General features: G+C 43.3%; 5 protein-coding genes and 1 pseudogene across 8 annotated transcripts in view; 4 read left to right on the top strand and 2 right to left on the bottom strand.

Moving 5' to 3' along the window:
• Positions 1-10,838: 10,838 nt before the first annotated feature.
• Positions 10,839-23,206, bottom strand: LOC135511893 (conserved oligomeric Golgi complex subunit 2-like). 4 transcript variants are annotated; one of them, XM_064933406.1, is made up of 18 exons: positions 23,000-23,206; positions 22,586-22,747; positions 22,208-22,273; positions 21,624-21,704; positions 21,338-21,441; positions 18,749-18,857; positions 18,207-18,386; positions 17,781-17,905; positions 16,559-16,685; positions 16,233-16,372; positions 15,363-15,424; positions 14,882-15,030; positions 14,463-14,648; positions 13,909-13,981; positions 13,595-13,737; positions 13,274-13,413; positions 11,424-11,604; positions 10,839-11,241 (listed from the first exon to the last, which is right to left on the bottom strand). In XM_064933406.1, exons 1-18 carry the CDS (start codon positions 23,054-23,056, stop codon positions 11,134-11,136), a joined length of 2,193 nt encoding a protein of 730 aa, XP_064789478.1. In that variant the 5' UTR covers positions 23,057-23,206; the 3' UTR covers positions 10,839-11,133. The 4 variants fall into 4 exon arrangements, with proteins under 4 accessions (XP_064789478.1, XP_064789477.1, XP_064789479.1 ...); XM_064933405.1 differs by having other exon boundaries at positions 14,882-15,033; XM_064933407.1 differs by lacking the exon at positions 22,208-22,273 and having other exon boundaries at positions 14,882-15,033.
• A 454-nt stretch (positions 23,207-23,660) lies between these two features.
• Positions 23,661-81,500, top strand: LOC135511894 (piggyBac transposable element-derived protein 5-like). The gene is made up of 7 exons (XM_064933411.1): positions 23,661-24,302; positions 34,837-35,267; positions 47,217-47,351; positions 65,442-65,622; positions 66,814-67,011; positions 70,447-70,552; positions 74,313-81,500. The coding sequence occupies exons 1-7, from the start codon at positions 23,990-23,992 to the stop codon at positions 74,506-74,508; spliced, it is 1,560 nt and encodes a 519-aa protein (XP_064789483.1). The 5' UTR covers positions 23,661-23,989; the 3' UTR covers positions 74,509-81,500.
• Positions 81,501-83,644: 2,144 nt separating this feature from the next.
• LOC135511895 (polypeptide N-acetylgalactosaminyltransferase 2-like) lies at positions 83,645-223,064 on the bottom strand. Its single transcript, XM_064933412.1, has 16 exons — positions 222,828-223,064; positions 145,993-146,083; positions 129,556-129,709; positions 110,536-110,634; positions 110,359-110,426; positions 109,789-109,854; positions 107,856-107,977; positions 102,774-102,861; positions 101,951-102,038; positions 89,813-89,916; positions 89,424-89,550; positions 88,433-88,525; positions 88,174-88,257; positions 87,891-88,017; positions 87,361-87,480; positions 83,645-87,044 (listed from the first exon to the last, which is right to left on the bottom strand). The coding sequence occupies exons 1-16, from the start codon at positions 222,921-222,923 to the stop codon at positions 86,889-86,891; spliced, it is 1,683 nt and encodes a 560-aa protein (XP_064789484.1). The 5' UTR covers positions 222,924-223,064; the 3' UTR covers positions 83,645-86,888.
• Positions 223,065-277,922: 54,858 nt separating this feature from the next.
• LOC135511896 (ATP-binding cassette sub-family B member 10, mitochondrial-like) lies at positions 277,923-280,176 on the top strand. The gene is made up of 4 exons (XM_064933413.1): positions 277,923-278,476; positions 278,558-278,732; positions 278,949-279,093; positions 279,211-280,176. The coding sequence occupies exons 1-4, from the start codon at positions 278,465-278,467 to the stop codon at positions 279,254-279,256; spliced, it is 378 nt and encodes a 125-aa protein (XP_064789485.1). The 5' UTR covers positions 277,923-278,464; the 3' UTR covers positions 279,257-280,176.
• Positions 280,091-283,640, top strand: LOC135511897 (ATP-binding cassette sub-family B member 10, mitochondrial-like; annotated as a pseudogene).
• Positions 283,641-287,444: 3,804 nt separating this feature from the next.
• LOC135511898 (actin, alpha skeletal muscle 2-like) overlaps positions 287,445-288,358 on the top strand; it is a 3,078-nt gene continuing 2,164 nt past the window's right edge. The window contains exon 1 of the mRNA XM_064933414.1: positions 287,445-287,534. The gene's annotated coding sequence lies outside the window, so the exon portion shown is untranslated. The remainder of the gene's footprint in view (positions 287,535-288,358) is intronic.

Below are 288,358 nucleotides of genomic sequence, written 5' to 3' on the forward strand. Positions count from 1 at the left end.
AACCTTGGTGGCACAAAATGTGACATGGGGAGGGGAATGGGTAGGGTATATGTAAATTGAATACTGGAGAATTCACTATAGTTAAACAAGGGTAGTGTTTTGCAGACTGTAAAGTTGTTGGACATTACTGTAGTATTTACTACAGGTTTATGTTTGTGGATAATACTGTAGTATTTAGTGTAGTATTCTACAACATTATATAGTACGTACTATACATGATTGTGGGATACGACAGTGTACTACAGTTTACTATAGAATTCTATAGTAAGTACTTTGTATGCTATAGTAAACTGTCGTATTTTACATGTGGGAAAAAACTCTGGATCACCACAGAATAGTCAGTGACTCAATGGTTAAAGAGTAACTCAGGGAAAGTGACTTAATTTGTTAAAACAGAAAGCAAGTCCACTGGTGATCTCAGTTAGGCTACAGCATCAGCAAGCAAAATGTACTTGTACATAAATCGTTTTGGCTTTATAGTGTGTCATTAAGTTGTGATTGAGGAGACCTGTCCACTGTTTATCAAGATAGTGAATGTCTTCAAGTTTTAAATTAAAGTAAGTTGATCTACTCTAGAAATATTTCTGGGGTTTACTTAGTAATACTGTATTTGTTGGGAAAGTATTGTGTGCCTTGTTTTAGAAAATGTAAGTAGGGAAACATTCAAACAAAGTGCAAGAAAAAAGGAATTTCAGAGTTTTTATTTGATCTCTTTGTTTGCTGTAAATCTTATCATTAATCCAGGCCATGCACTCCTAGAATGAGGAGGATCTTGTGTTTGTTCTGTATTTCCAGCACTCTCATCACTTGGTAGTCATCCAATACAAAGAATAAAGTACATTTCATTGGCTATGTTTATGTAACAATATGGAGTGAAGTGATCATTAAAAGCTGAAGGTGGTATCTATGGATAAGAAGGCCTATTTAATTACCAGTATAAAAAAATGTGAAATAACTTCATATGTTGAGCTTAAATTTCACATGTTAACACCACCTTCTCACATGTGAGGAGAAACACATGTTAATTATTTTATATTTTTTATTGCAGTTTCACATGTAAAAGTGAGATTTTCTTGTGAAAGTTTTTCATGTACACTTGTAATTCCACATGTGAAAGTTTTAGCACAGTTGCAAGCTTTAGCACATTCATTCCAGCAACATAGCACATTCATTCCAGCAACATAGCACATTCATTCCAGCAACATAGCACATTCATTCCAGCAACATAGCACATTCATTCCAGCAACATAGCACCCTGCATCCCTCTGCTGCTGTGCTCTGAAACTAAGCAGAGTGGTATTCTGAGAAGCAGGTTTGAGGAGTTAGTGACAGAGGTGTGTATTCATGGATGCAAAGGGAAGCCAGGCTTTCCCAAATCTCTCTGTGTTTTCATAATTTCCCATCAATTTGCAATTGGCTGAATCTCACCGGAGAAATCATCCGAGTGAGGGAAACAGCGCCCCTCTGTCCATGTATCTGATGCTGTCTGGACCAAAAGAGTATAACATGTTGCATTTGATTGATTGATTGATGCCATCAAGCATTTTGCCTCACTTTATATTTTTCCCAAATAAAATAAGCAAATCAGCATTGAGCTGAGCTCAACTGTTGGTTGTCCTGGTGCAACAAAACGCCTCCCAAGGGAGGCCAGTTTGGATTTGGCTTCAGACCAATCAAATCACTTCCCTTAAATTTAATTTTCAGAAAAACATGTCTGTTTTTGGTCTGCTTGTGTTGAAGTCCTGCAGTAGCTAGCTTGCTAAATCGGCCCTTTCCTTATATGGGGATTTGGACTTGTGGTTTTGTCTTAATTCTCTGCACAGTGAACGGTGAACAGAGAGGGGTGAGTGTGGTGGGGGTACCTGTACCAGCCAGGGGGAGACAGGCCAGGGCAGACGGTGAACAGAGAGGGGTGAGTGTGGTGGGGGTACCTGTACCAGACAGGGGGAGACAGGCCAGGGAGAGAGGGGTGAGTGTGGTGGGGGTACCTGTACCAGACAGGGGGAGACAGGCCAGGGCAGACGGTGAACAGAGAGGGGTGAGTGTGGTGGGGGTACCTGTACCAGACAGGGGGAGACAGGCCAGGGCAGACGGTGAACAGAGAGGGGTGAGTGTGGTGGGGGTACCATATTCAGGTTTTGAGATAAGATAGCTCAGATGTGCGAGTGTCTTGTGAATTTTGCAAATGTTTGAATAAAACCCCCTGAAATATCACATTTACATACAGGGGCAACAAAAAGTATGTGAACCCTTTGGAATTACCTGGATTTCTGTATAAATTGGTCATCAAATATAATCTGATCTTCATCTAAGTCACAACAATAGACAAACATAGTGTGCTTAAACTAATAACACACCAATTATTGTATTTTTCTTGTCTATATTGAATACATCATTTATACATTCACAGTTTAGGTCGCTAATGAACCGCTAGGATAATGACTTGTCCAAAAGCTAATTGAAGTCAGGAGTCAGCTAACCCGGAGTCCAATCAATGAGACGAGATTGAAGATGTTGGTTAGAGCTGCCTTGCCCTATAAAAAAAACACTCACAAAATTTGAGTTTGTTATTCACAAGAAGAATTGCCTGATGTGAACCATGCCTCGAACAAAAGAGATCTCAGAAGACCTAAGATTAAGAATTGTTAACTTGTATAAAGCTGGAAAGGGTTACAAAAGTATCTCTAAAAGCCTTGATGTCCATCAGTCCACAGTAAGACAAATGGTCTATAAATGGAGAAAGTTCAGCACTGTTGCAACTCTCCTTAGGAGTGGCCATCCTGCAAAGATGACTGCAAGAGCACAGCGCAGAATGCTCGATGAGGTTAAGAAGAATCATAGTGTCAGCTAAAGACTTACAGAAATCTCTGGAACATGCTAACATCGCTGTTGACGAGTCTACGATACGTAAAACACTAAACAAGAATGGTGTTCATGGGAGAACACCATGGAAGAAGCCACTGCTGTCCCCCAAAAATATTGCTGCACTTCTGAAGTTTGCAAAAGTGCACTTGGATGTTAAACAGCGCTACTGGCAAAATATTCTGTGGAAAGATTAAACTATAGTTCAGTTGTTTGGAAGGAACATACAACTCTATGTCTAGAGAAAAAAAGGCACAGCACACCAATATCAAAACCTAATCCCAACTAGAAAGTATGCTGGAGGGAGCATCATGGTTTGGGGCTGCTTTGCTGCCTCAGGGCCTGGACAGCTTGCAATCATCAACGGAAAAATGAATTCCCAAGTTTATCAAGACATTTTGCAGGAGAATGTCAAATCAAATCAAATGTCACATGCGCCGAATACAACAGGTGTAGACCTTCCAGTAAAATGCTTACTTACAAGCCCTTAACCAACAATGCTTTAAGTGTTAAGTAAACCGTAGACAGCCTAACATTATACTTATCTGTCTGCCAATTGATGTTCAACAGAAGTTGGGTGATGGAAGAGGACAACGACCCAAAACACAGAAGTAAATCAACAACAGAATGGCATCAACAGAAGAAAATATGCCTTCTGGAGTGGCCCAGTCAGAGTCCTGACCTCAACCCAATTGATATGCTGTGGCATGACCTCGAGAGCAGTTCACACCAGACATCCCAAGGATATGGCTGAATTGAAACAATTTTGTAAAGAGGAATGGTCCAAAATTCTTTCTGACCGTTGTGTAGGTCTGATCCGCAACTACAGCAGAAAACGTTTGGTTGAGGTTGTTGCTGACAAAGGAGGGTCAACCAGTTATTAAATCCAATGGCTCACACACTTTTTCCACCCTGCACTGTGAATGTTTATGCGGCGTGTTCAACGAAGACATGAAAACATATAATTGTTTGTGTGTTATTAGTTTAAGCAGACTGTGTTTGTCTATTGTTGTGACCTGGATGAAGTTCAGATCAAATTTTATGACCGATTTATGCAGAAATTCAGGTATTTCCAAATGTTTTGCATACTTTTCCTTGCCACTAAGTAGTCAGACCCTTTACTCAGTACTGTGTTGAAGCACCTTTGGCAGCGAATACAGCCTTGAGTCTTCTTTGGTATCACGCTACAAGCTTGGCACACCTGTATTTGGGGAGTTTCTCCCATTCTTTTCTGCAGATCCTCTCAAGCTCTGTCAGTTTGGATGGGGATGGTGTATTTTCAGGTCCCTCCCGATCTGTTAGATCGGGTTCAAGTCTGGGTCTGGCTGGGCCGCTCAAGGACATTGGGACTTGTCTCGAAGCCACTCCTGTGATGTCTTGGCTGTGTGTTTAGGGGCATTGTCCTGTTGAAAGATAAACCTTCACCCTAGTCTGAGGTCCTGAGCACTCTGGAGCAGGTTTTCATTGAGGATCTCGCTGTACTTTGCTCCGTTTATCTTTGCCTCAATCCTGACTAGTCTCCCAGTCTCTGCCGCTGGAAAAAACATCCCCACAGCATGACGCCGCCACCACCGTGCTTCACCGTAGGGATGGTGCCAGGTTTCCTCCAGTCAAAATGCTTGGCATTCAGGCCAAAGAGTTCAATCTTGGTTTCATCAGAACAGATAATCTTGTTTCTCATGGTCTGAGAGTCCTTTAAGTGCTTTTCGAAAACTCCAAGTGGGCTGTCATGTGCCTTTTATTGAGGAGTGGCTTCCGTCTGGCCATTCTACCAAAAATACCTGATTGGTGGAGTGCTGCAGAGATTGTTGTCCTTCTGCAAGGTTCTGCCATCTCCACAGAGGAACTCTGGAGTTCTGTCAGAGTGACCATCGGGTTCTTGGTAACCTCCCTGACCAAGGTCCTTCTCCCCATATTGCTCAGTTTGGCCGAGCGGTCAGCTCTAGGAAGAGTCTTGGTGGGTCCGAACTTATTCCATTTAAGAATGATGGAGGCCACTGTATTCTTGGGGACCTTCAATGCTGCAGACATTTTTGCTACCCTTGCCCAGATCTGAGTCTCGACACAATCCTGTTTCGGAGCTCTACGGACAATTCCTTCGACCTCATGGCTTGGTTTTTGCTCTGACATGCACTGTCAACTGTGGGACCTTATATAGACAGGTGTGTGCCTTTCCAAATCATGTCCAATCAAGTACTTTACCGCAGGTGGACTCCAATCAAGTTGTAAAAACACGTAACAAAATGTGGAAAAAATCAAGGGGTCTTTCCGAATGCACTGTATGTCATCTATATTATATAACACCAACAAGTGTTGATTTGTGTACAGCATTAAACACTGATAACTATTGCAGCAATATTAGAGCTGAATATGTTACTGTACCAAGGAGAATACCCATTTTTGGACATCTGACACCTATATGGAAAGATTAACAAACAATCAAACAAACCAAGGTAATATAAGTGTTGCGGTTAGGGTTTGAGCAGCTATCAGGGGATATGGACAGAAATAAGCACTGTACAAACTGGCCTGTTGTTTTCCTTGTAGGTTCCTGGACCTGTCTCTGCCAAAGATCCTCATGACCTAAGGTCGTTGCTCTCGGCCACGGCAGCTAAGATTGATAAATGTTTGCTGGGTTCAGATACTGAGTTTGAAAGACTCGGCAGTAACAAGTTGTTCAGTGTTGATAAGGTAAGATTTAGAATTCCTCTTAGTGTCATAGGAACAAATAATCTGTTAACCTAATGAGTGAAATATGTTTACATAAACCTGTGATATAGAGCAGATAGATACTAAACTAAACAGTACCTTTACAAACTGTAGTTTACTATGTGTGGTGAACACAAAAGATAGAATGGAAAAAACCTATTGGTACTGTTAGTATTTTGCAACAATTTGTTTGAATCTAATGGTGACCGTGAGCTTAGAGTAGTTTATCTTCCAGGTGTTCAACAAAGTCATGTTTGAGATGGCTGAAGGTGGTGCTGAAACTCAAGACAAGACCCAAGATGGAGGGGTTCCTCTCAAACTCACGGTCCACAGTCCCTACTTCACTATAGTAGAGGGAAACTCCAATGCCATTCTCTTGTTGGGCAAAATAAGAAACCCAACTCTAGGACTTTCTACATCAACACAACAATTTTTTTCACCTTTATTTAACCAGGTAGGCCAGTTGAGAACAAGTTCTCATTTGCAACTGCGACTTGGCCAAGATAAAGCAAAGCAGTGCAACAAAAACAACAACACAGAGTTACACATAAACAAACATACAGTCAAAAACACAAATTAAAAATAGAAAGATCTATGTACACTGTGTGCAAATGTAGAAGAGTAGGGAGGTAGGCAATAAATAGGCCCTAGAGGCAAAAGTAATTACAGTTTAGCATTAATACTGGAGTGATAGATATGCAGATGATGATGTGCAAGTAGAGATACTGGGGTGCTAAAGAGCAAGAGGGTATGTAATAATATGGGGATGAGGTAGTTGGGTGTGCTATTTACAGATTGGCTGTGTACAGGTACAGTGATCGGTAAGCTGCTCTGACAGCTGATGCTTAAAGTTAGAGAGGGAGATATAAGTCTCCAGCTTCAGAGATTTTTGCAATTCGTTCCGGCAGCAGAGAACTGGAAGGAATGGCGACCAAAGTAAGTGTTGGCTTTGGGGATGAAAGTGCAATATATCTGCTGAAGCGCGTGCTGTGGGTGGGTGTTGCTATGGTGGGGCTTTACCTAGCAAAGACTTAAAGATGACCTGGAGCCAGTGGGTTTGGCGAAAGATAGGTAGTGAGGGACAGCCAACGAGAGCATACAGGTCGCAATGGTGGGTAGCATATGGGGCTTTGGTGATAAAATGGATGGCACTGTGATAGACTACATCCCATTTGCTGAGTAGAGTGTTGGGGGCTATTTTGTAAATGACATCGCCCGAAGTTAAAGATCGGTAGGATAGTCAGTTTTACGAGGGTATGTTTGGTGGCATGAGTGAAGGAGGCTTTGTTGTGAAATAGGAAGCCGATTCTAGATTTAATTTTGGATTGGATATACTTAATGTGAGTCTGGAAGGAGAGTTTACAGTATAACCAAACACCTAGGTATTTGTAGTTGTCCATATATTCTAGGTCAGAACCATCCAGAGTAGTGATATTGGTCGGGCGGGATGGTGTGGGCAGCAATCAGTTGAAGGGCATGCACTTTAGTTTTACTAGCATTTAAAAAAAGTTGGAGGCCACAGAAGGAGTGTTGTATGGCGTTGAAGATTGTTTGGAGGTTTGTTAGCACAGTGTCCAAAGAAAGGCCAGATGTATACAGAATGGTGTCGTCTGCATAGCGGTGGATCAGAGAATCACCAGCAGCAAGAGCGACATCATTGATATATACAGAGAAAAGAGTCGGCCCGAGAATTGAACCCTGTGGCACCCCCATAGACTGCCAAATCTGTGACCAACTGCAGAAGAATACAAAACATCCTGGATCAGCAGACATGCTGGTTTGTACTAACAGTAGTTATGTCCTTAAGCTGTTCTTGTCTATTGATGTTCTGTATTATGTCATTCTCTATTATGTTTCATGTTTTGTGTGGACCCCAGGAAGAGTAGCTGCTGCTTTTGCAACAGCTAATGGGGATCCTAACAAAATACCAAACACCCCCCAAAAATACCAAGATCAATGCAGTATTTCATGTTACCTTACTGGTATGATAATTAATTCATGGAGTCAGAATTTACACTCAGTGAGCAGTTTATTAGGTATACCACCCTGTTCACGAAAATGGTTAGCTACGACAGACAGTGAGTCAGGTGGTCGTGGCTTGCTGTATAAAGCACTCAGACAGGTATCGAGGCAATCAGTTACTGCTTGATTGAGCATTAGAATTGGCAAAACAATTTTCCAGGCGCGCCGGTCTGTCACGTTCTGACCTTAGTTCTTTTGTTATGTCTTTGTTTTAGTATGGTCAGGGCGTGAGTTGGGTGGGTTGTCTATGTTCTTTTTTCTATGATTTGGAATTTCTGTGTTTGCCCTGGTATGGTTCTCAATTAGAGGCAGCTGTCAATTGTTGTCCCTGATTGAGAACCATACTTAGGTAGCCTGGTTTCACTTTTGAGTTGTGGGTGCTTATTTCCTGTTTAGTGTTTTTGTCTTTCACCTTACGGGACTGTTCGTTTGTTATTTAGTGTTTTGTTCAGTGTTCTAGTACGTCATTAAAAGCTATGAACACTTACCATTGGTCCTCCTCTCTTTCTCCCATGACGAACGTTACAGAACCACCCACCACCAAAGGACCAAGCAGCGTGGTAACGGGCAGCAGCAGCGATCTCAGGACTCCTGGACTTGGGAGGAGATTCTGGATGGCAAGGGACCACGGCCACAGGCTGGAGAATATCACCGCCCCAAGGCAGAGCTGGAGGCAGCGAAAGCCGAGAGGCGGTGGTATGAGGAGGCAGCACGGCAGCGCAGTTGGAAGCCCGAGAGGCAGCCCCAAAAATGTATTGGGGGGTGGCACATGGGGAGTGTGGCTAAGTCAGGTAGAAGACCTGAGCCAACTCCCTGTGCTTACCGTGGAGAGAGAGGGACCAGGCAGGTACCGTGTTATGCCGTGAGGCGCATAGCCTGGTGCGGTACATAGCAGCACCTCGCATTGGCCGGACTAGAGTGGGCATCGAGCCAGGTGCCATGAAGCCGGCTCAGCGCATCTGGTCTCCAGTGCGTCTCCTCGGGGCGGGGTACATGGCACCAGCCCTACGCATGGTGTCCCCGGTTCGCAAGCACAGCCCAGTGCGGGTTATTCTACCTCGCCGCACTGGCCTGGCTATGGGGAGCATTCAGCCAGGCAGGGTTGGGCAGGCTCGGTGCTCGAGACCTCCAGTGCGCCTTCACGGTCCGGTCTATCCGGTGCCACCTCCACACACCAGCACTCCGGTGGCAGCCCCCCACACCAGGCTGTCTCTCCGTCTCCTCCCTACAGGTGCTCCCGCCTGTGCAGTGCTGCCAGATTCTTCCTCCTGCCCAGCGCTGCCAGAGTCGCCCGTCTGTCCTGAGCTGCCAGAGTCGCCCGTCTGTCCTGAGCTGCCAGAGTCGCCCGTCTGTCCTGAGCTGCCAGAGTCGCCCGTCTGTCCTGAGCTGCCAGAGTCGCCCGCCAGTCAGGAGCTGCCAGAGCCGCCGGTCAGTCAGGACCTGCCAGAGCCGCCGGTCAGTCAGGAGCTGCCAGAGCTGCCGGTCAGTCAGAAGCTGCCAGAGCCGAGGTCGAAGGAGAATGGCAAGAATTGTGCAAGCTAACAGGTGGGCCACAAACAGGAAAATAACAGTGCAGTACAACAGTGTTCAGAACAACATCTCGGAAAGCACAACTCCTCGATCCTTGTCACGGATGGTCTATTGCAGCAGACAACCACACCGGGTTCCACTCCTATCAGCGGCTCCAGTGGGCACATGATCACCAACACTCGACAACTGAGGAGTAGAGAAACATCACCTGGTCTCACGAATCCCAGTTCCTGTTGCGTCACTCTGATGGTTGAGTCAGGATTTGGCATAAGCAGCATGAGTCCATGGCCCCATCCTGCCTGGTGTCAACGGTAAGACTGGTGGAGGTGGTGTAATGGTGTGGGGAATGTTTTAATGTTTTTTTTGGCTTAATTAAATAGTACCCGCAAAACACCAGTCTCAACATCAACAGTGAAGAGGCGACTCCGGGATGTTGGCCTTCTAGGCAGAGTTCCTCTGTCCAGTGTCTGTGTTCTTTTGCCCATCTTCATCTTTTATTTTTATAGGCCAGTCTGAGATATGGCTTATTCTTTGCAACTCTGCCTAGAAGGCGAGCATCCCGGAGTCGCCTCTTCACTGTTGATGTTGAGATTGGTGTTTTGCGGGTACTATTTAATGAAGATGCCAGTTGAGGACTTGTGAGGCGTCTGTTTCTCAAACTAGACACTCTAATGTACTTGTCCTCTTGCTCAGTTGTGCACCGGGGCCTCCCACTCCTCTTTCTATTCTGGTTAGAGCCAGTTTGCGCTGTTCTGTGAAGGGAGTAGTACATAGCATTGTACGAGATCTTCAGTTGCTTGGCAGCTTCTCGCATGGAATAGCCTTCATTTCTCAGAACAATAGACTGACAAGTTTCAGAAGAAAGTGCTTTGTTTCTGGCCATTTTAAGCCTGTAATCAAACCCACAAATGCTGATGCTCCAGATACTCAACTAGTCTAAAGAAGCTCAGTTTTATTGCTTCTTTAATCAGCACAACAGTTTTTAGCCGTGCTAACATAATTGCAAAAGGGTTTTCTAATGATCAATTAGCCTTTTAAAATTATATACTTGGATTAGCTAACACAACGTGCCTTTGGAACACAGGACTGATGGTTGCTGATAATGGACCTCTGTACGCCAATGTAGATATTCCACAAAAAAATCAGCAGTTTCCAGCTACAATAGTCATTTACAACATTAACAATGTCTACATTGTATTTCTGATCAATTTGATGTAATTTTAATTGACAAAAAAAAATATGCTTTTCTTTCAAAAACAAATTTCTGAGTGACCCCAAACTTTTGAACGGTAGTTAGTATACATTGTAGGTTACAGCAATATACTGTACGCTATGATAAAGATGGACAAATTATTATTGAAAGGACTAAATTTATTTATTTCTATTATCCTAAGAATTTTTGTTTTGTGATTGTAAGAATATTACAGTTTCTGAATATTGTGGATCTCTTTTATTTATATCCTCTAGAAAAAAATGAATAGCTAGTGACTATATTTCTCCTGAGACTTAAAGGTTTTGATAACAAAACAATGAACAACCTCTTCCCAAAACCAAACTGAAAATAATTATGGTTGATCCCTGTCTAGCAAATGAACTGACTGTCACTGAACTTAGAGAGATACTTTATTATGTTACCCCTCATAACAGCTGAACGTAGACAGATGTCTTATTAGGTCACTTGAATCACATTTACACAACATACAATAATTCAAAGCTGTTAATCAAACTTTGATTCATTTTATTTAAAATGTACAATATATATCTCATCATTCACCAACTCTGTTCACCACATACAATATATTTAAAGGGGTTAGGGTTAAACCCTTTAGGCCCCATTAAATTAGACATTTGCTGCTATGAACAGCCAGGGTGCCAGTAGGAAATATTTCATTGCTATTGTACAATGACATTTAGAAATTCTCCTGATTTTCAATGCCATGTCCCATATGATCAGTGTTCAACATAAATATGACTTTCTTCCTACAAGCATACAAGTACATTGGTGCAGGATCATGGTCTAGACTGCTCTGATGGAGTCCCGTCCTGTGCTCCTTGGACCAAGTCATTTAGTGTTGAGAACATGGTGATGTCGGCAGGCTGCAGACCCATCTTCTGAATCTATCATGGGAAACAAACATCAATATGGTATTAGAAGCTTACCATATACAATCATTCTGGGGATTTTCCTGACATGCATTCCTTCCTTCCCACTGTTTGAATTAAACAGACTGTCTTTCTAAAACATAGTCAAAGGACAATTACAAGATACGGTTGGTGTTCTCTAACAGGGTGAACCCTACCTGCTCTCCCAGGTACTCCACATCCAAAGTCAGCTGCAGGCGGATCTTGCTGTCGTCTGTGGGGCCTCCGGTGGTTCCTGTCGTGTTGGTGGTCACTGTCTTCCTTGCTTGCTTCAGTCTCTTTAAACTCTCCTCCATTTTTTTCACAGAACTCAAAACATCTGATATGGTTTCAAAATATCTACCCAAAGTCAAGATGGAAAATTACAGACTTCTGTGCTTGGTGGGGCAGAACAAAAAGCTACTTAAGTTAGTGCGGTTGACTGCCATGGAATTCAATTCAATGTTAGTTGGTGACCTTGTGTGGTGCCATTCTTTGGACAAAACATTGTGACTCACTGTATTGACCCTAGAGGGAGCAAGCAGAAGACTACACCTAAAATTGTATTAAATATTATTTTAGCACAATACAAGGACTAAAAACTAAGACATGCATTCAATGTAGAATATTTATATGTGGACCAGAATTGGCCTTACAAGATCTCGTTTTCCCATTCAGCAGTTGTCAGTATACTCTAGTTATGTGTTTCCCAACTCCGGTCCTCCAGTATCCCCAACAGTACAAGCATACCCAATTCTACTTGTCAACAAGTTGAATCAGGTGTTTTTGTCTGGGGTTAACTTCTTTGGGCCAGCATTTTCAATTTTTGATGAATAGCGTGCCCAGAGTAAACTGCCTCCTACTCAGTCCCAGATGCTAATATATGCATATTATTATTTGATAGAAAACACTCTGAAGTTTCTAAAACTGTTTGAATGATGTCTGTGAGTATAACAGAACTCATATGACAGGCAAAAACCTGAGACAAAAAATCCAAACAGGAGGTGTGAAATCTGAGGTTTGTAGTTTTTGAACTCAGACCCTATCAAATACACAGTGGGATATGGGTACTTTTGCACTTCCTAAGGTTTCCACTAGATGTCAACTGTCTTTAGAACGTTGTTTCAGGCTTCTACTGTGAAGTGGGAGCGAATGAGAGCTGTGTGACTAAGGGGTCTGGCAGCAGCCTCGTTCTCAAGTCACGCGCATTTCACATGAGAGGTATCTCTCGTTCCATTGCTTTTCTACAGACAATGGAATTCTCCAGTTGGAACATTATTGAACATTTATGATAAAAACATCCTAAAGATTGATTGTATACTTAGTTTAACATGTTTCTTCGACCTGTAATATAACTTTTTGAGCTTTTCGTCCAACTGGCAATGAACGCGTGTTTGGTTGCATTAAGGAGAAGTGTATCTAAAGTTCCATGGATAACACTTGAATTTTTATCAACATTTCTAATGAGTATTTCTGTGAATTCATGTGGCTCTCTGCACAATCACCGCATGTTTTAGAACTACTGAACATAACGCGCCAATGTAAAATTAGATTTTTTTATCGAACAAAACATACATGTATTGTGTAACATGAAGTCCTATGAGTGTCATCTGATGAAGATCATCAACGGTTAGTGATTAATTTTTATCTCTATTTGTGCTTTTTGTGACTCCTCCCTTTGGCTGGAAAAATGGCTAGGTTTTTCTGTGAGTTGGTGGTGACCTAACATAATCGTTTGTGGAGCTTTCGCTGTAAAGCATTTTTGAAATCAGACTCTGTGGCTGGATTAACGAGAATGTTATCTTTAAAATGGTGCCTAATACTTGCATGTTTGAGAAATTTGATTTATGAGATTTCTGTTGATTTGTATTTGGCAGCCTGCAATTTCATTGGCTGTTGGCGAGGGGTTCCGTCCTAGACAGGTTAAAAACAAAAGCGTGTGCTGTTGGGGATACTGGAGGATTGGAGATGAGTAACACTGCTGTAGTTGCCTACACAGGAAGTCTAACAGACAGCAGAGTCCCCCTACCTGTGAGTGCAGTCATTGAGTGTGATCCGTAGCCATTCCTGCGAGATGGAGGGCTTCACCATGTCTTTGGAGTCGCTCAGGAGCTGGTGCAGCGGCCGCAGGGCGTTGTCCATGTAGGCAGAGGCTCTGGAGGGAAGTTCCTATACAAGGGATGAAGAACAGGCATGTTTTCAAGCCTGTGGGTGTGGAGGGTGGTGCACTCTTCAGTATTTTGGTACTGTACAGCAGATGTTCTCTAATCATCTCAGCAACGTTGAAGCCTAATGGGACCACTGTTCCATTGTTCTCAGAGGATGGGACCTGAGGGGCGGGCCGTCTCACCTTGTTGGTCCTGCGGTACAGTCGGGGGACATCAGAAGCACTCTTCAGAAAGCGGAAGCACCTCTCGGTTAAATGCTGAGTCATCTTGCGGTTCAAGGTGGGAATGCAGCCAGACAGGGAGGCTTTGGAGTCTTCTAGGGCCTCTGGAGAGAGAACACAAGGCAGGGAGGGACACTTGTTAAAAAGGCAATCAAAAGGCAATATATCAACTAACATGCAGTAAGAGCTGATGGAATAAGTACCATGATTAAACACTTGTCTGGAACAACGTATCAATGTGTGCTTTTCATCTTTCAAGCATGACGATGACATACCTGCAACAATTACAAAGTTGTTGTACCCAATGATCTCCAGTCTCTGCTTAATCATCTCAGAAAGTTCCGTAATCTGTGAGAAAGGTAAACTTTTAATAGTCGAGAAAAATATGAACAAATTAAGGTTCATGCAATAGCATGTCTAATGTTGCCTAACCCTAAAAGCAACTGTTAAAAACAGCATTATTAAGATTTATGTCAATTCCGTTTGGCTTCTAGGGAAGGTAAATACAATATAAAACTGCATTGGCTTGTTGTGTTTGGCCCATATCACTAACTGGTCTTGTGATTGGTCCATACCACTTGAATATAAAAGAGAGCCGCACACTCTAGGAGCTCAGATGCAAAAATGTAATTACCAACGTTTCGACAGCCAAGCTGTCTTCATCAGGGTATAATCAGCTTGGCTGTCGAAACGTTGGTAATTAAATTTTTGCATCTGAGCTCCTAGAGTGTGCGGCTCTCTTTTATTTTCAAGTTTTCTACTCCGCTAGCCAGCACCTCGTCTTAATAGGTGTGCGTTTCTTTTTCTTCTAGATGGTCCATACCACTACCTGGTCTTGTAGTTGGTTCACATCAGAGGCTATAAAGACCAGCTGTTTGGTGGAGAGGGTTGCTGGGCTGCCGCTCTCGCTGCCCCCATCATCCTGAGAGGTGCGACTGGACGTGGAGGAGGCGGAGCTGGGGAGGAGCCTCACGGGGTCTTTACTGACCTCCGTGGAGGGAGATTTAGTCAGCATCTAGGAGACAGGGTCCAGAAACACCAATCATGACAACTTAATGTGACCAGCATTTCCTTTTATAGGACTCATTTAAAATACTGGAATACTGACACTGCAGGCTACATTGAACACTAGATTAATAGAGGTATCACTGAATCTATAGACACTATGCACACTATCATTAATACTGTAGTGGAAAGGTTGGGTTGCCATGTTGGAGGAAGGTTGGATTGCCATGTTGGAGGCTGTACCTCAGTGAGGAACTTGGAGTAGCGTGAGATCAGCTGCAGGGTGAGCTTCCAGAAGCGGTGAACCAGCGTGGGCAGATAGACCTTCTCTGCCCAGCACCTGACCAAGCTGTTCCACAGCACTTGGGACACTAGCAGGTGATAGGAGCTGCCTGCTGAGGAAGAGAGGGGGGGGAGAGAGTGTAGGAAGGGAGGAAATAATTGAAGCCAACAGGTAATATTGTATATTATGGTAATGACTAATAAAATAATTTATCCACTTGTATATTTAAAAAAAAGTGTTTTACTTTTATTTAACTAGGCAAATTAGTTAAAGAACAAATTGTTATTTACAATGATGGCCTACCCTGGCCAAACCCTAACCTGGACGATGGTGGGCCAATTGTGCACCGCCCTATGGGACTCCCAATCACGGCCGGTTGTGATACAGCCTGGAATCGAACCAGGGTCTGTCGTGTTATTACAGTTGGATATAGCTACTAACCTGGTGCTGCCTCTAACCCATCAGCAATAGCATTCTCTAAACATGCAGCAATTTCCTTGTACCTGTGACAGATATGGGGAACAATAGGTTAATGCCTGGCTGTTGAACACATATAAGCTGTTCTATGAGCAAAACAGTTGGAATTGATCAAAAACATGTCGTTATTTTTTATTACACAGTATTGAGTATGTGGAGCATGATGTACATTCCATTGTAAAATGTGCCGGGGCTGGCAAACAGTGCAAGGCAGAGTGTCCAACAACCTTCACGTTGACTCGGGAGAAAATCAATATTCCCTTAGAGGGAGTATTCATCAGGCCTTCCGCAAAAAGCCAGACTTGTGTTGGACACAATGCTAAAGTACCTCTCAAATCTGACAACATATTATGACGCATAGCCCGTAAATATCTTCTTCTTATCTGTAACAACATATAATGTGGACAGCACAATATCCAGGAAGTAAAATGGAACACTGGACATCAGTAGGGTAGGTGACAATTATAAAGGGAGCAAAATCCAAAGAGTTTTTGTTGTAGATATTCTTGTTAATAGATTTCAGAATACATAAATTCATGCAAGTTTTAAAAATAAAATGAATGAAATAAAAGGGAAACACCCCCTGCCAGGGAGGTTACCAGAGCATATCAATTCTGACAGCACTGTGGCAGATTGAGTTGTGGAGTGGACACTACTGTAATGCATGCACATAACTGGGTCAGTACAGGAAGCACAGAGGTCAAAGGTCATGGAGCAATCAATCAAATGTATTTATGAAGCCCTTCTTACATCAGCTGATGTCACACAGTGCTGTACAAAACCCCAGCCTAAAACCTCAAACAGCAAGCAATGAAGGAGCACACAGCTATTCACCTGAGCTGGAAGTAGATAGGTAGGTTCCACTTGTTGTGGAAGCTCTGATAGGAGGCGTGAGCTCTCAGTCTCCTCACACTGGCTTGGGAGCCACATTGTCTCTCAAACTTTCTCACAAAGTCAATGCTGATAGTGTATCTCTGCAAAATACATACAAACATGAACCGAATGAGAATGCAGTCTCCCTCTCCTACTTGTACAGACTAGGACTTCTCAGGGTCAGCGTTTCCCTACTATTCTATTTCCAAGCTCTGTTGGATTTTTGTTGTTGTTGATTTGATAGTTTTGATGCCAGAGGAACATGATTGGGTAGTTAGAATACATACGTCATAAAAGGTGTCAGGGTTGCCCGCATTGAAGAGAGATGCGATTCTCTCCTCGATACCTTTGATGATTTCCGGCCACACTGAGTTCACCAAGAAGTCGTATCCCGGGACTATGTCTGCCTTCTCACTGGACAGACAGCCGAAAGCAAAGACATGGGAAAGAACAAACAAGAAATTCATAGATAATGAATGGTTAACCACCATTCTACCATATACTTTCTGAGTTATGAACGCATAACTACTATTTTACCACATACTTTCTGGATTATGAATGCGTAACTACCATTTTACCATGTACTTTCTGGGTTATGAACGCATAACTACTATTTTACAACATAATTCCTGGATTATGAATGCGTAACTACCATTTTACCATGTACTTTCTGGGTTATGAACACATAACTACTATTTTACCACATACTTTCTGGATTATGAATGCGTAACTACCATTTTACCATGTACTTTCTGGGTTATGAATGCATAACTACTATTTTACCACATACTTTCTGGATTATGAATGCGTAACTACCATTTTACCATGTACTTTCTGGGTTATGAACGCATAACTACTATTTTACCACGTACTTTCTGGGTTATGAAAGCGGAACTACCATTTTACCACGTACTTCAAGGTTATGAACGTGTAACTACCATTCTACCGTGAACTTTCTAGGTTATGAATGTGTAACTACCATTTTACCACATAATTTATGGGTTATGAACGAGTAACTACAATTCTACCATGTACTTTCTGGGTTATGAACGCGTAACTACCATTCTACCATGTACTTTCTAGGTTATGAATGTGTAACTACCATTTTACCACATAATTTATGGGTTATGAACGAGTAACTACAATTCTACCATGTACTTTCTGGGTTATGAACGCGTAACTACCATTCTACCATGTACTTTCTAGGTTATGAATGCGTAAATACCATTTTACCACATACTTTCTGAGTTTTCAACGTGTAACTACCATTTTACCACGTACTTTCTAGTTTATGAATGCATAACTACCATTCTACCGTGAACTCTCTAGGTTATGAACATGTAACAACCATTCTACAGTGTACTTTCTAGGTTATGAACTCGTAACTACCATTCTACAGTGTACTTCTAGGTTATGAACTCGTAACTACCATTCTATCATGTACTTTCTTAAATCTAAAGGGAGAGAAGCCTTCAGAACTTTGCCTTTGTGGACAGCTATGGGGCTTACCTTGAAATGACCATTCCAGTCACCTCGCGCAGCAGTCTACAGTGATGTGGCACAAACTGTAGGAGCTTGGTGTACAATATTTGAAGGCCATTGGGGGTGGACTTGACAAACTGTTCAACAATGACCTGTTGATAACAAAATAGTAACTGAAGTACTGTTTCTATAGAGAGGGAAACATTGACTTCATCTCCGAAGCAGAACACAGCACAAAGTTATTGAACTGTCAATTTCTGCATCGTTTCACAAAGATATTGGTGAGCTGGGCACTAAGAGCTGGATTATCAGAAACAAGAGAAAGCCTATTTCTGGATTTAAAAGCAAATAAAATTCAGTTTTTAAGTCCAGGAGTAGGTTCAATCTGGGTACGGGACACCAACATAAAAATGCTCTTCTGATCTTGATGGTTCAGATGTAACACAACCTCACCATGTCCATATAGGGCTTGACCAGGACTTGTCCCACCAATGCCTCTGCGTCCCTGGTCTTGTCGATGGTGGCATAGGTGCGTAGGCAGTGACGCACAATGTCCACGTTGGAGGTCTGGAGGCCCTGTATGAGGAGCCCCTCCAAAGACTGCTGTAGCGTGGACGTGATGCCAGAAATACGCTACAACACAAGTCATACACAGACACAGTGTCAGTAAAGGGATGTTTACAATGGACAGGCATAGTGTCAGTAAAGGGATGTTTACAATGGACAGGCATGGACAGGCATAGTGTCAGTAAAGGGATGTTTACAATGGACAGGCATAGTGTCAGTAAAGGGATGTTAACAATGGACAGGCATAGTGTCAGTAAAGGGATGTTTACAATGGACAGGCATGGACAGGCATAGTGTCAGTAAAGGGATGTTTACAATGGACAGGCATGGCCATTTTCAGCCATTAACCTTAGTCTAGTTTGTATACTGAAAATCAACTCCACAAATCCAATGGGGCCGTCAATATTGAATGATGTGACGGGACGTACAGGCCTGACTCTGTCCAGCAGGGGCATGCCCTTGCTTTGGACAGCATGGAACTGCAGCTGGTTGAACTCTGTGGCAATCCGCTCCAGAATCTGGCCAGCTAAGAGAGGACTACAAAGCAAAAGAAATGGCAAACTTCATTAACTGAGATACATCCGCATGGTAAATAGACTGTATCCATCATTAATAACAGCGATACAGTTGAAGTCGGAAGTTTACATATACTTCTGCCAAATACATTTAAACTCAGTTTTTCACAATTCCTGACATTTCATTAAAAATAAAAATGTCCTGTGTTAGGTTAGTTAGGATCACCACTATATTCTAAGAATGTGAAATGTCATAATAATAGTAGAGTGATTTGTTTCAGCTTTTATTTCTTTCATCACATTCCCAGTGGGTCAGAAGTTTACATACACTCAATTAGTATTTGGTAGCATTGCCTTTAAAATTGTTTAACTTGGGTCAAACGTTCCAGGTAGCCTTCCACAAGCTTCCCACAATAAATTGGGTGAATTCTGGCCCATTCCTCCTGACAGAGCTGGTGTAACTGAGTCAGGTTTGTAGGCCTCCTTGCTCCTTGATCATTATGGCCAAACAGTTCTACTTTTGTTTCATCAGACCAGAGGACATTTCTCCAAAAAGTACGATCTTTGTCCTCATGTGCAGTTGCCTGGCTTTTTTATGGTGGTTTTGGATCAGTAGCTTCTTGCTGAGCGGCCTTTCAGGTTATGTCAATATAGGACTCCTTTTTACTGTGGATATAGAGTTTGGTACCCGTTTCCTCCAGCATCTTCACAAGGTCCTTTGCTGTTGTTCTGGGATTGATTTGCACTTTTCGTACCATGGTACGTTCTTCTCTAGGAGACCGAATGCGTCTCCTTCCTGAGTGGTATGACGGCTGCATGGTCCCATGGTGTTTATACTTGTGTACTATTGTTTGTATAGATGAACGTGGAACCTTCAGGGGTTTGGAAATTGCTCCCAAGGATGAACCAGGCTTGTGGAGGTCTACAATTTTTTTTCTGAGGTCTTGGCTGATTTCTTTTATTTTCCCATGATGTCAAGCAAATAGGCACTGAGTTTTAAAGTAGGCATTGAAATACATCCACAGGTACACCTCCAATTGACTCAAATGATGTCAATTAGCCTACCAGAAGCTTCTAAAGCCAGGACATAATTTTCTAGAATTTTCCAAAGCTGTTTAAAGGCACAGTCAACTTAATGTATGTAAACTTCTGACCCACTGGAATTGTGAGAGTGAATTATAAGTGAAATAATCTGTCTGTACAGCAACCATAAGTGTATGCAAGTGTATATAAACTTCCGACTCCAACTGTACATCCGTATGGTAAATAGACTGTATTCTTCATTAACAGATACATCCGTATGGTAAATAGACTGTATTCTTCATTAACAGATACATCCGTATGGTAAATAGACTGTATTCTTCATTAACAGATACATCCGTATGGTAAATAGACTGTATTCATCATTAACAGATACATCCGTATGGTAAATAGACTGTATTCATCATTAACAGATACATCCGTATGGTAAATAGACTGTATTCTTCATTAACAGATACATCCGTATGGTAAATAGACTGTATTCATCATTAACAGATACATCCGTATGGTAAATAGACTGTATTCATCATTAACAGATACATCCGTATGGTAAATAGACTGTATTCATCATTAACAGATACATCCGTATGGTAAATAGACAGTATTCATCATTAACAGATACATCCGCATGGTAAATAGCCTGTATTCTTCATTAACAGATACATAGACTGTATTCTTCATTAACAGATACATCCGTATGGTAAATAGACTGTATTCATCATTAACAGATACATAGACTGTATTCTTCATTAACAGATACATCCATATGGTAAATAGCCTGTATTCTTCATTAACAGATACATAGACTGTATTCATCATTAACAGATACATAGACTGTATTCATCATTAACAGATACATAGACTGTATTCATCATTAACAGATACATAGACTGTATTCATCGTTAACAGATACACAGACTGTATTCATCATTAACAGATACATAGACTGTATTCATCATTAACAGATACATAGACTGTATTCATCATAAACAGATACATAGACTGTATTCATCATAAACAGATACATAGACTGTATTCATCATAAACAGATACATAGACTGTATTCATCATAAACAGATACATAGACTGTATTCATCATTAACAGATACATCCGTATGGTAAATAGACTGTATTCATCATTAACAGATACATCCGTATGGTAAATAGACTGTATTCATCATTAACAGATACATCCGTATGGTAAATAGACTGTATTCTTCATTAACAGATACATCCGTATGGTAAATAGACTGTATTCTTCATTAACAGATACATCCGTATGGTAAATAGACTGTATTCATCATTAACAGATACATCCGTATGGTAAATAAACTGTATTCATCATTAACAGATACATCCGTATGGTAAATAGACTGTATTCATCATTAACAGATACATCCATATGGTGAATAGCCTGTGTCAAATCAGCAAAAAGCTGATGCAATCTCTTTTTAAACGGACCTGCTCATCTCAAGAGATGTCCAGTCTTTTGAGTTCTGAGAATGTAGGATTTTTTCAATCTTCTCTACTGATCGAACAACTTGTATGAGTTTCATGACATTGATCTGATTTAAACGAAGAAAAGAGAAACATGACAGTTTAAAGAAATTCGTCTAACTTTTCTTTGAATCATAATCTTTTGTCTAAATGAATTGCAAAAGTGTACGCATCCAGCTACACACATACAAATGTACTGTATGTTATAGAAAAACTATTGTTTGAAATGGTAGACATAAGGTTAACAAACCTTTTTGTTTTGTAAATCATATTGCTTGGATAGCTGGTTGTCAATGGCTTGGACCACCTCACTTACAGATGTTCTCAAGTTCTGAGAAGTAAAAAGGACACCAACACAACACACAAAAATAGGACAACATGTGTGGCCGAGTCAACAGAAATAAGACAACGTGTGTGACCAAGTCAACAGAAATAGGACAGTGTGTGACCAAGTCAACAGAAATAGGACAGCGTGTGTGACCAAGTCAACAGAAATAGGACAGCGCGTGTGACCAAGTCAACAGAAATAGGACAGCGCGTGTGACCAAGTCAACAGAAATAGGACAGCGCGTGTGACCAAGTCAACAGAAATAGGACAGTGTGTGTGGCCAAGTCAACAGAAATAGGACAGTGTGTGTGGCCAAGTCAACAGAAAAAGGACAGCGTTTGTGACCAAGTCAATAGAAAAAGGACAACATGTGACCAAGTCAACAGAAAAAGGACAACATGTGACCAAGTCAACAGAAAAAGGACAACATGTGACCAAGTCAACAGAAATGAAGTTAAATCCAATTGATCATAATATGAAAAAATAGAGTGAAACAGAGCACATACCAGCACCTCTTCACGCAACTGACCCAGTGGTACTGATAGCTGGTTCAGGGCTTTGTCCATTCCAACCTAAGTAAATGATATCCATTATTATCTAGCTACTGTAGCTATTAGGCCTATTTGACATGTAAAAGTCCTGATCCTAGCTGGAACAACTGTTAGGAAGAACAAACTGACATCATCAGTATCCTACATCTATCTATATTGAGCAGATTCCTGCTGTTGCTCTCAGTTGCTCCTAGTTTCTTTTGAGTGACATCATTGTAAAATATGATTGCTATCTTGTTATTTGGCTGAAAATGCATGGTTGTAAACATTCCCTAATGCAGCTTATGGGTGGGGGACACTAGCATCTTGAACGCGTCAGCCATAGAAACTCACCAGATTGGTGGAGAGGTTGACAAAGTCGGCATAGTCTTTATTGATGAGCTCAACCATGGCTGTTTTGAGGTGTTTGTAATACATCTCAAGGTCCTCGCGCATCTCCTCCAGTTGGACATGCTTTCTGCAATCTGCAACAAACTGATCCACGTCGAAGTCATCCTGAATGCAACAGATGATGTAAACATGTCATGAATGATCATGTAGTTAGTTAGCTAGCTAGCTAAGATTATGCAAATGATGTACAGCAGAAACTAACTTGCCATTTCTAATAGGGTTTAGGTAGATAAATACTACGAGACAAACTTATATAAGTCGTTTTATAACAAGTGATGAAGCCAGTTTGGCTGATCTCTGCTAGCTAACCTATGGCATTGCTAGCCAGCTAGCTAGTTTCAAAAGTCAAATTCTTACCTTCATAAACACATCCTTGTCGAAACACAGAGATTCCGGCCCCTTTGGCAGATTCATCTTTCTTTTGTACTATTTTTGAAATCAGAAAAGGCTGGACATGTAGTTATACTATAAAGTAACGAATGTTGCAAAATACTTTCTGAAGAATGACAGGGGAGAAGACAAAGTATACTTCCGCAAACATGACAGGGTACCACACCAAAAAGCAAGATGACTTCCGCGAACCAGTCTACTGCACCCCCCACAGGGCACTAAGGGGAGCGCTGCTTGGTTTAAAAAATATATATGGTGGTCTTAAAAATACATATCTTGTCCTGCTGTTGTGTTCCTTTCCACATGAATTCATTAAACGTTTTCAAAACTGATTTGAAAGAGTTCCTGTAATTACATTGTCTGAATAAACGAATGCATTAATAATACATTAATAAACGAACGCATTAGTCAAACATGTGTTTTATATTCGTATCATAAGCAATACACAACCGATGGGGTATATGCATTTTCTAACCGCATCAGAAGACAATTCTGCTTTAATACCATAAGATTTGACATTATAGTGAGATATACAGCGCTATTATCAACGCTATTGGCCAGCACATGAGAGCAACCCAGGTCAGCTGATCATGATGCCGCGTATTCATTGAAATCTCTACACAGTATGAGCCCATTTTACGAGCCACCAACGAAATAGCTGGCCCAACCCGGATACGCAGAGGTGTGATCAATATTGATAATTTCGGTCTCTGTGCATAGCGCCTAGAGGTATTTAAGTATCCTTGATGAGGACAGCTCCTCTCCGGAACATGCTTTGAAGAAAGGGGAGAATAGAAGTTATCACATCACAAGTCTGCAGTAGGCCTAGTATAATTCTAAAAACGTACAGTGGGAGTGGACGTAGGTAGGTGTGTGTGGTACGAGTTTTCCCAGTCGTGGATAGTTGTATGCCGAATAGTGTGCCGTGTTGTAAGCTACAAAAAGCATCGACGAGAGATGGCGGAATGTGGGAGGAAGGCGCTGTCTGTCCTGGAGGCGGCTCGCTCACGCTACGAGAGCTTGCAGATCTCAGATGATGTTTTTGGGGAATCGGGAGATGACAGCAGCGACAATCCTTTTTACAGCACTTCGGGTGACTCGAATTCGGATAACTGCTGCATGGAGGCCGGCGACGATCAAAGGTCAGGTGAGACTGTGAGTTGTCAAAGCGGAGGTCCACCAGGCTCCATCTCAATAACTCAAGCAGAAGAGGATGGATGGAGCGAAACCCTGCAAGATATCACGGTGGCCCCATACAACGAGACATATGGTATTTAATTTTAAGAATAAAGCCTCGCTTGACATAATGAATAGGATCATGATCTGATCTTCTCCATCATCTAAGGTGTGTGTGTGTGTGTGTGTGTGTGTGTGTGTGTGTGTGTGTGTGTGTGTGTGTGTGTGTGTGTGTGTGTGTGTGTGTGTGTGTGTGTGTGTGTGTGTGTGTGTGTGTGTGTGTGTGTGGTAAGTAGCCTATGATTGTAGGTCCTGACTCCTGATTGAACAACAGGTCAAGAAAAAGAGGGAGAGGGAAAGAAAGCCCAAGTGTCCTTTAATAAAGGATCATGTCACAATATGGATTGATTTCTTGGAGAATTGTGACTTATATGAATTTGGCTATTTAATTATCCAAATGAAATAGCCCACACTAACACTGCACTGCACTGGGGAGCAAACAGTAAATTGACATAGGGGACAAGTTGCAGAGGAGCCTCTCTGCTTCTCTGTTCCTCTCACTGCATCTCCAGAGACTAATAACGTTGTGCAACATCTTTGCCTGTTCAGCCACATGTATTTGCCAACTAAGGCATTGATGTGCCAATGTGAATGTTGGATCTCCAAGAAAGGTAAAAATACGATAGAGGATGTTCATTGGCAGGAATGTTTTGTATTTTTTACATTGGCAATATACTGTAAGGTGACCTAGGTAGTCTATGGCGGTATATTAAGAGCTGCTGTGTAGAACTTGTTAGTGGTGCACATCTTGAAAGTACCCCTAGATCACTATTAATAGTGAAGATTGTAGGCCTATCTGTGTGTGGCTGCTGGGTATGAACCAGGGAGCACTGTTTGTTCAAACATCATAGGTTGAGAGAGAGGCGAGGCACTAGCAGCCATGACAAATTAACTCTTTAAGTGGAGATGAATGACCATCTCCCCTCTTACATCTTCATGGAAGGGTCAGCTGCTACGATCAATGACGGAGGGCCTGTAAAGTAATGGTAATGTTTATTCCATTATCTCAGTCTCCTATTGCATGCCCAAGGCAGAGTTTAAAGGACCAATGTAGCCTTTATTTGATCTCAATATCAAATCATTTCTGTGTAACAATTAAGAACCTTACTGAGATTGTTTAAGATTAAATTGGTCAAAAAATAGCTTCTTAGCAAAGAGCCATTTGTAAAACAACATTTTTGCTAGGACTGTCTGGTAGTGGTCTGTGTGGGGAGGGGAAAACTGAAAACTTGCTGTTATTGGCAGGGGTTTGGAACTCTCATTCTAATTGGTCCATTAAGTAATTTACCGCCTGGAGATGTCACCAAGCAGGCCGAAACTCCATCTCAGCAATACAGGCCGATATTTCAGGTGGTCTGTTCCAACAGCTCTTACACTAAAAGGGCATTAGCATCCTTTTCCCAAATTCAAAGTATTAATCCAACCTCATAGAGGGAAAATATATCTAAAACTCCGGTAATCATGTTTTTGACTGCACTCGGACTTTAAAGTGAATAAACATTTAAAAAAATGGTTTCCCAGTGTTGCCACTGTAAAGTAATACCTAGTAGTTACCAGTCATACTTCAGGAGTTAAACCCATTCTAGTACCAAAAACCTAACCGAATGTCATATTGTTATCCTTACAAATGTCCTGTAAAATGATCAATGTATTACAGTCGTATAATAGGTGGTATTGATAGATACTGTATGTCAAATGTAACTAAATAAGCATGTGTAGGGTGAGGTTCCTCCCTTCATCACTACTCTGTTTGAACACTCTCTCACTGACTTGCAAATAAATGCCTCCCTCTCTCTCCAAGGTGGTCTGGGTGGTGCCTTGTGCCACTGTCACGACGTGAGAGAAAATCATGCCATCTGCCTGTAGGCTTTGGTATGGGCTTCATCACTGGCAATGACAGGTGGTGGCGTTAGCCAATACATTTCAGGCACAAGACATTGCCTTGGGAATCACTTCAGCATATAGAAGTCTTTGTACTTTATAGTCTACACTACAGTATGTGTGGCGGTCTCTGTCTCCACTAGAAAATTGTTTGTTTTCTCAGTCACCACAAAGTTATTTGAGACTGTTGACACAAACAATAGTGTTGGCAGGTGTATTTGAAACACATTCCCCAACCAAATTGCAGTAAAAGCTTGACTGTGTCCAAACCATTAGTGTATGAGCAAATAGGCAAGACACAGTATGGCCAGGAAAGATGAACATGAGGTGGTTTTGTCATTAAGGTTAGGTCAACGGAAGGTTTCCATGCAGCAAACTGGTGCTCACTGAGGAGACGACTGTCCAGTCCACATGTCTCAAGGAGAAACTAGAGTTATAACATCCCTTCTACAGGACACTAGCTATCATACATAAACCACAACATACATTTTTAATTGGGAAAATGAGAGATAGTCTGTATAGTTGATATTTAGTCCGATATGAAAATCCCACAGTTATAGCAGGGATAGGCAGTACTTAATAAGCATGTCCATGGGTCTGAAATGTCATTTTTTAGTTAATTTCATTATCCTAGTAAAATCTCTGCAGTGTGTATATGCACGTTAGGACAACCCCCCTGGATTACAATATAATACTGTATAATCTATTACCGTATAATCTATTATGTAACATAATTATGATAGAAAAGGCTTTAGAATCAATCAAGCTCCATTTCACTTTATTGAATGGCACATACATTATCTACAGTATGTTCGTCTTAGACATTCTACCGCTGTGTTGTCAGGAATTTCCCACAATGGAATTCTTCATCAAGCGAATAAAACAATTCTATTTCATAAATTCCCATTTTTGGCCAGACTTCTGTTTACTGTATTGATTTGATGGCATCTGTCTTTGGAAATCCCTACCTCTAAGGCAGTCATCCTGTATTTTGCACTTTGCTGCCAGATTTGAAAGTCTACTGGATTAAAGAAGTGGTTTTGAAACCGTGTCCAGGTCTGTAGTGTGACCCACCCTTTGAACAACTTTTCCCTCTGTCAACGTGACATGTACACTCAGTGTAAGAGTAGTAAAATAAAAACTATTTATTTCTTCAGCAAACCAAACTAGTTGATTATGGTTCTTTTGAGACCCAACATTTTCCTTATCTCTAGGCTGGATGTAGAGAGGACATGAGATTTTTAATTTTAGCCAAATCCAAACTTCCAGATATAGAGTTTGTTTCAGATATATCAATTTGTTCCAGATACTGGTTTACTGGGCCTGAACTTCTACTTCTGTTTAGAGACGCTTTCTCACTCCAGTGAATGTGCATACTTTACAAGTGTGCCAAGAAAAATAGGTGTGACTCTGACAATTAAAAGCGGATAATTTTATTACATATTTTGGTTCATCAGCTTGTAATTGAGAGCTCTTAGATGAGCTCTCTTGTGATTTTTGGATGCACCTTGGTTGAGGTGCTCTACTCCCTCACTGGTTTTGTGATGTGTCATTAATTAACATTTATTTAACTAGGCAAGTCTGTTAAGAACAAGTTCTTATTTACAGTGATGGTGTTATGTACTTGAGTGAAGACCCAAAAGCGGTTATAACAGAAACAGAGTTCTTTTAATGAAAAAACAGGAATGGCATAGATCCTCTTCCAACGTTGTCAATGGAACAAAAGATAGTTAGTAGAGTGCAGGATGCACCTGCCAGGCAGACTCCGACAGGATAGGACTAGGTGGAAGCAAACGAGACGATAGCTTGCTTCTGGCATGAGAAACACAAACGAGAATCTGACACCGAAAGTAGCAGGAACAGAGAGAGAAATAGAGACCTAATCAGAGGGAAAAAAGGGAACAGGTGGGGAAAGGGTGAATGAGCTAGTTAGGGGAGATGAGGAACAGCTGGAGAAGGAGAGAAAGAGAAGGTAACCTAATAAGACCAGCAGAGAGAGACAGAGTGAAGAGAAAGGACAGGAACAGACATAATAAGACATGACAGTACCCCCCCCCACTCACCGAGCGCCTCCTGGCGCACTCGAGGAGGAAACCTGGCGGCAACGGAGGAAATCATCGATCAGCGAACGGTCCAGCACGTCCCGAGAGGGAACCCAACTCCTCTCCTCAGGACCGTACCCCTCCCAATCCACTAGGTACTGATGACCACGGCCCCGAGGACGCATGTCCAAAATCTTACGAACCCTGTAGATAGGTGCGCCCTCGACAAGGATGGGGGGGGACGAGCGGGGGCGCGAAGAACGGGCTTAACACAGGAGACATGGAAGACCGGGTGAACGCGACGAAGATAGCGCGGGAGAAGAAGTCGCACTGCGACAGGATTAATGACTTGAGAAATACGGAACGGACCAATGAACCGCGGGGTCAACTTGCGAGAAGCTGTCTTAAGGGGAAGGTTCTGAGTGGAGAGCCATACTCTCTGACCGCAACAATATCTAGGACTCTTGGTCCTACGCTTATTAGCGGCCCTAACAGTCTGCGCCCTATTACGGCAAAGTGCCGACCTGACCCCTTCCAGGTGCGCTCGCAACGCTGGACAAAAGCCTGAGCGGAGGGGACGCAGGACTCGGCGAGCTGAGATGAGAACAGCGGAGGCTGGTACCCGAGGCTACTCTGAAAAGGAGATAGACCGGTAGCAGACGAAGGAAGCGAGTTGTGGGCGTACTCTGCCCAGGGGAGCTGTTCTGACCAAGACGCAGGGTTACGAAAAGAAAGACTGCGTAAGATGCGACCAACAGTCTGATTGGCCCGTTCGGCTTGACCGTTAGACTGGGGATGAAAGCCGGACGAGAGACTGACGGAAGCCCCAATCAAACGGCAAAACTCCCTCCAAAATTGAGACGTGAACTGCGGGCCTCTGTCTGAAACGACGTCTGACGGAAGGCCATGAATTCGGAAAACATTCTCGATAATGATCTGAGCCGTCTCCTTAGCAGAAGGGAGCTTAGCGAGAGGAATGAAATGAGCCGCCTTAGAGAATCTATCGACAACCGTAAGAATAACTGTCTTCCCCGCTGATGAAGGCAGTCCGGTGATAAAATCTAAAGCGATGTGAGACCACGGTCGAGAGGGAATGGGAAGCGGTCTGAGACGGCCGGCAGGAGGAGAGTTCCCAGATTTAGTCTGCGCGCAGACCGAACAAGCGGCGACAAATCGACGCGCGTCACGTTCCCGAGTGGGCCACCAGAAACGCTGGCGAATGGAAGCGAGCGTACCCCGAACGCCGGGGTGGCCGGCTAACTTGGCAGAGTGGGCCCACTGAAGAACGGCCGGACGAGTAGGAACGGGAACGAACAGAAGGTTCCTAGGACAAGCTCGCGGCGACGGAGTGTGAGCGAGTGCTTGCTTTACCTGCCTCTCAATTCCCCAGACAGTCAACCCGACAACACGCCCCTCAGGGAGAATCCCCTCGGGGTCGGTGGAGACCTCAGAAGAACTGAAGAGACGAGATAAAGCATCAGGCTTGGTGTTTTTGAGCCCGGACGATAAGAAATAACAAACTCGAAACGAGCGAAAAACAGAGCCCAACGAGCCTGACGCGCATTAAGTCGTTTGGCTGAACGGATGTACTCAAGGTTCCTATGGTCAGTCCAAACGACAAAGGAACGGTCGTCCCCTCCAACCACTGTCGCCATTCGCCTAGGGCTAAGCGGATGGCGAGCAGTTCGCGATTACCAACATCATAATTACGTTCTGACGGCGATAAGCGATGAGAGAAAACGCGCAAGGATGGACCTTGCCGTCAGAGAGGGAGCGCTGAGAAAGAATGGCTCCCACGCCCACCTCTGACGCGTCAACCTCAACAACAAACTGTCTAGAGATGTCAGGTGTAACAAGAATAGGTGCGGATGTAAACGATTCTTGAGAAGATCAAAAGCTCCCTGGGCGGAAACGGACCACTTAAAGCACGTCTTAACAGAAGTAAGGGCTGTGAGGGGAGCTGCCACCTGACCGAAATTACGGATGAAACGACGATAGAAATTCGCGAAGCCAAGAAAGCGCTGCAGCTCGACGCGTGACTTAGGAACGGGCCAATCAATGACAGCCTGGACCTTAGCGGGATCCATCTTAATGCCCTCAGCGGAAATAACAGAACCGAGAAAAGGGACAGAGGAGGCATGAAAAGTGCACTTCTCAGCCTTCACATAAAGACAGTTCTCCAAAAGGCGCTGGAGGACGCGTCGCACGTGCTGAACATGAATCGGGAGAGACGGTGAAAAAATCAGGATATCGTCCATGTAAACGAAAACAAAAATGTTCAGCATGTCTCTCAGGACGTCGTTAACTAGTGCCTGAAAGACAGCTGGAGCGTTAACGAGGCCGAAAGGAAGAACCCGGTATTCAAAGTGCCCTAACGGAGTGTTAAACGCCGTCTTCCACTCGTCCCCCTCCCTGATGCGCACGAGATGGTAGGCGTTACGAAGGTCCAATTTGGTGAAAAACCTGGCTCCCTGCAGGATCTCGAAGGCTGAAGACATAAGAGGAAGCGGATAACGATTCTTAACTGTTATGTCATTCAGCCCTCGATAATCCACGCATGGGCGCAGGGACCCGTCCTTCTTCTGAACAAAAAAAACCCCCGCTCCGGCGGGAGAGGAGGAGGAGACTATGGTACCGGCGTCGAGCGATACAGACAAATAATCCTCGAGAGCCTTACGTTCGGGGAGCCGACAGAGAGTATAATCTACCCCGGGGGAGTAGTTCCCGGAAGGAGATCAATACTACAGTCATACGACCGGTGTGGAGGGAGAGAAGTGGCCTTGGAACGACTGAACACCGTGCGCAGATCGTGATACTCCTCCGGCACCCCTGTCAAATCACCAGGCTCCTCCTGTGAAGAAGAGACAGAGGAAACAGGAGGGATAGCAGACATTAAACAGGTCACATGACAAGAAACATTCCAGGATAGGATAGTATTACTAGACCAATTAATAGAAGGGTTATGGCGCACTAGCCAGGGATGACCCAAAACAACAGGTGTAAAAGGTGAACGAAAAATTAAAAAAGAAATGGTTTCGCTATGATTACCAGAGACAGTGAGGGTTAAAGGCAGCGTCTCACGCTGAATCTTGGGGAGAGAACTACCATCTAAAGCGAACAAGGCCGTGGGATCCCTTAACTGTCTGAGAGGAATGTCATGTTCCCGAGCCCAGGTCTCGTCCATAAAACAGCCCTCCGCCCCAGAGTCTATCAAGGCACTGCAGGAAGCAGATGAACCGGGCCAGCGGAGATGGACCGGAAAGGTAGTGCAGGATCTTGAAGGAGAGACCTGAGTAGTTGCGCTCACCAGTAGCCCTCCTCTTACTGATGAGCTCTGGCTTTTACTGGGCATGAGGTGACAAAATGACCAGCGGAGCCGCAGTAGAGACAGAGGCGGTTGGTGATTCTCCGTTCCTTCTCCTTGGCCGAGATGCGGATACCCCCAGCTGCATAGGCTCAGCATCCGAGCCGGCGGAGGAGGGTGGCAGTGATGCGGCAGGTGGCAGTGATGTTGAGAGGGGGGCAACGGAGAACGCGAACTCCCTTCCACGAGCTCGGCGACGAAGATCAAACCGTCGCTCTATGCGAATAGCGAGAGCTATTAAGGAGTCCAGACTGGAAGGAACCTCCCGGGAGAGAATCTCATCCTTAACCTCGGCGAGGAGACCCTCCAGAAAACGAGCGAGCAAAGCCGGCTCGTTCCAGTCACTAGAGGCAGCGAGAGTGCGAAACTCAATAGAATAATCCGTTATGGATCGATTCCCCTGACATAGGGAAGACAGGGCCCTGGAAGCCTCCTCCCCAAAAACAGAACGGTCAAAAACCCGTATCATCTCCTCCTTAAAGTCCTGATACTGGTTAATACACTCAGCCCTCGCCTCCCAGATTGCCGTGCCCCACTCACGCGCCCGTCCGGTAAGGAGAGAAATGACGTAGGCGATGCGGGCTGTGCTCCTGGAGTAAGTGTTGGGCTGGAGAGAGAACACCACATCACACTGAGTGAGGAATGAGCGGCACTCAGTGGGCTCCCCAGAGTAACACGGCGGGTTATTGATCCTGGGCTCCGGAGACTCGGAAACCCTGGAAGTGGGCGGTGGATCGAGGTGGAGTTGGTGAACCTGTCTTGTGAGGTCGGAGACTTGGACGGCCAGGGTCTCAACGGCATGTCGAGCAGCAGACAATTCCTCCTCGTGTCTGCCTAGCATCGCTCCCTGGATCTCGACGGCGGAGTGAAAAGGGTCCGGAGCCGCTGGGTCCATTCTTGGTCAGATTCTTCTGTTATGTACTTGAGTGAAGACCCAAAAGCGGTTATAACAGAAACAGAGTTCTTTTAATGAAAAAACAGGAATGGCATAGATCCTCTTCCGACGTTGTCAATGGAACAAAAGATAGTTAGTAGAGTGCAGGATGCACCTGCCAAGCAGACTCCGACAGGATAGGACTAGGTGGAAGCAAACGAGACGATAGCTTGCTTCTGGCATGAGAAACACAAACGAGAATCTGACACCGAAAGTAGCAGGAACAGAGAGAGAAATAGAGACCTAATCAGAGGGAAAAAAGGGAACAGGTGGGGAAAGGGTGAATGAGCTAGTTAGGGGAGATGAGGAACAGCTGGAGAAGGAGAGAAAGAGAAGGTAACCTAATAAGACCAGCAGAGAGAGACAGAGTGAAGAGAAAGGACAGGAACAGACATAATAAGACATGACAGATGGCCTACCCCAGCCAAACCCTCCTCTAACCCAGGGCCTGCTTAAGTCCAGGGATACTTTGCACCCACAGTTTACACAGTTAATTAACAGATGTGATGATGACCTGTGACAGCTCAGTGCTGCAGTTTTAATCAAGGTTCTATTCTTGGGTTTACGGTTGATATACAGTGGGTATACAGTGGATGTACAAATTTACAGTAAGAATATACACTCAGTGGCCAGTTTATTAGGTACATCCATCTAGTACCCCTTTGCCTCCAGAACAGTCAATTCTTCAGGGCATGGAAACGTTAGGTTCCATGATACCAAGCAACGTGTGCCAGGAAAACATTCTCCACACCACCTCCACCAACCTGTACCATTGACACCAGGCAGGATGGGGCCATGGCTGCTTACGCCAAATCCTGACTGCCATCAGCATGACGCAACAGGAACTGGGATTCGTCAGACCAGGTGTCGGACCAAATGTTTTTCACTCCTCAACTGTCCAGTGTTGGTGATCATATGCTCACTGGAGCCACTTATTGTTTTTAGCTGATAGGAGTGGAATCTAGTGTGGTGGTCTGCTGCAATAGACCATCCAGGGCAAGGATCGACGAGTTGTGTGCTCCGAGATGCCGTTCTACACACCACTGTTGTACTGTGCTGTTATTTTCCTGTGTTTGGTCTGCCGGTTAGCTTGCATTCTAACGTTCAATTGAGCAGTAACTGAATGCCTTGATTCCCGTCTGCCTGCTTTATATAGCAAGCCACCGCCATGTGACTCAAATGTCTGTAGGAGCGAACCATTTTTGTGAATGGGGTGGTATACCTAATAAACTGTAGCATAGAGTGCATAGTCTCTATGGGCCAGATGGCCAGTTGGTGATGTGATGTTGTCCTCCCACTTGAGACTGTGGGAGATGATGGTCCCCAGGAATTTGAATGATTCAGCTGTGCTAACAATTGAGCCATCAATCTCGAGGGGGAGAGATGGTGAGGGGCGTTTTCTGAAGTCAACTACCATCTCCACGCTTTTCTCTGTGTTTTAGGTTATCGAGACTGCACCATGCCACTACCCACTGGGCAAAAACTGGTTGAGTCAATGTTGTTTCCATGTCATAAAAAAATACAAATCAACATTGAAAACTGAATTGGATTACAAAAAAAGTAATCAACGTAAGAAAATGTAGTCTTTTTTTCACCCAACTTTTAACCTAATCCAATGACGAGGTGACATTTTTTGTTGATTTCGCGTTGAATTCACGTTAGTTGACAACTCAACCAAATTTAACTGACGTCTGTGCCCAGTGGATAGCCGGTCGACCTCTCCACGGTACATGGACTCATCGCCGTCGGTGATGAGACCAACCAGAGTGGTGTCATCTGCAAACTTGAGTAGTTTGACAGATGCGTTGTTGGAGGTGCGGATTGCCATGCATTGGAAACTACAGTCAATGTCGATGAGTGGGCTTTTCCAAACGGTTATAGTTGTCGGCTTGCATAAGTGGGAATGTTCATCTGACACGTTCAAGACGAGACAAGACTTTTTCTATCCACTATAGTGTAGCACATAACAATAATGAACCCTTCCCTCAAGCCCAAAAAGCTTGATTCTTGTTTCGATTACGTTATGGTTACTGTCATGTTGAATAGAAATTGATTGCAGCCCTAGGGTTGACAGCACAATCCAAATAACAAAGACGGGAAAGAAATGCTACACGTTGTGCTTTTTTAATTTACAAAATAACTCAAAGCACAAAATAGCTCCATACTTTCAAAGTATTGTAATTCCCTTTTTAGAAATCATAGTCGATTACACAGTAAGACTCCATTTACAAGTAATGTGTGATTGATGCTGTCAAATGAAAATAACAATCTGAGAGGCAAGTTTTAATGAGCGAGTGATGCTTTGACTGCAGCTCCATCATCTGTCTGTCTCTCTCCCTGTCACCAGGCCCTACCCAGAGAATGCCAGCTACAGCCACTTGCATGGACTTCTTCCAGCTCTTTGTGCCCGACAACGCCATCCAGAACATGGTGACGCAGACCAACATGTATGCCAAGAAGTACCAGGAGCGCTTCGGCAGCGACGAGGGCTGGCGGAACGTGACGGCGGCCGAGATGAAGGCCTTCCTAGGCTTGGTGACTTCCACCAGCGTTCACCGCTGTGAGTCAGTGCTCAGTATCTGGAGCAGCGGCTTCTTCAGCAACCGCAGCATTGCACTCAAGATGAGCCAGGCGCGCTTCGAGAAGATCCTCAAGTACTTCCATATCGTGGCCTTCCGCTCCAGCCACGGCAGCCATGGCCTCTACAAGATCCAGCCCTTCCTGGACTCACTGCAGCAGTCGTTCGGCTGCAGCACCTTCCGCCCCTCACAGACTCAGGTATGGCAGTAGGCTGCTGCGTGTACTGTTCAGCTTTGGACATGTTTAGTACAGATGACAGGGATGGGGTCAATTCGAGTAAACTTAAATTTTATTTCAAGTTTTTCCATTTTTTATTTTTTAATTTTAAATTAAAATCACTTCCTGAAGTGACTACCTTCAATTCAAATTTGTTGACATCTGTGCCCAGCGGGCAGCTTGGTGTGTTCGGCTCTGGGTACTTTTAGAGCAGACCCAAACTACAACACAGTGGTCAGATAGGTAGGTTGTCATGTGGACAAACATTCCTGGAACAATAGTACGTTGTGTCCATGTTTGTTCTAGTTTAGAACAGACTCATAGTTCACTTCTTTGGGAGCTGAATATTTATCTGTGAAGAGTAAACTTGTTTTTTGTCGAATTAAACTCTATTCAAATGTTAATCTAATATCTGTCAGCAGCTGAATAATGTGTATTTGGGCCGTTTAATTAAGAGGGATTGGTTAAGATTAAGTTCAGAAACAAGCTAATGCACACTGCATATCCTTGCTGCAATTTGAATTGATTGACATGAGCCAATTTGCACCCTCCCATGGGGAGCTTTTCTGAAAGGAGGACAACCTGTCTTCTCTTTCTATGCTAGGAAGAAGTGGGCTGGGAGGATACAAAGTGGGCCGGGAGGACACAAAGTGGGCCGGGAGGACACAAAGTGGGCCGGGAGGACACAAAGTGGGCCGGGAGGACACAAAGTGGGCCGGTAGGACACAAAGTGGGCCGGTAGGACACAAAGTGGGCCGGGAGGACACAAAGTGGGCCGGGAGGACACAAAGTGGGCTGGTAGGCTGGTAGGACACAAAGTAGGCTGGTAGGACACAAAGTGGGCTGTGTGGACACAAAGTGGGCTGGGTGGACACAAAGTGGGCTGGTAGGCTGGTAGGGCACAAAGTGGGCTGGTAGGCTGGTAGGACACAAAGTGGGCTGGGAGGATGCGAAGTCGAAATGTTGTTGCCTTCACAGAAATAATTACATATGACTGCCTCTGTGTTACATGTTAGAAGGTTATGCTGTATTTTGGTATCAAAGAGAGGGTCAGATTAGTGATCCATTTTTTATCCATAGTGACTTCAGACTGCAGTTTCTGAACCCAAAGAGTATTTCTAACTGATTTAGAATGTGTCTCTAAGCCTACTATTTACTGCACAGGGTATTTTCACATCAATGAATGTCTGACGTAGCCATGTCAGGGATTTCTCCACCTGTCCTCTGTTCTATTTCAGTTTTAAGTTACTACTTTGACACAGACATACCCAACTTTGTAAAATAGCCAACCAATATAACAACCAGTATCACAACAAATATACCAATATTACGACCAATATAACAAGCACTATCACAACAAATATACCAATATTACGACCAATATAACAAGCACTATCACAACAAATATAGCAATATAATGTCCAATATACAGTTGAAGTCAGAAATTTAAATTTTTATTTATTTTATCTTTATTTAACTAGGCAAGTCAGTTAAGAACAAATTCTTATTTTCAATGATGGCCTAGGAACAGTGGGTTAACTGCCAATATAACATAGAACTACCAATATAACAACCAATACAACAACCATTATAACATATAACAACCAATATAACTACCAATACAACAACCAATATAGCAACCAATGCAACAACCAATATAGCAACCAATGCAACAACCAATATAACTACCAATGCAACAACCAATATAACTAAATCAAATCAAATCAAATTGTATTTGTCACATACACATGGTTAGCAGATGTTAATGCGAGTGTAGCGAAATGCTTGTGCTTCTAGTTCCGCCAATGCAGTAATAACCAACAAGTAATCTAACTAACAATTCCTAAACTACTGTCTTATACACAGTGTAAGGGGATAACGAATATGTACATAAGGATATATGAATGAGTGATGGTACAGAGCGGCATAGGCAAGATACAGTAGATGGTATCGAGTACAGTATATACATATGAGATGAGTATGTAAACAAAGTGGCATAGTTAAAGTGGCTAGTGATACATGTATTACATAAAGATGCAGTAGATGATATAGAGTACAGTATATACGTATACATATGAGATGAATAATGTAGGGTATGTAAATATTATATTAGGTAGCATTGTTTAAAGTGGCTAGTGATATATTTTACATTTCCCATCAATTCCCATTATTAAAGTGGCTGGAGTTGAGTCAGTGTGTTGGCAGCAGCCACTCAATGTTAGTGGTGGCTGTTTAACAGTCTGATGGCCTTGAGATAGAAGCTGTTTTTCAGTCTCTCGGTCCCAGCTTTGATGCACCTGTACTGACCTCGCCTTCTGGATGATAGCGGGGTGAACAGGCAGTGGCTCGGGTGGGTGTTGTCCTTGATGATCTTTATGGCCTTACTGTAACATCGGGTGGTGTAGGTGTCCTGGAGGGCAGGTAGTTTGCCCCCGGTGATGCGTTGTGCAGACCTCACTACCCTCTGGAGAGCCTTACGGTTGTGGGCAGAGCAGTTGTCGTACCAGGCGGCGATACAGCCCGCCAGGATGCTCTCGATTGTGCATCTGTAGACGTTTGTGAGTGCTTTTGGTGACAAGCCGAATTTCTTCAGCCTCCTGAGGTTGAAGAGGCGCTGCTGCGCCTTCTTCACGATGCTGTCTGTGTGGGTGGACCAATTCAGTTTATCTGTGATGTGTATGCCGAGGAACTTAAAACTTAATACCCTCTCCACTACTGTTCCATCGATGTGGTTTGGGGGGTTTCCTGAAGTCCACAATCATCTCCTTAGTATTGTTGACGTTGAGTGTGAGGTTATTTTCCTGACACCACACTCCGAGGGCCCTCACCTCCTCCCTGTAGGCCGTCTCGTCGTTGTTGGTAATCAAGCCTACCACTGTTGTGTCGTCCGCAGACTTGATGATTGAGTTGGAGGCGTGCGTGGCCACGCAGTCATGGGTGAACAGGGAGTACAGGAGAGGGCTCAGAACGCACCCTTGTGGGGCCCCAGTGTTGAGGATCAGCGGGGTGGAGATGTTGTTGCCTACCCTCACCACCTGGGGGCGGCCCGTCAGGAAGTCCAGTACCCAGTTGCACAGGGCGGGGTCGAGACCCAGGGTCTCGAGCTTGATGACGAGCTTGGAGGGTACTATGGTGTTAAATGCCGAGCTGTAGTCGATGAACAGCATTCTCACATAGGTATTCCTCTTGTCCCGATGGGTTAGGGCAGTGTGCAGTGTGGTTGAGATTGCATCGTCTGTGGACCTATTTGGGCGGTAAGCAAATTTGGAGTGGGTCTAGGGTGTCAGGTAGGGTGGAGGTGATATAGTCCTTGACTAGTCTCTCAAAGAACTTCATGATGACGGAAGTGAGTGCTACGGGGCTGTAGTCGTTTAGCTCAGTTACCTTAGCTTTCTTGGGAACAGGAACAATGGTGGCCCTCTTAAAGCATGTGGGAACAGCAGACTGGGATAGGGATTGAGTGAATATGTCCGTAAACACACCAGCCAGCTGGTCTGCGCATGCTCTAAGGGCGCGGCTGGGGATGCCGTCTGGGCCTGCAGCCCTGCGAGGGTTAACACGTTTAAATGTTTTACTCACCTCGGCTGCAGTGAAGGAGAGGCCGCATGTTTTGGTTGCAGGCCGTGTCAGTGGCACTGTATTGTCCTCAAAGCGGGCAAAAAAGTTATTTAGTCTGCCTGGGAGCAAGACATCCTGGTCCGTGACGGGGCTGGTTTTCTTTTTGTAATCCGTGATTGACTGTAGACCCTGCCACGTACCTCTTGTGTCTGAGCCGTTGAACTGAGATTCTACTTTGTCTCTATACTGACGCTTAGCTTGTTTGATTGCCTTATGGAGGGAATAGCTGCACTGTTTGTATTCGGTCATGTTTCCGGTCACCATGCCCTGATTTAAAAGCAGTGGTTCGCGTTTTCAGTTTCACGCGAATGCTGCCATCAATCCACGGTTTCTGGTTTGGGAATGTTTTAATCATTGCTATGGGAACGACATCTTCAACGCACGTTCTAATGAACTCGCACACCGAATCAGCGTATTCGTCAATGTTGTTGTCTGACGCAATACGAAACATATCCCAGTCCACGTGATGGAAGCAGTCTTGGAGTGTGGCATCAGATTGGTCGGACCAGCGTTGGACAGACCTCAGCGTGGGAGCTTCTTGTTTTAGTTTCTGTCTGTAGGCAGGGATCAGCAAAATGGAGTCGTGGTCAGCTTTTCCGAAAGGGGGGCGGGGCAGGGCCTTATATGCTTCGCGGAAGTTAGAATAACAATGATCCAAGGTTTTGCCAGCCCTGGTGGCGCAATCGATATGCTGATACATTTTAGGGAGTCTTGTTTTCAGATTAGCCTTGTTAAAATCCCCAGCTACAATGAATGCAGCCTCAGGATGTATGGATTCCAGTTTGCAAAGAGTCAAAGTTCGTTCAGAGCCATCGATGTGTCTGCTTGGGGGGAATATATACGGCTGTGATTATAATCAAAGAGAATTCTCTTGGTAGATAATGCGGTATACATTTGATTGTGAGGAATTCTAAATCAGGTGAACAGAAGGATTTGAGTTCCTGTATGTTTCTGTGATCACACCACCTCTCGCTAGCCATAAGGCATACGCCCCCGCCCCTCTTCTTACCAGAAAGGTGTTTGTTTCTGTCCGCGCGATGTGTGGAGAAACTCGCTAGCTGCACCGCCTCCGATAGCGTCTCTCCAGTGAGCCATGTTTCTGTGAAGCAAAGAACGTTACAGTCTCTGATGTCCCTTTGGAATGCTACCCTTGCTCGGATTTCATCAACCTTGTTGTCAAGAGACTGGACATTGGCGAGAAGAATGCAAGGAAGTGGGGCACGATGTCCCCGTCTACGTAGTCTGACCAGAAGACCGCCTCGTTTCCCTCTTTTACGAAGTCGTTTTTTTGGGTCGCCAGCTGGGATCCATTCCGTTGTCCTGGTTGAAAGGCAGAACACAGGATCCGCTTCGCGAAAGTCATATTCTTGGTCGTACTGATGGTGAGTTGACGCTGATCTTATATTCAGTAGCTCTTCTCGACTGTATGTAATGAAACCTAAGATGACCTGGGGTACTAATGTAAGAAATAACACGTAAAAAAAACAAAAACTGCATAGTTTCCTAGGAACGCGAAGTGAGGCGGCCATCTCTGTCGGCGCCGGTTTGTCTAATGTGCGCCGGTTTGTCTAATGTATAACAATACAACAGCCAATATAACAACCAATACAACCTATAACAATATTACAACCAATATAACAAGATAATAAACAATATAACCAATACAGCAACCAATATAACAACCAATATAACAACCAATACAACTTATAACAATATTACAACCAATATAACAAGATAATAAACAATATAACCAATACAGCAACCAATATAACAACCAATATAACAACAAATATAACAACCAATGCAACTTATAACAACCAATATAACAATATTACAACCAATACAACAACCAATATAACAAGATAATGACCAATATAACAATATTACAACCAATACAACAATGTTACAACCAATACAACAACCAATTTAACAAGATAATGACCAATATAACAATATTACAACCAATACAACAATATTGCAATCAATACAACAACCAATATAACAAGATAATGACCAATATAACAATATTACAACCGATATAACAACCAATATAACAAGATAATGACCAATATAACAATATTACAACCAATATAACAATATTACAACCAATCCAACAACCAATATAACAAGATAATGACCAATATAACAGTATTACAACCAATATAACACGATAATGACCAATATAACAATTTTACAACCAATATAACAATATTACAACCAATCCAACAACCAATAACAAGATAATGACAAATATAACAATGAATATACCAATACAACAACCAATATAACAATATTACAACCAATACAACAACCAATATAACAAGATAATGACCAATATAACAATGAATATACCAATACAACAACCAATATAACAAGATAATGACCAATATAACAATATTACAACCGATAAAACAACTGATATAACAATATCACAACCAATATAACAATATACAGTGCATTCAGAAAGTATTCAGACCCCTTGACCTTTTCCACATTTTGTTATGGTAGTCTTACTCTAAAATGGATCACATCGTTTTTTCCCCCTCATCAATCTGCACACAATACTCATAATGACAAAGCAAAAACAGAAAGAAAAAACCCCGGAAATATCACATTTACAGAAGTATTCAGACCCTTTACTCAGTACTTTGTTGAAGCACCTTTGGCAGTGATTACAGCTTTCACGTCTTCTTGGGTATGACTCTACAAGCTTGGAACACCTGTATTTGGGGAGTTTATCCCATTCTTCTCTGCAGATCCTCTCAAGGTCTGTCAGGTTGGATGGGGAGTGTTGCTGCACAGCTATTTTCAGGTCTCTCCAGAGATGTTCAATAGGGTTCAAGTCCAGGCTCTGGCTGGGCCACTCAAGGACATTCAGACTTGTCCCGTGTTGTCTTGGCTGTGTGGTTAGGGTCGTTGTCCTGTTGGAAAGTGAACTTTTGCCCCAGTCTGAGGTCCTGAGAGCTCTGGAGCAGGTTTTCATCGAGGATCTTTCTGCACTTTGCTCCGTTCATCTTTCCCTCAATCCTGACTAGTCTCCCAGTCCCTGCTGCTGAAAAACATCCCCACAGCATGATGCTGCCAACCCCATGGTTCATCGTAGGGATGGTGCCAGGTTTCCTCTAGACGTGATGCTTGGCATTCAGGCCAAAGAGTTCAATCTTGGTTTCATCAGACCAGAGAATCTTGTTTCTCATAGTCTGACTCCTTTAGGTGCCTTCTGGCAAACTCCAAGTGGGCTATCATGTGCCTTTTACTGAGGAGTGGCTTCCGTCCGGCCACTCTTCCATAAAGGCTTGATTGATGGAGTGCTGCAGAGATGGTTGTCCTTCTGGAAGGTTCTCCCATCTCCATAGACGAACTCTATGAGAGCGACAATCACCTCCCTGACCAAGGCCCTTCTCCCCCGATTGCTCAGTTTGGCTGGGTGGCCAGCACTAGGAAGAGTCTCGGTGGTTCCAAACTTCTTTCATTTAAGAATGATGGAGGCCACTGTGTTTTTGGGGACCTTCAATGTTGCAGATATTTTTACATACCCTTCCCCAGATCTGTGCCTCGACAAAATTCCTTCCATCTCATGGCTTGGTTTCTGCTCAGACATGCACTGTCACCTGTGGGACCTTATATTGACAGGTGTGTGCCTTTCCAAATCATGTCCAATCAATTGAGCTTTCCACTGGTGGACTCTAATCAAGTGGTAGAACCATCTCGAGGGTGATCAATGGAAACAGGATGCATCCAAGCCCAATTTCGAGTCTCATAGCAATGGGTCTGAATACTTATGTTATTTATTTTTTATGCATTTGCAAAAATTTGAAAACTGTTTTCTGTTTGTCATTATTGGGTATTCTGTGTAGATTGCTGTGATTTTGGGGGGGATTTTCTAAAACCCATTTTAGAATAAGGCTGTAATGTAACAAAATGTGGAAAATGTAAAGGGGTCTGAATACTTTCTGAAGGCACTGTAACAACCAAAATAAGAACCAATATAACTGCCAATATAACAACCAATACAACGACCAATATAACATTTTTGTAAGGTAATAATAAGGCTGCATTGTCTTATTGGAAATGCCTGTTCAAATGTTCTAACTGGAATAACTCTGGGATGTGCCCAATGTGTCAGTCAAGGTGTAGTGTACTCTCAACTATATACATAGTGTACAGGAGGCTGACAGTTTGCCTCAGCGTGTTCCCTGGTGACCATCAGGCGTTCCGCATTGCATGTAAATTCCCTGTCAGACATGGCGGATCAAATCGGCTCGTTGCTGCCTCCCAGAGCTGACAGGGGAGGAAAGGAGTGTTGAGTGGGCACCTTCCTTCTCCTCCACTCCACTCTCCTCAACTTCAATCCCCTCTGCTCCCCTCCACTCTGCTCCCCTCCTCTCCACCCCACTCTGATCCCCTCCGCTCCCCACCCCTCCGCTCCACTCCCCTCAACTTCAATCCCCTCTGCTCCCCTCCACTCTGCTCCCCTCAACTTCAATCCCCTCTGCTCCCCTCCACTCTGCTCCCCTCCTCTCCACTCCACTCTGATCCACTCCGCTCCCCACCCCTCCACTCCACTCCTAGGAGTCTAGATGGAAATGAGGCAGACCCACTCAGTCAGAGCTGAGGGAAAGGGAATCCACCTTCACACCACATCCTCTGGCCCAGAAGTCAGGGCCCCAAAGGCTGGTGTCTGGACACAGCATAGCACATCTGGTTTCCTTGTTCTCTCTCTCCCTCCTCTCTCTCTGTGTCTCCCTCCCCCCTCTCTCTCTCTGTCTCCCTCGCCCCTCTCTCTCTCCCCCCTCTCTCTCTCTGTCTCCCTCCCCCCTCTCTCTCTGTGTGTGTGTAAAAACCAGCAGGCATTGTTCAAAACCCTCATCATTTTCCAATGCAAATACTTTCACCCAGACATTCACTTTATTATCTGCACTTACTGCTGAGTTCCAGGGACATTTATATCACAGAGTCCAGTAGCTGTAGAGGTATGAGTTGAAATATGCCCTCCATAGCTCCACAGTGGGGGGGTTGGTGATATCCTGTCTCTGATTGGGCTGCCTCTGTCTGGGGCTCTGATCAGCACAGCCTGGGGATGGATGTTCTGTCTGAATAATGAATGCTTTTTCCCGAGCTGTGGCCAAGAAAAGGTGTCTACCAAAATGTCCCATGTACTGTTTTTTTCTGTCTGTGAAGCCTACCTCCTTCCGCCTCTGCCTGTTATAATGAGAATAACAGAAGCCTTTATAGAAGTGTTTTTTCTTCACCCTTTTAGACAGCTCATTAAGTGAAGTTTCTACTTTAAGACGAAAGGAAAGGTGCATGTCAAAGCCGTCCGGTGCATCTCTGGCATAGCAGGGGTTCTTTGGAAAGTACATTCAAATTGCTGAGCTTTGTGGCACTAACCATTCTGCTTAGCTTGCTGTCCAATGCTACTCTCTCTCATTAACGTACACAACACAAACACCTCTGTTTAGAGATCTAGCACATCTGGCAAATAGAAGGTGTACCTTTTGTTTCCATCTCTGTCTTCTCAGACACTGTGTGCCTCTCAGGTAGGTCATGGCTCTCAGAATGCCACCTATCTTAGCTAATGCAGTAGCTGTCAGACAGACAGAATTCATCTTTGTCATGGCCTCCACTGAGATTAAGTCATTGGGGTTGAGAAATGGGTTTGATACACATCCATCCTCCACAGGCCAAAGACTAACCGAGCATTAACCGACTGTAGTAATAACAGTAGAGCACAGGGTCTAAAGGACAGGTCTATAGCCATACTGTCATATTTCAGGCAGCAGTGAAAAGTCAGACAATACACAGATTTGTGACTGATTTCACCCATGTAGGAATAACTGAATAATTTAGAAAATCCTTTTCTGAATCCATTTGATGCTCAAGATCTGTTTAATGAGGGTGACCTGTGGATAACTATCAATGTCTCAAACACAGTGCTTATAACAAATTCCTCTGGTCAACTGTCACCATGTCGCTGTGACTTATTTACCTATTTGACTCCATGTAAAGGATCCAGGTGTTTCTATCACCAACAAGACATTGCATCATCAAAACAAATCAATATAGGAGAAAACAACCTGGAACAACCGGTCACATCATGCCTTCTCTACAGTGCTCAATACATGTCTTATACCTACTCTCTGATCAGCTCAGGCTCTCCTGCAGACCTACAATACCTTTTTAGGTACTTCAGGCGGCCTGCCGTGTGTCTGTGTGGCTCCCCAGTGGTAGGAGGTGTGAGTTAGCAGAGATGTAGCAGGCAGCACGTCTACAGTACTCTATGGCTTGCCTGTTCTGTTCTGGGAAAAACAAACACCACCTGTGCCTCGTGGCTCCTTGGTCCGGAGCAAAATCACTGTGGCAACGCATGCCGGTCCCATCCAGCCAACTTGACATTCTGCAGACTAGAAAGCCAGCAAGACAGAGGGGTGAGCCACACTGTTTCATAAACAAGATGTTAAGATGCTCCCTAGCTCCCTGTCTGTAGTTCACACACATACAGTACAATCAGTCAGCAACAGCTACCATACTGCCACCCTCAGGCATTTAATGGTTTAGTAGCCCCACATCCCTGGTTATACACCTGTCTCCTGCTTGGCTGAAGAAGACATCCCTGGTTATATATCTGTCTCCTGCTTGGCTGAAGGAGACATCCCTGGTTATATATCTGTCTCCTGCTTGGCTGAAAGAGACATCCCTGGTTATACACCTGTCTCCTGCTTGGCTGAAGGTGTCATCCCTGGTTATTCACCTGCTCGTGGCTGAAGGAAACATCCCTGGTTATACACCTGCTCTTGGCTGAAGGAGACATCCCTGGTTATTCACCTGCTCGTGGCTGAAGGAGACATCCCTGGTTATACACCTGCTCGTGGCTGAAGGAGACATCCCTGGTTATACACCTGCTCGTGGCTGAAGGAGACATCCCTGGTTATACACCTGCTCGTGGCTGAAGGAGACATCCCTGGTTATACACCTGCTTGTGGCTGAAGGAGACATCCCTGGTTATACACCTGCTCGTGGCTGAAGGAGACATCCCTGGTTATTCACCTGCTCGTGGCTGAAGGAGACATCCATGGTTATACACCTGCTTGTGGCTGAAGGAGACATCCCTGGTTATTCACCTGCTTGTGGCTGAAGGAGTCATCCCTGGTTATACACCTGCTTGTGGCTGAAGGAGACATCCCTGGTTATTCACCTACTTGTGGCTGAAGGAGACATCCCTGGTTATACACCTGCTTGTGGCTGAAGGAGACATCCCTGGTTATTCACCTGCTTGTGGCTGAAGGAAACATCCCTGGTTATACACCTGCTCGTGGCTGAAGGAGACATCCCTGGTTATTCACCTGCTTGTGGCTGAAGGAAACATCCCTGGTTATACACCTGCTCGTGGCTGAAGGAGACATCCCTGGTTATTCACCTGCTTGTGGCTGAAGGAAACATCCCTGGTTATACACCTGCTCGTGGCTGAAGGAGACATCCCTGGTTATTCACCTGCTTGTGGCTGAAGGAGACATCCCTGGTTATACACCTGCTCGTGGCTGAAGGAGACATCCCTGGTTATTCACCTGCTTGTGGCTGAAGGAGACATCCCTGGTTATTCACCTGCTTGTGGCTGAAGGAGACATCCCTGGTTATACACCTGCTCGTGGCTGAAGGAGACATCCCTGGTTATTCACCTGCTTGTGGCTGAAGGACAGGACTTTGTTTGTTGTTGTTGCATTGTCCAGAAGGAACCTGCAAGTAAGCATTTCGTTGGACGATGTATACCATGTGTATCCTGCACATAATGTACGACTGATACACTTGAGGATGCCTTTGAATATGAACTGTACAAACTGCTAGGGGAAAGATTGACATGTTGGTGAGGTGATGCTGTCCCAAAGGTGCTCCATGATGTAATACTGATGCTTTCACTCTGTCCCATAGGTGCTCCATGATGTAATACCGATGCTTTCCCTCTGTCTCATAGGTGCTCCATGATGTAATACCGATGCTTTCCCTCTGTCCCAAAGGTGCTCCATGATGTAATACTGATGCTTTCACTCTGTCCCATAGGTGCTCCATGATGTAATACTGATGCTTTCCCTCTGTCCCATAGGTGCTCCATGATGTAATACTGATGCTTTCACTCTTTCCCATAGGTGCTCCATGATGTAATACCGATGCTTTCACTCTGTCCCATAGGTGCTCCATGATGTAATACTGATGCTTTCACTCTGTCCCATAGGTGCTCCATGATGTAATACTGATGCTTTCACTCTGTCCCAAAGGTGCTCCATGATGTAATACTGATGCTTTCACTCTTTTCCATAGGTGCTCCATGAGCCCCTTATTGACGAGGACCCAGTGTTCATCACCACCTGTACAGAGAGAGAGCTGAGGAAGAGGAAGAAGAGGAAGTTCAGTCTGTGGGTCCGCCAGTGCACATCCACTGGTTTCATCTGTCAGGTACTGTGCGTGCGCATGAAAGAAGAAAATGAGAGAAAGGGAGATGGTGAGAGCAGTGGAGAAAGAATGAGGGGACGGAGGGAGGGACTGCAGCCTCTTGGTTTTCTACTCTTATATCTGGGAGCTAGTACTGTACTTTGTGACAAAGACTGTCCACCTTCAATTACACCCAGTACAACCACACTGGGGCTTTCACAGGACTAGTTGCAATTGGTTTAGACTGTAGAGGACACCAACACTGCAGGACAGGACAATCAGACCATGCCCTTCCCCCTCACTCAGACACAGCTGAGAGATCCAGACAAACTGTGATTGGATGACTGATGTGGGACCATCCAGTGCCTCAATCAGTCTCCAGAACCAAAGTTTTATTACTGATTCCCAGGAGAAGGCGCCAGTCCACTTAGTATAATTGCTCTCTGTTCTTGGTGGGAGTATGATACACCAAATGACTGCTGCCCCAAGCCTCAGACAGATCCAGGAAGCCATGAGAATGTGTAGATATGCACCGGCCGTGTCCCAGTTGGTGGGAAGAAGAATCAATCGATCATGTCCTTTTTTTGTGTAGCTTTCTCTTACTTGAAAACTACAGGGTTCATTTTGTCAATGGAAAACAACAGGGTTAGTGTTATCAATAGAAAACTACAGGGTTAGTATTATTGTCAATAGAAAACATCAGGGTTAGTAGTATTGTCAATAGAAAACAACAGGGTTGTAACCTCACACTCAACGTCAACAAAACTAAGGAGATGATTGTGGACTTCAGGAAACAGCAGAGGGAACACCCCCCTATCCACATCGATGGAACAGTGGTGGAGAGAGTAGCAAGTTTTAAGTTCCTCGGCATACACATCACAGACAAACTGAATTGGTCCACTCACACAGACAGCATCGTGAAGAAGGCGCAGCAGCGCCTCTTCAACCTCAGGAGGCTGAAGAAATTCGGCTTGTCACCAAAGCACTCACAAACGTCTACAGATGCACAATCGAGAGCATCCTGGCGGGCTGTATCACCGCCTGGTACGGCAACTGCTCCGCCCTCAACCGTAAGGCTCTCCAGAGGGTAGTGAGGTCTGCACAACGCATCATCGGGGGCAAACTACCTGCCCTCCAGGTTACCTACACCACCTGATGTTACAGGAAGGCCATAAAGATCATCAAGGACATCAACCACCCGAGCCACTGCCTGTTCACCCCGCTATCATCCAGAAGGCGAGGTCAGTACAGGTGCATCAAAGCAGGGACCGAGAGACTGAAAAACAGCTTCTATCTCAAGGCCATCAGACTGTTAAACAGCCACCACTAACATTGAGTGGCTGCTGCCAACACACTGACACTGACTCAACTCCAGCCACTTTAATAATGGGAATTGATGTAAATATATCACTAGCCACTTTAAACAATGCTACCTTATATAATGTTACTTACCCTACATTATTCATCTCATATGCATACGTATATACTGTACTCTATATCATCGACTGCATCCTTATGTAATACATGTATCACTAGCCACTTTAACTATGCCACTTTGTTTACATACTCATCTCATATGTATATACTGTACTCGATACCATCTACTGTATCTTGCCTATGCTGCTCTGTACCATCACTCATTCATATATCCTTATGTACATATTCTTTATCCCCTTCACTGTGTATAAGACAGTAGTTTAGGAATTGTTAGTTAGATTACTTGTTGGTTATTACTGCATTGTCAGAACTAGAAGCACAAGCATTTCGCTACACTCACATTAACATCTGCTAACCATGTGTATGTGACAAATAAATTTGATTTGATTTGGTTAGTAGTATTGTCAATGGAAAACTACAGGGTCAGTATTATTGTCAATGGAAAACTACAGGGTTAGTATTATTGTCAATGGTAAACTACAGGGTTAGTATTATTGTCAATGGAAAACTACAGGGTTAGTATTATTGTCAATGGTAAACTACAGGGTTAGTATTATTGTCAATGGAAAACTACAGGGTTAGTATTATTGTCAATGGAAAACTACAGGGTTAGTATTATTGTCAATGGAAAACAACAGGGTTAGCAGTATTGTCAATAGAAAACAACAGGGTTAGTAGTATTGTCAATAGAAAACAACAGGGTTAGTAGTATTGTCAATGGAAAACTACAGGGTCAGTAGTATTGTCAATTGAAAACTACAGGGTTAGTATTATTGTCAATGGAAAACTACAGGGTCAGTAGTATTGTCAATTTTTTATTTTCTTTCTCCTTTTTTTAACCAGGTAGGCTAGTTGAGAACAAGTTCTCATTTGCAACTGCGACCTGGCCAAGATAAAGCATAGCAGTGTGAACAGACAGCACAGAGTTACACATGGAGTAAACAATAAACAAGTCAATAACACAGTAGAAAAAAAGAGAGTCTATATACATTGTGTGCAAAAGGCATGAGGAGGTAGGCAAATAATTATAATTTTGCAGATTAACACTGGAGTGATAAATGATCAGATGGTCATGTACATGTAGAGATATTGGTGTGCAAAAGAGCAGAAAGTAAATAAATAAAAACAGTATGGGGATGAGGTAGGTAAAATTGGGTGGGCTTTTTACCGAAAGACTATGTACAGCTACAGTGATCGGTTAGCTGCTCAGATAGCAGATGTTTGAAGTTGGTGAGGGAGATAAAAGTCTCCAACTTCAGCGATTTTTGCAATTCGTTCCAGTCACAGGCAGCAGAGAACTGTAACGAAAGGTGGCCAAATGAGGTGTTGGCTTTAGGGATGATCAGTGAGATACACCTGCTGGAGCGCGTGCTATGGGTGGGTGTTGCCATCGTGACCAGTGAACTGAGATAAGGCGGGGCTTTACCTAGCATGAACTTACATTTACATTTAACATTTAAGTCATTTAGCAGACGCTCTTATCCAGAGCGACTTACAAATTGGTGAATTCACCTTCTGACATCAGTGGAACAGCCACTTTACAATAGTGCATCTAAATCATTTAAGGGGGGGGTGAGAAGGATTGCTTTATCCTATCCTAGGTATTCCTTGAAGAGGTGGGGTTTCAGGTGTCTCCGGAAGGTGGTGATTGACTCCGCTGTCCTGGCGTCGTGAGGGAGTTTGTTCCACCATTGGGGGCCAGAGCAGCGAACAGTTTTGACTGGGCTGAGCGGGAACTGTACTTCCTCAGTGGTAGGGAGGCGAGCAGGCCAGAGGTGGATGAACGCAGTGCCCTTGTTTGGGTGTAGGGCCTGATCAGAGCCTGGAGGTACTGCGGTGCCGTTCCCCTCACAGCTCCGTAGGCAAGCACCATGGTCTTGTAGCGGATGCGAGCTTCAACTGGAAGCCAGTGGAGAGAGCGGAGGAGCGGGGTGACGTGAGAGAACTTGGGAAGGTTGAACACCAGACGGGCTGCGGCGTTCTGGATGAGTTGTAGGGGTTTAATGGCACAGGCAGGGAGCCCAGCCAACAGCGAGTTGCAGTAATCCAGACGGGAGATGACAAGTGCCTGGATTAGGACCTGCGCCGCTTCCTGTGTGAGGCAGGGGCGTACTCTGCGGATGTTGTAGAGCATGAACCTACAGGAACGGGCCACCGCCTTGATGTTAGTTGAGAACGACAGGGTGTTGTCCAGGATCACGCCAAGGTTTTTAGCGCTCTGGGAGGAGGACACAATGGAGTTGTCAACCGTGATGGCGAGATCATGGAACGGGCAGTCCTTCCCCGGGAGGAAGAGCAGCTCCGTCTTGCCGAGGTTCAGCTTGAGGTGGTGATCCGTCATCCACACTGATATGTCTTGTAGATGACCTGGAACCAGTGGGTCTGGCGACGAATATGTAGCGAGGGCCAGCCGACTAGAGCATACAGGTCGCAGTGGTGGGTGGTATAAGGTGCTTTAGTGACAAAACGGATGGCACTGTGATAAACTGCATCCAGTTTGCTGAGTAGAGTGTTAGAAGCTATTTTGTAGATGACGTCGCCGAAGTCGAAGATCGGTAGGATAGTCAGTTTTACAAGGGTAAGTTTGGCGGCGTGAGAGAAGGAGGCTTTGTTGCGGAATAGAAAGCCGACTCTAGATTTGATTTTCGATTGGAGATGTTTGATATGAGTCTGGAAGGAGAGTTTACAGTCTAGCCAGACACCTAGATACTTATATATGTCCACATATTCAAGGTCGGAACCATCCAGGGTGGTGATACTAGTCAGGCATGCAGGTGCAGGCAGCGAACGGTTGAAAAGCATGCATTTGGTTTTACTAACGTTTAAGAGCAGTTGGAGGCCACGGAAGGAGTGTTGTATGGCATTGAAGCTCGTTTGGAGGTTAGATAGCACAGTGTCCAAGGACGGGCCGGAAGTATATAGAATGGTGTCGTCTGCGTAGAGGTGGATCAGGGAATCGCCCGCAGCAAGAGCAACATCATTGATATATACAGAGAAAAGAGTCGGCCCGAGAATTGAACCCTGTGGCACCCCCATAGAGACTGCCAGAGGACCGGACAGCATGCCCTCCGATTTGGCACACTGAACTCGGTCTGCAAAGTAGTTGGTGAACCAGGCAAGGCAGTCATCAGAAAAACCGAGGCTACTGAGTCTGCCGATAAGAATATGGTGATTGACAGAGTCGAAAGCCTTGGCGAGGTCGATGAAGACGGCTGCACAGTACTGTCTTTTATCGATGGCCGTTATGATATCGTTTAGTACCTTGAGCGTGGCTGAGGTGCACCCGTGACAGGCTCGGAAACCAGATTGCACAGCGGAGAAGGTACGGTGTGATTCAAGATGGCTTTCGAAGACCTTAGATAGGCAGGGCAGGATGATGTCTATGAGGGTGCCCTTGTTTACAGATTTAGCGTTGTATCTGGTGGGTTCCTTGATGATTTGTGTGAGATTGAGGGCATCTAGGTTAGATTGTAGGACTGCCGGGGTGTTAAGCATATCCCAGTTTAGGTCACCTAACAGAACAAACTCTGAAGCTAGATGGGGGGCGATCAATTCACAAATGGTGTCCAGGGCACAGCTGGGAGCTGAGTGGGGTCGGTAGCAGGCGGCAACAGTGAGAGACTTATTTCTGGAGAGAGTCATTTTTAAGATTAGTAGTTCGAACTGTTTGGGTATGGACCTGGAAAGTATGACATAACTTTGCAGGCGATCTCTGCAGTAGACTGCAACTCCTCCCCCTTTGGCAGTTCTATCTTGACGGAAAATGTTATAGTTGGGTATGGAAATCTCAGAATTTTTGGTGGCCTTCCTGAGCCAGGATTCAGACACGGCAAGGACATCAGGGTGAGCAGAGTGTGCTAAAGCAGTGAGTAAAACAAACTTAGGGAGGAGGCTTCTGATGTTGGCATGCATGAAATGGAAAACTACAGGGTTAGTAGTATTGTCAATGGAAAACTACAGGGTTAGTAGTATTGTCAATGGAATACTACAGGGTTAGTATTATTGTCAATGGTAAACTACAGGGTTAGTAGTATTGTCAATGGAGAATTACGGGGTTAGTATTATTGTCAATGGAAAACTACAGGGTTAGTATTATTGTCAATGGAAAACTACAGGGTTAGTATTATTGTCAATGGAAAACTACAGGGTTAGTATTATTGTCAATGGACAACTACAGGGTTAGTAGTATTGTCAATGGAGAATTACGGGGTTAGTAGTATTGTCAATGGTAAACTACAGGGTTAGTATTATTGTCAATGGAAAACAACAGGGTTAGTAGTATTGTCAATTGAGAATTACGGGGTTAGTATTATTGTCAATGGAAAACTACAGGGTTAGTATTATTGTCAATGGTAAACTACAGGGTTAGTAGTATTGTCAATGGTAAACTACAGGGTTAGTATTATTGTCAATGGAAAACTACAGGGTTAGTAGTATTGTCAATGGAGAATTACGGGGTTAGTATTATTGTCAATGGAAAACTACAGGGTTAGTATTATTGTCAATGGTAAACTACAGGGTTAGTATTATTGTCAATGGAAAACTACAGGGTTAGTATTATTGTCAATGGTAAACTACAGGGTTAGTATTATTGTCAATGGAAAACTACAGGGTTAGTATTATTGTCAATGGAAAACTACAGGGTTAGTATTATTGTCAATGGAAAACTACAGGGTTGGTATTATTGTCAATGGAAAACTACAGGGTTAGTATTATTGTCAATGGAAAACAACAGGGTTAGTATTATTGTCAATGGTAAACTACAGGGTTAGTAGTATTGTCAATGGAGAATTACGGGGTTAGTAGTATTGTCAATGGAGAATTACGGGGTTAGTATTATTGTCAATGGTAAACTACAGGGTTAGTATTATTGTCAATGGAAAACTACAGGGTTAGTATTATTGTCAATGGAAAACTACAGGGTTCGTATTATTGTCAATGGAAAACTACAGGGTTAGTATTATTGTCAATGGAAAACTACAGGGTTAGTAATATTGTCAATGGAAAACTACAGGGTTAGTATTATTGTCAATGGAAAACAACAGGGTTAGTAGTATTGTCAATGGAGAATTACGGGGTTAGTAGTATTGTCAATAGAAAACAACAGGGTTAGTAGTATTGTCAATGGAAAACTACAGAGTTAGTATTATTGTCAATGGAAAACAACAGGGTTAGTAGTATTGTCAATGGAGAATTACGGGGTTAGTATTATTGTCAATGTAAAACTACGGGGTTAGTATTATTGCCAATGGTAAACTACAGGGTTAGTATTATTGTCAATGGAGAATTACGGGGTTAGTATTATTGTCAATGGTAAACTACAGGGTTAGTATTATTGTCAATGGTAAACTACAGGGTTAGTATTATTGTCAATGGAAAACTACAGGGTTAGTATTATTGTCAATGGAAAACTACAGGGTTAGTATTATTGTCAATGGAAAACTACAGGGTTAGTATTATTGTCAATGGAAAACTACAGGGTTAGTATTATTGTCAATGGAAAACTACAGGGTTAGTATTATTGTCAATGGTAAACTACAGGGTTAGTATTATTGTCAATGGTAAACTGCAGGGTTTGTGTTATTGTCAATGGAAAACTACAGGGTTAGTATTATTGTCAATGGAAAACTACAGGGTTAGTATTATTGTCAATGGAAAACTACAGGGTCAGTATTATTGTCAATGGTAAACTACAGGGTTAGTATTATTGTCAATGGAAAACTACAGGGTTAGTATTATTGTCAATGGAAAACAACAGGGTTAGTAGTATTGTCAATGGAGAATTACGGGGTTCGTATTATTGTCAATGTAAAACTACAGGGTTAGTATTATTGTCAATGGAAAACTACAGAGTTAGTATTATTGTCAATGGAAAACAACAGAGTTAGTAGTATTGTCAATGGAGAATTACGGGGTTAGTATTATTGTCAATGTAAAACTACAGGGTTAGTATTATTGTCAATGGTAAACTACAGGGTTAGTATTATTGTCAATGGAGAATTACGGGGTTAGTATTATTGTCAATGGTAAACTACAGGGTTAGTATTATTGTCAATGGTAAACTACATGGTTAGTATTATTGTCAATGGAAAACTACAGGGTTAGTATTATTGTCAATGGAAAACTACAGGGTTAGTATTATTGTCAATGGAAAACTACAGGGTTAGTATTATTGTCAATGGAAAACTACAGGGTTAGTATTATTGTCAATGGAAAACTACAGGGTTAGTATTATTGTCAATGGAAAACTACAGGGTTAGTATTATTGTCAATGGTAAACTACAGGGTTAGTATTATTGTCAATGGTAAACTACAGGGTTAGTAGTATTGTCAATGGAGAATTACGGGGTTAGTATTATTGTCAATGGTAAACTACAGGGTTAGTATTATTGTCAATGGTAAACTACAGGGTTAGTATTATTGTCAATGGTAAACTACAGGGTTAGTATTATTGTCAATGGAAAACTACAAGGTTAGTATTATTGTCAATGGAAAACTACAAGGTTAGTATTATTGTCAATGGAAAACTACAGGGTTAGTATTATTGTCAATGGAAAACTACAGGGTTAGTATTATTGTCAATGGAAAACTACAGGGCTAGTATTATTGTCAATGGAAAACTACAGGGTTAGTATTATTGTCAATGGTAAACTACAGGGTTAGTATTATTGTCAATGGAAAACTACAGGGTCAGTAGTATTGTCAATGGAGAATTACAGGGTTAGTATTATTGTCAATGGAAAACTACAGGGTTAGTAGTATTGTCAATGGAGAATTACGGGGTTAGTATTATTGTCAATGGTAAACTACAGGGTTAGTATTATTGTCAATGGAAAACTATGGGGTTAGTAGTATTGTCAATGGAGAATTACGGGGTTAGTATTATTGTCAATGGTAAACTACGGGGTTAGTATTATTGTCAATGGAAAACTACAGGGTTAGTATTATTGTCAATGGAAAACTACAGGGTTAGTATTATTGTCAATGGTAAACTACAGGGTTAGTATTATTGTCAAAGGAAAACTACGGGGTTAGTAGTATTGTCAATGGAGAATTACGGGGTTAGTATTATTGTCAATGGTAAACTACGGGGTTAGTATTATTGTCAATGGAAAACTACGGGGTTAGTATTATTGTCAATGGAAAACTACAGGGTTAGTATTATTGTCAATGGAAAACTACGGGGTTAGTAGTATTGTCAATGGAGAATTACGGGGTTAGTATTATTGTCAATGGTAAACTACAGGGTTAGTATTATTGTCACTGGAAAACTACAGGGTTAGTATTATTGTCACTGGAAAACTACAGGGTTAGTATTATTGTCAATGGAAAACTACAGGGTTAGTATTATTGTCAATGGAAAACTACAGGGTTAGTAGTATTGTCAATGGAGAATTACGGGGTTCGTATTATTGTCAATGGTAAACTACGGGGTTAGTATTATTGTCAATGGAAAACTACGGGGTTAGTATTGTTGTCAATGGAAAACAACAGGGTTAGTAGTATTGTCAATGGAGAATTACGGGGTTCGTATTATTGTCAATGTAAAACTACAGGGTTAGTATTATTGTCAATGGAAAACTACAGAGTTAGTATTATTGTCAATGGAAAACAACAGAGTTAGTAGTATTGTCAATGGAGAATTACGGGGTTAGTATTATTGTCAATGTAAAACTACAGGGTTAGTATTATTGTCAATGGTAAACTACAGGGTTAGTATTATTGTCAATGGAGAATTACGGGGTTAGTATTATTGTCAATGGTAAACTACAGGGTTAGTATTATTGTCAATGGTAAACTACAGGGTTAGTATTATTGTCAATGGTAAACTACAGGGTTAGTATTATTGTCAATGGAAAACTACAAGGTTAGTATTATTGTCAATGGAAAACTACAGGGTTAGTATTATTGTCAATGGAAAACTACAGGGTTAGTATTATTGTCAATGGAAAACAACAGGGTTAGTAGTATTGTCAATGGAGAATTACGGGGTTCGTATTATTGTCAATGTAAAACTACAGGGTTAGTATTATTGTCAATGGAAAACTACAGAGTTAGTATTATTGTCAATGGAAAACTACAGGGTTAGTATTATTGTCAATGTAAAACTACAGGGTTAGTATTATTGTCAATGGTAAACTACAGGGTTAGTATTATTGTCAATGGAGAATTACGGGGTTAGTATTATTGTCAATGGTAAACTACAGGGTTAGTATTATTGTCAATGGTAAACTACAGGGTTAGTATTATTGTCAGTGGAAAACTACAGGGTTAGTATTATTGTCAATGGAAAACTACAGGGTTAGTATTATTGTCAATGGAAAACTACAGGGTTAGTATTATTGTCAATGGAAAACTACAGGGTTAGTATTATTGTCAATGGAAAACTACAGGGCTAGTATTATTGTCAATGGAAAACTACAGGGTTAGTATTATTGTCAATGGTAAACTACAGGGTTAGTATTATTGTCAATGGAAAACTACAGGGTTAGTATTATTGTCAATGGAAAACTACAGGGTCAGTAGTATTGTCAATGGAGAATTACAGGGTTAGTATTATTGTCAATGGAAAACTATGGGGTTAGTAGTATTGTCAATGGAGAATTACGGAGTTAGTATTATTGTCAATGGTAAACTACAGGGTTAGTATTATTGTCAATGGAAAACTATGGGGTTAGTAGTATTGTCAATGGAGAATTACGGGGTTAGTATTATTGTCAATGGAAAACTATGGGGTTAGTAGTATTGTCAATGGAGAATTACGGGGTTAGTATTATTGTCAATGGTAAACTACGGGGTTAGTATTATTGTCAATGGAAAACTACAGGGTTAGTATTATTGTCAATGGAAAACTACAGGGTTAGTATTATTGTCAATGGTAAACTACAGGGTTAGTATTATTGTCAATGGAAAACTACGGGGTTAGTAGTATTGTCAATGGAGAATTACGGGGTTAGTATTATTGTCAATGGTAAACTACAGCGTTAGTATTATTGTCACTGGAAAACTACAGGGTTAGTATTATTGTCAATGGAAAACTACAGGGTTAGTATTATTGTCAATGGAAAACTACAGGGTTAGTATTATTGTCAATGGAAAACTACAGGGTTAGTAGTATTGTCAATGGAGAATTACGGGGTTAGTATTATTGTCAATGGTAAACTACGGGGTTAGTATTATTGTCAATGGAAAACTACGGGGTTAGTATTGTTGTCAATGGAAAACTACAGGGTTAGTAGTATTGTCAATGGAGAATTACGGGGTTAGTATTATTGTCAATGTAAAACTACAGGGTTAGTATTATTGTCATTGGAAAACTACAGGGCTAGTATTATTGTCAATGGAAAACTACAGGGTTAGTATTATTGTCAATGGTAAACTACAGGGTTAGTATTATTGTCAATGGAAAACTACAGGGTTAGTATTATTGTCAATGGAAAACTACAGGGTCAGTAGTATTGTCAATGGAGAATTACAGGGTTAGTATTATTGTCAATGGAAAACTACGGGGTTAGTAGTATTGTCAATGGAGAATTACGGGGTTAGTATTATTGTCAATGGTAAACTACAGGGTTAGTATTATTGTCAATGGAAAACTATGGGGTTAGTAGTATTGTCAATGGAAAACTACAGGGTTAGTATTATTGTCAATGGTAAACTATGGGGTTAGTATTATTGTCAATGGAAAACTACAGGGTTAGTATTATTGTCAATGGTAAACTACAGGGTTAGTATTATTGTCAATGGAAAACTACGGGGTTAGTAGTATTGTCAATGGAGAATTACGGGGTTAGTATTATTGTCAATGGTAAACTACAGGGTTAGTATTATTGTCACTGGAAAACTACAGGGTTAGTATTATTGTCAATGGAAAACTACAGGGTTAGTATTATTGTCAATGGAAAACTACAGGGTTAGTATTATTGTCAATGGAAAACTACAGGGTTAGTAGTATTGTCAATGGAGAATTACGGGGTTAGTATTATTGTCAATGGTAAACTACGGGGTTAGTATTATTGTCAATGAAAACTACGGGGTTAGTATTGTTGTCAATGGAAAACTACAGGGTTAGTAGTATTGTCAATGGAGAATTACGGGGTTAGTATTATTGTCAATGTAAAACTACAGGGTTAGTATTATTGCCAATGGTAAACTACAGGGTTAGTATTATTGTCAATGGAGAATTACGGGGTTAGTATTATTTTCAATGGTAAACTACAGGGTTAGTATTATTGTCAATGGAAAACTACAGGGTTAGTATTATTGTCAATGGAAAACTACAGGGTTAGTATTTTTGTCAATGGAAAACTACAGGGTTAGTATTATTGTCAATGGAAAACTACAGGGTTAGTATTATTGTCAATGGAAAACTACAGGGTTAGTATTATTGTCAATGGAAAACTACAGGGTTAGTATTATTGTCAATGGTAAACTACAGGGTTAGTATTATTGTCAATGGTAAACTACAGGGTTAGTAGTATTGTCAATGGAGAATTACGGGGTTAGTATTATTGTCAATGGTAAACTACAGGGTTAGTATTATTGTCAATGGTAAACTACAGGGTTAGTATTATTGTCAATGGTAAACTACAGGGTTAGTATTATTGTCAATGGAAAACTACAAGGTTAGTATTATTGTCAATGGTAAACTACAGGGTTAGTATTATTGTCAATGGTAAACTACAGGGTTAGTATTATTGTCAATGGAAAACTACAGGGTTAGTATTATTGTCAATGGAGAATTACGGGGTTAGTATTATTGTCAATGGTAAACTACAGGGTTAGTAGTATTGTCAATGGAGAATTACGGGGTTAGTATTATTGTCAATGTAAAACTACAGGGTTAGTATTATTGTCAATGGTAAACTACAGGGTTAGTATTATTGTCAATGGATAATTACGGGGTTAGTATTATTGTCAATGGTAAACTACAGGGTTAGTATTATTGTCAATGGTAAACTACAGGGTTAGTATTATTGTCAATGGAAAACTACAGGGTTAGTATTATTGTCAATGGAAAACTACAGGGTTAGTATTATTGTCAATGGAAAACTACAGGGTTAGTATTATTGTCAATGGAAAACTACAGGGTTAGTATTATTGTCAATGGAAAACTACAGGGTTAGTATTATTGTCAATGGAAAACTACAGGGTTAGTATTATTGTCAATGGAAAACTACAGGGCTAGTATTATTGTCAATGGAAAACTACAGGGTTAGTATTATTGTCAATGGAAAACTACAGGGTTAGTATTATTGTCAATGGAAAACTACAGGGTTAGTAGTATTGTCAATGGAGAATTACAGGGTTAGTATTATTGTCAATGGTAAACTACGGGGTTAGTATTATTGTCAATGGAAAACTACGGGGTTAGTATTGTTGTCAATGGAAAACTACAGGGTTAGTAGTATTGTCAATGGAGAATTATTGTCAATGGTAAACTACAGGGTTAGTATTATTGTCAATGTAAAACTACAGGGTTAGTATTATTGTCAATGGTAAACTACAGGGTTAGTATTATTGTCAATGGAGAATTACGGGGTTAGTATTATTGTCAATGGTAAACTACAGGGTTAGTATTATTGTCAATGGAAAACTACAGGGTTAGTATTATTGTCAATGGAAAACTACAGGGTTAGTATTTTTGTCAATGGAAAACTACAGGGTTAGTATTATTGTCAATGGAAAACTACAGGGTTAGTATTATTGTCAATGGAAAACTACAGGGTTAGTATTATTGTCAATGGAAAACTACAGGGTTAGTATTATTGTCAATGGTAAACTACAGGGTTAGTATTATTGTCAATGGTAAACTACAGGGTTAGTAGTATTGTCAATGGAGAATTACGGGGTTAGTATTATTGTCAATGGTAAACTACAGGGTTAGTATTATTGTCAATGGTAAACTACAGGGTTAGTATTATTGTCAATGGAAAACAACAGGGTTAGTATTATTGTCAATGGAGAATTACGGGGTTCGTATTATTGTCAATGTAAAACTACAGGGTTAGTATTTTTGTCAATGGAAAACTACAGGGTTAGTATTATTGTCAATGGAAAACTACAGGGTTAGTATTATTGTCAATGGAAAACTACAGGGTTAGTATTATTGTCAATGGTAAACTACAGGGTTAGTATTATTGTCAATGGTAAACTACAGGGTTAGTATTATTGTCAATGGTAAACTACAGGGTTAGTATTATTGTCAATGGAGAATTACGGGGTTAGTATTATTGTCAATGGTAAACTACAGGGTTAGTATTATTGTCAATGGTAAACTACAGGGTTAGTATTATTGTCAATGGTAAACTACAGGGTTAGTATTATTGTCAATGGCAAACTACAAGGTTAGTATTATTGTCAATGGAAAACTACAGGGTTAGTATTATTGTCAATGGAAAACTACAGGGTTAGTATTATTGTCAATGGAAAACTACAGGGTTAGTATTATTGTCAATGGAAAACTACAGGGTTAGTATTATTGTCAATGGAAAACTACAGGGCTAGTATTATTGTCAATGGAAAACTACAGGGTTAGTATTATTGTCAATGGTAAACTACAGGGTTAGTATTATTGTCAATGGTAAACTACAGGGTTAGTATTATTGTCAATGGAGAATTACGGGGTTAGTATTATTGTCAATGGTAAACTACAGGGTTAGTATTATTGTCAATGGTAAACTACAGGGTTAGTATTATTGTCAATGGTAAACTACAGGGTTAGTATTATTGTCAATGGTAAACTACAGGGTTAGTATTATTGTGAATGGAAAACTACAGGGTTAGTATTATTGTCAATGGAAAACTACAGGGTTAGTATTATTGTCAATGGAAAACTACAGGGTTAGTATTATTGTCAATGGAAAACTACAGGGTTAGTATTATTGTCAATGGAAAACTACAGGGTTAGTATTATTGTCAATGGAAAACTACAGGGTTAGTATTATTGTCAATGGTAAACTACAGGGTTAGTATTATTGTCAATGGTAAACTACAGGGTTAGTAGTATTGTCAATGGAGAATTACGGGGTTAGTATTATTGTCAATGGTAAACTACAGGGTTAGTATTATTGTCAATGGTAAACTACAGGGTTAGTATTATTGCCAATGGTAAACTACAGGGTTAGTATTATTGTCAATGGAAAACTACAAGGTTAGTATTATTGTCAATGGAAAACTACAGGGTTAGTATTATTGTCAATGGAAAACTACAGGGTTAGTATTATTGTCAATGGAAAACTACAGGGTTAGTATTATTGTCAATGGAAAACAACAGGGTTAGTAGTATTGTCAATGGAGAATTACGGGGTTCGTATTATTGTCAATGTAAAACTACAGGGTTAGTATTATTGTCAATGGAAAACTACAGAGTTAGTATTATTGTCAATGGAAAACAACAGAGTTAGTAGTATTGTCAATGGAGAATTACGGGGTTAGTATTATTGTCAATGGTAAACTACAGGGTTAGTATTATTGTCAATGGTAAACTACAGGGTTAGTATTATTGTCAATGGAAAACTACAGGGTTAGTATTATTGTCAATTGAAAACTACAGGGTTAGTATTATTGTCAATGGAAAACTACAGGGTTAGTATTATTGTCAATGGAAAACTACAGGGTTAGTATTATTGTCAATGGAAAACTACAGGGTTAGTATTATTGTCAATGGAAAACTACAGGGCTAGTATTATTGTCAATGGAAAACTACAGGGTTAGTATTATTGTCAATGGTAAACTACAGGGTTAGTATTATTGTCAATGGTAAACTACAGGTTTAGTATTATTGTCAATGGAGAATTACGGGGTTAGTATTATTGTCAATGGTAAACTACAGGGTTAGTATTATTGTCAATGGTAAACTACAGGGTTAGTATTATTGTCAATGGTAAACTACAGGGTTAGTATTATTGTCAATGGCAAACTACAAGGTTAGTATTATTGTCAATGGAAAACTACAGGGTTAGTATTATTGTCAATGGAAAACTACAGGGTTAGTATTATTGTCAATGGAAAACTACAGGGTTAGTATTATTGTCAATGGAAAACTACAGGGTTAGTATTATTGTCAATGGAAAACTACAGGGCTAGTATTATTGTCAATGGAAAACTACAGGGTTAGTATTATTGTCAATGGTAAACTACAGGGTTAGTATTATTGTCAATGGTAAACTACAGGGTTAGTATTATTGTCAATGGAGAATTACGGGGTTAGTATTATTGTCAATGGTAAACTACAGGGTTAGTATTATTGTCAATGGTAAACTACAGGGTTAGTATTATTGTCAATGGTAAACTACAGGGTTAGTATTATTGTCAATGGCAAACTACAAGGTTAGTATTATTGTCAATGGAAAACTACAGGGTTAGTATTATTGTCAATGGAAAACTACAGGGTTAGTATTATTGTCAATGGAAAACAACAGGGTTAGTAGTATTGTCAATGGAGAATTATTGGGTTACAGGGTATTATTGTCAATGTAAAACTACAGGGTTAGTATTATTGTCAATGGAAAACTACAGAGTTAGTATTATTGTCAATGGAAAACAACAGAGTTAGTAGTATTGTCAATGGAGAATTACGGGGTTAGTATTATTGTCAATGTAAAACTACAGGGTTAGTATTATTGTCAATGGTAAACTACAGGGTTAGTATTATTGTCAATGGAGAATTACGGGGTTAGTATTATTGTCAATGGTAAACTACAGGGTTAGTATTATTGTCAATGGAAAACTACAGGGTTAGTATTATTGTCAATGGAAAACTACAGGGTTAGTATTATTGTCAATGGAAAACTACAGGGTTAGTATTATTGTCAATGGAAAACTACAGGGTTAGTATTATTGTCAATGGAAAACTACAGGGTTAGTATTATTGTCAATGGAAAACTACAGGGTTAGTATTATTGTCAATGGAAAACTACAGGGTTAGTATTATTGTCAATGGTAAACTACAGGGTTAGTATTATTGTCAATGGAGAATTACGGGGTTAGTATTATTGTCAATGGTAAACTACAGGGTTAGTATTATTGTCAATGGTAAACTACAGGGTTAGTATTATTGTCAATGGAGAATTACGGGGTTAGTATTATTGTCAATGGTAAACTACAGGGTTAGTATTATTGTCAATGGAAAACTACAGAGTTAGTATTATTGTCAATGGAAAACAACAGAGTTAGTAGTATTGTCAATGGAGAATTACGGGGTTAGTATTATTGTCAATGTAAAACTACAGGGTTAGTATTATTGTCAATGGTAAACTACAGGGTTAGTATTATTGTCAATGGAGAATTACGGGGTTAGTATTATTGTCAATGGTAAACTACAGGGTTAGTATTATTGTCAATGGTAAACTACAGGGTTAGTATTATTGTCAATGGAAAACTACAGGGTTAGTATTATTGTCAATGGAAAACTACAGGGTTAGTATTATTGTCAATGGTAAACTACAGGGTTAGTAGTATTGTCAATGGAGAATTACGGGGTTAGTATTATTGTCAATGGTAAACTACAGGGTTAGTATTATTGTCAATGGTAAACTACAGGGTTAGTATTATTGTCAATGGTAAACTACAGGGTTAGTATTATTGTCAATGGAAAACTACAGGGTTAGTATTATTGTCAATGGAAAACTACAGGGTTAGTATTATTGTCAATGGTAAACTACAGGGTTAGTATTATTGTCAATGGTAAACTACAGGGTTAGTATTATTGTCAATGGAAAACTACAGGGTTAGTATTATTGTCAATGGAAAACTACAGGGTTAGTATTATTGTCAATGGTAAACTACAGGGTTAGTATTATTGTCAATGGTAAACTACAGGGTTAGTATTATTGTCAATGGTAAACTACAGGGTTAGTATTATTGTCAATGGAAAACTACAGGGTTAGTATTATTGTCAATGGAAAACTACAGGGTTAGTATTATTGTCAATGGTAAACTACAGGGTTAGTATTATTGTCAATGGTAAACTACAGGGTTAGTATTATTGTCAATGGAAAACTACAGGGTTAGTATTATTGTCAATGGTAAACTACAGGGTTAGTATTATTGTCAATGGTAAACTACAGGGTTAGTATTATTGTCAATGGTAAACTACAGGGTTAGTATTATTGTCAATGGAAAACTACAGGGTTAGTATTATTGTCAATGGAAAACTACAGGGTTAGTATTATTGTCAATGGAAAACTACAGGGTTAGTATTATTGTCAATGGTAAACTACAGGGTTAGTATTATTGTCAATGGAAAACTACAGGGTTAGTATTATTGTCAATGGTAAACTACAGGGTTAGTATTATTGTCAATGGAAAATTACAGGGTTAGTATTATTGTCAATGGAAAACTACAGGGTTAGTATTATTGTCAATGGTAAACTACAGGGTTAGTATTATTGTCAATGGTAAACTACAGGGTTAGTATTATTGTCAATGGAAAACTACAGGGTTAGTATTATTGTCAATGGTAGGGGTTAGTATTAGTGCCTTGCTCAAGGTCATATTGACCGTTTTATTTGATTTTATTATTATTATTATTATTATTTTTTAAATTTATTATTATTTTTTTGCCTTGTCGGCTCAAGTGATTCGAACCAGTGACCTTTTGGTTACTGGCCCAATGCTCTTAAACGCTAGGATACCTGATTGTGGTGGTATTGACTGTCTCTGTCTCTCTTCCAGATCTATGTGCATCTGAAGGAGGGCCAGGGTCCTGATGGGTTGGCCACCCTGAAGAACAAGCCTCAGCTCCACAGTATGGTGGCCAAACAGCTGTGTCAGAACCTCTCAGGCCGCAACAGCATCATCTTCACCGGGCCCAGCATCACCAGCCTCAACCTGTACCAGGAGTTTGAGAAACAGGGTAGATCTTTCATCCCATTTATCTCTTTACTCCTCATTCTTTCCATCTACCTCTTTCCTCTCTTTCACTCTCTCTGCCCTCTCTCTCTTTACAGTACTGTAATCTCCTTCCTGCTGATCCTCTTCCGTTTTTAATTACCATAAACAACCTCCGGCTACTCTAGCACTGAAATTGAAGACTGTCAATTGAAGTTCACCTTGAGACTTCCCTGAGAACCAATATGTAAATTGTGTGTATTCTGCTTCCATGCCTACCACCCACTAAGCTGCGTAACTGGCCATACAGTAAACTGTGAAGATGACGTACATTAAATTCTCCTGATTCTTATTTTGGAAACTGAGAGCACCAGCTCATCCTATTGTTAATGAACAGAGCAAACAGCTCTGTGAACGAAACAGTCTTTCGTTCACCCCTTGTTGAGTAAGATGTGGTAGAGGGAGAGTCTGTCCTCAGTGCCCTCCACTAGGCTTTATCCTCTGCTCTCAATCTCAACACTGACTGAGCACCTGTAAGGCCAGACAATATTGATTCACTGTTTAACAGATTTTCCCCCCAGAAAAGTGAGGCGAGCAAGCAAAAAAAAATCACAAAAAAATCAAATTTGTTCATTAGGTGGATAAGGAAGAACAGTACTTTACAACATTGTCCTAGGCTATATGGACATGAACAATAGGCGAAATATTCCATTTCAGACAGATTTTGCGATTATTATTATTATGAATACACAAATGAACAGTAATGAACATTATTCACATAGGATGTATAATAGAATGCAATATTCTATCATATTAAAAAAATGATACAAAATAAAATGTATGAATGTATTATCAGTTCATTAATCTACTTAATTGTATAGCCTAACAAATTCAAGAATAATTGACAATAAATAATTGTAATCAAATTTAAAATGTTGCATAATAATGAGTTAATTGTGTGAATGCATCTCTATAGCCTAGGCATTAACAAAATATTCCTACAAATATGATGAGGCCTCTCATTGACTAGTAGGCCTTGTAGAAAGATGGTCAATCAGCACACATCAGGATCAAAGCACCCACAAGTACATTACATTGTGCACACAGAAGTAGATTTAGCAGTGTGGTGGAACATTTAGCTGAAAATCCTCTTTGTATGTTGCACCAACCTGAACATGACCCAGATGTCTAAAGTTGTGTGTTTGCCCTCTACCAGAGATCTACTGCTGTGGGCTGCTGAGCACCAGGAAGAGTGACTGCACCGGCCTGCCCCAGTGCATGCTGGTGAACCCTGAGAGCCCCCAGCAGAGAGGCCAGTCCCGCAGCATGATGAGAGGCAACACCTCCCTCATCAGCTGGTACAACAAGGGACACTTCCGCTTCCTTACCAACGCCTACTCACCCACCAAGGAAGGTGAGGACTCCCGCTCTGCAACTAGTGTTATATTAACAACATTTTCTTTTTCATACCTTTTCATTCAGAAGATACGTTCAGGTGGATGTTTAAACTGTGTTCAATCATGGGCATAGATTTGTGGTGATCTGCCTTCAATTGTAAAGCAAAACGTTTGTCTTTATTTTGATCATGTCAACCTACTGCATCACTACTGAAATGGAGCATCATTATGAAGCTCTTTAGGGCTGACTGATACAAAATGATTCACCACCCACAATTGACATGATGTGGATTTCCCAGATCAAAGTAACTCCTAGGTGTTAATGCACTCATCTACCCTGTAGACTGCTGGAGAACTGTCATGAAACACCTCATCATTCTCTCTCATCATTCTCTCTCCCTGAGGATGGAGTGATGATCAGAGAAAATGACAAAATCCCTGTTTGGCACGTGAAAAGGTTTCTCACCTCAGACACATTTAATTCCATTTGTAAAATAAGAGGTGAGAAAATGCAATATATCTGGATAGATAAACAGCATGGATCCAGAGGAGATGAGTGGAATCGATGGAGAGTTAATATTTCCATTCCCGAGTGGCGCAGCGGTCTAAGGCACTGCATCTCAGTGGTAGAGGCGTCACTACAGACCCTAGTTTGATTCCAGGCTGAATCACAACCGGACATGATTGGGAGTTCCATAGGAACAATTGGCCCAGCGTTGTCCGGGTCGGCCCGCTGTAGGCCGTCATTGTAAATAAGAATTTGTTCTTAACTGACTTACCAAGTTAAATCAAATAAAAACATGCAAATAAACAAAAGCTGCATTATTAATGTTGTATTCAATGAGGAAAATCTACCCAATCTGAATGAATCCAAGAGAGGATGTAGGTATTTTTAATTGTCCCTTAATCCAGTATAAATGATCTCACTACTGATAATATAAAAACCCAAAATACAGCAAAACACAACCCCCTCCCACCCTTCTGTTTTCTTTCCAATTGTTTCTTATACATACTAGTCATTATTTTCTTTGGATGGTTAAGTGGTGGTCATAGAATTTCATTATAGCTACAGAGAAAGCCTTCTGACCTTTGAATAAATATAACACTGTATCATTGGTGAAATGGCTGTGAAATGAAGTAATCATGTGAACGACTGAAGCTGAGGCAATGGTGAGGAAGAGTCAGAGAAATATTTCCAAATTGAGACCTTACCAGGGCTGCTGCTAAATTATATTCTTAAATTCTGTTAAGAAAAAATCCATTGTGTTTCCTGACTGATATGAGGTTACTCTGATCTCGCATTTATTTTTCAAATTACCCTCCAGTAACTTTCCAATTTGTAGTGTAATTAGCATAAAATACCTGAGGATAATTTTTATGGAAGTTACAGATGGAGGTTCAGTCAAGGTAATCGTATCAAAGGCCTGCTAATGGTTCAATTGGGATCCAGGGGACTACTAGACTCGTTCCCTCGCAGCTACCTCCATATTCACACTCCTCATGTTCATCTATTTTTCATGTGGTGCTTCACCTGTAATCAGTTTATTTTAAGTATTGGGTTGATACTTTTTAAAATGCGTTTCAAGCACTCAGTCCTGTTTTTCTTGTTTCAGATCAAGGTATTTTCTGCAGAATATATTGGTTATTTTGGCGCTATAGTGAGAAACCATCAAAATGTGATTTTGAGGCCTGCAGTTTAGTTAAGTACAGCATCACTCTTTATCCAGTTACAGATAGGCTATACTTTACTGTTAAGATATTATGCCCCAAATTTCACCTGTATTGTACTTTGTCAGAGTCTGAACATCTGTTTACATAATACTTCTGTTTTTAACTCTGTGAAATTTGATTCCCACTCCCATTAGACTTCTCTGAGTCATGTGTTGGGTTCCAGCTCCCATTAGACTTCTCTGAGTCATGTGTTGGGTTCCAGCTCCCATTAGACTTCTCTGAGTCATGTGTTGGGTTCCAGCTCCCATTAGACTTCTCTGAGTCATGTGTTGGGTTCCAGCTCCCATTAGACTTCTCTGAGTCATGTGTTGGGTTCCAGCTCCCATTAGACTTATCTGAGTCATGTGTTGGGTTCCAGCTCCCATTAGTCTTCTCTGAGTCATGTGTTGGGTTCCAGCTCCCATTAGACTTCTCTGAGTCATGTGTTGGGTTCCAGCTCCCATTTGCCTTCTCTGAGTCATGTGTTGGGTTCCAGCTCCCATTAGACTTCTCTGAGTCATGTGTTGGGTTCCAGCTCCCATTAGACTTCTCTGAGTCATGTGTTGGGTTCCAGCTCCCATTAGACTTCTCTGAGTCATGTGTTGGGTTCCAGCTCCCATTAGACTTCTCTGAGTCATGTGTTGGGTTCCAGCTCCCATTAGTCTTCTCTGAGTCATGTGTTGGGTTTCAGCTCCCATTAGACTTCTCTGAGTCATGTGTTGGATTCCAGCTCCCATTAGACTTCTCTGAGTCATGTGTTGGGTTCCAGCTCCCATTAGACTACTCTGAGTCATGTGTTGGGTTCCAGCTCCCATTAGACTTCTCTGAGTCATGTGTTGGGTTCCAGCTCCCATTAGACTTCTCTGAGTCATGTGTTGGGTTCCAGCTCCCATTAGACTACTCTGAGTCATGTGTTGGGTTCCAGCTCCCATTAGACTTCTCTGAGTCATGTGTTGGGTTCCAGCTCCCATTAGACTTCTCTGAGTCATGTGTTGGGTTCCAGCTCCCATTAGACTTCTCTGAGTCATGTGTTGGGTTCCAGCTCCCATTAGTCTTCTCTGAGTCATGTGTTGGGTTCCAGCTCCCATTAGACTTCTCTGAGTCATGTGTTGGGTTCCAGCTCCCATTAGACTTCTCTGAGTCATGTGTTGGGTTCCAGCTCCCATTAGACTTCTCTGAGTCATGTGTTGGGTTCCAGCTCCCATTAGTCTTCTCTGAGTCATGTGTTGGGTTCCAGCTCCCATTAGACTTCTCTGAGTCATGTGTTGGGTTCCAGCTCCCATTAGACTTCTCTGAGTCATGTGTTGGGTTCCAGCTCCCATTAGACTTCTCTGAGTCATGTGTTGGGTTCCAGCTCCCATTAGACTTCTCTGAGTCATGTGTTGGGTTCCAGCTCCCATTAGTCTTCTCTGAGTCATGTGTTGGGTTCCAGCTCCCATTAGACTTCTCTGAGTCATGTGTTGGGTTCCAGCTCCCATTAGTCTTCTCTGAGTCATGTGTTGGGTTCCAGCTCCCATTAGACTTCTCTGAGTCATGTGTTGGGTTCCAGCTCCCATTAGTCTTCTCTGAGTCATGTGTTGGGTTCCAGCTCCCATTAGACTTCTCTGAGTCATGTGTTGGGTTCCAGCTCCCATTAGACTTCTCTGAGTCATGTGTTGGGTTCCAGCTCCCATTAGTCTTCTCTGAGTTGTGTTGGGTTTCAGCTCCTATTAGACTTCTCTGAGTCATGTGTTGGGTTCCAGGGGTGATCATCAAGAGGAAAAGTGGTGAGATTCCCTGTCCGCTGGCTGTGGAGGCCTTCGCTGCACACCTCAGCTACATCTGCAAGTATGACGACAAGTACAGCAAGTGAGTCACTAATTAGCCCACTAGTTGACATACTGGATCTATTATAGTAATGTACTAATTTGTCATCCTGGGAGAAAGGTGTTTGCCTATATCAATGTTCATCATCAGAGCACAGGGCTGGCCAAGCCGTCTCCTGAGAAGCTACAGGGCTTTTGCTCCAACCCTAGCTATAGCACACCTGATTCTACTAGCTGCTCACAAGGGCATTGATTAGCTGAATCAGATGTGTTACGAGGTTGGAGCAAAAACATGCCTACCCAGTAGCTCTCCATGAGTCTGCCTTCCTGGATTACTGTTGGTCTAGTGAAATTAGTTTAATATGGCAAAGTATTATGCTGTTCCAAATTCATGAATATTGCGAGGTCCCTACGGCTTCATTGGGACATGATAGCTGTGTCAGCTATAAACCTTCCCCCGGTGCTGCTATACAGAGAGTCAGCCAGACTACCCCCAGTGCTGCTATACAGAGAGTCAGCCTGACTCCCCCCCCCCGGTGCTGCTATACAGAGCGCCAGCCTGACTCCCCCCGTGCTGCTATACAGAGAGTCAGCCTGTCTCCCCCCGGTGCTGCTATACAGAGAGTCAGCCTGTCTCCCCCCGGTGCTGCCATACAGAGAGTCAGCCTGTCCACCCCCCCGTGCTGCAATACAGAGAGTCAGCCTGTCTCCCCCCGGTGCTGCCATACAGAGAGTCAGCCTGTCTCCCCGTGCTGCTATACAGAGAGTCAGCCTGACTCCCCGTGCTGCTATACAGAGAGTCAGCCTGACTCCCCCCGTGCTGCTGTACAGAGAGCCAGCCTGACTACCCCCGGTGCTGCTATACAGAGCGCCAGCCTGACTCCCCCCGGTGCTGCTATACAGAGAGTCAGCCTGACTCCCCCCGGTGCTGCTATACAGAGAGTCAGCCTGACTCCCCCCGGTGCTGCTATACAGAGAGTCAGCCTGACTCCCCCCGGTGCTGCTATACAGAGAGTCAGCCTGACTCCCCCCGGTGCTGCTATACAGAGAGTCAGCCTGACTCCCCCCGATGCTGCTATACAGAGAGTCAGCCTGACTCCCCCCGGTGCTGCTATACAGAGAGTCAGCCTGTCTCCCCCCGGTGCTGCCATACAGAGAGTCAGCCTGACTCTCCCCGTGCTGCTATACAGAGAGTCAGCCTGACTCTCCCCGTGCTGCTATACAGAGAGTCAGCCTGACTCCCCGTGCTGCTATACAGAGAGTCAGCCTGACTCCCCCCGTGCTGCTGTACAGAGAGTCAGCCTGACTACCCCCGGTGCTGCTATACAGAGAGTCAGCCTGACTCCCCCCGATGCTGCTATACAGAGCGCCAGCCTGACTCCCCCCGGTGCTGCTATACAGAGAGTCAGCCTGACTCCCCCCGGTGCTGCTATACAGAGAGTCAGCCTGACTCCCCCCGGTGCTGCTATACAGAGAGTCAGCCTGACTCCCCCCGGTGCTGCTATACAGAGAGTCAGCCTGACTCCCCCGGTGCTGCTATACAGAGAGTCAGCCTGACTCCCCCGGTGCTGCTATACAGAGAGTCAGCCTGACTCCCCCCGGTGCTGCTATACAGAGAGTCAGCCTGACTCCCCCCGGTGCTGCTATACAGAGAGTCAGCCTGACTCCCCCCGGTGCTGCTATACAGAGCGCCAGCCTGACTCCCCCCATGCTGCTCTACAGAGAGTCAGCCTGACTCCCCCCATGCTGCTCTACAGAGAGTCAGCCTGACTCCCCCCATGCTGCTATACAGAGAGTCAGCCTGACTCCCCCCGGTGCTGCTATACAGAGCGCCAGCCTGACTCCCCCCGGTGCTGCTATACAGAGCGCCAGCCTGACTCCCCCGATGCTGCTATACAGAGCGCCAGCCTGACTCCCCCGGTGCTGCTATATAGAGAGTCAGCCTGACTCCCCCGGTGCTGCTATACAGAGAGTCAGCCTGACTTCCCCCGGTGCTGCTATACAGAGCGCCAGCCTGACTCCCCCCGGTGCTGCTATACAGAGAGTCAGCCTGACTCCCCCCGGTGCTGCTATACAGAGCGCCAGCCTGACTCCCCCCGGTGCTGCTATACAGAGAGTCAGCCTGACTCCCCCATGCTGCTATACAGAGAGTCAGCCTGACTCCCCCGGTGCTGCTATACAGAGAGTCAGCCTGACTCCCCCCGGTGCTGCTGTACAGAGAGTCAGCCTGACTCCCCCCGTGCTTCAGTACAGAGCGCCAGCCTGACTCCCCCCGTGCTGCTATACAGAGAGTCAGCCTGACTCCCCCCAGTGCTGCTATACAGAGAGTCAGCCTGACTCCCCCCAGTGCTGCTATACAGAGAGTCAGCCTGACTCCCCCCGGTGCTGCTATACAGAGAGTCAGCCTGACTCCCCCCGGTGCTGCTATACAGAGAGTCAGCCTGACTCCCCCCGGTGCTGCTATACAGAGAGTCAGCCTGACTCCCCCCGGTGCTGCTATACAGAGCGCCAGCCTGACTCCCCCATGCTGCTCTACAGAGAGTCAGCCTGACTCCCCCCATGCTGCTCTACAGAGAGTCAGCCTGACTCCCCCCATGCTGCTATACAGAGAGTCAGCCTGACTCCCCCCGGTGCTGCTATACAGAGCGCCAGCCTGACTCCCCCCGGTGCTGCTATACAGAGCGCCAGCCTGACTCCCCCCGATGCTGCTATACAGAGCGCCAGCCTGACTCCCCCCGGTGCTGCTATACAGAGAGTCAGCCTGACTCCCCCCGGTGCTGCTATACAGAGAGTCAGCCTGACTTCCCCCGGTGCTGCTATACAGAGCGCCAGCCGGACTCCCCCCGGTGCTGCTATACAGAGAGTCAGCCTGACTCCCCCCGGTGCTGCTATACAGAGCGCCAGCCTGACTCCCCCCGGTGCTGCTATACAGAGAGTCAGCCTGACTCCCCCCATGCTGCTATACAGAGAGTCAGCCTGACTCCCCCCGGTGCTGCTATACAGAGAGTCAGCCTGACTCCCCCCGGTGCTGCTATACAGAGAGTCAGCCTGACTCCCCCCGGTGCTGCTGTACAGAGAGTCAGCCTGACTCCCCCCGTGCTTCAGTACAGAGCGCCAGCCTGACTCCCCCCGTGCTGCTATACAGAGAGTCAGCCTGACTCCCCCCAGTGCTGCTATACAGAGAGTCAGCCTGACTCCCCCCGTGCTCCAGATTCGATCTTCCAACACCTAGAGAAGGAAATGTTTCAGGAATCGCATTAATATGACTTAGCAATCTACTGATATGCACAGCATGGCGCATTCCTATGCCCCAAATGGAGAACAGCGCCAAGTGATGTTAACGCCGGTCAAAGATGGAAGCCTTCAATTAAGGGGGCAAGAGGAGTGAAAGATGGCATATTGCTCAACACAAACACACACACCAGGGAGAATGTCACTTTACTTCTCTCCCTCTCTAACCTCTCTCTGCCTCCAATTAGTTTGGAGATTGGACAGTAATTAGATGTTGTTCTGTACCTCAAAGGACAACACTTGTGGGTGTGCAGAACTGCAGATTACATCTGGAGAGCCAAAAACCGGAACTTTAGCTGAATATCGCTCCTCCTCACCGCTAACCAATGCCTCACACCTAGTCATGGAGACAAGATATCCTCCCGACTGTCGGTCTATGTGCCCTTCCGTCCGTCTTAACTCTGTCTAATTTCAGAATATCAGCTGGATGTGATATACATCTGACACATATTATAAAATGACCAATTTGTCAAGATCCCAGTTAGCCACTCAGGTTTGGTCTTTTCTTTCAGGTATTTTATCTTCCACAAGCCCAACAAGACGTGGCAGCAGGTGTTCTGGCTGACCATCAGCATCGCTATAAACAACGCCTATATTCTGTACAAGATGTCCGATGCCTACCACATCAAGCGCTACAGCCGAGCTCAGTTTGGTGAGAGACTGGTGAGGGAGCTGCTGGATTTAGATGACTGCTCCCCCACCCAGTGAGGAGACCACATAATCTTTATAATATACACCCACATACTGTACCCACACACACTGTCACGTCACACACGTACCCACACACACTGTCACGTCACACACGTACCCACACACACTGTCACGTCACACACGTACCCACACACACTGTCACGTCACACACGTACCCACACACACTGTCACGTCTCACACGTACCCACACACACTGTCACGTCACACACACTGTCACGTCACTCACGTACCCACACACACTGTCATGTCACACACGTACCCACACACACTGTCACGTCACACACACATTGTCATGTCACGTCACACACGTACCCACACACACTGTCACGTCTCACACGTACCCACACACACTGTCACGTCACACACGTACCCACACACACTGTCACGTCACACACGTACCCACACACACTGTCACGTCTCACACGTACCCACACACACTGTCACGTCTCACACGTACCCACACACACTGTCACGTCTCACACGTACCCACACACACTGTCACGTCTCACACGTACCCACACACACTGTCACGTCTCACACGTACCCACACACACTGTCACGTCTCACACGTACCCACACACACTGTCACGTCTCACACGTACCCACACACACTGTCACGTCTCACACGTGAACACACACACACTGTCACGTCTCACACGTGAACACACACACACTGTCACGTCTCACACGTGAACACACACACACTGTCACGTCTCACACGTACCCACACACACTGTCACGTCTCACACGTACCCACACACACTGTCACGTCTCACACACGTACCCACACACACTGTCACGTCTCACACGTACCCACACACACTGTCACGTCTCACACGTACCCACACACACTGTCACGTCTCACACGTACCCACACACACACTGTCACGTCTCACACGTCACACACACTGTCACGTCACACACACACTGTCACGTCACACACACACGCACACACACACTGTCACGTCTCACACGTGAACACACACACACTGTCACGTCTCACACGTGAACACACACACACTGTCACGTCTCACACGTGAACACACACACACAGTGTCACGTCTCAAACACACACTGTCATGTCTCACATGTACCCAAACACTTTCACGTCTCACACGTACCCAAACACACACTGTTCATCACACGCAAACCACTAATGCACACTAACCACACCCACTAATACATATTTTCTTTACAATTGTAGACACTGGAATACGTAATTCCTTAAATGAAACCATATTTGAATAGTGTCTGTGTTAAATGGGTTTGGGGACAAAACCTCTAGGTGTAGAGCGCAGGTCTCTATATCTGAGTCTGAACTCAAGAGAAATGTCTATAACGTTTCATTACTGAGGCACAAAGCAAAGCCATTGTACTATCCACATGCCTCATAATGTTAGTGTCACAAGCTGCATGACAAAAAAGTGTTTGGATAATTTACTCTTCAAATGTGCAGAATGTTTCTTATTTTTTTCTGACCGGGTTAAACGTTGTTTCCATGTAGTGCAATGTCACTCTGTAATGTCAATCTATGATTCTATTGGACCACCTACCGAGCAACATCTGGGATTTTCTCTCCAACATAGACCTGAACCACTAAGCAGATATACTGTATATATACATAATGCCCAGGATCCATGATGTTTAAATGAAATATGGAGGAGAAGTAGACCTACGTTACTATTTCCTTCCAGAGCTCCTTCTGCAGATGGTTCATACCTGGAATGGGAAATGTCCTACTTATCAGGGTTGTGCTTACTGTACTCAACTCCATATCTCAGTCAATAGGAACCTTTCAACTTGACATCAGATTATATGACTGGCAGTCCTTATATTTGCAACATCATTGGAAATACTGGATGGTGTGACTTGTGGTCAGGTTTTCAGACTGCAAAGGGAAGGTTTGATGATATGATAAACGATACCAGTCCTTGCCAATACTGGCCACATGTACGTTGGTTTGGATGAGGCGTACTCAATGTGGCATAGTCTTGGATCATCGAGAGCTGCAGGGGTCAGTTCAGTTCACCTCTAGATATACACGCTGAATCGTCCACAGCCATACTCACTCACTGACAGACCACACAGACATGGGCTGTTCCCAGTTCAGGTCTACTGAATAGGGCGGGGTCTCTGGCTCGGCTGGTCACGTCCACAGCTCATTCCCTGGAAGCAAGCCTGACATTGATCTATAAAGTATGTGATTTGATATTAAACATTTCATACCATTCACCAATGACTCTCAGTCCAATGATGTCACTAAAAGATGGAGAGAAGACAACACCAGACCCACAGAAGTTTGTCAACATTATTCCTTCCAAATGTGCTTTGGAGAATGGATTCTCCTGTTCTGTAATGACTTTGAGAGGGTGCTGTCTTGCATCTTGTATGGAGACAGAATAGTACCCCGATGTGTTGTATGTGGAGCTGTTTAAGTCAGTGAAGTGAATGTCACTGTGGATTAATAATGTCTTCTTGGCCAATAGACTTATGTCAGTGTAAAAGTGTGCAATTCCAAAGTCCACACACACAGGCCTATTTTATCCCTTGGCCGATAACATACATTCGTGCTTGTCCACTCCTTGCCACTGTGACTGTCTTATTGATGTGTGAAGTGTTTGTGAGATTTGTCCTAACTAGGACACTACTCATGCACTTTCGATCGTCTTGCACTTTAAAGTGATTCAATAAAGGTCTATTGATGTTTACTAAATATCCCTAGCTATGATGAATCCCATTAATTAATGGTTGTACTAAATGCTTCCTCGGAAAATAGGAGTTAAATGATGCACATTAATACTCCATAACTCTTGTGTAAATCCATGCTCTGTCACAGAATACTGAAGATTAATGCTGTTTAACTGGTATCGACTAGGTTTCCTCCCTAATTATTGAGTGCTCGAATATTCTTTGAAGAAGCAGGAAATCAAAGTTTACTAGAAAGGGAAATGAGTGTCTATTGAGTGCTGACTTATGCAACCTAGCGCTACAATATTTATGTAGGAATGATTTAAAGGGGATATTGCTGATCAACTAAAGTAGATGATGAACACTAAAAACCAATGAAATTGAAAATGTTATGAATATTTACCTAAATATATAATATGTGCATAGGCAATTGTGGTAAATGTGTTTTTGTGTGCAGATAAGGTATGTATACTGAACAAAAATATAAAGGCAACATGCAACCATTTGAAAGATTTTACTGGGTTACAGTTCATAACAGAACATCAGTCAATGTAAATAACTTCATTAGGACCTAATCTATGGATTTCACATGACTGGTAATACATATATGCATCTATTGGTCACAGATAACAACTATAAAAGGTAGGGGCGTGGATCAGATCCTCTTCAATGGCTGTGCTAAGTTGATGGATATTGGCGGGAACTGGAACACACTGTCGTACACGTCGATCCAGAGCATCCCAAACATGCTCAACGGGTGACATGTCTTGTGAGTATGCAGGCCATGGAAGAACTGGGATATTTTCAGCTTCCAGGAATTGTGTACAGATCCTTGGGGCAGTGCATTATCATGCTGAAACATGAGGTTGAAGAATGGCACGACAATGGGCCTCAGGATCTCATCAAGGTATCTCTGTGCATTCAAATTACCATCGATAAAATCAACTGTGTTCGTTGTCCATAGCTTATGCCTGCCCATACCATGCAGTAAACCCACCTCCACCATTTGGGCACTCTGCCAACAACGTTAACATCAGTGAACCACTCGCCCACATAACTGCGGTTGTGAGGACGTACTGCCAAGTTCTATAAAACAACATTTATGGTAGAGAAATTAACATTAAATTCTCTGGCAACAACTCTGTTGGACATTCCTGCAGTCAGAATTCCAATTGTACATGTCCTCATCTTGAGACATCTGTGGCATTGTGTTGTGGGACAAAACTGCACATTTTAGTGGCCTTTTGTCCCCAGTACAAGGTGCGCCTATGTAATGATCATGCTGTGTAATTAGCTTCTTGATATGCCACACCTGTCATGTGGATGGATAATCTTGGCAAAGGAGAAATGCTCACTAACAGGGATGTAAATAAATGTGTGCAGAAAATTTGAGCGAAGTAAGCTTTTTGTCCGTATGGAACATTTCTGACATCTTTTATTTCAGCTCATAAAACATGGGACCAACATTTCATGTTGCGATTATATTTTTTTAGTGTATGATTATAGTTCTATTAGTCTTCACTTATAGGTAAGACAAATGATTGTCATTTTTCACATTTTCTTTCCCCAAAAGACATTGTCATTCTTGTGTATGTTTGTGTGAGCCACTAGTTCTGTGCACTGATCACTGTCTGAAAGAAGCTCTGACATGCCATACATCGGTTGATAATGTTCATAACAATGCTCTTTTGTTCTGAATTGTTATAGTGATAGACACCAAGAAGTATGCATGTTACAGTCAACAACTGTTCAAAATAAACACTTCTACTCAGCCATGTATTAGATATTTTCTCAGTGCCTTGTACATATAACATATTTTGGTATTTTGGTATGTTAAAAGAGAGCAATATGGACAAAACCACAAAGGCATTTGATGCCAGTATCATCGATTTCACGTCTTCTGCATAGAAAATATATAATTTATTCGAGACAGATTAACAAATGACAGTTTGTCATGTCAATCTGTATAATGCATGTGTTCATGAATTTCATTATTTTCTCACTCCATGATTCTACTATTAGGTTTTACGTTCAACCCTTACAACACAGATAGCCAAGTCATATTCAGTACCTGAGGCCACATCCTATCATTCTTTTTTAGCATCCATGGCCATTTCTCATTGCCTGAAATGTCTGTGTCAGTCTGATATCACTGTAATTCCCTATAGCATCTGAGAGGCCATTTTTATTTACCATTCCTCCATCTTTTCCCATCGTTCACGATCAGCTCCTTTGTCTAGGTCACATTGAGGGAGGTTGTTGCCCTGGCACCACACTGCCAGTTCTCTGACCTCCTCCCTATAGGCGGTCTCATCGTTGTCGGTGATCAGGCCTACCATTGTTGTGTCGTCAGCAAACTTGGGTGAACAGGGAATACAGAAGGGGACTAAGTACACACCCCTGAGGGGCCCCAGTGTTAAGGATCAGCATGACAGATGTGTTGTTGCCTACCCTTACCACCTGAGGGTGGCCCGTCTCAGCATGACAGATGTGTTGTTGCCTACCCTTACCACCTGAGGGTGGCCCGTCAGGAAGTCCAGTATCCAGTTGCAGAGGGAGGAGTTTTGTCCCAGAGTCCTTAGCTTAGTGATGAGCTTCATGGGCACTATGGTGTTGAACACTGAGCTGTAATCAATGAACAGCATTCTCACATAGCTGTTCCTTTTGTCCAGCTGAGAAACACATAGCTGTTCCTTTTGTCCAGCTGAGAAAGGTCAGTGTGGAGTGCGATTGAGATTGCGTCATCTGTGGATCTGTAGGGGCGGTATGCGAATTGGAGTGGGTCTAGGGTGTCCGGGAGGATGCTGTTGACCAGCCTGTCAAAGCACTTCAGGCCTACGGACGTGAGTGCCACGGGGCGGTACCACTCCAGTGCACCCACCTCTACCTCTAAACTAAGCTCTTAATGGACAATCTGAGACTGCATGCAAATAAGGATATTACCATACACTGCATCTCTTTGGCTAGTCAGGCAGCCCATGCCCATTGTGTTCTTAATAGTTTTTTAATAGTGTTCTCAACATTTTTTTACTCACTATTTTGTGAATGTTTTTCATTCAATTTAATCTTCACTCTGCATTAGTGATCAAGACTGATAAAACACTGTAAATACAGTATAATAGCCAACATGGAGTCTATAATTTTGAGAGAGACTGAAGTTTAATGGAAGTAGCTCAGTGAACTGTGAAGTTTAATGGAAGTAGCTCAGTGAACTGTGAAGTTTAATAGAAGTAGCTCAGTGAACTGTGAAGTTTAATGGAAGTAGCTCAGTGAACTGTGAAGTTTAATGGAAGTAGCTCAGTGAACTGTGAAGTTTAATGGAAGTAGCTCAGTGAACTGTGAAGTTTAATGGAAGTAGCTCAGTGAACTGTGAAGTTTAATGGAAGTAGCTCAGTGAACTGTGCTCGTGTCGTGTGATGAGTAACCTTGCCTCTGCCTATAGGCTTGAATATGCAAAGAAGCCAATCTCAAAATAATAGTGCTGCCACATCTGCAGGAACATTGAGACCTCATTGTTATGTCTTTCTGTAGGCCTATAGTGCAATGTGGTAATTGAAAGTCTAAAGTTGAGACAAAGATGTATGGTGGAGACACTCATTTCAAGGAAAGGAAATTAACTTTGCTGACCTCAGGGCATCATTATTTGATATTCAAAGGTTAATTAAAAATAAATACAATAAGGTGCTATCAAAATACTGTAAAGAATTCTAGTAGATAATATTGAAATATTTATCATAATGTTCTCAATCATTGGTCAGTAGTAAATTTGTAAAGAATATTAAGGGAAGTTGAAATTAAATCTAGTTTCAGCGTAGTATATTTCACATTGTACTAATGTGTATATAGCTCATGTAAACTGGACCAAACATCCTAACATATCGGATTAATTCTATAAGAATGTAATGTCAAAAAAACTATGTATGATTGCTCTGAGAATGTTGTGTTGCAGAAACTGCTTCTCGTCCTGTGTGTCTTCCATCGGTGGAGGAAAAGTGATAGCTGTGTCATGTTTGTACACTCCTCATTGTGTATTCCCTCTAATCTCCATGTTAACTGTGCACCCCCCTGGGCCCAGTTTTTCAAGTTGTTTATCTAGATTTCTCCTATCAGATGGCATTAAATGCATAGAAATAGAATGCATCCCCATTTTCTGTTCTGTTCATTCCATGTCTATAAATTTAATCCAATCTGATAGAAATCCATCTTTTGAAAAACTGGGCTATGACTGACTTTGAATCGTATGTTGATGAGCATTTACACCATGTTGCACACATTTAATAAATGTTCATGATTTTATACACCACCAGTGTCAAGTGTTTATGTAGGCCTTGTAAAGGGTTTACGAAGGCTTTGTTAACCTTATACGCTTTATAAAATTATACTTTATCTAAAGCGTGACGAATATGGGCATATCACCCTGTGGGCTAGGAGTAGGGTGCATGCCTATGCTAACACCCCCTGTGGGCTAGGAGTATGGTGCATGCCTATGCTAACACCCCCTGTGGGCTAGTAGTAGGGAGCATGTCTAGGCTATCGCCCCCTGTGGGCTAGGAGTAGGGAGCATGTCTAGGCTATCGCCCCCCGTGGGCTAGGAGTATGGAGCATGCCTATGCTAACACCCCCTGTGGGCTAGGAGTAGGGTGCATGCCTATGCTAACACCCCCTGTGGGCTAGGAGTATGGTGCATGCCTATGCTAACACCCCCTGTGGGCTAGGAGTATGGTGCATGCCTATGCTAACACCCCCTGTGGGCTAGGAGTATGGTGCATGCCTATGCTAACACCCCCTGTGGGCTAGGAGTATGGTGCATGCTTATGCTAACACCCCCTGTGGGCTAGGAGTATGGTGCATGCCTATGCTAACACCCCCTGTGGGCTAGGAGTAGGGAGCGTGTCTAGGCTATCGCCCCCTGTGGGCTAGGAGTATGCTGCATGTCAGGCTAGCTCCCCCTGTGGGCTAGGAGTATGGAGCATACCTAGGCTAGCGCCCCCTGTGGGCTAGGAGTATGGAGCATGCCTAGGCTAGCGCCCCCTGTGGGCTAGGAGTATGGAGCATGTTTAGGCTATCGACCCGTGGGCTAGGAGTATGGTGCATGTCAGGCTAGTGCCCCCTGTGGGCTAGGAGTATGGAGCATGTTTAGGCTATCGACCCGTGGGTTTGGAGTATGGTGCATGTCAGGCTAGCGCCCCCTGTGGGCTAGGAGTATGGTGCATGTCTAGTCTCCAGATGTTTAATGTGCTGTTGGTAGTAGTAGTAGTAGTAGTAGTAGTAGTAGTAGTAGTAGTAGTGGGCGACAGTGGGTCTGTTTAGTAGAGCTGCTGATCTTTGACTCTGCATCTTAAAAAAAAAAAAAGGTCCAAAAAAAAAAGGTCCAATGCAGTTTTGTATCAATATCAAAACATTTCTGGGTAACAATTAAGTTCCTTACTGTAATAGATTTCCATTCAAAAATTGGGAAAAAAATTCTCATACAAGAATTTTGATAGACCAATAAAAAGAGATCGACAGTCCTAACTAATTTACCGCATGGTGATGTCATCATGGAAAGCCAAATCTTCCACCCATGCAAACCTGCTGATTAGAAGGTCCTGTGTATATTGTATTTTCAACCAGCAACTATCAGAAAATAACACCGATCAAATGTTTCCACACTTTTACAGTGTTAGTTTCATCAGCTGTTCTACAATATGATACAAAACACAGGAAGAAACAAACTTCTGACTGCACTTAGCTTTTAATGTCTGTTACATTACCCTGGGATGTGATGAAGCGTTACACATATGTACAAACCTTTTAGTTTCCTCTGACTGTGGGATTGTACATGCAGCAGGTATTAGAGCTGGAACTTTATGCGTACTAAAACACAACCCTCCCTTTGCACCTGCATCTAAACCAGTGTTTCCCAATCCTGGTAAATACTGGTTTGACACTCACACAATTGATTCAACTAATTAAAGGTTTGATGAGTTGATGTACAAGGGCTGAAACAAATGTCTACCTGAGATCCCCAGGGCTAGGATTGGTTCTTAAAACCTCTCCTCGGGGACCCCCAAACATTTCCCAGGTGTGTTGAAGCCCTGAACTAATTCTCCCAGACAAGGGCTTGAGAATTAGTTGACTCTGGTGTGCTAGCTCTGAAATGGATCCTACACATGGAACAGATGGGGGTCCCCGAGGAGAGGTTTGAGAACCCCTAATATGAGAGAGATGTGCACAATTTGCTGAGTGGAAATTTGAGACACTGGAGAACAGCCAGGGCTGGATCTTTGTTAGAGGCTGTTTCCATGACAGTACTGTCCTGTTTTCCCCCGAGGAAGACTCTGCATAGCAATGAGAGCAAACAGGCCAGGAAAACTGACTGAATGATTTAGTTACAGCCGTCGACAAAACCTTATTTCTCATTGCTAACCAAGTCTTCAAGGAATGTAAAGAAAGGCCACATCTCTCATATATAAATGCATTTATTTAACTACATTTTTCCTCATTTAAAGTAAAAGTTTTGCCATAGCTATAAAACAGTGAACAATTGCAAGCGTTGTACAGTAGATCCACTCACTGGTGTTGCTTGTTCATACTGTACAGTAGATCAACGTAGTGTATATACAAACATACACTTTTACATTGGTTACCCCCATGCTGCCTCCCCTGTGATTTGAATCCTACAGCAAACTGTTTTATCAAAGGAACAAATCATATTTGATGTCCCAAACTACTATTTTCTTGATTTGGTTTATTATTCGTCATCATTATGCCAATGGCACGTCCTTCACCTTGTATTGACAATGTTAATCAAATAAGTAAATAACTTTGGCACATTGTGCTATGTAAACATTTCATCCAATTAAAATGTGGCTGTAATGCTAGGATTTTTTTTCTCCTAAAGTGAACAGCAAACTTGTCATTTTCACACAAATCTTACAAAAAAGGCTTGATTCAATACTTGAACAACCGTTGCCACCATGTAGACAATGTTCACCCGAGCAATCCCTTTTAGTACTGTAGGCCACCTGAATTTCACATTAGAATTGTTTCAATTTCAACAGTGACGTACATGATAGCAGACAAAGCTCTTACCATGTGAAACTTGTCAACTCATCTCACACGTGAGGTTACAACCCCCAACTCATCTCACACGGGAGGTTACAACCCCCAACTCATCTCACACGGGAGGTTACAACCCCCAACTCATCTCACACGGGAGGTTACAACCCCCAACTCATCTCACACGGGAGGTTACAACCCCCAACTCATCTCACACGGGAGGTTACAACCCCCAACTCATCTCACACGGGAGGTTACAACCCCCAACTCATCTCACACGGGAGGTTACAACCGCCAACTCATCTCACACGGGAGGTTACAACCGCCAACTCATCTCACACGGGAGGTTACAACCCCCAACTCATCTCACACGGGAGGTTACAACCCCCAACTCATCTCACACGGGAGGTTACAACCCCCAACTTATAACGGAGGTTACAACCCCAACTCATCTCACACGGGAGGTTACAACCCCAACTTATAACGGAGGTTACAACCCCCAACTTATAACGGAGGTTACAACCCCCAACTTATAACGGAGGTTACAACCCCAACTCATCTCATGATTTCATAGTCCTGCTCGCACACGGATCTTACATTCTGAACTGCAAATAAAATATTATGGTCTGTTTCTGCTCTTTCAGTGGGACACCTCTCTTACTGTGGGACACCTCTCTTTGGCATTTTTTAAATGCAATACCTTTTCCACAAGCGTCAGGATAGGGACTGCTGCATATGCTCCGTCGCTGTGATGCTCATTTCTGTACTGATGGTTGGAGATTCCTTTTGTGTCAGGAAGTTTGACCAGAATGGTGTAGAACACACAGGGATTAATGTATAGGACTTATTTCTTATGGTAAATGTTATGCATATATAATGAGGGCTTACAAAATAATGAGTAATTTGCTATTCTAGAATAAATTAAACTCCCATTGATATCAGGGGAACCCCCACGAGACAAAACCAATGTCACGTCAATGGATTAATTGTTGCTTTCATAAGTCGTTACAGGCTCCTTGGGCCATCACATTAAAGGTGGGTTCTACTGCCCCTCAACAAACAGTAGCGTTTAAAGTACCACATATCACAAGCTACATGTAGAAACCCAATCAGAATGGTCCCGAAGCAGATGCTAAATGCACAACAATGACATTGAAATAGGAACAACTTATTGCTTTTCTCCCTTGTGAGTGCAGTTAACTATAGCCGAATGACCTGCCCTCCTTCAAGAAAGCTGTTGAAAGCTGTTCACTAAGCACACAGACACGTTCTCTTTTAAATGGGATGGATATCAAAAAAGGCAAAGACATCATTCACAAAGCATGCGAGTAATGTCGAGAAACAAATGGACAGAAAGAGAAACTGTAGGAGAAAAAAGCCATAGAAGTATTGGTATAACATGCAGCAAGGCCTCGCCGTGTACCGCGTACATGCTGTCTGTCACTTAGCGAGCTGAACAAGTGGCATTTTCTAAAATGTCAAATCACAAATACATACACTGTGTGAGACAACACTTGTCAACTTCTGAGAATGGAAATGATGGTTCCAACATTACCCTGTGATAAACTCTTCACCAATACTGATTTGGATGCAATGTTAACACCGACACTGAAAAGGGCAACTTTTTTTTTTTTTAGAAAGTAAGTAGATTTGTTTTTACTCACAAGAGAACTGTCAGAATGCAATAATAGTACAAAGAAATATAAAGAAAAACATAATGAATATATATATATATAAAATAATTTTGTTGGGGGGGGAGGTTCCATTTAATTGTGATGTACAAAGGGGACAAACACTGAGGAGCCGTAGCAGCCAGTGCTACAATCTGTGACGATTCAGCAGCGATACATCCACACCCTCGACAACTCCTGGCCCCACCAGCATCCATGAGAGGCCTGCGAAGAGAACACTTCTGATCGGACGACGTACCTTCTTACAACACGCGTGACAGGAGCAGAATCAAAACTCTGTAAATAGTTAATTTTCTTAAATCTCTTTTCAACTCTGGCAGAGCAGTCCACCAATCAGGAGAGAGGCGTTTGAGTGAACGAGAGGAACAGTGCATAGAGTCATTTCCCTTCTACCAGCAGGACTTTAAGGGGCCAAAACCAGCTGAGACAATCCACTTTCTTCCTGGCCAGTTTGTCTAGTCAGGGAACCTCTGTAGAATACGTCTTTTACATTCAACAAAGACAGATTACTAGAGAGAGAAAAACAACTAATTAATAGTCTTATCCATTTCAGAACTTCAGTGGAAAGAGAGAACAAAGGACACGCACAAAATAAAAAAACATCCAGAAAGTTTCTTTCGCCTGTAATAAGAAAAATGACTTTCTCACATTCCAAAGAGCGGGACTAAAGATGAAATGCTGAGGTATATAGTTGGAGGGAAAGCATTATCATCATCACCACCACCAACATTAAAATCATCATCAACATTAAAATCATCATCATCCCACTTGGTAGTCTGTAGTTTCAATATCCTGCTTCCCTCTGTGTGTTGTGGCCCCTCCGGGGACCTCAGTCTGTCCGTCCGTCTGTGTGTGTGTTGGTAATAGGTGGCTCTAGTCTGTTTGGCTCCAGGGAGGAGAGGATGTGGTGCTGGTGGGGGATACTCTCTCTCTGTTTGTCTGTCCATCTCTCTCTCTCTAGGGCTGGAGGTTGAGTGTGAACTTCCACTGCTGGTTGAGGTTGGGGCTGCACACCTCCACTGTCAGCCCCCCATTACGTGCGCTGCGGCTGTCCAGGCACAGGTTGCTGCCCACGTGCCGCAGCTTGGAGTTGCTCTCAATCTGCTCCCATTTCTGGAGACACACGAGGTGCGGTCAGGGAGGGGTTGGGAGGAAACAAAGGTCCACAAATCAGACACAGGTTTTTATGTCATGTGAGTTTTATTAACCAAAAACGCAATAATCCTATGATCACTAATGGTTTCTATTGATAGTGAGTTTATAGTGCAAATCCAAAGGGATCATCCCAATCCAGAAAATCATCATAATCCACTAAATTAATGTTCTAATTCCATTCTAACAGCCGGACTGCTGTCAGTCTCTCATTTACTACTAGTGCTTTCTGATCGATCTGATCCTTGGTGCATGACTCGGTGCTCGGCTCGCTCACCTGTCTGCTGTCGTTTTCCCTGCAGCCCTGCATTTTGATTTGTGAGCCAGCAGTGCGATCCACCACCGTCAGACACAGGTCCATGTGCTTCACTGACTTGTCCTTGGTCAGTGCCCATTCCTGAGGTGAAAGAGAGGGAGACAGTCAGTTTAGGTACTCCTCAATGATTATGTAGATCTATTTGTAAAGTGTGTGTCTTTGTCAAGTGTGAATATGCGGTGTTTGCATGTTGTCTGTTGTAAATCACACCTATATAGACCAACAGGGCCTTGACTCTCCCATAATCCCCTCCTCCAGCGCAGTAATATAATCAATATGTTGTGGGAAGTGGGACATAAAATGGATTTCATCAGTATGAATCAGAGACTCCCAATCAAAGCAATATTTGACTGTCCAGTCCAGCTCCTGATAGTGGACTGTCCAGTCCAGAGCCTGACCAAAAGTAAACCCACCTCAGTGTGTTACCCAGCCCAGTGCACAGCTTGGTTATGTATAATGGATCTGAGCAGTACCTGAACCCTGAATGGTACCTGATTTCCCCCAGCATTGTGGCATTCGTAGACCCCCACCACTCCATCTGCAAAGTGTCCCAGAGTGTCTAAGCAGTTCCCTCCCTGCTGCAGAGCTCCAAAGGCAATGTCCTGATGGTCAGGGACCCTGAAGAGCCAGACAAACAGCACAAGTCAGGGGGATGTCAAATCACAAGATTATATGACCAAAGTCTTTCCCCTAGTTGAATTTCCAAGTGGAATAAAAAGGCCCACAAAGTCTGTTCCGCCTATATATTGCTGGTCCACTGTGGTCTCTACTTACCGCAGCTCAGGGTACACATTCTCCAAGTACCACTTGAATGGCTGGCAGCCAAGCTTCTTCTTCATCTCCATCCTGCTCTGAATGCTGCCAGACAGAGATTAAACCATGACTCATCTAACTACCAGCCATCTCTGGATGTACCATCTGACCTTCTGGAGGTGTCAGAAATGGGGAAATGTCTTTTGTTATTCTATACAAGGACTATACAAGGACATCTGTGATGCCATCTTGGAAGAAGGGCGTCTAAAAGGATACTTACTTGCCGTAGGGCACGTTTCGGGCCGAGGGCACAGCGGCGTAGTAAAAGTTCTTAAACTCATCCATCCACACCTCTGCTGCTCGCCTCGTGTTCCTGTAGACAGACCGATACACACCATGCTAGAATACTTTAAAAAATGCATTCTTCCTGTTCCTTCTTCCAGTCCTTGAAATAATCACTGATCTGAAATAATGTAATAATTTCAGTGCAGTGCAGTAGCCTAAAAACTATAGGCAATGTTATAGATTCAATTGATCACGTGTTATTTATTCAATAGAAGGATGGATGTCTGTTAAAATATGAACAGGACAAGAGAAAGTGAGGATGCGGTTCAAGCTTCAGAAAACACAGGAGGAGAGTGACAGTCCTCAAAGCTATTTTGAGATATGAGCACACATCCTAAGACTTGGCAATCTGTGGGGTTTTCAGTGCTATGTGATAGACTGGCAGTGAGGGAGTGGTCACTTTCTCTCATCTCATTGATGAATCACCCAGACACTGACACTGCAGGGGTGAAGCCAAGACGAGAGCAGAGCTGAGGCTTCTGTCCTGATTGAGCCTCAAATGTAATGACTGCAGCTAAGCTAGACTTTGAACAACAGTATTAGAATGTGAATTGCAAAGGAATGAAACAGCCCTTCCCAATAGGCTACTAGCAGGTTTTCATCTCAATGCCTCAGCTTGGATTTCATTGGGTCTTTGAGAAAAGTAAAGTTAAGGGTAAAATGTGGGTAAAGGTACTGTAGGGTTAGTGAGTAAACTCAATTGCCAGTTAGCCTGTACTGTTGCCCTTTTTTATGGCTCTCATTTCAAACTATGTACACTCCAGTTGGTTGGTTATGTGCCAGTAGGTAGAAGAGGTTAGTCCACAGTGCCAGTATGTAGAAGAGGTTAGTCCACAGTGCCAGTATGTAGAAGAGGTGAGTCCCCTGTGGACTCCAAGAAGTCAGACTTTAGCCAAGTCTACCTCACAGGTACAATCAATAGTCACCTAGCAAACACAGTGCCACTGCCCCCAGGGAAGGTATATGGGTGCTGCTTCCTGAAGACGTGGCCCACTCTACTGCAGGGAATGATCTCTAGACTGCCGCCACACTGCCACACGCGGAAAGAGATCTCTACAATGTCCAAAGACAAAATACGAAACACACACATTAATATAACAGTTTAGGGCAAGGTTTTACAGTGACAATTCAATGTGCTAGAACTTCCCACAGTTGGCATCTTCAATGTCAATACGATTTCAATCAGAAAATGGTGTCATATAATATTGACATATAGACATCATAAACCAATCCAGAAAAGGCATCCCACTCCCTCTTCCATCCCCACACAATGACAAACAAGCTCAAGCTTTCCGAGTGTTCTGTGTCCACTTACCCAGATTCTCTCCACCCCACACATCCATCATCATGTCGTACTTCCCCAACAACTCAAAGTAGTCCTTGTCCATGACAAAGAGGCCGCCGGCAATCATGGGAGTCCTGAGATAGGGGTATGACAGAAAGTAGCTAGGGTTATGAGACAAACCAGAGACCGTTCTGCCAAGTTCAGCTCTCCTACAGTCCTCTCATTTGCATGTGATACCCGGAGCCCTGAAACCCGGCAGCGGGAGGTAGGCTGGCCCTGAAACCCGGCAGGTAGGCTGGCCCTGAAACCCGGCAGGTAGGCTGGCCCTGAAACCCGGCAGGTAGGCTGGCCCTGAAACCCGGCAGGTAGGCTGGCCCTGAAACCCGGCAGGTAGGCTGGCCCTGAAACCCGGCAGGTAGGCTGGCCCTGAAACCCGGCAGGTAGGCTGGCCCTGAAACCCGGCAGCTGGGGGTAGGCTGGCCCTGAAACCCGGCAGCGGGAGGTAGGCTGGCCCTGAAACCCGGCAGCGGGAGGTAGGCTGGCCCTGAAACCCGGCAGCGGGAGGTAGGCTGGCCCTGAAACCCGGCAGCGGGAGGTAGGCTGGCCCTGAAACCCGGCAGCGGGAGGTAGGCTGGCCCTGAAACCCGGCAGGTAGGCTGGCCCTGAAACCCGGCAGGTAGGCTGGCCCTGAAACCCGGCAGGTAGGCTGGCCCTGAAACCCGGCAGGTAGGCTGGCCCTGAAACCCGGCAGGTAGGCTGGCCCTGAAACCCGGCAGGTAGGCTGGCCCTGAAACCCGGCAGGTAGGCTGGCCCTGAAACCCGGCAGCTGGGGGTAGGCTGGCCCTGAAACCCGGCAGCGGGAGGTAGGCTGGCCCTGAAACCCGGCAGCGGGAGGTAGGCTGGCCCTGAAACCCGGCAGCGGGAGGTAGGCTGGCCCTGAAACCCGGCAGCGGGAGGTAGGCTGGCCCTGAAACCCGGCAGCGGGAGGTAGGCTGGCCCTGAAACCCGGCAGGTAGGCTGGCCCTGAAACCCGGCAGGTAGGCTGGCCCTGAAACCCGGCAGGTAGGCTGGCCCTGAAACCCGGCAGGTAGGCTGGCCCTGAAACCCGGCAGGTAGGCTGGCCCTGAAACCCGGCAGGTAGGCTGGCCCTGAAACCCGGCAGGTAGGCTGGCCCTGAAACCCGGCAGCTGGGGGTAGGCTGGCCCTGAAACCCGGCAGGTAGGCTGGCCCTGAAACCCGGCAGGTAGGCTGGCCCTGAAACCCGGCAGGTAGGCTGGCCCTGAAAACCGGCAGCGGGAGGTAGGCTGGCCCTGAAACCCGGCAGCGGGAGGTAGGCTGGCCCTGAAACCCGGCAGCGGGAGGTAGGCTGGCCCTGAAACCCGGCAGCGGGAGGTAGGCTGGCCCTGAAACCCGGCAGCGGGAGGTAGGCTGGCCCTGAAACCCGGCAGCGGGAGGTAGGCTGGCCCTGAAACCCGGCAGCGGGAGGTAGGCTGGCCCTGAAACCCGGCAGCGGGAGGTTGGCTGGCCCTGAAACCCGGCAGCGGGAGGTTGGCTGGCCCTGAAACCCGGCAGCGGGAGGTTGGCTGGCCCTGAAACCCGGCAGCGGGAGGTAGGCTGGCCCTGAAACCCGGCAGCGGGAGGTAGGCTGGCCCTGAAACCCGGCAGCGGGAGAGAGCTGTGGTGTCCTAACCTCTGGCTGTTTGGATGGAATAATAAAACACTTCACTTTTACTCAGAGGCCATTTTGTTTTCGAAAGGAAGAAAAACATCAATGAGCGTCTTGGACAAAAGCCTGTTGAACAAAAATGCATGTCTCAACACAAAAACAAGGTCTGGTCAACAAAGAAATGGATCAAACAAAGTCTGGTCTTCAAGGACATAGGGCTTGGCAGTATACCGTATGTTATGATATACCGGTGTTGATGCAGGGACCGGTTTGGGTTTTTACTTTACCTTCTATACCGGGATTTGAATGTTTGGTTTGTTAAATGTGATACGCCGTGTGCAATGTACATTTGTATTGTTTACTTCGCTTCTTGAGTCATCTCCCTCCGCTCTTTATCTCTGTGCCACTTTCCACAGAGAACTAGCCACGCCCCCTGTCACTCAAGGAGCGCATTTGATGTTCCTCAACCACGGGACACTTGCGTTCAGTCTGCATTAGTGATGGGCAGCTCAGAGGATCTGTAGATCTTTGGAGGAGGACCTCCATTATGGCATCTGCTGAGGGATTCCTTCCTGCTGCATCCCAGTTGCTCTCTCCTTTGTGGCACTACTGCTGGTGCTTCTGCTCCATCTGCTCCCTCTTCTTCTTGTTGCCCTGGTGCCTGAGCCAGCTGACTGCTGGGGCTATCCCTCCCTGCTGCTGAGGTTATTCTTTGAAGAGCCTCAATCGCTCTGGCATCACTGAATGCTAACTTCTTAAACCTGGGGTCAAGTGCAGCGGTTTCTGATAGCACGTGATTATATTCCATTCTGTGGGACTTTCTGTCCATTGATGAACATAGGGTGTCCATCAACTCTGTCACATGTCCTGTAGTTACATTTGCTTCTCTCTGGCGGCTGGCTGTGATTCGCTGCAGACTCTTACACAGGAGTATCATTTTACATCAGGAGTATCACAGTAACTAATTAGTTCAGGTTCATGTTTTGTCCACTGATACTACATTCTCATCTACTGCTCTTATACATTTATAATACTGGATTAAATATTGATGTAGTAATAACTGCTTACTCACTTCTCTCCACTGATCTCCACAGTGACCTGCTCAAAGGGTTCCAGGACTCTGCACACCTCCACCACCACCTCCCATTCCTCTTGGGTTAGAGTGTCAACAGCTGTATTGACAATTGTCAGGGTATAGATTGCATCCTTTGACTCAAGAAACCGCTTCAAACATATCAAATGTTCAATTCCAACTTGTAGTGCAGTCTTGTTCAGGCCTCAGCTCAGGCACCCCCATCTGTCGTTGTGTAGACTTTAGTGTTTCAGCACCTACTGTGTTCCTGTGGAAGTATTCCACAGCTGCTTTCACTTTGTCCACAGTGGGCTTCATCACCTTCAGAGCATTTCTTACAATCAGGTTGATTGTGTGGGCAAGACATGGATGATGGGTCCATTTAAACATTTTCATGGCTTTGGTTATGGTAGCTGCTTTGTCGCTAACACAACAGACCACTTTTCCATCTACTTGCCATTCTCTGGCCACTTTCAACAGTTCCTCTGCCAAGTTCCCTGAGGTGTGTCTGTTGCTGAACTCAATGATGTCCAGAAGACCGCTAGACATCGAAAAATCTTCAATGAAGTGACATGTAAGAAGTGGTTACCCTTGATGTCTTACAGTCAGTGGTAAGGCAAACTGCAGTAGCTTTTTGGACTCTCTCCCACACTGAAGCCTGTGTGCTCTCGTACAGTTGTGGAATAAGTGATTTTGAAAGAGTTTTCCGGCTTGGAATTGTGTACATTGGATTTAGACTATTGCTATAATTTCTAAAACCTCTGTCCTCCAAGATAGAAGAATGTCTGGAAATCAGTGGGAATCATTTTAAACAATGCACTATCAATTTGGCCTTGTTTTGCTACAGACATAGGCATAAACTGGTCCATAGAATACTGTTGCTGTGGGTCGCGGAATAGGCCTACTAGACTGAGGTGATACATCTCCACGTGTGGAGGTGCTGACTCCACCAGTATCACTAGTAGGTCTACTTGACTGAGGTGATACATCTCCACGTGTGGAGGTGCTGACTCCACCAGTATCACTAGTAGGTCTACTTGACTGAGGTGATACATCTCCACGTGTGGAGGTGCTGGCTCCACCACTATCACTAGTAGGTCTACTTGACTGAGGTGATACATCTCCACGTGTGGAGGTGCTGACTCCACCAGTATCACTAGTAGGTCTACTTGACTGAGGTGATACATCTCCACGTGTGGAGGTGCTGACTCCACCAGTATCACTAGCAGGTCTACTTGACTGAGGTGATACATCTCCACGTGTGGAGGTGCTGGCTCCACCAGTATCACTAGTAGGTCTACTTGACTGAGGTGATACATCTCCACGTGTGGAGGTGCTGACTCCACCAGTATCACTAGTAGGTCTACTTGACTGAGGTGATACATCTCCACGTGTGGAGGTGCTGACTCCACCAGTATCACTAGCAGGTCTACTTGACTGAGGTGATACATCTCCACGTGTGGAGGTGCTGGCTCCACCAGTATCACTAGTAGGTCTACTTGACTGAGGTGATACATCTCCACGTGTGGAGGTGCTGGCTCCACCACTATCACTAGTAGGTCTACTTGACTGAGGTGATACATCTCCACGTGTGGAGGTGCTGGCTCCACCACTATCACTAGTAGGCCTACTTGACTGAGGTGATACATCTCCACGTGTGGAGGTGCTGACTCCACCAGTATCACTAGTAGGTCTACTTGACTGAGGTGATACATCTCCACGTGTGGAGGTGCTGGCTCCACCACTATCACTAGTAGGTCTACTTGACTGAGGTGATACATCTCCACGTGTGGAGGTGCTGACTCCACCAGTATCACTAGTAGGTCTACTTGACTGAGGTGATACATCTCCACGTGTGGAGGTGCTGACTCCACCAGTATCACTAGCAGGTCTACTTGACTGAGGTGATACATCTCCACGTGTGGAGGTGCTGGCTCCACCAGTATCACTAGTAGGTCTACTTGACTGAGGTGATACATCTCCACGTGTGGAGGTGCTGACTCCACCAGTATCACTAGTAGGTCTACTTGACTGAGGTGATACATCTCCACGTGTGGAGGTGCTGACTCCACCAGTATCACTAGCAGGTCTACTTGACTGAGGTGATACATCTCCACGTGTGGAGGTGCTGGCTCCACCAGTATCACTAGTAGGTCTACTTGACTGAGGTGATACATCTCCACGTGTGGAGGTGCTGGCTCCACCACTATCACTAGTAGGTCTACTTGACTGAGGTGATACATCTCCACGTGTGGAGGTGCTGGCTCCACCACTATCACTAGTAGGCCTACTTGACTGAGGTGATACATCTCCACGTGTGGAGGTGCTGGCTCCACCACTATCACTAGTAGGCCTACTTGACTGAGGTGATACATCTCCACGTGTGGAGGTGCTGGCTCCACCAGTATCACTAGTAGGTCTACTTGACTGAGGTGATACATCTCCACGTGTGGAGGTGCTGGCTCCACCAGTATCACTAGCAGGCCAGCTAGATTCTCGAAGCTCCGCAACAGCTAGCTTCACAGTTGGGTGCACAGTTCGCATATGCCGGTGTAGGTTGTGTGTAGAACCGGCTTTATATGAGATTTTGTTTTGGCAAATTCTACACTGTGCTCTAACATTGTCTACATTATTAAAATGCATCCAAATGCTACTGTGCTTTCGACTCACTTCTTCTCTCTCATCGGCTGCTAAGTGTTTGACTGTGTGAGTTGGCTCGGCCCTCCCTCAACAGGAACAACGGGTGAGGCTGTTCGTCTGAGCAGACAATCCAAACGAATGTGCGCTTGAGCATTTAGGCCTATATCATTTGATTTATTTTTTGCTTCTTTGAATTAGTTAATTCTATTCATTTAAATATTTTGATTATTCATATCTTAATTGTTTATATTTTTATAAATAGATTCGGCTCTTCTGATATGGGAGCCGGCTCCCAACGTTCACCTACAAGAGCTGGCTCGTTTGCAAATGACCCATCACTGGTCTGCATGGTCAATGCAGCACATGCAACAATGTTGATGACAACAACGCTGTTTTCACTTTGCTTCTTAATATAATAGCACTAGCTTTTTATACTGAGACTATTAGTTTGTTTCTTACATCAGTAAACAGATAGTTTGTCTTTCCTTAGCAAGTTGCCCTAAATCTTGTGAGACGCTAATAGCTAACTAGCTAATAAATGTACTGAGTAAGTGCAATTGTAGCTAGCTAATACTGCCTGATAATACCAGCGATGGTGTAGACCAAAATCAGCATTTTATTTGTGCAACAGTATCTTCTAAATCAAAGAGGAATATGCAAAGCAAGAATATGTTAGCTACATGAAGTAGCTAAGAGAAAACATGCAATGTACCCAAAGCTTATAGGGTCCACTAGGAAACAATCATCAACACTTTAGTTCCTACCCTGTCACAATAACTCCTCCCTGGCATTTTAATTTGTTGTGTCATGACGTTTCCCTCTTTGGGTACAGCAAGCCCCATCCCCCTCTCCCTGCCTCCTACAACTAGGCTGCTGTGGTCAGAGAGGTCGTAATTTCCTGGAAGAGATTGTCTCTATACTGTGGCCACGAGGAAACAGAGTGAAGTTTCATAAAGAACAAAGTAATTTCTTCCACCTCACAGAACTTGAGGTCCAAACAACATTTATGTTCCAGAGAAGGTGTAAAAAAATCAGTGAAGAATCCAGCTACGAACTGGTCCGTTTGGTACAAGTTTGTAAAACTCATGGGAGACGGTGTGGCTACATTACCATTACGCTGTTTATATAATAGCCTCAGATATGAGGTTTACATCTAATTGTTGGATAAGATGAATGAGTATGATACTGTTTGTAAAATTGTGTAATGTGATTTTGGACTTTTTAATTAATGAAGGAAATTCCCTTTTGAGTTTAACTAAATCAGAGGACCGCCCAAGAGCCCAGTTAGGATCGGGCATCCTGGGACAGACCCTTTTCTGCAATTCCGAATAAAACCCCGACCTTGAGAATTCCTCAACAGACCATGTTTTTCTCTATTACGAGAGGACAAAGGTTACAGACCATGTTTTCTATCAATCATGAGAGGGCAAAGGTTGCAGACCAGATGGCTAAATCTTTTAACCATGCCACGTGGTTAAACTCTTACACTATCGATACCGACAGAATAAGAACAAGTCTTTGATATTAATTACTAGTCTGCAGCTAGGAATTCGGTATCATTGAACGTGAAGAACGACAACCACCGTAACTTCCATTCTACAACAACATGAATGAATGTCACTCTGAACAATCTATTCTAACCACGACAGAGAGAGAGGACGGAAACTAACTTTTCTACAGCGATCAAGACGACACACTGAGCGTAAATATATATATCGATGGCAATTGTTCCTGAATGAGTGAGCAAAGGATTAGCATTTCAATTGTTATAATTATCAACTGTGTGTTGTCTTCTCAGTCGACCCCCAATTCCCTTTTGTACAACAAGCTGCCATGCCGGTTTAGCCCACTAGGGCACATTTCCTTATCATTTCTTGTAACCATATTTTCTTTGTTTGTTTATGCATTACTTAGTTAGTAAATCAATTCTTTAAGACTATAGATGTATGGATGACTCATAGTGAAGACTGGGTTTGTGCAGATAACATTTGGAATAAGACTAACGTGAGGTAAAGTAAATAATTAATTAATTCGATGACTAATTGATCAGATATAAAACATCTGAAAAGTTATATTATTGAATATTTTCCTTGGTGCCCCGACTTCCTAGTTAATTACAGTTACAGGATTAATCATGTAATACTAATTACAGAGAATCTTTGATAAAAAGTAAAAGTCTTCATTTAATGATAGTAAAGACATCTCAAACACTGTATTCAAAGTGCCCACTATTATATTCTAAATATAGAATTAGAATAGTCATTCTATTTCCATGATCCCAACAGTTTTGCTCTAATTCGCAAGTTAAATCGCAATTGCAACATTTAGTTAAAAATAAGTCCTAGATTATTTTTCCCATATCGTGCAGCCCTACGTGGCAGTGTGGAAATGATCTCAATTGAGCAGTGGTGTGAAGTACTTATATAAAAATACTTTCAAGTACTACTTCAGTTGTTTTTTTTGGTATCTGTACTTCACTATTTTTGACAGCTTTTAATTTTACTTCACTACATTCCTAAAGAAAATACTGTACTTTTTACTGCATACATTTTCCCTGGCACCAAAAAGTACTCGTTACATTTTGAATGCTTAGCAGGACAGAAAAGGTCCAAATCACGCACTTGTCAAGAGAACATCCCTGGTCATCTACTCCCTGGGCCTCTGATCTGGAAAACTCACTCAACACAAATAATTTTTTTGTTAATTATGTCTGAGTGTTGGAGTGTGCCCCTGGCTATCCGTAAATTGAAATTATTTATACTTTTACTTTTGATACTTTAGTATATTTAAGACCAAATACCTTTAGACTTTTACTCAAGTAGTATTTCACTGAGTGACTTTCATTTGTATTGGAGTAATTTTCTATTAGTGAATCTTTACTGTCACTCAAGTATGACAGTTGGATACTTTTCCCACCACTACAGTTGAGTTCAGGAAATTATAAAAGCACAAAACTTGTTTTGGTTGAAGTTGAATTGAACAGTATAAAACAAATCAAAATAGAGAAAGACTCATTGAAATCACTAAGAATGTACAGTTGAAGTCCTTAGGTTGGAGACATTATAACTCGTTTTTCAACCACTCCATAAATTTCTTGTTAACAAACTATAGTTTTGGCATGTCGGTTAGGACATCTACTTTGTGCGTGCACAAGTCATTTTTAAAACAATTGTTTACAGACAGACTATTTCACTTATAATTCACTGTATTACAATTCCAGTGGGTTAGAAGTTTACATACACTAAGTTGACTGTGCCTCTAAACAGCTTGGAAAAGTCCAGAAAATTATGTAATGCTTTAGAAGCTTCAGATTGACTCAAATGATGTCAATTAGCCTATTGGAGGTGTACCTGTGGATGTATTTCAAGGCCTACCTTCAAACTCAGTGCCTCTTTGCTTGACATCATGGGAAAATCAAAATAAATCAGCCAAGACCTCTGAAAAAGAAATTGTAGACCTCCACAAGTCTGGTTCATCCTTGGGAGCAATTTCCAAATGCCTGAAGGTACCACATTCATCTGTACAAACAATAGTACAGAAGTATAAACACCATGTGACCAATCCTATAACAGCAGCAAAGGACCTTGTGAAGATGCTGGAGGAAACGGGTACAAAAGAATCTAAATCCACAGTAAAACAAGTCCTATATCGACATAACCTGAAAGGCCTCTAAGCAGGGAAGAAGCCACTGCTCCAAAACTGCCATAAAAAAGCCAGACTACTGTTTGCAACTGCACATTGGGACAAAGATTTTTCTTTTCTTTTTGGAGAAAAGTCCTCTGGTCTGATGAAACGAAAATAGAACTGTTTGGCCATAATGACCATCGTCATGTTTGAAGGAAAAAGGGGAAGGCTTGCAAGCCAAAGAACGCCATCCCAATCATGAAGCACAGGGGTGGCAGCATCATGTTGTGGGGGTGCTTTGCTGCAGGAGGGACTGGTGTACTTCACAAAATAGTTGGCATCATGAGGCAGGAAAATATGTGGATATATTGAAGCAACATCTCAAGACATCAGTCAAGTTAAAGCTTGGTCGCAAATGGGTCTTCCAAATGGACATTGACCCCAAGCCTACTTCCAACGTTGTGGCAAAATGGCTTAAACTTCTTGCGAAGAGCAATCCCGTATCCGGGAGCGTAATCATAGCCTCAAGCTCATTACCATAACGCAATGTTAACTATTCATGAAAATCGCAAATGAAATGAAAGAAATATATTCACTCACAAGCTTAGCCTTTTGTTAACAACACGGTCGTCTCAGATTGTCAAAATATGCTCTTCAACCATAGCTACACAAGCATTTGTGTAAGAGTATTGATAGCTAGCATAGCATTAAGCCTAGCATTCAGCAGGCAACATTTTCACAAAAACAAGAAAAGCATTAAAATAAAATGATTTACCTTTGAAGAACTTGGGATGTTTTCAATGAGGAGACTCTCAGTTAGATAGCAAATGTTCATTTTTTCCAAAAAGATTATTTGTGTAGGAGAAATCGCTCCGTTTTGTTCATCACGTTTGGTTAAGAAAAAAACCTGAAAATTCAGTCATTACAACGCTGAACTTTTTCCCAAATTAACTCCATAATATCGACAGAAACATGGCAAACGTTGTTTAGAATCAATCCAAGGTGTTTTTCACATATCTATTCGATGATAAATCATCGAATAGATGATCATTCACGGAAAAGTACTGGAGCTGGAGATTACGCAATATGTGCGACGGAGGACACCAAGCGATCATCTGGTAAATGTAGTGTCTTATGGTCAATCTTCCAATGATATGCCTACAAATACGTCACAATGCTGCAGACACCTTGGGGAAACGACGGAAAGTGTAGGCTCATTCTTGACCCATTCACAGCCATATAAGGAGACATTGAAACACAGCACTTTCAAAATCTGGGGCACTTCCTGTTTGAAATTTCATCTTGGTTTCAACTGTAGCATCAGTTCTGTGGCACTCACAGACAATATCTTTGCAGTTTTGGAAACGTCAGAGTGTTTTCTTTCCAAAGCTGTCAATTATATGCATAGTCGAGCATCTCTTCGTGACAAAATATCGCGCTGAAAACGGGAATGTTTTTTATCCAATAATGAATTACCGCCCCCAGAGTTTCAAGAGGACAACAAAGTTAAGGTATTGGAGTGGCCATCACAAAGTCCTGACCTCAATCCTATAGATAATTTGTGGGCAGAACTGAAAAAGCTTGTGTGAGCAAGGAGGCCTACAAACCTGACTCAGTTACACCAGCTCTGTCAGGAGTAATGGGCCAAAATTCACCCAACCTTTTGTGGGAAGCTTGTGGAAGACTACCCAAAACGTTTGACCCAAGTTAAACAATTTAAAGGCAATGCTACCAAATACTAATTGAGTTTATGTAAACTTCAGACCCACTGGGAATGTGATGAAAGAAATAAAAGCTGAAATAAATCATTCTCTCTACTTTTATTCTGACATTTCACATTCTTAAAATAAAGTGGTGATACTAACTGACCTAAGGGATGGAATTTTTACTAGGATTAAATGTCAGGAATTGTGAAAAACTGAGTTTAAATGTATTTGGCTAAGGTGTATTTAAACTTCTGACTTCAACTGTATGTGTTGCCACCCTAGGATCACTCACTACTCATAAAGCAAATGTAGAACTTTTATTATTCAAAAACTAAAAATACCGTCATACCGTCCAATTCTTTTAAAATACAATGATATAATATTTTGGCCATATCGCCCAGCCCAACAGGGACATGGATCAAACAAGGTCTGGTCGACAGGGACATGGATCTAACGAGGTCTGGTCTATAGGGATGTTGATCTAACTAGGTCTGGTCTACAGGGACATGGATCTAACAAGGTCTGGTCTACAGGTATGTGGATCTAAAAAGGTCTGGTCTACAGGGACATGGATCAAACAAGGTCTGGTCTACAGGGACATGGATCAAACAAGGTCTGGTCTACAGGGACATGGATCAAACTAGGTCTGGTCTACAGGGACATGGATCTAACAAGATCTGGTCTACAGGGACATGGATCTAACAAGATCTGATCGACAGGCACATGGATCTAACAAGATCTGGTCGACAGGGACATGGATAATGCAGGGATACTAAAGCAGATATAGAAGACCATTTAACCAGAACAGCTTCTCATATTGTTTTCTCTAAACCGGTCACAAACAAATGACATATTTTCAAACACCAAATGCCAATTACAATAAAAAAAATGACTTGAGTAACCCTTTGGGTTAATTTCCATCACCTTGTGAAGAGGAACAAGATGCATTATAGGCAATGAAGAGCAGTATTCTAATTCTAGCCTTTGGATATTGATTAAATGCTGCCCTCTGTTGGTTACCAATATGTTTACTGAGAGAATGCATCTGACATTTGGTTATTACATAAAACAGAACCCTTTCTGTGATCTCATACTGATCGAACAAATCAAAGTGTTTGCCCTCTTCTGATCTTCCTTTCACAGCAATATGTTCTCCCTCATCATCACCATACACAATTTAAGACAAAGCTGGATAAGATGAGAATGCCTTCAATCACCTCTGTCTGTGTTTACTTCACCCTGCGATATCATACGGCACCGTGGACATCAGGGAGAAAATAGAACAGAGGCTCTAAGGCGGTGGTTTTTTTCAGGAGCTTTTGGCTATATTCCCCAGAGGTTCCCCAGAGGAGGATGCACACTGATATCTAATGCTGCCTGCCTCAGCCTCTCCTCCAGGGGGCCCTGGCTATGAGGCAGAGGAGAGGACAGCAGAAAATCCAGAGGTGAGACAGGCTTACTTGATTGGAGCAGTGGGGTTTCCTTGACGCACCCTCCTCTGCTCCACAGTCATATAGTCCCACTTGAAGACCAGATTCCAATCAAATCCTAGAGCAGGAAAAACAGGTACTGATTAGGTTAAGGGATTTCAAGTAAACAAGAGTAGATTCATTTTGATAACAGGAAAATCTGGTTGTCAGTGTTTGTATTTCTCTTAACACTACTATCCTTTTCACACACAATGCCTAACTCATAGGTATTATATTGCACATCTGTGGCGTTCCCTCTATCTAAATTTTTAGATAAATTTTTTATTTTATTTAACTAGGCAAGTCAGTTAAGAACAAATTCTTATTTACAATGACAGCCTAGGAACAGTGGGGCAGAACGACAGATTGTTACCTTGTCAGCTCGGGGATTCGATCTAGCAACCTTTCGGTTACTGGCCCAACGCTCGAACCACGAGGCTACTTGCCGCCCCATATGGCTGTGCATTACACTTCTCATAAACCCTATAGAGTGCAGGAGCCATGGGAGTGCACAATGTAATCTGCCTATATCCCCAGACAAATCAATCAAATAGTCTCCATTCCAAAGGCGGTGCCTTTTTCAAGATTTATCACATGCTTATTATCTCCTTTGCTCTCTCACACATGCAGCCAACCAGCCAGCCAGCCAACCAACCAGCCAACCAACCACTCAGTCCGTCAGCCAGCCACACTCCAAGAAACAGACTTCTATGGCAGAAGGTGACATTGGGTACAGAGTGAAAACTGCCATGTGATTTTCCAGCCTGCCCTGGAGACGAAAGGAAAGCTGCAGGTATAGATGAGTGGGATTTACCTCCTTTGAGATCGGCCGAGGCGCCTACGTACTGGAAGTTGTCCATGTTGATGACGTCGATGATGGGGGAAACAACACGCGTTTTGTCCTGTGGGAGAAGTAAAGAGATTAAGATGGGGCACAAATATGCAGTGTTCCACTAGATTATATTGAAATAAGACTCAGGGACTGAAATAATCAGTCAAAACCACCACATAATTTCACAACCAAGCACTAGATAAAAGCTGAATAACAAATTACAGTCCAAAACAGATCTGTGGAGAGACAAACGGTTGTCCACATATTCACTTAAATATATGAGCTTAACACAGCCAGAACACAAATAGATTTCCAAGAGGCAAGTACAAGATTTGCTGTGAGTGACATAAATCAGATGGATTGGATTATTCCAGAACTATTCCAAGTCTTTTGATGGAGCAGCAGAACTACAGCAGTGACTGTGTTACATTGAAGTTTTGTCAAACCAATGGTGAGTAAGAGTAACATTTTTGGGGTCACATAGTCATATTTATCAGATGTTATTGCGGGTGTAGAGAAATGCTTCTGTTCCTAGCGCCAACAGATCAGTGATATCTAACAATTCACACACATCTAAAATTAAAATAATGTAATTAAGAAATATAGAAATATTAGGATGAGCAATGTCAGAGCCCAGAGTGTGTGTCAAATTAAATGGTATTGTCACATACACATAGTTAGCAGATGTCAATGCGAGTGTAGCGAAATGCTTGGGCTTCTAGTTCCGACTATGCCGTAATATCTAACAAGTAATCTAACAAATTCACAACAACTACCTTATACACACAAATGTAAAGGGATTAATAAGAATATGTACATATAAATATATGGATGAGCGATAGGCAAGATGCAGTAGATGGTATAGAGTACAGTATATACATGAGTTGAGTAATGTAGGGTATGTAAACATTATTAAAGTGACTTGTGCTACCTTTATTAAATCCATTAATTTAAGTGGCCAGAGATTTGAGTCTATGTTGACAGCAGCCTCTCTCTGTTAGTGATGCCTGTTTAACAGTCTGATGGCCTTGAGATGGAAGCTGTTTTTCAGTCTCTCGGTCCAAGCTTAGATGCACCTGTATTGACCTCGCCTTCTGGATGATAGCGGAGTGAACAGGCAGTGGCTCGGGTGGATGTTGTCCTTGATGATCTTTTGGCCTTCCTGTGACATCGGGAGCTGAAAGTGTTCTGGAGGGCAGGTAGTTTGACCCTAGTGATGCGTTGTGCAGACCGCACCACCCTCTGGAGAGCCTTACGGTTGATGGCGGTGCAATTGCTGTACCAGGCGGTGATACAGCTTGACAGGATGCTCTGGATTGTGCATCAGTAAAGGTTTGTGAGTGTTTTAGATGACAAGCCAAATTTCTTCAGCCTCCTGAGGTTGAAGAGGCACGGTTGCGCCTTCTTCACCACGTTGTCTGTGTAGGTGGACCTTTTCAGTTTGTCTGATGTGTACGCCGAGGAACTCAAAAACTTCCCACCTTCTCCACAATTGTCCCGTCGATGTGGATGGGGTGGGGTGTTTCCTGCTGTTTCCTGTAGTCCACGATAATCTCTCCATTGTTTTGTTGACACTGAGTGCGAGGTTATATTCCTGACACCACACTCCGAGGGCCCTCACCACCTCCCTGTAGGCCGTCTCGTCGTTGTTGGTAATCAAGCCTACCACTGTAGTGTCGACTGCAAACTTGAAGATTGAGTTGGAGGCGTGCATGGCCACGTAGTCATGGGTGAACAGGGAGTACAGGAGAGGGCTTAGAACACACCCTTGTGGGGCCCCAGTGTTGAGGATCAGTGGGGTGGAGATGTTGTTTCCTACCCTCACAACCTGGGGGCGACCCTTCAGAAAGTCCAGGACCCAGTTGCACAGGGCGAGATCGAGACCCAGGTTCGAAACCTTAATGATGAGCTGTAGTAAATGAACAGCATTCTCACATAGGTATTCCTCTTGTCCAGATGGGATAGGGCAGTGTGCAGTGTGATGGCGATTGCATCATCAGTGGACCTATTGGGGCGGTAAGCAAATTGGAGTGGGTCTAGGGTGGTGATATGATCCCTGACTAGTCTCTCAAAGCACATCATGATGACAGGAGTGAGTGCAATGGGGCGATAGTCATTTAGTTTGTTACCTTAGCTTTCTTGGGAACAGGAACAATGGTGGCCAACTTGAAGCATGTGGGGACAACAGTCTGGGGATAGGGATTGGTTGAATATGTCCGCTAACACAACAGCCAGCTGGTCTCTGAGGACGCGGCTAGGGATGCCGCCTGGGCTGGCAGCCTTGCGAGGGTTAACACATTTAAATGTTTTACCCACATTGGCCACGGAGAAGGAGAGCCCACAGGCTTTGGTAGCGGGCCGTGTCAGTAGCACTGTATTGTCGTCAAAGCGAGCAAAGAGGTTGTTTAATTTGTCTGGGAGCAAGACGTCGATGTCCGCATTGGGTCTGGTTTTCTTTTTGCAGTTCATGACTGACTGTACACCCTGCCACATGCGTCCCGTGTTTGAGCCGTTGAATTGCGACTCTACTTTGTCTCTATACCAACGCTTTCGTTTGATTGCCTTGCTGGGGGAATAGCTACACTGTTTGTATTCAGTCATGTTTCCGGTCGCCATGCCATGATTAAAAGTGGAGGTTCAGGCTTTCAGTTTTGCACGAATGCTGCCATTAATCCACGGTTTCTGGTTAGTGGTTGTAATAGTCACAGTGGGTACAACATCTCCAATGCACTTGCTAATAAACTCGCACACATCAATGTTGTCTGAGGCTATCCGGGAACATTTCCCAGTCCACGTGATCGAAGCAATCTTGAAGCATGGAATCCGATTGGTCAGACCAGCGTTGTAATGACCTGAGCACAGGCGTTTCCTGTTTTAGTTTCTGTCTATAGGCTGGGAGCAACAAAATGGATTCATGGTCAGATTTGAAGAAGGCAGGGCGCGGGAGGGCTTTGTATGCATCACGGAAGTTCAAGTAGCAATGATCCAGAATTCTGCCAGCTCGTGTCACGCATTCGATATGCTGATAGAATTTAGGGAGTATTGATCTTAGGTTAGCTTTGTTAAAATCCCCAGCTACAATAAATGCATCCTCAGGATGTATGGTTTCCAGTTTACATAGAGTCCACCGAAGTTCTTTTAGGGCCAACACGGTATCTGCTTGGGGGGAGGGGGGGGGGGAATATACACAGCTGCGACTATAATCTAAAATAATTCTCTTGGAAGATAATGCAGTCGGCATTTGATTGTAAGAAATTCGAGGACAGGTGAACATAAGGAGTTGAGTTCCTGTAGGTTGTTGTTGTTCTACACCGTGCATCGTTAAACATAAGGCATACACCCTCGCCCTTCTTACCAGAGATATGTTTGTTTCTGTCGGCGAGATGCATGAAGAAACCGGTTGGCTGTACCAACTCTGACAAAGTATCCCGAGTGAGTCATGTTTCCGTGAAATAGAGAATGTTAAAATCTGATGTCTCTCTGGAAGGCAACTCGAGTCCTAATTTCGTCCACCTTGTTATCTTGAGTTTGGACATTGGCGAGTAATATGCTAGGAAGAGGTCGATGGTGTGCTCGCCTTCTGAGTCTGACCAGTAGGCCGCTCCGTTTGCCTCTCATGCGGCGACCACGTTGTTTTGGGTCGGCCTCTGGGATAAGATCGCATGTCCAAGGTGTGTGTATGTGTGTGTATGTATGTATGTATGTATGTATGTATGTATGTGTGTGTGTATGTATGCATGTGTGTATGTATGTATGCATGTATGTATGTATGGAAAAAGTCAAGAGGTCTGAATACTTTCCGAAGGCACTGTATGCGTGTAAAACTATGAAATAACACATATGGGATCATGCAGTAACCACAAAAGTGTTAGACAAATCTAAATATATTTTATTTGTGAGATTCTTCAAAGTAGCCACCCTTTGCCTTGATGACAGCTTTGAGTACTCTTGACATTCTCTCAACCAGCTTCATGAGGTAGTCACCTGGAATGCATTTCAATTAACAGGTGTGCCTTGTTTCAAGTGAATTTGTGGAATGTCTTTCCTTCTTAATGCGTTTGAGCCAATCGGTTGTGTTGTGACAAGGTAGGGGTGGTATACAGAAGATAGATTTCCAATAACTTTCTTCAAGTGCAGTCCGAAAAAATTATCAATGGCTATGATGAAACTGGCTCTTACGAGGACCGCCACAGGAAAGGAAGACCCAGAGTTACATCTACTGCAGAGGATAAGTTCAGTAGAGTTACCAGCCTCAGAAATTGTTCAAGTTACAGACACATCTCAACATCAACTGTTCAGAGGAAACTGCATGAATCGGACCTTCATGGTCAAATTTCTGCAAAGAAACTTCTACTAAAGGATACAAATAATAAGAGATTTGCTTGGGCCAAGGAACACAAGCAATGGACATTAGACCGGTGGAAATCTGTCCTTTGGTCTGATGAATCCAAATGAGATTTTTTCTAAACGCCGTGTCTTTGTGAGACGCAGAGTAGGTGAACAGATGATCTCCGCATGTGTGCTTCCAACTGTGAAGCATGGAGGAGGTGGTGTTATGGTGTGGGGGTGCGTTGCAGGTAACACTGTCTGATTTATTTAGAATTCAAGGCATGGCTACCACAGCATTCTGCAGCAATACACCATTCCATCTGTTTTCAGCTTGGTCAGACTATAATTTGTTTTCCAACAGGACAATGACCCAACACACCTCCAGGCTGTGTAAGGGCTATTTGATCAAAGAAGGAGATGGAGTGCTGCATCAGATGACCTGGCCTCCACAATCTCCCGACCTCAACCCAATTGAGATGGTTTGGGATGAGTTGGACCGCAGAGTGAAGGGAAAGCAGCCAACAAGGGCTCAACTCCTTCAAGACTGTTGGAATAGCATTCCAGGTGAAGCTGGTTGAGAGTGCCAGGAGTGTGCAAAGCTGTCATCAAGGCAATGTGTGGCTACTTTGACAGATCTCAAATCTCAAATATATTTGGATGTGTTTAACACTTCTTTGGTTACTACATGATTCCATGTGTTATTTCATAGTTTTGATGTCTATGGTACACACTGACCTCTGCCACCCTTTCCAGGAGTGGTTCCAGCCAGTGCTCATTACACTCGCAATGGCTGTCCAGGAAGGTGAGAACACTGGCAGTGGCTGTGTCGGCCCCTCTCACCCGCGATCTCATCAGACCTGTGGAGGGGTAACACGCCTGAAGCTCTTATCAATATGTCATCTACAAATACACAATGGTTTATTCATGTGTGTCATTTCCATGTATACAGTACCGGTTCGCTGAAGTTTGGGAAGTGCATATCACAATCGTTGGCTACTCATATTTAAATATTTATTCACATTTAAACTTTTCACATTATTAATATACATTTTAAAAATACCCCCTGATTAAAATGGTTAAATTTACTTTATACATTTTAGTAATTTAGCAGACACTTATCTAGAGCGACATTAACTGAGTGCATTTTCATACAATTTTATAATTTCACGCTCTGTATGTTTTTAATGACTTGGTTTGAAGCCACCTGGTATGTTTTTAATGACTTGGTTTGAAGCCACCTGGTATGTTTTTAATGACTTGGTTTGAAGCCACCTGGTATGTTTTTAATGACTTGGTTTGAAGCCACCTGGTATGTTTTTAATGACTTGGTTTGAAGCCACCTGGTATGTTTTTAATGACTTGGTTTGAAGCCACCTGGTATGTTTTTAATGACTTGGTTTGAAGTCATCTGTTATGTTTTTAATGACTTGGTTTGAAGTCATCTATTACCTGCTGAAGTGCTCGGTCATATGCCATTGGTTGAGCGGGGCAGAGTGTGGTGTGCCATTGGTTGAGAGGGGCAGAATGTGGTGTGCCATTGGTTGAGAGGGGCAGAGTGTGGTGTGCCATTGGTTGAGAGGGGTAGAGTGTGGTGTGCCATTGGTTGAGAGGGGCAGAGTGTGGTGTGCAATTGGTTGAGAGGGGCAGAGTGTGGTGTGCCATTGGTTGAGAGGGGTAGAGTGTGGTGTGCAATTGGTTGAGAGGGGCAGAGTGTGGTGTGCCATTGGTTGAGAGGAGCAGAGTGTGGTGTGCCATTGGTTGAGAGGAGCAGAGTGTGGTGTGCTATTGGTTGAGAGGGGAGAGTGTGGTGTGCTATTGGTTGAGAGGGGCAGAGTGTGGTGTGCCATTGGTTGAGAGGGGCAGAGTGTGGTGTGCAATTGGTTGAGAGGGGCAGAGTGTGGTGTGCCATTGGTTGAGAGGGGCAGAGTGTGGTGTGCAATTGGTTGAGAGGAGCAGAGTGTGGTGTGCTATTGGTTGAGAGGAGCAGAGTGTGGTGTGCCATTGGTTGAGAGGAGCAGAATGTGGTGTGCCATTGGTTGAGAGGGGGAGAGTGTGGTGTGCTATTGGTTGAGAGGGGGAGAGTGTGGTGTGCTATTGGTTGAGAGGGGCAGAGTGTGGTGTGCCATTGGTTGAGAGGAGCAGAGTGTGGTGTGCCATTGGTTGAGAGGAGCAGAGTGTGGTGTGCTATTGGTTGAGAGGGGGAGAGTGTGGTGTGCTATTGGTTGAGAGGGGCAGAGTGTGGTGTGCTATTGGTTGAGAGGGGCAGAGTGTGGTGTGCTATTGTGGAGTTGTAAAAGACAATCAGTTTTGCAGAGATAGCAATAATGAACAGAGGACTGCAGCCAAGTCTTTTTGACCTAATATTCATTCTATTGGAGAGCACACAAAGCACTTTCCAAAAATATACTCTTCATTGTTTTGGAGTGTATATTTTCTCCCCATTGGCCCCAATAAACCTGTTCAGAGGTTTCCTTTCCTCGCCCTAATGATCCTTCTCTGCTGTTAAAAGTGGCAAATCACTTCAGTTGATTTGATTAGGGTACATGCAGTGTTGGACAAGGTCAAAGACAATGGGCATCAAATACTATGATGATGACTAAAGCCTGACCAATCATTTTCAAAAAGCAGTTTTTATTCCTTCAAATGCATTTCCCATTTATACACTCACCTTCTCGTCGATCGTTTCGAAGAACCCGGATCTTCTCAATTTTCCCCAACAAGGCTCCATCTTCAGCTGAACCACGAGACACAACCCTTGGTTACTAAAACAAACCATTTATATACATATACACATCAAATAAACATCTATATAGGACTTATAAGGGCTTTATGAAGACTTATTTTCAGCCATAAAAGTTGTTCCATTTAAAGCGGAACCAATGGTTTACTTAGTGGCCCTCCAGTGACACCGACACGGTCTAACAGACAACTCTAGAACGACTCAAAGATCGCTTTAATCTACTTCAAAAGGCTGACGGGTACAAGAGACCTCTATGAAATCTCAGGACAGAAATATGAATGATATGTGTGATGCCTGAGCTGGAGGCATGTGCCCTTAAGGGTCACCCAGAGTGTAGAGGGACGGAGCCTGAGAGATGGTTCAGGACAGGGGCTTTAGTTTACAGACCGGGTGGCGAGGGAGAGAAGGACCTGGAGCCTGTCAACCAGTGCCAGTACTGATCCAGAGTGACAGAGGCACAGGGCAAATGAGAGAGTTGAGACTCAAACAGCAACTCACGGTTGTCACTGTAATCATCAACCAGGATTATCTCCTTGACAAGGTGGGGGGGACTCTTCTTAAGAACACTGGAGGGGGAGGGAGGGCAGAGGAGAGGGTTAGACATGGGTTAGCATCTCCAGGCCTAGTCTGTCAGAGAGAGAGAGAGAGTGAGGGTGTGTGTGTGTGTGTGTTCACCTGACCACGGTGCGGAGCAGAGCTGAGCGGGCCTCATTGTGGAAAGTGATGATCACACTAGAAGCAGGCAGCTCTGTCTTCCACTGTTTATGCCGGCAGCTGAGGGAGAAAGGGAACACACATTCATTAGGACACTGAAAACAATCAATGGCCAAAAAGGACCAATTATCTACCTTTAAAAGAGAGAAACGGGGCAGCAGGGTAGCCTAGTGGTTAGAGCGTTGGACTAGTAACTGAAAGGTTGCAAGTTCAAATACCCGAGCTGACAAGGTACAAATCTGTCATTCTGCCCCTGAACAGGCAGTTAACTCACTGTTCCTAGGCTGTCATTGAAAATAAGAATTTGTTCTTAACTGACTTGCCTAGTAAAATAAAGGTAAAATAAAAAAATTTAAACAAGGGTTATCTGGTGTTGTGCGTTCCAATACGCTGGTTGAATAACTTTAGCTTTGATGTTGAAATCTCCAGGCCCCCCCAAAAATAGGTTACAGATTTTTTTGTTAAAGGTTACACACTCTCGTGACGTTTGGTGAAGCTGTAATGGAAGGCAAGTCTTGTTTGCGTAAACGATGGCGCCTCAGACCAGACCGATTTCAATATGACAGATGAATATGACAAATCCACTAGAGCCCAATCACCAGCAGCTACGGGTATGGGTGAGAGAGCGCAGCGACTCCCCATGTCAACGCCATTGACACGGAGTGCCCACGATGAGCCTCCATGGAGCAAGAGAGAAAGAGAGAGCGAGAGAGCGCAAGAGAGAGAGAGCGAGCGAGAGAAAACACTAGAGTAAGATTGTGACATCAATCAATGCTTCCTACAGGAGTAACAAGACATGACACGTCTCTACGTCTCTTTTAGGAGAACTAAAGGAATAAAATAGCTGGCCATAGTTCCCAGAGCAGAGGTCAACTATGATACCACCTGGGCCTAGAAAGGACCTCCTAAAGCTGCTGGATCGATGGATGCCTGATCTACTTTACAGACAATACCTGAACCACACACAATTTCAGTAGTGGACTATTTAGTGCCCCTGCTGAACACCAGCAGGTCTCCCCTTAGACCATGACCTACCGCCTAGTGTCTCCTACAGTAATCAAGTTAGGGCTGTTAGGGGAACTACATTGACACAGACTGAGCGATTCTTTTTTTAACCTTCCTTGGAGATGATGTTGTTTTCTGCCTACTCAGTCTGCCATAAAGAGGTAAACAGTCTATAACATGTTCCCATAAGCGTACAGTGTAAATTCCAGATCCTGCTCCAGATACCTGTCAGTGGATATGTCTAGGCACCAGATATGGGTTCAAATATTTGTAATTGAAATAATACAATGTATGTCAATTACTTTCACATACATTTTAAAGTAAGTATTTAGAAAAAATGTATTTGAAAATACAAATATTTGAATATTGGAATGTATTTGGAAATAGATTCATATTTTATACTTTCCAAATATATTTTCAAATTCAAATAGTCTATGTATTTGAACCCAGGTCTGGTTAGTCTTAGGGGTATGTACTGTAATTTCACATACCCAGTATTTCTAGGAAATTATTGAAAAAAAAACTTCATATACACACCATCATTAAAAATCATTAAAAACGCATGTATTTGAATCCAGATCTGGTAGGCACTATAACACGATGGCACATAAGAAGAGGCCATTTCCTTTGAGCTACAGGCAAACGTGTACAGCCTGTGCCTGACTGGAACATAGCACATGTAGGTTAGGAATCATCCTGTGGAGGGTGTACATTACTGTTAGGACTGCATTCACATTAAAGTCCATGCTTCTTCGAATGGATGTAAAGTAGTCAAGTAAACCAACTCCGGCTGAACGAAGCCCTTGACACCGGATGTGTACCAAACAAAAACTGCAGCCCTTTTCTTTGCACAGACAACATCCTACTTCATGTAATGTAGCTCCCTCTGAGCTGCGTAATAGAAACGAGGTGTCAGTAACAAGACACTGTGGGGATATGAAAGACTAGACATAGTTTGAAGACAAAACAAGCATGGCTGATGAGTTGCTTTGTCTAGCCTAATGCCTGGTCCTTCGGTGGCCTCTTCACGTGCACGCCATGCAGCGCTTCAATGCGACCCTCTCACATTTCTCATGAAATATTCATCCGGCAGTGTACACCGAGAACACTTAATTAGAATGGGAAACAGTGGCTAAAATGCCAGACAATGGTTACAGAGTCCCCGCTGGGTGGACAGACGATACATAAAACATTCTCATTAAGACCCGTAGCCTCCAGCAGGCCTCCTGCCATCCAAGGTAACGCTCTGTCTGAAGGGTAAACAAGAAGCCAAGCAATTTAAGCTTGTCTAAAAAAAAAAGGACATTGAAATAAAAAGCCTCTATTTTGATTGGCTCTAAACAGACACACGGCTCTGTTGTGACGAGAATCAGGAGTAATCTCCCACCTAAGTGTTTGATGGTGCCTGGCAGACAGCCGCAGGCAGAGCAGAGATGGGGAAGAGAGGACGCTGAGCTGAATTTAGAAAACCGAAAGAGCTCTCGCTCACATCAAACAATGATAGGAAACTGATAAAGAGAGTTGTACAGAAAACGTCACTGATGTGACCATGTGTCTAGCACCTTACATACAGTACAGTAGGGATAGTGGTACTTAGGCAGGGAGTAATCTCAGAAACTCAGAACTAAAATTGTGCGTATTGCGTCGAATGCTCGACTAAGTTCTGGGGGTACTAGAAAGGGGAGCGGAAAGCAGGACAGAAGCTCCACCCCCCATTCTTTGCAAGTTAAGGTCAAGGTCAAGTCTATGGGGCAAATGTCCCCTCGCCATGGCTCAGGAGGTGTATTAACAAATAAAATAGGTGAGACATCTTCCACTGGTGCCAAGAAAGAGTCCAGGACAAGAAAAAACAACAGTTGAGTTGAAATAAATCCTAAACCCATTTGTACTAATGGTACTGTAGTAGACATGGTTCAGACACTCGGGGTAACCTCCCTGTGGCTCTGTAGACACAGCTCACATTGACATGGGAATAAAAGAGCTTCAAATGTATTGAAATATATGCATGTAATGCATGCAAATGTTGGGCATACTGTGGGCATCTTTCACTTGTCTGCTAACCATGTCAGCCAGAGAAACTCTGGGAGAGCTCAAACTCTCAGTGAAGACAACACTTTCAAAGACACTCGCCTAATCATGAAGGGTGTCATGAAAACCAATATATACAGTCAATATGTTTTTCCCCTAATCATATCAAATTAGAAAAGTATTTTATGTCAACTATAGAGGAAACGTATCCTTGATTCAAATACACTGACTATCACTATGGCCATATATGGTGAACCAGCATTCATTTAATCCCCAGACACACACACACACACACACACACACACACACACACACACACACACACACACACACACACACACACACACACACACACACACACACACACACACACACACACACACACACACACACACACACACACACGCACAGAGCAAGAGGAGCCAAGCTGGTGAGGCAAACAAATCAATGTGCCACCCCCAGGCATTGATATCAATCCACTATGAATACAGAGACCTCTGCATTAAATAATTTTTAACCAGAGCACATAGTGTGATCCTGGCACACTGACAACTGAGAGATACAGTTCAATCCCCTCCTAGTAGTTACCGCTCTCTACAGACACAAACTAGGGAAATTAAATCAGCATGCGGTACCTCTGGAGTAAACAAATCACTGTGAATTCTACCCCATTTCCATGTTGAAACTAACAGGACAGAGAACGCTTAAAGAGTGCATATGATATGGAACAAATTAAAGACTAGTGTAGTTGTAGCATTCATCACAATACTCCTTTTCACAGCAAAGACAGAGGAGAGAAGACAAAAAGCTGAAATATCCATGTTCACATCAGCCTGGTTTCTGGTGACTGCTTCACATCAGCCTGGTTCCTGGTGATTGCTTCACATCAGCCTGGTTCCTGGTGACTGCTTCATCCCCAGCCTGGTTCCTGGTGACTGCTTCACCCCCAGCCTGGTTCCTGGTGACTGCTTTACCCCCAGCCTGGTTCCTGCTTCACCCCCAGCCTGGTTCCTGCTTCACATCAGCCTGGTTCCTGCTTCACATCAGCCTGGTTCCTGGTGACTGCTTCACCCCCAGCCTGGTTCCTGGTGACTGCTTCACCCCCAGCCTGGTTCCTGCTTCACATCAGCCTGGTTCCTGCTTCACATCAGCCTGGTTCCTGGTGACTGCTTCACCCCCAGCCTGGTTCCTGGTGACTGCTTCACCCCCAGCCTGGTTCCTGCTTCACATCAGCCTGGTTCCTGCTTCACATCAGCCTGGTTCCTGGTGACTGCTTCACCCCCAGCCTGGTTCCTGGTGACTGCTTCACCCCCAGCCTGGTTCCTGGTGACTGCTTCACCCCCAGCCTGGTTCCTGCTTCACATCAGCCTGGTTCCTGCTTCACATCAGCCTGGTTCCTGCTTCACATCAGCCTGGTTCCTGGTGACTGCTTCACCCCCAGCCTGGTTCCTGGTGACTGCTTCACCCCCAGCCTGGTTCCTGGTGACTGCTTCACCCCCAGCCTGGTTCCTGCTTCACATCAGCCTGGTTCCTGCTTCACATCAGCCTGGTTCCTGGTGACTGCTTCACCCCCAGCCTGGTTCCTGGTGACTGCTTCACCCCCAGCCTGGTTCCTGGTGACTGCTTCACCCCCAGCCTGGTTCCTGCTTCACATCAGCCTGGTTCCTGCTTCACATCAGCCTGGTTCCTGCTTCACCCCCAGCCTGGTTCCTGGTGACTGCTTCACCCCCAGCCTGGTTCCTGGTGACTGCTTCACCCCCAGCCTGGTTCCTGGTGACTGCTTCACCCCCAGCCTGGTTCCTGGTGACTGCTTCACCCCCAGCCTGGTTCCTGGTGACTGCTTCACCCCCAGCCTGGTTCCTGGTGACTGCTTCACCCCCAGCCTGGTTCCTGGTGACTGCTTCACCCCCAGCCTGGTTCCTGGTGACTGCTTCACCCCCAGCCTGGTTCCTGGTGACTGCTTCACCCCCAGCCTGGTTCCTGGTGACTGCTTCACCCCCAGCCTGGTTCCTGGTGACTGCTTCACCCCCAGCCTGGTTCCTGGTGACTGCTTCACCCCCAGCCTGGTTCCTGGTGACTGCTTTACCCCCAGCCTGGTTCCTGGTGACTGCTTTACCCCCAGCCTGGTTCCTGGTGACTGCCTTACCCCCAGCCTGGTTCCTGGTGACTGCTTTACCCCCAGCCTGGTTCCTGGTGACTGCTTTACCCCCAGCCTGTTTCCTGGTGACTGCTTCACCCCCAGCCTGGTTCCTGGTGACTGCTTTACCCCCAGCCTGGTTCCTGGTGACTGCTTTACCTCCAGCCTGGTTCCTGGTGACTGCTTTACCCCCAGCCTGGTTCCTGGTGACTGCTTTACCCCCAGCCTGTTTCCTGGTGACTGCTTCACCCCCAGCCTGGTTCCTGGTGACTGCTTTACCCCCAGCCTGGTTCCTGGTGACTGCTTTACCTCCAGCCTGGTTCCTGGTGACTGCTTTATCCCCAGCCTGTTTCCTGGTGACTGCTTTACCCCCAGCCTGGTTCCTGGTGACTGCTTCATCCCCAGCCTGTTTCCTGGTGACTGCTTTACCCCCAGCCTGGTTCCTGGTGACTGCTTCATCCCCAGCCTGTTTCCTGGTGACTGCTTTACCCCCAGCCTGGTTCCTGGTGACTGCTTTACCCCCAGCCTGGTTCCTGGTGACTGCTTTATCCCCAGCCTGATTCCTGGTGACTGCTTTATTGGAGTATAAGTGACCCTGCACTCCCTTGAGAACTTTCCTGCAGGCGCACTGACCACAGGCAGAAGTAGGCGTCAGTTACTGAACTGCAACTCCTGACAAAGTATGGGCCGACTTGTCAAAAGGATCGTTAGGAGGCCTGTGCTCATCCACTCGAGGGACAGTGGAAATGACGGGCTTGAAAGAAGCTGAGTAGGAGGAGGATGTTGAAGAGACGTAATTGATTCACCATGTGCCATTATAGTTGGTAGAGCGATCCCAAACAATACATGTCTGTAGCCATATCTAACTTCAATTACTCAGACAATACAGACAGACCCACAAAGAGAATGCTGTCAATTAGCATTTCCAGTTATGCAGGATGATTGAAATGCTTTGACATCTATGACCAACATACAGTTAACTGCCAAAATAAAGGAAACACTTGAGAAAAAGCAGGATACAAAGTACACCAAAAACACACAAAGTATGTGGACACTGTTTCAAATGAGTGAATTTTCCTATTTCAGCCACACAGGTGTATAAAATCGAGCACACCACCATGGAATCTCCATAGCCAAACATTGGCAGTAGAATGGCCTTACTGAAGAGCTCAGTGACTTTCAACGTAGCACCGTCATCGGATGCCACCTCTCCAACAAGTCAGTTTTCTGCCCTGCTAAGAGCTGCCCCGGTCAACTGTTAGTGGTGTTATTGTGAAGTGGCAACGCCGAGGAGCAACAATGGCTCAGCCACGAAGTTGTAGGCCACAAAGCTCACAGAATGGGACCGCCGAGTGCTGAAACACGTAGCGTGTAAAAAACATCTGTCCTCGGGTGCAACACTCACTACCAAGTTCCAAATTGTATCTGGAAGCAGCACAAGAACTGTTCGTCGCGCGCTTATAGAATGGATTCCTTGGCCGAGCAGCCGCACACAAACCTAAGATCACCATGCAAAATACCAAGCATTGGCTGGAGTGGTGTGAAGCTCACTGCTATTGGACTCTGGAGGAGCGTTATCTGGAGTGATGAATCATGCTTCACCATCTGGCAGTCCGACGGACAAATCTGGGTTTGGCGGATATCTTCCCCAATGCAGTGCCAACTGTAAAGGAGTGGAGGAGGAATGGTGGAGGAGGAATAATTGTTTGGGGCTATTTTTCATGGTTCGGGTTAGGCCCCTGGTTCGGGTCATGTCAGTGGGCAAATGGACATCGTCAAATCAAAACCTTAATTTACCCGTTGTGACGCATAGATCCAAACCCTATTTACACACTAGAATAACTGTTTCTGACTCATATCAATGCCTCATAGGCCGTTTTCAAAAGGGATTTGTTGCTTTTTAAAGGGCCATTAATGTCTTTGCGGAGACAGAGTTGAGTAATGTCAAACTCCAGGCAGACTATCATGAGAGATGGTGAACTCTGTGTTAGCTAAGACCACCACAGGCCTTCCCAAACCATAACTCGCTGGTGAAATAAGTCATACTACAGCGCTCTCCCTAGTGATGCCAAAAGTACCTTCAAAAGTAACCATAAAACCCTGGATCACTGTTACTCTAACTTCCGCGACGCATATAAGGCCCTGCCCCGCCCCCCTTTCGGAAAAGCTGACCACGACTCCATTTTGCTGATACCTGCCTACAGACAAAAGCTAAAAAAAGAAGCTCCCACGCTGAGGTCTGTCCAACGCTGGTCCGACCAAGCTGACTCCACACTCCAAGACTGCTTCCATCACGTGGACTGGGACATGTTTCGTATTGCGTCAAATAACAACATTGACGAATACGCTGATTCGGTGTGCGAGTTCATTAGAACGTGCGTTGAAGATGTCGTTCCCATAGCAACAATTAAAACATTCCCTAACCAGAAACCTTGGATTGATGGCAGCATTCGCGTGAAACTGAAAGCGCGAACCACTGCTTTCAATCAGGGCAAGGTGTCTGGTAACATGACTGAATACAAACAATGCAGCTATTCCCTCCGTAAGGCTATCAAACAAGCTAAGCGTCAGTACAGAGACAAAGTAGAATCCCAATTCAACGGCTCAGACACTAGAGGCATGTGGCAGGGTCTACAGTCAATCACGGACTACAGGAAGAAATCCAGCCCAGTCACGGACCAGGATGTCTTGCTCCCAGGCAGACTAAATAACTTTTTTGCCCGCTTTGAGGACAATACAGTGCCACTGACACTGCCTGCAACGGAAAAATGCGGTCTCTCCTTCACTGCAGCCGAGGTGAGTAAAACATTTAAACGTGTTAACCCTCGCAAGGCTGCAGGCCCAGACGGCATCCCCAGCCGTGCCCTCAGAGCATGCGCAGACCAGCTGGCTGGTGTGTTTACGGACATATTCAATCAATCCCTATACCAGTCTGCTGTTCCCACATGCTTCAAGAGGGCCACCATTGTTCCTGTTCCCAAGAAAGCTAAGGTAACTGAACTAAACGACTACCGCCCCGTAGCACTCACTTCCGTCATCATGAAGTGCTTTGAGAGACTAGTCAAGGACCATATCACCTCCACCCTACCTGACACCCTAGACCCACTCCAATTTGCTTACCGCTCAAATAGGTCCACAGACGATGCAATCTCAACCACACTGCCCTAACCCATCTGAACAAGAGGAATACTTATGTGAGAATGCTGTTCATCGACTACAGCTCGGCATTCAACACCATAGTACCCTCCAAGCTCGTCATCAAGCTCGAGACCCTGGATCTCGACCCCGCCCTGTGCAACTGGGTACTGGACTTCCTGACGGGCCGCCTCCAGGTGGTGAGGGTAGGTAACAACATCTCCTCCCCGCTGATCCTCAACACTGGGGCCCCACAAGGGTGCGTTCTGAGCCCTCTCCTGTACTCCCTGTTCACCCACGACTGCGTGGCCACGCACGCCTCCAACTCAATCATCAAGTTTGCGGACGACACAACAGTGGTAGGCTTGATTACCAACAATGACGAGACGGCCTACAGGGAGGTGGTGAGGGCCCTCGGAGTGTGGTGTCAGGAAAATAACCTCACACTCAACGTCAACAAAACTAAGGAGATGATTGTGGACTTCAGGAAACAGCAGAGGGAACACCCCCCTATCCACATCGATGGAACAGTAGTGGAGAGAGTAGCAAGTTTAAGTTCCTCGGCATACACATCACAGACAAACTGAATTGGTCCACTCACACAGACAGCATCGTGAAGAAGGCGCAGCAGCGCCTCTTCAACCTCAGGAAGCTGAAGAAATTCGGCTTGTCACCAAACGCACTCACAAACTTCTACAGATGCACAATCGAGAGCATCCTGGCGGGCAGTATCACCGCCTGGTACGGCAACTGCTCCGCCCTCAACCGTAAGGCTCTCCAGAGGGTAGTGAGGTCTGCACAACGCATCACCGGGGGCAAACTACCTGCCCTCCAGGACACCTACACCACCCGATGTTACAGGAAGGCCATAAAGATCATCAAGGACATCAACCACCCGAGCCACTGCCTGTTCACCCCGCTATCATCCAGAAGGCGAGGTCAGTACAGGTGCATCAAAGCTGGGACCGAGAGACTGAAAAACAGCTTCTATCTCAAGGCCATCAGACTGTTAAACAGCCACCACTAACATTGAGTGGCTGCTGCCAACACACTGACACTGACTCAACTCCAGCCACTTTAATAATGGGAATTGATGGGAAATGATGTAAATATATCACAAGCCACTTTAAACAATGCTACCTTATATAATGTTACTTACCCTACATTATTCATCTCATATGCATACGTATATACTGTACTCTATATCATCGACTGCATCCTTATGTAATACATGTATCACTAGCCACTTTAACTATGCCACTTTGTTTACATACTCATCTCATATGTATATATATCCCATTTAGCAGACGCTTTTGTCCAAAGCGACTTACAAGTCGGCTGGGGCCACTACTTTTACATATGGGTGGCCCCAGCGGGAATCGAACCCACGACGCTTGGCGTTGCAAGCGCCATGCTCTACCGACTGAGCCACACATATACTGTACTCGATACCATCTACTGTATCTTGCCTATGCTGCTCTGTACCATCACTCATTCATATATCCTTATGTACATATTCTTTATCCCCTTACACTGTGTATAAGACAGTAGTTTAGGAATTGTTAGTTAGATTACTTGTTGGTTATTACTGCATTGTCGGAATTAGAAGCACAAGCATTTCGCTACACTCGCATTAACATCTGCTAACCATGTGTATGTGACAAATAAAATTTAATTTGAGTTGGATATGTCAAGTTAATTCTGGGAACAACTACTAACGTAATGTCATGACGTTTCCCTCTTTGGGTACAGTGAGCACCATCTTATCTTCAGACCATGCTTTCTCAATTACGAGAGGGCTAAGGTTTGAGTAGAGACCAAGTTCAACTCCATTACGAGAGGGCTAAGGTTTGAGCCCATTGCTGAATTCTTAACCATACTACGTGGTTAACTCTGAGACTATCGAACCGACAGAATAAGAACAAATCTTTGATACTAATTACTAGTCTGCAGCTAGGAATTCGGTATCATTGAACGCGAAGACTGACAACCGCCGAAACGTCTATTCTATAACGACATTGCTGAATGTTACTCTGAACTATCCATTCTAACCACGGCAGAGAGAGAGAGGGCAGACAAACTTTCCAATAGATATCAGGACGACACACTGAGCGTATATATACATATACATATACATATATATATATATGTATATGTATATGTATATGTATATATATATATATATAGATTGCAATTATTCCCGAATGAGTGAGCGTTCATGTGCAAAGGATTAGCATTTCAATTGTTATAATTATCAACTTTGTAGTGTCTGAATAATTTCGCAAGCCAATGTAGATGAAGATTCTGTGTGTAAGTCGCTCTGGATAAGAGCGTCTGCTAAATGACTTAAATGTAAATGTTATCTCAGTCGACCCCCACTTCCATTTTGTCCACCAAGCCGTGATGCCGGTTTAGCCCACTAGGGCACATCCGCTATCATTTCCTTGTAACTACATCTACTGTTTGTGCATTTCTGTGATTATTTCGTTAGTGAATAAATTATGTAAGACAATTGATGTATGGATGACTCAGTGAAGACTGGGTTCGTGCAGATAGCCAACAATTTACGACGTTTGGAGACTAACGTGAGGTAAATAATCATTAATTAATGAGAAGAGTAATTGATCAGATATTAAAATATCAGAAATGTATATTAGGAAAATTATAACTTTGTAATCTGAATATATTCCTTGGTGCCCCGCCTTCCTAGTTAATTACATCTACCCGATTAGTTAATTGATTTTAATTGATTTGATAAATTGAATTGATTTGATAAACTACAAATAAGTCTTAAGTTTAATGATGCCAAAGACACGACAGTAAGCAGCACCAATAACTTTTCTTTTTAGACTTTAATATATTTGTCCTGCAGCTCAAGGAACAACCATAATCAAGCTACTAATCAATCTAGAACATGCTGAGCAGACAAGAATGTTTGTGAAAGACCAGCAAAAATGTAATGAGAGACTCACAGGAAAATGTAATGAGACGAACACGAAAATGTAATGAGACGAACAGGAAAATTATGATTAAAAAAGACAATAAAAAAAAATAAAAAATAACTTTGGATGGTAAAAAAATTGCCATTTCATATTTGTTACTGTCAAATGAACGATTGCCAATTTGCATTTAGTTATGCAGGTACATCATGGGAAGTAGAGACAACAGCTGTGAGTGACACACAGACATATTTTACTGACACCATAATGATGCTTTAACTTCGGCCAGCAATGACATACCTATGGATTGACTTCCAGGGAGTTTTGTTTTGTTTACTAACCAGTGCCCACCCACCAATATATTTACATCAGTCCGATGGGACAGCGGGAGAAAGTGTTTTCACAGAGTGGCAGAAATGCTTACCTCAATATATTAATTCGTGGCCACTGAAGAACACTGCTGTCAACATGACCCATGAGCATTAATGGTGGAGAATATTGATCAGATGTCATGTTATATTGTAGCTAAATCAAAATGGTGTACCTCAAATCAACATTGCTTCACTGCCTGCTACATCTGGCAAATGTCGTATTTGGTCCATGCTCAGAAGAATAGCACGAGGTGTAATCTCACGAGTCGACATGTACTGTACCAGCTCTATAGAGAAAACCATGTCTCCTGTGCCTACCAAATCAGTTCCCATTTAAAAGGAGTACTAGACTTACCTGGCATTTAAACCCACCGCTGAGGGCCAAAACAACAACTCATCGGCTTACTCAAACTATATGGATTTGGCCCTCCTGTCCCGATATCTTTGCAGGGATCGTGCCCAGGTCCCCGGGAACACAGGAGGGCAGACCAACCCGGAGAACAATCAATTGTACCTTTGACCAGTGCTCCTTTGGCTGACATGAGGGAGCCAACGTGGCAGATAAAGCAGAGGAGCAGGGGAAACTCCTGGGCCCCCTGAAGACATTGATCAGAATGTCAGAGGGAAAGCTACTTTGTTACAGCCACCAACCACTCCCTCTCATTAGCGTTCCAACACATTGGCCTCTGTGCTCCCCCCCTTCCACCCCCTGCCAGGCGTCAATTGTATCCACTTCCATGTATCATCTTGCCCCGCCCCCCTTCACTGTCTTCGATATTTCCTCTTGTAACACGCTCCGTGCCACAGGGCCAGAAGGCCTCAAACACAGAATGCACTAACTGTAAGTGGCTCTGGATAAGTGTGTCTGCTACATGACTAAAATGTAAATGTGGGATGAATGGGCATCAGAGATCAAAAGGGGCACTTCCAGTTCAATATTATATGCACTATTGGGGAAGCACCTGCCCTAGTCACAGCAATTTCCCTCACAAAAGGACCCACACCCTCCATAAGAGATAAAGAATCCATTATACACAGGGATAAATCCCATGCTTATTCGCTTTGCATTGTCCGATATTCAAACGTTTTGGATATCTGAGGGTATAAGAGAGAGGCCACAGAGGTTTCCACAGGCAAATAAAACAGCAGAGTGATTGTCTGACTGTATGATGAGTGACATGATTATGTGGTAATGGAGGAAGCTCTTCCAGAGTGGGCTTCCTGTTATCTGAAGGTTCTCCCTGAAGTATCTAATATCTATTGACCAGGGCCTGGTTTCCCGATAGCGATGGAAGTCAGACTTACGAGTGTTTTAATGATGCATCTTTCCTACAACCGCTGAAGAAGTAATGTGTTTCCCAAAACGCCACACAGAGATAACGTTTAATAAATGAAATATAGATTGAGCAAAAATGTGACTACAATTCGCAAAATAGAACTCAAATTGATTGAACATGAAATGTATTTAAATATGATTGAAATATATTTATATTTTAATGCATTTATCTTGTTTACATTTGTATTTGTTATGGATCCCCATAAGTTCCTGCCTGGACAGCAGCTGCTATTCCTGGGGTCCAGCAAAATTAAGGTAGCTATACAAATTTAAAAACACACTGCATGCCCTCAGGCCCCCACTCCACAACTAACACATATCTACAGTACAAAATCCATGTGTGTGTCTGTGTGTATTGTGCGTATGTTATCGTGTGTGTGTGGATGCATGTGTCTGTGCCTGTTTGTGTTGCTTCACAGTCCCCACTATTCCATAAGGTGTATTTTAATCTGTTTTTGAAATTTGATTCTACTGCTTGCATCAGTTACTTGATGTGGAATAGAGTTCCATGTAGTCATGGTTCTATGTAGTACTATGCACCTCCCATCGTCAGTTCTGGACTTTGGGACTATGAAGAGACCTCGGGTGACATGTATTTGTGGGGTATGGGTGTCTGAGCTGTGTCCCAGTAGTTAAAACAGACAGCTCGGTGCATTCAACATGTCAATACCTCTCACAAATACGAGTATGAAGTCAGTCTCTCCTCCACTTTGAGCCAGGAGAGATTGACATGCATATTATTAATGTAAGCTATTTGTGTATATCCAAGGGCCAGCCGTGCTGCCCTCTTCTGAACCAACTGCAATTTTTCGAAGTCCCTTTTAGTGTGGCACCTGACCACACGACTGAATAATAATCCAGGTGTGACAACACTAGGGTCTGTAGGACCTGCCTTGTTGATAGTGCTGTTAAGAAGGTAGAGCAGTGCTTTAATATGGACATACCTCTCCACATGTTAGCTACTGTTGTATCAATATGTTTGGCCATGACAGTTTACAATCCAGGGTCACTCCAAGCAGTTCAGTCACCTCAACTTGCTCAATTTCCACGTCATCCTTGGTGGCTTCCCAATCAAGATCGGATCCAGAGGAACCTGCGTCTTCGTCCTCGGTTCTGTCTCCCTCTCCGGCGGCTTCTACCTCGGGTTCAGATACTCGGAGCTCCCAGCCACCGGCCCTTTCAACATCACCACCTGTCATTATAGGCAGCTCTATGGTGAGAAACATCTCGGTCCCCAAGGCAAGAACCCTGAGCACCAGTACAGGACATAAGGCTGCTTCCGACTGTTCTACCACAGATGCCGAGAGATGACACTGTCGTAGTCCATACGGAGTCAAACGACATCAGGAGAGCTAGCTCGGAACATTTGAAAATTGATTTTAAATTACTAATTTTAGCATTAAAAGACTCCTAAAAACAGCCAATAATGTCATGTCCAGTACCATCATTGGCCCGCCGGTGTGAAAGATTAGGCAGCCAGCTGTTTAATGCCAGCAGTCTAAAAGATTAATGCAGGTCTGCTGGAGTCACTTTTATTGATAACGTTGACACCTTCTGGAAACAGAAGATACTCTACAGGAATGACGGAGTCCATCCAAATCATCTTGGCTCCTGGACTCTGTCCACGCATTTCAAGGCTACGTTGAAACAATGACTGGTAAATGATCCAAGTCCAGCTCAGTCAATCCCTACCATTGTGACAATGAGTCGTCATAATGCTGCATCAAATGTACATGATCTTAGGGGCATTGGCAAAAACAATGTAAGTAATTTAAATAATGTACCCCTAATTGCACTGAATACATCTGTTTATCCTACAGCTATTGTAAGCAGTAATCATGAGCCTATAAACCAGAGTTACACTGTTAGCACTGAGGCGGTGTGCAATAGTAGGAAGACCACTTTATGCAGCTCACCCTGTACTATCAGTTTCAATGTAAATAACATGAGTAAGTCTACCTCTGACAAGCTTCCCAGTAAAGCATTAAAAGCAATCAAGCAACACAGAAAAGTGCAAAAAAATAGCCCATATTAACATATGTAGCTTAAGAAACAAGGTCCATGAAGTCAATAACTTGCTTGCAACAGACGACATTAATATTCTGAAAATCTCTGAAACTCACTTTGATAATACAGTGGTAGCAATACATGGTTATAACATCTACCGAAAAGACAAATGCCAACTGAGGAGGTGTTGCGGTCTATATTCAAAACCACATTCCTGTAAATCTTAGAGACGATCTAATGCTAAATACTGTTGAAGTAATATGGCTACAGGTTCATCAGCCTAAAGTTGAATCTCTCTCCCTCTCTCTCTCTCTCTCTCTCAGAGCCCTAGGACCATGCCTCAGGACTCCAGTCCACCTAGCCGTGCTGTTGCTCCAGTTTCAACTGTTCTGCCTGTGGCTATGGAACCCTGACCTGTTCACTGGACGTGCTACCCTGTCCCTGACCTGCTGTTGTCAACTCTCTAGAGACAGCAGGAGCAGTAGTTATACTCTCAATGACATTTACTCCTGAGGTGCTGGCCTGCACCCTCAACAACCACTGTGATTATTATTATTATTATTATTTGACCCTGCTGGTCATCTATGAACATTTGAACATCTTGGCCATGTTCTGTTATAATCTCCACCCGGCACAGCCAGAAGAGGACTGGCCACCCCTCATCTCCTGGTTCCTCTCTAGGTTTCTTCCTAGGTTCTGGCCTTTCTAGGGAGTTTTTCCTAGCCACCGTGCTAGGAAATTTGATTTGATAATAGCCATATCTAGGAAAAACAAAGTTCCAAAGGCTGGCCGTAATAATAAAAGGTCATACAAAAAGTTTTGTAGTGATTCATATGTTGATGATGTAAAGAATGTTTGCTGGTCTGTGGTGGGTAATGAGGAGAAACCAGACGCTGCACTTGACGCATTTATGAAACTACTTATTCCAGTTACTAATAAACATGCACCCATTTTTTATTTTACCTTTATTTTACTAGGCAAGTCAGTTAAGAACAAATTCTTATTTTCAATGACGGCCTAGGAACAGTGGGTTAACTGCCTGTTCAGGGGCAGAATGACAGATTGTCAGCTCAGGGGTTTGAACTTGCAACCTTCCGGTCACTAGTCCAACGCTCTAACCACTAGGCTACCCTGCTGCCCCAAAGAATAAGAAAATGAGAAACATAAGAAAATGACTATGAAAACTGTTAAAAACTGTTAAATCCCCTTGGATTGATGAGGAATTTAAAAATGGTATGGTTGAGAGGGATGAGGCAAAAGGTATGGCAATAAGGTCTGGCAGCCCAACTGATTGGAAAACATACTGCAAATAAGAAAGAAATTATGTGACTAAACTAAATAAAAAACAAACTACACTATGATATAAAGATACATTATATAAAGAATGATAGTAAAATGTTTTGAGGCACCTTAAATTACATTTTGGGGAAAAAAGCCAACTTGGCTCCTTCATTTATCACAAAGCCCACTGATATTGCAAACTACTTTAATGACTTTCATTGGCAAGATAAGCAAACTTAGGGATGACATGCCAGCAACAAACGCTGACACTACACATCCAAGTATATTGGACCAAATTATGAAAGACAAGAATTGTACTTTTGAATTCCGTAAAGTCAGTGTGGAAGAAGTAAAAAGATATTGTTGTCTATCAACAACGACAAGCCACCGGGGTCTGACAATCTGGATGGAAAATTACTGAGGATAATAGCAGATGATACTACCACTCCTATTTGCCACATCTTCTATTTTAGTCTACTAGAGAGTGTGTGCCCTCAGGCCTGGAGGGAAGCTAAAGTCATTCTGCTTCCCAAAAATAGTAAAGCCCCCTTTACTGGCTCAAACAGCTGACCAATCAGCCCGTTACCAACCCTTAGTAAACATCTGGGGAAAAAAATAGCATTTTATCTGGTCAAAAACTATTTCACAGTAAACTAATTAACAACAGAATTTCAGCATGCTTATTGGGAAGGACACTCAACAAGCACAGCACTTACACAAATGACTGTGATTGGCTGAGATAAATTATCGATCATAATCTGCTGTTGGAAAAACGTATGTGTTATGGCTTTACACCCCCAGCTATACTGTGCATATAGTGTTACTTGTCGAATAGAACACAGAGTGTGTTCTTTAATGGACGCCTCTCAAATATTATTCAGTTAGAATCAGGAATTCCCCAGGGTATCGGTTTAGGCCCCTTTTTTAAATTTTTACTAATGACATGCCACTGAGTGAAGCCAGAGTGTCTATGTAATGTGGATGACTCAACACTATACACGTCAGCTAGTACAGCGACTGAAATGACTGCAACACTCAACAAAGAGCAGCAATTAGTTTCAGTGGTTGGCAAGGAATAAGTTAGCACTAAATATTTCTTAAACTAAAAGCATTGTATTTGGAACCAAACACTCACTAAACCCTAAACCTCAAATAAATCTTGTCATAAATAATGTGGAAATTGAGCAAGTTGAGACGACTAAACTGCTTGAGGAACCCTAGATTGTAAACTGTCATGGTCAAAACATATTGATGCAGTAGGAGCTAGGATGGAGAGAAGTCTGTCTATAATAAAGCGATGCTCTGCCTTCTTTACACTATCAACAAGGCAGGTCCTACAGGCCCTAGTTTTGTCGCACCTTGACTACTGTTCAGTCGTGTGGTCAGGTGCAACAAAAAAAGGACTTAGGAAAATTGCAATTGGCTCAGAACAGGACGGCTGTACACAGAGCTAATATTAATAATATGCATGTCAATCTCTCCTGGCTGAAAGTGGAGGAGAGATTGACTTCATCACTTCTTTCATTTATGAGAGGTATTGACATGTTGAATTCATCTAGCTGTCTGTTTAAACTACTGGCACACACCTCGGACACTCATGTATACCCCACAAGACATGCCACAAGAGGTCTTTTCACAGTCCCCAAGTCCAGAACAGACTATGGGAGGCACACAGTACTACAGAAAACCATGACTACATAAATAACTTATGGGACATCGGGGACTGTGAAGCAACAAACATTGGCACAGACATGCATACACACATGATAACATACGCACTATACCTACACATGGATCTTGTACTGTAGTGGTAGTGGTGGAGAAGGCCTGAGGGCACACAGTGTGTTGTGAAATCTGAATGTATTATAATGTTTTTAAAATGGAATAAACTGCCTTAATTGTGCTGTACCCCAGGAAGATAGATGTTGCCAAAGCAGCAGCTACATGGGGCTCCATTATAAACACAAATACAAAATATTTGTTAACAATGGTTTTGAGAAACAGCTCAAAGATTTACTGATGCTCCTACGAAGGTTCTAACGATGAACTTAGCCTTCAGATGCTTTTGGGAAACTGAGCCCTGGCCTAACCTGAGCAAACATCAAAAGCACAGACATAAATAAAGTTGGACACTGTTGGACCTCAAAGAACTACAGGCACCAACTGCAGCATGAACTGCTAACAGACACCATGGATTCATCGTCAACTGCTAACAGGCACCATCGATCAACATCAACTGCTTCAACAAGGAAGAAAATTGAAGGGTAATTCGCTATCAATCTACCATCATGACCTCTCACAATAAGCTATCTATTCGCCTGCATTTTTTTTCCAGAAGACCTGCATTTACTTTGATCTTTGGGCAGTGAGCCAATTGGTAGCTTCAGATGATTGTGCCAAAGGTCTCTGCTAGACTGTCCAGTGTTATTTTGAGGCTTAGTTAGGTTATATTGAGGTGCCAGCAGAAGAAGAAACCCTGTCGTTAGTCTACGGAGGTGGAAAAATAAAAAATGTATACTTGTCTCTGATTAATGTTGCCCTCCTGATAATCAGATGACAGCATGAGGTCCCAGTCTTTCCCCATAAGACATTACTAATAGGTAAGTGCACTGATGTTCGGGGCCAATCACTTGACTACTCACTGCAGTAAAATCACCATGAATTGAGCTAAAATTCTTTCACTCTGTACTCATGTGTTCCCCACTCAATTCCACCCATGACTGAGGTGGAATGGAGACTTACTGGTCGTGTCTGGTGTCAGGGACTCCGCGGTCCATCCTCAGCTTGTCACTCTCCACCTGGTTGAACTTGTTGCGGGCGTAGGGATCCTGCCCTGGCCGTACCACCGTAGCACCAACATATAGGTCCTGGTCAAAGTCTTGCCATCTCACCTTGCCTGCAGACCAGAGCAGAGACACAGGGGAGGAAATGAAGACAGTACAATGGACTGCAGCACAGTAAATAAACATGTTCTAACCTCCCTCCCTGTTACTAGGCAGAAAACAGCTGCTAGCACCTTCTGGTTGCAGTTTCTTCACAAGTGTACCTTTGTGTTTATTTTGCACATTCCAGAGCTCACAGATAATTTGAGACTTTCCCAAACTGTAGTAACTGTCTGCAGTCAGCTACACTACAGAGACTTTCCCAAACTATAATAACAGTTTGCAGTCAGCTACACTACAAAGACTTTCCCAAACTGTAATAACAGCCTGCAGTCAGCTACACTACAAAGACTTTCCCAAACTATAATAACAGTCTGCAGTCAGCTACACTATAAAGACTTTCCCAAACTGTAATAACAGCCTGCAGTCAGCTACACTACAAAGACTTTCCCAAACTGTAATAACAGCCTGCAGTCAGCTACATTACAAAGACTTTCCCAAACTATAATAACAGTCTGCAGTCAGCTACACTACAAAGACTTTCCCAAACTGTAATAACAGCCTGCAGTCAGCTACATTACAAAGACATTCCCAAACTATAATAACAGTCTGCAGTCAGCTACACTACAAAGACTTTCCCAAACTGTAATAACAGCCTGCAGTCAGCTACATTACAAAGACTTTCCCAAACTGTAATAACAGTCTGCAGTCAGCTACACTACAAAGACTTTCCCAAACTATAATAACAGTCTGCAGTCAGCTACACTACAAAGACTTTCCCAAACTGTAATAACAGCCTGCAGTCAGCTACACTACAAAGACTTTCCCAAACTGTAATAACAGCCTGCAGTCAGCTACACTACAAAGACTTTCCCAAACTGTAATAACAGCCTGCAGTCAGCTACACTACAAAGACTTTCCCAAACTGTAATAACAGCCTGCAGTCAGCTACACTACAAAGACTTTCCCAAACTATAATAACAGCCTGCAGTCAGCTACACTACAAAGACTTTCCCAAACTATAATAACAGCCTGCAGTCAGCTACACTATAAAGACTTTCCCAAACTGTAATAACAGCCTGCAGTCAGCTACATTACAAAGACTTTCCCAAACTATAATAACAGCCTGCAGTCAGCTACACTACAAAGACTTTCCCAAACTGTAATAACAGCCTGCAGTCAGCTACATTACAAAGACTTTCCCAAACTATAATAACAGTCTGCAGTCAGCTACACTACAAAGACTTTCCCAAACTGTAATAACAGCCTGCAGTCAGCTACATTACAAAGACTTTCCCAAACTGTAATAACAGTCTGCAGTCAGCTACACTACAAAGACTTTCCCAAACTATAATAACAGCCTGCAGTCAGCTACACTACAAAGACTTTCCCAAACTGTAATAACAGCCTGCAGTCAGCTACACTACAAAGACTTTCCCAAACTGTAATAACAGCCTGCAGTCAGCTACACTACAAAGACTTTCCCAAACTGTAATAACAGCCTGCAGTCAGCTACACTACAAAGACTTTCCCAAACTGTAATAACAGCCTGCAGTCAGCTACACTACAAAGACTTTCCCAAACTATAATAACAGCCTGCAGTCAGCTACACTACAAAGACTTTCCCAAACTATAATAACAGCCTGCAGTCAGCTACACTACAAAGACTTTCCCAAACTATAATAACAGCCTGCAGTCAGCTACATTACAAAGACTTTCCCAAACTATAATAACAGCCTGCAGTCAGCTACACTACAAAGACTTTCCCAAACTGTAATAACAGCCTGCAGTCAGCTACAATACAAAGACTTTCCCAAACTATAATAACTCTGCAGTCAGCTACACTACAAAGACTTCCCCAAACTATAATAACAGCCTGCAGTCAGCTACACTACAAAGACTTTCCCAAACTATAATAACTCTGCAGTCAGCTACACTACAAAGACTTTCCCAAACTATAATAACAGCCTGCAGTCAGCTACACTACAAAGACTTTCCCAAACTATAATAACAGCCTGCAGTCAGCTACACTACAAAGACTTTCCCAAACTATAATAACAGCCTGCAGTCAGCTACACTACAAAGACTTTCCCAAACTGTAATAACAGCCTGCAGTCAGCTACACTACAAAGACTTTCCCAAACTGTAATAACAGCCTGCAGTCAGCTACACTACAAAGACTTTCCCAAACTATAATAACAGCCTGCAGTCAGCTACACTACAAAGACTTTCCCAAACTATAATAACAGCCTGCAGTCAGCTACACTACAAAGACTTTCCCAAACTATAATAACAGCCTGCAGTCAGCTACATTACAAAGACTTTCCCAAACTATAATAACAGCCTGCAGTCAGCTACACTACAAAGACTTTCCCAAACTGTAATAACAGCCTGCAGTCAGCTACAATACAAAGACTTTCCCAAACTATAATAACTCTGCAGTCAGCTACACTACAAAGACTTTCCCAAACTATAATAACTCTGCAGTCAGCTACACTACAAAGACTTTCCCAAACTATAATAACAGCCTGCAGTCAGCTACACTACAAAGACTTTCCCAAACTATAATAACAGCCTGCAGTCAGCTACACTACAAAGACTTTCCCAAACTATAATAACAGCCTGCAGTCAGCTACACTACAAAGACTTTCCCAAACTATAATAACAGCCTGCAGTCAGCTACACTACAAAGACTTTCCCAAACTGTAATAACAGCCTGCAGTCAGCTACACTACAAAGACTTTCCCAAACTATAATAACAGCCTGCAGTCAGCTACACTACAAAGACTTTCCCAAACTGTAATAACAGCCTGCAGTCAGCTACACTACAAAGACTTTCCCAAACTATAATAAGTCTGCAGTCAGCTACATTACAAAGACTTTCCCAAACTATAATAACAGCCTGCAGTCAGCTACACTACAAAGACTTTCCCAAACTATAATAAGTCTGCAGTCAGCTACATTACAAAGACTTTCCCAAACTATAATAAGTCTGCAGTCAGCTACATTACAAAGACTTTCCCAAACGGTAATAACAGTCTGCAGTCAGCTACATTACAAAGACTTTTCCAAACCCTAATAACAGCCTACAGTCAGCTACACTACAAAGACTTTCCCAAACTATAATAACAGCCTGCAGTCAGCTACACTACAAAGACTTTCCCAAACTGTAATAACAGTCTGCAGTCAGCTACACTACAAAGACTTTCCCAAACTGTAATAACAGTCTGCAGTCAGCTACACTACAAAGACTTTTCCAAACCCTACTAACAGCCTGCAGTCAGCTACACTTCTCTCGCAGGAGCACCCACTCACACAGCCTAGTCAGATTATTATGCATTTAAATCAAAATCTAAATAAAATGCCATGTGTAATTGTAATTCTTGTCACAACAACGTATGAAAACAAAATATGTCCCCACATAAACACTGGATATCAGTGTGACTAAACACTAATGCAGCTGTTATGTTAATGAAGCCTCTAAAACATACGGCAGCATTCGATTACATTATCTGTCAGACACGGTAGGGGCACGCAGAGAAAAAAGACCATGAGTAATTCATCTCATTGAGCTCTGACAGCTTGTCTTCAGCATGACAATTAGGAAGGTCTGAGAATAATCCGTCTCAGATGCTAATTGTTCCACAGAAATGGTAAATTGCATGCAGGGGGCATTATAACCGACCAAGTTTGGAGACAAAAAAGCAGTTGACCTTGTCATTTCCGTGATTAACAGAAGCCACAGATGACCATCTATGAAATGAAAGGTGCAGTCTATTAAATGGTTCAGTCTTATGCCATCACAATTTACAGACATGCAGTAGCACATTGTTGTAATCTGTTATTTTTACATCAAATATTTTCACATACCTTAATGCCGAGTTTAATAAATAAAATAAACATGTCAGACATTACGTTATTTTGCTAATAGCAGCAGTTAAGCCTGTTAAGGCTGTGTTCATGGGCATGGCCTGCTGGTAATGATGGGACTAGACTTGTAAAGAGGAAATCAAATCCTCCATGCCCCCTGCAGTACATTCTGGAACATTACATTTACATTTGAGTCATTTAGCAGATTCTCTTATCCAGAGCGACTAAGTTAGTGCATTCATCTTAAGATAGCAAAGTGAGACAACCACATATGACAATTGTATCAAGTACATTTGACCTGAAATGATTTATCAGCAAAGTCAGAGCTAGTCGGGGGAAGCTTGTTCCACCATTGGAACAGAAGGTATACAACGATCCCTTATATAGTATCTTCACTTTAAAGAACTGAGGAACTGGTTCATGCCCAGATCTGCGATCCTGCCCTAAGAAACAAGTTAAGGACAAGTTGTGTCTCCTTTATAGCTTATCCTTGCTGTGAAAGTTAGACAGTTCAACCACCCATCTCTCTAGCTGGAACATTCCTCCTCTGGCTGTGCTTACTAGACAAAAAGCTTTGAAACCGGTCCGTCGGGATACGTGGGTTTTTGTTGTTGATGCTCAGGTGGTAGGAATCCATTAAGATATAATAAGAGCCTGAACAGCATCTCTGAGAGAGATAAGGCCAGGTAGATCAGGTCAGTGCAAAATGTATGGTGTACCTTACTGAACTCAACCCTAGTAAACTACAGCACATTGCTGTACATTGTGCAGGCCATCCATGAAGCCTTCTAACTAACAAGGAATGTTCCATGGCACTTGTTGAGCAGAACAGCCAAAGCGGAGGAAGACTAACGGTCTGTGGCCTGGTGTGCCGGTCAGCAGATTCCTCATCAAAACACTGCATATAATAACATTGTTAACGAATAAGAAAACAGGAACAAAGCATCGAATGACTCAGAAACTGGGTGGTCTTCACATCTGGATCCAGGAGGAAAGTCACTCACAGCACATACACATACATACAATTATTTGTAGCTTTATAATAGGAGCTTAGTGATGGTAAAAGAGCTCTCTGCTTAACTTCTTAAGGTATATGGGGCAGCATTTTCACTTTTGGATAAATAGCGTGCCAAATTTCAACTTCCTGCTACTCATGCCAAGAATATAAGGTATGCATATTATTCGTAGATTTGGATAGAAAACACAGAAGTTTCTAAAACTGTTTGAATCATGTCTGTGAGGCAAAACCATGAGGACTAACCGCTCAGAATTGTTTTGTTTTTTAAGTCTCTGTCTGTTCAGTGATTTCTCATTGGGAAACAATCTTTTTTAGGAACTTGTTCTCAGTTCCTACCGCTTCTACTGGATGTCAGAAGTCTTTGGAATTTGGTTGAGGTTATTCCTTTGTGCAATGAAGAAGTACGGCCATCTAGGAACTGCGTAACACTGTTGAGAGTTGCGCAAGACTTGAAAAGTAGCTTGGTTTGTTGTCTTCCTGTATTGAACACAGATAGACCAGTCTTCAATTTGATCGATTATTAACGTTTAAAAATACCTAAAGTTGTATTACAAAAGTAGTTTGAAATGTTTTGGCAAAGTTCTCAGGCAACTTTTTAAATATTTTGTTGTGACGATGCACAATTTTTAATGACCACAGAGGTATCAGGACACCCATTTGAACGTCCCATCCGAAAGACGGAAACATACGCAGGATAATCTACCCAAATGTATTCAAGGTTTCAAATGATTATGTTTTAGTCAAATATTATATCGGTTTAGGCTTCATGTATTTATTCCCACTGCCCGTTTGAGACATAGATAATGATTCACAAAATCAAAACAAATTTCACAAATAAACTAAATAATATATATAAAGATGAGATTAAATCAAGAATAGTATAATGGATGAAAGTATTAGCCTATCACTTGTGAATTATATTTGATCACTTATGCTTATGCTGGGCATCATTCACAAGAAACAATGCCTCTTTTTTTGCTACTTTTTCAAATCATAATCGCACCCCTCATGTAGCCTAGCTTATGCGTGTTGATAAGGTTTGTATCACAACTAAAGTGGCTAAATAACTCAATAAAATTAAGCACATTAATCCGCATTACAAAGGATGTAAAGCCTAACTGCGCTTATAATGTGAAGAAATAGCAGTTTATTAACATTTAAAGCTAAACTTTGATGTCTTGCGTAAGCCACATTGGGCGAAAAAAATTTTGGGGGATGATAGTGGTTGTATTCATTTGGGATCAATCACATCCCACAACTGTCCCAAACTTTGGAATATTTATTTCTCACACAGAATAGGTCTATTTTTATACTACGGGGGATAGTAGATTGACATAGTCTAGTGCTTTAGCTGTTCGCTAAGCCTTCTCATCTTGTTGGCAGAAGAAAAGTAAATGTGTACAGTTCTTCCAAATACGCACATCGGAATTGGATAAGGACGCGGGCAGTTGTGTCCCTGATATGGGTCTTGACTTTAGCCTGTAAGAAAGACCAGGATCACGTGATGGAGAGCCATGTGAGTGAGAGGTACTTCTGAGAGCACAGCACTCAGGGAGACTGCACAACGGCCACAAAAACCATGGATTTTTTTAGCGTGCATTACGGCCACACAAAGGGGATGCTGCCGTGAAATTCGAGACATTATCAAGTGCTTGTCAAATTGTGAATGAGAGACTAATGAACTGTGTACAGCCTGCACAAAAAAAACAAAGCAGACCTCATACCTTTCAAGCAACTTTTCAAATCCTCAGTAGAGTCGCATCATGCAACCTGACAATGTATCAAAAACCCTTAACATATAGCCCAACATTTGTGAAACTACTGAAGTTACAATAATAACTAGGGATGCACCGATATCACATTTTTGGCCAATACCGATATTTTCCTTCCCCCCCCAAAAAAACGATACCTATATTTAACATTTTTGCAGCCTTTTAAGCATTCTAGTACAATCAAATAGTTCACTCCCACACACAGACAGATCTAAGGCACTGCACCTCAGTGCAAGAGGCGTCACTACAGTTCCTGGATGGAATCCAGGCTGTATCACATCCGGCCGTGATTGGGAGTCCCATAAGGCGGTGCACAATTGGCCCAGTGTCATCTGGGTTTGGCCGGTGTAGGCCGTCATTGTGAATAATAATTCGTTCTTAACTGACTTGCCTAGTTAAATAAAGGTTTTACACACACACACACACACACACAAAAGTTATTTTGTTGGCATTTACATATGTCCCCACTACCAGTAAAACATAATCAAAACCTATTTCTTTCACTTGCTTGCTGTGATGTTTCGTTATTAATTAGTTTCATTCTCATCCAGGATTTCATCATACATGTCAAGCAGTGAAGTTTCAGCACTGTCTGTCTGTGGCCTCTCTTCCTCGGTGTGCTGTGTGTTTCCTCGGTCACTGTGTGTTTATTTCTCCAGTCAGTTGTTCGAATGCCATTTGAAATGGCAGTAGCGGTATGCAATACAGCCTTCCTCAGTACGAAATTCTTGTTGACCCACTGTGCTGTCAGACTCAGCATGCTCATTGGTCTGACTTCACTGGTCCAAATGTCAGTCGTGAAGCTAATAGCAGTGACGCCCATAGCAAGTTGCTCATGGATGTGAGTTTGGACAATACTGTAACTACAGTAGGGTAACATCTGAAAAATAATGTGTACCGGGGCTCGACCAGTTGGCAAAAGCCAACATCATCCCCGACAGAGAACGGTTGATTGTCAAGGGTTTCATGACGTTGCCTTGTTGGTGAGGTTTACGGCCCCCATAAATCCCTTTCCCCCTTTTCGCTCTCTACTCTACAGATTGGACTCTTGGAAAGCCCTTTATTGACATAGATAGAGTCTGGTAACATCAAAAGCTGGGAACTGAACCATATTTCGGTAATCCAACCAGTTGAAAATGTCCGTTGGAATATGATAGAATATGATCAGTTGTCATCCAAGACATTATTACGGATGATAGGACAACAAAGTATCTTGGGAAGTCTACACATTCTAGTTATCAGATTCACATGAAATTGTTGTGCAATTTAAATGTTTAAGTATGAAATTATTTGTGAAAAGATCAAATATAATTTTAGTTTCTAAATGAGAGAATTGTTTTCATAAGTGAACTATGCTTACTCAGTGGCCCCGCCCAATTGGTTGTGAACTATGAAACACGCCCTTCTCTCCCCCATTACAAAAGCCCATTGACGAAAGTCAACCTTGTGTTCCCGATGACGTGAGGGCTGCTGTCCATACATTTAGAAGGACTAATATCAACTACGGAACTTAACCAACTTCAGCGTGAGCTCTGGTTGCAAATTGTCTGAGGGAAGGAGGTTCTCACCCATGATTTGACGGTACATGGCCCCGTCCATTGTCCCTTTGATGCGGTGAAGTTGATGCGGTGAAAACAACCCCAAAGCATAATGTTTCCACCTCCATGTTTGACGTGGGGATGGGGTTCTTGGGGTCATAGGCAGCATTCCTCCTCCTCCAAACACTGCGAATTGAGTTGATGCCAAAGAGCTCCATTTTGGTCTCATCTGACCACAACACTTTAACCCAGTTGTCCTCTGAATCACTCAGATGTTCATTAGCAAACTTCAGACAGGCATGTATATGTGCTTTCTTGAGCAGGGGGACCTTGCGTGTGCTGCAGGATTTCAGTCCTTCACAGCGTAGTGTGTTACCAATTGTTTTCTTGGTGACTATGGTCCCAGCTGCCTTGAGATAATTGACAGGATTCTCCCGTGTAGTTCTGGGTTGAGTCCTCACTGTTCTCATGATCATTGTAACTCCACGAGGTGAGATCTTGCATGGAGCCCCAGGCTGAGGGAGATTGACAGTTCTTTTGTGTTTCTTCCATTTGCGAATAATTGCACCAACTGTTGTCACCTTCTCACCAAGCGGCTTGGTGATGGTCTTGTAGCCCATTCCAGCCTTGTGTAGGTCTACAATTTTGTCCCTGACATCCTTGGAGAGCTCTTTTGTCTTGGCCATGGTGGAGAGTTTGAAATCTGATTTATTGATTGCTTCTGTAGACAGGTGTCTTTTATACAGGTAACAAACTGAGATTAGGAGCACTCCCTTTAAGAGTGTGCTCCTAATCTCAGCTTGTTACCTGTATAAAAGACACCTGGGAGCCAGAAATCTTTCTGATTGAGAGGGGGTCAAATACTTATTTCCCTCATTGAAATGCAAATCAATTTATAACATTTTTGACATGCGTTTTTCTGGATTTTGTTGTTGTTATTCTGTGTGGAGCTCTCTAGCTGAAACACAGTACTGTGGCTGATGGGCAGCTTGGAGGAGCACAAAGTCCTACAGATAGAGGGGAAGGCCCCTCACTGCTGCCTTGGCACATTTGGACCCACATTTTGGATGGATCTTCAGCTCCATATGTCAAGGAGTTGCTAGCAGATCTTATACCGTATTGTACAGTAGTAATATGGGAATGTACATTTAGGAAGGGATGGTGTAGGATATGTCTAAATTCAGCTCTGATGTCATACTTACTTACAGTCTAAAAAGGAGTAATTGTATATTAGGCCATCTGGAAATCCGCTTAATTAAAAACTGCAACACTACTGTGAATTCTGTTTTTCGGTCCAACTTGAGTGTAAAGTGGAGTGACCTAAATAGTGTGAGGCATTGAAACAAGGTATCTGAATAGTGATGATTCCCTGGAACTACTGTACACCCCAGAATATTCTTTCTACATATTGTTCAGGATACAAAAGCAGAAAGATGTCTCCCTGCCCTACCTTTACAACATAAATTAAATGGAACAGCTCTCTAAGGACTACCTTGCCAGGGAGAGAATATGTAACAGTTCTGATGGTAAAACTACTGTAATTTTTATTCCTCCCTACATGGCATTCTGTTTTAAATGCAGGAGAAGTCTATGTAACGTCAGCATATGCTTACACCTGTAGCTTAACCCGTTTGGGCTAGGGGGCAGCATTTTCACTTTTAGATGAAAAGCATGCCCAGAGTAAACTGCCTCCAACTCAGTCCCAGATGCTAGTATATGCATATTATTAGTAGTATTGGATTTAAAAAACTCTGAAGTTTCTAAAACTGTTTGAATGCTGTCTGTGAGTATAACAGAACTCATATGGCTGGCAAAAAACTGAGAAAAAAATCCAAACAGGAAGTGGGAAATCTGAAGTTTGTAGTTTTTCAAAGCTTGGCCTTCCAAGTACATATTGATATATGGATGAGGTTGCACTTCATAGGGCTTCCACTAGATGTCAACTGTCCTTTGAAAGTTGAATGAGGATTCTACTATAAAGGAGGGGCTCATGAGACCTGTTTGTGTCAGTGGTCTTGTCAGAGAGCCTCGGTCTCATGACACGTGCTCCCGACAGAGATACCTCTCGTTCCAGTGCTTTTTCTGAAGACAAAGGAATTCTCCAGTTGGAACATTATTGATGTTTATTGTTAAAAACATTAACGATTGATTCCATACATTGTTTGACATGTTTCTAAAGGACTGTAACAGAACTTGGAGTTTTTATCTGGATGAAATGCTCACGCCTCTTGAAGATGGATTACTGGGCTGAACACGCTAACAACAAGTGACTATTTGGACAAAAATGATGGAACTTTATGGAACAAATCAGTCATTTATTGTCGAACTGGTATTCCTGGGAGTGCCTTCTGATGAAGGTCATCAAAGATAAGTGAATATTTATGGTGTTTTTTCCAACTTTTTTGATTCCAAAATGGCGGCTATTCCTCTGGCTGTTTTGGGTTCTGAGCTCCGTTCTCAGATGATGCTTTTTTTGTAAAGTATTTTTGAAATCTGACACAGCAGTTGCATTAACCTTTTGCGTGTAGAGGGCAGTATTTTCGTTTTTGGCTAAAAAAACGTACCCGTTTGAAACGGCCTATTACTCAGCCCTAGAAACTAGAATATGCATATAATTGTCAGATTGGGATAGAAACCCTCTAAAGTTTCCAAAACTGTCAAAATATTGTCTGTGAGTATAACAGAACTGATATTGCAGGCGAAAACCTCTATTCCTATGCATGCCTCTCCTCCATTTAAAGGGATATCAACCAGATTCCTTTTTGTATGGCTTCCCTTTAAACAGTTTCAGGCTTTTATTTTGAAAAATGAGCGAGAAAGATCACATTCTGTTAGTGGATACTTCCGGCGCCAACAGAGATGGCCGCCTCGCTTCGCGTTCCTAGGAAACTATGCAGTTTTTTGTTTTTTTTACGTGTTATTTCTTACATTAGTACCCCAGGTCATCTTAGGTTTCATTACATACAGTCGAGAAGAGCTACTGAATATAAGATCAGCGTCAACTCACCATCAGTACGACCAAGAATATGACTTTCGCGAAGCGGATCCTGTGTTCTGCCTTTCAACCAGGACAACGGAATGGATCCCAGCCGGTGACCCAAAAAAACGACTTCGTAAAAGAGGGAAACGAGGCGGTCTTCTGGTCAGACTACGTAGACGGGGACATCGTGCCCCACTTCCTAGCATTCTTCTCGCCAATGTCCAGTCTCTTGACAACAAGGTTGATGAAATCCGAGCAAGGGTAGCATTCCAGAGGGACATCAGAGACTAACGTTCTTTGCTTCACAGAAACATGGCTCACTGGAGAGACGCTATCGGAGGCGGTGCAGCTAGCGAGTTTCTCCACGCATCGCGCCGACAGAAACAAACACCTTTCTGGTAAGAAGAGGGGCGGGGGCGTATGCCTTATGGCTAACGAGAAGTGGTGTGATCACAGAAACATACAGGAACTCAAATCCTTCTGTTCACCTGATTTAGAATTCCTCACAATCAAATGAATACCGCATTATCTACCAAGAGAATTCTCTTCGATTATAATCACAGCCGTATATATTCCCCCCCAAGCAGACACATCGATGGCTCTGAACGAACTTTGACTCTTTGCAAACTGGAATCCATACATCCTGAGGCTGCATTCATTGTAGCTGGGGATTTTAACAAGGCTAATCTGAAAACAAGACTCCCTAAAATGTATCAGCATATCGATTGCGCCACCAGGGCTGGCAAAACCTTGGATCATTGTTATGCTAACTTCCGCAAAGCATATAAGGCCCTGCCCCGCCCCCCTTTCGGAAAAGCTGACCACGACTCCATTTTGCTGATCCCTGCCTACAGACAGAAACTAAAATAAGAAGCTCCCACGCTGAGGTCTGTCCAACGCTGGTCCGACCAAACTGATTCCACACTCCAAGACTGCTTCCATCACGTGGACTGGGACAAGTTTCGTATTGCGTCAGGCAATAACATTGACGAATACGCTGATTCGGTGTGCGAGTTCACTAGAACGTGCGTTGAAGATGTTGTTCCCATAGCAACGATTAAAACATTCCCTAACCAGAAACCGTGGATTGATGGCAGCATTCGCGTGAAACTGAAAGCGCGAACCACTGCTTTTAAATCAGGGCAAGGTGACTGGTAATATGACCGAATACAAACAGTGCAGCTATTCCCTCCGTAAGGCTATCAAACAAGCTAAGCGTCAGTATAGAGACAAAGTAGAATCTCAATTCAACGGCTCAGACACAAGAGGTATGTGGCAGGGTCTAGTCAATCACGGACTACAAGAAGAAATCCAGCCCAGTCACGGACCAGGATGTCTTGCTCCCAGGCAGACTAACTAACTTTTTTGCCCGCTTTGAGGACAATACAGTGCCACGGCCTGTAACGAAAACATGCGGTCTTTCCTTCACTGCAGCCGAGGTGAGTAAAACATTTAAACGTGTTAACCCTTGCAAGGCTGCAGGCCCAGACGGCATCCCCAGCCGCGCCCTCAGAGCATGCGCAGACCAGCTGGCTGGTGTGTTTACGGACATATTCAATCAATCCCTATACCAGTCTGCTGTTCCCACATGCTTCAAGAGGGCCACCATTGTTCCTGTTCCCAAGAAAGCTAAGGTAACTGAGCTAAACGACTACCGCCCCGTAGCACTCACTTCCGTCATCATGAAGTGCTTTGAGAGACTAGTCAAGGACTATATCACCTCCACCCTACCGGACACCCTAGACCCACTCCAATTTGCTTACCGCCCAAATAGGTCCACAGACGACGCAATCTCAACCACACTGCACAATGCCCTAACCCATCTGGACAAGAAGAATACCTATGTGAGAATGCTGTTCATCGACTACAGCTCGGCATTTAACACCATAGTACCCTCCAAGCTCGTCATCAAGCTCGAGACCCTGGGTCTCGACCCCGCCCTGTGCAACTGGGTACTGGACTTCCTGACGGGCAGCCCCCAGGTGGTGAGGGTAGGCAACAACATCTCCACCCCGCTGATCCTCAACACTGGGGCCCCACAAGTGTGCGTTCTGAGCCCTCTCCTGTACACCCTGTTCACCACGACTGCGCGGCCACGCACGCCTCCAAATCAATCATCAAGTTTGCGGACGACACAACAGTGGTAGGCTTGATTACCAACAACGACGAGACGGCCTACAGGGAGGAGGTGAGGGCCCTCGGAGTGTGGTGTCAGGAAAATAACCTCACACTCAACGTCAACAAAACAAAGGAGATGACTGTGGACTTCAGGAAAGAGCAGAGGGAACACCCCCCTATCCACAGATGGAACAGTAGTGGAGAGGGTAGTAAGTTTTAAGTTCCTCGGCATACACATCACAGACAAACTGAATTGGTCCACTCACACAGACCGCATCGTGAAGAAGGCGCAGCAGCGCCTCTTCAACCTCAGGAGGCTGAAGAAATTCGGCTTGTCACCAAAAGCACACAAACTTCTACAGATGCACAATCGAGAGCATCCTGGCGGGCTGTATCACCGCCTGGTACGGCAACTGCTCCGCCCACAACCGTAAGGCTCTCCAGAGGGTAGTGAGGTCTGCACAACATATCACCGGGGGCAAACTACCTGCCCTCCAGGACACCTACACCACCCGATGTTACAGGAAGGCCATAAAGATCATCAAGGACAACACCCACCCGAGCCACTGCCTGTTCACCCCGCTATCATCCAGAAGGTGAGGTCAGTACATGTGCATCAAAGCTGGGACCGAGAGACTGAAAAACAGCTTCTATCTCAAGGCCATCAGACTGTTAAACAGCAACCACTAACATTGAGTGGCTGCTGCCAACACACTGACTCAACTCCAGCCACTTCAATAATGGGAATTGATGGGAAAGGATGTAAAATATATCACTAGCCACTTTAAACAATGCTACCTAATATTATGTTTACATACCCTACATTATTCATCTCATATGTATACGCATATACTGTACTCTATCATCTACTGCATCCTTATGTAATGCATGTATCACTAGCCACTTTAACTATGCCACTTTGTTTACATACTCATCTCATATGTATATACTGTACTCGATACCATCTACTGTATCTTGCCTATGCTGCTCTGCACCATCACTCATTCATATCTTTATGTACATATTCTTTATCCCCTTACACTGTGTATAAGAAATTAGTTTTGGAATGGTTAGATTACTTGTTGGTTATTACTGCATTGTCGGAACTGGAAGCACAAGCATTTCGCTACACTCGCATTAACATCTGCTAACCATGCGTATGTGACAAATAAAATTTGATTTGATTTGGATAGGTGAGGGCTCTCAGTGAGTTTTGCGCAACAGAGTAAAACGGTCATTGTTTCTCCCTGTCCTATTGAAAAAACTACACTCCCGGGTGATATATTATCGAATATATATTTTAAAAACAACCTGAGGATTGATAATAAAAAACGTTTGACATGTTTCTGTGGACATTATGGATATTATTTGGAATTTTCGTCTGCGTTGTCATGACCGCTCTTTCCTGTGGATTTCTGAACATAATGCGCCAAACAAAGTATTTTGGATATAAAAATAATCTTTATTGGAACAAAAGGAACATTTGTTGTGTAACTGGAAGTCTTGTGAGTGAAAACATCCGAAGATCAAAGGTAAACGATTAATTTGATTGCTTTTCTGATTTTCGTGACCTAGCTACTTAATGCTTAGTGTACATAATGTTTTGTCATGCTATCGATAAACTTAAACGCTTTTGCTGTGTAGCATAATTTCAAAATGAGGCAACAGGTCGATTAACAAAAGGCTAAGCTATGTTTTGCAATATTGCACTTGTGATTTCATGAATATTAATATTTTTTAGTAATGTTATTTGAATGTGATGCTATTCAGCGGTTGCTGATGACAATTATCCCGCTTAAGGGATGGGTAGCGTCAAGAAGTTATGGAGAAGTCCATCTTTAATTCAGTAAATAACACTAGTATCTTTTATCAATGTTTATTGTGAGTATTTCTGCTAAAATCACCAGATGTTTTGGAATCAAAACATTACTGCACGTAAGGCGCCAATCTAAACTGAGATTTTGGTAAATAAATATGCACATTATCGAACAAAACATACATTTATTGTGTAACATGATGTCCTATGAGTGTCATCTGATGAAGATCATCAAAGGTTAGTGATTAATTTTATCTCTATTTGTGCTTTTTGTGACTCCTCGTTTTGGCTGGAAAAATGGCTGGGCTTTTCTGTGACTTGGTGGTGACCTAACGTAATTGTTTGTGGAGCTTTCACTGTAAAGCATTTATGAAATCAGACACTGTGGCTGGATTAACGAGAACGGTATCTTTAAAATGGTGCCTAATACATGTATGTTTGAGAAATTTGATTTCTGAGATTTATGTTGATTTGTATTTGGTGCCCTGCAATTTCATTGGCTGATGGCGAGGGGTTCCGCTAGCGGAACGGGGTTCCACTGCCAGACAGGTTAATGAATAAAGCAGCTCTGCTAAATTGGATCCCGGTTCAGTTGTGCACATGGCCTCGCAAATTGGTACGATAGAGATTTGGGTGATTGGCCCATTGATCTGGTGGAACAAACTCCCTCACGACGCCAGGACAGCGGAGTCAATCACCACCTTCCGGAGACACCTGAAACCCCACCTCTTCAAGGAATACCTAGGATAGGATAAGTAATCCTTCTCACCACCCCCCCTTAATGATTTAGATGCACTATTGTAAAGTGGCTGTTCCACTGGATGTCAGAAGGTGAATTCACCAATTTGTAAGTCGCTCTGGATAAGAGCGTCTGCTAAATGACTTAAATGTAAATGTAAATGTTGATGAAGATCAGAAACTCTGAAAAAACCCCAGATGAATTCAGATTATTTTCATAGCATTCCTGTACACACCTTGCATAATTAGTCCTGACCTTGTAAACAGTAAAGGTAGTTTACTAGTTAGAACCACAGCTGGCACCCTCCACTATTGCACAGTCAGTTGAACAACATGTCAACCTGGAGTCCTGTGTTGACTAATCTTCTCATCATGTCTGTAAATGGGGGGGGGGATAACCAGAATGGACAGTGATGTGGGATGCCTGGCTGGGTATCTGGCTCTTACCTGAGGGTAGTGTCTCCAGGCTGTGGGTTTGGTCATCTGCGTTGCGGTGGACCTGGGCCTGATTTGATGAGTCAATAGCATTCCAGTCATCCTGCCAAAGAAACACAAAGACAAGGTCACAATCTACATTCAGTGGAAAATGTTTGTCCCTCCTCAGAAAAGGATGATCTAATGATAGAAAACCCCCATGTTCATAAATAGCTGTATGTCAAACACCGAGAATGTCAAGCACATTTTCCAGACTAATTTTGAAAGCAAATGGTTAGAAAACATTTAAAATATTGTAGTCTTCCTAAGTTCCCTGTTGGTGCTATTGATTTATTTCTTCAAGGTTGGAATTATAAACGCATGATTTGCATCATCATGTTACTGTGGCAACAAGGTGCCCCTGACTGTTATTGCTATGCTTCGAGCAGCTTTTAAAATGTCAGTGAGTTTGTCAAAAGCATTTTGATGAAGAAAAAGGGTCCGTGGTCCTATGGCAGTAGACCATTATTCCATTCAAGAACTTAGAACGTAGGCTACTTATCAAAACCAGATGGACAGAGGAAGGACAGAGGGCATGATTTATTTTATCTTAGGGCTCACAGCCATTCAAATAACTTCACTATTTGTATGTCGAGTCATGCAGACCACATTAGATCTTCTCAAGAGGCAGACCAAGAGTATTTCTGCATGTTGGATCAGACACACCGACAGCCTGTAAATTACACCCAATATAAAAAGAAAAACAATGTTTTATACTATATAATGGACAAAACATGTCGTCTCCCTGTTGATAACCACCAGGAGAACATTTTAGAAACGTTCCAGACTTAAGGTAAGAAAACAGAATTATACAATAACTCTGGTGCAGGTGCTCTTGAACTTTCCAATCATCGCCAGGTGCATGATTGATCCGCAACAATACGTTTTGTGAGGATTCACAAAACAGAGTGCGATGGAGAGGAATTGTCGATTGCCTATTCTCATACGGTTGCTGTTCTGATGTCACGGCAACATCAAAAGCAGAAGGACAGTCTGTGACTAAACAGCCAGATGGGATTTCCATCAGTGTTAAAACACAGAGGAGCTGTGTGCCAAAATAAAGCCAGTGAAGAGTACAGATGTAGGATCTTCATTTGCTACAGCAGGAAAAACATTATTGCAGCAACAGGAAATGTGAATTATTATGAATTCTAATTCATGGACATTTTTGTAAGAGTAGATACATTTTACTTCATGGAAAATCAAGTCAAATTTTGCTTCAATCTCGCCTGTTTCTATAACCAACTGTTGGGAAATATGTCCGCGCTGACAATGACAGCATGGGTCAAGCCAAACGGTGAAACACTGCAGCACTGCAAGCCTGTAACACACCGCAGGCCAGACCGGCAAAAACTCAAACAGGAAGTACTCTTGCTAAGGTTAGCAGTAAATAAACCAACAGGCGGGATGGTATGGATAGAGCGCAAGCTACTGAAGTCCAGAAGCCCTCGCTCTGCCGAACACAACCAGCATCTGCTCTGGTCGCCTGCTCCTTCAGGCCAAAATGAACTGGTGGCTGTGGCAACCAATAGCATTCAGACGCTCAGCATTTTATCATAAACTTATCAAATCAATGATCAAACCTTATAAAAAAAATGTATATCTTTAGACAGAGGAACATGAATAAGTACATCATGTCCTGAGAACGATTAAGAAAAATTTGACGCATGTCTTCTAGAGCAAAATGACATGTTCTGAAGTTATTTCACAATAAGAGGGGTGGAGGGGAGTTATGGTGGTGGTGGTGAGCTGCAGCTGACACGGATGGAGATCGCTATAATCATTCTAATGAATGATGTGCATATTCCACTTCATTAATTCTGCTCTGCAAAACCACAATACCAACACCGTTTACAATCACAGGTAATTCCAGAAAGAAAAACTTTAAAATGTAAAATTAGTCAACATTGCTCGGTTTGTTTGTGTGTGAAATTGACAGTCATCTCGCTGACAAACAGTCTACGTTAACGTGATTTCCAGAGTGATTCTCATGAAGTCACAGTTGTTCATCGTTTCTCACACTTGGCAAAACATGGGAACAATTATTGTGCGGCCATTAACATAACAGGTAGCTCTATGGGAGGCCTTACACGACTCTCCTATAGCACGGCATGTCATCAGAGGTAGCGTCACAGAGGTAGCGTCACAGAGGTAGCGTCACAGAGGTAGCGTCTGGCTAATGAATAACTCATTACCAAGCCACCGGTTGGGTCTCTTGATGGGAGACCTGAGAAAGCACTAGTTTTAAGATGAGTGATAGAAGTGTTACTGTAACATCCTAATGCTATTCAAACCTTTATTAAAGTCAACCATACATCCTCTTAGCCAGACCAAAAGTTTTTTTTTACTTTTAGGTTGGAGGCGTGTATTCTTATAGTGATCGGGGATAAAAGTTCTATACAGTTACATATTGCAATATCATTTTGGACGATATACTTGGACTCAAAGTATAATTTTTTTTCTCTCTTCTAGGTAGTTAACTTGCGCTAGTCGGCTGTACCGGCACCAAAACGCTGGTAATTTTCATCCCATAGCTCGTTCGCCATCTTCATTTTAAATAGTGAGCCAACATGTTTTCAGCACTTTCTTTTCCATAACTGATCAAAACTAGTTCTCATGCTCTCTCGTCTCTGCAGCAGACATATAGTGAGCAATATTTTTGTAGAACATCAAACTGTAATACAAGTTGCAGTATTGAATCTCAATACATACATATCATATTGGCACCTAAGCATGGTGCTAGTATAGCACGGCATGGCACTAGTATAGCACGGCATGGCGCTAGTATAGCACAGCATGGCGCTAGTATAGCACAGCATGGCGCTAGTAAAGCATGGCATTGTGCTAGAATAGCATAGCGCTAGTATATCTTGGCATAGTGCTAGTATAGCATGGCATGGTACTATTATAGCACGGCATGGCGCTAGTATAGCACAGCACTAGTATAGCATGGCATTGCGCTAGAATAGCATGACGCTAGTATATCTTGGCATGGTGCTAGTATAGCATGGCATGGTACTAGTATAGCATGGCGATGGTATAGCATCGTATGGCATCGTATGGTGAGGTTCCTGGCAATAACCCAGGCCTAGTTTGTTACCACACAAAGTTAACGTATAACTTGGGTGCATACTACACCGTCATGCTCCACCGTCAAACCACACCATGATGCTCCACTTAACTTAGCTTTTAGCTCTCCTCGTCCCTGCTGTGCTCTGTTGGGTCCTGTGTGGCTCAGTCGGTAGAGCATGGCGCTTGCAACGCCAAGCGTCGTGGGTTCGATTCCCGGCTCCAGCCGACTTGTAAGTCGCTTTGGACAAAAGCGTCTGCTAAATGGGATATTATTATTACATATGCCGCTGGAGTGCTTACGCGTTGCTATTTTTTAACATTTTACTTTACCTTTATTTAACTAGGCAAGTAGGTTAAGAACAAATTCTTATTTTCAATGACGGCCTAGGAACAGTGGGTTAACTGCCTGTTCAGGGGTGGAACGACAGATTTCAGCTCGGGAATTTGAACTTGCAACCTTTCAGTTACTCGTCGCTCTAACCACTAGGCTACCCTGCCGCACCAGCAGGTAAGAACAGCCATGCTACCATCTATCATCAAGTATACATCATCTGCCTGGTACAGTGGTAGACTACTACAGTCAATTCTATTTCACTTTTGGCCTGCTTGACTCCCATGATGTAATCTTTGTGATTCAGGGCCATTTCAGGTCTGGGAGCCAATCGGGAGGAGAGAGCAGGTGTGAATGCAGAGCCCAGAGGAACATCCATGTCAGTTGGCACGGAGTAACCCCATGGCAACTGTTCCCCATCACTGAGCCCTACATGCCCTGTCAGGGGGCATTGGCAGGGAGGAAGCAGCCAGACTAGAGGGACATAAACTGGAAGTTTACCAAGCCTGGTAAACAGGCTGGTCTGGAGCAGATGATGAAGAGGAGGAAAATTCAACCAAGAATCTTCTCTGAGGATGCTGGGGGCTGCTGCTTAAGTTGGTACCTGGAACTGGAGAAGTTGAGAGTAGAAGACGGTAGTGAAGAGAGTAGAGTAGCTCTGGAGTGTTCTACAGAGATCAGGAAATGTTAATGTATCTGACACAGCTGGTAGGGTTATGTAGGTATACCGTTTGTGAGGTCATGACAAGCTTTAACTACTGTAAAAGCAAGCAGGGAACGTAGCAGTTGAAAGAACACTGCGGGATTCCTCAAGTAGAGTCTTCCACTGGAACACAAACATCCATTTCAATATTTACAGGCCCTGCTGATAGAACAGGTATGATGACCTCGCACTCTGAACTAGAGGTCGACCGATTAATCGGAATGGGCGATTAATTAGGGCCGATTTCAAGTTTTCATAACAATCGGAAATCAGTATTTTTGGGCGCCGTTTAAAAGAAAATAAAAATTATACCTTTATTTAACTAGGCAAGTCAGTTAAGAACACATTCTTATTTTCAATGACGGCCTCGGAACGGTGGGTTAACTGCCTCGTTCAGGGGTAGAACGACAGATTTCTTCCTTGTCAGCTTGGGGGATCCAATCTTGCAACCTTACAGTTAACTAGTCCAACGCAATAATGACTTGCCTCTCTCTCGTTTCACTGCCTGTTACACAAATGCAGTAAGCCAAGGTAAGTTGTTAGCTAGCATTAAACTTATCTTATAAAAAACAAATCAAAGATGATCACTAGTTAACTACACATGGTTGTTGATATTACTATTATTATCTAGCGTGTTTTGCGTTGCATATAATCTGACTGAGCATACAAGCATACAAGTATCTAAGTATCTGACAGCTGTGGTAGGCAGAAGCAGGCGCGTAAACATTAATTCAAACAGCACTTTTGTGCGTTTTGCCAGCAGCTCTTCGTTGTAAGTCAAGCATTACGCTGTTTATGACTTCAAGCCTATCAACTCCCGAAATGAGGCTGGTGTAACCAAAGTGAAATGGCTAGCTAGTTAGTGGGCGCTAATAGCGTTTCAAACGTCACTCGCTCTGAGCCTTCTTGTAGTTGTTGTTCCCCTTGCTCTGCATAGGTAACGCTGCTTCGATGGTGGCTGTTGTCGTTGTGTTGCTGTTTCGAGCCCAGGGAGGAGCGAGGAGAGGGACGGAAGCTATACTGTTACACTGGTAATACTAAAAGTGCCTATAAGGACATCTAATAGTCAAAGGTTAATGAAATACAAATGGTATAGAGGGAAATAGTCCTATCATTCCTATAATAACTACAACCTAAAACTTCTTACCTGGGAATATTGAAGACTCGTGTTAAAAGGAACCACCAGCTTTCATATGTTCTCATGTTCTGAGCAAGGAACTGAAATGTTAGCTTTCTTACATAGCACATATTGGACTTTTACTTTTTTCTCCAACACTTTGTTTTTCCATTTTATAAACCAAATTGAACATGTTTCATTATTTACTCGAGGCTAAATTGATTTTATTGATGTATTATATTAAGTTAAATTAAGTGTTCATTCAGTATTGTTGTAATTGTCCTTATTACAAATACATTTTTTTTTTTAAATCTGCCGATTAATCGGTATCGGCTTTTGTGGTCTTCCAATAACCGGTATTGAAAAATCATAATCGGTCGATCTCTACTCGGAACTGTCCTTGTCTGTACTAACAGACTTGTGTTTATATTATCAGTCAGATCCGCAGTGTCAAAAAGTGACGATTTGGATCATCTTCACGTGCTAAACAGGGCTGCAGAACTGGGACATGCGCATGCACAGCACTCACAAGTCTCATTATGCAGAGATGGAGTTGGCAGTCTCTTGCAATCTATCTTCAGTTGGCAACTTCGGTCAGGTTAAAGATGAGGGTATTCTTGAACACTGGTTTATGGTACTCAAGTCACAAATATGATGGCTTGCAACTCGACATTGACACCAATGACTCGTGACTTTACTTAAACTTGAGCCTTATAACTTGATCTGACTTGATACCCTCCACAAGCCCAAATATTTAAAATGATGCTATTAAAAAGTGTGCAGCGCATCAACTCTTCATTTAACGGATTACAGTTTGAATCGGACAGCAGCCAATCACATTGTGCCAGCTGAGAAAAAGTTGTGCGTGGCAGTGCAGAGGAACGTCAGCAGGTGAATTCAGATGGAGCCCTTGGAAAGATTCCGAAAATAATTATTTTGGGTTATAAACACGACGTTGTATCAACAAAACATGGATTGCAAATTGCAAAACATGCGGGAAGAAAATTACACACGGAGGCGCAACAATTTCCAACTTTGTTCGACATTTGAAGCTGCACAAAGAAGAGTAAGTCGTGGCTAAAATATTATTATTTTTTCACCTTTATTTAACCAGGTAAGCTAGTTTAGAACAAGTTCTCGTTTACAACAGTGCCCTGGCCAAGATAAATCAAAGCTGACCAGCTGAAAACAGCAGAGGTGTATTTGGAGGGCAAATTTGTCAGGATAATATCTATAAGGGTGCCCATGTTTACAGATTTAAGGTTGTGCCTGGTGGGTTCCTTGATGATTTGTGTGAGATTGAGGGCATCTAGCTTAGATTGTAGGACTGCCAGGGTGTTAAGCATATCCCAGTTTAGGTCACCTAACAGAACGAACTCTGAAGATAGAGGGGCAATCAATTCCCATATGGTGTCCAGGGCACAGCTGGGAGCTGAGGGGGGGTCTATAAGAGGTGGAAACAGTGAGAGACTTATTTCTGGAGAGATTAATCTTTTTAATTAGAAGCTTGAACTGTTTGGCCAAAGACCTGTAAAGTATGACAGAACTTTTCAAGCTAACTCCTCCCCGTTTGGCAGTTCTATCTTGACGGAAAATGTTGTAGTTGGGTATGGAAATCTCAGAATCTTTGGTGGCCTTCCTAAGCCAGGATTCAGACACGGCGAGGACATCAGGTTTGACGGAGTGTGCTAAAGCAGTGAGTAATGCAGGCCTCATCGCCTGCATCCGTACAGCGGTCAAGCGACCTCCACTCATCACTGTCAAACGCTCCCTGAAACACTTCAGCGAGCAGGCCTTTCTAATCGACCTGGCCCGGGTATCCTGGAAGGATATTGACCTCATCCCGTCAGGAGAGGATGCCTGGTTATTTAAAAAAAAGCCTTCCTCGCCATCTTAAATAAGCATGCCCCATTCAAGAAATGTAGAACCAGGAACAGATATAGACCTTGGTTCTCTCCAGACCCGACTGCCCTTAACCACAAAAACATCCTATGGCTTTCTGCATTAGCATCGAACAGCCCCCGTGATATGCAACTTTACAGGGAAGATAAAAACCAATATACACAGGCAGTTAGAAAATCCAAGGCTAGCTTTTTCAAGCAGAAATTTGCTTCCTGCAACACAAACTCAAAAAAGTTCTGGGACACCGTAAAGTCCATGGAGAATAAGAACACCTCCTCCCAGCTGCCCACTTCACTGAGGAATTTCAATTAAGCATACTTCTGGCCCGTCTTTGGACACTATGTTAAAACCTGTCTGGGAATGGGGTTCCGCTAGCGGAACAGCCAATAAAATTGCAGGGCACCAAATACAAAATCAACAGAAATCTCATATTCAAATTTCTCAAACATATAAGTACAGTGGGGCAAAAAAGTATTTAGTCAGCCACCAATTGGGCAAGTTCTCCCACTTAAAAAGATGAGATAGGCCTGTAATTTTCATCATAGGTACACTTCAACTATGACAGACAAAATGTGGGGGAAAAAAAATCCAGAAAATCACATTGTAGGATTTTAATGAATTGATTTGCAAATTATGGTGGAAATAAGTATTTGGTCACCTACAAATAAGCTAGATTTCTGGCTCTCACAGACCTGTAACAACTTCTTTAACCTCTTACACCTATGGTGGCGCTATTTCAATTTTGGAAGAAAAACGTTCCCGTTTTAAACAAGATATTTTGTCACAAAAAGATGCTCGACTATGCATATAATTGCTACTGTTCGAAAGAAAACACTCTGACGTGTCCAGAAATACAAATATCTTCTCTGTGCGTGCCCTTTAACGTGAGCTTCAGGCAAAACCAAGATGACTTGGCATCCAGGAAATGACAAGGATTTTTGAGGCTCTGTCTTTCATGATCTCCTTATATGGCTGTGAACGCAAGAGGAATGAGTCTGCCCTTTCTGTCGTTTCCCCAAGGTGTCTGCAGCATTGTGACGTATTTGTAGGCAGATCGTTGGAAGATTGACCATAAGAGACCACATTTACCACGTGTCCGCCCGGTGTCCTGCGCCGAAATTGGTGCGCAAAAGTCACCTGCCAGTATTTTTCCATGGGAGAAAAGAGAGAGAAGCAAGCTTCCACGAACTGCATGTCAATGAAGAGATATGTGAAAAAACACCTTGAGGATTGATTCCAAACAACGTTTGCCATGTTTCGGTCGATATTATGTAGTTAATCCGGAAAAAGTTTCACGTTGTAGGTGACTGCATTTTCGGTTCGTTTCGGTAGCCAGGCGCAATGTAGAAAACGGAACGATTTCTCCTACACACAGACGCTTTCAGGAAACACTGCGCATCTGGTATGTGGCTGGGAGTCTCCTCATTGAAAACATCAGAAGCTCTTCAAAGGTAAATGATTTTATTTATTTGGTTATCTGGCTTTTGTGAAAATGTTGCGTGCTACATGCTACACAAAATGCTATGCTAGCTTTGCATACTCTTACACAAATTAGTCAATTTCTATGGTTCAAAAGCATATTTTGAAAATCTGAGATGACAGTGTTGTTAAGAAAAGGCTAAGCTTGAGAGCAAACGCATTATTTTAATTTTATTTGCGATTTTCAGAAATCGTTAACGTTGCGTTATGCTAATGAGCCTGAGGCTTAGTCACAATCCCGGATCCGGGATGGGGAGTTTCAAGAGGTTAAGAAGCTCCTCTGTCCTCCACTCGTTACCTGTATTAATGGCACCTGTTTGAACTTGTTATCAGTATAAAAGACACCTGTCCACAACCTCAAACAGTCACACTCCAAACTCCACTATGGCCAAGACCAAAGAGCTGTCAAAGGACACCAGAAACAAAATTGTAGACCTGCACCAGGCTGGGAACACTGAATCCGCAATAGGTAAGCAGCTTGGTTTGAATAAATCAACTGTGGGAGCAATTATTAGGAAATGGAAGACATACAAGACCACTGATAATCTCCCTCGATCTGGGGCTCCACGCAAGCTCTCACCCCGTGGGGTCAAAATGATCACAAGAACTACTAGTTCCAACTGTTCTGCCTGCGGCAACTCTAGAGACAGCAGGAGCGGTAGAGATACTCTGAATGATCGGCTATGAAAAGCCAACTGACATTTACTCCTGAGGTGATGACCTGTGCTTGCACCCTCGACAACTACTGTGATTATTATTATTTGACCCTGCTGGTCATCTATGAACATTTGAACATCTTGGCCATGTTCTGTTATAATCTCCACCCGGCACAGCCAGAAGAGGACTGGCCACCCCTCATAGCCTGGTTCCTCTCTAGGTTTCTTCCTAGGTTTTGGCCTTTCTAGGGAGTTTTTCCTAGCCACTGTGCTTCTACACCTGCATTGCTTGCTGTTTGGGGTTTTAGGCTGGGTTTCTGTACAGCACTTTGAGATGTCAGCTGATGTACGAAGGGCTATATTAATACATTTGATTGATTGATGACAGTCAAATTCCACATCTCCATTTAGTTAGGCTTCCCCAAGCTCTGATGCTGCTAATGCTCACAGCATTTTTATGTAAATATTCTTATTCCTTTACACTTGTGTGTGTGTGTATAAGGTAGTTGTTGTGAAATTGTTAGGTTAGATTACTTGTTAGATATTACTGCATGGTCGAAACTGGAAGCACAAGCATTTCGCTACACACACATGGATAGCAGATGTTAATGTATTTTTATTTTACCTTTATTTAACTAGGCAAGTCAGTTAAGACCAAATTCTTATTTTCAATGAGGAACAGTGGGTTAACTGCCTGTTCAGGGGCAGAACGACAGATTTGTACCTTGTCGGCTCAGGGATTCGAACTTGCAACCTTTCGGTTTCTAGTCCAACGCTCTAACCACTAGGCTACCCTGCCGCCCCAATGTGACAAATAAAATGTGATTTTATGTCATTTAGCCTACCAAAAACGTGCTAACCGCCTGGTACTCAGCACGCTATCATCCCTCTAATCCCTCGGACGTCAATGCAAATGTATTCAAAAATCTAAATCAAACACTTCATGAGAGCCCATGAGCACATGTTGCGCAACATTTAAATAGGCTTGGCCTACTATATTTATCAACATTGCTAATATAAGGCAAATATTACACACATTGCTTCGCTTTACAACAGGAGTATAGCCTACCTCACTGGCATGGAAATGAACCACGGGGAAAATCACCCTCCATTTGCTATTTAAGTGCATAGATGAGACAAGTGCATGACATGGTCCATTTTAAATATTAACAAATTTCACAGATATTATTTTGTATACTGTACATAAAGACAACATTAAATCAACAATTGTCTGATGGGTGACAGTATTAACCTATCACTTGTGAATGATGCCCAGCTTGTGCATTAAGGCAAGAAAAAGCACATGCCTTTTTCTTGATCAAATCATAGTCCCACACCTCATGTAGCCTAACCCACAGGCCTACAGTGGCAAGAAGTAAGACAAATAACAGAACACTTGAGCTTGCATAACTACACACACACAAAAAAAAAAAAGTCAACACTTAGTAGAGCCACCTTTTGCAGCATTTACAGCTGCAAGTCTCTTGGGGTATGTCTCTATAAGCTTGGCACATCTAGCCACTGGGATTTTTGCCTATTCTTCAAGACAAAACTGCTCCAGCTCCTTCAAGTTAGATGGGTTCTGCTGGTGTACAGCCATCTTCAAATCATACCACAGATTCTCAATTGGATTGAGGTCTGGGCTTTGACTAGGCCATTCCAAGACATGTAAATGTTTCCCCTTTAACCACTTGAGAGTTGCTTCAGCAATATACTTCGGGTCATTGTCCTGCTGGAAGGTGAAGCTCCGTCCCAGTCTCAAATCTCTGGAAGACTGAAACAGGTTTCCCTCAAATATATCTCTGTATTTAGTGTCATACATCATTTCAATTTTGACCACTTTCCCAGTCCCTGCCGATGAAAAACATCCCCACTGACCAGAGCACCTTCTTCCATATGTTTGTGGAGTCGTCCACATGCCTTTTGGCGAACACAAAACGTGTTTGCTTATTTTTTTCTTTAAGCAATGGCTTTTTTTCTGGCCACTCTTCTGATTTGTTTCATCAACCTCCTTGCTTTCAAAAGGCTTTTTGATGCGAGTGGTTGTGTTAATTTGGGATCTAAACTGCATCCCACAACTGTCTCAGATTATGTTTGGAATGTTTATTTCTTGCACAGAAGGACAGGTTGACCAATAGAATAGGTTAACTTTTGTACTACGGGGATAGTAGATTGACATATGCTAGTGCTTTTGCTGTTCATTAGGCCTACTCCTCCTCTTGTTGGCTGACAAAAAGTACAACGTGGACAGTTCGTCAAACATCTTCAATATGCGCATCGTAATTCACAAAGTTGCGTCCCTGATGTGCCTGTCTTCACTTGTAGCCTACTTCTTAGCTGAGATGCCTGTGAGAAGGATCTGATCACATGACGGTCATTGGGAAATAAGAATATCGATATCTGAGAGAGCCATGTGAGTGAGAGATGCTTCAGAGCACGATAGCTGGCAGAAGGGAATTACAATTGAAGTCGGAAGATTACATATACCTTAGGCAAATACATTTAAACTCAGTTTTTCACAATTCCTGACACTGAATCCTTGTAAAAATTCCCTGTTGTAGGTCAGTTAGGATATCCACTTTATTTTAAGAATGTGAAATATCAGAATAATAGTAGAGAGAAGGATTCATTTCAGATTTTATTTCTCTCACATTCCCAGTGGGTCAGAAGTTTACATGCACTCAATTCGTATTTGGTAGCATTGCCTTTAAATTGTGTCAAACGTTTTGGGTAGCCTTCCACAAGCTTCCCACAATAAGTTGGGTGAATTTTGTCCCATTCCTCCTGACAGAGCTGGTGTAATTGAGTCAGGATTGTAGGTCTCCTTCTTTGCACACACTTTTTCAGTTCTGCCTACAAATGTTCTATAGGATTGAGGTCAGGGCTTTGTGATGGCCACTCCAATAGCTTGACTGTTGTCCTTAAGCCATTTTGCCACAACTTTGGAAGTATGCTTGGGGTCATTGTCCATTTGGAAGACCCATTTGCGACCAAGCTTTAACTTCCTGACTGATGTCTTGAGATGTTGTGTCAATATATCCACATAATTCTCCTTCCTCACAATGCCATCTATTTTGTGAAGTGCACCAGTCCCTCCTGCAGCAAAGCACCCTCACAACATGATGCTGCCACTCCCTTGCTTTACGGTTGGGATGGTGTTCTTCAGCTTGCAAGCCCTCCCCCCCTTTTTCCACCAAACATAACGATGGTCATTACGGCCAAACAGTTCTATTTTTGTTTCATCAGACCAGAGGACATTTCCCTGCTTTTTTATGGCCGTTTTGGAGCAGTGGATTCTTCCTTGGTGTGGAGGTCTACAACTTTTTTTCTGAGGTATTGGCTGATTTCTTTTGATTTTCCCATGTCACGCAAAGAGGCACTGAGTTTGAAAGTAGTCCTTGAAATACATCCAGGTACACCTCCAATTGACTCAAATGATGTCACTTAGCCTATCCGAAGTTTCTAAAGCCATTAACTAATTTTCTTGAATTTTCCAAGCTGTCTAAAGGCACAGTCAACTTTGTGTATGTATGTAAACTTCTGACCCACTGGAATTGAAATAATCTGTCTGTAAACAATTGTTTAAAAAAATTACTTGTGTCATGCACGAAGTAAATGTCCTAACAGACTTTCCAAAACAATATTTTGTTAACAAGAAATTTGTGGAGTGGTTGAAAAAGTTAATGACTCCAACCTAAGTGTATGTAAAACTTCCAACTTCAACTGTATAATTATTATATTCAGCCCAAGTGCACAACTGCCACTTTGGTGAAAAAAACGTGGATGTTTTAGGGGACATTACAGGGGTCTGCCGCCGGGACATTCAAGGCCAGGTGAGAATATTATCAAGTGCTTGTCAAATTGTGAATGAGAGACTGATGAAGTGTGTGCAGCCTGCACAAGAAACAAATCAGAGCTCATGCCTTTCATGCACATTTTTTCAAATCATGTAGTCTTACAATGTATTAAAAATAAAAACATATGGCCCAACGTTTGCATCACAAATAAAGTTGTAGAAATAACTCTAAATGAAGCATATGGGAAGACATGTTTCTTTGTTAACCACTCAACACAGAATAGCCGCATGAGACTTCCTTGGAAAACATATCCTTTCTATTTTATTCATGTTCAATTGTATTTTCATATTATAAAATAAGCAAATCTTGTCTGCTAAATGAACCAGTGTAGCCCACAGCCATATCAGGGCCTAACAAGGACAACTCAGAGTATGCTATTCTGTTCTTCTGAAATAGACTACATTTTATTCGTATGTTTCTTTTGACCCGTCTAAAAATAAATAATGGATTTATTTTCATGGGGTAGGTTATATTAAAATGATTTAGACATTTTCCAAAAGGTCTGCACCATTGGCTTGTAGGTTATGCATGGAAGCCAGGAGATGCTAAATGTGTTTACTGTATATTAATTAACGGTCAATTACCGTGTGACCGGCAGTTTTTCGCTTGATATCACGACCGCCACAGCCCTGTGTGTGGTTAGTGTGTGTTAGTGCCCTACTGATGGACAACTGAAAAGGGCTTTCATTTACCAAATGACAGCAATGGAGTGATTTACAAAAGGTCATTTCCAGATGCTGTCAAGCTACAAGATGGTGATGGAGCAAACTACTGAAAGAGAGAGGTCAACCATTTAGGTTTATTCAAACTTCAACAGCCATGCATAGTGACCCAACAGCATTAGAGTAACAGCCTACCCCAGACAAGCTTTACATTTCTCATTTAGCTAAACCGTTTACCGTGTACTTTCCATGAGCCATGCAGTCAGCCTTGGCCTTGAGACAGTCAACGAAGACATGAACATGACGAACCACAACACCTAGACCTAACCACCACAGCTAACAATGGATGCAAAACAAGAAAACCTGCTTCATACGTCAACTGAAATCAGGTTCAATGTAATGAAAGTTGCAGATAGAAATACCATGAATAGAGCTGGCACGATGTCCTGTTCTGTTCTAACAATATATTTCTCTTAATGTTCATGTCTCAGCCTCCAGTATTTATGCTGCAGTAGTTTATGTGTCGGGGGGCTGGGGTCAGTTTGTTATATCTGGAGTACTTCTCCTGTCCAATTCGGTGTCCTGTATGAATCTAAGTGTGCGTTCTCTAATTCTCTCCTTCTCTCTCTCTTTCTCTCTCTCGGAGGACCTGAGCCCTAGGACCATGCCCCAGGACTACCTGACATGATGACTCCTTGCTGTCCCCAGTCCACCTGGCCGTGCTGCTGCTCCAGTTTCAACTGGCCTGCCTCATTATTATTCGACCATGCTGGTCATTTATGAACATTTGAACATCTTGGCCATGTTCTGTTATAATCTCTACCCGGCACAGCCAGAAGAGGACTGGCCACCCCACATAGCCTGGTTCCTCTCTAGGTTTTTTCCTAGGTTTTGGCCTTTCTAGGGAGTTTTTCCTAACCACCGTGCTTCTACACCTGCATTGCTTGCTGTTTGGGGTTTTAGGCTGGGTTTCTGTACAGCACTTTGAGATATCAGCTGATGTACGAAGGGCTATATAAATAAATTTGATTTGTTTTGATGAATGTGCCTGTAGACTTGAACCTTTCTGCTTGGCCCAGAATGATAAATATAGCTTAGCTAATCATCAAACTCAAACTCAGTGCAACAAAAACATCCAGCTTTATTTAATCCTCATTAAGGGCTCCTCTGGCATGGGCAGGTGAACGGGTCATATTTAATCCTCATTAAGGGCTCCTCTGGCATGGGCAGGTGAACGGGTCATATTTCATCCTCATTGAAGACTCCTCTGGCATGGGCAGGTGAACGGGTCATATTTCATCCTCATTGAAGACTCCTCTGGCATGGGCAGGTGAACGGGTCATATTTAATCCTCATTAAGGGCTCCTCTGGCATGGGCAGGTGATCGGGTCATATTTCATCCTCATTAAAGACTCCTCTGGCATGAGCAGGTGAACGGGTCATATTTCATTCTCATTAAAGACTCCTCTGGCATGGGCAGGTGAACGGGTCATATTTAATCCTCATTAAGGGCTCCTCTGGCATGGGCAGGTGAACGGGATAGCATCAGCTTCACTTAATCAAAGAATCAATTAGAAAAAGAAAAATTATGTAAGGCTGTCCTTCTGCCAAAACCAACCTGCTGCCACCGATGGCTAAATTATTCGGTGCAATTAATCACGGCTAAAATGTTGACATTCGGCAGACAGAGAACATTTTTCACTCCACTCCTGTTCTCTTTTTTTTAGTTTTTACTAAGTCAGTCTGACGAGTCTTCGGTTCTGGGCCTGATTTCAAACAGAAGGTTGAGTAATACGCAGCACACGCTGGGCAGGCTCAAGAAAAATGAATCAAACTTCCTAAAAAAATGGGTCTGTGTCTTCCATATTAGCCACCAAGAGATCTCCCTCCATATGGATAGCCACCAAGAGATCTCCCTCCATATGGATAGCCACCAAGAGATCTCCCTCCATATGTTTAGCCACCAATAAATCTCCCTCCATATGTTTAGTCACCAAGAGATCTCCCTCCATATGTTTAGCCACCAAGAAATCTCCCTCCATAGGGTTAACCACCAAGAAATCTCCCTCCATATGGTTCGCCACCAAGAGATCTCCCTCCATATGGTTAGCCACCAAGAGATCTCCCTCCATATGGTTAGCCACCAAGAGATCTCCCTCCATATGTTTAGCCACCAAGAAATCTCCCTCCATAGGGTTAACCACCAAGAGATCTCCCTCCATATGGTTAGCCACCAAGAAATCTCCCTCCATATGGTTAGCCACCAAGAAATCTCCCTCCATATGTTTAGCCACCAAGAAATCTCCTTCCATATGTTTAGCCACCAAAAAATCTCCCTCCATATGGTTAACCACCAAGAGATCTCCCTCCATATGGTTAGCCACCAAGAGATCTCCCTCCATATGGTTAGCCACCAAGAGATCTCCCTCCATATGGTTAGCCACCAAGAGAGCTCCCTCCATATGGTTAGCCACCAAGAGATCTCCCTCCATATGGTTAGCCACCAAGAGATCTCCCTCGCTGATTGCATAGCAAGCCTTTGACTCATCCCCAACAGTTTGAAGATTATTAGCCAAATCACTTGCAGCAGGAAGCCTTGGGTTGATTATGACCACATATAACATATTCTTATGGCCACCACAAATGTTCATTGGCTCATTCATACCCACAAGCCTCAGTGATCGTCATCTGGAAACTTGGCAGTCCAATGGGGGATGGTGGTCTATAATTGGACAGCTTTCTTGGAGCAACATGAGGGAGTGATACGACTAATGTTATCACAGCTCCACACACTATAGCATTTATGTAATAGAACTGTCAATGGTTCTGCCAAATATCCTTATTATCCTTCTGTAAGACACTATGCTGGATTAAGCTGAAATGTGCTTTTTGGCGAACCGACCAAATCAAAGTTTATTTGTCACGTGCGCCGAATACAACAGGTGTAGACCTTAGTGAAATGCTTACTCACAGGCTCTAACCAATAGTGCATAAAAGGTATTAAATGAACAATAGGTAAGTAAAGAAATAAAACAGTAAAAAGACAGGCTATATACAGTAGCGAGGCTATAAAAGTAGCGAGGCTACATACAGACACCGGTTACTCAGGCTGATTGAGGTAGTATGTACATGTAGATATGGTTAAAGTGACTATGCATATATGATGAACAGAGAGTAGCAGAGTAGAGTAGAGTAGTAGTTTTGGAAAATACATTTCACAGGTTTAAATGGCACAATGATTCTCTACACTATGACTATATGGACGTAAAGCCGTGTCCCGGACATTTCACATTTTTTCCATTTAGCAGACGCTCTTATCTAGTGCGACTTAAGGGAGCAATTAGGGATAAGTACTTTGCTCAAGGGAACATCGACAGATCGGATCAGGGATTCAAACCAGCGACCAGTCAGTTACTGGCCCAATGATCTTAACCACTAGTCTAACTGAGGCCCGGACCTACTGTTTACATCTCTCCCCCCTCCCTCACACACTCCCTCTCCTGCTGTCTTGACCTTTGAATGCTCGGCTATGAACAGCCAACTGACATTTACTCCCGAGGTGCTGACGTGTTGCACCCTCTACTACAACTGTGGTTATTATTTGACCCCGCTGGTCAGCCATGAACATTTGAACATCTTGAACAATAATCTGGCCTTAATGGCCATTTACTCTTATAATTTACCCCCGGACACCCCTCAGAGCCTGGTTCCTCTCTAGGTTTCTTCCTAGGTTCCTGCCTTTCTAGGGAGTTTTTCCTAGCCACCGTGCTTCTACATCTGCACTGCTTGCTGTTTGGGGTTTTAGGCTGGGTTTCTGTATACATCTGCTGATGTAAAAAGGGCTTTATAAATACATGTGATATGTGACATGTGATAATTGCTTGTTTTGTCACGAACTGAAATTATAAGTATTATAATTTTAGCAACCAGGAAATGGCTGAACGATTTCTGCATAGTGCATCTTTAAACACTAGTGCGCACAGTGATCTTCTTTCTTTTCAACCATCACATGGTAGGACACTGGGCTGTATTCAGATTTGATTATGAAAGCACTTTATAGCAGGACTTTCACCCAATTAATCATTCAACTCCGTCTGGTAATGGTCTCCGGGAAGATATACTTTATCTTTTCATTGTAAAATGTGGACAGCACACAAAAGGTTTTTTTTAAGCTGGTGACACAATCCATCAAACCAATATTCATAACCACAGCATTTTGAAGTAATCTTGGGCCCACATGTCACAACATTACACAACGGTGGGCCTATTTAAAATTGTCATCTTTTGGCTGTCTTTCCAAGTGATGGTTGTCTTCTCCATCAGCTTTCCATCCGGGGCCCTGGTTTTGAGAAAGTAGAGAGCTTAATAAATACCACCAGTCCCACACATTGAACACTGAGCCACTGCAGAGCCCAGGCATGGCTGCCTTACTCCTGCCCAGAGTCAGAACCTCTAATCAGGTCCAGAACAACTGCATTACTGTAATGGCTACAGTCAGCAGATCAGGCCAAGGCATCCTCTGTCTCCTCCCCATGGTGACATACCGCCTCAATGCTCTCATTTTCCAACTCACTCCGACTGAAAGCCACTTAAGCCCTGTGTTGAGCCACCAGAGTCCTGCCTGATATGGGAATGTTAGCTGGGATGACACCGGTAGCGGCTCTGACCAGAAGATGCAGTACTAATTCAAATGGAATGCTCGCGCCTGTCAAGTGAGATTTGTAACCTCGATGGATGCAAATAGGATGCACATTTTTGCTATTCTAATTACAAGAATAACAAACAGACTAATTTCCATATTGTGAAGATTCACTTGATCAAGTTTGCAAATGCAACACCATGATAACAGTACATGTTTTGTTCATACAATTGTCAAATATTTTGTAACAAAAATCTGAAGCTGTTATATTCCATTCTGTATCTTCAGGCTCTGTTAGAAGAAAATTGGTGTGTTAGCTGGTGTAATGACTTTCTGTGTTCATATTAACGTGGGTGATAACAGTCTGTTAAGAGTCTGCTTCCCTGTCAGTTTGGATCGGTGCATTGCCACAGATTCGCTGTTCATGAGTTAAACATGGAGTTGTCCATTTGCAGGCTGTCACTAATGCACAGGAGATAAATCCATACCATCACTTTAAAACATTGAAGTCAGAAAACAGAGGAGCCTCCGGGACCAGCAGTACTCCGGAGGAGAGGAGCATCCGGGACCAGCAGTACTCCGGAGGAGAGGAGCCTCCGGGACCAGCAGTACTCCGGAGGAGAGGAGCCTCCGGGACCAGCAGTACTCCGGAGGAGAGGAGCCTCCGGAACCAGCAGTACTCCGGAGGAGAGGAGCCTCCGGGACCAGCAGTACTCCGGAGGAGAGGAGCCTCCGGGACCAGCAGTACTCCGGAGGAGAGGAGCCTCCGGGACCAGCAGTACTCCGGAGGAGAGGAGCCTCCGGGACCAGCAGTACTCCGGAGGAGAGGAGCCTCCGGGACCAGCAGTACTCCGGAGGAGAGGAGCCTCCGGGACCAGCAGTACTCCGGAGGAGAGGAGCCTCCGGGACCAGCAGTATTCCGGAGGAGAGGAGCCTCCGGGACCAGCAGTATTCCGGAGGAGAGGAGCCTCCGGGACCAGCAGTACTCCGGAGGAGAGGAGCCTCCGGGACCAGCAGTACTCCGGAGGAGAGGAGCCTCCGGGACCAGCAGTACTCCGGAGGAGAGGAGCCTCCGGGACCAGCAGTATTCCGGAGGAGAGGAGCCTCCGGGACCAGCAGTATTCCGGAGGAGAGGAGCCTCCGGGACCAGCAGTACTCCGGAGGAGAGGAGCCTCCGGGACCAGCAGTATTCCGGAGGAGAGGAGCCTCCGGGACCAGCAGTATTCCGGAGGAGAGGAGCCTCCGGGACCAGCAGGATTCCGGAGGAGAGGAGCCTCCGGGACTAGCAGGATTCGGGAGGAGAGGAGCCTCCGGGACTAGCAGGATTCCGGAGGAGAGGAGCCTCCGGGACTAGCAGGATTCCGGAGGAGAGGAGCCTCCGGGACTAGCAGGATTCGGGAGGAGAGGAGCCTCCGGGACTAGCAGGATTCCGGAGGAGAGGAGCCTCCGGGACTAGCAGGATTCAGTGCCAGATGTAATTAAGTCCAAGCTCGGTGGCAGAGAGACAAAATGAATAAGCCACTAATCTTCTTGCAGTCAATCTTTCTAGGAGATTAATGCCTGGCATCCAGTCTGTTCCATTTACAGTTTAAGAGCCAACCTGGAACACACACACCCCATCCGTATCCTCCAGATACTTTGTCCAGAAGACACACTTCACCACTCACGGTCAAAGCCATACAGCACAGAAAGTGTGAACATGAAGCTGCCATACAGTTATATCACCGGTGGACAGGACATAAAATCAGTCATGGTTCTAACTTGAGAGGTGTTATTAACCACCCGTAGGGTTCTCCAGCCACTATTCTATAATCTTGACCTCTGGAATGATCCATTCTGATGTGACGGCCCACTGTGTCAGTTCACCTTGACCTCTGGAATCACAGTTATTCCCATGTCATCACAAGGGTCCCCCTGCCTTGTGTGGCCTCACCTCTGGAACGCAACAGAGATTTAACATCTCACAGGACCTGGTATGCACACTGATTACGCCCTGAAACATGACAGCGGGATTGCTGGTGGGGATTTTAGTGCTCGTTGTAACCAGACATAATTGCATTTGATAGCTAGCTTACTGACTGTCGACTCTGCTCATGCAATTATATCTCAGCCAAAAGGGCCAAGTATAGGGTGGGTTTCTTGAACGCTGCTAGTAAAGGCACATGGTTATTCTCTTTTCACAGAAATGCAACTGAAAGCATCATGAGTTCAATCTCAGTTCAGGGGATGAACATCATTTTTTGCGTTGAGGCTGCATGCAGTCACACAGGCGGTTTCTGACCCTCAAATGAGCCGACATGTGGCAGAAAAGAGGGTGAAGCAAATATGTTCTGGACAAACTAGCATCTTTGTTACTCAGATTATGAATTTAGCACAAGATACTTTTCTATTGTGAGGAGATAAACAAGGCGTTAGTCTCTTAAACAAATATATGTTATCATAGAGCCCAACATAATCTCAAGGCAATGAATACATTTTAAAGATTCTATAATGAAGTACAAAACAAGGTTAAATTAGTTAAATTAACTTGCCATTTCGTACCAAGGATGTAGTAATTTGATCAGGACCTTGTAATAAGAGGCAAGAAAGTGGTGCAGTGCAGAATCTAAAGCAAATAATTTCTTTAGAGTTCTGCACTACATCTCATTACCGGGAAGCATTTGCAGTGGACTCTTCCACTGCTTCAGACCCAGAAAAGGGTACGAGGTGTTAAACATGGAGTGTTTAATTTTCATCCGAGTGGAGAAGTGCAACTGAAGCAAAAAATTAGTCTGATGTCGACTAGAAATTCCAATAAGCAACATTTTAGATTGCCGTTTATAAAAACGCAGCTAGATAGTTATGCGTTTTTCGTGCATGAAAAAACAAGAATTATGAGTTAGGGAAACCCCAAAGTTTAACTTGTAACTCAGTAAGTAGCTGAATTGTGTTAGTCATCTGCCATGTTTTATCAGTTAGAGCCCTTTGGATGAGTTCTGTACAGCTGCCTCTGCAGCTTGATTCCTTGCGTTTTTTCCCCTCTCTGTTCTGAGTTTGCTCCTCCCCCATCTTCTCTGAGCAGAGCAAGCGGGCCTGTTGCCCTTGCGACTACACAGTACTGTTCTTCCTGCACAATGCCTCTCGTTCACATTCGCTTGTAAAATGTCCAAACTCACTAAAAATGACATTTGATAGCTCCTACCTACACATGTATAACCTGGATTGCCTTGTCTTTGCAATTCCTTTCTTTTCGACGACGCTAGAAGGCATATTTAGCAAGCAGCCTCCATGGAAATGTGATATTACTTTTGCAAATGGTGTTAGCATTCTGGTTATAGACTCCCAGAGGTTTTTTGTTTGCATTTTGGGCACCCCCTTGTGTACTAAGCCGGTAATACCGTAAATCGCGATGTGAGAGGCGCACGGTATGACGATATGAAAATCTGGATACCGCCCAGACCTATTTCCAAAAACAATATCTTTAGTTGATGAGTAACCGTTTCATTTAAAATCACAGATTGGAGGAATGGCATTGAGGGAGAGGCCAGGTGTGGCCACCACACCTTTCATTCACATGACAATTACACATTCTTTAAGGCTATCCTTTAATAGAAGCGCTGTCAAAGTACTATTGTCACCTGAATTGAGAGTCAGTCACCCACCCACCAATGTGACGCACTACTGCTGGAGGACAAGCGACTGACTGACAGTGTGCTACCATGTGAGAGAGGGAACAGAACCATTATTTTGAAGCACTAGGGTTTATGGTAAAATATCACCAACTTCATTATCCTAATCCTGTTTAATGTTTTCATCCTTTTATAAGTATGATCATTTATTTAATACATTTTGTTTTTAATATAAGAAGGGTAACAACCACTCAACAGGATAATGGTAAAAAAGTACTTTAAAAAGTAATAAGGCTATCACTTGATTTTCATTCCATCTCCTCCGATTATTTCATGTCCTTCCAAATCAGTGAGATTACTCAAGCATAATTCCTCAGTGAATTGCTGTTAAAAACCTCAGCAGAAAATGACCTGTCACCCCTCTACAATAAGAGTAGTAATGACCCGTCACAGAAACACAGTAATAACCCTTCACAGAAACACAGTAATAACCCTTCACAGACACCAACAATGAATTAAACTATGACAAACTGTAAGTGCCTTAAAACAAACGATTCTTCCCTGGATGCTACAGAAAAAATAACACCAGCCAAAATGATTATCGGGGCTATAGCATCAACCTAAGATGCTCATATAGCCAACCCGTGACATGCTTAGTTTCATAATGCATATGTATGACAAACCGTTTGGACATATCAGGTATCTGATGCAATTCATCATTTTCTAATAATAACATCCAGTCAAAACATTCAGAACAGCCGTTTTTTTAACCATATCAAACTCTTCATCTCTAAGTGCGATAGGAACAGATGAGTGGGAGCGGGAGAGTGAAATTAACATCTCAAAAGTAGCCTAATCATTGGTCTTGCATATTTTGCATGTGAAGCCGTAATCTCAGACGTAGTGCATGTTTCGTTCATTCGTTAGGGTCTAAACAAAGCTCACTGAGAAGTCATGTTACTATGGTTACTACCACCAGCTCATGTTTTGACATCCACCACGTCGGAATGAACACACAGATATTCCTTCAGGACCCCCGCTGCTTCTAATTTATCACCAAAAGCATTTTCAGTGGTACCCTTGAGGCCTTTGAACGCAGTTGGAGCTGGGGGCATAGAGGTGGACTCGGACATCACTAAATTTAAAACCCAAATCAGGATCCGGAAGGCTTAAGGATCCAGGAAGAGCTGCCACCATCAGCGGCACATCAGGATGCCAGCTACACAATACCCTCTTCAGAAATACCAACTGGGATTTCCATTGAACAAAAATAGCTTTCTGAGGGATCTACCGTTTCTGCTCTACCCTGTCCTCATCATTGAATCCCATCATGCATGTGAATATGTGAGAACAGATCAGGCTAATAAAGCCCAAGTTGAAGTCTACATTTACACTTCAAAGAAATGGTCGAATGACAGAGCTGGTGTCTAACCTATCTAAAGTAGTATAACCTATATAAAGTACACCTACATTATTTCAAAGGCACCACCTTCATGATAGTAAGTGGTATGTAACAAATAATCTAACCTAGCATTTTCATAGAGGTGCAAATAAGGATGCCTTCCAGAGTGGAACTGAGTGGCTGCACACTGAAGCGCAGACACAACAGAGCTGCTGGTGGTGTGTCAATTTACTGAGAAAGAAGCAGAAGGGAACAACACGCCTGTAAACAGAAAGAGCTACTGTAGGAGTTGAGGGGCAGACTGGATCACGGACAAGATGATAGTGCTATCCTGATCCCTCATATCTGACTGCGACAATCAGAAAGTTCATATCTAGTTGCCCCATAGGAGGCTAAGAAGCCCTGAGAAAAATGTATCAAACGAACAGTTCTAGCAGGGCATTTCCAAGTAAAAGGTTCCATGAGCACCAACATGTGAAGTTCATAGCTTCATTTGATATGTTCCGAAGTCCATATTCTGGGGAAATGAAGGGATAGATATATTTTTCAACCATTTTCAATCTTAAAAATTAGGCATAAGCAAAGTCTTTGATTTCTGGATAAACAGATAGCAGAGTTAGGGCTCCCGAGTAGCGCAGCGGTCTAAGGCACTGCATCTCCGTGCTAGAGGCATCACTACAAGTTTAAGAAATATTGCCTTGTAATTCCGTTACCAAAAACCCACCAATCATTAAGATACATTACATGACCAGAAGTATGTGGATACCTGACGTCGAACATCTCATTCCAAAATCATGGCCATTAAATTTGGAGTTGTTCTCCCCTTTGCTGCTTTAACAGCCTGCACTCTTCTGGGAAGGCTTTCCCTTAGATGTTGGAACCATTCATCCCAAAGGAGTTCAGGTCAGGGCTCTGTGCAGGACAGTCAGGTTATTCCACACTGATCTCGACAAACCGTTTCTGTAAGGACCTTCCTTTGTACACAGGATCATTGTCATTCTGAAATAGGAAAGTACCTTCCCCAAACTGGTGCAACAAAGTTGGAAGCACAGAATCGTCTAGAATGTCATTGTATGCTGTAGCGTTAAGATATCCCTTCACTGGAACTAAGGGGCCTAGCCAGAACCAGGAAAAACCTCCCCAGACAATTACTCCTCATCCAGCAACCTTTACAGTTGGCACTATGCATTGAGGTAGATAGTGTTCTCCTGGCATCCACCAAACACAGATTTGTCCTTCGGACTGCCGGTTGTGAAGCGTAATTCATCACTCCAGAGAACGTGTTTCCCCTGCTCCTGAGTCCAATGGTGACGAGCTTCAATTCCTTTGCACAATGCAAACGCTTGGCATTGTGCATCGTGATCATAGGCTTGTGTGCAGCTGCTCGGCCATGGAATCCCATTTTATGAAGCTCCCAACGAACAGTCCTTGTGCTGAGGTTACTTCCTGAGGCAGTTTGGAAATTGGGACACTTTGCAGTATTTAGTTTTTTAATGTACTATTTTTTACATTAATAGCTCAGGAAATGTTGTGTGTCATTAAATACAGCCCGGAAGAGTTATTGGATATTAAGAGCGGCGGTAACTCACCAGAATGACCAGCATTACGACCAGGAAAACAACTTCCCTGGAGAAGATCCTATGTTCACGCTCCCAATAGCAAATGAAATATTCCAGAGGCAGACCCAAAACATCACCGGGGAAGGAGAGGCACTTGAAGCGGCCTGCTGGTTCAACTTAGGAGGCGCGCACACCACCCACCACTTCAGAGTATATTACGCACTAATGTTCAGTCTTTGGATAACGAAGTTGATGAGCTTAGAGCAAGGATTTATTTCCAGAGAGATATCAGGGCCTGTAACCTACTTTGTTTGACGGAAACATAGCTTTCTCGGGAAACTCCGTCGGGTTCGGTAAAGCCAGCGGGATTCTCAGGACAACGCGCAGACAGGAATAAACCTCTCTCCGGGAAGCAGAAGGGCGTAGGGGTGGGTTTCATGATAAACGACTCATGGTGTAATTCGAGGAACATATAGGAACTCAACTACTTTTGTTCACCCGACCTAGAATAGCTCACAATTTAATGCCGACCATATTATCGCCCAAAAGAATTCTCCTCAGTCATCGCCACGGCCATTTACATCCCACCTCAAGCAGATACCTCGACGGCCCTCAAAGAACTTAACTGGACTTCATGCAAACTGGATACCACACATCCTGAGGTTGCATTTATTGTAGCTGGGGATTTTAACAAAGCTAATTTGAGGACTAGGCGCCAAATTTAATCAACATATAGACTGTACTACTTGCCCTGCTAAGACTCTCAACCATTGCTATTCAAACTTCTGGAATGCTTACAAGGCCCTGCCCACGACTCCATCTTGCTCCTCCAGTCCTATTAGGCAGAAACTCAAACAGGAAGTAGCCGTGCTTCATACAATTCAACACTGGTCTGATCAATCGGAATCCACACTTCAGGATTGTTTGGATCACGTGGACTGGGATATATTCCGGGTAGCTTGAGAAAATAATCTATATGCATACACAGATAAGGTGACTGAGTTTATAAGGAAGTGTATAGGAGATGTGGTACCCACTGTGACTATTAAAACCTACCCTAACCAGAAACCGTGGATAGATGGTAGCATTCGCGTGAAACTGAAAGTGCGAACCACCGCATTTAACCATTGCAAGGTGACTGGAAATATGGCAGAATATAAACAGTGTAGTTATTCACTCCGCAAGGCAATCAAACAGGCTGAACACCAGAAAAGAGATGAAGTGGAGTCGCAATTCAACAGCTCAGACACATGTGGCAGAGACTACAAAAGGAAAACCAGCCACGTCGTTGAGAACGACGTCTCACTTCTGGACAGGATAAACACCTTCTTCGCATGCTTTGAGGATAACATAGTGCCACTGACGCGGCCCGCTACCAAGGACTGTGGGCTCTCCTCCGTGGCCAACGTTAGTAAAACATTTAAACATGTTAACCCTCAAGGCTGCCGGCCCAGACGGCAGATCAAGCGCAGACCAGCTAGCTGGTGTATACTTCTGTATACACTTCAAGTCTAAAGTTTACATACACTTAGGTTGCAGTCATTAGAACTCGTTTTTCAACCACTCCACAAATGTCTAAACTATAGTTTTGGCAAATCAGTTAGGATATCTACTTAGTGAAATAATCTGTCTGTAAACAATTGCACAATCACAATTCCAGTGGGTCAGAGGATTACATACACTAAGTTGACTGTGCCTTTCAACAGCTTGGAAAATTCCAGAAAATTATGTCATGGCTTTAGAAGCTTCTGGTAGGCTAATTGACAACTTTTCAGTCAATTGGAGGTGTACCTGTGGATGTATTTCAAGTCCTACCTTCAAACTCAGTGCCTCTTTGCTTGACATCATGGGTAAATCAAAACAAATACAGCCAAGACCTCAGAAAATAAATTATAGACCTCCATAAGACTGGTTCATCCTTGGGAGCAATTTCAAAATGCCTGAAGGTACCACGTTAACCTGTACGAACAATAGTATGCAAGTATAAACACCATGGGACCAAGCAGCCATCATACTGCTCAGAAACGAGCCACGTTCCGTCTCCTAGAGATTAACGTACTTTGGTGCGAAAAGTGCAAATCAATCCCAGAACAACAGAAAAGGACCTTGTGAAGATGCTGGAGGAAACAAGTACAGAAGATTCTATATCCACGGTAAAACGAGTCCTATATCGACTTAACCTGAAAGGCCGCTCAGCAAGGAGGAAGCCACTGCTCCAAAATCACCACAAAGAAGCCAGGCGAGGCCTCCCGGGTGGCGCAGTTGTTAAGGGCGCTGTACTGCAGCGCCAGCTGTGCCATCAGAGACTCTGGGTTCGTGCCCAGGCTCTGTCGTAACCGGCCGCGGCGGGCCGGGCGCAGTTGCCAGGTGCACGGTGCTTCCTCCGACACATTGGTGCGGCTGGCTTCCGGGTTGGATGCGCGCTGTGTTAAGAAGCAGTGCGGCTTGGTTGGGTTGTGTATCGGAGGACGCGTGACTTTCAACCTTCGTCTCTCCCGAGCCCGTACGGGAGTTGTAGTGACAAGACAAGATAGTAGCTACTAAAACAATTGGATACCACGAAATTGGGGAGAAAAAGGGGTAAAATTCACAAAAAAAAAGCTAGACGATGGTTTGCAACTGCACATGGGGAAAAATATGTTACTTTTTGGAGAAATGTCCTCTGGTCTGGTGAAACAAAAATAGAACTGGTTGGCCATAATGACCATCGTTATGTTTGGAGGAAAAAGGGGGAGGCTTACAAGCCGAAGAACACTATCCCAAAAATGAAGCACAGTGTGGCAGCATCATGTTGTGGGGGTGCTTTGTTGCAGGAGGGACTGGTGCACTTCAAAAAATAGATGGCATCATGAGGTAGGACAACTTTGTGGCTATATTGAAGCAACATCTCAAGACATCAGTCAGGAAGTTAAAGCTTGGTTGCAAATGGGTCTTCCAAATGGACAATGACACCAAGCATACTTCCAAAGTTGACTTAAGGACAACAAAGTCAAGTTATTGGAGTGGCCATCACCTCAATCCTATAGGAAAGTTGTGGGCAGAACTGAAAAAGTGTGTGCGAGCAAGGAGGCCTACAAACCTGATATAGTTACACCAGCTCTGTCAGGAGGAATGGGCCAAAATTATTGATGAAGTCCTGAGTGCTGTGGAGCAGGTTATCAGACTGGGGCTAACGTTCACCTTCCAACAGGACAACAACCCTAAGCACACAGTCAAGACAATGCATGAGTGGCTTCGGGACAAGTCTCTGAATGTCCTTGAGTGGCCCAGACAGAGCCCAGACTTGAATCTGATTGAGTATTCCTTGGGAGACCTGAAAATAGCTGTGCATCAACTCTCCCCATCCAACCTGACAGAGCGTAAGAGGATATGCAAAGAAGAATAAGAGAAACTCCCCAAATACAGCCGTGCCAAGCTTGTAGCGTCATACTCAAGAAGACCCGAGGCTGTAATTGCTGCCAAATGTTCTTCAACAAAGTACTGAGTAAAGGGTCTGAATACTTATGCAAATGTGTATATCTATCTATCTATATAACACACACATTTGCAAACATTTCTAAAAACCAGTTTTACCCTTTGTCATTATGGGGTATTGTGTTTAGATTGGGGAAGGGAAAAACAATTATCCATTTTAGAATAAGGCTGTATCCTAACAAAATGTGGGGAAAAAAATTGTGGAATTTCTTTCCTTCTTATGGCTGCAGGGGCAGTATTGAGTAGCTTGGATGAAATGTGCCCAGAGGTGCCCAGAGTAAACTGCCTGCTCCTCAGTCCCAGTTGCTAATATATGCATATTATTATTAGTTTTGGATAGAAAACTCTGAAGTTTCTAAAAAAACTGTATGAATGATGTCTGTGTAAAACAGAAATTATATGGCAGATGAAAACCTGAGAAAAATCCTACCAGGAAGTGGGAAATCTGAGGTTTGTAGTTTTTCAAAGCTTGGCCTACCGAATACACAGTGTCTATGGAGTCAAGTTGCACTTCCTACGGCTTCCACTAGATGATAACCATCTTTAGAAACTGGTTTGAGGATTCTACTATAAAGGAGGGGCTCATGAGACCTGTTTGAGTCAGTGGTCTGGCAGAGTGTCTCAATTCTCCGGTTGGAATATTATTGAAGTTTAATGTTAAAAACATCCTGAAGATTGATTACATACATCGTTTGGCTTGTTTCTACGACCTGTAATGGAACTTTCAAGTTGTCTGGAAGGGAGTGCTCGCGCCTCATGAAGATGGATTACTGGGATAAACACGCTAACAACAAGTGGCTATTTGGACCAAAATGATGGACTTTATGGAACAAATCAGTCATTTATCGTCTACCTGGGATTCCTGGGAGTGCCTTCTGATGAAGATCAAAGGTAAGTGAATATTTAGGGTTATTTCTAACTTCTGCTGACTCCAACATGGAGGATATTTCTCTGGCTGGTTTGGGCTCTGAGCGTCATTCTTAGATTATGCTTTTTCCGTAAAGTTTTTTGGAACTTCTTTAATTCTGTGAATAAGACGTGTATCTTTTATCAATATTTATTATGAGTATTTCTGCAAAATCACCGGATGTTTTGGAGTCAAAACATTACTGCAAGTAACGCGCCAATGTAAACTGAGATTTTTGGATATAAATATGCACATTATCAAACAAAACATACATCTATTGTGTAACATGATGTCCTCTAAGTGTCATCTGATGAAGATCAAAAGTTAATGATTCATTTTATCTATATTTCTGCTTTTTGTGACTCCTATCTTTGGCTGGAAAAATGGCTGTGTTTTTTTGACTTGGCTATGACCTAACATAATCATATGTGGCGCTTTCAATGTAAAGCATTTTTGAAATCAGACATGATGGGTAGATTAACAAGGTGGTTTTCTTTCATTTGCTGTATTGGACTTGTTAATGTGTGAAAGTTAGATATTTCAAAAATAAATATTTTTAATTTCACGCACTGCCTTTTCAGTGGAATGTTTGAGGGTTTCCACTCGCGGAACCGAACGCCTGCCCTAGAAAGGTTAATGTGAATATTTATAATGCTATTTATGACTAATGTTTGTTGTCTGAAAGCTGTACTCAGATTATTGCATGGTTTGCTTTTTCCGTAAAGCTTTTTTGAAATGACACAGCGGGTTGCATTAAGGAGAAGTGGATCTAAAATTCCATGCATAGCACTTATAATAAACATTGCCAAAAGATACGAGTATTTCTGTAAATTGATGTGGATTTCTGCAAAATCACCGGTTTTGGAACTACTGAACATAACACGCCAATGTAAACAGATGTTTGGATATAAATATGAACTTTATCGAACAAAACATACATGTATTGTGTAACATGAAGTCCTATGAGTGTCATCTGATGAAGATCAAAGGTTAGTGATTAATTTAACCTCTAGCGTCGAGCAATCCCGTATCCGGGAGTGTAATCATAGCCTCAAGCTCATTACCATAACGCAACGTTTCCTATTCATGAAAATCGCAAATGAAATAAATATATTGATACACAAGCTTAGCCTTTTGTTAACAACACTCATCCTAGATTGTCAAATATGCTTTTCAACCAAAGCTACACAAGCATTTGTGTAAGAGTATTGATAGCCTAGCATAGCATTAAGCATAGCATTCAGCAGGCAACATTTTCACAAAAACAAGAAAAGCATTCAAATAAAATAATTTACCTTTGAAGAACTTCGTATGTTTTCAATGACGAGACTCTTAGTTAGATAGCAAATGTTCATTTTTTCCAAAAATATTGTGTAGAAGAAATAGCTCCGTTTTGTTCATCACGTTTGGCTAAGAAAAATAGCGGAAAATGCAGTCACTTACAACGCCAAACTTTTTTCAAAATTAGCTCCATAATATCGACAGAAACATGACAAACGTTGTTTAGAATCAATCCTCAAGGTGTTTGTCACATATCTATTCAATAATCTATCAGTGGTGGCAGTTCTCATCATCAGAAGCAAACGGAAAAATACTGCAGCTGGAGATTGCGCAATTATTGCAACGGAGGACACCAAGTGACCACCTGGTAAATGTAGTCTCTTATGGTCAATCTTCCAATGATATGCCTACAAATACGTCACAATGCTGCAGACACCTTGGGGAAAACGTGGAAAAGGTAAGCTGACTCCTCGCTCCTCCACAGCCATATAAGGAGTCATTGCCATGAGGCGGTTTCAAAAAATGCGTCACTTCCTGATTGTATTTTTATCTGGGTTTTTCTGTAACATCAGTTCTGTGGCACTCACAGACAATATCTTTGCAGTTTTGGAAACGTCAGTGTTTCCAAAGCTGTCAATTATATGCATAGTCGAGCATCTTTTCGTGACAAAATGTCTTGTTTAAAACGGGAACGTTTTTCATCCAAAAATTAAAATAGCGCCCCCTATATCCAAGAAGTGAATCTCTATTTGTGCTTTTTGTGGCTCCTCTCTTTGGTTGGAAAAATGGTTGGGTTTTTCCTGTGACTAGGTACTGACCTAACAATCGTTTGGTGTACTTTCGTTGTAAAGCATTTTTGAAATCGGACACTGTGGCTGGATTTACAAGTTTATCTTTAAAATGGTGTGAAATACTTGTATGTTTGAGGAATTTTAATCATGGGATTTCTGTTTAGAAATTGGCGCCCTGCACTTCACTGGTTGTTGTTGAGGTGGGACTACCGTCCCGAATATCCCAGAGAGGTTAACCAGCATGGCTACCACAGCATTCTGCAGCGTTACGTCATCCCATCTGCTTTGCGCTTAGTGGGACTATCATTTGTTTTTCAACAGGACAATGACCCAACACACCTCCAGGCTGTGTACAGTACGGGCTATTTGACCAAGAAGGAGAGTGATTGAGTGCTGCATCAGATGACCGGGCCTCCACAATCACCTTACAGTGAAATGCTTACTTACGGGGCCCGAACAGACAGTGCTGTTTAAAAAATGATGGATAAAAATAAGAGATAATAGTAACAAGTAATTAAAGAGGCGTAAAAGAAGTAACAATATATACAGGGGGTGCCGGTGCAGAGTCTATGTGCAGGGGCACATTAGTTGAGGTAGTATATACAGTGGGGAGAACAAGTATTTGATACACTGCCGATTTTGCAGGTTTTCCTACTTACAAAGCATGTAGAGGTCTGTAATTTTTATCTTAGGAAATATTTGGTAATTTAGTAAGGGCTGGCTGTGCTTCTATGGTGTTCCTAGTCAATTGTAGCTGGTAGGCCTGGACATTATCCAAAAGGATACCGTGCATTCGATCCTCCAAAAGGTGATGCTCTAGCTAAGACACGGCTATTCTTGTGCCACACATCTTCTCCAAGTCTTACTGCTGCCAGCAGGGTGGTGTTGATGGCTAGTTTGGGTTGCTTTAGTCTTGGTTCCACTTGTACTCCCCGGACTCTGCAGTCTGGTTCCACTTGTACTCCCCGGACTCTGCAGTCTGGTTTCCTCATGCAGATGGGGGTCCGGGCAATGGGCCAGCACACACAATTGCCCCATTGAGTTGCTTCCTTCTTAGCCTTGCATGCCAGAGTGACATCTCACAGTTTGCGGAGTCTTTAGTTTCAGCAGGGAGCATTATGGAGGGCTTCTGCACGCAGTTGGCTCCCAACTCTTGCTACACCTTGGTAGGGGAAGGCCAGCCAGCACAGTCAGAGCTCTCCTAGTTTATCACCCTCAATGGTTTATTTTACTTGGAAGTGAAGCAATTTGAAACGCACAGAAAAAAATCCCCTCCTTCAGATGATTTGAAATCCCTGCCTGGCTGGGTCTGGTGTTAGTCCAGGCAGTGTGTGTTGGTCCCTGACCTGAGAGGTAGAGCTGTTGTAGTCTTTCGTAGCAGGGATTCTTCTCAGATGGCTCAGATTGCTGCCACCGCTGCTCTCAGTTCATCTCACTAGTGAGTATCCAACTTGCTGTGCTGCTGAGATCTGGATCAATTTAATGTCCAACTGAACAGTTTATTGGAGCCATTTTGTGTCCTACGTATTTACAATTCTCTGAATGATTGTACAATAAGGTGTTTGTTTGAATTCTTGTCTTCTTCGGGATGTAATAAAAGTGTATTGGCCTAATTGGAATTGATTTGCAATGAGATGATTGGGCACCATTTCACCAATGGTAAAGCTTCAGTTAGGATAGAAGACCAACATTCGGCATTCCGTTTGCAGTATCACTGTGAGCCAAGCGAGAACACTGAAAATATTTCAGAGTGCATTTTTGAGCTTCTGGATAGACGTAGATGTAATGCAATGGTTTTATTCACTAGGGAATTGTTTCCTCTTATCAGATTAAATGTATGTGGCTGAGCTGACTCAATATTGCCTAACATGTGGCCTCAAAATACCTACTTGTTTGACAATTTTACAGAGGTGTTCGGGACAAGTAACACTATCATTTAGCTGCACCCGCTATACCATCTGCCAAACTGTGTATGCAACCAAAACTTTGATTTGATTGGAAAATGCCCAATTGAAGGGCTGGTGCAGTGAATTGTGATAGAATTTATCCTCCCCTTTTTTATAAATGAGCTTTGTATGGGATGTTTTTAGTCCTAAAGGGTGTGAAGGATGTACCTCACCCATTAATGCAGCTATTGAACTTAATAACTTCTAGTCATGTGCTAGTGGAGATGACAGCGGACAAGGGCTAGAAGAATCTTTGTCATTGTTCGTTTTATTGGGCTGCCATTACAGATTTGACATTTCAGCTTGATGTTTGGCTAGCGGGTGACAGCATGACAGTCAAAAGATAAACAACTGGCAGTGCTTTGAAGATGTCACTCTTAGACACATTCTCAAAATGCGGCAGCTTCTTCACCTGTATGATATGATAAAAACAGTGATGGAGCCCCTACATGCCACTAATGTTAAAAACGTTAGTTAACACAGAGCGTGCCAGATGCTTGTATTTTCCTTCCCACTCATTTGAACAAACCTGACAGAGGCTTTAATTCAGAAAGTATTGGTCAAGCTAATCAAATGCTGGTCAAGCTAATCAAACTATAAACTGACGAGGCTGGAAAATGTTCCATTGATAATTTCAGTCAGTGAGGCAAGACCTTTTATCTTCAAAATGCCAGGTCTTTGGTTTTGAACTGCCACTCACTAAGCTGTAGCAGCATGCCTCCTGCACACCTGAAATAACCAGGAGGGCAGTGGCAGAATCACTTTTCATTAGACCTGCAGAAAATGACAGGCTTTTGAGGTAAATGGGGACTATACTTTGATGTTTCAGTCAAATTGGACAATCTGTCACACACTCAATATGTAGCTAACTCAGCATAGTATTTTTTTACTTTTTTACTCTGCCTTCACACCTGATGTGTATACACCTGCCACTCAACATCAGTAGCACCAGGTCTCTTGGCCTTCACACCTGATGTGTATACACCTGCCTGAAAAACTAGGCTGATTTACAAGATGCTTTTGTTAACCACTTACATTACATCCCTCAGTTGCCTCGCTTCTTCTCAACTGACACAGACATCGTTTTATGTTCAGCGGGGCACAAAGTAAAAGCAGATCTTTCACTTGGCACCGTGCCATTCTGTAAGTGGCCTGAATGAGAGACGTAGCGGGTCAGAGATACAAGAGTTCTGAGGACGCTCACTGACAATCAGACCCTTCATAATAAAGCTGGTGAGAGGAAACAAGGACATCTAACGACAGCCTCTCCTTGGATTCTCTATCATTCCCATAGCCACACACACACACATCAATGATGTCGCTCTTGCTGCTGGTGATTCTCTGATCCACCTCCACGCAGACATTTAAGTCATTTAGCATTCTGTATACTTCTGGCCTTTCTTTGGACACAGTGTTAGCAAACCTCCAGACGAGCTTCAATGCCATACAACTCGACTTCCGTGGCCTCCAACTGCTCTTAAATGCAAGTAAAACTAAATGCATGCTCTTCAACTGATCGCTGCCCACACCTGCCCGCCCGTCCAGCATCACTAGTCTGGACGGTTCTGACTTAGATTATGTGGACAACTACAAATACCTAGGTGTCTGGTTAGACTAAACTCTCCTTCCAGACTCACATTGAACATCTCCAATCCAAAATTAAATCTAGAATCGGATTCCAATTTCCCATATACTACCCACCACTGCGACCTGTATGCTCTCGTTGGCTGGCCCTCGCTTTATACTCATCACCAAACACACTGGCTCCAGGTCATCTATAAGTCTTTGCTAGGTAAAGCCCCGCCTTATCTCAGCTCACTGGTCACCATAGCAGCACCCCATCCATAGCACTTGCTCCAGCAGGTATATCTCACTGGTCACCCCCAAAGCCAGTTCCTCATTTGACCGCCTTTCCTTCCAGTTCTCTGCTGCCAATGACTGGAATGAACTCCCAAAAAATAAAAATAAAAATAAATAAATAAATTCGCTGAAGCTGGAGACACATATCGCCCTCACTAGCTTTAACTTATGGCTGCAATCCCCCTATCGGGATAAATGTCATCAACAACCTCTACATACAATAAATATTACTATAAATATGTATATTCATGAAATCACAAGTGCAATATAGGAAAACAGCTTAGGCCTTTTGTTATTCCACCTGTTGTGTCAGATCTTGAAATGATGCTTTACAGCGAAAGCAATCCAAGCATATGTGTAAGTTTTTAGATCGCACGATAAAACATTAAGTACACTTAGCATCAGGTAGTTTCGGTCATGAAAATCAGAAAAGCAATCAAATTAATTGTTTACCTTTGATGATCTTCGGATGTTTTCACTCACGAGACTCCCAGTTACACAACAAATGTTCCGTTTGTTCCATAAAGATGGTTTTTATATCCAAGAAACCTCCTTTTTTTGTCACGTTATGTTCAGAAATCCACAGGAAAGAGCGGTCACAACAACACAGACGAAAATTCCAAATAGTTTCCATAATGTCCACAGAAACATGTCAAATGTTTTTTATACTCAATCCTCATGTTGTTTTTAAAATATATAATCGATAATATATCAACCGCAAATGTCTTTCACAGTAGGAGAGGGGAAAACAATGGCTGTCCAAATTCTGTTGCGCAAGCAAAACTCATGTGACCACTTGACGCGATGTTATCGTTCTGGCTAATTTTTTCAAAATAAAAGCCTGGAACTATGTCTGAAGACTGTTGACACATTGAGGAAGTGATTGTAAAAGGAATCTGGTTCATATCCCTTTAAATCCAGCAAAGGGAGGCTATGGAACATGGAGGTTTCAAAATAGAAGCCACTTCCTGTTTTGATCTTCCTCAGGGTTTCGCCTGCAATATCAGTTCTGTTATACTCACAGACAATATTTTGACAGTTTTGGAAACTTTAGAGTGTTTTCTATCCAATACTAATAATACTATGCATATATTAGCAACTGAGACTGAGGAGCTGGCCGTTTACAATGGGCACCTTTTCATCCAAGCTCCTCAATACTGCCCCTGCAGCCATATGGAGTTAAGCACCAGCTGTCAGAGCAGCTCACAGATCACTGCACATAGCCCATCTGTAAATAGCCCATTCAACTACCTCATCCCTACACTGTATTTATTTATCTTGCTCCTTTGCACCCCAGTATCTCTACTTGCACATTCATCTTCTGCACATCTACCACTCCAATGTTTAATTGCTATATTGTAATTATTTCGCCACTATGGCCTATTTATTGCCCTACTTACCTCCCTTATCGTCCCTCATTTGCACACAATGTATATAGACTTTTTTTCTACTGTATTATTGACTGTGTGTTTGTTTATTCCATGTGTAACTCTGTGTTGTGTCGAACTGCTTTGCTTTATCTTGGCCAGGTCGCAGTTGTAAATGAGAACTTGTTCTCAAATAGCCTACCTGGTTAAATAAATGTGATATATATATATATATATATAAAAAAACAAATTTAAAAACACACCCAGGGGAGAGCCTCTCCTTGGCTTCTCTCTCATTCCAGTAGCCAGCCTGGGACTGGCCTACATGTGCCACAGAACATGTTCTGGCTGACTAATCTTTCCATTACAGGTCAAATGTAGTTCATTTTCATGTTTATTAGTATCCCACACAAAAAACTCAGTTGCTATAGAAACATTTTTAAACTTGGGAATTGAGATGACTGCCGTAATTTCCGGACTATAAGCTGATACTTCATTCCCACGCTTTGAACCTCGCGGTTTACACAATGATGCGGCTAATTTATGGATTTTTCCCGCTTTCACAAGATTCATGCCACCAAAAAACTGAGCACTGTCATATAATGTGACGTAAATCGAGCGCGCTCAAACTTCCCATCATTCTGATTACGGTAGTAATTTTGTCACCTTCATCATGGCAAAGACACAGAGAAATGCATATGATACAGCTTTCAAGTTGAAGGCGATCGATCTGGCTGTTGGAAAAGGAAATAGAGCTGCTGCACGGGAGCTTGGCCTTAATGAGTCGATGATAAGACGTTGGAAAGCAGCGTGAGGAACTGACTCAGTGCAAAAAGACAACAAAAGCAGATGGCCCAAAGTATTTGCAGCCACTCGACATCAGTGTAAATCGTGCATTTAAGGTGGCGCTCCTTGTTCAGTGGGAGGCTTGGATGACAAGTGGGGAGAAATCCTTCACTAAAAACGGGCCGCATGCGAAGAGCAACTTATGGTCAAGTCTGCCAGTGGGTCCTGACAGCGTGGAGCATTGTCAAAAAATCCACTATCATGTCAAAAAATCCACTATCATCAACGGGTTTCGAAAGGCTGGACTGCTGCGTGTTGAAGGGGCAGCATGAGCTCAGCGGGGTATTTGCCTCCGGATGAATGTGACGAGAGCGACAATGAAAATGATCCAAAATCGGATAAAGCAATTCTGAGGCTATTCAACTCCGACACCGAAGGAGATGACTTCAGTGGTTTCAGTGCACAGGAGGAGGAAGATAGTGACCAATGACTTTCTTGGTTCGTTTAAAGGCTGTGTAAAGTTCATTTGTTTCAATGTACCGGTAGGCACCTGTGGCTTATTTATGTACAAAATACATCTGTTTTAATAATTCAGTGGGTGTGGTTTATATTCAGGTGCACTTAATAGTCCAGCAATTATGGGAATTTTTCTGAACAGGACTTCACATTAAATTGACACAAACCCCTGATATGAATCACAAAATCGAATTTTCAGCTGCTTTGGCACATTAAAGCAATGGCAAATAGTCTAGTAGTTTACATCGATCTCTCAAATATAATCTACTAGTCCTAGTCCGGTTGCAAAATGATCTCATTATTGGGAAATGTTTTCACTTCATTCCTGCCCATAGGTTAGGGTTAGATCATGCTGCCAAAATGCCAGAAAGCATTGTTCACCAAAAGAACACAGAGTGAGTAACGAACTGGACTCAATGAGTAGGTCAGAGTTATCCCAGGATGGACTGAATGAGCAGGTTACAGGGTTATCCAATATTCCTGCCATGAGCACTGTGCGAGGAAGTGATAGCACGGGTTAAGCCACAGACTCAAGTGCCCAACTCAGCCATGCAGTAGTTTAATCACTCCCCATCTCTTGCTCTGCCCATGGGGAGATGGAGAAAAAGAGGAAGTGTGACAAGTGAGGAGAGAATGCCCCTCTGCACACCAAGAAATGGAAGTCCATCTGTGCCTCCTCTCAGTCAGTGGCCCCGGCTGTGTGGGAGTCACACAGACACATGTGCAGTGGAGCGTTACCCACAGTTCAACCCAATGAGGGCCACCTACTCTAGGGAATGCAGTTCCTGAAGGTCAGTGAGCAAACCTGCTCCAGCTGGACCCAGGCAGGGTAGGGGGGTGGAAGTATGCCAGAGTTCTTCTCTCAAAGTAAAAGTCTTCAGAAGAAGCCACATTTTCATTGGCTCACAGGTTAGGGGAGGAGTAAACTAGAGATGAATTATGGTTAAAGAATGACCCTGTCAATTGATGTCCTGTCAGGCACGGTAGGATGAGCCAAGCTGTTAATATTTGCTTAAATACAACATGTTTTCAATAGGGATGCATGATATAGATGGTGAGCATATCGGAATCGGACGATATTAGCTAAAAAATGCCAACATCAGGCCAATGTCTAGTTTAACGGCGATGTGCAAAACCGATGTCAAAGCTGACGTGCATACCTATATGTAGGTAATATAACGTAGGTAGATGATGTAATGACGCCACAAAAAAATAGTGCTACACAGAACAAAAACAGAAAAATGCTAAGAGCGCACACTTCCAACAACTAAACAAGTTCATGTCGAGCAGTCATTTGAAAGAGTAAGAACATTTCATCAAGACAACTCAAAGGCTAAATCCTTATGGGCAGGTGTGTCCCACCTGGCCAACATCCGGTGAAATTGCAGGGCGCTAAATTCAAACTACAGAATTATAAATATTTACCTTTCATAAAATCACAAGTGTAATACATCAAAATAAAGCTTAACTTCTTGTTAATCCAGCCGCTGTGTCAGATTTCAAAAAGGCTTTACGGTGAAAGCACACCATGTGATTATCTGAGGACTTATCTTGGGTAGATGGCAGTATTAATGCCAAGATAAAGGGATACATTGACCTTTACAATCAACCTTTCTCTGTCGGGGATGAAGTTGGCTTTTGCCGACTGGTCGAGCCCCGGTACAAACTATTTTTCAGTTGTTGCCCTACTGTAGTTACAATATTGTTCAAACTCACATCCATGAGCTACTTGCTATGGGCGTCACTGCTATTAGCTTCACGACTGACATTTGGACCAGCGACGTCAGCCCAATGAGCATGCGGAGTCTGACAGCACAGCACACACAACAAGGATTTCGTACTGAGGAAAGCCGTAGTGCATGCTGAAGAATGTGCTGGTGCTCATACCGCTGTTGCCATTTCAAATGTCATTTGAGAACATGTTTAAAACATGAACACACTCCTAGTGCCATACGAACAACTGACTGGAGAAATAAGCTAGTCAACTGCGTCTGCAGCAGACGTGATACCCTCTGTCATGGCATTGAAATGCCTGCTCAACAAAACTGCCCACACAGACAGTGGGGTTAAAACTTGCAAAAGTTGTGACTGTGAACAAGTGATTCAGTGGCATTCTCTCTGAGCCTCTTTACTGTGTCGCCACCATGCTTGATGTTCGGTACAGGGACCACTACTTCGATGCAGACAAACAGGGTTTGATGAAATGTTACATACACAGCTGGACAAGCTGGAAACAGACACAGTGACAGTGCGCACTGAGGAAAAGAGGCCATGGACAGTGCTGAAACTTCACTGCTTGACATGCATGACGAAATCCTGGTTGCGAATGAAATGACTGAACAACGAAACAGCACAGCAAGTAAAAGAAATAGGTTTTGATTATGTTTTACTGGTAATGGGGACATATGTAAATGCCAACAAAATAACTTTTTGGTCAGTGTGGTGTGTGTGTGTGTGTATGTAACCTTTTAACTCAGCAAGTCAGTTAAGAACAAATTCTTATTTACAATGACTGCCTGCCTGGCCATACCCAGACGGCGCAGGGCCAATTGTGCGCCGCCTTATGGGACTCCCAATCACGGCCGGATGTGATACAGCCTGGATTCAAACCAGGGACTGTAGTGATGCCTCTTGCACTGAGATGCAGTGCAGTAATGCCTCCACGTGTGTGTAACAAACTGTACTAGAATGTTGAAAAAGGCTGCTAAATTTTTATAAAATCAGTATCTTTTTTCTGGGCAAGGAAAATATCAGATATCAGTATCGGCGCATCCCTAGTTTTTAAACAAGCGTTACATATTTTCCCTTTCAATGATTTCTGTATTAACCCATCATTTTTCCTTCAGTTTAGAATAACCCAAGCTGCTGTTATCAATAACTCGCACTCACAGCCAGACTTACGATAAAGCGTTCAAAGTTCTCTTTTGACTCAGTGGATAGCAGACACCAGCCTGCAGTTCCATCCTCAGGAGTCACCATCTTGACTAATTCAACCACGTCATGACAAAGCATAACTTTTCAGGGTGCAAATGATTCCACCCCCTGCTTTCATCATTTGTCCTGTTCATGGCATAAAAAAAGACGGGGGAAGAAAGAATCCGGGGAGTGTCTGAATACCCATATTTGCAACCTAAATAGTAGGCTGTTTGAGTGAGACAAAAAAGGTTTTATAGTATGTGACGTTTCCAAAATCGAGTATACTTTAATATGCCCAGATGTCATACTCATTTCGGTTTTAACAGTAGCTCAATTAGATATGCGATATCAAAATCAGCTAGAGGGAACCAATGCAATCGCGCAGGACTTTTATTGCGAAATGAAAGTTTTATAGTATGTTAATCTTTGAAAATAGTTTGCTTGAAATGCCAGAATGTTATACATTTCATCTAGTAGAATTCAATGCACACTTTTCAGGAGTTTCAGAGCCACAACGCATTGGAAGAGCGGGGCTGTGAATTTTGATAGCTAGCTTGATCGTTTTAAGTAAACAAAACAACTTGGAAGATGGAAAATAGCAAAACATACGTAACATTTGCTTATGAAAGGGTTTATGAAGTCTCCATGAAGCCTTAAAATTGTTTGTTGAAAGAGGGATCTGAAATTGACAAACTATAGAGAGGGAATTCAATGCTGAATGCAGATGGACATTTGGGTTTAGAAATAAAGTCAGAATCATGCCAGTGATGATGTAACACATGGTAAAAAATGTTAAATAAACATTGAAGGTAGAAAACACAAAAGACCTGGCATCCAAACTGGGGCTGCTCTCCTCGCACGTGGCAGCTACCAATTTAGGATAAAATAACATTCTGAGAGGTTTGGCACACAGAGTTTAGAAGTTTTCACAGAGCACATTTCCATATGGCAACAGTGTATCTAAAGCTTTTATTACATCAATTCTCTGTGAAATATGGCCTGACTCAGAGCAATTGTAACCTTTTACAATGAATGCCCTGCAACAGAAACACTGTGCCAGACTAACAGTCTACCTCCTCTCACGCTGATCATACATCTGGCATCAAGCTCAACATTGAAGGATTAGCTATATGGTTATGTTGAATGATCACGATGGAAATGATCAGCATGTTAACACGTGACACAACAAAGACTCTTGATAATCTGGAGACATGGTGGAAGTGATCAGCATGTTAACAAATCAAATCAATGTTATTGCGGGAGTAGCGAAATGCTTGTGCTTTTAGCTCTGACAGTGCAGTAATATCTAACAAGTAATATTTACAATATTTACATATTTTCCATTTCACAACATATATCCAATACACACACACATCTAAGCAAAGTAATGTAATTAAGAATATATACATATTTGGACAAGCAATGTTAGAGCAGCATAGGCTAAGATACAGTAGAATAGTATAGAATACAGTATACACATGAGATTAGTAATGCAAGATATGCTAACATTGAAGTGACTAGTGTTCCATTTATTAAAGTGGCCAGTGATTTATAGTCTATGCCTGTAGGCAGCAGCCTCTAATGTACTAGTGATGGCTGTTTAACAGTCTGATGACCTTGAGATAGAAGCTGTTTTTCAGTCTCTCGGTCCCAGCTTTGTTGCACTTGTACTGACCTCGCCTTCTGGGTGATAGCGGGGTGAACAGGCAATGGCTCGGGTGGTTGTTGTTATTGATTATCTTTTTGGGCTTCCTGTGACAGTCTTAACATGTGACCCAACAAAGACTCTTGAAAATCTGTCAGCATCTGGCTTGACTATTCAGTAAGTAAAATTGGTAGGATGTGTTTGTATTCTATATTATTGATTCATTTGTACAGGTAAGCACATTATTGCTAACAATATGTTGCGATGAAATAAAGTAACACATTTGCAATACAATGGATTTAAATCTGGATAATCTACACTAGCCAGTGTTCTTCCCAAAGGGCAACAACAATGAGCTGTTTGGGGGAACTCCTGTCTGCTTCACATTCACAGAGCATTTGATTTCAAATACTGATAATAGGAATGTTCAAGACAGTCATATATTTCCTATTCTTAGAAAATAAACACTTTGTGACCCTTAGATGCTCAACGGGAGGCCTTCAGCCTCTTCAGAAGAACACGGTTTTCACACAGTGTGAGGTGGAAAGGATGAACGTTGTGGTTTTGATCACTCACTACTGTCTTTGAAGTGGAAACAAAACAGGAGGAATAGATGGTTCAGACACCATTTCAGAAGTATTTCTCGGTGGCACCTGTCTTCAGACAAAACGCTATGTATGGTGCAACAATGATTGATCAAACTATGTATAGTATTTCCCTTTTCAAAGCAGGGCTCTTTGGAGCAAACTAGGACACTTTTAGAAATGAAATCTTACTTCCCATTAAGCCGGCAAGTCCTTCCTTCTTTGATTGTCAGTAAGTTTTTCCATTAGTTAAAAAGCACAGTAAGGTGTACTCCCTTAACTGCTATTATCAAACTCTACAACTCTGACTGCACCCTAAACCATATTCAACCATATCTAGGCAATGTCCTACTAAACCACCACATTGCATGGCTGATGTTTTAAACCACTACCGAGCATTACTGTTAGAATTCACCAAGGATATGCTGCCAGTGAAAGGCAGGCTCACAGTTGACATAAGAGGAAGCAACAGTCAGAGCCTAGACTCATGCCCAGCAGTATTAAAGATGATCTCATTGTAAACGGCCTTCTGTATGAAGGTTGGCTTGGAACGGGACAAGGTTAAACACAGGTGATGACTGCAGAGATACAGCCAAGTGCTTCGTCACAGCACAGCACACCATCAGTATTAACTCCTGACTAGCAGTAGGGAGCAACTGCTCCGCTTTTGAGCTCATAGCCAGAAGCTAGCCAGTTTACTGGCTAACGTTAGTATTCAGCTAACCACGGTTGGTGGTCATCAGCTATCCTTTAGCTCGAAAAGCAAATCAGCAGTTTTGTACAACGCGATTCAGACCAGAGTACACCGGACCTATTTTCTCTCCATATCCCCGGATTTTGCTCTGGACATTTACACCTGGATCTTGCAGCTAGCTAGCTGCTATCCAAGTGCCTATTGACTTACATCGGTCCCGGAGGAAACATCAATTATTCCAGAGCTAGCCAGCTGAAGAGTTCCATCAGCCACTCCTGGGCTACAATCACCTATCCGGACCCGTTTTACTGCCAAAGCGGAGCCCCATTGGGCCTTCACGACTGGACTACCGACGTTATCTGCCCGAGGGAGTTATCCAACTGGCCCCTCCGTCGCGACGTTACCTGAACACCCATCTGCGGCCCACTAATCGTTAGACTTATTCAGATAGCAGCCGATAAGACGGCTATCGGACAATTTTCTTGGGTCACTATAACTATATCTATTTTGCCAATTGGATTGATCCCCTCTACCACACGGAACACCACTAATCTACCAACTGAAATGCACGAGGTGGCTAAAAACATCCTATGCTAGCTTTCTACCGATGGCCCTGCTAGCTGTCTGAATCGCCATGACCCCAACCAACCTCACTACTCACTGGACCCTTATGATCACTCGACTATGCATGCTTCTCAATGTCAATATGTCTTGTCCATTGCTGTTCTGGTTCGTGATTATTGGCTTATTTCACTGTAGAGCCTCTAGCCCTGCTCATTATACCTTATCCAACCTTTCAGTTCCACCACCCACACATGCGATGACATCATCTGGTTTCAATGATGTTTCTAGAGAAAATATCTCTCTCATCACTCAATGCCAAGGTTTACCTCCACTGTATTCACATCCTACCATACCTTTGTCTGTACCCTATACCTTGAAGCTATTTTATCACCCCCAGAAACCTCCTTTTACTCTCTGTTCAGGACGTTCTGGACGACCAATCCTCATAGCTTTTAGCCATACCCTTATCCTACTCCTCCTCTGTTCCCCTGGTGATGTAGAGGTGAATCCAGGCCCTGCAGTGCCTAGCTCCACTCCTATTCCCCAGGCACTCTCTTTTGATGACTTCTGTAACCATAACATGCATGAAGCCAAGGCTATTAACATAAGAAGCCTCCTCCCTAAGTTTGTTCTATTCACTGCTTTAGCACACTCTGCCAACCCGGATGTTCTAGCCATGTCTGAATCCTGACTTAGGAAGACCACCAAAAATTCTGAAATCTTCATCCAAAACTACAACATTTTCAGACAAGATAGAACAGCCCAAGGGGGCGGTGTTGCAATCTACTGCAAAGATAGCCTGCAGAGTTGTCCTACTATCCAGATCTGTACCCAAACAATTTGAACTTCTACTTTTAAAAATCCACCTCTAAAAACAAGTCTCTCACCGTTGCCGCCTGCTATAGACCACCCTCTGCCCCCAGCTGTACTCTGGACACCATATGTGAACTGATTGCCCCCCCATCTGTCTTCAGAGCTCGTTTTGCTAGGCGACCTAAACTGGAACATGCTTAACACACCAGTCATCCTACAATCTAAGCTTGATGCCCTCAATCTCACAAATAATCAATGAACCTACCAGGTACCACCCCAAAGCCATAAACATGGGCACCCTCATAGATATCATCCTAACCAACTTGCCCTCTAAATACACCTCTGCTGTTTTCAACCAAGATCTCAGTGATCACTGCCTCATTGCCTGCATCCGTAATGGGTCAGCTGTCAAACAACCTCCACTCATCACTGTCAAACGTTCCCTGAAACACTTCAGCAAGCAGGCCTTTCTAATCGACCTGGCCGGGGTATCCTGGAAGGATATTGACCTCATCCTGTCAGTAGAGGATGCCTGGTTATTTTTTTAAATGCCTTCCTCACCATCTTAAAACTTTTTATGGCTGGGGGCAGTATTGAGTATCTTGGATGAATAAGTTGCCTAAAGTAAACGGCCAGTCTCAGTTGCTAAAATATGCATATTATTATTAGTATTGGATAGAAAACACTAAAGTTTCTAAAACTGTTTGAATGATGTCTGTGTGTAACAGTCATATGGCAGGCAAAATCCTGAGTTGAAATCAAAACAGGAAGTGAGAAATCTGAGCTTTGTATGTATTCACCAGAGTCCCCAATGAAATCCCCTTGAGATATTAATGATGTTGCACTGCCTAGGGGTTCCACTCGATGTCAACCATTAATAGACATTTTAATGAGACTTATATGGTGTTGTGGGAGTGAATGAGTGCAGAATGCATCAGGTGTCTATCAAGCAGCCATTTTCTGATCACGCTTATTCCTCATGGTACCCACTTGCGTTCCATTGCTCATGAGACAGGAAGGAATTCTCCGGTTGGAACTTTATTGAAGCTATATGTTAAAAACATCCTAATGATTGATTCTGTACTTAGTTTGAAATGTTTCTTCAACCTGTAATATAACTTTTTTTGTCCGATGTAACGCTGACCAGAAAGCGCGTTTGGTATACATATCCAAACGCTCAAACAAAAGAAGGTATTTGGACATAAATAACAGACATTATAAAACAAAACAAACATTTAGTGTGGACCTGGGATTCCTGGAGTGCTTTCTGATGTAGATCATGTAATTTCTTGGTTATGTTGACGCCATCGTTGTGGCTGTGGTGATTTTTACTTCTGAGCGCCGTCTCAGATTATTGCATGAGTTTTTTTTTCGTAAAAAAAATGTGACATCTGACACAGCGGTTGCATTAAGGAGAGGTATATCTATAATTCCATGTGTATAACTTGTATTATCATCTACATTTATGATGAGTATTTCTGTGGAATCGATGTGACTATGCAAAATTACTGGATGTTTTTTGGAACAAGTGAATGTAACGCGCCAATGTAAACTCATATTTTAATAAACATGAACTTTATCAAACAAAGCATACATGTATTGCGTAACATGAAGTCCTATGAGTGTCATCTGATGAAGATAATTTGAAGTTAGTGATTCATTTTCTCTATTTGTGCTTTTTTTCCTCTCTCTTTTTGGCTGGAAAAAATTGGCTGTGTATTTCTGTGAGTTGTTGGTGACCAAACATAATCGTTTGTGGTGCTTTCCCCATAAATCCTATTTGAAATTGGACACTGTGGTGGGATTAACAACAAGACGACCTTGAAAACGATATAAGATACATGTATGTTTGAGGAATTTTAATTGAGATATCTGTTATGAATTTGGCGCCCTGTACTTTCACTGGTTGTTGTCATATCGCGACCGTTAACGGGATTGCAGCCATAAGAAGTTAAATAAACATGCCCCATTCAAGAAATTTAGAACCAGGAACAGATACAGCCCTTGGTTCTCTCCAGACCCAACTGCCCTTAGCCACAAAAACATCCTACAGCTTTCTGCATTAGCATCGAACAGCCCCTGTGATATGTAACTTGTCAGGGAAGCTAGAAACCTATATACACAGGCAGTTAGAAAATCCAAGGCTAGCTTTTTAAAGCAGAAATTTGCTTCCTGCAACACTAACTCAAAAAAGTTCTGGGACACTAAAGTCCATGGAGAATAAGAACACCTCCTCCCAGCTGCCCACTGCGCTGAGGATAGGAAACACTGTCACCACCGATAAATCCACTATAATTGAGAATTTCAATAAGCATTTTTCTATGACTGGCTTTCCACCTGGCTACCCCTACCCCGGTGAACAGCACTGCAACCCCCACAGCAACTCACCCAAGCCTTCCCCATTTCTCCTTCTCCCAAATCCAGTCAGAAGATGTTCTGAAAGAGCTGCAAAATCTGGACCCCTACAAATCAGCCGGGCTAGACAATCTGGACCCTTTCTTTCTAAAAATGATCTGCCGAAATTGTTGCAACCCCTATTACTTACCTGTTCAACCTCTTTCATGTCGTCTGAGATTCCCAAAGATTGGAAAGCAGCTGCGGTCATCCCCCTCTTCAAAGGGGGGGGGGGGCACTCTTGACCCAAACTGCTACAGACCCATATCTAGCCTACCCTGCCTTTCTAAGATCTTTGAAAGCCAAGTCAACAAACAGATTACCGACCATTTCGAATCTCACCATACCTTCTCCGCTATGCAATCTGGTTTCAGAGCTGGTCATGGGTGCACCTCAGCCACGCTCAAGGTCCTGAACGATATCATAACCACCAATATTGTGCAGCCGTATTCATTGACCTGGCCAAGGCATTCGACTCTGTCAATCACCACATCCTCATCGGCAGACTCGATAGCCTTGGATTCTCAAATGATTGCCTCGCCTGGTTCACCAACTAATTCTCTGATAGAGTTCAGTGTGTCAAATCAGAGGTCCTGTTGTCCGGGACCCTGGCAGTCTATGGGGGTGCCACAGGGTCAAATTCTTGGACCGACTCTTCGCTGTATACATCAATGATGTCGCTATTGCTGCTGGTGAGTCTCTGATTCACCTCTACGCAGACGACACCATTCTGTACACTTCTGGTCCTTCTTTGGACACCGTGTTAACCATCCAGAAGAGCTTCAATGCCATACAACTCTCCTTCTGTAGCCTCCAATTGCTCGTAAAGTCAAAGTAAAACTAAATGCATGCTCTTCAACCGATCGCTGCCCGCACCTGCCTGCCCGTCCAACATCATTACTCTGGACGATTCTGACTTGGAATATGTAGACAACTACAAATACCTAGTGGTCTAGTTAGACCGTAAACTCTCCTTCCAGACTCACATCAAACATCTCCAATCCAAAGTTAAATCTAGAATAGGCTTCCTATTTTGCAACAAAGCATCCTTCACTCATGCTGCCAAACATACCCTTGTAAAACTGACCATCCTACCGATCCTCGACTTCGGCGATGTCATTTACAAAATAGCCTCCAATACCCTACTCAATAAATTGGATGCAGTCTATCACAGTGCCATCCGTTTTGTCACCAAAGCCCCATATACTACCCACCACTGCAACCTGTGCCCTCTCGTTGGCTGGCACTCGCTTCATACTCGTCGTCAACTACAAGACCCTGCTAGGTAAAGTCCCCCCTTATCTCAGCTCACTGGTCACCATAGCAGCACCCACCTGTAGCACGCGCACCAGTGGGTATATCTCTCTAGTCACCCCCAGAACCAATTCTTTCTTTGGCCACCTTTCCTTCCATTTCTCTGCTGCCAATGACTGGAACAAACTACAAAAATCTCTAAAACTGGAGACCCATATCTCCCTCACTAGCTTTAAGCACCAGCTGTCAGAGCAGCTCACATATTACTGTACATAGCCCATCTATAATTTAGCCCAAACAACTACCTCTTCTCCTACTGTATTTATTTCTTTATTTTGCTCTTTTGCAACCCATAATTTCTATTTTTACATCACACATTCTTCCACTGCAAATCTACCATTCCAGTGTTTTCCTTGCTATATTGTATTTACTTCGCCACCATAGCCTTTTTTTGCCTTTACCTCCCTTATCTCAACTCATTTGCTCACATTGTATATAGACTTATTTTTTTCTACTGTATTATTGACTGTATGTTTGTTTTACTCCATGTGTAACTCTGTTGTTGTATGTGTCAAACTGCTTTGCTTTATCTTGGCCAGGCCGCAATTGTAAATTAGAACTTGTTCTCAACTTGCCTACTTGGTTAAATAAAGGTGAATATTTATTTTTCTTTGTCTCTCGGAAACCGGAATGATTTAAATGCCCTGTTAAAGCCATGGCCTGTGGAGCATGAGACATTCTTCCAATCCTACAGTTGGAGTGGTTACTATTTAGCAGCCGCTTCCAAATCATAATGAAATGAAACAAGCTAAACAAAGGTATTACGCCAAAATGAATCAGACTCCTTGTCAGCAAATCACACCAACACGGATATGAACGGGACGACTGGTTGTGAAGGGAAACAGAAGCAGGTGGGAGGATTCCTTTATATTGGGCACACACAGGATGTTTATTCTGTTACTGGAGACTAGTGCAAATTGGACACATTCCTCCTCAGTGTGTCAATCAGGCCTGGCCTCTCTGATCAGTGTTCCAATGGTGTCGTCCTTCACCCATCGAACAGAAACCCAAATCATCTCCTGCACTTGGGTGTGTAGCCGTGGATGACTCAGGGAATATGAAGCGTGGTGCCGAGGCAAAACGACCTGAATTGCAATGAGCTTCAAACACACACTGTCTTTCTAACCAAACCGTTGAACTGAAATATTGTGGAGATGGAGAGGAGCAAGGAAAATGTACAAAGACTAACTGTGATTCCTAGAAATAAGTCTTTGCAAATAGCAAGGTTGACATTTTGAGAGGCATAGGGTTTCAGGCATAAACTCCACAAAGGTAGTAACTTGTACTGTACTCCAGTCCTGGATTGCCTCTGAAATTAAACACATTTCATACACACCTAGCAAGCTGATGTTGAGAGCAAAGGGATACTTCAAACATCATTAAGAGAAAATCTAATATTTTGGGGGAGGGTCATGAAGTTGACTGAGAAAAAGATTCTCAGTTTTCATAATTCGATCCTGCAGGGCATCCGCCTTTGTGATTCCAATCATTTATTCAATCCAATGAAATAGGTTGAGCTTGGCCAGTCTTTCCTTTACACTCCAGCCATTGGTAATTGTCAATGTGCATGAAGTAGAGCTCACATGTGGAATGCAAGTGCCTAGATTGACAAAGGCCAACTCTCATTAACAAAAATGGCACGGAATAAAATGCCCTAATTTTCCAACAAGATCACAAGAGGAGATGATCAGGGATAACATCCAATAAATATCCACATCGTTCTTGTAGGACCAGAAGCACAATACACACACAGTGGAATGATTGAGAATCATGAGCCAACAAGTAGGAGATAGTTTTAAATATTTTCTTTAAAAGGCAATATTTCATAATCATGACTGAATAATTCATTGTACGTTTGTTCACCTTGTCAAGGTAACGACATGTTGTTGATTATTTCTTAACAGTTTGTGTAGATTGGTGAGGAGCAGGCAGCTCTGTGCTGGCAGACAAGGCTGCCGAGCTGAGTGGGGTCGGTGGAATGGAGGGAGGCAGCAGTCAGGCTCTGTGTGACAAAATGAAAAGTTTGGGCGGCAAGGGACTGTCAGGTGATGATGCATGGCCAGCACTGAGGAAGTTGCAGGCTCGTCTCCAGCTCCCGCACCCAGGAAATATGTCCTGAAAGCATCAGATGGTCCTGAAATTACAGTCGCCAGTCCCCATCAGATGGTCCTGTAATTACAGTCGCCATCAGATGGTCCTGTAATTAGTCGCCAGTCGCCATCAGATGGTCCTGTAATTAGTCGCCAGTCGCCATCAGATGGTCCTGTAATTAGTCGCCAGTTGCCATTAGATGGTCCTGTAATTAGTCGCCAGTCCCCATCAGATGGTCCTGTAAACAGTAACTAGCTGGATGAGGACTGCGGATGGTAAAGTGACCACTTAGGGGCAGATCAGTTGATAACATTAAACAGAGCATATAAACTCCATGGAGAAGTCTGTATACATGTAAACCCATAAAATGAAAGTGACTAGACACGTTATGAGCATTGTATGATGACAAACAAAAGGATTCAATGAAAGCTAATCAAAACTGTTTTGGATTAATAGAATTTGAATGAAAACATCTGGAGTTTTGGTCACTTGCTTAGTATTCATTCCATGAGATGCAAACAAGATCTTAATTCATCTCCATATATAAAAACACAGCCCAGTTAGACAAAGTTTCAGATTTCTCAAGTAATCCTGGTACTTTCCCATGGTATTGTCTCAACTGAAACCACCAAGCTGCAGTCTCCAGGTCTGAGGTCACAACCTGGGACAGGAAGGTTGCCCACAGCGCAGCCAACGAGAGTCAGCATAGCAACTGTTGCTCATGTCTCCACTGAGCGGCCATGATGTGCATCTTTTACTAGAACAGAGGTTAAAAAGTTTGACAAGTCATGTGGTCTGCCCGATTCCGTGGTGTCATACAATTTGGGGGCCTGAATAAAATTGTTGACATGTAGGGGAAAAAGCAATTAGTGTTTAGCTACAGTCATTGATGGCTTGAAGTTCATCAACCACTGAATGTCATGACCTGAACATTTCCCCAGCAGTAGTCTTAATTACTTTGGCATCCTCAAAAGATCTTATTTGAATTGGGATGCAGCCATTTTGGATGGGCTGAGTGAGAAGTGGAGTGGGAGTGCTCAGAATCGTGACAGTTACAGGGAGCAGGAAACGTTCTCTCATTAGACCCTGGGTCTCACAGGCAGGCAGATGGCTCCCTCAACTGTCAATCCATCAGGACCCATGGAAACAAAACACTATTTTCCTTCTCTCTTCATTTGCCAATCCCTCCCTCTTTACTCCAAGAACATTTTCCTTGGCCAACTGCTGGTCCACCCTTACTGACAGCCTTGAGTGTTAAGTCCTTCTGGAAATGGAGCGTATAACAATTCATGCTGCCAGCTCATTTCAAAACAAACAATTAAAGTGGTCAATATACTTCAATTCCAGTTTTGGGTAAATACGCATTTCTAATACCCATAGAAGAAAGATGGTGCTTATTATCAGCAGAGGTCGACCGATTATGATTTTTCAACGCCGATACGCCGATACCGATACAGATTATTGGAGGACCCAAAAAAGCCGATACCGATTAAAAAAATTAAAAAAATTAAAAATTAAAAAATTTAAAAAAAATTTAAAAAAATATTAAAAAATTAAAAAAATATAAAAATAAAAAATAATAATAATAAATAAAAATAAAAAAAATATATGAAAAAAATCGGCCAATTTTTTGTATTTCTTTATTTGTAATAAGGACAATTACAACAATACTGAATGAACACTTATTTTCACTTAATATAATACATCAATAAAATCAATTTGGCCTCAAATAAATAATGAAACATGTTCAATTTGGTTTAAATAATGCAAAAACAAAGTGTTGGTGAAGAAAGTAAAAGAGCAATATGTGCCATGTAAGAAAGCTGATGTTTCAGTTCCTTGCTCAGAACATGAGAACATATGAAAGCTGGTGGTTCCTTTTAACATGAGTCTTCAATATTCCCAGGTAAGAAGTTTTAGGTTGTAGTTATTATAGGAATTATAGGACTATTTCCCTCTTTACCATTTGTATTTCCTTAACCTTTGACTATTGGATGTACTTTTGGGCACTTTAGTATTGCCAGTGTAACAGTATAGCTTCCGTCCCTCTCCTCACTCCTCCCTGGGCTCGAAACAGCAACACAACGACAACAGCCACCCTCGAAGCACAGTTAATCATGCAGAGCAAGGGGAACAACCACTCCAAGTCTCAGAGCGAGTGACGTTTGAAACGCTATTAGTGCGCACCCCGCTAGCTAGCTAGCCATTTCACATTGGTTACACAAGCCTTATCTCGGGAGTTGATAGGCTTGAAGTCATAAACAGCACAATGCTTGACGCACAACAAAGAGCTGCTGGCAAAACGCACAAAAGTGTTGTTTGAATGAATGCTTACGAGCCTGCTGGTGCCTACCATCGCTCAGTCAGACTGCTCTATGAAATCATAGACTTAATTATAACATAATAACATACAGAAATACGAGCCGTAGGTCATTAATATGGTAGAATCCGGAAACTATCATCTCGAAAACGAGCCGTTTATTCTTTCAGTGAAATACGGAACCGTTCCGTATTTTATCTAACAGGTGGCATCCATTAGTCTAAATATTCCTGTTACATTGTACAACCTTCAATGTTATGTCATAATTACGTAAAATTCTGGCAAATTAACAACTTCTACCTCAAGGCCATCAGACTGTTAAACAGCAACCACTAACATTGAGTGGCTGCTGCCAACACACTGACTCAACTCCAGCCACTTCAATAATGGGAATTTATGGGAAAGGATGTAAAATATATCACTAGCCACTTTAAACAATGCTACCTAATATAATGTTTACATACCCTACATTATTCATCTCATATGTATACGTATATACTGTACTCTATCATCTACTGCATATTTATGTAATACATGTATCACTAGCCACTTTAACTATGCCACTTTGTTTACATACTCATCTCATATGTATATACTGTACTCGAGACCATCTACTGTATCTTGCCTATGCTGCTCTGCACCATCACTCATTCATATCTTTATGTACATATTCTTTATCCCCTTACACTGTGTATAAGAAATTAGTTTTGGAATTGTTAGTTAGATTACTTGTTGGTTATTACTGCATTGTCGGAACTGGAAGCACAAGCATTTCGCTACACTCGCATCCACATCTGCTAACCATGTGTATGTGACAAATAAAATAAAATTTGAAAATTAGGCGGCCCAAACTGTTGCATATACACTGACTCTGCGTGCAATGAACGAAAGAGAAGTGACACACATTCACCTGGTTAATATTGCCTGCTAACCTGAATTTATTTTAGCTAAACATGCAGGTTTAAAAATATATACTTCTGAGTATTGATTTTAAGAAAGGCATTGATGTTCATGGTTAGGTACACATAGGCACAACGATACACACTGCATCGATTATATGCAACACAGGACACGCTAGATAAACTAGTAATATCATCAACCATGTGTAGTTAACTAGTGATTATGATTGATTGTTTTTTTAAGAAGTTTAATGCTAGCTAGCAACTTACCTTGGCTAACTGCATTCACGTAAAAGGTAGTCTCCTCGTGGAGTGCAATGAGAGGCAGGTGGTTAGAGCATTGGACTAGTTAGGTTGCAAGATTGAATCCCCCGAGCTGACAAGGTGAAAATCTGTAGTTCTGCCCCTGAACGAGGCTGTTAACCCAACGTTCCTAGGCCGTCATTGAAAATAAGAATACACTTCTTAACCTCTTGATGCTATGGGGGCGCTATTTCATTTTTGGATGAAAAACGTTCCCGTTTTAAACAAGATATTTTGTCACAAAAAGATGCTCGACTATGCATATAATTGATAGCTTTCAAAAGAAAACACTCTGACGTGTCCAGAACTACCAAGATATTTTCTGTGCGTGCCCTAGAACGTGAGCTTCAGGCAAAACCAAGATGAGACGGCATCCAGGAAATGAGCAGGAGTTTTGAGGCTCTGTTTTCCATTGTCTCCTTATATGGCTGTGAATGCGAGAGGAGTAAGTCTGCCCTTTCTGTCGTTTCCCCAAGGTGTCTGCAGCATTGTGACGTATTTGTAGGCAGATCATTGGAAGATTGACCATAAGAGACCACATTTACCAGGTGTCCGCCCGGTGTCCTGCGCCGAAATTGGTGCGCAAAAGTCAGCTGCCAGTATTTTTCCATGGAATTCAGAGAGGAAAGCAAGCTTCCACGAACGATATATCAATGAAGAGATATGTGAAAAAACACCTTGAGGATTGATTACAAACAACGTTTGCCATGTTTCGGTTGATATTATGTAGTTAATTCGGAAAAAGTTTGACGTTGTAGGTGACTAAATTTTCGGTTCGTTTCGGTAGCCAGATGCGATGTAGAAAACGGAAACGATTTCTCCTACACACAGACGCTTTCAGGAAAAACTGCGCATTTGGTATGTAACTGAGAGTCTCCTCATTGAAAACATCCGAAGCTCTTCAAAGGTAAATGATTTTATTTATTTGGTTATCTGGTTTTTGTGAAAATGTTGCGTGCTAAATGCTACTCAAAATGCTATGCTAGCTTTGCATACTCTTACACAAATTAGTCAATTTCTATGGTTCAAAAGCATATTTTGAAAATCTGAGATGACAGTGTTGTTAAGAAAAGGCTAAGCTTGAGAGCAGACGCATTATTTTCATTTTATTTGCGATTTTCAGAAATCGTTAACGTTGCGTTATGCTAATGAGCCTGAGGCTTTAGTCACGATCCCGGATCCGGGATGGGGAGTTTCAACAGGTTAACAGACTTGCCTAGTTAAATAAAGGAGTGTAATTTTTTTATTTATTTTATTTATTATTGTTATTTATTTCATTTTTTCTTTTTTCTTTTTTTTTTCTTAAAAAAAATAAATAAAAAAATAAAAATCGGCCAAAATTCAATTATGAAAACTTGAAATCGGCCATTCCGATTAAAAATAAAAATAATAAAAACAAAATACAAATAAATAAAAAACGGTCAACCTCTAATTATCAGACCAATAAAATGTTAATTGATTCAGTGATGCACCACTGGGAGAAAATAGAGCCAAATCTGAAAGATAAAAAATACATGTCCTTTTCTCGCTGAACCCTCAGACACAGAGCAGACAACACCGGATTCCAGTGAACTCAGCATAGGGCAATCCACACTGTATAGACTGGGGCTCATAAATATCTACAGCATGTTGTTGTTGGAGGGAGAATTCAGTCAGGCTTAAAGTAATCTATAGAATAAGATGGGAATCAGGACCTCATTATGGTTCCATCCTTTCTATACACAAGTTATGTAAAGCATAGACAGGCTGTTGGACCTTCCCTCTGCAATGGAATCAGTTTCGATCAGAATGATTTTGGAAAAATGGGGCAATAATTTTTCACTGTGCTGTTGGAGACAGAAGTAACTATTCTTATTCTATTAACACAGTTGCGCTAGTCTAACAATCTTTTTGTGTTGTCATAATGCCGTGTGGGAACCATGCATAAGATGGGTGAAATGTAGGACTTCTGTTTGTGCTCTTTATTGCTCAGTCTAATCATGACCTCGAGTACATTAGTTAGGCTCGAGAACACTGGTTAGGCTCGAGAACACTGGTTAGGCTAAATATCCATCTTCATCACATAGCTGTAACAGCCATTTCATTTGCTGTGAAAATAGCATAATAACCAACTTTATTTTGGATTGTGTATTAACTGTGATAGCATTGTTCACCACAGTAATTTCAGCTCGTTACAGACAACCACTGTCTCTCTCTGGATGTCTCAAAGCCACTCCCATGTTTCATTGCTAAGCCAAATTGTTAACTGACAATATACGAGAAAGCTCAAATGTGACATCATTCATAGTATATCAACTGCTAAAGTCCCAGGATGTTTCTAACACCTCTCTGCTAGTACCTCAACCCCTGGGTTTTATGCAGTTGGACAGTGCTACTCACAGTGACAAGATCAGGTTAGTTGGAAACTGAATTTAAGATCCAATTAGATTGAATTAACTTCTTATTCCTATATTTCTTACCCCCCCCATGTGCTCAAAATGTGATCTCAAAATATGGTACTATATCAAAATATTGACATCAAAATGTGGCCTTGTTATACAAATGAAACAGGCTTGGTTAGGTTTCCACTTGACACTGAATAAATACGTGTTCAATGTTCATGTACAGTCATATGAAAAAGTTTGGGCACCCCTGACAATTTCCATGATTTCCATTTATAAATAATTGGGTGTTTATATCAGCAATTTCATTTTGATCTATCAAATAACTGATGGACCCAGTAATATTTCAGTAGTGAAATGAGGTTTATTGGATTAACAGAAAATGTGCAATATGCATTAAAACAAAATTAGACCGGTGCATAAATTTGGGCACACCAATAGAAAAATCACATCAATATTTAGTAGAGCCTCCTTTTGCTAAAATAACAGCCTCTAGACGCTTCCCATAGCCCGTAATGAGTGTCTGGATTCTGGATGAAGATATTTTGGACCATTCCTCCTTACAAAACATCTCCAGTTCAGTTGGGTTGGATGGTTGCCGAGCACGGACAGCCCGCTTCAAATCATCCCACAGATTCTCAATGATATTCAGGTCTGGGGACTGGGATGGTAATTCCAGAACATTGTACTTGTTCCTCTGCATGAATGCCCAGGTAGATGTTGAGCAGTGTTTTGGGTCGTTGTCTTGTTGAAATATCCAGCCCCGGCGTAACTTCAACGTTGTGACTGATTCTTCAACATTATTCCCAAGAATCTGCTGATAAAGTTGAAAGTCTCATGGATTCCACTCTAACAAGATTCCCAGTACCGGCACTGGCCACACAGCCCCACAGCATGATGGAACCCCCACCAAATTCTACTGTGGGTAGCAAGTGTTTTTCTTGGAACGCTGTGTTCTTTTGCCGCCATGCATAACGTCCCTTGTTATGACCAAATAACTCAATCTTTGTTTCATCAGTCCACAGCACCTTATTCCAAAATGAAGCTGGCTTGTCCAAATGTGCGTTTGCATACCTCAAGTGACTCGGTTTGTGGCGTGTGTCCAGAAAAGGCTTCTTCCGCATCACTCTCCCATACATCACTCACTCTCCCATACATCACTCACTCTCCCATACATCACTCACTCTCCCATACATCACTCACTCTCCCATACATCACTCACTCTCCCATACATCACTCACTCTCCCATACATCACTCACTCTCCCATACAGCTTCTCCTTGTGCAAAGTGCGCTGAATTGTTGAACGATGCACAGTGACACCATCTGCAGTAAGATGATGTTGTAGGTCTTTCGAGGTGGTCTGTGGGCTGTTTTTGACCGTTCTCACCATCCTTCGCCCTTGCCTCTCCGATATTTTACTTGGCCTGCCACTTCTGGCCTTAACAAGAACTGTGCCTATGGTCTTCCATTTCCTCACTATGTTCCTCACAGTGGACACTGACAGCTTAAATCTCTGTGATAGCGTTTTGTAGCCTTCCTCTTAACCATAAATGTTGAACAATCTTTGTTTTCAGGTCATTTGAGAGTTGTTTTGAGGCCCCCATGTTGCCATTCTTCAGAGGAGAGTCAAAGAGAACAACAACTTGCAATTGGCCACCTTAAAAACCCTTTCTCATGATTGGATGCACTTGTCTATGAAGTTCAAGGCTTAATGAGCTCACCAAACCAATTATGTTTCAATTAAATCAGTGCTAAGTAGTTACAGGTATTCAAATCAACAGAATGACAAGGGTGCCCACATTTTTGCATAGCCTATTTTTTTGCATAGCATATCTGATTTAATTTCTTACAACTTTATATACCCCAGTACTCAACTTTAATTAGAAAATGAATGGCATGCCACTGTGATGATTTTCTGTGACGACAGAGTAAATTATTATGCAGCCTCAGAGGGGTGCCCAAACTTTTTCATGCGACTGTATTTCTATTGGTTGGTTAAATGTACATATCAATAAGGCGTTATGCCATTGGTCATGCATGCAGATAGGGAGAGACCGCAAATGTAAATTCTTCCCAGTCAGATACTGCCATGCAAGCGGTAGGTCATGTTCTGAAAAACTGGATTCTATTGTCACATTTACAATATGTACGAGTTCACTAGGTACACCGCCTGATGTGTGTAACCTGTAGGTATAAGGTACCAGTTAGATATTGGGGGCATCCTGGGATTAGCTTCTGTATGTTATTGCTGTAAGCATGCTCTAAATTGTAATGATGACATTAGCCCCTGGTAATTCACTTATTTCCATGTTAAACAGACAAATCAAAAATCTACAGCCATCAACATCCTGTTGTCCTGCACATCTAATGTGCTTCCTTGTGTCTATCGTCAGAATAAAACACCAATCAACTGGGATCGACGGCCGGACAGTCCTTTCTTTAAAAACACAACGCAAGAGAGTTATGAAGTATGATCACATCAGTTATACAAACATTGGTATCCTCTGTAAATTAATTATTGGAAGTTTGTGTTTGTCAATGTCCTTTAATGTCTTCAATTCATGCCTCCAATAGGCAAGTGTCTTGCTTTTAGAATAGGAAAGGCATGTTCAATTGCCTACAACACACAGAGATTCTCAATTTCTCCAGAGGAGGGATTTTTTGTCATTCCTGATCAAGAAGTTGTAAAGCATTCAGTCCTTTTCAAAGGATGAAACAAATCACAGGCAGGGAAAGTTCGATTTAATTTGCTCAACTTCCAGTAAGAATATATAGTATCCACACAGGGGGTTTAATTTACCGAAAATACTAGGGTTACTCTCCATTTCTGGGTGTTGATCAGTGTTTTTAGCCTTTGGACTCAAAGCTCATGACAAATACCTGCAAAACCACCAAATCTGTTGGCTCACGTGGCTGCCATGTTTTTTTTCCAAGAAGCAGCCTACAGCAGTCAGCATGAGGGCCAGTCATATGCATTCCACACACAGTATCAGTCAAACGTTTGGACACCTAAACATTCCAAGGTTTTTCTTTATTTTTACTATGAGACATCAAAACTGAAATAACACATACGGAATCATGCAGTAACCAAACAAGTGTTAAACAAATTAAAATATATTTTAGATTTTAGATTCTTCAAAGTAGCCACACATTGCCTTGACAGCTTTGCACACTCCTGGCATTCTCTCAAACAGCTTCATGAGGTACAGTACTCACCTGGAATGCATTTCAATTAACAGGTGTGCCTTGATAAAAGTACATTTTTGGAATGTATTTCCTTCTTAATTTGTTTGAGCCAATCAGTTGTGTTCTGACAAGGTAGAAAGAAAATAGCCATGTTTGGTAAAAGACCAAGTCCATATTATGGCAAGAACAGCTAAAATAAGCAAAGAGAAACGACAGTTCATCATTACTTTAAGACATGAAGATCAGTCAATAGGGAACATATCAAGAACTTTGAACCTTTCTTCAAGTGCAGTCGCAAAAACCATGAAGTGCAATGATGAAACTGGCTCTCATGAGGACTGCCACAGGAAAGGAAGACCCAGAGTTACCTCTGCTGCAGAGGATAAATTCATCTCAGATTACAGCCAAAATAAATGCTTCACAGAGCTCAAATAACAGACATCTCAACATCAACTGTTCAGAGGAGATATGAATCAGGCCTTCATGGTCGAATGACTCCAGAGAAACCACAAATAAAAGGACACCAATAAGAGACTTGCTTGGGCCAAGAAACACGAGCAATGGACATTAGACCAGTGGAAATCTGCACTTTGGTCTGATGAGTCCAAATTTGAGATTGGTTACAACTGCCATGTCTTTGTGAGACGCAGCGCAGGTGAACAGATTCTCGGCGTGTGTGGTTCCCACTCTGAAGCATGGAGGTGGTGGTATGATGGTGCTTTGCTGGTGAAACTGTGATTTATTTAGAATTCAAGGCACACAACCAGCATGGCTACAACAGCAATAGGCCATCCCATCTGATTAGTGGGACTATAACTGTTTTTCAACAGGACAATGACCCAACACCTCCAGGTTGTGTAAGCGCTATTTGACCACGGAGAGTGACAGAGTGCTGCATCAGATGACCTGGCCTCCACAAACACCCGTTCTCAACCTATATTGAGATATTTTTTATTTCACCTTCATTTAACCAGGTAGGCTAGTTGAGAATAAGTTCTCATTTACAACTGCGACCGAAACAGAGTTACACATGGAATAAACAAACACACAGTAAATAACACAATAGAGAATAAAATGTTTATATACAGTGTGTGCAAATGAGCTAAGGAAGGCAATAAAATAGGCCATAATGGCGAAATAATTACAATTTAGCAACTAAACACTGGAGTGATAGATGTGCAGAAGACGAAGGTGCAAGTAGAGACATTCGGGTGCAAAGGAGCAAAAAAAATACATAACCGTGTGGGGATGAGGTAGTTGGATGGTCTATTTACAGATGGGCTATGTACAGGTGCAGTGATCTGTGAGCTGCTCTGACATCTGGTGCTTAAAGTTAGTGAGGGAGATATGGGTCTCCAGCTTCAGTGATTTTTGCAATTCATTCCAGTTATTGGCAGCAGAGAACTGGAAGGAAAGGTGTCCAAATGAGGAATTGGCTTTGGGGGTGACCAGTGAAATATACCTGCTAAAGCACGTGCTACGAGTGGGTGCTGATATGGTGACCAGTGAGCTGAGATAAGGCGGGGCTTTACCTATTGTAGATGACCTGGAGCCAGTGGATTTGGCGACGAATATGAAGCGAGGGCCAGCCAACGAGAGCATACAGGTTGCAGTGGTGGGTAGTATATGGGGCTTTGGTGAAAAAACAGATGGCACTGTGATAGCCTCCAACACTAAGCAACTGGATGCAGTATATTTTGTAAATGACAACGTTGAAGTCAAGGATAGGCAGGATAGTCAGTTTAACGAGGGTATGTCTGGCAGCATGAGTGAAGGATGCATTGTTGCGAAATAGGAAGCCGAGTTAAGGTTTAATTTTGGATTGGAGATGCTTAATGTGAGTTTGGAAAGAAAGTTCACAGTCTAACCAGACACCTACAGTGAGGGAAAAAAGTATTTGATCCCCTGCTGATTTTGTATGTTTGCCCACTGACAAAGAAATGATCAGTCTATAATTTTAATGGTAGGTTTTTTTGAACAGTGAGAGACAGAATAACAACAACAAAATCCAGAAAAACACGTCAAAAATGTTATAAATTGATTTGTATTTTAATGAGGGAAATAAGTCCTTGACCCCTCTGCAAAACATGACTTAGTAATTGGTGGCAAAACCCTTGTTGGCAATCAGAGAGGTCAGACGTTTCTTGTAGTTGGCCACCAGGTTTGCACACATCTCCGGAGGGATTTTGTCCCACTCCTCTTTGTAGATCTTCTCCAAGTCATTAAGGTTTCGAGGCTGGCGTTTGGCAACTCGAACCTTCAGCAACCTCCACAGATTTTCTATGGGATTAAGGTCTGGAGACTGGCTAGGCCACTCCAGGACCTTATTAATGTGCTTCTTCTTGAGCCACTCCTTTGTTACCTTGGCCGTGTGTTTTTGGTCATTGTCATGCTGGAATACCCATCCACGACCCATTTTCAATGCCCTGGCTGAGGGAAGGAGGTTCAGACCCAAGATTTGACGGAACATGGCCCCGTCCATCGTCCCTTTGATGCGGTGAAGTTGTCCTGTCTCATTAGCAGAAAAAAACCCCAAAGCATAATGTTTCCACCTCCATGTTTGACGGTGGGGATGGTGTTCTTGGGGTCATAGGCAGCATTCCTCCTCCTCCAAACACGGCTAGTTGAGTTGATGCCAAAGAGCTCCATTTTGGTCTCATCTGACCACAACACACTCACCCAGATGTCCTCTGAATCATTCAGATGTTCATTGGAAAACTTCAGACGGTCATGTATGTGTGCTTTTTTTGAGCAGGGGGACCTTGCGGGCCCTGCAGGATTTCAGTCCTTCACAGCGTAGTGTGTTACCAATTGTTTTCTTGGTGACTATGGTCCCAGCTGCCTTGAGATCATTGACAAGATCCTCCTGTGTAGTTCTGGGCTGATTCCTCACCATTCTCGTGAGCATTGCAACTCCACGAGGTGGAGACCCAGGCCGAGGGAGATTGACAGTTCTTTTGTGTTTCTTCCATTTGCGAATATTTGCACCAACTATTGTCACCTTCTCACCAAGCTGCTTGACGATGGTATTGTAGCCCATTCCATCCTTGTGTAGGTCTACAATCTTGTCCCTGACATCCTTGGAGAGCTCTTTGGTCTTGGCCATGGTGGAGAGTTTGCAATCTGATTGATCGATTGCTTCTGTTGACAGGTGTCTTTTATACAGGTAACAAACTGAGATTAGCAGCACTTCCTTTAAGAGTGTGCTCCTAATCTCAGCTCGTTACCTGTATAAAAAGACACCAGGGAGACAGTAATCTTTCTGATTGAGAGTGGGTCAAATACTTATTTCCCTCATTAAAATGCAAATCAATTTATAACATTTTTGACATGCGTTTTTCTGGATTTTTTGTTGTTGTTATTCTTCTCTCACTGTTCAAATAAACCTACCATTAAAATTATAGACGGATCATTTCTTTGTAAGTGGGCAAACATACAAAATCAGCAGGGGGTCAAATACTTGACCCCACTCACTGTAGGTATTTGTAGTTGTCCACATATTCTAAGTCAGATCCATCCAGAGTAGTGATAGACGGGCGGGCAGGTGCGGACAGCGATCGGTTGAAGAGCATTCATTTAGTTTCACTTGCATTTAAGAGCAGTTGGAGGCCACGGGACGAGAGTAGTATGGCATTGAAGCTCGTCTGGAGGTCACCCCCATAGACTGCCAGAGGTCCGGACAACGGGCCCACCGATTTGAAACACTGAACTCTGAGAAGTAGCTGTTGAATCAGGCGAGACAGTCACTTGAGAAACCAAGGCTGTTGAGTCTGCCGATTGATGGAGTCGAAAGCGTTAGCCAGGTCAATGAATACGGCTGCACAGTATTGTCTCTTATCAATGGCGGTTATGATCTCGTTTAGGACCTTGAGCCTGGCTGAGGTGCACCCATGACCAGCTTGGAAACCAGATTGCATAGCGGAGAAGGTACGGTGGGATTTAAAATGGTCGGGGATCTGTTTGTTAACTTGGCTTTCGAAGACCTTAGAAAGGCAGGTTAGGATAGATATAGGTCTACAGTGTCTCCCCCTTTGAAGAGTGGGATGACCGCGGCAGCTTTCCAATCTTTGGGGATCTCAGACAAAACAAAAGAGAGGTTGAACAGGTTAGCAATAGGGGTTGCAACAATTTCAGCTGATAAATTTAGATGGTCCAGATTATCTAGCCCTGCTGATTTGTAGGGGAGAAAGGGGAGAAATGGGGGAGGCTTGGGCATGATGCTGTCGGGGGTGCAGGGCAGTTGACCGGGGTAGGGGTAGCCAGGTGGAAAGCATGGCTGGCCATAGAGAAATGCTTATTGAAATTCTCAATTATTGTGGATTTATCAGTGGGGACAGTGTTTCCTAGCCTCAGTGCAGTGGGCAGCTGGGATGAGGTGCTCTTATTCTCCATGAATTTTACAGTGTCCCAGAACTTTTTTTGAGCTTGTGCTGCAGGATGCAAATTTCTGTTTGAAAAAGCTAGCATTTGCTTTCCTAACTGCCTGTGAGTATTGGTTCCTAACTTCCCTGAAGAGTTGCATATCGCAGGGGCTATTTGATGTTAATGCCGTACGCCACAGATGGTTTGGGATGAGTTGGACCACAGAGTGCAGGAAAAGCCACCAACAAGTGCTCAGCATATGTGGGAACTCCTTCAAGACTGTCAAAGAAGCATTCCAGGTGAAGCTGTTTGAGAGAATGCCAAGAGTGTGCAAAGCTGTCATCAAGGCAAAGGGTGGCTACTTTGAAGAATCTAAAAATGTATTTTGATTTGTTTAACACTTTTTTGGTTAATACATGATTCCATGTATTATTTCATAGTTAAGAAAACTATTATTCTACAATGTGGTAAATAGTAAAAATACAGAAAAACCCTTGAATGTGTCGGTGTGTCCAAACTTTTGACAAGTGCTGTACGTATTATCAATGTGCCTTGCTTTCAGTGGTTGACAACTTAAATTGATAAAATAGTAGCCTGCACAGAGAATTGACATAGACAACTAATAACCTTGACAAAACTTTTTTCTAATCATTTCTCATTTGCCAATATGTTAAAAGGTAATATTTTAAAGTTTACAAAGTAAAATCAGGTAAAACAGGGTATGTACGGTACTAGCTACAGAGCCTTCAGAAAGAATTCACATCCCTTGACTGTTCCACATTTTGTTGTTACAGCCTGAATTTAAAAATAGATTAAATATAGACTTAGACAAAAAATACCCCATAATGTCAAAGTGGAATTATGTTTTTTTATTTTATTTTTCCAATTAATAAAAAATGAAAAGCTGAAATGCCTTAAGTATTCAACCCCTTTGTTACAGCAAGCCTAAATAAGTTCCGGAGCAGAAATGTGCTTAACAAGTCACATAAGTTGCATTGACTTATGCTGTTCAACAATAGTGTTTCACATTATTTTTTTAATGACTATCTCTGTACCCCACACACGCAATTATCTGTAAGGTCCCCGAGCAGGGGACTTGGTCAGGATTTTTTTTTAAATACGGAATGGAGCCAAGCACAGGCAAAATCCTAGAGGAAAACCTGGTTCAGTCTGCATTCCACCAGACACTGGGTGATTGAGTCACTTTTCAGCAGGATAATAAGATAAAACACAAGGCCAAATCTACTCTGGAGTTGCTACCAAGAAGACAGTGGATGTTCCCGAGTGGCCGGGTAAGATTTAAGCACATTTGCAACTATGGCAAGCCCTGAAAATTGTTGTCTAGCAACAATCAACAAATTTGACAGAGCTTTAAGAATTTTGCAAAGAATAATGGGAAATGTTGTACAATCCAGGTGTGAAAAGATCTTAGAGACTTTCCCAGAAAAACTCACAGCTGTAGTCGCTGCCAAAGGTGATTCAAGCATGTATCGATTCTGGGGTGTGAATACTGATCTCATTTAAATTTGTGTTTAATTTTCAATACATTTGCAAAAATAAAAAAATAAAAAAACATGTTTTCACTTTGTCATTATGGGGTAGTGTGTGTAGATGGGTGAGAGAAAAATATATTTTAAACAGTAACACAGTTCCACAACAAAATATGGGTATGAATACTTTCTGAAGGCAGTGTGATTAAAAGGGAGGATGCCATCAGCACACAAAATAGTTCTGGTATGACTCAAGTATTAAAACAGGTTTTACCCAAATTAAAAGACCACAGCAGCAAGAGATACAACAGCTCTTGAAATGAGTTCTAGTATTCTGAACAACTCCAAACTATTGAACAGTTGCCTTATCCCTCAGTCAAAAGTTAATTCCCACAGATGGCAATAAACACACCACATTTACAGTGGCTTTGTTCACATTTGTTCCCCATCTGCATGGCCTTGGTTGTTCTAGATTTCCACAGTGGTACACTAAGACAAGCTAACCCTGTTAGGATCATGTCTTCCCTTAGGCTTTGCCTGTGAGCCTGTACATTTCCAATAAGACCTGGAACTGACAATATTCTTCAAACAGTGATTTTGTTGTGTCTACGGCAACAAGCAAATTTATGAGTGCCATCTGAAACTTAGACCTGGGCAGGGCACTGGGGTTGTAAAACAATCCCTTACTGCTGTAAAGGAAGGAAACGAAACCCAACTCCACGTTTTACAAAGTTAAGAAATACTGTCTCTAAACCTCACTCATACAATAACTGCACACATTAATTCTTAAATACTATAGGATTGACCGATTGTAATAAGTAACTCAAGCTATATAAGGTAATAAGTAACTCAAGCTATATAAAAATAGACTTTTGTCCTCATAGATCTTCAGCATCTGGTAGGTAGGCGAGGTAGACCCAGTTCCCCCAGATCTACAGAGGGCATCAAAATGTGTATATGGGCAAGGGGCAGGAGCAGTACGCCATGAGTGTTAGAATGTAATGGGTGCATTCTGTTCAAATCACAGTGAGAGGGAACATCCACAGACAGCAAATGAAATCTGAATATTAATTATGCAAAAGCAGAGCTGGGGAGTATTTGTAAACTCAAAAAAATCCAGAAAACCCAATAACGCTAAAATTCTACTGGCAAATCCATTGTTCATTCTTCCAATAAAACAAAGCACATTGTTGAAGAAGGGTAAAAATAGGATCTGCCCTATTCCATAAAACATGAATTGCCCAAGGAAAATAAATTGAAACAGGGTCTTAGGGCAAATCTGAGGCAGCAGCACTTTCATTAAAAGCACAAAGAGGCTCTATTCCAGTTAGTGTTGGTCGTCCTCAGAACCACTCCTGACCTGTGCTCTTCACACAATCCCAAACTCTTCTGGGAAGTGTAGTCTCTCAAACACATGAGATCGTTTTGTCAAAGCTGAGAACAAGTTGGTTACAAAGAGTCACAATGTTCACACTTGACAGAGGGCCAATAAATACAAACAGAACGTGTGAGACCTTTCAGGGCAGTAGCCCTCTCTCTACACATAAACAGTTAAAGCCCAGAAGGAAAACCCTGTTTAGTCAGCAGAGTAGTGAGGATGGCCTGTGTGTTATAAGTCCTCATGCCAAAGTACACATTCCTGCTGGTACCATCCCTGGCCAGTCCCTTCAGAGTCATATTACTGTCTTACAGGCTGTACGGTGGCTTGAGCACATCTGCACCTTGTTAGACATAATACTGTCAGGGAGACAATCTTACTTATCGAAGTATTACAACCATGTGTGTCCAAGAGGTTTTACTGCCTCCTGTTCTACAGAGAGACTAAGCGTTGGAAGGCATTATGTTAATACTTCATCACTAGAATAGACTTGACACACTATTGTAAAACTTATCAGGAAATCAAAGATGACAAAATGACAAATGGAGTAAGCATTGAGGAAATGTATTTCTTTGACCATAATTCAGACTGGTGTGCCTAATCTTTAGTCATTACATGAATTAGACTTGATTTACACTCATTACCTGTAATGTAATCCAGCAGTAATGAATGTGTCCTATGAATGCTTTATAACGAGAGTCAACGCAATTCCTCACATGCCTGTGGTGTACTGTATCTTTATATCGACAGGTCCTATGGAAAATGGAGCCATTGTGTACTGGGCAGCGCAGACCAGTGGGGTACTTGTCAAAACACTGTATGCCTAACCAACTGTCTCAATCATTAAAAAAATAGCATTTTTTATCTTTCATGGACCCATAGAAAGGTCAGTTACATATTTCTCACAAGTTATATATTCCTCAGAAGAGGAAAAAGTCAGAAAGTAATAATAAAAGTCATAATTTAAAAGCTCACAGTGGAAAATTATTTCAGAGTAGGCTCCTTTCCTCGTCATGGCACTGAGTACTACCACTGCTGGAGGTGACGAGCTCAAAGCACCCAAACCACCCTATCGAACAAAACAATCATGGAAAAACACTGACAGTTATGTACATCAGTGGAGCTCCTCAAGCACTGCAAGAAGACAGATCAGCTCCAAACTAGGTCCATTTATATAGCAGAGCCAGGAAACAGATACAGTTGAAGTAGGAAGTTTACATACACCTTAGCCAAATACATATACACTCAGTTTTTCACAATTCCTGACATTTAATCCCAGTAAAAAGTCCCTCCCTTAGGTCAGTTAGTATCACCACTATTTTAAGAATGTGAAATGTCAGAATAATAGTAGAGAAAATGATTTATTTAAGCTTTTATTCTTTAATCAGATTCCCAGTGGGTCAGAAATGTACATACACTCAATTAGTATTTGGTAGCATTGCCTTTAACTTTGGTGAAACGTTTTGGGTAGCCTTCCACAATCTTCCCACAATAAGTTGGGTGAATTTTGGCCCATTCCTCCTGACAGAGCTGGTGTAACTGAGTCAGGATTGTAGGCCTCCCTGCTCGCACACGCTTTTTCAGTTCTGCCCACACATTTTCTATAGGATTGAGGTTAGGGCTTTGTGATGGCCACTCCAATACCTTGACTGGTGTCCTTAAGCCATTTTGCCACAACTTTGGAAGTATGCTTGGGATCATTGTCCATTTGGAAGACACATTTGCGACCAAGCTTTAACTTCCTGACTGATGTCTTGAGATGATGTGCATATATTGAAGCGACATTTTCCTTCCTCATGATGCCATCTATTTTGTGAAGTGCACCAGCAAAGCACTCCCACAACATGATGCTGCCACCCCTGTGCTTCACGGTTGGGATGGTTTTCTTCGGCTTGCAAGCCTCCCCCTTTTTGCTCCAAACAGAACAGTGGTCAGTATGGCCAACCAGTTCTATTTTTGTTTCATCAGACCAGTGGACATTTCTCCAAAAAGTACGATCTTTGTCCCCATGTGCAGTTGCAAACGGTAGTCTGGCTTTTTAATGGCGGTTTTGGATCAGTGGCTTCTTCCTTGCTGAGCGGCCTTTCAGGTTATGTCAATATAGGACTTGTTTTACTGTGGATATAGATACTTTTGTACCCGTTTCCTCCAGCATCTTCACAAGGTCCTTTGCTGTTGTTCTGGGATTGATTTGCACTTTTTGCACCAAAGTATATTAATCTCTAGGAGACCGAACACGTTTCTTCCTGAGCGGTATGGCGGCTGCGTGGTCCCATGGTGTTTATACTTGCATGCTATTGTTTTACAGATAAACGTGGTGCCTTCAGGCATTTGGAAATTGCCCTCAAGGATGAACCAGACTTGTGGAGGTCTACAATATATTTTCTGAGGTCTTGGCTGATTTGTTTGGATTTTCCCATGATGTCAAGCAAAGAGGCAACGGGTTTGATGGTAGGCCTTGAAATACATCCACAGGTACACCTCCAACTGACTTAAATGATGTCAATAAGCCTATCGGAAGCTTCTAAAGCCATGACATTTTCTGGAATTTTCCAAGCAGTCAACTCAGTGTATGTAAACTTCTGACCCACTGGAATTGTGAAACAGTTAATTATAAGTGAAATAATCTGTCTATAAACAATTGTTGGGAAAATTACCTGTGTCATGCACAACGTAGATGTCCTAACAGACTTGCCAAAACAATAGTTTGTTAACAATACATTTGTGGAGTGGTGGAACAACGAGTTTTAATGACTCCAACCTAAGTGTATGTAAACTTCCGACTTCAACTTTAAGAGCAACACACACAGGATGAAGACAAGTAGACAACAACCCACAAAAACAGTAGTCCCTGCTGATCAGGAGCCGAGCAGGGGAGAGATTTAACTTGGGGTTTCAAACATTGTGATCAACGGGCCCATCCAGTTCATCTTTATTCAGCCTAGTCAATATTAGATCAGGGATCGCTCTGCTGGATCAAAAGGGCAGAAGCTGGAAGGGCCTGGAATGCTCTCAAAACACTTTTTCTGGCTCCATGTTAAACCACATACAAGGCAAAGGTCAGGATAGAGCAGGGGCATCAAAAGCAATGTGCTCTCCACATAACAACACATTTCCCCTCACAGGTAGGCTGAAGATAAACAGTGGGAGTGGTGGTAAGAGACAACAACCTAGCATCATTTCCACACAATTATTCATATGAATCAACCCAAGTGCATCCTACGACACTAGACACATACATTGCGTGAAAAAATATTTTGGGGGATTTCAAAAAACAGACTCAGGTCCTATGCCGAGTTATTCCATAAACAGAGATTGCAAGATGCATTATAAATTGTCTGAGGAGAATAAAACTGCACTAGGTGTTGGCTCTGACTGAGGGAATCGTATTCCAGGAGGACTAGGTGTTGGCTTTGACCAAGGCAATAGTATTTCAGGAGGACTAGAAACTAGAGGTCGACCGATTAACCGAAATGGCCGATTAATTCGGGCCGATTTCAAATTCATAACAATCGGAAATCTGTATTTTTTGGCGGCGATTTGCAGATTTGATACCTTTATTTAATCTTTATTTAACTGGGTAAATCAGTTAAGAACACATTCTTATTTTCAATGACGGCCTGGGAACAGTGGGTTAACTGCCTTGTTCAGGGGCAGAATGACAGATTTTCACCTTGTCAGCTCGGGGGATCCAATCTTGCAACCTTAACTAGTCCAACGCAATAAAGACTTGCCTCGCTCTCGTTGCACTCCACAAGGAGGCTGCCTGTTACGCGAATGCAGTAAGCCAAGGTAAGTTGCTAGCTAGCATTAAACTTATCTTATAAAAAACAATAAATTATAATCAGTAGTTAACTACACATGGTTGGTGATATTACTAGATATTATCTAGCGTGTCCTGCGTTGCATATAATCTGACTGAGCATACAAGTATCTGCCTGAGCGGTGGTAGGCAGAAGCAGGCGCAAAAACATTCATTCAAACAGTACTTTCGTGCGTTTTGCCAGCAGCTCTTCATTGTGCATCAAACATTGCGCTGTTTATGACTTCAAGCCTATCAACTCCCAAGATGAGACTCGTGTAACTGAAGTGAAATGGCTAGCTAGTTAGCGTGCTAATTGTCGGTGTGTTGCTGGTTCGAGCCCAGGGAGGAGCGAAGAGAGGGACGGAAGCTGTACTGTTACACTGGCAAAACTAAAGTGCCTATAAGAACATCCAATAGTCAAAGGTTAATGAAATACAAATGGTATAGAAGGAAATAGTCCTATAATAACTACAACCTAAAACTTCTTACCTGGGAATATTGAAGACTCATGTTAAAAGGAACCACCAGCTTTCATATGTTCTCATGTTCTGAGCAAGGAACTGAAATGTTAGCTTTCTTACATAGCACATATTGGACTTTTACTTTCTTCTCCAACACTTTGTTTTTCCATTTTATAAACCAAATTTAACATGTTTCATTATTTACTTGAGGCTAAATTGATTTTATTGATGTATTATATTAAGTAAAATAAGTGTTCATTCAGTATTGTTGTAATTGTAAAATCGGCTGATTAAATCGGTATCGGCTTTTATGGTCCTCCAATAAATCGGTATCAGCGTTGAAAAATCATAATGGGTCAACCTCTACTAGGAACACTCAAATATCAGAATACATTTGTGAATGAATACCATTATTATTACAAACATTATTTCAGCAAATGAATCAAACATCCAGTGAGCTGTTCAAAATGGAACAAAATGTAATCTGAGGATTATCAATTATGACATCAGCAGAGAATGAAGAAACTCTCCCTCTGCTTTAAAACACTTGATATTTATGTACACTTCCCAATGCATTAATTCATGATTATTCCAAAGAGAGCTTTGATGTAAAAGCTGAGGAAGCACAGCATGGCCATTCACACTTGCAGGCGCAGCTACAATGTTGTCCGCTGAGCCAGAGCAGAACAACCAGCTTGTCAATAATTGTGTTGCAGAGCGGAGATCAGATCAAACACATTGGAGCCAGAGATAAAAGCTGCCAATCTGGTTACCATACAAGTCCAGTGAGTGCATTCTCACCAAGCCGCAGCAGCTCCCAATACAATAATGTGACAGGTCGGGAAAGCATCCATCATCCGACCTGGCTGCTAAACACTGACGACCTCCAACCTGCATGACTGCATAGAGGCCTAATTTAAGGCCTTTCAGTATATAGTTTACTCAGTCAGTTCAAGGCAGCAATTTTCTCTGTTTAGGTTATCATTTTAAGTCTCCAAAGTGAAAGTGTTCGGTTGAAACTGTAAATGTCTGGGAGACGTTTTGGATAAAATGTCTGTAAACAAGAACTTGCTCGGTGGAGAGCAATAAATTGGATTATACTTAAATAGTTACAGAGGCCTCCTGAGCTGTGAGTGCAGACAGAAGCCTGAACGTATGATGTACATTCCATCACACCATTCACTGTAAGATGCAAAAAAGGATCAGTTAGCCGAGCGGTTAAGAGCGTTGGGCCAGTAACTGAAAGGTCACTGGTTCGAATCGCAAAGCAGACTAGGTGAAACATCTGTCGATGTGCCCTTTTAAAATATGGTTTTACTTTACTAAGCAAGTCAGTTAATTAATAACAAATTCTTATTTACAATGACTGCATATCCCGGCCAAACCCTAACGACTCTCGGCCAATTGTGTACCGCCCTGTGGGATTCCCAATCATGGCCAGTTGTGATACAGCCTGGAATCGAACCAGGGTCTGTAATGACACCCCTAGCACTGAGATGCAGTGCCTAAGACCGCCCTTGAGCAAGGTACTTAACCCTAAGTGTTCCTGTAAGTCGGTCTGGAAAACAGCCCCTGCTAAATGACTACAATTTTTCATATAAGTGTATTGTTCAATTGAAATACACACATGATTTTAAAAATTGATTTAACCTTTATTTAACCAGGAAGGGCTCATTGAGGTTTAAAATCTCTTTTTCAAGAGCGTCCTGGCCAAGATAGGCAGCACCAAGTCATTACAAAAATTACAGACAAACAACATGAAAATCTACAAGTAATCTGGTAAAAAGCATAGAATTCACCAGAGTATAACAAAATAGTAATTTAAAAATACCAATCGGGACAAGTTCTTCCAGTTTAAGAGTATTTTGTAAGGTGTTCCAAGACGATAGCGCAGAGTACATAAAAGCCCTTTTACCAAATTCAGTTGGGACATTTGGAACAGTTAGCAGGATAAAGTCCAGCGAACAAAGAGAGTACCCACCACATTTATGAACAATAAAAATGCCCAAATACAAAAGGTAGTAAACCCAAAATGGCTTTGTAAATAAAAGTATACCCGTGCCTGAGCCTACGAGTGACTAGAGAAGGCCAGCCAACCATGGTATACAAAGTGCAGTGGTACGTAAGGGTTTTGCAGTTTAAAATAAATCTCAAAGTGCCTGTAAACAGTCCGAAACAGAGGGTTCCAATCTGCAGTAGCAGGAGCCTGTAAACAGTCCAAAACAGAGGGTTCCAGTCTGCCATAGCAGGAGCCTGTAAACAGTCCAAAACAGAGGGTTCCAGTCTGCAGTAGCAGGAGCCTGTAAACAGTCCAAAACAGAGGGTTCCAATCTGCAGTAGCAGGAGCCTGTAAACAGTCCAAAACAGAGGGTTCCAGTCTGCCATAGCAGGAGCCTGTAAACAGACCAAAACAGAGGGTTCCAGTCTGCCATAGCAGGAGCCTGTAAACAGTCCAAAACAGAGGGTTCCAATCTGCAGTAGCAGGAGCCTGTAAACAGTCCAAAACAGAGGGTTCCAATCTGCAGTAGCAGGAGCCTGTAAACAGTCCAAAACAGAGGGTTCCAGTCTGCCATAGCAGGAGCCTGTAAACAGTCCAAAACAGAGGGTTCCAATCTGCAGTAGCAGGAGCCTGTAAACAGTCCAAAACAGAGGGTTCCAGTCTGCCATAGCAGGAGCCTGTAAACAGTCCAAAACAGAGGATTCCAGTCTGCAGTAGCAGGAGCCTGTAAACAGACCAAAACAGAGGGTTCCAGTCTGCAATAGCAGGAGCCTGTAAACAGACCAAAACAGAGGGTTCCAGTCTGCAGTAGCAGGAGCCTGTAAACAGACCAAAACAGAGGGTTCCAGTCTGCCATAGCAGGAGCCTGTAAACAGTCCAAAACAGAGGGTTCCAGTCTGCCATAGCAGGAGCCTGTAAACAGACCAAAACAGAGGGTTCCAGTCTGCAATAGCAGGAGCCTGTAAACAGACCAAAACAGAGGGTTCCAGTCTGCCATAGCAGGAGCCTGTAAACAGACCAAAACAGAGGGTTCCAGTCTGCAATAGCAGGAGCCTGTAAACAGACCAAAACAGAGGGTTCCAGTCTGCAGTAGCAGGAGCCTGTAAACAGTCCAAAACAGAGGATTCCAGTCTGCAATAGCAGGAGCCTGTAAACAGTCCGAAACAGAGGGTTCCAGTCTGCAGTAGCAGGAGCCTGTAAACAGACCAAAACAGAGGATTCCAGTCTGCAATAGCAGGAGCCTGTAAACAGTCCAAAACAGAGGGTTCCAGTCTGCAATAGCAGGAGCCTGTAAACAGTCCAAAACAGAGGGTTCCAGTCTGCAGTAGCAGGAGCCTGTAAACAGACCAAAACAGAGGGTTCCAGTCTGCCATAGCAGGAGCCTGTAAACAGTCCAAAACAGAGGGTTCCAGTCTGCAATAGCAGGAGCCTGTAAACAGACCAAAACATAGGGTTCCAGTCTGCAATAGCAGGAGCCTGTAAACAGTCCAAAACAGAGGGTTCCAGTCTGCAGTAGCAGGAGCCTGTAAACAGACCAAAACAGAGGGTTCCATTCTGCCATAGCAGGAGCCTGTAAACAGTCCAAAACAGAGGGTTCCAGTCTGCAATAGCAGGAGCCTGTAAACAGACCAAAACAGAGGGTTCCAGTCTGCCATAGCAGGAGCCTGTAAACAGTCCAAAACAGAGGGTTCCAGTCTGCAGTAGCAGGAGCCTGTAAACAGACCAAAACAGAGGGTTCCAGTCTGCCATAGCAGGAGCCTGTAAACAGTCCAAAACAGAGGGTTCCAGTCTGCAATAGCAGGAGCCTGTAAACAGACCAAAACATAGGGTTCCAGTCTGCCATAGCAGGAGCCTGTAAACAGTCCAAAACAGAGGGTTCCAGTCTGGAGTAGCAGGAGGAAGCATAATGCTGTTGCGCTCTCAACCCCCGTGGTATCCTATTACTGTTGTTCTCCTGCAACGATGCAAAGCAGCATCCACCCAAATCACAGACAGACAGCTCAGATAGGCCTACAGCTGTAGGCCTAACTGTAGATATAGCTTGTCTTACACATGGATAGAAAAACAATGAAAGTGCATTCTTTTGCAGGCTCATCTCCCTCCATAACAAAAGTCAGACATCAGATGCCCCCTTCCCACAGAAAGCATACCAGCGGCAACTTTATCACCCCTATATGAGTTTAGCTCAGCAGTGTCGTTGTGAGAAGTATCCTGTGATTTGGCCTTGAGGCGTCCCACTGCCTCGTACTGGCCAGGGAAATGGGCAACTGCTCGCTGATAACTGGAGATTAGGCCTTTGTTAATCAAATCAGAATGCCCATGAGTCCTTATCTAGCTGCACCACCTATCAGTCTAATGTCAAATGTAAGGGACAGAATGACTGATCACAAAATCACAAGAGGAGCGTTTAAGAGCGTTGGTGTTATCACTGGGGTTGGTTACATGATAAAAACACTCATATTTTTGCTGAAAGGACAACAACTATAAGTGACGTGTTTGACCTCGTCAATCCTGTATATTAAGGTAACAGAGAAATAAGAATGAAAGGCTTGGGAGAGAACTATAGTTCTTGGGCTATATACTACAGGCATTAGCCTATTCCTCAATTGAAATTATATGACCATAAATAAGCAGGGATTTTAACAATGGCAGACGGACCCATAAGGTTGGCATATTTTGTTACAATGTAGCCTATACATTTCCTGCCAGTATAGCGGGGAATATATTTCAACAATTAAGTATTTGTAGCAGATATACTTCACTGTTGAGGTCTTCCTAAATAGTCGAATAAGTAAGCTTTGTGTGCGTGAAACGCAGCTCTTCAAAGTGTTTACAACCGCCCAGCTATTCAATCACAGCAAAATTATACGATACCAGACAGAGCAACGTTCAAATCATACAATAACTATATCCCTCTTTTCAAGCAAATTAATATAATCTAGTTGATGATGGAAACAGATTTTGGAACGATATAATATTTCATAATATAAACCGCCTATCAAAATAGCCACTTGTTAAACATCTTCACGGTATTTTTTGCTTTAGCCTTGAAAGGATTCCACGGACTAAAATCTCCTGAAAGCGAGCTATGAGGTGTATTTATTACGTTAACGATTACCGTTTAAGAACCAAACGGAATCAAACAGAGAAAAACTTAACTATGTTGGACAAATTCAGTTAGGTCGCAAATCGCTTCGTTCCATTTAAGAAACGTTTTGCAGCAGAATTGACGTAATGAATACACCCCTGATGCATTTTCAATAAGAGCAAAAAGTGTCGGGGGTTAACATACCTTTCGATTTAACGTTGTTCCCGAATAGAAATAATATGCTATGCCAAGCACCCACAGGACCGCGAAGCATAGTAACATTCTCGATTTCCTTCGCATTGCTGTCTGTTTGAATGTGAAATAAATGTCCGATATCCTTATGCTTTGATTAAAGCGTCCTATATCCGAGCTGTGTGCCTGCTATCGACGAGCAATGTTCAGTGCAGCTTTGGCAGTCCAGCAGAAAAAGCAGGAAACAGCCAACATCACGAGGTTAGAGGGGAAAGGCCGTCTCTAATCCAATCACGCTCCGTGGAAGGAGGAGTGATGGGGGTTGGTGCGTTTGTCGCTCTGCAAGCGTTCTTGACATTGACAGAAGAAACATTGTTGCAGTATTGTGTCGATGTATTAGTGAATTCATCATTTTAGCTTCTGCAACATTGTCGCCGCGGATTTTCAAACGACCCAGTTTGTGTAACAGATTAAGCGGACCCTGCGGCCTGTGTATATGGTATTGTAATCCATAATATAAGAGTAACAGTGAGGGTTATGTTGTTCACTGTCCCCCACGATGAAATCGTGGAGGGAACTGTGGATCCGTTTCCGTCCATACGTTATTCGTTGGTATGTTCGTTTATTCGTATGTCAGTCAAACGCGATATTTTAGAGAGGAAAGTGCACTGGCCAGATTTTGACGAAATGTGGGTGAATTGTCGCGTTCCTATGCTATTCGGAACTAGGAAACTCGGAAATGTCCAACTTGCTGATTTGTTCAATGCGTCACGTGTATAACTACAACCAGTTTAAAAAAATCGAGGATTTCCGAGTTACCTAGTTCCGACTAGCACTTGAACGAGGCAAATTATGAGTCTTGCTGTATACAGCCGGCATTTACCAAATTACACTGATTGGCCAGATGGTTGCGCTATAACAAGATATTGAAACTGCAAACTTTGAAAGGTAATGCCCAAGATCCTAACTTTGTTGCGTATCAGGATCATTGGATTCGAGGGCCCCCCGATAATTTGGTCCAATTATATTACGTATACTAATTATTTTTTTATTATACTTTAAAAAAAAAATATTTCTCTATTTTCTCTTGTATTTTTCTAAAATAATTTAATTTGAGCATAAAATATACACTACATGACCAAAAGTATGTTGACACCTGCTCGTCTAACAAAATCATAGGCATTAATATGGAGTTGGTCCCGCCTTTGCTGCTATAACAGCCTCTCCACTCTTCTGGGAAGGCTTTCCACTAGATGTTGGAACATTGCTGCGGGGAATTGCTTTCATTCAGCCACAAGATCATTAGTGAGGTTGGGCACTGATGTTTGGCGATTAGGCCTGGCTCGCAGTCGGCATTCCAATTCATCCCAAGGGTGTTTGATGGAGTTGTGGTCAGGGCTCTGTGCAGGCCAGTCAAGTTCTTCCACACCGATCTCGATAAACCATTTCTGTACGGACCTCGCTTTGTGCACGGGGCCATTGTCATGCTGAAACAGGAAAGGGCCTTCCTCAAACTGTTGCCACAAAGTTGGAAGCACAGAATCATCTAGAATGTAATTGTATACTACAGCGTTAAGATGTCCCTTTACTGGAACTTAAGAGCCTAGCCCGAACCATGAAAAACAGCCCCACACCATTATTCCTCCTCCACCAAACTTTACAGTTGGCACTATGTAGTGGGGCAGGTAGCGTTCTCTTGGCATCTGCCAAACCCAGATATGTCCATCGGACTGCCAGATGGTGAAGTGCAATTAATCACTACAGAGAACGCTTTCCACTGCTCTAGAGCCCAATAGCGGCGAGCTTTACACCACTCCAGTTGATTCTTGGCATTGTGCATGGTGATCTTAGGCTTGTATGTGGCTGCTCGGCCATGGATGAACAGTTATTGTGCTGATGTTGCCTCCGACTCGGTAGTGAGTGTTGCAACCAAGGACAGACAATTTTTACGCGGTATGCACTTCAGCACTCTTTCTGTCCCTTTCTGTGAGCTTTGTGGCCTAACATTTCGCGGCTGAGCCGCTGTTGCTCTTAGACGTTTCCACTTCAAAATAACAGCACTTACAGTTGACCGGGGCAGCGCTTGCAGGGCAGAAATTTGATGAACTGACTTGTTTAATAGGTGGCATCTTATGACGGTGCCACGTTGATATTCACTGAGCTCTTCAGTACAGGTCAAGAGATCCAATAATTTTGGTGTTTCCTTGCCTAAGCAACTCTCTTCTTATTATTGGTGTCCTTTTGTATTGGTTTTTTTGAAGCAATTTGGCCATGAAGGCCTGATTCACGCAGTCTCCTCTGAACAGTTGCTGTTGAGATGTGTCTGTTACTTGAACTCTGTGAAGCATTTTTTTGGACTGCAATTTCTGAGGCTGCTAACTCTAATGAACTTATCTTCTACAGCAGAGATAACTCTGGGTCTTCCTTTCCTGTGGCGGTCCTCATGAGAGTCAGTTTCATCACAGTGCTTGATGGTTTTTACGACTGCACTTGAAGAAACTTTCAAAGTTCCTAAAGTGTTCTGCATTGACTGAACTTCATGTCTTAAAGTAATGATGGACAGTCATTTCTCTTTGCTTATTTGAGCTGTTCCTGCCATAATATGGACTTGTCATTTTACCAAATACGACTATCTTCTGTATACCAACCCTACCTTGTCACAACACAACTGATTGGCTCAAGTGCATTAAGAAGGAAAGAAATTCCACTATTTAACTTTTAAAGAGGCACACCTGTTAATTGAAATGCATTCCAGGTAACTGCCTCATGAAGCTGGTTGAGAGAATACAAAGCGTGTGCAAAGCTGCCATCAAGGCAAAGGGTGGCTACTTTGAAAAATCTAAATTATAAAATGTATTTTTTGGTTACAACACTTTTTTGGTTACTACATGATTCCATATGTGTTATTTCATAGTTTTGATGTCTTTACTATTTTCTGTCTTCACTATTATTCTACAATGTAGAAAATAGTACAAATAAAGAAAAACCCTGGCATGAGTAAGTGTGTCCAAACCTTTGACTGGTACTGTACATATTACCTCGACTAACCTGTACCCCTGCACATTGACTCAATACCGGTACCCCCTGTATTTAGCTTCGTTTTTGTTATTTTATTGAGTTACTTTTTTAAACTTTAGTTTATTTAGTAAATATATTTTTTCTTAACTGCATCGTTGTTTAAGGACTTGTAAGTACGCATTTCACAGTACGGTCTCCACCTGTTGTATTTGGCACATTTGACAAATAACATTTGATTTGATTTGACATAGTGTATATAGTACTGTTAGAAGCTCACATAGTTGCTGTAACAAACTACAAACTCCACACAGTTGTCACTGACTAGTTAGATATTAATTTCCTGGTGAGTAAAACATTTTGTACTTACAACATTCATAGACATTAATTTGTATCAGGTTTTTGTATTGACATTTGTCAATAAAACTCCTGAAAGCAACTGTTTATGTCAAATAGTTTTGTGTTCTACTTGTTGCCCTGGTTGTCCTGAACATAAAATGGTAAAACACTTCATACACTTCATTGTGAGGCTAAATATAAGGGCTGTTCATGCAGATAAATGAATGTCAGATAAATGAAAAGCAGATTTTTCCTGGGGTCTCAGGACTGGTTAAGAAGAGATAGAAGAGCGATATGTAATGTCTCTGTTCTCCTCACAACCCCAGCTTCTGAGGACTGGGTTAAACCAAAAGCCTAATTAGGGGTGGGGGATCCAATTGTAAAATTAGGCAATGAGAGGCACTATGTGATGTAAGGAAACAGAAATCCAGTAGCTGCCTGGTGCTTTATGGAAGGAAAATATTTTCCTATCAATCAAATTGATTACTGGGGGACTGACTGGAGATCCTGATCCAATTGTATTTATATAATTTCCAATATTCACAAGTTTTATCATATCAACAAACTGTTGACCCACAGTGAAAAGGCTGATTGAGCATTTTGGCTAACGCAACTAGTGAATAGGTGCTCATATAGGTCATCTATTTGTTTCCCACAATTGCATGATGTTGATTGAAAAGGCAGCAGTGATACCTACTTCACGTCTTAAACCTTAAATGTTGTGCATTCATCTGTTAATCCTTCTCTGGCACTAAAATAATGAATTATAGGGGCCTAACTCATGTGGTCTCTAAGTATCACAGCCTAGCCTACTGATGTGGGATTGGTAAGGCTTTGCAAGGGCCATAGAAGTACACATAATTATAGATCATATTCTCCTCATCATCAAGACTGTAGCCACCACAACTCTTTGTACTCATCTCTGCAACTTGGCCCAGCACCGCCTAATCGCCAAAGTCTTTCCCAATTAAATGTTTTACTAAATGTATTTGGCTAACAGAAAAAATAAAGTAAAATATTTTACCACCCTGTTGTCCTCTAATAGGTATTTTTCCTCAACTATGAATAATACGTTCTAGCCATATCAAGCAGAATCTATTGTTGCCTTCCATTTTCCGTCAGAGGGCATTTCTCTAAATAACCCTTGTGCTGAGGGCACACAACGTAGTACAAGTATTAATATGAGTCTTAGCCTGCCTCCTTGATCTCAGTCAATTTAGTTCAGCATACAAACAGCTTAATGAACCATACAAATGAACACCAGACATCAGTGAGAGGTAAGCCCACATCAAAATGGATTTCATTATTCAATTGGGCTTATATGTAGATTGATGAAATGGAGACCGCTTACTTTTGTAGGCCTACTTAGGTTTCTTGTTGAAAAACCACAAAGCAGAGAGTGTTTCCTTGCAATTCATCAACACCTATTGACAGTTGGCATATGTTACTACAGAATAAATGACTTACAGAGGTCTGCATGTCTAGGTAGGACTTCCAAACTCCCATTTCAAACCCAGAATATGGTGTCTCTGTTTGATCCCAGGATTCCCAAGCCACTCACAAAGACAGTTCAAGTAGGAGAAGCAGGGCTCCGGAGCTGTAATTACCATTGACAAGAAGAAGCATGGTAGTTCTGCCAGAAAAATGGAGGTTACCCTCATTGAAGTTAGAAGGGCTTAACAAGGGTTGTCAAGTAGACTTCAAGGACTGTTGGAGGGCAAACGTGCTGCAAACCATGTGGAAAGACCCAGGTTAATAAATATTGAAGGGGTGTCCAACTGACTTCTGAGTCTCAGAATGAACCCTTTCATTTCAGTCACCACCTCAGACATCCGAGGGGTTGTCGAGCTGTTACATCAAGATGGGGTGAATAGGAGAGAGGATTAATTCACCGCTCGTGTCATCTTGAAAAGATAATGAGGCATGTGGTGATCCACAATGCAAACAATGGCACTTCATCTATCCCAAATAATCATGTGAATTTCATTAGAATAACGAGAAAAAGTTCAGCTAATCATTTATGTCAAATAATGTATGTATCACTACTTGTGTAAAATCGCACTGGATTATATACACTGCCATCATGCACATTGTGTACTTATGTCTCTTGAATGAGGATTAAAGGCCCAGTGCAGTCAAAAATGTCATTTTGTATATATATTTCCACACTATTAGGTTGGAATAATACTGTGAAATTATGAAAATGGTGATAATACCATTTCAGCCTGTTTTGGTGGGATGGGGTTTTTGCTTGCCTGGTGACATCACTATGCTGTAAATAATTAATAGACCAATAAGAAAGAGTTCCAAACATCTCTGCCAACAGATCATTTTCAGACCACTCCCAGACAGTCCTAGAAAAATTCTTGCTTGAGAAATTGCTCTTTGCTAAGAAGTTACATTTGGTTATTTTTGAACATTTCAATTTAAAACAATCAAAGTAAGGTTTGTAATTGTTACCCAGAAATTACTTGATATTAAGACCAAAATGGCTGCATTGGACCTTTTCAGGTATATATTCAAGCAATGTCCTCTTCTTATTACAGCATGTGTGACAAACACAATAATGTGGATCTTGATTGTCCTTAACAGAGTTCCAACAGTAGACTAGCATATAAGCACTAGATCAAATTGTTACCCCATACAATAACTCTACAGAAATCCACCCCATAATTCTACTTTATTGAGTTCAATTAATTCAACCTGTTAGTTAGTTCTCAGTGATTTACATCGTACTCAAAGCCATTCTATTCTGTTTAACTTTTCCATGTTTAACAGTAATTATAGGTTTTCATGGATGAAATAAGATCTTGGCATTTTAGTGCATTCACTGAATACCAGGCTTGCAATTTTGTTTTTTAAAAGACTCTCTTAATTCCCTCTCCTTTAAAATACAAAACACCTGAATCACCTTTAATGTAGGTCATGGTTGAACATTGTGAAATCCTTCCTGACATTTTTCTATCTCACCCGTTGTGTCAAAATCATGAACAACAAAATGTCTTGAAACACATTCCACCAAACATTACTAGTACAGCACAAAATACATTGTACCCTAACAAACACACTGCACTTCATTCCTTGCTCAAACAAAGGTCTTTATTTGTATCACCGATGGTTGAGTGCCAGTACCAACTATTTTACTGTACAGTGTAATACTTATGCATTTCCCCGGCCTGGTTTTATAAGAACTGCTTCACTATGGAGCCTGGCTGTATAACACCTGCTTCACTATGGAGCCTGGCTGTATAACGCCTGCTTCACTATGGAACCTGACTGTATAACGCCTGCTTCACTATGTAGCCTGACTGTATAACACCTGCTTCACTATGGAGCCTGGCTGTATAACACCTGCTTCACTATGGAGCCTGGCTGTATAACACCTGCTTCACTATGGAGCCTGGCTGTATAACACCTGCTTCACTATGGAGCCTGGCTGTATAACGCCTGCTTCACTATGGAGCCTGGCTGTATAACACCTGCTTCAATATGGAGCCTGACTGTATAACACCTGCTTCACTATGGAGCCTGACTATATAACACCTGCTTCACTATGGAGCCTGACTGTATAACACCTGCTTCAATCCAGCAACCGTGTTGACACCCAATAAGCCCTGCTGACACCCAATAAACTCTGCTGACACCCAATAAACCCTGCTGACACCCAGCAACCGTGTTGACACCCAAAAAACCCTGCTGACACCCAATAATCCATTCCTAAACCCAATAAACCCTGCTGACACCCAGCAACCGTGTTGACACCCAATAAACCCTGCTGACACCCAATAAACCCTGCTGACACCCAATAAACCCTGCTGACACCCAATAAATCCTGCTGACACCCAATAAATCCTGCTGACACCCAATAAATCCTGCTGACACCCAATAAACCCTGCTGACACCCAATAAACCCTGCTGACACCCATCAAACCCTGCTGACACCCATCAAACCCTGCTGACACACAATAAACCCTGCTGACACCCAATAAACCCTGCTGACACCCAATAAACCCTGCTGACACACAATAAACCCTGCTGACACCCAGCAACCGTGTTGACACCCAATAAACCCTGCTGACAACCAGCAACCCAGCTCTTTAAATCAGCCATCATCCGCCTACTGGCACTGACTGCAGTGGCCATCACTAATTAAATTATCAGTTTAATTAAATAAAAGAGCTACTGCGAATATTATAGGAAACCTTGCCAGGCGAGTTGGTAGATTCAGACATTGTAAATTGTCGATCCTGACAGAAATCTAACTTTTGAATAAACATAGTCTAAGACAAAAAATATGAACTTTCACGTAATGACTTTATAAGGTAAATATGTGTTTATTGAAACATGGGTGCTCAACCTCTCAAGGGGATATACAGAGCCCTCAGAAAGTATTCACATCCCTTGACTTATTCCACATTTTGTTGTTACATTCTGAACTTAAAATTGATTGAATAGATGTGTTTCTCACCCATCTACACACAATATCCCATCATGACAAAGTGAAAACATGTTTTTAGAAATGTTTCCAAATGTGCTGAAAGTGAAATACAGAAATCTCATTTACTTAAGTATTCACACCCCCTGAGTCAATACATGTTAGAATCACCTTTGGCAGCGATTACAGCTGTGAGTCATTCTGGGTAAGTCTCTAACAGCTGTGCACACCTGGATTGTACAATATTTGCATACATTTCTTTTGAAATTATTCAAGCTCTGTCAAGTTGGTTGTTGATCATTGCTAGAGAGACATTTTCAAGTCTTGCCATAGATTTGGCATGGGTCCTGAGAACCTCAAAAGGTTCTACAGCTGCAACATCAAGAGCATCCTGACTGGTTGCATCACTGCCTGGTCCGGCAAGTGCTCGGCCTCTGACCGCAAGGCACTACAGAGGGTAGTGCGTACTGCCCAGCACATCACTGGGGCTAAGCTGCCTGCCATTCAGGACCTCTATACCAGGCGGTGTCAGAGGAAGGCCCTAAAAATTGTCAAAGACTCCAGCCACCCCAGTCATAGACTGTTCTCTCTACTACCGCATGGCAAGTTGTACCAGAGTGCCAAGTTTAGGACAAAAAGGCTTCTCAACAGTTTTTACCCTCAAGCTATAAGACTCCTGAACAGGTAATCAAATGGCTACCTGGACTACTTGCAGTTTGTTCCCCCCCCAACCCCTCTTTTTTTATGCTGCTGCTACTTTATGTTCATCATATATGCATAGTCACTTTAACTATACATGTACATACTACCTCAATTGGGCCGACCAACCAGTGCTGCCGCACATTGGCTAACCAGGCTATCTGCATTGTGTCCCACCACCCACCAACCCCTCTTTTATGCTACTGCTACTCTCTGTTCATCATATATGCATAGTCACTTTAACCATATCTACATGTACATACTACCTCAATCAGCCTGACTAACCGGTGTCTGTATGTAGCCTCGCTACTTTTATAGCTTCGCTACTGTATATAGCCTGTCTTTTTACTGTTGTTTTATTACTTTACCTACCTATTGTTCACCTAATACATTTTTTTGCACTATTGGTGAGAGCCTGTAAGTAAGCATTTCACTGTAAGGTCTACACCTGTTGTATTCGGAGCACATAACAAACTTTGATTTTATTTTCAGTCCGATTTATATCAAAACTGTAACTAGGCCACTCAGGAACATTCAATGTCGTCTTGGTAAGCAACCTAAGTCTATATTTGGCCTTGTGTTTTAGGTTATTGTCCTGTTGAAAGGTGAATTCATCTCCCCAGTGACTGTTGGACATCAGACTGAACCAGGTTTTCCTTTAGGATTTTGCCTGTGCTTAGCTCTATTTGTTTCTTTTTAAACTAACTGCCTAGTCCTTGCCGATGACAAGCATACCCATAACATGATGCAGCCACCACCATGCTTGAAAATATCAAGAGTGGTACTCACTGATGTGTTGAGTTTGATTTGCCCCCAACATACCGCTTTGTAGTCAGGATATAAAGTTAATTTCTTTGCCATTTTTTTTGCAGTTTTACTTCAGTGCCTTATTGCAAACAGGATGAATGTTTTGATATATGTGTATTCTGTACACGGCTTCCTTCTTTTCACTCTGTCAATAAGGTTAGTTTTGTGGAGTAACTACAATGTTGTTGATCCATCCTCAGTTCTCCCATCAGAGCCATTAAACTCTGTAACTGTTTTAAAGTCGCCATTGGCCTCATGGTGAAATCCCTGAGCAGTTTCCTTCCTCTCCCTCAACTGAGTTAGAAAGGATGCCTGTATCTTTGAAATGAGTCTTGATACACCATCCAAGGTGTAATTAACAACTTCACCATGCTCAAAGGGATATTCAATGTCTTTTTGGGGGGGGGGGGGGGGTTGCCAAGCAATAGTGCCCTTCTTTGCGAGCCATTGGAAAACCTCCCTTGTGTTTGTGGTTGAATCTGTGTTTTAAATTTACTGTTCGACTGAGGGACCTTACAGATAATTGTTTGTGTGGGGTACAGAGATGAGGTAGTCATTAAAAAATCATGTCAAAACACTATTATTGCAAATTATTATGTGACCTTTAAGCACCTTTTTACTCCTGAACTTATTTAGGCTTGACTTAACAAAGGGGTTGAACATTTTATGACTGAAGACATTCAGTCAACAAACACTTAAGAAATGTCTCATGTTTACACTTGAGGGTACAAATATTTATTTTGAAGCAGAAGAAAAGAAAACAACCCTTGCAGAATGATTATATTGACTCCTACTGGAGGGTTTACATTCGCTTGATTAGCGCTTTTGGAAAATGATCATGTTAGACAACAGTGGAATATCTATAATGACATTCCACTGAAAACCAGATCTATGTCATTCTGCTCAATATATGTGAAAATAAATGATCCTATTTCTGTATTCATCTGCGATAGCTCACCCCGAGTATAATACAGATTTATCCTAAGCTTTCCTTGTCTGGTAGTTAATAACAACAGCTAATCACAAGGGAAAGTTTCAGGCACACGGATTCATAAGGAATGCATGTGATAAAGCTATGTTAATGAAATTCACCTCCAGTATGTATACAGGTTTAAAGAATTTCCAGAATCACCTAGAAGCATTATAAATCACTTCCACAATTTGCTTTTGGTATTACAATTACTACTCTCATCCTCAACAGACCAACAAATGATTTGTTCTTTTTCACCATATGACATAAAAAATACAATTTACATGTTTAAGCAGTTGTTTTGTTAAGAAACAATGTGCCTACAATAAAGACAATCTTTCTGGAAAGGGAGACGTTAGAGGATAGTCCCAGGCAGTATATTTCTCCTCTCTTTGCCACTGGGTTTTATGGTAATGAGTGTAACTACCGTAGAGCTCGTTGAACACTTCTCTGAGACCCGTCTGGAGGATGTTATTCAACACAGAGGTCCAGGATCCTGTAGACTCCCTCTGTCAGGTGCCTCTTGAGGTCTGGTTGCAGTCACCTTGCGGGTGTGGAGGAGAGAGGAGTGGAGGGGAGGCGAGGGAGAGGCAGTACCAACCAGGATGTTTCAGATAGAAGTGGACAAACAGCCCAGTGAAGTTATTCTCTCAGGGGAAAGCATGCACATCTTCAAATATCTTTAAAAAAGTAGACATTATCTTTGAAAGGCAGGCCCCAAAAAATGGTTTCAATTTGACTGAGCGTTTGAGGCTGGGGAAGGGGTATTAAAATGTAACCGTCATAATGTTGGTGTGATGAGTGAGATGGCTGATCTGTGTTTTGCCTTTTCCTTACACCTTTGTTTGTATACTCAGCTGAGGCCGTTTTGAAAGCCTGGTAGGAATACAATGTACTGCCAGCTGGAAACTGGACAACAAAAGCACTTAGTCTACCTGGAAAGAACCATGACAGTGTTAAACTATTTCTTTAATCAATCCTTTGTTTGATTTTTACTCAAAGAGTTTCCCATGGATTTTTACATTCCAAGGTAATCCTCATGCATCTTCCCTCTCTTCATGTTCCATGGAAAATAAACACTGAGACAGTGTTTGAGACATGCTCAGACGGCATCACATAATGGCATCACATCGACGGAAATCGGTCTACTAGACTTTACAGTAAGTACAGTCCTATCGAGGACAAGTTGGCGCAGGGCGGGACACAAGATTATGGAGGAAATGAAATGTTGACTTCTCTCTCCTTCAAATCGGAGAAGTCCAGAGGACTTGCCTTAGTAGCTCTAAATGGTCCCATGTATAGAGTAACACCACAATACAAACAGCCATGGATCAAATAAAAATCCTTGAATTCAATTTGCAGATAGAGTGTATTCCCTTCAGATGTAAGGGCTTGTTGTGATGAGAGAAGATCTGAAATGTCATGTTTCCAACCTGTATAATAATAGCCTAATCGTTAGAGCTGACCAAACCGACAACTTATCGACAATGACCAAACCGACAACTTATCGACAATGACCAAACCGACAACTTATCGACATCGACACTGACCAAACCGACAACTTATCTACATCGACAATGACCAAACCGACAACTTATCGACAATGACCAAACCGACAACTTATCTACATCGACACTGACCAAACCGACAACTTATCGACAATGACCAAACCGACAACTTATCTACATCGACACTGACCAAACCGACAACTTATCTACATCGACACTGACCAAACCGACAACTTATCTACATCGACACTGACCAAACCGACAACTTATCTACATCGACACTGACCAAACCGACAACTTATCTACATCGACAATGACCAAACCGACAACTTATCTACATCGACACTGACCAAACCGACAACTTATCTACATCGACACTGACCAAACCGACAACTTATCTACATCGACACTGACCAAACCGACAACTTATCTACATCGACAATGACCAAACCGACAACTTATCTACATCGACACTGACCAAACCGACAACTTATCGACATCGACACTGACCAAACCGACAACTTATCGACATCGACACTGACCAAACCGACAACTTATCTACATCGACACTGACCAAATCGACAACTTATCTACATCGACACTGACCAAACCGACAACTTATCTACATCGACAATGACCAAACCGACAACTTATCTACATCGACAATGACCAAACCGACAACTTATCGACATCGACAATGACCAAACCGACAACTTATCGACATCGACAATGACCAAACCGACAACTTATCTACATCGACAATGACCAAACCGACAACTTATCGACAATGACCAAACCGACAACTTATCGACAATGACCAAACCGACAACTTATCTACATCGACACTGACCAAACCGACAACTTATCGACATCGACACTGACCAAACCGACAACTTATCGACAATGACCAAACCGACAACTTATCGACATCGACACTGACCAAACCGACAACTTAACTACATCGACACTGACCAAATCGACAACTTATCGACATCGACACTGACCAAACCGACAACTTATCTACATCGACACTGACCAAATCGACAACTTATCTACATCGACACTGACCAAACCGACAACTTATCTACATCGACACTGACCAAACCGACAACTTATCTACATCGACAATGACCAAACCGACAACTTATCTACATCGACAATGACCAAACCGACAACTTATCTACATCGACACTGACCAAACCGACAACTTATCTACATCGACACTGACCAAACCGACAACTTATCTACATCGACACTGACCAAACCGACAACTTATCTACATCGACAATGACCAAATCGACAACTTATCTACATCGACACTGACCAAACCGACAACTTATCTACATCGACACTGACCAAACCGACAACTTATCTACATCGACACTGACCAAACCGACAACTTATCTACATCGACACTGACCAAATCGACAACTTATCTACATCGACACTGACCAAACCGACAACTTATCTACATCGACACTGACCAAACCGACAACTTATCTACATCAACAATGACCAAACCGACAACTTATCGACATCGACACTGACCAAACCGACAACTTATCTACATCGACACTGACCAAACCGACAACTTATCGACAATGACCAAACCGACAACTTATCTACATCGACACTGACCAAACCGATAACTTATCGACAATGACCAAACCGACAACTTATCTACATCGACACTGACCAAACCGATAACTTATCGACATCGACAATGACCAAACCGACAACTCATTGTGGATATTCTTCTGATATCATTCACTATAACAATTAACCTATAGGGTCCTACAAGAGAAATCTGAAGTTTGAAATGAATTAAGTTTGGTAATATGGGTGATTGTTAAAAGGAACAATTGATAGCTACAGCATTCAAAGTAGTAGTAGTGGATTTAAGGGTAATATTTTAAAAAACATCTGTAGAAAATGTTACAAACTTATCATTCAATTGATCGTTACCGTGATAATTCAGTCAATTTGTTCATATTGCCCAGCTCTACTAATCACCATCGTCCTTGATGATGAGAGAAAACCAAAGATCTTACGTTCTGTAACTCGCTGACGTACTGTGCTGCCATGAAGGAGGAGAGGATAGTGAAGCCCTTGGCTGTGGTGGCGGTGTGGGAGTACATGCGTTCCACCAGGCGAGTACACTTCAAAAGCACCACTGCATCAGTCTCAAGGGCTGGGGAATAGAAGAGGAGAGCTTTTAGAAAACTAGACCACGCGAAACACTGACGGTTAAACTTTTATTTCAGACAGAATTTTAGAAGTGGGACAACTTCTACAAAATGGAGACTTTTGAGTGATGCAGCACAGTGGGTGTTCAGAGTGCACTGTGCTCCTGACACAGTCGTGGGCTGGATATAACTGATGCAGCACAGTGGGTGATCAGAGTGTACAGTGCTCCTGACACAGTCGTGGGCTGGATATAACTGATGCAGCACAGTGGGTGTTCAGAGTGCACTGTGCTCCTGACACAGACGTGGGCTGGATATAACTGATGCAGCACAGTGGGTGTTCAGAGTGCACTGTGCTCCTGACACAGACGTGGGCTGGATATAACTGATGCAGCACAGTGGGTGTTCAGAGTGCACTGTGCTTCTGACACAGACGTGGGCTGGATATAACTGATGACAGCACAGCATTTGAATCAAATCTCCAGGGTGCGGCTGAGAATGAATATATTTTCAATGCATTGTGACAGAGCAGAACAATAACAACAGGGTTTTGTATAAGCTGAGACATTAATCATGATAGCTAAGAGCAGAATATGGAGCAACAAAAGCTATTTAATCATTCTAATTGTGTATAAACTAATGTTTATGCTCACAGTCTGCATAAAACAGCCCATTAGAGAACACAAAGGCCCGGCTGGAACAATTTCTCCATCCCTGCTTTCCTCTCTTGACTGATTAGATGTACAGTAAAGCACAGCTCACTTGCTGAAAACAAACAGAGGAGAAATATGGCCACTGTTGTCAGGGTGAGAGGTGTTGTTAAACAACCCAGTCTCCATGCAATTTGTCACCTGTGAGGGTTACTATATTTTACAGGGCCAGCCAGGACATGATGCACTGAGCCTTATATGCTAGTTCAAATCAACAAGCTGCTCCTCTCCATCTCCTCATGTTGACCCTTCCTCCTGTGCCTGGAACAGGGGAGGTCTGCCTAGATGTGTACAGAGTTGGCCTCCTTTGGCTGAGGAAGACAAACACTTACAACGTGCTATATATGATTTCTAAAAATAAACCCCATCTGAAGACAATTACTGTTGCATAATTGAATATGTCATTATTTCCTTTTCGTCAACAACGTCAGGAAGGCTTTGATGTTGAGATTATGTTCCTCCTTTTAGAAACAGGAAAACATAATGTATCCCTGAATATGTTGATCACAAAGCTGAATACAGCTCCTCAACACTGATTCAACTCATCAGGGATGCTTGCAGCAGTGCAGGACTTTATAAGGTGTCCATCCACGAGCTTGTACTGGACTCCCGCTGTGCACTGTGCTTTTCATGTCTCCTACGACAGTTCTGTCATCCTCAGTGGGATTGTTAGATTTCCCTCACATTGCTTTTAAAATAGGCCCAGTTTCATTTGTGAAATAGGCCCAGTTTCATGTGTGAAATAGCATAATATAACATGATAAAACACACCTATCATATTCTCCTTTATACTGCAATACTCCTGCCCTAGGACTGGTTAGCCTGGTGACAGCACGAGTTTGAGTTTATTTTAATTTTTCCAGGGACAGTGCACATTAATCAACATTTCAGTAAAAGTGCCAGTTTTAGCCAGGCGGCCAATGTTCAACCCCAGTTCCTGGGCAGGTTATTAAAAACAATTACAATAACAATACAGACAAACAATGAGCAGTGAGCACATGCAGAGCAACATAGGACAAGAAACACGTAGCACGCAGACAAAGAAACATAGAACAAGCATCACGTAGCATGCAGACAGAGAAATATAGAACATGCAACACGTAGCATGCAGACAGAGAAACATAGTACAAGCAACACGTAGCATGCAGACAGAGAAACATAGAACAAGAAACACGTAGCATGCAGACAGAGTAACATAAACAAGCAACATGTAGCATGCAGACAGAGGAACATAGTACAAGCAACACGTAGCATGCAGACATATAATATAGAACATGCAACACGTAGCATGCAGACAGAGGAACATATAACAAGCAACACGTAGCATGCAGACATATAATATAGAACATGCAACACGTAGCATGCAGACAGAGGAACATATAACAAGCAACACGTAGCATGCAGACAGAGAAACATAGAACAAGCAACACGTACCATGCATGTCAGGATTTGGCCAGGGTTGTTCCAAATGGACCCCAGGAAGGTAGGGGCGGTAGCGGATTGGCCCACTCCCAAATCCGTTAAGGAAGTTCAGCGTTTCCTGGGCTTCACAAACTTTTACCGCAAGTTCATCAAGAACTTCAGCTTGGTGGCAGCCCCTCTCTCAGCTTTAACCAAAGGTGGCAATGCAAGGTTTTTGTGGGGAAGAGAAGCTGAGACGGCCTTCCAAGGACTCAAGCAGCACGTCCTCTCTGCTCCCATCCTGATACTACCGACTACGGATGAACCGTTTGTGGTGGAGGTAGACGCATCAGAGGTTGGTGTTGGAGCTGTTCTGTCCCAGAGGGGTGAAGACAAGAATCTTCATCCGTGTGCTTTCTTCTCACACCGGCTTACCCCGGCTGAGAGGAACTACGATGTGGGGGATCGTGAACTCCTAGCGGTTAAGATGGCATTGAAGGAATGGAGACACTGGCTCGAGGGGGCTTCTCACCCGTTTCAAGTGCTTACGGACCACAAAAATCTGGAGTATATCCAGCAGGCGAAGCGGTTGAACTCTAGACAAGCTAGATGGTCTCTTTTCTTCAATCGATTCCAGTTTATCCTCCCCTATCGGCCCGGGTCGAAGAATCTCAAACCGGATGCCCTGTCCCAAGTCTACGCTCCTGCCATTCGAGATGACACGGACATGCCTGTCCGTCCTGCTGCTAAGATCGTGGCTCCGATCTCGTGGCAAGTTGAGGATACCGTGAGACGAGCTCAAGCTATCGAACCGGATCCGAAAGGAGGTCCTGCCAATCGGTTGTTTGTCCCCAAGGCAGTGAGGACTCAGGTCCTTCTGTGGGGGCACTCCTCTCGCCTCACCTGTCACCCGGGCGTAGGTCGCACCTTGGAGTTCATCCAGCGTAAGTTCTGGTGGCCTACCATAAGAGAAGACGTTGCCACTTTCGTCAATGCCTGCCCCGTGTGCTGCCAGGGCAAATCTTCTCACCTCCGCCCTCAAGGACTCCTTCACCCTTTACCTGTTCCCCACAGACCCTGGTCCCATATCTCATTGGACTTTATTACTGGCCTTCCTCCATCCCATGGCAATACTACTATCCTAGTCATAATCGACAGGTTTTCAAAGGCGGCCAGGTTCGTCCCTCTGACTAAGTTACCTTCTGCCAAGGAAACGGCTGAGTTGGTAATTAATCATGTGCTTCGGGTCTTCGGGGTGCCATCCGGAGTCCAACGGCCAAACAGAGAGGATGAATCAAGAGCTGGAAACCACCCTCCGATGTATGACTCGTAACAACCCGTCCACATGGTCGTTCTTTATTGTTTGGGCCGAATACGCGCACAACACCTTGCGCTCCTCCTCCACTGGTATGTCCCCGCACGAGTGTCAGTTTGGCTATGCCCCTCCATTGTTCCCGGACCAGGAGGCAGAAGTCAGAGTGCCTTCAGCCTTGAAGTTCGTCAGACGCTGTCGGCTTATGTGGAGGAAGACCCGTCTTAATCTTATGCGTTCCTCACAGAGGTACCAACAACAAGCCAACAGACGTCGCCGTCCCGGGCCTACCCTGCGCCCCGGCCAGAGAGTCTGGCTCTCCACAAGAGACTTACCACTACGGGTGGAGTCTCGCAAGCTGTCCCAAAGATACATCGGTCCCTTTAAGGTTGCCAGGAGAGTTAACCCAGTTTCTTATCGCTGTTACGGATACAGTTATCCTGTGTGTGTGTGTGTATCCTGTGTGTGTGTTTCTTTTCTCTCCTTCTCCCCTCACAGGTGAAAATCATCACTCCCCAATCAGTCAACAATCAATCATCAATCAGAAGACACACCTCCTATTTCCTGACCTATCACAGTTCCTTCCCCATGGTTTAAAAACCCCATCATTTGTTTGTTCTAGAGCTCAGCCCAGCTCAGCTCAGCTCAATCTCTCTGTAAATGCCATGTCTGTAGGTCTCTGTGTTTCACTCTCGCTTTGTGTCGTAACCTCTCTTTTGTTTAAGCACCTCATAGCACTTTGTCATCACCTGTGAGTATTGTTTTTGGTTATGGTGTTTGTGTTTGATTGCTGGTGGAAAAGGGGGAAACCAAGACAAGTCGCCCATGGGCATACACTACCCGTAGGTGAACTTTGTTAAATACACTAGTTAGAACTGGGCGGACCACCCACTGTATTTTTGGTTAGTTAGTTAGCTGTTGTTAAAGTAGGCTAGTCTAGCTTAGGGGTGTTTTTGAATACTTATTGTTTCTTTCCTTGGGTCCAGCCCAGCCCCTTTTCCTGCTCCCCCCATTACCGTGTGTTTATAAATAAACCTAGAGTTTGACGGTAGATTTCAGTTGTCGTGCTTATTTCGTTCACACTTTTCCTTTGTCACAATAATAATTTGCGTGAGTTATGTTACGAGTCTCATTACCATCCCCCCTAGACTGTCGGGCCAAAAGGAATTCGTAACAATCGCCTACACTTACCCAGATCCCTTAAGATTAATCCCACGTTTCACATTTCCTTATTAAAACCTGTTTTTTCTCCCCTTGTCCCGGCAGACAGACCTCCCCCTCCGCCTCGTGTCATTGGAGGCCAGCCGGCTTATACCGTCCATCAGATACTGGATTCCCGCCGGGTGCAGCGGTCCTGGCAGTATCTGGTGGACTGGGAAGGCTACGGTCCCGAGGAGCGCTCCTGGGTTCCTGCCAAAGACATACTGGACCCTGACCTCATTCGTCAGTTCAGGGCCCTCCACCCCGAGAGAGCTGGTAGGAACGTCAGGAGCCGTTCCTAGGGGGGGGATTCTGTCAGGATTTGGCCAGGGTTGTTCCGGTTTTTGGTCACTAGATGCCCCCATTGTGCTTTTTGACCTTTTGCTTTCCCTTGATCCCCATTATTATTTGCACCTGTGCCTCGTTTCCCCTGATTGTATTTAAACCCTTAGTTTCCCTCAGTTCTTTGCTCTGTGTTTGTATGTTAGCACCCAGCCCTAGTATTCTGTGAGCTCTTGTTGATACCGGTGGACGCTCTTGTGGAATTCTGTTTTTTGTTCTTGTTTGTTTTTGAGTATCTTTTGAGCCTTTTTGTGCTATACCTACCACCTTGTGGATTTGCCTTTCTGTCTTGGAGGATTACCTTGTGGATTACCTTGTTCTTGTGGAATTCCTTTTGAGGTTTTGGAGTTACATGTTTTCCTGAAGGACTTCACTTTTTACTTTATTAAATACACCGTCTCAAGTACTGCTGTGTCTGCCTCATCTTCTGGTTTCTTCCGACTATTCGTGGCTCAGTTGGTTAAGTGACTGTTTCTCACTCCGGAGACCCGGGTTCGTAACCGGGTCCTGACAATGCAGACAGAGAATAGCACAATAGCACAAGCAACAAAACAAAAGTCCAGAGTAGCAACAAAGTTTTTCCACACCTACAGACAACATGGAAAGCAACAAAACACAGCTAGGGATTATGTTCACAAGTCTGATTGGCTTTTAGCCATGTCTTCATGTTTTTTGTGAAGGTGTGATAGGTGGTGCAGTTGTGTGTGTCTGATCAAATCAAATTTTATTTGTCACATACACATGGTTAGCAGATGTTAATGCGAGTGTAGCGTAATGCTTGTGCTTCTAGTTCCGACAATGCAGTAATAACCAACAAGTAACTAACAATTCCTAAACTAAAGAATATGTACATAAGGATATATGAATGAGTGATGGTACAGAGCAGCATAGGCAAGATACAGTAGATACATATTAGATGAGTATGTAAACAAAGTGGCATAGTTAAAGTGGCTAGTGATACATGTATTACATAAGGATGCAGTCGATGATATAGAGTACAGTATATACGTATGCATATGAGATGAATAATAGTTCCATACATGGGAAGCTCTCACAGAGAAAGCAGATTGACTAAAGGTGCTTTTCCTAAAGGAACCTATCCAGTCACCTCTCATGGCAGACCTTGTGGATCTGCTGCTCTGAGTTTGCGTTTTCTGTTTACCAAAAGTACTAAGCCGAGGGGAGCTAGACCATTTGGATATTGAATACAAGACATGCGTCAATTGTATTGCTCAAGATTTTCCCAACTCAGGAGCTCATACTTTCTGAGGATGTAACAGTGATGATGGCTATTGGGCTTTCTATCATGCACTTTGAGAGCCTGTTTGTAGACAGACTGAATGGGTTTTAATGTTGTACGGCAAGATTGGGCCCAACTAGTCAAGCAGTATGTTAAGTGGGGGATTGAAGTACAGTTTTGTTACTTCTGTAATCAAACAATTTCGCATGAATCAGAAATGAGCTAGGTTGAACTTTTAGTTACCTTTTTTTAAAAGAGAGATTGGAATCAAGTATGATGCCAAGGTACTTAAAATCAGATATCACCTGGAGCTTCTCCCCTGACACATAGACATCTGGCTCAGTAGCATCAGATACCACCTGGAGCTTCTCCCCTGACACATAGACATCTGGCTCAGTAGCATCAGATACCACCTGGAGCCTCTCCCCAGACACATAGATATCTGGCTCAGTAGCATCAGATACCACCTGGAGCCTCTCCCCAGACACATAGACATCTGGCTCAGTAGCATCAGATACCACCTGGAGCATCTCCCCTGACACATAGACATCTGGCTCAGTAGCATCAGATACCACCTGGAGCCTCTCCCCTGACACATAGACATCTGTCTCAGTCAGTATCATCAGATACCAGCTGGAGCTTCTCCCCTGACACATAGACATCTGGCTCAGTAGCATCAGATACCACCTGGAGCCTCTCCCCTGACACATAGACATCTGTCTCAGTCAGTAGCATCAGATACCACCTGGAGCCTCTCCCCAGACACATAGACGACTGGCTCAGTAGCATCAGATACCACCTGGAGCTTCTCCCCAGACACATAGACATCTGTCTCAGTCAGTAGCATCAGATACCACCTGGAGCCTCTCCCCTGACACATAGACATCTGTCTCAGTCAGTAGCATCAGATACCACCTGGAGCCTCTCCCCAGACACATAGACATCTGGCTCAGTAGCATCAGATACCACCTGGAGCCTCTCCCCTGACACATAGACATCTGTCTCAGTCAGTAGCATCAGATACCACCTGGAGCCTCTCCCCAGACACATAGATGACTGGCTCAGTAGCATCAGATACCACCTGGAGCCTCTCCCCAGACACATAGACATCTGTCTCAGTCAGTAGCATCAGATACCACCTGGAGCCTCTCCCCTGACACATAGACATCTGTCTCAGTCAGTAGCATCAGATACCACCTGGAGCCTCTCCCCAGACACATAGACGACTGGCTCAGTAGCATCAGATACCACCTGGAGCCTCTCCCCAGACACATAGACATCTGTCTCAGTCAGTAGCATCAGATACCACCTGGAGCCTCTCCCCAGACACATAGACATCTGTCTCAGTAGCATCAGATACCACCTGGAGCTTCTCCCCAGACACATAGACATCTGGCTCAGTAGCATCAGATACCACCTGGAGCTTCTCCCCTGACACATAGACGACTGGCTCAGTAGCATCAGTTGCCCTCTTTGTGAAGAACATGCAGACTGTTTTTTTCACATTGAGATGCAAACATGAGTCACTGAGCCACTTTGTCACCTGGACCATTACAGTGGTGAGTTCTCATGCAGCTTGTTGTTTGCTCTTTGCATGCACATATATCACTGTATCATCTGCATACATTTGAACTTCAGACCCAGTACAGACATAAGGCAGATCATTCATGTACAGGCTGAACAGGAGGGGCAAGTATTGACCCTTGGGACACGCCCACATCATCACTCTGACACACTGAGTTCTGCCTTCTCTGTAGGATTTCATCCATCTCAAGGCATCGAGGGAAGAGTTGAACTTGGACAGTTTTGTGATGAGAACCACATGGTTAACAGTATCAAAAGCTTTCCTTGGGTCTAGAAATTCAGCCCCAACAACGCCATCTTGGACTGCATGGCGGGTAATGTGAAGCGGCTGTTGTTGAGGTGGGCAATCAGTTGCTCTGCTACACCCTTTTCAGCACCTTGGACACCACAGGTGATATACTAATGGGCCTGTAGTTCTTACATCAGCAGGGTTGCATGATTTAATGATGGCCGTTTTTATGGCCGACTTCAAGACCTTTGGAAACACCCCCTGACCAATAGATATGTTGGTGACCTTAGTAATGGGGCCAATGAGTGACTCATTGTAGTTTGTAAGAAAGGTAGAGTCCAGCCCAAACACATCTTTGACTTTAGAGTTCTTTAGTGAGATAATCACCTTGTTCACCTCTGGCTCAGAAACCTCCCTTATGATGAAGACAGCTTGAGTGTCCTTCACTATTTCTGAACCCAGTGGGGGGGTGCAGTGTTACTATGGTCTTTCCCTGTTCACTTTTTTAGATTCTCTCAGATCAATTTAGAATTTTCCTTTGCTTCACCAATTATGTTGATCAAAAAGTTTGCCTTGGCCTGTCTGATTTTTTTCATCACCTTATTTCTCAACATGGTAAACCTACATCTGTCATGCTCTAATTTGGACTTCAGGGCTCTTTTTAGAGCATGATCTTTCATCGTTAGTTTCCAGATTTCTCCATGTAGCCAAGGAAGATAATTAATGTTGCCAGGTTTGGATTTTCTTTTCTTTAGGAAGCCATTTATTGTAGACTGGATTGTGGATATAAAAACCTGATAATCAGCTTCCACATCTGTATAGGACAAGAGATCATTCCAGTTAATTCCCTTAATTGCGTTTTCAAAATTATTTAATTCACTCAGTCACGTTCTGACCTTAGTTCCTTTTTTTATGTCTCTATTTTTGGTTTGGTCAGGGCCTGAGCTGGGGTGGGCATTCTATGTTTTGTTCTATGTTTAGCATTTCTGTGTTTGGCCTGGTAAGGTTCCCAATCAGAGGCAGCTGTCTATCGTTGTCTCTGACGGAACGACTTGATTAGTGTAGTGTCAACATCGCAGCCACTACCAGCTAGCCTACTCCAGCAGTACTGTATCATTTCAATCATTTTAGTCAATAAGATTCTTGCTACGTAAGCTTAACTTTCTGAACATTCGAGACGTGTAGTCCACTTGTCATTCCAATCTCCTTTGCATTAGCGTAGCCTCTTCTGTAGCCTGTCAACTATGTGTCTATCTATCCCTGTTCTCTCCTCTCTGCACAGACCATACAAACGCTCCACACCGCGTGGCCGCGGCCACCCTAATCTGGTGGTCCCAGCGCGCACGACCCACGTGGAGTTCCTGGTCTCCGGTAGCCTCTGGAACTGCCGATCTGCGGCCAACAAGGCAGAGTTCATCTCAGCCTATGCCTCCCTCCAGTCCCTCGACTTCCTGGCACTGACGGAAACATGGATCACCACAGATAACACTGCTACTCCTACTGCTCTCTCTTCGTCCGCCCACGTGTTCTCGCACACCCCGAGAGCTTCTGGTCAGCGGGGTGGTGGCACCGGGATCCTCATCTCTCCCAAGTGGTCATTCTCTCTCTCTCCCCTTACCCATCTATCTATCGCCTCCTTTGAATTCCATGCTGTCACAGTTACCAGCCCTTTCAAGCTTAACATCCTTATCATTTATCGCCCTCCAGGTTCCCTCGGAGAGTTCATCAATGAGCTTGATGCCTTGATAAGCTCCTTTCCTGAGGACGGCTCACCTCTCACAGTCCTGGGCGACTTTAACCTCCCCACGTCTACCTTTGACTCATTCCTCTCTGCCTCCTTCTTTCCACTCCTCTCCTCTTTTGACCTCACCCTCTCACCTTCCCCCCTACTCACAAGGCAGGCAATACGCTCGACCTCATCTTTACTAGATGCTGTTCTTCCACTAACCTCATTGCAACTCCCCTCCAAGTCTCCGACCACTACCTTGTATCCTTTTCCCTCTCGCTCTCATCCAACACTTACCACACTGCCCCTACTCGGATGGTATCGCGCCGTCCCAACCTTCGCTCTCTCTCCCCCGCTACTCTCTCCTCTTCCATCCTATCATCTCTTCCCTCTGCTCATACCTTCTCCAACCTTTCTCCTGATTCTGCCTCCTCAACCCTCCTCTCTTCCCTTTCTGCATCCTTTGACTCTCTATGTCCCCTATCCTCCAGGCCGGCTCGGTCCTCCCCTCCCGCTCCGTGGCTCGATGACTCATTGCGAGCTCACAGAACAGAGCTCCGGGCAGCCGAGCGGAAATGGAGGAAAACTCGCCTCCCTGCGGACCTGGCATCCTTTCACTCCCTCCTCTCTACATTTTCCTCCTCTGTCTCTGCTGCTAAAGCCACTTTCTACCACTCTAAATTCCAAGCATCTGCCTCTAACCCTAGGAAGCTCTTTGCCACCTTCTCCTCCCTCCTGAATCCTCCTCCCCCTCCCCCCCTCCTCCCTCTCTGCAGATGACTTCGTCAACCATTTTGAAAAGAAGGTCGACGACATCCGATCCTCGTTTGCTAAGTCAAACGACACCGCTGGTTCTGCTCACATTGCCCTACCCTGTGCTCTGACCTCTTTCTCCCTCTCTCTCCAGATGAAATCTCGCTTCTTGTGACGGCCGGCCGCCCAACAACCTGCCCGCTTGACCCTATCCCCTCCTCTCTTCTCCAGACCATTTCCGGAGACCTTCTCCCTTACCTCACCTCGCTCATCAACTCATCCCTGACCGCTGGCTACGTCCCTTCCGTCTTCAAGAGAGCGAGAGTTGCACCCCTTCTGAAAAAACCTACACTCGATCCCTCCGATGTCAACAACTACAGACCAGTATCCCTTCTTTCTTTTCTCTCCAAAACTCTTGAACGTGCCGTCCTTGGCCAGCTCTCCCGCTATCTCTCTCAGAATGACCTTCTTGATCCAAATCAGTCAGGTTTCAAGACTAGTCATTCAACTGAGACTGCTCTTCTCTGTATCACGGAGGCGCTCCGCACTGCTAAAGCTAACTCTCTCTCCTCTGCTCTCATCCTTCTAGACCTATCGGCTGCCTTCGATACTGTGAACCATCAGATCCTCCTCTCCACCCTCTCCGAGTTGGGCATCTCCGGCGCGGCCCACGCTTGGATTGCGTCCTACCTGACAGGTCGCTCCTACCAGGTGGCGTGGCGAGAATCTGTCTCCTCGCCACGCACTCTCACCACTGGTGTCCCCCAGGGCTCTGTTCTAGGCCCTCTCCTATTCTCGCTATACACCAAGTCACTTGGCTCTGTCATAACCTCACATGGTCTCTCCTATCATTGCTATGCAGACGACACACAATTAATCTTCTCCTTTCCCCCTTCTGATGACCAGGTGGCGAATCGCATCTCTGCATGTCTGGCAGACATATCAGTGTGGATGACGGATCACCACCTCAAGCTGAACCTCGGCAAGACGGAGCTGCTCTTCCTCCCGGGGAAGGACTGCCCGTTCCATGATCTCGCCATCACGGTTGACAACTCCATTGTGTCCTCCTCCCAGAGCGCTAAGAACCTTGGCGTGATCCTGGACAACACCCTGTCGTTCTCAACCAACATCATGGCGGTGGCCCGTTCCTGTAGGTTCATGCTCTACAACATCCGCAGAGTACGACCCTGCCTCACACAGGAAGCGGCGCAGGTCCTAATCCAGGCACTTGTCATCTCCCGTCTGGATTACTGCAACTCGCTGTTGGCTGGGCTCCCTGCCTATGCCATTAAACCCCTACAACTCATCCAGAACGCCGCAGCCCGTCTGGTGTTCAACCTTCCCAAGTTCTCTCACGTCACCCCGCTCCTCCGCTCTCTCCACTGGCTTCCAGTTGAAGCTCGCATCCGCTACAAGACCATGGTGCTTGCCTACGGAGCTGTGAGGGGAACGGCACTGCAGTACCTCCAGGCTCTGATCAGGCCCTACACCCAAGCAAGGGCACTGCGTTCATCCACCTCTGGCCTGCTCGCCTCCCTACCATTGAGGAAGTACAGTTCCCGCTCAGCCCAGTCAAAACTGTTCGCTGCTCTGGCCCCCCAATGGTGGAACAAACTCCCTCACGACGCCAGGACAGCGGAGTCAATCACCACCTTCCGGAGACACCTGAAACCCCACCTCTTCAAGGAATACCTAGGATAGGATAAGTAATCCTTCTCACCACCCCCCCCCTTAATGATTTAGATGCACTATTGTAAAGTGGCTGTTCCACTGGATGTCAGAAGGTGAATTCACCAATTTGTAAGTCGCTCTTATCTTGGATAAGAGCGTCTGCTAAATGACTTAAATGTAAATGTAAATGATTGAGAACCATACTTAGGTAGCCTGTTCCCACCTGTGTTTGTGGGTAGTTGTTTTCTGTTTTGTGACCTGATAGGACTGTTTTGTTTTTTCGTTGGTTTACCTTTGTTATTTTGTGTTCAGATTAATAAAGTTAACATGCTGCATTTTGGTCCGATCATTCATATTCCTCATCAGACAAGGACGAGAATCGTTACACACTCTTAGGTATTCTTAGTTGATCCGGCTTTCTAACAGGAGAGGTTAAGCCTGCTCTTAGAAAGCTTTCTGGTTATAAGTGTCAAATTATGATCAGATAGCCCAGTAACCATATTGAATGATTTAGTCACTCTCTCTGGTTTATTGCTGAACACCAGATCAATCTGTGTTTTAGAACAACAAGTCACCCTGGTTGGCCCTTTAACTAACTGTATAAAGTCAAAGGTATTAGTGATCTTTTTGAGGGTTTTCCTACATGACTTGTCTTCATAATTAATGTTAAAATCTCCCATTAAGATTACCTTTTTAACGAAAATCACATCCCCTATGCATGCTGGAGTTGTTTGACACAGACAGCATATTTATACAGAGGACTCCCTTGGGAGGAACCCAGGCTAAATATAATGTCAATTTCTAAAACAACAGGCTGTCTGTGTCATACAGTATATTTGTCAAGGGGTGTGATGATTAAGAGTGCTCTTTAGGCTGAAAAATACATATAGTCCACATGAAGACACTTAGTCCACATGAAGACGTTTCGTCCACATGAAGACACTTAGTCCATATGAAGATAATTAGTGCACATGAAGATGGTTGGTCGCTGTTCTTTAATGGGAACCAGCAAGAAAATAGAAACTGCTGAATAATATATAGGATGCACACAATTCCTGTAAATGCCACTGTCATTCCTATCAATTGAGATTATGAGTTAATGGGTGAATACTTGGATTAACGCACGAAGTAGTGGCTGAGTGAGTGAATAAATGATTAGATGAACCGATGGCCTTACCTTTCTCAGCCTCACCCTTCTGTCTCCCCCGTGAATGAGGAGGCCGCCAGGCGGTACAAACAGTTGAGGTAAGACTGCATCGCTTTCACCTGGGCACATTCCAAAAAAGGGCCACGTTACAAAAAGTTCAACTTCGACAACTTTGCATTTGAAAGACATTTAGATTCTATTACATTTAGCTATAACATGCTTTTAAAGCATTTTACATTTGAGGAAAAAAATGTAATACATAATCAAACTGAAGCATTTGTGTGGGTCTATATTTGTCAGACGGTTGTTAGACCCTGTTCTTGGAGGTCTGTAATCGTTTTGGTATGGGTCGAGGAGAGGAAGGTGCCACGTGCTATCAGTCTCCCAATGAGAGAGAAAGAGAAAAAAATGCCCTCAATTCTCAGGCTCAGGAGCTACCATGTTCCTATGAGTCATCAGTTGGCGAGGTAATCATTTCCACACATCCTCCAGTGTTCACGCCAAAGACGTGCCCTTCTCCAGAGCACATCTGCCTCCACTTAAGCACTCATCTGGCACAGACCAACAGCCCTTTTCAGAAATTGATTCTGAAGTTATTCTGTTTTATTGCCTACAGTGGGAGGCAGTGGGATGTTTTCTTTGGTTAGCACCCCCAAAATATGTTCAATGTCAAGTGGAAATGGGCTAACTTAGGTGCTGGCCAACATCCAAGGTTGACTGAGTATAATAGTCATGACAAATGGGGAAGGGGTAAGCTAGTCACTCCGTTTTATGCTTGTGTGATAGGCTGAATCAAGCTAGAGAAATTGGAGCAGCATCTGCCAGGAAGATTCTGTATTAACATTTAGGTAAACCTGTGTGACAGGTGTGTAGACAGATGTTATTTGTTCATGCAAGTATAAGGCCTCCCAAGGCAACACCTACACAGTGTCAAAAGCCTTCAGGAGACGAATCATTGCAGGGAGAAGGGAAGCCTTCAGGAGATGCATCATTTCAGGGAGAAGGGAAGCCTTCAGGAGATGCATCATTTCAGGGAGAAGGGAAGCCTTCAGGAGACGAATCATTGCAGGGAGAAGGGAAGCCTTCAGGAGATGCATCATTTCAGGGAGAAGGGAAGCCTTCAGGAGATGCATCATTTCAGGGAGAAGGGAAGCCTTCAGGAGATGCATCATTTCAGGGAGAAGGGAAGCCTTCAGGAGACGCATCATTACAGAGGGATTACAAGGGCTTGAGAATGAAAAACCATATAGCATAGAGTTGCTTGCTATTGTCAAAGTATTGTAAATTGAATAAAGTTAATGTGATTTGGTAGTGAAAAGGTATGATTCAAATTTTGCTTCAGTGAGAACTATTATTATAAACAAGACTAAATCTTTCTAAGGGTCAGTCCACACCGTGGATCAGTGGACACTGATGTCTGCACCAAATTACATAAAAATTGATTTCCTGGCTGCAGGATAAAACACTAGGCATGCCAACCATTTCGCTTGCCAAGACAGCAACTCTAATATTCCCTTTGCTGCAGTGCACAATGTCTGTGCTAGCACCTTAGCATGCAACCGTTGTTTCCATCTACCCGTCTAAGACTTGTATTCCATTGTTTATGACACAATAACGGAAGTACTGTTTTTTCTATTGTGAACAGCAAATTAAACACAAATCAGACACTCTGTACATGGACATATTAAAGTGCTAGGGCTTTCGATTACCGAGAAGCATGGCTTGACTTGTGGTTCAGGGGAAGGAGGGAAAAGAAGGAATCCACAGCACTGACAATGATTGATCTTCACACCCTGAGGATGTCTGGGTAAAAGGAAAATCAGAAGACCCTACTTGTGAATATGAAACTAATCCCCAACCAGAGATTAGAAGTGCACAAAACAGGGCTCCTTGTGTTGTACTTCAGAGAAGTGATGCAAACCCCAAAATGTGCTCTGCTGTAGTGTTATCAAACGCCAGGTAAAATGTGCACTGCTCTAGTATTATCAAACCTCTGGCAAAATGTGCTCTGCTGTAATGTTATCAAATCCCAGGCAAAATGTGCACTGCTCTAGTATTATCAAACCCCTGGCAAAATGTGCTCTGCTGTAATATTATCAAATCCCAGGCAAAATGTGCACTGCTCTAGTATTATCAAATCCCAGGCAAACCAGCTCTGCTGTAGTGTTATCAAGTCCCAGGCAAACCAGCTCTGGTGTAGTGTTATCAAATCCCAGGCAAATCAGCTCTGCTGTAGTGTTATCAAATCCCAGGCAAACCAGCTCTGCTGTAGTGTTATCAAGTCCCAGGCAAACCAGCTCTGCTGTAGTGTTATCAAGTCCCAGGCAAACCAGCTCTGCTGTAGTGTTATCAAGTCCCAGGCAAACCAGCTCTGCTGTAGTGTTATCAAACCGCAGGCAAAATTTACATTACATTTTACATTTAAGTCATTTAGCAGACGCTCTTATCCAGAGCGACTTACAAATTGGTGAATTCACCTTCTGACATCCAGTGGAACAGCCACTTTACAATAGTGCATCTAAATCATTTAAGGGGGGTGGGTGAGAAGGATTACTTTATCCTATCCTAGGTATTCCTTGAAGAGGTGGGGTTTCAGGTGTCTCCGGAAGGTGGTGATGTGCTCTACTCTAGTATTATGAAATCCCAGGCAAACCAGCTCTGCTGTAGTGTTATCAAGTCCCAGGCAAACCAGCTCTGCTGTAGTATTATCAAATCCCAGGCAAACCAGCTCTGCTGTAGTGTTATCAAACCCCAGGCAGAATGTGCTCTGCTGTAGTATTATCAAACCCAAGGCAGAATGTGCTCTGCTGTAGTATTATCAAACCCCAGGCAAAATGTACTCTGCTGTAGTGGTATCAAACCTCAGGCAAAATGTCCTCTGCTGTAGTGGTATCAAACCGCAGGCAAAATGTCCTCTGCTGTAGTGGTATCAAACCGCAGGCAAAATGTGCTCTGCCATAGTGTTATCAAACCACAGGCAAAATGTACTCTGCTGTAGTGGTATCAAACCTCAGGCAAAATGTGCTCTGCTGTAGTGGTATCAAACCGCAGGCAAAATGTGCACTGCTATAGTGGTATCAAACCGCAGGCAAAATGTGCTCTGCTGTAGTGGTATCAAACCGCAGGCAAAATGTACTCTGCTGTAATGTTATTCAGAACAAGACGTCCTCCAAAATACATCAAAGAACTCCATGGACAAAGGGAATATTGAGAGATAAAATAAAGGAATCAAATATAAGTTTCATAATCACAATGACATCCACTAAAAACATCCCCAGAAAGAACCATTCTTATGCCTAAGGATTGGGTAAAAACATCAAAAGATGCATGAAGTGACATGTATCGAACCTAGGCCACTAACCTTGGGAGACACTGGATGACTGCAAACAGAGCCTCGTGGATGGACTCAAAGGTAGTGTGGTAGACCTCCATGATCAGATGTTCAAAGGGGACAAACTGCAGGGCCCCCAGCACCAGGGCCATGTCATGGGGGTTGGAGAGCATCTCCTCCCCATGACGGAGCAGAGTGTCCGGTACTGGCATGGTCAGAGCAGCGGTCAGGGTTGTCTGCTTTCCCTAGAAACTGAGAGAAGAGAGGACAATGGGAGTTGAACCAGAGACAAAGGACAGAAAGAGAGAGAAGTACTACATCCTGTGTGGGTTCTCAATGTACTAAGTGTCACCCAGAGAGAGAGAACAGAGAAAAACAGAAATACTGGAACACCAATTGGAGTGAGACAACATTCCTGTTTGTAAGTCTTGTGGACACAGTGAGGGATTGTAGTTGTGTGTGGTAACACCTAATGTTAGTTCTTCCTGCAGAGTTGCAGTGAGGTGAGAGTGGGCCATATCAATAAACGAATTCAGATTCAGCTTGATTAAATGGGACAGGTAGTCACTCTCCCTGCTGCACACTGAGACTGAGACAGGGAGGGAGACACTTACTGCTGCAGGTCAAAATTGGCTTTCCCCAGCTAAACCAATTTTTCTCCCAAATCACATCTAGGACATGGGAGACATGGGAGAAGCGTGACATGCTTTGTAGTCAACTGCCAGACAGTTGTCATGACGTTGGCCTGGGGATAGGTTTATGACGGTCATAAATACCTCTTCCCCCCCCTTTTCCTCTCTCTACCCTACTGATGTTACATTTGCAAACCCCTTTGGTTAACGTAGAGATTCTGGGAACATCAGAAGGTGGGGGAAATGAACTATATTCTGGTAATCTGACCAATTGAACATATGCGGTGGTACTTAATGAATATGATGTCAGTTCGGTTGTCATCTGAGACATTCTCATCAATGATAAGATGACATAAACTCTACAGTGGAAAGTCTACACATCAGAGTTATCGGATTGACATGGAATTATTGTTCAATTTAATATGTTTGAATATGAAATTATTCGTGATGTGATGAAATGTGATTTTAGCTTCTAAAATGTGAGATTTGCAGGTCACTGCTCAATCAGTGGCCTGCCCCTGTGAAGGGACATGGGCTATAAAACCTATCAAACACGCCCTCCTCTCCCTTCCTATATAAGCCCTTGACGACAATATAATCTCCTGTTCCGAGGACGTGAGGACGGTCCGATGTCAGAACGGTTCAGATAATAACTATAGAACGAAGCCAACATCAGCGTGAGCTTTGGTTGCGAATGGAATGAACTTTGAACTGTTATTCATTACAAAAGTGATACCTCCTAGTCGTTGAGTTAGCAACAACCGCTGAAAACGAGGGTTAGGAAGTAACAGACAGAGTATCCCGTCTACCACACAACGACGTTACTACAACGTATTCAATTACCAGCAGAGACATTCTTCAAAGGACGAATGACTCGGTTGGGCAACACGGCCTTCCATCTACCACCAACATCCCGAAGCGCAGCTCAGAGTAAATATTTATTGCATTTTCCTTTTCCAAATGGGCGGTAATTTAGAATGCATAAGATACTGTATTTATGATAGCACAGCTTCGCCCTTTGTTCCTCAGTCTTCCCACTCTTTCACTCAAACCCAGCCCCTTCTCTTTTGTTTAACCAGCTGTCATATCTGTTCCACCCGGTAGGGACGTTTTCCTTGATGACGTCATTTGTTTATTTAATTTTTTTATTTAACTTGGCCGGTCAGTTAAGAACAAATTCTTATTTTCAATGACGGCCTAGGAACAGTGCTCTAACACCGCTCTAACCACTAGGCTACGCTGCCGCCCCAGGGTAATCAAGTTATGATTTAAATATGTGGATGTGTAATTCTGTGTGATTAGTTAGGTATTTAGTAAATAAATAATTAAACCCAATTTTGTATTGCTGATTCAACTTGTTAGCCAGGGTTCATGCAGATAACTGTCACGGTTTTCTTTAGGCAAAGGAGAGTCAGACCAAAATGCAGCGTGGCTATTGCGATCCATGTTTAATGAAAACAAAGTGAACACGAATCAAATACAAAAACAATAAATGTAATACGAAAACCGAAACTGCCTAACACTGGTGCTAAGTAACACACAACAGGAAAAAAGGACATAAGGACAATCACCCACCAAACCCAACACCAAACAGGCTACCTAAATATGGTTCCCAATCAGAGACAATGACTAACACCTGCCTCTGATTGAGAACCATATCAGGCCAAACACAGAAACAGACAAACTAGACACACAACATAGAATGCCCACTCAGATCACACCCTGACCAAACAAAACATAGAAGCATACAAAGCAAACTATGGTCAGGGTGTGACAATAATCAAGAATTTTCAACTTTCAGATGAGACTGAATTAAGATGACGACTAATATTGACTGCTATTGATGTAAAATATTACTAGGTCTTTAAGAGTTTATTCGGAAGATAACAGCTCTATAAATATTATTTTGTGGTGCCCGACTCTCTAGTTAATTACATTTACATGATTAGCTCAATCAGGTCATATTAATTACGGAGAAATTATTTTATAGAATAGCATGTCATATCACTTAATCCGGCATAGCCAAAGACACGACACTGTGTTTCTTTTTGCAATGCCCTAAGGGGGTTTCTACGCTAAATAGGAAACACATTTACCCTTCAATTCCATGTTAAGTCAATGCCAAAGCCAATCCAATGCTTTGTTTTGTCCCTCTTGAAGCATGAAAGCAGGGTTGTAAGTGAGGACACATTGTGCCTTTACCATAACTAGATTTTGCATGATTCTACCTCAAATAATATTTTTCAGCGGCATTCATTTATTTGGATGAGCAGTCCTCAATAAAGCACAGCACATCAAAAGTCACAGTGAATACTTACTACCAAGGCAAACATCATCTGAAACGCAATGAGTCAGAATGCCTCTTAGCAAGTTTCTGGAATCAGGCAGCTGGCAAGAAACTTCCTTATTCCTTGTATTTTATTATTATTTTGTTTTCAAGAGATATTCTGTGAAATTCTGAATGATGTCTGTTTTAGTCACCCATGTTTGTCAGTGATGGTACAGGAAGTTAACTTGGACATTTACTGGACGGTCTGACATTGATGCTATACAGGAAATTTACTTGGACATTTACTGGAGGGTTATTACAGCTATCATCAGGAGCAGGAAATCCCACAATGTACAGGTGAGCATCTCAGAACACGCTACCATCTCAGAACACGCTACCATCTCAGAACACGCTACCATCTCAGAACACGCTACCATCTCAGAACACGCTACCATCTCAGAACACGCTACCATCTCAGAACACGCTACCATCTCAGAACACGCTACCATCTCAGAACACGCAACCATCTCAGAACACGCAACCATCTCAGAACACGCTACCATCTCAGAACACGCTACCATCTCAGAACACGCTACCATCTCAGAACACGCTACCATCTCAGAACACACTACCATCTCAGAACACGCTACCATCTCAGAACACGCTACCATCTCAGAACACACTACCATCTCAGAACACACTGCCATCTCAGAACACACTGCCAACTCAGAACACGCTACCATCTCAGAACACACTACCATCTCAGAACACGCTGCCATCTCAGAACACGCTACCATCTCAGAACACGCTGCCATCTCAGAACACGCTGCCATCTCAGAACACGCTACCATCTCAGAACACGCTACCATCTCAGAACACGCTACCATCTCAGAACACACTACCATCTCAGAACACACTACGAAGTCTGATCTCTTTTTCTTTTACTAGCTCTGACTGCTGATAGCTACGTTGTTGAGGAAATAGTACTTACTATGACTGTGATATGTGGTTGTCCCACCTAGCTATCTTAAGATGAATGCACTAACTGTAAGTGGCTCTGTATAAGAGTGTCTGTTAATGACTAAAATGTCAATGTCAATCTAAAAATGAAAAAGAAACGTGCATTGTTGTGTAATGAGAGAGTGAAAAGAAGTGGAGCGATGAGACCAGGAAGTCCTTGGGGTGCTAGGATGGGCACAGCTCTCGCAGGATCTGCTGGCTGAAGTTCCTATAGAGACCCATGTGACTTAGACTCTCCTGCCCTCACTAGGCTCATCCTGTAGGCAAGCGCAGGTCAGCTCGCTCTTCACCATCCCGGTCATCACATCCACAGAGAAGGTCTGGCCTAGCAGACTGTCTGTCAAGCAGGCCTGGATGGCAGGGCCCATGACAGCAGTGCTCTTCCCCAGCAAGTGGCTCAGGGTCTCATCTAGCTGCTTGGTTTTGCTGAGGCTGGAGGTCATGGCCTGGCACAGCATGTTCAAAGACGCAAGCAGGAGCTGTACAGAGAACAGTGTTTCCTGGGACAGTAGACAAAGCCATAACGACCACCTTGCTATTGACCAAGTAGGTGGTGCATTTCCATTGGTTGAGACAGACACGGCTCTTTCTGTGGATTATAAAAAGAATCAGGGACTGGATGAAATCCTGGATGGTTTTTAAGAAAGTCAGCCAAGCAGAGCTGTCCACAGTTTGAGAGGCCCTTACTGCAGTGTGAAAGGAGAGCTGCCAAAGCTGCCTCCAAGAGGCTACTCCCATGCACAATCTTTAAAACATGATGGGAATTATTCCCTGCCAGAAGTGACCCCATGAAACTGAAGATCTGATTCGGCAGATGTCTTGTCACTGAAGGCTTCACGTCATTATGTAGCTGTGTGTCTGTGACCATGAGGAATAAGAACAAAAAGAGCCCTGAAAAGTCTTCAGATGACATTCGATCTGGGTTAATAGCATCGGTGACTTGAAGTAAGCTTAACAGGTTATCGGCTTGACTTTCAGATAGGGTTAAAGAAGTCAGTCGTACTAGAGCTCAGTATGTGGCCTCCAGTCTCTTCAAAGCAGAAGGGGCTTCAGTGAATCACCTTCTGACTGAGTTACTGCACTTATTTTGTCTCCAGCTGTTGAACAACTGACTTCACTTAACTTCATGAGTGCTGGATGGACTGGGGTCATGTCTGGGGTGCTGCTGAGAATCTCCACAATCCGTTGAGTGACACATCTGGCCACAGCAGAGTAAGTAATGGGTTACTCGACCAGAATGAGGTTCTCAAGCAGATGTTTGGAAATGAGAGAGACAAACAGCCTCTCAGTGGTGTCGCCTAGTGTCTTCTGAAGTAGGGAGCTGAGGAGAGCTTCAGCTATATGAAGCACTTCGTCCTCTGAGAGGTATAGTGAGATCATTGGTAGGTTTGTGGTAACTAGCTACCAATGTGCCACTGGGTAGGTGATGGCATCCATACTACTGACCTGGCAGTCCCATAGTTGGTCACTCTGCTGGCCAAGTTGAGGATCTTCTGTCCCCACAATGTAATGGACTGCTCTGCAGAGGACTTCTGAAGCTCTAGCCTGTCCCATAACTCATGCTTAGGATAACTTTCTTCGTTTGTTGGAGAGTGAGCAGTTTTTGCAAGGGATGGGTCATATGGAGAACAGGCTATCGGAGCTCATCCACTGTAAGCGTCCTATTGAGAACAGGCTGTGGAAGCTCATCCACTGCTGAGTGCCCTTTGGTGAACAGGCTATCGGAGCTCATCCACTGCTGAGTGCCCTATGGAGAAAATGCTGTCGGAGCTCATCCACTGCTGAGTGCCGGATGGAGAACAGGCTGTCAGAGCTCATCCACTGCTGAGTGACCTATGGAGAACAGGCTATAGGAACTCATCCACTGCTGAGTGCCCTATGGAGAACAGGCTGTCGGAGCTCATCCACTGTGGTGCGTCCTATGGAGAACAGGCTGTCGGACCTCATCCACTGCTGAGTGCCGGATGGAGAACAGGCTAGCGGAGCTCATCCACTGCTGAGTGCCCTATGGAGAACAGGCTGTCGGAGCTCATCCATTGCTGAGCATCCTATGGAGAACAGGCTCTCGGACCTCATCCACAGCTGAGTGCCCTATGGAGAACAGGCTATCGGAGCTCATCCACTGCTGAGTGCCCTATGGAGAACAGGCTGTTGGTTCTCATCCACTGGTGAGTGCCCGATGGAGAACAGTCTGTGGGAGCTCATCCACTGTAAGCGTCCTATGGAGAAGAGGCTGTCGGAGCTCATTCACTGTAAGTGCCCTAAAGAGAAAAGGCTGTCGGAGTTCATCCACTGTGGAGCGTCCTATGGAGAACAGGGTGTCGGAGCTCATCCATTGTAAGCATCCTAAGGAGAACAGGCTGTCGGACCTCATCCACTGCTGAGTGCCCTATGGAGAACAGGCTATCGTAGCTCATCCACTGCTGAGTACCCTATGGAGAACAGGCTGTCGGAGCTCATCCACTGTAAGCGTCCAATGGAGAACAGGCTGTTGGAGCTCATCCACTGTAAGCGTCCTATGGAGAACAGGCTGTCGGAGCTCATCCACTGTAAACGCCCTATGGAGAACAGGCTATCGGAGCTCATCCACTGCTGAGTGCCCTATGGAGAACAAGCTATCGGAGCTGATCCACTGTAAACGCCCTATGGAGAACAGGCTATCGGAGCTCATCCACTGCTGAGCGCCCTATGGAGAACAGGCTGTTGGTTCTCATCCACTGCTGAGTGCCCGATGGAGAACAGCCAGTCGGAGCTCATCCACTGTAAGTGTTCTATGGAGAACAGGCTATCGTAGCTCATCCACTGTAAACGCCCTATGGAGAACAGGCTATCGGAGCTCATCCACTGCTGAGTGCCCTATGGAGAACAAGCTATCGGAGCTGATCCACTGCTGAGCGCCCTATGGAGAACAGGCTGTTGGTTCTCATCCACTGCTGAGTGCCCGATGGAGAACAGCCAGTCGGAGCTCATCCACTGTAAGCGTTCTATGGAGAACAGGCTATCGTAGCTCATCCACTGCTGAGTGCCCTATGGAGAACAGGCTGCTGGAGCTCATCCACTGCGGAGCATCCTATGGAGAACAGGCTGTCGGAGCACATCCGCTGTAAGCGTCCTATGGAGAAGAGGCTGTCGGAGCTCATCCACTGTAAGTGCCCTATGGAGAACAGGCTGTCGGAGCTCATCCACAGTAAGCGCCTTATGGAGAACAAGCTGTCGTAGCTCATCCACTGTAAGCGTCCTATGGAGAACAGGCTATTGGAGCTCATCCACTGCTGAGTGCCCTTTGGAGAACAGGCTGTCGGAGCTCATCCACTGTAAGTGTCCTATGGAGAACAGGCTGTCGGAGCTCATCCACTGTAAGTGTCCTATGGAGAACAGGCTGTCGGAGCTCATCCACTGTAAGCGTCCTATGGAGAAGAGGCTGTCGGAGCTCATCCACTGTAAGTGCCCTATGGAGAACAGGCTGTCGGAGCTCATCCACAGTAAGCGCCTTATGGAGAACAAGCTGTCGGAGCTCATCCACTGTAAGCGTCCTATGGAAAACAGGCTATTGGAGCTCATCCACTGCTGAGTGCCCTTTGGAGAACAGGCTGTCGGAGCTCATCCACTGTAAGTGTCCTATGGAGAACAGGCTGTCGGAGCTCATCCACTGTATATGCCCTATGGAGAACAGGCTGTCGGAGCTCATCCACTGTAAGCGTCCTATGGAGAAGAGGCTGTCGGAGCTCATCCACTGTAAGTGCCCTATGGAGAACAGGCTGTCGGAGCTCATCCACTGTAGGCGTCCTATGGAGAACAGGCTGTCGGACCTCATCCACTGCTGAGTGCCGGATGGAGAACAGGCTAGCGGAGCTCATCCACTGCTGAGTGCCCTATGGAGAACAGGCTGTCGGAGCTCATCCATTGCTGAGCATCCTATGGAGAACAGGCTCTCGGACCTCATCCACAGCTGAGTGCCCTATGGAGAACAGGCTATCGGAGCTCATCCACTGCTGAGTGCCCTATGGAAAACAGGCTGTTGGTTCTCATCCACTGGTGAGTGCCCGATGGAGAACAGGCTGTGGGAGCTCATCCACTGTAAGCGTCCTATGGAGAAGAGGCTGTCGGAGCTCATTCACTGTAAGTGCCCTAAAGAGAACAGGCTGTCGGAGTTCATCCACTGTGGAGCGTCCTATGGAGAACAGGGTGTCGGAGCTCATCCACTGTAAGCATCCTATGGAGAACAGGCTGTCGGACCTCATCCACTGCTGAGTGCCCTATGGAGAACAGGCTATCGTAGCTCATCCACTGCTGAGTGCCCTATGGAGAACAGGCTGTCGGAGCTCATCCACTGTAAGCGTCCAATGGAGAACAGGCTGTTGGAGCTCATCCACTGTAAGCGTCCTATGGAGAACAGGCTGTCGGAGCTCATCCACTGTAAACGCCCTATGGAGAACAGGCTATCGGAGCTCATCCACTGCTGAGTGCCCTATGGAGAACAAGCTATCGGAGCTGATCCACTGCTGAGCGCCCTATGGAGAACAGGCTGTTGGTTCTCATCCACTGCTGAGTGCCCGATGGAGAACAGCCAGTCGGAGCTCATCCACTGTAAGTGTTCTATGGAGAACAGGCTATCGTAGCTCATCCACTGTAAACGCCCTATGGAGAACAGGCTATCGTAGCTCATCCACTGCTGAGTGCCCTATGGAGAACAGGCTGCCGGAGCTCATCCACTGCGGAGCATCCTATGGAGAACAGGCTGTCGGAGCACATCCGCTGTAAGCGTCCTATGGAGAAGAGGCTGTCGGAGCTCATCCACAGTAAGCGCCTTATGGAGAACAAGCTGTCGGAGCTCATCCACTGTAAGCGTCCTATGGAGAACAGGCTATTGGAGCTCATCCACTGCTGAGTGCCCTTTGGAGAACAGGCTGTCGGAGCTCATCCACTGTAAGTGTCCTATGGAGAACAGGCTGTCGGAGCTCATCCACTGTATATGCCCTATGGAGAACAGGCTGTCGGAGCTCATCCACTGTAAGCGTCCTATGGAGAAGAGGCTGTCGGAGCTCATCCACTGTAAGTGCCCTATGGAGAACAGGCTGTCGGAGCTCATCCACTGTAGGCGTCCTATGGAGAACAGGCTATCGGAGCTCATCCACTGCTGAGTGCCCTATGGAGAACAGGCTATCGGAGCTCATCCACTGCTGAGTGCCCTATGGAGAACAGGCTATCGGAGCTCATCCACTGCTGAGTGCCCTATGGAGAACAGGCTGTCGGAGCTCATCCACTGTAAGCGTCCTATGGAGAACAGGCTGTCGGAGCTCATCCACTGTAGGCGTCCTATGGAGAACAGGCTATCGGAGCTCATCCACTGCTGAGTGCCCTTTGGAGAACAGGCTGTCAGAGCTCATCCACTGTATATACCCTAAGGAGAACAGGCTGTCGGAGCTCATCCACTGTAAGTGTCCTATGAAGAACAGGCTGTCGGAGCTCATCCACTGCTGAGCGTCCTATGGAGAACAGGCTGTCGGAGCTCATCCACTGCAGTGCGCCCTATGGAGAACAGGCTGTTGGAGCTCATCCACTGCTGAGTGCCCTATGGAGAACGGGTTATCGGAGCTCATCCACTGCTGAGCGCCCTATGGAGAACAGGCTATCGGAGCTCATCCACTGCTGAGTGCCCTATGGAGAACAGGCTGTCGGAGCCCATCCAGTGTAGGCGTCCAATGGAGAACAGGCTGTCGGAGCTCATCCACTGCTGAGTGCCCTATGGAGAACAGGCTGTCGGAGATCATCCACTGCTGAGCGCCCTATGGAGAACAGGCTGTCGGAGCTCCTCCATTGCTGAGTGTCCTATGGAGAACAGGCTGTCGGAGCTCTTCCACCCTCATAGATATCATCCTAACCAACCTGCCCTCCAAATACACCTCTGCAGTCTTCAACCAGGATCTCAGCGATCATTGCCTCATTGCTTGCGTCTGTAATGGTCTGCGATCAAACGACAATCCCTCATCACTGTCAAACTCTCCTTAAAACACTTCAGCGAGTAGGCCTTTCTAATCGACCTGGCCTGGGTATCCAGGAAGGATATTGACCTCATTCCGTCAGTAGAAGATGCCTGGTTATTCTTTAAAAGTGCATTCCTCACAATCTTAAATAAACATGCCCCATTCAAACCAGGAACAGATGTAGCCCGTGGTTCACTCCAGACCTGACTGCCCTTGACCAGCACAAAAACATCCTGTGGCATATAGCATTAGCATCGAATAGCCCCCGCGATATGCAAATCTTCAGGGAAGTTAGGAATCAATATACAAAGGCAGTTAGAAAAGCAAAGGCTAGCTTTTTAAAACAGAAATTTGCATCCTGCAGCGCAAACTCAAAAATGTTCTGGGGCACTCTAAAGTTCATGGAGAATAAGAGCACTTCCTCCCTGCTGCCCACTGCACTGAGGCTAGGAAACACTGTCACCACTGATAAATCCACAATAATTGAGAATTTCAATGAGCATTTTTCCACGGCTGGCCATGCTTTCCACCTGGCCACCCCTACCTGGTCAACAGTCCTGCATCCCCGGCAGCATCTTGCCCAAGCCTCCCCATTTCTCCTTCACCCAAATCCAGATAGCTGATGTTCTGAAAGAGCTGCAAAATCTGGACCCTTACAAATCAGCAAGGCTAGACAATCTGGACCCTCTCTTTCTAAAATGATCAGTCAAAATTGTTGCAGCCCCTATTACTATCCTGTTCAAACTCTCTTTCGTATCGTCTGAGATCCCCAAAGGTTTGAGAGCTGTTGCGGTCATCCCCCTCTTCAAATGGGAGACACTCTAGACCCAAACTGCTACAGACCTATATCTATCCTACCCTGCCTTTCTAAGGTCTTCGAAAGCCAAGTTAAAAAACAGATCACTGACCATTTCGAATCACACCGTACCTTCTTCGCTATGCAATCTGGTTTCCGAGCTGGTCATGGGGGCAAATCAGCCACGTTCAAAGTCCTAAACGATATCATAACCATCATCGATGAGACAATACTGTGCAGCTGTATCCATCGAACTGGCCAAGGCTTTCGACTCTGTCAATCACCACATTCTTGGACTCAACAGCCTTGGATTCTCAAATGACAGCCTCGCCTTGTTCACCAACTACTTCTCAGACAGAGTTCAGTGTGTCAAATCGGAGGGCCTGTTGTCCGGACCTCTGGCAGTCTCTATGGGGGTGCCACAGGGTTCAATTCTCGGGCCGACTCTTTTTTCTCTATACATTAATGATGCCGCTCTTGCTGCTGGTTATTCTCTGATCCACCTCTACGCAGACAACACCATTCTGTATACTTCTGGCCCTTCTTTGGACATTGTGTTATCTAACCTCCAGACAAGCTTCAATGCCATACAACTCTCCTTCCGTGGCCACCACGCAAGTAAAACTAAATGCATGCTCTTCAACCGATCGCTGCCCGCACCTGCCCGCCCGTCTAGTATCACTACTCTGGACGGTTCTGACAACTACAAATACCTAGGTGTCTGGTTAGACTGTACACTCTCCTTCCAAACTCACATTAAGCATCTCCAATACAAAATTAAATCTAGAATTGGCTTCCTATTTCACAACAAACCATCCTTCACTCATGCCGCCAAACACACCCTTGTAAAACTGACTATCCTGCCGATCCTTGACTTCGGCGATGTCAATTACAAAATAGCCTCCAACACTCTACTCAGCAAATTGGATGCAGTCTCCATCCGTTTTGTCATCAAATCCCCATATACTACCCACCACTGCGATCTGTATGCTCTCATTGGCTGGCCCTCGCTTCATATTCGCCACCAATCCCACTGGCTCCAGGTAATCTATAAGTCTTTGATAGGTAAAGCCCCACTGTCACGGTTGTCGTTGGTGGAAGAAGGAGTAGACCAAAATGCAGCGTGGTAAGTGTTCATGTTGTAAATTTAATAAACTGAACACCGAATACAAACAAACCTAAACCCATAACATAGAATACCCACCCACATCACACCCTGACCAAACTAAAAATAGAAATATGCACAGCAATCTACGGTCAGGGCGTGACAGTACCCCCCCCCCCCCCCCCAAAGGTGCGGACTCCGGCCTCAAAACCTAAACCCATAGGGGAGAGTCTGGGTGGGCATCTGTCCGTCGTGGCAGCTCTGGCGTGGGACGTGGACCCCACTCAACCATAGTCTTGGCCCACTTAAGTGGCGCCTTTGGAGTGGCAACCCTCGCCGCTGACCTCGGACTGTGGACCCTTTAAGCGGGCCGCGAATAGACGGGGGAACCCGCCAGCGCCGGACAGGCGGGGACTCTGGCGTTGCCGGAGGGAAGGGCGACTCTGGCAGCGCTGGAGGGAAGGGCGACTCTGGCAGCGCCGGAGTGAAGGGCGGCTCTGGCAGCTCCTGACTGACGGGCGGCTCTGGCAGCTCCTGACTGACGGGCGGCTCTGGCAGCTCCTGACAGATGGATGGCTCTGGCAGCTCCGGACAGGCGGGAGACTCTGGAAGCGCCGGACATGTGGGAGAACCTGAAGGGAGGAGACGGAGAGGCAGCCTAGTGTGTGGGGCTGCCACAGAACCCACCAGGCTGGGGAGACCTACAGAAGGCCTGGTGCATGGAGGAGGCACCAGATGGACCGGGCTATGGAGGAGCACTGGAGCTCTGGTGCGCAGCCTTGGCACCACTCCTCCAGGCTGGATGACCACTTTAGCCCAGACCCTCCAGAGTGCAGGCAAAGGTTGAACCGGGCTGTGGGTGAACACTGGGGATCTGGTGCATACCAGTCGCACCTCTCCCTTAGGCTCAATACCCACATTCGCCCAGCACGGGCGGAGCGAAGGCATAGAACGCACTGCACCCTCCCAGCGCCCCGGAGACACAGCACGCAGCGCCAGCGCAGGATACCCTGGGCCGAAACAGCGTACCGGAGACCAGACACGCTGGACCTGTACAATACGCCCTTGCTGGATGCCCACTCTCGCATGGCACTTGCGTGGGGCTGGGATATAACGCACCGGGCTAAGAACACATACCGGAGACACCGTGCGCTTGACCGCATAACACAGTGTCTGGCCAGTACAACGCCCACACGGTAAGCACGGGGAGTTGGCTCAGGTCTCTAACCTGACTCTGTCACACTCCACTCGTGCCTGTTGCACTGCCTTGCCTCATACTGCCGCCGCTCAGCACTCGCTGCCTCCAGCTCTGCCTTGGGGCGGCGATATTCCCCAGCCTGTTCCCAGGGTCATTTGCCGTCCAATATCTCCTCCCAAGTCCAGGAGTCCAGAACCCTCTGCTCCTGGTTACCACGCTGCTTGGTCCTTTCTTGGTGGGTGATTCTGTCACGGTTGTCATTGGTGGAAGAAGGAGTAGACCAAAACGCAGCGTGGTAAGTGTTCATGTTGTAAATTTAATAAACTGAACACCGAATACAAACAAACCTAAACCCATAACATAGAATACCCACCCACATCACACCTTGACCAAACTAAAAATAGAAACATACATAGCAATCTACGGTCAGGGCGTGACACCCACTTTATCTCAGGTCACCATAGCAGGGCCCACCCACAGCACGCGCTCCAGCAGGTATATTTCACTGGTCACCCCCAAAGCCAATTCCACCTTTGGCCACCTTTCCTTCCAGTTCTCTGTTGCCAACGACTGGAACGAATTGCAAAAATCACTGAAGCTGGAGACCCATATCTCCCTCACTAACTTTAAGCTCCAGCTGTCTGAGCAGTTCACAGATCACTGCACCTGTACATAGCCCATCTGTAAATAGCCCATCCAATTACCTCATTCCCATACTGTTATTTTTTTTCTCCTTTGCACCCTAGTATCTCTACTTGCACATTCATCTTCTGCACATCAAATCAAATGTATTTATATAGCCCTCCGTACATCAGCTGATATCTCAAAGTGCTGTACAGAAACCCAGCCTAAAACCCCAAACAGCAAGCAATTCAGGTGTAGAAGCACGGTGGCTAGGAAGAACTCCCTAGAAAGGCCAAAACCTAGGTAGACACCTAGAGAGGAACCATGCTATGAGGGGTGGCCAGTCCTCTTCTGGCTGTGCCGGGTGGAGATTATAACAGAACATGGCCAAGATGTTCAAATGTTCATAAATGACCAGCATGGTCAAATGATAATAATCACAGTAGTTGTCGAGGGTGCAGCAAGTCAGCACCTCAGGAGTAAATGTCAGTTGGCTTTTCATAACCAATCATTAAGAGTATCTCTACCTCTCCTGCTGTCTCTAGAGAGTTGAAAACAGCATGTCTGGGACAGGTAGCACGTCCGGTGAACAGGTCAGGATTCCATAGCCGCAGGCAGAACAGTTGAAACTGGAGCAGCAGCACGGCCAGGTGGACTGGGGACTGCAAGGAGTCATCATGCCAGGTAGTCCTGAGGCATGGTCCTAGGGCTCAGGTCCTCCAAGAGAGAGAGAGAAAGAAAGAGAGAAAGGGAGAATTAGAGGGAGCATACTTAAATTCACACAGGACACCGGATAAGACAGGAGAAGTACTCCAGATATAACAAACTGACCCTAGCCCCCCGACACATAAACTACTGCAGCATAAACACTGGAGGCTGAGACAGGAGGGGTCAGGAGACACTGTGGCCCCATCTGATGATAACCCTGGACAGGACCAAACAGGAAGGATATAACCCCACCCACTTCGCCAAAGCACAGCCCGGTTCGTTGCTCCAGAGCCTTTCCGTTCACCTTCACACTCCTGGCCAGACTACACTCAATCATATGACCCACTGAAGAGATGAGTCTTCAGTAAAGACTTAAAGGTTGAGACCGAGTCTGCGTCTCTCACATGGGTAGGAAGACCATTCCATAAAAATGGAGCTCTATAGGAGAAAGCCCTGCCTCCAGCTGTTTGCTTAGAAATTCTAGGGACAATTAGGAGGCCTGCGTCTTGTGACCGTAGCGTACGTGTAGGTATGTACGGCAGGACCAAATCAGAGAGATAGGTAGGAGCAAGCCCATGTAATGCTTTGTAGGTTAGCAGTAAAACCTTGAAATCAGCTCTTGCCTTGACAGGAAGCCAGTGTAGGGAGGTTAGCACTGGAGTAATATGATAAAATTTTTGGGTTCTAGTCAGGATTCTAGCAGCTGTATTTAGCACTAACTGAAGTTTATTTAGTGCTTTATCCGGGTAGTCGGAAAGTAGAGCATTGCAGTAGTCTAACCTAGAAGTAACAAAAGCATGGATTATTTTTTCTGTATCATTTTTAGACAGAAAGTTTCTGATTTTTGCAATGTTACGTAGATGGAAAAAGCTGTCCTTGAAACAGTCTTGATATGTTCTTCAAAAGAGAGATCAGGGTCCAGAGTAACGCCAAGGTACTTCACAGTTTTATTTGAGACGACTGTACAACCATCAAGATTAATTGTAAGATTCAACAGAAGATCTCTTTGTTTTTTGGGACCTAGAACAAGCATCTCTGTTTTGTCCGAGTTTAAAAGTAGAACGTTTGCAGCCATCCACTTCCTTATGTCTGAAACACAGACTTCTAGCGATGGCAATTTTGGGGCTCCACCATGTTTCATTGAAATGTACAGCTGTGTGTCATCCGCATAGCAGTGAAAGATAACATTATGTTTTCGAATGACATCCCCAAGAGGTAAAATATATCGTGAAAACAATAGTGGTCCTAAAACAGAACCTTGAGGAACACCGATGCACATCTATCACTGCAGTGTTTAATTGCTAAATTGTAATTATTTCGCCACAATGGCCTATTTATTGCCTTACACTGCTGAGCGTCCTATGAAGAACAGGCTGTCGGCGCTCATCCACTGCTGAGTGTCCTTTGCACTGCCACTGGAGGAACAGGCTGTCGGAACTCATCCACTGCTGAGCGTCCTTTGCACTGCCACTGGAGGAACAGGCTGTCGGAACTCATCCACTGCTGAGCGTCCTTTGCACTGCCACTGGAGGAACAGGCTGTCGGAACTCATCCACTGCTGAGCGTCCTTTGCACTGCCACTGGAGGAACAGGCTGTCGGAACTCATCCACTGCTGAGCGTCCTTTGCACTGCCACTGGAGGAACAGGCTGTCGGAACTCATCCACTGCTGAGCGTCCTTTGCACTGCCACTGGAGGAACAGGCTGTCGGAACTCATACACTGCTGAGCGTCCTTTGCACTGCCACTGGAGGAACAGGCTGTCGGAACTCATCCACTGCTGAGCGTCCTTTGCACTGCCACTGGAGGAACAGGCTGTCGGAACTCATCCACTGCTGAGCGTCCTTTGCACTGCCACTGGAGGAACAGGCTGTCGGAACTCATCCACTGCTGGGCGGCAGATGACAGCCAGGAGCTCCTCAGCTTGGCGTAGGTCAGGAGAACAGAGGAGATGAGGGCCTCGTGTGCCTTCCTAACCCTTGGCTCTGTGCAGTCGGAGTTGATCCATCCGGCCAACAGCAGCTTGTCCACGTCCGGCTCTATGATCAGGTGGTTGAGACTGAGCAGGGCTTTTAGACAGCGGTACCATGCTGATATAATGGAATTGGCATTGTCAAACAACATCTTAACCACCTTCCTATAAAAAATCAACTGAACCTCCATGTTCTTTATCCTGTCTCCCGTCAAGCATAAATTCAACAGGTTCTCCAAAGCCAGCAGAGCTAAGCTGCAGTTTTCACCATCAAACGTGTCTTTGAGAGTCACCACGTTTATGAAATCTACGGCGGTGATGAACTGTGTTCTTTATTATCCTCTCCTTTACAGTAGGCGACCAGTGAGAACCTGAAGAGCAGCGGGAGGGAACTCCACCTGACCGCATAATGGAGAGTGGTGTCACAGAGCTTTGTAATTACTGAGTGGATTAGGGAGAGTAGGCCCTTCCTTGCCAACCCTTTCTTCATTCCTGGCTCCTCCTTATACGCCTGGAGGTGGTCTGGCAGGAACAGGGCAGATTGCCACCTTACCACGGATGTCCCTACTCAGGTGCTGGCCAACACATGGGTCATTCTCAGCCATCTAGGCCCTGATGGTCAGTAGGTCCCTGAGCAGGGGGAGGTGCGGGAGCATGTGTGTTGTGACTTGGACAAACACACGGTTGACATTGGCCTGCTACCTCTGGACAGTGAGGTACCTGCTCAGGGTAAGAAGAAGGACCTCAAACACCTGTGTCAGGGGGTCTGTGATTTGCAGGATTCCCTTACAGAAGCTCAGCACATTGGAGACAGATGCTGAGGAGGTCTCTGAGGTAATTCCTGAATCCTTTCAATTATAACCTGGAGAGAATAATTTTTTAGAAATCATGACATTTAATAAAACAGTTGTATCATCAGTGTAAAATGGGCATGGTTCAGTTTTTCTATCCGGGGTGTCTTGGGTATTTTTCAGCTTAATGTGAATACCAAAGTAAATGGAAGCCATACTGTACATGAAACAAGGACTGTGGAAAGGGAGAGATTGACCTGAGTCAATACAGTTCTGAGACAAAAGGAATGTTATCTTATTTGGCCAGCAGAGGGAGTCGTTTCCTTAAAGTTAAATTATGACAACTTGGAATAATGGAGCTGGTTAATGGGCTTGAAATAGGAAATATCCTCATGATTGTGGAATATAAATGTACCATTCCTGGAGTGTACTGGTCAAATAAACTTGTAATCAGATTTTTTTTAAATATAAAACGTAGCCAATACCCAATCAAATCAAATCAAGCCTTATTTCTACAGCACATTTCAGACATGGAACGCAACACAATGAGCTTCACAGGAAAAACGAATAATGACAATGAAAATAAAAACTGAAACGTTTACTACACAACAAACATGAGGATAAAAACTAAAAATAACACAAATGGAATGGCTAAAAAGCCTCTTAAGGAAAAGCAAAGCTAAAAAGGTGTGTTTTAATAATAAATGTAGTGTACTGCAGTTTTACTGCACTCTTACATTGCAAACTTACTGCAGCAAATAAAACAGCGTTATTTTGGAAGCAGTGTCTACCTCATGCAAATACTGCAATCTTTTTTTGTAATGGTTCTAGGATTTGGGATAATTAAAAGTCCAGTGCCTGAGGACCTGAGGGACCTACTGGATACATTTAAAAAAAAAAAAAATTGACCTTTATTTAACCAGGCAAGTCAGTTAAGAACAAATTCTTATTTTAAATGACGGCCTGGGAACAGTGGGTTAACTGCCTGTTCAGGGGCAGAACGACAGATTTGTACCTTGTCAGCTCGGGGGTTTGAACTCGCAACCTTCAGGTTACTAGGCCAACGCTCTAACCACTAGGCTACCCTGCCGTCTGACATGTATTGAGGTGAACAATCGTGGATTTATTTAAAAACCAATAGAAGTTTCTTAAAATGAATTCTAAATCTCACAGGCAGCTAGTGCAGACCTGGAAAACCGGTGTAATGTGTGCTCTCTGTCTGGTCTTGGTCAGTACCCTTGCTGCAGCAGTCTGTATATTTTGCAGTTAACCAATGGCTTTTTTAGGTAGACCAGACAGGAGAGCATTGCAGTAGTCAAGCCTGCTTGTAATAAAAGCATGGATGAGTCTCTCTGTATTAGCCTGAGAGAAAACAAAGGCAGAAAACATAGAGAGAAACCTGATGAGCTACTATATAACTATAACTAAGGTATAGGATTGTTGCTGCAATGCTGACATCTGTCAAAATGACCTGTCAGGTCAAAGAAGTCAATAAATACATGTGAATGTCATTCATATTTCGTGTGTCATGAGGTTGTAACAAAACTGAATGAGACGCTAGTAAGAACAAACATAATCACATGAACCTATTTGATCAAGAAAGCATGGTGCAGATGAGGCAATGTCTGAACAATTCAAACGCTGCTCATTTTAATAAAATGCACAATTATGTGTTTGTTAGAAAATGGTGTTCTTCTTCATATTCTATGATAAAATGGTGGTCCGCAAACAAACGTTAAAGATATTCTCTTGACAAAACTTTATTAAAGAGGAATTTGCCCTCAGCGGTGGAAATGACACCATGACCAAAGGACAAGTATATTTTGTGGAAATAACAATATAAAGTGCATACTCACAATACATATTGATATAGATTTGATTTTATTGACTCTTTCTCTAGAAGACAACATTACATCATGTGTAATTATTCATGTTTTCTCATAGAAAAACATAGTAGCTCAAAAGCCTGGGTCAGGGACAAGGGCAGAACAGTGAAATTGAGGTATAAAATGCATCTGAAAAGTAGCTAAAATACTTGATAGAGATGTTGAAAACAATATGGGGTGATTGTCGTGTGAACTTAACATATAAAGACTAAAAACATATATTTTTTTATAAAATCCACAATATTGACCCTGAGGACATAGAAGTTCCCGTAGTTGCCCAAAGCATGCTAAGCAGTCTGTAATTTTTCTCCAGCAGAAGCGTCATTTCTATCACAGTCATTTCCATCACAAACTTAACTCTGTTGTTTCTATGTCTGTGACCTCTGTGCTGTTTTATGTGGCATCTTCTAAAAACAAAAAATAATACTCAAGTTTTCCAATTGTGTACACCTTGGATAATTTTCTATATTAAAGTAATTTATAACATGATTAAATAAGCCTAAAGTTTTTAAAAAGTAAAAAGTAATAACATAATAGATTTTTGTAATTTCCACCATGTTCTGTCATTTCCATCACAGTCATTTCCATCACAAACTTAACTCTGATGGAAATGACAGAACATGGTGGAAATTACAAAAATCTATTATGTTATTACTTTTTTAAAACTTTAGGCTTATTTAATCATGTTATAAATTACTTTAATATAGAAAATTATCCAAGGTGTACACAATTGGAAAACTTGAGTATTATTCTTTGTTTTTACAAGATGCCACATAAAACAGCACAGAGGTCACAGACATAGAAACAACATTTTAAAAATGATCCTATACGATTACCAGGAACATCTGCAAAAAGACAGGAAGAGATACTGGAAGAAAAAAAAGAAGGGAGAAGTGATATCTATCTTCGAGCTTACAAAGAGAGTACAAAGAAGCAAAAGATGGCTATAGAAATCCAACCAACGGAATAGAAGACAGACTTGAAAGAGAACAGTTGCAATGGAGACCTACCCATCAGGCAACACAACACCGTAGTCACCAGATGACTTGCAGCAAGAACACGAGGCCATCATACCTGCCCCCTAACTTACCTGCCCCTGATGCACGCCCTGATACCCCTTCTTCGTCATCTGCAACAGGAATGAGAAGTCTAATACATATTGGAAGGAAAAAGGTTGGAAGTGGTCGCTCAAAAACATAGAGATCTTTGCATGACAAATGCCAAACATGATAAAGCTTAACAGGAAAACTGAGAAATATAAAAAAAAGGTATGATCAAATCAAATGTATTTATATAGCGCTTCGTACATCACCTGATATCTCAAAGTGCTGTACAGAAACCCAGCCTAAAACCCCAAACAGCAAGCAATGCAGGTGTAGAAGCACGGTGGCTAGGAAAAATTCTCTAGAAAGGCCAAAACCTAGGAAGAAACCTAGAGAGGAATCATTCTATGAGGGGTGGCCAGTACTCTTCTGGCTGTGCCGGGTGGAGATTATAACAGAACATGGCCAAGATGCTCAAATGTTCATAAATGACCAGCATGGTCAAATGATAATAATCACAGTAGTTGTTGAGGGTGTAGCAAGTCAGCACCTCAAGAGTAAATGTCAGTTGGCTTTTCATAGCCGATCATTAAGAGTATCTCTACCACTCCTGCTGTCTCTAGAGAGTTGAAAACAGCATGTCTGGGACAGGTAGCACGTCCGGTGAACAGGTCAGGAATCCATAGTCGCAGGCAGAACAGTTGAAACTGGAGCAGCAGCACGGCCAGGTGGACTGGGGACAGCAAGGAGTCATCATGCCAGGTAGTCCAGAGGCATGGTCCTAGGGCTCAGGTCCTCCGAGGGAAAGAGAGAAAGAGAGAATTAGAGAGAGCATACTTAAATTCACACAGGACACTGGATAAGACAGGAGAAGTACTCCAGATATAACAAACTGACCCTAGACCCCCAACACATAAACTACTGCAGCATAAATACTGGAGGCTGAGACAGGAGGGGTCAGGAGACACTGTGGCCCCATCTGCTGATACCCCCGGACAGGGCCAAACAGGAAGGATATAACCCCACCCACTTTGCCAAAGCACAGCCCCCACACCACTAGAGGGATATCTTCAACCACCAACTTACCACCCTGAGACAAGGCCGAGTATAGCCCACAAAGATCTCCGCCACGGCACAACCCAAGGGGGGGACGCCAACCCAGACAGGAAGATCACGTCAGTGACTCAACCCACTCAAGTGACGCACCCCTCCTAGGGACGGCATGAAAGAGCACCAGTAAGCCAGTGACTCAGCCCCTGTAATAGGGTTAGAGAAAGAGAATCCCAGTGGAGAGAGGGGAACCGGTCAGGCAGAGACAGCAAGGGCGGTTCGTTGCTCCAGAGCCTTTCCGTTTACCTTCACACTCTTGGGCCAGACTACACTCAATCATATGACCCACTGAGAGATGAGTCTTCAGTAAAGACTTAAAGGTTGAGACCGAGTCTGCATCTCTCACATGGGTAGGCAGATCATTCCATAAAAATGGAGCTCTATAGGAGAAAGCCCTGCCTCCAGCTGTTTGCTTAGAAATTCTAGGGACAATTAGGAGGCCTGTGTCTTGTGACCGTAGAGTACGTGTAGGTATGTACGGCAGGACCAAATCAGAAAGATAGGTAGGAGCAATCCCATGTAATGCTTTGTAGATTAGCAGTAAAACCTTGAAATCAGCCCTTGCCTTAATTAACAGGAAGCCAGTGGAGAGAGACAAGCACTGGATTAATATGATCACATTTTTTGGTTCTAATCAGGATTCTAGCAGCCGTATTTAGCCCTAACTGAAGTTTATTTAGTGCTTTATCCGGGTAGCCGGATAATCAACTGATGAAGAAAATGGAGAGATAAGATTCCCCAAAGACAAAGATAAAACAGAAAAATGAAGGGAACTCTGAAGAACTTGAGAAGGATTTTATTGTTTCAAAATGCCTTCATTGCAGAGTTAAAGCAAAAGTTTCAAAAAATGTGCAGTGCCAAGGACAAAGAAGTGGCTTCAAAAATGCTCAGAGGCAACATCCTGAGAAAGTATGGCCTGGTCAAAGCTGCAAACAGGGAATTTGTATTTTCAGCAAAAGCAATGAGGAAAACAGGCCAACCAGTCTTCAATACTCCAGGTAAAAGCAGTGTAACATAATTAGCACAGCCACAGACGAGAAAATCACTTGATTCTATGAACGTGATGTCAAAACAGTAGAGCAACAACAGGGGGAAAGGACACACTAACGAGGAACAAGAAAGAAAAGCGGAAGTGCTTCTTGAATGGCACAATTCAGAACCTTTATCAGGATTTTAAGAGGGAAAATTCTGATATTAAAATGTCCTACCATGAATTCTTTAAAAGACGTATTTTTGGATTGTCAAGTCAACAGTCCAGGATAGGGACACATGCCACATGCAAAACCCAAGCCAATGTCCAGTTCATGGCGGACAAACTACAGTATCACAAAGTCACAAAGTTGCAAAGTCACAAAATTACAAAGTTGCAGCAACAATGGGAACCTTTATTGAGTCTTTGTGCTGTGAGAACCTGAATTAAGAGTGTATGTATAGAGAGTGCTCCCTTTGCCAAGCCAAAGAGCTTGTAACATCTGAATTTGATGCTGGTGAGCAGACATGGTGGTTTGAGTGGGAAAACAAAGCTGAAGAGAGAGAGAAGGAAAAACAAAGCTGAAGAGAGAGAGAAGGAAAAACAAAGCTGAAGAGAGAGAGAAGGAAAAACAAAGCTGAAGAGAGAGAGAAGGAAAAACAAAGCTGAAGAGAGAGAGAAGGAAAAACAAAGCTGAAGAGAGAGAAGGAAAAACAAAGCTGAAGAGAGAGAGAAGGAAAAACAAAGCTGAAGAGAGAGAAGGAAAAACAAAGCTGAAGAGAGAGAGAATGAAAAACAAAGAAGGGAAACATGGAGAAGTTCACTGTACATTTGACAGTATAAGAAAAGGTGTGTGACACACTGCATATTCTACTGGAGAACTTCTCCAAAGGATTGAAACAGAAGTTGGGAAAACATATGTACAACATTCGACACCAATACTCCAAACTGAGAGAATTAAGAGAATCTGCAGAAATAGGAGATCATTGTGCATACTGACTTTGCAGAGAACTCAGGGGCGCAACTTTCACTGGGGATGGGGACGGGGGGGACATGTCCCCCTCACATTCTGAAATTGCATTTTTGTCCCCTTCAGTTTTATCATTTGAATGTAATACAAAATGAGGCAACGGTGTGCTTTAGGACCATGCAGACACCTCCGAGCGGTCGGGTAGGCTGTTTGGAATGTTTATCCGACTGGATTAAACTAATTATTATTATTATTTCCCCCCCACTTCTAAAATCAAAGTTGTGCCACTGAGAGAACTACCTGTGTAAATACACCAGTGAAATCCAGGCAGTTCACTTTGGTGATTCTCACATGCAGGTGACCCTCCACACCTGTGTTGGACATACCACAAATGATACCGTTTCACTTTGCTCACTGAGCTCTTCTATGCGGATGACCCCTCTGCAATCTGGGCTCATCTTTCAAAAACACTGGCCGATGTCCTTGCGCTCTGCCCAGTTTTGGAATCTTACTTTTTCTTTAAGTTAATTACATGTTTTACAGTGGTTGTTGTTTAAAATGTTTGCAATAAAATATTGTTATTTTTTTCATAGACGTCTTTTCCACCACACCTTGTCATTTCCACCACACCCATATGTTTTAGGTAAATTAGTATACTATGCCTAATTTACATTGATTGATTTGTTTTAGATAGGGAAATCATATAGTTGGTTTCATAATCTCACTAAAAGTTTGGGTGGAAATCTCTTTTTTTTAATGATAAATAAATATTTTCAGCTGTCACAAAGGAAAGTTTATACATTCAGGCGTTATGTTGAATTATTAATTTTCGGAAAACCTTAAAAAGCACTTAAAATAATATTCAGTGCAAGTTAATGAACAAATTTATAAGAAATGTGTTATAAAATAATTGTATGATATTTCATTTTCAACTAAAATGGATGTGTAATTATGTGATGGAAATTACATTTGTCTATGGCTGTCTGAGAAAAATGAAACTATTTACATTCCTGAATAATACGATCGCAGCTATCATCGGATATTATTTCTAGACAAATCAAAGATGATTTACTGGTGAAATTGTGTTTCAATACATTTTAATTCCTGAAAGCTTGGATAAAGTTCCAGAAGATGTAGAATCACCCAAATACTGAATTTGTTAAACCATTTTACTGGAATACCCCTCGGAAGAGGAAATCGCATTAGCAGAGTTTTAGTTATGAACGACCTCCGTCCATTCACCAAAATGTTTTAGATAATGCAAATAAAACACACACCATTTCATTCCCACTATTTTGACTTTAATCAATTAAGTTTTGTTTAATTGGAAACACATATACACATGGTTAATTTACGTTTGAAAACCAGGAAATAGGTTCAGAAAGAGCTCTCCTTTAACGCTAGCGCACTTGAGTTGTCATTGTCATTGTTCTTGCTTTTCTGTCTCTTAGACGTTCGCTAACTGTCTTGCAGAATGCGACTGTTGCTGTTGTCAAGATGTCTAGGCGTAAATCTTTTGAAACGCAAGGTTCAATCCCGTATACATAGACTAGTCTGATTAGAATGCCAGACGTCCCGTGGGCGAGAGGTAAAGTGGAAAAGGAAAAGGTTCGAACCTTTGGCACGCGCTTCGCTTTTACCCGGGTGGAGATGCACCTCTCTCGTGCATTGTGTTCCACTTGCATAGTTGAGGAGCTCATGGACAACCACGGTAAACTTAGCCAACTACATCTCCCCCACAGACTCCGAACAAGCAACACAACAAGAAGTTGACAGCAAAGATCTGCAATCAACAGAAACAAAACAAACTCCAACTTGCGTCTGTCGGGTAGAACATGTCACTGGTTCACTGTACAACAGGGACAACTTCTAAAATGACAAACGTGGCACTGAAATAACACTGTTATCACTAACTTGTGCCTGTGTAGGGTTGGGTTCATTACAACCCTTATTCCGTACTTAGGCCCTATGTGTTGTCATGTAAGTTTATATATTTTTTTAACAATAATGAATTAACTTTCGGTTTTGATTCTTACATTTTATCAACGCTATCCTCCACAGCGGCTGTGGGTTTCCTGGTGGTTTCCAGTGCTGGCCCAAGTCCTTGACACCATCTACTCCAGCTCCTCAGAGGACTTCAGTGCCTCCCTCTGCTCTCGGTGTATCACGCTCTTAGGGGTGTTTCTCTGTGGGGGCGTTGCCAATGCAGCTCGTGTCTACCTCATGCAAATCTCAGGTGTGTGTCACCATTTGCTTCCAGTGCATGCAGAGGTTTCCATAGCAATTACACAGACTATGAGGGATCTTAACTTACTATCTCTGAACATTTTCATGACTGTTTACACTTTGATGCCATACAGAGGAAATATGTTACACAATTAGGTTTTGACTCTTGCAGGGCAACATTGTAAGAAATCTACGCGTATCCCTATTTTCCTCGATTCTGAGGCAGGTTTCTTTGATAAGACCCGTACCGGGGAGCTCATTAACCGCCTGTCTGCCAACACGGCTGTCATCGGGCACTCCCTCACTGACAACCTCTCCGGCGGGCTCCTCGCGCAGGCAGCAGCTGGGATCAGCATGGTGGTGAGAAACAGGTAAACTGGTTTGTTTTCTCTGTACTGGTGTCAGTTCTAAGATTGTGAGTCACATCAGAATGTAAGTCAACTTGTTTATTGTCATGAGGAAGATGTGATTTTTTTTCATCCCTTCAGGTACGGCTTTCCTCGGGTGGACACTACACAACTTTTGAAATCCTAACATCGCTGAGCCTCTCACATTAAATAACCATCTGTAGTTGTTTGTCTTTGTCTTGCCAACATTGTAGCGCACACACTAAAATAGTGATGAGCTATGGCTCAAAGCAGCCTTGTAAACGTTCAGTCAGACATTCACTCTTGCCATACTGAGTTGAATTGAATAACATTCATTGTGAACTTCAGACCTGTAACGATTTGACACTTTCGCTTTGGTTACATGCAAGTACAAACGCATACTATTAGTAGCTATTGCTCCTGCTCGACAGTACACATTATGTGATGCAAAAAGTAATCTCACTGAGCTCTCATTTGCCATTGCTGATCACCGCTCTCAAAACGTGTTGTTGTACATCTCACACTACAAGAGCATTGACGATTTTGTGCAGATAAAATCAAATATATTTGAAAATATTGGGACGTCTGTGACTACTAGAGATCGGTAGCCCCCATGTTGCGTCTTTGACCTGCAAACATTAAACGAGTGTAGGTGACGGCCCCGTGCCTACTCAAACGCATCTCGAAAACTTGTCTAGAACCGCTAAATTATGGCCAAAATCGTGTCATGTACACCCGACTTAAACGGCTCCATTGCTCTGGTTACTCTACGTAGATTGTTGACTCTGTTTTGATCAAAGTTCTTTGTCACAACGAGGAAATTAAAATTTAGCAAGTCACTTGAGTTTCTTCCTTGTTTACTGTATTCGTAGGACTTCGTTTCGTAAAGCAAAATATCCATTACAAATTATTATACTAAATATAGTCAAGTTGAATACATTGATAAATATGTTCACACGTCCTTTTTAGTCATTAGTGTATTTACTGGTTCAAAAGGTAACGGAGAAAGCTTAAAAGACTCGAGCTGAATTGCCTCCTCGCGTTTCTTGGCCTCTCCTTCCCTCTCTGCCAACAGTTTTATGTGTCACCCAGTTTAGCAGCTTTTGTGCTTCTGATCGTGCCTCCTATGGCTGGCCTGGCTGTCATATACGGGAGATACCTGCACAACATATCCAAACGCACACAGGACTCTTTGGCCTCTGGCCACACAGGTAAGACCAGGCCCACTAACTGCTCATCATTACAGTCATTATTGAGGCAGTGTTTCCCCTAGATTACTCTCCAAGCAGAGCACAAATACAACCTAATCAACATCCAGGTCTTTTAACCCCAAAATATTGAATTGAAACCAATTGATCAGACTCATACTCTGTTGTTCTGTCCTCTTGTAGTTGGCAGAAGAGCGTATCTGCAACATGAGGACAGTTTGTGTGTTTGGTAAGGAGCTGACAGAAGTGGCCAAGTATACAGAGAAGGCCAACTACATTCTCCACCTGGCCAAACAGGAAGCTGTTTTGCTGGCCGGGTTCTTTGGAGTGGTGAGCATTCAGCCATTCAATGTTGCCCAATTTTCCCTAAGGAGATGGTTGACATTTTGTCAATCACGTCAGTTGAAGTGTACTCCACCCCTTTGGTCTTTTGAAAGACAGGAATCACAGTTGTCTGATCTGTGATGGAAGCTTGTGCTTTTCTGGCCCTGGCCTATGTTCCTTCAGGGGCTATTGGGTTGTAACTGCTTTCAAATGTTGTTGTTTTAGACAGGACTCAGTGGCAACATCATCATCCTCTCTGCTGTATAAGGGAGGGCTATTGATGGCCACCGAGCACATAACTGTGGGAGAGCTCTCTTCATTCCTCATGTACGCCTTCTGGGTGGGCATTAGCATTGCAGGTAGGGTGCATATAATTGTCTCATTTCCAATCCATGCATTCTGAGGAAAACCCCAGCTCATTAATAAATGAACAAATCACACTTAAATAAAAAATGGATTCTCAGTTGCTTAGCTCATCTAAACATTTGTTTAATTGTCTGTTTGGTTGAATAAGGATGAGCTCGTTCTACTTTGAGCTGATGAAGGGTTGTGGAGCAGGGCCACGGCTGTGGGAGGTACTGGACAGGAAGCTTGATTTCCCCCTTAATGGTCAGCATCATTCCCCTCTAATTCTAGACCACACTGAGACAGCAAAGATGCCCCTATCTTCCAGGCTCTGTCATGGCCGTGGTAGGCCCCAGCGGATCGGGCAAATCCACCCTGGTCTCCCTGCTGCTCAGGCTCTATGACCCAGACTCAGGTGAGGACTGCAGCCATCTCTTACAGCAGCTTCATGTTGGGCATTGAAGCTGTAAGAGCATGAAGCTGCTCGCATTTCCCTACTCTCGCATTAGCATCTGCTAACCATGTGTATGTGACCAATAAAATGTTATTTGATGTCACTGTGTGCATGTGTCTTACATTTCATCAAGTCTTCTGATTTTGAGATCCCTGTTTTGCTCTGTAGGTGTGATCACTATTGACGGGCATGATGTGAGAGATTTGAATCCTTATTGGTTGAGGAGTCACATTGGAACTGTTAGTCAGGTAATCGGTCACATGATGGCATTATTAGTTGACCACATGTTCCCATTGTTGTGGCTGAGCTGGTGTTGTGAGGTGTGGTCTGTCCCTGTACTATGTGGGTCTGCAGGAGCCTGTACTCTTCTCCTGTTCCATCGCTGAGAACATTGCCTATGGAGCGCCCGACTTTAACACGGTTACAGTTCAGGAAATCCACCGGGCTAGACAGATCGCCAACGCCTACGAGTTTGTCCCAGGTTTCCCGAAGGCTTTGACACAGTGGTGGGAGAGAAGGGTGTTCTACTGTCAGGTGAAAAAAATACAAAGATTTCCTAATGATGGTGTTGTACTTCATTGGACATTCTCAACCCTGAATTATCTGACTACAGACAGATATGGATTTTGTTATGGAGTTCTTCATCATAGCTTCTTTAACAGCTGGAATGGAATGACTTATTTTACTTGAACCAACAGGTGGTCAACAACAGAGAATTGCTATTGCAAGGGCTCTGCTCAAGGTAATTTAATTACACCCGATTGCATGTGTCAACAATGGATGTTTTTAGTTATATGAGCTAAAGTAATGTTTACTTCCTTCAGAACCCCAAGATACTTCTACTTGATGAGGCTACAAGGTAAATGATGTGCATAATCACATCACATGTTTTATTTCAGCCTCTTCCTCTTCATTTTGGACAGTTAAGCAAGGTCAATAAGCTGGGTGATGTCAAAAGTCAAACAACCCAACAATATCATGTGTGCTATAACCAGGGTTAACGCAAGTAACCTCAAGTTATCTGATAACGAGTAAGGTCTCTCGCTTCCCAATAGTGAGAGACCGAAACAAGTATTTGAAAGAGAACTCAATGGACCTCTGATCTAATTCTAATCAATTAATTTTAACTTACATTTTTTTTAAATAATAGTGTTTCCTCCCCTATTCTCCAGTGCCCTGGATGCAGAGAATGAGTTTCTGGTCCAGGAGGCTCTGGAGCGGCTCATGGATGAGAGAACGGTGCTGATCATCGCCCACCGCCTCACCACCATCCAGAACGCTGACGCTGTGGCGGTGCTGGGCCAACGGTGTGTGGTGGAGTGTGGTCAGCACGCACAGCTCCTCGGCAACTACCAAGGCCTCTTCAGGAAGCTGATGGAGAAACTAGCCTTCTTCCAAGAGGGGCAAAAGCAAGCGTCGAAAAGAGCAGAGGACAGGGGAGTTCTTTAAATGTAGAGAAAGTGCCTTTACTTGATGTGCTCTGCAACACTCCTCAGTACGTCAGTGTGTGAATCAGATGAAGCTGCATGTGCATATCAAATAGATCATGGATGATTTTGGTCGTGTCAAATGTGAGTACTGCAGATATCTCATATAACTGCTGGGATTCATTTTGAGATGGTCAATGGGGTTGGCTTCTCTTCTTGAGGACACCCAACTCATTGCGGATCCTCAAGAAGTTAGTTTTTCCTGAAAATAAGAAGGACATTAAAACTCTGAAGTATGTCACGTAAATATTGTCAATTAGGTGGTTCTATTTCCAAGACACGGCAAACATACAGAGAACTGAAATACAAGCTACATTGTCATAAATGTAGATGATAATCAAAAAGTGACACCACTCTGCCCCCCGTGGACTGGAGTTGCCCGGTTCCTACATCACTTCTACTCATATCTATATAAAATCTCTAATTGATATTCTGTGAATAATTTTTCAAATTAACCCCCACTAATAGCCCTACTAATACAGCAGATGCAGTACTGACATTACATGACAGGTTTGTATCATACTCAGTCATCACATATTCTCTGAAAATATTTCCTCATACCAAAAGAGGGTGCTATTACCCTATTGATTTTTTTCTCTCTCCAATCCATGTGTAAAGTGTGTTAAATTTTTTTACCTGAACTACACTGAACAAATATAAATGCAATATGTAAAGTGTTGCTCCCATACTTCATGAGCTCAAATAAAAATTCCCAGACATTTTCCATATGCACTAAAATGGCATTTTTCTCAAATTTGTGCACAAATTTGTTTACATCATAATTGGTGAGCATTTCTCCTTTGCCAAGATAATCCATCCACCTGACAGGTGTGGCCTATCAAGAAGCTAAACAGTGTGATCATTACACAAGTGCACCTTGTGCTGGGGACAATAAAAGGCCATATGCAGTTTTGTCACACAACGCAATGCAACAGATGTCTCAAGTGATGCAGGAGCGTGCAAATAGCCTGCTGACTGCTGGAATGTCCACCAGAGCAGTTGCCAGATGCTTGAATGTTAATTTTTGTACCATAAGCTGCCTCCAATGTCGTTTTAGATAATTTGGCATTATGTCCAACCGGTCTCACAACCGCAGACCTCCACATCAGAGGACTATTTCTGTCTGCATTAAAGCTCTTTTGTGGGAAAATGCGCATTCTGATTGGCTGGAAGAACTTGACTGGCCTGCACAGAGCCGTGACCTCAACCCCATTGAACACCTTTGGGATGAATTGGAGCCAGGTGTAATCGGCCAACTTCAGTGCCTGACCTCACTAATGCTCATGTGGATGAATGGAAGCAAGTCCCCGCAAATAGCCTGCTGACTGCATAGGCCCACCCACTAGGGAGCCAGGCCCACCCATGGCTGCGCACCTGCCCAGTCATGCAAAATCCATAGACTAGGGCCTAATGAAATTATTTAAATTGACTCATGTCCTTATATGAACTCAGTCAACTCTATGAAATTGTTGCATGTTGCATTATTATTTTTGTACAGCATCATTTCAGTTCAGATATCTGGGCTATCCAAAACAATTCCTTGGATTTTTGCCTAATCCTAATACACTACATGATAAAAGGTATGTAGACACCTGGTCGAACATCTCATTCCAAAATCATGGGCATTAATATGGAATTGGTCCCCCCTTTGCTGCTATAACAGCTTCTCCACTCTTCTGGGAAGGCTTTCTACTAGATGTTGGAACACTGCTGTGGGGAATTGCTTCCATTCATCCACATGAGCATTAGTGAGGTCAGGCACTGAAGTTGGCTGAATACACCTGGCTCCAATTCATCCCAAAGGTGTTCAATGGGGTTGAGGTCAGGGCTCTGTGCAGGCCAGTCAAGTTCTTCCACACCGATCTCGACAAACCATTTATGGACCTCGCTTTATGCACGGGGACATTGTCATGCTGAAACAGGAAAGGGCCTTCCCCAAACTGTTGTCACAAAGTTGGAAGCACAGAATCGTCTAGAATGTTATTGTATGCTATAGCGATAAGATTTCCCTTTGCTGGAACTGAGGGGCCTAGCCCAAACCATGAAAAACAGCCCCAGACCATTATTTATTTTCCACCAAACTTTACAGTTTGCATTGCGCATGGTGATCTTAGGCTTGTGTGTTGCTGCTTGGCCATGGAAACCCATTTCATGAAGCTCCCGACGAACAGTTATTGTGCTGATGTTGCTTCCAGAGGCAGATTGGAACTCGATAGTGAGTGTTGCAACCGAGGACAGACGATTTGTATGCCCTACGCGCTTCAGCACTTTGCGGTCTCGTTCTGTGAGCTTGTGTGGCCCACCACTTTGGGACTTAGCTGTTGTTGCTCCTAGACGTTTCCACTTCACAATAACAGCACTTACCGTTGACTGGGGCAGCTCGAGCAGGGCAGAAATGGGATAAACTGACTTGTTGGAAAGGTGGCATCCTATGACGGTGCCACATTGAAAGTGACTGAGCTCTTCAGAACAGGCCTTTCTACTGCCAATGTTTGTCTATGAGGATTGCATGGCTGTATGCTGTATCCTGTTGTCAGCATCAGGTGTGGCTGTAATAGCCAAATCCACTAATTTGAAGGGATGTCCACATACTTTTGGCCATGTAATGTAGGTCAGGCCATGAAGTGCAGCCTATCTGTCTTGAAAACAGAGGCGCCAAATTAATGTGACTAGAAGAGACCTCTAAACCTCATTAAAGCTAGAATCCTTAATTGAAACAATAAAGCAGACACCCCATCTCGGTTTTGGTAAAAATCTGAGGGATGGCCCTGGAGAAATGTAACCACTCTCAAATTCATAGGCAGAGCTATGGATGCAAAGACTGACCATCCATGACATCAACACTATAGTTTAATCATATTTTGAGGCTGTTTGTTGACATTTACATTGTTTACTAACTGTGAGGTATACAAATCTTATATTTTGGGTTTTGATGGGGTACGACAGTTGAACTAAACTCATGAGGCGATTGGATTGAATCCCAGCCCAAGTTTATCCTTGCCCTATTACACTCATATAAAAAAGGTTATAGAAAAGTTTATATCACTTGCTTCATATATGGCACCCCTAAAGGTTCTAGGCAGTTCAAGAAAATTGGTTAATTGGGCTTCTGTATTAAAACCTTTAGGGGTGCCATAATACATAATATACTAACAAGCAATAGAACCACTTTTGATTTTATTTAGAACTGTTTTTCTAAGAGTGTAAGGTTCTCTAGCTCAGGCTGGAGTGGTCTTCTGAGTGACTAAACTGGGGCATCACCTGCTGGGGCAGACAGTTGAGTGGCAGCAGCTGGGATTGCAGACCTTGTCAAACCAAACCAGCCTCAGATGTAGAGCTACTAAAAAAACGCTTTATTTATTTTGTACAACACAATATATAAGATAAAGTGAATTGAAGGACTCATTTTCACAGAATTTTGATAGAAAATAATGCTCAGCAGCTATTCATTGTCATAAAGACAGCATTCTAAGGTTAGATATGAGATTCTTGGATAGCTTATCGTGTCATGTGGTCTGGCTACACTGCTAACGGTTTAGACAGGGTCGTCATGCCAACACTGAATTAACCCTGGCCTCCTATGGTCTCTGTCAACAAATTATTTGACTGGGGTGTTGCTGTGAGCAGGTGACCTGGACTATTTCTTTAAAAAAAAAAAAAAAATATATATATATATATATATACTGTATAATAAATGTATTAGACCTACTAGAACTGGTTTTAAACCAAATAAATAACATACTATGCTGCTTACCATAACATGCTTAGTTAGCATAGTATAGCTGTTATGATCTGTTTCAGAGGATCTGTCTGACGCTGGCCATAAATACACTGATGGAATAATAATACCTTTAAATGGTCTTCTAACAAAATCTACATTTCAAAAAATGATAACTTTGTATGCATGCAACTAACAAATAGCATCATGGAAATAGTTCATTAAACGTATGCTACTACAGGCCTGAGTCAATGGGGCATCTGTCATTGTTTCGATAACCCACTGTGATCTAGAGCTCTAAACCGAGTAAAATCCCAAAGATCAAACTAGCAAAAATTACAGACCAAACCATTGTTAAAACGGCTGTGCAATTGCATTAAAATTATAGGAAAGGAATTCCATTCTCAAAGGAACATTCACATTTTTGTAATCAGCCTGCAGTAGTTTGACAGAACAAGAACGTAAACTACCTTCTTTCCTTGGTGTTGTCATTCCAATATGGCTATAAGGTTGCGGTCCTTGATAAGGGAAGGGCTTTCCAACCGGGATCCTGTTTGCAGTTAAAGTTTGCTATGCCATGAGGGTGTCTTACAAATCACAGGCTCTCCATATACGGCTCTGGCACCGTGGCTTGGAATCAGGACAACAGTCCCATACATGGAGAGTCCTGCAGCTCACTTTGAAACCGGGGAGCCCTGTAACCTGCCTTCGAAGTCTCCCCCTGTCACCCCGAAGAACCTAATATGGATGACGGCTGGGTAAATGTCCAATGGAATACGTAGACATTCCCAATGGTGGGTAAGGGAAATAGGCCGAACGCGGTGAGTATATAAGGTTGGAAGTGCCACTGTAGCTCGATCCAGCAGCAGTTGTTTTCCGTGTTCTGAGCTTCATTTGAGACAGACAAGGTAAGAACCTGGAATCAACACAAACCTCAAAGACTGGATCTACTATTTATGGATTAATTTCAATGGAAATACTCTTATTTGTTTTTATTTTACATCTGCGGGACCAATTAATATTACACAAGATACTGATAGTGATGTCACAGGCTCTTCACCTGAAGAAATTACTAATGGAATTGTATAGGCTACAACATGGGGAAGGGTAGAACAGTGATAAAATACACATTTTCCTTTCTATCAGATTATTTGGTAAACCCTTTTTTGTAGAAGCCTAATAGACTTGCCTACCTTTATTTTGTGTTGTGAAAGAAATTGGAGGAGTTTCATGGAGTTGAGAAAAAATAATTGCAGAGATCATTACACTCATAGAACAAATTAGTGTAGGCCTATAACATGGCTATACAATAAGGATAACATGTCCAGTAGGCAATTCAGCGGGCGACAACATAAATGGGTGAATCTCTCGGGCTAGAAGATCGAGGGTTCGAGATCTTCTCCCTGCTTCTTTCATTACAGTAGTGTCAAACGACGGTGCAGGTGCTTGACCGGTGAGCGCGTTCCTGTAAGACGAAGAGTCGCAAACTAGCGCGAGGACGCGCTCTTTGGAAGGAGGGAGTAGTGTAACGACCCTGGCTTTATAAGCGCGGATATCGACTTTGTCGCTTGACCATGCTTTTGCGGCACTGTCGATAGTGCGCTGGACTTCGGTCTAGAAGGTCGAGGGTTCGAGACCTGCTCCCTGCCTGTTTCATTACAATAATATCGACATAGTAGCATGAGTAAATGTTATGATTATCTAAACAAGTCCTGTGTGTTAGCTGTCATTT

Source organism: Oncorhynchus masou, chromosome 24 (assembly GCF_036934945.1).
Source record: "Oncorhynchus masou masou isolate Uvic2021 chromosome 24, UVic_Omas_1.1, whole genome shotgun sequence".
Classification (NCBI taxonomy): domain Eukaryota; kingdom Metazoa; phylum Chordata; class Actinopteri; order Salmoniformes; family Salmonidae; genus Oncorhynchus; species Oncorhynchus masou.

What these genes read in the sequence shown, in the direction of transcription:
- LOC135511893 (XM_064933405.1), bottom strand. Translation starts at nt 23,056, where the DNA reads ATGAATCTGCCAAAGGGGCCGGAATCTCTGTGTTTCGACAAGGATGTG. An exon ending in ATGATTTACAAAACAAAAAG is followed by an intron (nt 21,442 to 21,623) that starts GTTTGTTAACCT and finishes CGTTTAAATCAG; the next exon opens with ATCAATGTCATGAAACTCAT. An exon ending in TGGGTTAGAGGCAGCACCAG is followed by an intron (nt 15,034 to 15,362) that starts GTTAGTAGCTAT and finishes TCTCTTCCTCAG; the next exon opens with CAGGCAGCTCCTATCACCTG.
- LOC135511894 (XM_064933411.1), top strand. Translation starts at nt 23,990, where the DNA reads ATGGCGGAATGTGGGAGGAAGGCGCTGTCTGTCCTGGAGGCGGCTCGC. An exon ending in CCACTGGTTTCATCTGTCAG is followed by an intron (nt 47,352 to 65,441) that starts GTACTGTGCGTG and finishes TCTCTCTTCCAG; the next exon opens with ATCTATGTGCATCTGAAGGA. An exon ending in CCAGGAGTTTGAGAAACAGG is followed by an intron (nt 65,623 to 66,813) that starts GTAGATCTTTCA and finishes GCCCTCTACCAG; the next exon opens with AGATCTACTGCTGTGGGCTG.
- LOC135511895 (XM_064933412.1), bottom strand. Translation starts at nt 222,923, where the DNA reads ATGCGAAGGAAATCGAGAATGTTACTATGCTTCGCGGTCCTGTGGGTG. An exon ending in AACCCCACTGCTCCAATCAA is followed by an intron (nt 89,917 to 101,950) that starts GTAAGCCTGTCT and finishes CCCCTATCTCAG; the next exon opens with GACTCCCATGATTGCCGGCG. An exon ending in ACAATGCTGGGGGAAATCAG is followed by an intron (nt 87,481 to 87,890) that starts GTACCATTCAGG and finishes CTTTCACCTCAG; the next exon opens with GAATGGGCACTGACCAAGGA.
- LOC135511896 (XM_064933413.1), top strand. An exon ending in CTACCTCATGCAAATCTCAG is followed by an intron (nt 278,733 to 278,948) that starts GTGTGTGTCACC and finishes ATTCTGAGGCAG; the next exon opens with GTTTCTTTGATAAGACCCGT. An exon ending in AGCATGGTGGTGAGAAACAG is followed by an intron (nt 279,094 to 279,210) that starts GTAAACTGGTTT and finishes TCATCCCTTCAG; the next exon opens with GTACGGCTTTCCTCGGGTGG.